General features: G+C 47.0%; 1 protein-coding gene and 1 long non-coding RNA gene across 2 annotated transcripts; both read right to left on the minus strand.

The window, feature by feature from the left end:
- Positions 1-61458: 61458 nt before the first annotated feature.
- On the minus strand, positions 61459-199229 carry TNNT1 (troponin T1, slow skeletal type). The gene is made up of 14 exons (XM_069642597.1): positions 199225-199229; positions 198290-198414; positions 192328-192342; positions 190575-190607; positions 174486-174512; positions 168985-169006; positions 168772-168832; positions 166054-166170; positions 143722-143799; positions 122139-122252; positions 120916-121025; positions 98702-98792; positions 97242-97282; positions 61459-61933 (listed from the first exon to the last, which is right to left on the minus strand). The coding sequence occupies exons 1-14, from the start codon at positions 199227-199229 to the stop codon at positions 61888-61890; spliced, it is 885 nt and encodes a 294-aa protein (XP_069498698.1). The 3' UTR covers positions 61459-61887.
- Positions 199230-208587: 9358 nt separating this feature from the next.
- LOC138527048 (uncharacterized) lies at positions 208588-229764 on the minus strand. The gene is made up of 3 exons (XR_011283804.1): positions 229618-229764; positions 210783-210833; positions 208588-208602 (listed from the first exon to the last, which is right to left on the minus strand). It is a non-coding gene; the product is annotated as an uncharacterized lncRNA (long non-coding RNA).
- Between the last annotated feature and the right edge of the window lie 58594 nt (positions 229765-288358).

Here is a 288358-nt window from a genome sequence, read left to right on the forward strand (position 1 = left end):
AGTTCCACGAGGGAATTTTGCTACGTTATGTGGCTGGTATACCCAAGCGTTTAAATATTTGGTGCCATGGGAAGAGGAAGTGTCGAGTATCGTCCCCACTCCAGTTGCCCCCCTCCCATTGCCTACTGAGTTCACACCAAAGTATGTGACATATGAAGAGCAGTTAAATAAGCAGAGAGCAGCACATGGGCTCTGCCCAGTCCCTATCAGTATAACAGCACCTATTAATATACCGACACCTAAGAAAACCTAGAAAGTAAGATATCCATTAAAAAAAGCATACCTACATTCTAAACAATATGACGGTTGTTTGAATGAAATACCCGAAGAAGCGAAGAAGCTAATGAAGGAAGATGAATGGTGACGTCATAAGAAATCGGACTGACACACATATAGAAGATATAATGACCTAAGAATACTGACAAGAGACGAAATATAAAGGAGATACCACGGATAAGTGACAGCTTGGGCTCAAGATGAAGAAACGCATGCCACATACATGATGAAGATATTTAGTTAGTTTAAACGTCTACAGATGCAAGTGACTGCAAGAGGCAAAGAAATCGTGAAGCTAGCTTATGCTGAATAGTCGATAGATTGAGGCAAGCGCCAACGTTTACAACTATATACCTCAAGAAGCACTTTATGTATGAATGCAAGTCCACTACGCATATGAACAAAATCAAACAAAGGTTAAAAAAGGCCTCAAATGGATTGTGTCGCAGCAAGAAAATCGAGAATCGAGACAGAGCAAAACTCAGCTAAGGATGACCATGCCAAGAAGCCAAGGTCTTATCTGGCTGGCATAAGCAGACATTGGATACAATTAAGGAGAGAAGAGAACAGAGGATCCTGTTCAGAAAGGTCAAGATAAGCCACAGACGTCAGAGAACTGGTAGAATTAAATCAAATATACAAAAAGACACAGAGAAAAGCCGATTTCACGGTGTCCAGTCACGTGACAAAGGCAGGCTGGAAGAGTGAGACTTTCACACCTACGCATGGATCCCCGCCATGCCCATACTCCTTAAAAATTCTCAGAGCACAGAGCAGACTCAAGGTCAAACTACTAAGAAGTAATTGACACATGACTACTGAGGTGATGATTGATTGTAGCATAATTGGTGGGAAGCTGGGGTGCAGACGAGTTTCTCTGCACCTGGATGTTCTTTCTGCGTGCTGCTAGACATAGGTGGAAAAGTATGAGTGGGGTTGATGCCAACCCAATCATAGTGGACCATGTAATCTAGGGTCCTATAGTGAGTAGAGCCAATGGGACGTCATACTTTTAGTGATGTTCATAGTGGCCATTTTGAAGGGAGGGCTTAGTTGCCCCACCTGACAGTGATTATCCAATGCCCTCTCCCCGTTACCATATACCGATATAGTACCTATATTAAGTTACCTTCCTATAACCAATCACATTGCATGTTAGGTTTTTAAGGTTGCCACATAGAATGACGTTAGTACATGCGCAGGTTGTACGGCAGCAATGATGAGTTTTTGCTATAAATATTGTGTTTTTCTAAAATTAAAGAGAGCGAGAAGATCGAGCAGTTGCTGATGTTCGTTGTACTCCCCGTTTTATGAACTTGTCATTAAACGGACTCACTTTGCCAAACTATTGAGTTGTCTTGATTATTTGATGCATGAGTATGAATCTGCATCCCCATCTATCTTGAAGGTACTGCTACTCATCTTAAAGGGCTGTTTGGAGATCATCCAGTTCACATGTGCTCACTGTTCGCAACCGGATCAAACATACATGAATAGGCTTAGTGGTCATCTAAGATGACCGCTTTAAGATCTATTGGGGCCGCACCATAGCACTCCAGGGCTCAGTGTCATGGACTGGTATCCAGCCAGTACCACATTCCTGCGTAAACAGCCTGCACCACTAGATAGTATCATTTGAAATCCAGGGCAGCTAGTCTCCCCGGTCGCATGTCTCGGTCAATGTCTCCCAACACATGCGGCCCGTTCCACCTTCCCACACAAATTGTGTTGCTAATGATCGAAGCTTCATAAAGAATTTATGTCCTGGCCATATTGGGATGGTATTGAAATAGTATGGCAGCTACGGCACCACTACCATCTTGAGTAGTGAGACCCTACCGAATAGCGACATGGGGAACTTGGACCATATGTTTAATTTTACTGCGAATGCATTGAGATGCACTTTGCGATTCCTTTCATATAGCAATTCTGTGTTCGTGATACCATAACACGCAGATATTTTAAGCTAGTTGGTGCCCATTGGAACCCACATAGACCTTTTGGCCTAGCAGTCCCTAGAGTTAATGGGAACAGTTCTGACTTTGTGGTGTTCATTTTTGTGTCCGGAGTAATGTGTGAACCTGGCTACCTCCTCCATGACTGGTTTAATATTTGAGTCCAGATTCCATAAGTATAATAAGGCAGCGGCCGCATACAGGGAGATATTTTGTGGGGGCCCCGCTAGATGTATCCCTCTGTGCCCGTGCTGATCTCTCATGTGTCACGCAAGTGGTTCTATTATTAGTGCAAACAAGAGGGGAGAGAAAGGGCAGTCCTGTCGTGTTCCTCTAGCCAATGGAATTGCCCCTGATATAACCCCATTGGTACTGACTTTATTCGTCAGATTAGTATAAAGTAATTTCACATATCTAATGAAATGGTTCTCTAGTCCAGATCGCTTGAAGCACGCCAAATAAAATGTTCCAAGACACTGAGTCGAAAGCTTTTTCAGCATCTAATGAGGCCGTAACTGCGGATTAATGGGGGTCTGTCTGTGAAATAATCCCAAATAGGTTTCGCAAATTATAGGCCGTGGATCTACCAGGAATGAAGGCCCGGTTGGTCGGGATGTACTAGAAGGGACATATATGGGAGGAGCCTACTTGCCAAAACTTTAGCCGGTATTTTCGCACTGGTACTGATCAACGGCAATGGGCGATATGAGGCTACATCTCTCGGTGGCCTACCTGGTTTCAGCAGCACCGTTATAACCGCCTCAGTCATTGATGGTGGGAGATTACCATTTGTGCAAGACTCCTTCCACTCCTTAAGCAGCCGTGGAGCAAGGATTCCCATATATATCTTATATAGTTCCATTACCAGCCCATCTAGGCCCGGTGCTTTGCCAAAGGCCAGTGAAGAGATGGCCTCTTCTATCTCTTTCAGTGTCACTGGTCCATCGAGCGCTTCACGGGCCTCTTCGCCAAGATTAGTAAGTGCTATTCCATCTAAATACCGGTCCACCTATTCTTTACTACAGGTATCTGCCTGTCACCATTCAGAGCAGTGGAAAATATGAAGTACTCAACAGAGACGGTGTACAATACCTCACGATGTCGTACAAAGTATCTCACTTGCTCTAGTTGTGTAGAACAACCCGGACTCCTCTTTCCGAGGAAGACCATGCCAATGATACACCTCGCTAGCTGCTAACGATATGAAAAGCTAGAGGAGTAAATCATTTCAAAGGGTGAAGAATCCAATACAACAGGGAGACAACATGCTGGAATCAGATAGAGAGACATAGATCAGTGATGGTTCTGAGGGAGAGGATATGATAGCCTCGTAGTGATATCGCACTAACCTGGGTGTAGAGGTATCCCGACCTTCTATAGATGATAGCGAACCTCCTTCTTGGCTCTCCATAGGAAGGTAATGCAAGTAATAAGAATAAGTAGGTCCACCCCTACCTCCTCCCTTTTCCCTTTGACGTGGTCTACTGGCCTTGACTGATAGCTTTCTTACCGTAAGGATGACTTGAGGTCCAGTCACTTGTCCAGGCAAGGTAGCAGCGAGGAAGGGGAAGGAATCAAGGAAGGGAAGGTTAGTAAGGGACTAGAACCCGGGCAGCACGAGGGACGCACTAGTGTTGGGTTGGTGCACACTTGAAAGTAGCAGCAGAGCGTCCTGCGAAAGTCCTGTGCACGGTCAAACAATTGGAGAGGAAGGAACAATGATAATGGGAGAAGAGTATTAGTATAATGGATCCTCAAAAGTGAGCTCAGAAGCACAGTTGCTTTCTTGTCACTGCTGAAATAATTAGCTGCAGTGTGATTCCAGTGCTGTGGGAGTGTAAGCGGCAAGGAATGCAGCTGATAGTGGAGCTGCGTAGTGTTCCTCGCGTAAATCCTGTAATGCGGCCAAGGAACTGGAAAGAGGCAACAGAATATCCAGATGCAGGCCGAGGTCTGATACGTGCAGGCAGAGACATTAGCTAAATCAGAACACAATTCGATGTCAGGGACAGGCCATAGTCAAAAGGAGATCAGATGATAACAAGGACAGTGGGAGGAGTCAGCAGGGAGTCCGAAAAGGAGGCAGGGTTAGCAACAGGTAAGCATGCAAAGATCAGCCAAACGGCGTAGCACAGAGGTAATTCAAGGAACAACGAAGCTTCAGTTTGTAACCAATAATCAGAAGCACCGGACCGCTGAACACGAACAGTTTAAATGCATCCTGGGACAAGACTCCAACACGGCAACGCAACATTCCATGTCATCGACCACATAAGGTCTTGGAACACAGCGTTGACGCGCGGCGTCCTGACAACACACAACGTCACCATGGCAACCTCCCAGACAGCTTCCTTTGGCTGTGAAACGGCCTGGCAGCAGCTCTACAAGCAGGTGAAAATCAGATTCTACGTAAGGCACCTGTAGACCTGGATCCGCTAGGAACTGGGGAGTCTGCAAGCGTGACAGTACCACCCCGCAAAGGCACTGACACACCACTGGAGGCATGGAAACAGCGGAGCAGAAGCCGGAAGTGGATATTGCTAAGAGGTTCCCAGGTCCTATCTTCGGGACCACAGCCCTTCCAACCCACCAAGTAAAAAGGAACCCTGCGCGCATCTGCATGTTCAAAACTGCAGCCACCTCAAGCTCCTCTGAACCGTGGACATTGACCGAAGCCGGGCAGACAGGCAGACGGGTGGCAGGCAGGTAGGGTTTGATGAGGGAGACATGAAAAACTGGATGGATCTGCCAACCGGCCGGACGGTCCAAACGCTCCACCACCAGGTTGATGAGATCACAGACAACATAAGGGCCAATGTAGCACAGAAGCAGAGACCTTTTGCCAGGAATCTTCAGGTATCTGGTGGACAACCACACTCTCATGTCCACCTGATATACGGGGGCTGGTGTTCTATGGGTATCGGCGAACCGCTTGGCCCGTACCTGTGCCCGTTCCAAATGGGACCGAATGTCCTTGTGTACCATTACTAAGTCCCTGTGTCACACCGCTGGAGTATCACACAACTCCTTCCTAGCCACGGAAGCCAAATGCAGTTGACCCCTCCCACCTTGGTTGGCACAGGGGTCCTGATCTTGATATACCCAGGCACCACGAGGCAGCCAAAGGGGTAAAGCGGGTTAGGGAGAAGTTGGGGATGGGTAGGGGATGTTAGGGTCACCGGAAAAAGGGTTAGGAATATTTCATGAGGATAGGTAAAGGGAACATAGGGAAAAAGACATAGCATGTACATATAACCTCAACCCACCTGCTCCTCTCTGAACTAAACCTCATGAAGACCCTTCTTGATTAGGATCTCACCTGACTCCTGTATGCCTAAAACCCCCTGAATCTAACAACAAACATAAGCACATGGAACATTAATGATGCCATAAATAACGTGTAGCAACAACACAAGATGTGAGATGAAACACATAACTCCTGCCAGTCTGGCATACCCTTGATAATGGCCCTTAGAATGTCCTGATGTGTCTGCCGTGCTTTCCCAACTTGAACATAAATGATTTCAGGTAGACAAATAATGAGTACAAGAAGCAAGCAGCCACAAACAACACAGCAAGTCCCCACAAGGCACACACCAACACAAAAAATAAGAAATGTGCAATAGTCTGCTTTTACAAAAAAGACAGTCCACAGGTTTATGAAGCTTCCACTTCAAAAACCCTCCATTTCTGCACTAGTGTAAAACGACAATACACAAGCCCTCCTGGTGCAGAGAAAGACTAACCAGAAAGCGTTATGATATGATAAGTCATTTATAAAACCACCTGGACATAACTGTTTCTAGGCTCGTTGAGCATAGTAATACACAGAGCATAGTTTTGGCCATCCTACCAGTAAAGCAGCAGAACTTTACAACAATTAGGAGAAACGTACTGATTAAAAAGTATCAGCCTTATTTTCCAGGGCATCTGAATGAGTGCATTTTATCAAGTTCCCTAACATTATAAAATACGTTGTAAGTCTGACAGTCCATAATGCACATTGGTGATAAGATTCCAGAGGTAATAACAAGAGATGTTTGGAACCAAGTATCCAACCTGGACACTAGTGAGAAGCTATCCTCACTTTCTTTTACTAAACCTGGTACCAATGTCTGTCGATCCATGCATTGCAGCCCCATATCTATCAGAAGTTCTTTTTTGTTTCTTTCAGGACCGCCAGCTCCAGAATGCAGTTCGGCCCTACCCCACGACCAGAAACACAGACACCAAAAATAAAAACAAGTCTCCCTCCTCTCATCACCTCCAGATTACTGGCAAGGAAGGCCGACTTCCAAAAACAGCAGGAAGGCAACGCAAGCAGCCACAGAAACTGGCACGCGGCATCAGCAACCCCATGAACGCCTAGGGGGCAAAGGGGCGGGCCCAAAGAGTTTTTTTTATTGGGACACTGTGACTCGGTCTCCAGGAGACAAAAGATCAAGATTGGCCGGAGAGGTCAGGTGGAGCAGGGACCAATAGGAAGCAGTCAAGGAAGACGTCACAGATATAAAAGACCACCTAACCAGGAATCGAAGGGAGTTTGGGTGAGGTCAGGAGGAAAGGTGACAGACCGAGACACCAGGCAGAGATTGAAAGATGGAGCAGAGTGCTGGCGACGTGTTGGAAATTGATTGTGTGTTAGAGTGCAGGGGAGGTATTTGTGTGAGAGTGGTAGCAAGCATGAGAGAGGGGCGTGGTTGTTGTGAGAGTGAATGATAGAATGGTTGATAAGGTGAGACAGAGAAGAATGTAAAGAGTGAGAGTGGAGGGGGCTTTGAAGGGGAGACTGATTCAGAGAGAGAGAGAACACAGAGCACGTGATGGAGAGTTTAGATGTGAAGGTGGAAGTGCAGACAAAGTGTGCCTAAGAGAGAGATAAGGCACAATGTAGCCATTGTTTTCATGGGTGAATATTAGAGTAGGATGCCACCAGTAATTACAGAAGGTAGGGAGATAGAGAAGGCTGCATACTTTAGGCCCTCACTTATAGTCTAGCTTAGACAGTAGGTGCTTGACTCAACCATTTTGTCAAGAGGGAGCATGGGCTGGAAGGTGGAGGGAGCCCATAGATGTTGAGAATTAGACCAGGGACTGCCCTTAAGCTGGCCCTCCCTTAATCCTTAAACAAGTCTTAACCAAGCTGTGACGGTTCCATGTCACTTCACTGACGGTAAAAAGGTTTCTTCAAAGGTTTTTGTTTAATTGGGGGTCCCCCACCCATGTCCCACCTATCACTTCATTACCGCCCGTACCCAAAACCTTTCCCACCCCCTTTTTACCACATACCCACATATACCTATTTTTCGAAGACATTTTGAAATATTTACTTTGTAGTAAACTAACACAAAGTAATTACTGTCGATGAAACAATGTGATACCGCTGTGACAATTGAAAATAAGTGTTCAAAACTATCTAAAGTAGTTGTGGGATTCTTAGGGCCCTCAGGCACAATGGGCATTTATTTATACAAATTAGACCTTCCTAGTAGTGTCAGAGTGAAAAGCAATTCGCAAAGAATCTTCACTCCATCCCTCATGTTCATGTCCATCGTATACAAACTATATTATACTCTTTACACCCTCTCTTCTCAATAAGTAGGGATATTTCACTGGTCTGAGCCAGCAAATAACTTGTGTGCATAAAGATTGTATGATCCCAAGCACCTTTCTTCTGAGAAGGCCCTTTAGATGGTAGCACCTCATTCCAGCTTACATTGTTTCATCACTGAGTTTGTGGAACATCTTGTCCAAGGTCCTCGGACTCTGTGTCCTTAGGTGCATCACTCTGTACACATTTAACACCTTCCGCTAGCAACAGTGTGTTTAAGAAGAGCTGGAGGACGATTTGCTTGGTGTCTCTTTCTAACTTCGGGTAGTTGATCAAAAGTGAGTGAGTGTTATCATTTATATAGTGCATCACTGTAAACATAGGCAGCCCTAGAAGCCGAACATCACTGCAAAGAAGAGGTCCGACACTTGAGACATCCTCCTTCTGAAATGGAGATGATTAGGGTCAAATCTCAGAATGACTGGCAGTCTTCAGGTGTTTTGGACAGCAAATAGGGAAGTGACAATGTCTGCAAATGGAACATCTTACTCTAGGTTTAGAGAGAAGGCCGGTATCTGAGGTTTTAAGAACCCTTGAGGCTGACCAACTTTGGAATCTCTTGGCTGCATACAATGGGGCGGAGTCCCAGAAGCATTTGTGGAGTTGACAGAAAGGGGTAATTTTGTCAAAAGTGTAAACTGCCCAGAGAGGACTGCCATTGTGCACACCTAAGTGCATGTTGGTCCTCTGCGTGCAATTTTCATGCTTTGCACTACGATTGTGTAATTACATATGTCTATTAAGCTTAGAAAAAACAGGCTAAGACACATTTTCTATACTCTATTGTCCAAAGAAGTGTGACTGCTTCCTGGAAAGTGGACAGGCGGGAGGCATTTACAATGGCCTCCCTCTGCCCGCTTTCAGTAGGTGCTAAAAGCAGGAGTATTGAATGGGAATTTTAGACATGGACACCAGCATGAAAATGTGATGCTAGCATTAATGCATGTTTTTTTGGCAGAAGGAGCGTGTGAGCATGGGGAATCCGAATTTGTTCCGCACCAGTCTTCCACCTACTAAAACGACAATAATGCCCCAGAGTGTTAAAACAGGTGCAAAACCGGCACACATCTTTTATGCCAGATTTATACACCTGTTTTAGCACTTCGAATGTTAAAGAGAATTATGTGTTTCATATCCAACCAATGCAGTGGCCTAGGCGCAGACAGACATGGTCACTTTTAAAGAGTTCTGGTACTAATCTGACTACTAGATTTTGTGAAACCGAAGCTTATCCGTGAAGGCAGCGGGATCCCTGCCTAACCTCCTTAGAGGGCGTTGTTATAATCTAACTGTGGCTTCACTGGTGCACTGAGGTGGCGCTCATCAAGGGGGGCAAATGTGTCTCAATTGTTGGAGTTGAAAGAAACCATTCTTTTTGACTTTCCAGACGTGTTGGGGAGGGACATAGCTGTGTCCACCTGGAGGAAAGATTTCAAACAAGGATAGCGGCATAAGATCCATTTGTTTTGAAATAAGGCAGGGGCATAGGGAGGCCCAAATACTTTTTATAAGCTTGGGGGCATGACATATAAGAATGCTGGTCTTCCCTTCGTTCACCTTCAACCAGCCTTCTGCTGCCCAGGCCTAGATGGTATTTAGACAGAAGCCAAGCGGGTTAGATTGAAAATGGGGATGTAGAGTTGTGCAACGTCAGCCTAGGACCAATATGAAATATTCAATAGTTGGATGACTTTGAAGAGGGGAATTGTACAGAGTTTAAACAGTAGAGGGGATGGGGACATCACGGGAAATAGTGGTAGAAGTGAACTAAAAGAACTATAAAGGAAGGAAGAGAACCAGCTAAAGGTGGTGAACGAGCTCAGCCTTTCTACTGAACATAGAGGTCCAAGATGTCAAAGGCGGCCGAGAGGTCTGAGAAATGGTCAGATTGCTTGAACTGCCTCTCTATAGAAAGTCTGAGCTGTTGCACATAAGCACTCTTGGCCAGGCAGTGCTTTAAGTGGGGTAAGAAATTGAGGTGGGGGGGTGGGGCTCATTTGGGGGCGTGGCTTGCACGATAGGCGTGGCCAAAGACTTGATGGGCATGGCCTTAATTAGAACTTGCCAAAAATGCACACGGATGGTCTGGCCTACATAACTAAGTGCATATTGCAACACAGTCTGCTTGGTACATTCCCTAAAGTAAAACTCAAGGGGGATTGGTTAGGCTCACATTAATCTGCATCACGCTATTGTAACTTTGCATGCAGGAAGGGGAGAATAAAAAAACTAAAGCCATATTCTTATTGCTCACCTTGTTTCTATGACAACGTATATAGTGTATAGTTAGTTTAATATGAAAGGCTGGTATTATGTAAAGTGGTTTGCTTCCAAGTGACATGGGTCCAGGAATCGATCAATATTCCCGTTACAAATAACGCTGGCAACTTGCGACTACTTTAGGAAATGGCGTCAGGAAATCAGCTAGTCAATACTGCGGAGACAGGGCGTATTATGCCGATGAACTGGCTGGCATATGACTGCATTTCCAGAAAGTGCCCTTTGTGTGCTTGATGAGGAACGTCGGAATGCAAGATAATTACATTTTAGCACAAAAACAAGAAGACGCAGCAACGTGTTGTGGAAACGTGCACTGAGACATTGCAGTAGGTTTGAAAACAATGAGAAATGTTCTTAGCGTGCACGTTTTAAATATAAAATACGAGAATCGCGCACATGAGCCCATGACCCCAAACATAAACGAAACGAGGAAACCAGTGGCTTTCGCGTTAGACAAACACATTAAGGGCACAGACAAGTCTCAGCAAATTTATCTTTTGACTAAACTGGCGAGATAAACAGCGTATTTCTTCAGGTGAAGAGGTTATCTTTGCTTGAGTTTACACTCCTCGCTGGAAGGATTTCCGAGGAGAAACACCTTTTAAATGCTAATCAGTTAAAGGGGGTGGATAATCGCCTTGTAAACACGCCGATTTTGAGAGTGCGCGCCTATAGGGTTTGGAAAGTGGCTTGCCGTGACTAGCTGCGTCATGTCACTAACATGGTAATCCTCCGGAGTGTCATGCCTTTTCTGGTACCTCCGAAGGGAGGCTCTGGGGTCAGCGCTTACTACATATGCATGGACCAAAACATCAAAGAAAAGGAAGTGTAGTTTCGACACAGTGAGTGCATGCAAGACCCAGAACGCAGATTCGGGTTTGTTCCAAGGACGCTTTTGTGAGGATAGGAACTCGGGTTGAAACGGGGCAGCTCAAACTCTTTTCATTCGTCCCAAACGGCAACTCCCACTGGGGACCGGAAGTTGCAATAACTGGCTCTTCCTCCCGCCGCAATGCCTTTGGCTTGCTGGCACTGCTGGCCACAGCGTTGCGCTAACTACAACTTCCTCCTTTCGTCATTAGAGGAAATTCCAATTTGCACCACGCTGTGACTGGCAATGTTGTCAGTTCAGCATATCTCATTGTGGTGTCGCTGACTGCAGCGTGGGCTTGACATCACTTTTTGGAGACTGCTGGGGTACGGCCCCAGTTGGCTCCGTCCCACTCAAAGCTCTGCTCTTGGGTCAAGTTATGATATAATATGATAGGTTATTTATAACACTCTTAATACCCAGAGGTTTCTATGCGCGGACCCAGGGATCGAACCCATGTTGCTCCATGTTGTTTTGCTTCCAAGGTGAGCACATTGCCCCTGAGCTATCCTCCCAATCTCCCATCCTGCCACTGTTACGCCCCCACTTCAATCCAGAAATAGAATGCTGTAAAATGTCAACTGTTGTACCCCTCTCACATACTTCAGCAGGCATAAGTGCAGAAAATATTTGCCAGTCTCATCTTTAATTGGAATTTTATTGTAGAAGTGATCAGGGATACTAATTTGTAAATTGTTTACATCTTTAATTTATTAATTCTATGTCAGGACTCGGAGGCTCAGATTATTCTCTCAACTTCCCTTTACTACTCGAGCAGCAAAACTTCAACAATTATGAAAAACAGTAACAACAAAAAACTACAATTCCCAACAAAACCATTGAATTTCTAGTCCGTTTTTCATAAGTTCATAACATCACGTGACTTCACAGTCCAATTACAGCCCCTCACATCCTACATAATACTAGCTGTCACCATAGTCCTTCCTCTTTCTTTGCTGCTCGAGCAGCCGAGATAAGTACATTGAATTTATGTCTTTATTGTTTGTGATTCAATTGTTTATATATGGAATTGTAATATATGGAAAGGTCAGCGCGTGAGGTTATTTAGTTTCTACGCAGCGCATGCAGGGGACAAGGCGGAGCATATCCGCGTGGATGGGGAGCGCTGTGGTTCATTCCTGCGTTCGGGGACAGCGGATGTTCGTAACTGCGCGACGGGGCTCGTTGAGTTCTGGCGCCGTTACAAACATTCGTAGTAATAACAGAGTGAGCGAGCGGAGAGATCTTTATGATTACCTGAAGCACTATTATATTAAAGTCCTTCTGGAGAGGGATCGGGGACGATCCACAGGCGCCATCTGGTGGGGAGCAGGCAGACTAGCCACAAGCGTATAATAAATAAAGGTGAGAGCAAAAGGAGCTCTTTATATATACACCTCTGAAGCCACCTAGTGGCCGAAAAGCAGCACTGCACGCAAAAGGAGCCAATGCTGTTATAAAGGGGCGACAGACCCCTCTCAAACTGTCTGGCTGGGAGGTGATACCCTAAGGTATTGATCTTTAAGTTTCTTATTGATGGGGTTAGTCCCAAGACAACCTATATCTTTATAGCAGAGACTTGCCTAGCTACAAGTGTATACATATTTGACGGGGGCAACCCAGGCAAACTGCAGATATATATATATATATATATATATATATATATATGGCACTTTGATCAAGATGAGCGATTATTCTGAGGGATCAGAAGGTCCTCAGGTGAGCGGCTTACGCATGAGCGAAGCAATTCAAAAAATGGACAGTGCCGAGAGGCCCTACAGGGAGATGGGCATCCTACAGGACCTGGTGGCGCCCATACCCCCCCGGGTTCACCTCGCAGATCCAAAGCGGAGAAAAGAAAGGTGAGGTCTCGTGAGAGACATGTCACAAGTTCGAGCAAATCTGATGAGGACTACTGCAGAAGCAGTTCGAAATCAGAGATTTACAGTACATCAGAGAGTCAGACCTCCCCGGATGAGGACGAATGGCAGCCCAAAGGCAAGAAAGGCAGGAGGGAGGAGGAGGACCCACAGAAAGATGAGGTCGATCCGGACAACCTGGTGCATCCAAGGTCCAATGAGTGGGATCCTCTGGAAAAGATTGCAGAATATATCAGGAAACGTTTGAGGGCACCGTTGAGCAAGCAAGCGAGAAGCAAGCTGAAGGCGGAATGCCTGAGGCCGAGGGTGCCGGACGGGGCGGCGGAGATCCCGGAGATTGACGACAGGATAATCACGTTCCTGGGCAGGTATGGCAGGGATGTGAAGAGAGGCATTGACAGGTCTTGGTGGTCCTGTCAGGATAAACTATTGGACATTTTGGGGCCGATTACGAAAATCTGGCAGCTGGCTGAGGAAGCTAAAACCTATGGACCCGGACATTGTGGCTGGTTGGGCACAGAGGACCCTATGCCTGTTGGGTAACGCCAACACAGCGCTGGCCACGGAGAGGAGAAGGACAATTTTAATGAAATTGGACACCAGGCTAGGTGAGCTGGCGACCTCAGAACAGGCGACGGCAAGCTGTTTGGAGACCTGTTTATCGAGGATATGGCAAAGTTTGTCAGTACATATGTGTCCATGGACAGAGCCCAATCTTCATTGAAGAAAATTTTCAGACGAACATGTTTTGACAGGACTGGAGGAGGAAAGGGCCGCTCGTCCAGCCGTGGCCAGTATTGAAGGTCCTATGGTGACAGATCTAATTGGAAGCAAGAAGATCAAAGGTCAAACCCCTTCTTCCCTTCCAGGGGAAGAGGCAGGGGTAGAGGTTGGAGAAGTAACAATAGACAACAGCATCAGAATAACTCAGGTGAGAGAGTAAAAGCAGTAAAAACGGTAGATGTGAGTATCCCTTTAGTAGGAGGGAGAGTGGAGTTACATGTAGAAAAATGGGAGGAGATATCCTCAGATGCGTGGGTGAGACAGACTGTGCGAGGTTTTCAGTTGGTGTTCTGGCGAGAACCTTATCAGGTAAGGTTGCCAAGGCAGATAAGGTTCAGCAAACAGGACGAAGAACTTCTAGACAGAGAAGTAGAGATACTCGAGGTAAAAAACGCAATAGGTCCAGCCTCAGAAGGTCTGGGAGGTTTCATAAGCAACCTGTTTTTAGTGAAAGGGAAAAAACAAGGTAAGACCGATGATACATCTAAAAGGGTTGAATTATTTCCTAGTGTACAGGCACTTCAAGATGGAAGGGATTCATCTTTTAAGAGATGTCCTCCAGGCGGGAGATTGGTTGGCCAGGATAGATCTCAGAGATGCATACTTAATGATTCTGATTCAAAGGGATCAGAGGAGGCTATTGCAGTTTATATGGAAAGGACAGAAATGGGAGTTCAAATGACTTCCGTTTGGCCTGGCGTCAGCTCCATGGTGTTTCACCAAGCTGTTGAAACCTGTGGTAAGATACCTGAGAGAGCAGGGGATCAGGATGATTATTTATCTGGACGATATCTGCCTGATGTGTCAGGACAGGGAGATTCTAGTAGAGCAGGTTCGGATAACTACAGTTCTGTTGCAACAACTGGGGTTTTTGATAAACTGGTAGAAGTCGGAATTAGAGCCATTGAAGGAAATGGAATTCCTAGGCTTCAGTTTAGAGACAACACACGGTTCTCTCAAACTCCCATTAGGGAAGGTGAATTTAATAAAGAAGAAGATAGTGTATGATGACAAAGCAGGAGGTTTCATTGAGGGAAATAGCGAGATTGGTAGGTCGTCTGTCATCATCAATTCAGGTGATATTTCCAGGACCTCTGCACTACAGAGCATTGCAGAGGCTGAAGATAGATCATCTCAGGAGAGGTCTATCGTACGAACAGAAGGTGGTTATGTCCCAGGGGGCGAAGTTGGAACTGGAATGGAGGCATGGAATGGCAGGGCGATATTTGGCTCATCTCCGGACCTGGTGATAGAGTCAGATGCCAGTCGATGGGGATGGGGAGCCAGATGTGGAGACCAATCGATAGGGGGGAGATGGTCGAGCGAGGAGCTGGGTCTGCACATCAACTGCCTGGAGCTTCTAGCGGGATCCTTCGCAGTCCGGTGTTGAACTCGGGAAGGAGTGAATGGTGCCATTCTATTAAAGATGGACAATGTTTCAGCAGTCAGATGTATAAATCGACTGGGCGGAACGAGATCGAAGATGCTGACAGAGATGGCCAAAGAGTTTTGGCAGATAAGCCTCCAGAGGGGAGTCAGTGTAAGAGCGGAACACCTGCCAGGAGATCTCAATCTGGTAGCAGATTGGAATTCGAGATACTTGAGGGACTCCAGTAATTGGCAACTGGACAACTCAGTATTTCAGGAGATAATGCATCACAGAGGTCTGTGTCAGATAGATCTGTTCGTGTTGAGATTGAACAGGAAGATCTCCAGGTTTTACACCTGGAGACCGGATCCGGAAGCGACAGCGACAGATGCATTTCTCCAGGTTTGGGGACCAGCAAGAGAATGTGCTTTCCCACCGTTCGCCATGATAGCACGTACAGTGTCACAAGTCAGGCGACAAGAAGCTATAGTGGTTCTAGTGACACCAGACTGGAGAGGTCAGGCTTGGTTTCTGGACCTTCTGGAGTTGTCTTACGAGGCTCCAATTCTGTCGCCACGCAGAGAGGACATATTGTTAAATTCATCAGAAGAAACTCACCCATTGATGAGGTCAGGGAATTTGAACCTGATAGCATGGGCGATTTCAGGGAAAATTGGTCTAAGCCAGGACTTTCGGGGACGGCTCAGGAGTTTATCAGAGAGTCGTGGGCCCCAGCTACAGGAAAGGCCTATAGAGTGGCATGGAGTAAGTGGAGTGATTGGTGTATGGAGAGAAAGGTTGATCCTGTACGAACAGATGTAGTTCACATAGTGAATTTTTTAGCAGCACATGTGGCTCAGGTAAAGGCCTACAGGACCATTAACAATTATAGATCGGCGATATCGGCAGGTTATGTGTACATTGAGGGTAGGTCGGTAGGTGAGCACCCTCTGGTATGTAGGCTTCTGAAAGGGATCAGATGCATGAGACCACCCACGCCTAAATATTCTCATTTGTGGGATGTGAGTGTGGTATTAAAGATGTTTGAGACTTGGCCAGACAATGAGTATTTGTCTAGGAAAGCGCTGTGGGGTAAGTTAACTACTTTGTTATGTTTGATTTCATGCAAGAGAGTGTCTGATGTGAAGGCTTTAGAGGTAAATAGGAAATCCTTTTCACCTTCAGAAGTAGTATTTTATATAGAGAAGAGAACAAAGACAAACATTAAATCGGTTGAGTATATGGCTTTTCCGGGGAAACCTAAATTGTGTCCAGTTAGATGCTTGAAAGTGTATGAAGACACAGTGAATAAGGTGAGACCTAATGGGGAATATCAATTGCTGATAGCTATTAGGAAGCCTTTTGTCTAGATGGGTAAGGTGGTGCATGGCAGAGGCAGGCATAGATGTAGGTCAGTTTGGGGCACATTCCACAAGGGGTGCTATGGCGTCGTCTGCCGTTATGGCAGGAGCCCATCTAGAAGATATTTTGAAGGAGGCAGACTTGTCTAATGAGGAAACGTTTAAGAATTTTCATTTTAGACCGGTAGAACAAGTAGCTTTGTTGGTGGTAAGTAAGCTTTAAACTAGCATAATCTCAGCCTCTGAGTCTTGACATAGAATACAGATTTTCCATACATTTGTTACAGAAAGTCATGATTCTATTAAAGACTCGGAGGTGAAAGATTATTCCACCCAATTTCAATCGCTACAATAAAAATGTGTAAATATGGTATTTGGAAAATAATGTGATGTTGTATTTGATATGGAAATGTTATTGTTATGCGATTGCCCACCGTTCATGATGAGTTTGGTGATGGTTTATACATATTTCAACAGGGGCGGAGCAGAAGACAACACCTTGAGAGGGGAACAAGGTGAAGTTAAAGTTGTCTACCGGTTGGGGCTCAAGTTGGATGTTCATTCGGCAAAAGAAAGAGGAGGTACTAGGATGACAGCTAGCATTATGGAGGATGTGAGGAGCTGTAATTGGACTGTGAAGTCACGTGATGTTATCAATTTATGAAAAACAGACTACAAATTCAATGGTTTTGTTGGGAATTGTAGTTTTTTGTTGTTAGTGTTTTTCATAATTGTTGTTGAAGTTTTGCTGCTCGAGTAGTAAAGGGAAGTTGAGAGCATAATCTTTCGCCTCCGAGTCTTTAATAGAATCATGACTTTCTGTAATGAATGTATGGAAAATCTGTATTATGTTTACAGCTCAATGAACTTTATCATAATATAAATACAATTTAGTACATAAAACAGGACTACAAATACAGATACACATTTCATTAAGACAATTATGTAAATATAAATGTCATGTGCACAACACAGTTCATTTCAATTCATAATTGAATAAGTAGGACATACACATCACTAATTCATTCCATCCTACGTTACATAGTTAAAATACAAATACAAACAAACAACCATGAACTTTCAAACCTTGGTTATTCGAATGTAAACACCTTTCCGTGCGTAAGAAGTTTTTTTCCAAATATTAAACAGTGCAATATGCATAGATGTATGGCCAGAGTTCAAACAGTACCGTCAAAATGACTCACTCTTGATACTGTCGGGATCAGAGACGTAGAGCCCAAGCCCATTTATTTATAAAGGCCCATGTTCCCTGCAATGTCTGAACATGCTGGGCAGTCTCCAATTTGCTAACTAGCCCACAGGAGCGGCATTCCCTTACTTCTTTTGGAATTCCCTGCTCTGGACCAAACGAGGTGAACACTGGCATTTTACCATTTCTCAATAATAGCACAAATCTACGCAATTCAACGGAGGGACAAAGTTGAATGTAACATTGCAGGGTTTTGTATCTATGGTCTAGTTGGTGTATAATGGTGCGAAAACTAGTACGTTTAGCAAGATGTTCATAGTTTTCACAACAATCCCATTGTTCAAGCTTACGTGTAATATTTGTAGTCAATTCTTGTAGGCTATCCTCCCAAGCAGGTTTCCAACCCACGTATTCAAAGTTTGCATGTGTTAGAGATGCCAACGATTCAAAGTTAGGAGAGGGCAATTTTTGTCCCAGTAAGTCTAACAATGGGCAAACTGGAGTCTTAAGGGACTTTAAGTATAGAAGGCTAGAAGGCTTCTCCTCTTGATTGCCATCGCAGAAAGTGATGTAAGGCCAAACTCTAGGTGGATAATTTCTATAGGGACACTGGGACCCAGTCCCAACATTCTCCATCAGAATCTGCCTTCAAGCACGTTCAACCAAGAGAAATCCTACATACCGATTGCTTCCAGGCCAAACAATAGTGAGGTGCAGAAACATTGCCTGTATAGAGTAAGAATACCTTTGAAGCTATATACTGAAGCTGCTCTTACACATCGATATATCCTATTCAGTTTAGATGTGGCCTTACGTTTCCTAGCTTCTTTCAATTCAGCATAGTCGGTCTTGGTAGTAAACTCGACTCCTAAGTACTTATAACTATGCACACGCTAAATGACATTCCTGTTGATAAACAAAGTGGGAATCGACATCCGCTTATGTGAGAAGTGCATTACCTTGGTCTTCTCAAAATTCAGCATAAGGTTGTGTTCTAAAGCATAGTTTTACAGCACTTCCATATATCTTTTAAGTCCAGCAATCGTATGATAAAGGGAATGAGGTCATCAGCGAATAAGAGGCAAGAAACCCTAGTCCCCATTATCTTAGGAGGGCAGGTATGGGCATTTGCAATGCTTCAGGTAATTCAGAGAGGTAAATGTTAAATAACAGAGGGCAAAAGAGCACCCCTGTTTTACTCCACGACTTGTTCTAATAGGCACTTAGACCAGACCCTTGTTGTCCAGCCTAATTTGAACTGTAGCGTTCTCATGTAGGGCCATAGTAGCCAGTAGCAGGTCTCGTGGGCAGCTCAAACGATTCATTTTGGCCCAAAGTTAGCCCCTATTAACGGTGTCAAAAGCAGTCTGAAAATCACTCATGGCACATAGAGGCCAGGTTTGTCTTTGGTCTTGGCCACCTTGGTCTGCGAGTCTAATAGCCAAACACAGTGGGCAGTGCCCGATCTTGCCCGGAATCCCATTTGAAAAGTTACTCAACAGACTGATATAATCAACCCACGTTGTTAATCTTCCTAATAATAGGGACACACATATTTTACCAGTTCCATCTAGCATGGCAAGTAGCCTAAAATTCTCAGGGCATGTTTTGGGTCCCTTCTTATGGATTGGTACAAGAGTCGAGCCACGCCAAGAACTAGGTATCCGCCCTTCCTGACATACCTTGTTGAATAGGCAGTATTTTAAAGGGGAAGTTCACTCAAAAATGTTATTGTCTCAAAGGATGGCCCATAATAAAAAATATAAACAATTTTTTTTAAAGAAAGTTCCTATGTAAAATTTTGAGTAAATGAGGCTTAAAGTCAAACATTTCAAGCACTTGGAGGCATCCATTTTGAGAAATGAATGAGCCTCCTGTGCTTATGTTAAGCTCTGCTCTTGTGGCAATAATGAAGCAGAAGCCCCCTACTGGGAGCTTTTGCTTATTACACTCGGAGAGCAGAGAACGCTGTCAGGCTCCTTCCTGCCCTGTGCTGCTGTTGAGTGCTTCTGTGTTTTACTGCTTTCCAGTGCTTCTGTTTTTCCCTGCATTCCGGGGCTTTCCCTCGATGGGCAAGCCTCGGAGACTTAAAGAGAAATTCCTTGCAATTATAATAATTTCACCTCACGACGTGATCGGCGTGCAGCGTTCTATTTATAATTGCTGTACCTTTAGTTTTAAGTCTCTGGGGCTCCCCCATCAGTGTAAACAACCATCCTCCAATTCTCCCTGAAACCTTGTAGTACCGGGGAAGACAAAATATCCTGTTTGACCACCCCAAACTCTTCCTCACACACATCAGACTATACAAATTTGACTCCTCTCCTTGTCAACCTCCTCAAAGCCACCGTCTTATCCGCCAGACCCCTCACAAACTTGGACTAGTACGCAATGAGCACTAAAAATGAGGACACCTCTGACTTGGTCTTGGGGCGTACCATCTCCGCCATTGCCTTGACGGTGCTGAGGTTGGGCCTTATACCCTCACCCGATATACTGTAACCTAGGTAGTCCACGAGGACTTCCCAAATGTACATTTCTGAAGAGTCAACATTAAAACAGCATTTCCTAGTCTCTGCAATACCAATCTTAGTCTCACATCATGGTCGTCACTGTCGCAGCCCCACACTAAAATGTTGTCTTGGTAAACCCTCACCCCCTTCACATCACTGAGGAGGGCGTGCATTATTCTCTGGAAGACAGAAACCAAGCTGAAAGGCATTCTGACACATCCGAATAGACCCACATGGGTGATAAATGTCAGTATGTTGTTAGAGTCTGGATGCATTCAGATCTGATGATACGACAACCTCAAATCCAAGAGGGATTAGACTCTCGAACAAGCTAGGCCCAAGATCATCTCATCAAACTTTGGCAACCGGAACCTTTCTATCCCCACATTCTTGTTGACCTCCCTGAGGTCAATGCCTAACCTGATGGTCCCGTTCGCCTTTCTCACCACTACAATCAGACTCACCCATCCTGAAGCCTCTGTAGGCATAACCTGATGGTCTTGTTCCCCATTCTCACCACTACAATTGAACTCACCCATTCTCAAGACTCTGCAGGTCCAATGATGCCATCTTTGAGAAACCTATTTAATCCCATCTCCACCTCCTCGAGGAGTGACATGGGCACAGACCTGAGTTTGGTTGCAAAAGGAATTGCACCACCCTTCAACCTGATCCTATAGATAAATCCTCTGGGACATCCAAGATGGCTTTTAAACACACTGGGCACCCACTTAACCACCTCATCATCACCCAACGCTCTGAAAACAGGCACATCACTGTTCTTTCCAGAATAAAGTTGATTAACAATATTCAGATCAAGTTCAATCCTGAGCGCTGCCTGGCAGCTCCACAAAATCAGATTTGCGTCAACATTGGCAACAAACACCGGACTCACTGTGCTCCTTCCTTTAAACATCAGTGTGGCCTGCAACTCCCCTATGAACACAATCAGGTTGCCACCATATGCTTGCGCCCTGACTCTAGCCTCCTTTAATGCACTGCATGGTAGATCTCTTTCCCATGATTCCCTGCTTATCAGGGTGTAGTCAGCCCCACTGTCAATGGCATTTCCGCTCTCACTCCATTAACCTGAATAGTGGCCCTCAGCTTTTTGATCCTCACCTCACATATGGCATTGACAACCTCAATAACTTCCAAACCATCATGCACTTCCAAATCATAACCATCCGCAGCATTCTGGCTCACATTCCCAGAGCGGGATCTCGAGAATCTACAACACTTGACTATGTGTCCCCTCCTACCTCACAATCTGCATTCCACATAGAAGGCAGGACACACTCTGTCTATCACCAAATGCTGTGCTGTCACATCGGTAACAATGCCTCACTGGTCGGCTGTGAGGGCGAGACGAGTTCCACTCACGTCGAGGGTGCACATCCCAACGAGAAGTGGAATTTGCCCGACTCTTGTCCTTGTCCCTTAGTTTCACATCAGTGTCTCCCTCATTAGAGACATCCTTCGACCAAGCGTTCACCAACTTGCTTTTGGCCTTATGTCTGACAGCATTAATTTACGGTAGGTTATGAGGCTCTTTGCCAGGTGTGCTCAACCTGTTTGGCAATCTCTATTACCCTGTCAAGATTGGGATCCCTTTCCAGCCAAAGCGCCTCACACACCTTTTCATTGGCACACTTAATCATGAGCTGGTCACTTAGATGTTCCTCACAGCAGCATGTAGCAAATTGACATTTTATGGTCAACCCTCTCAGCACAGCATTATCAAAAGCATTAGGAATTGCACCATCCAACATGGGTGAATCAGGGAGCCTACGCAAAATTTCTTGTCCACCATGACCGAGACAATGGTATAGTAGGGCGTCCTTCCTTTCAATAAAGCAAGCATAAACTTGAGGAAGTACTCCCTCCAGTCCTTCCATCGCACGGTTGGATCCACACCGTGGGGCAAAAAAATGACTGGGCCCATCAGGTTGGCCTTTATCTGGGAGAAGTGCTGATTAAAAGGACTATTTATGTACACAAAGCCCACAGGATATAAAGTCACAGGGTTATAAAGCCACAGAATCACTATCATCCGCTGCAAAGCTTTGTAAAGCCACACAATCACAACAAACGGCTACAAAGCCTTCCACCCTTCACTTCACCTCCAATGAAAGACCTGAACCACCAATCAAATGTCACCAGACCCACTCCTCTGCACTGACGTCCACTCCTCCGTGCTCCCAGCGCCGGTGTCCTTGTTGTCAAGGCACCTAACTGCATCTCTGACGCATAGAGGGGAAGCTGCGTCCTGCTGCGCTCCCAGCGCCAGCATCCTCATTGTCAAGGCAACCAACACATAGAGGGGAAACCAAATTCTGCACACGTTGATGTCTCGCGCAGCGGTCGCCACTCTCCATCCCCAAGTCACTTGCAGGGCCTCACCTCCAAGCCGGGCAGCCCCCGCCACATCCAAGGGGGGCCAGCCGTGCCACACACCGTGGAGAACGATGGAGTAAACAAAGCTGGGCTGGATGCCGCACACAGCAAGGATCCAAACGCAGACAGGGTACAGGTCCAGTCATGCCAGCAAGAACCACACACGCAGAGGCACTACTCGATCCGCTCCAAACCACCAGCCTCTGCTATGCCAGGGTCAGCAGAAACCGCTCCCTTCCAAATCATGCCTGGGCTCGGATCCCCTGCCTGAACTCTCGACATGCTAGACAGCTCGTTGCCAATGAAATGAAAGACAACACCTTCTTGAAGATAATATTACTTCCTTTATTGTAAGAAGAAATAAAGTAATAGCTGATTGCAATCAACTCCTTCCCCTTCAGTCTCTCTCTTCCACTGGTCGTTCCTCCCACACTCTAGAGCCTTCCCACTATATTCAACATTGCAAGCTGTCAGAGCAGCAGCATATTACCATACACCCTTCAAGGCTACATAACATCACCGAAATTATGTCCACGTTTATAAGCCACTTTGGGGGATTAGGAAAAAGGCATTGTAGTTGTGAATCAAAATATAACAATCCCCAATTTGTCTTGATAATTCTAGATATCCGGTGACTCTGGTTAGTGTACATAATGACATATAAAAGTGGGGTGTTTGTGCCTTTAGGTATAGTCTTCAAGAGACTGATCCTCTCTGTGGACGTGGCCCTACAACAAGCTTCTGTGACTGAAGTGGGTAACCTCTATTTGTATAAAGGTCAAGTTATTGCACTCAATTTCAAATGTCATTGGATCAGAAATGATTCGTCTTAGCCTAAAATTTGTTTTTGTGCATTCCAAGATCGCCGCCGCACCTTGAGGACGTGCATGCAGGAGCTCCGATTGATTCCTCCAATACAACCAAGATCGCTGCAGCACCTTGAGGACGTGCATGCAGGAGCTCCGATTGATTCCTCCTAAACAAGTGAAGCTGCCCCTTCCCACTGTGATCTTCGTGTTGTGGTCTGATGCAAGGAAGACCCCAACCATTCCTGTGCAGCGGGGCTGTGGAGCAGTGAATCGCGCTCAAATTGTAGAGCGAACATATGCGCATAACGGGCAGAAGCTAGCCTTCTTGGGGTGTGGCCCACAGGATCGAGTGGCAGACGTAGAAAATCAGGCTAGTCTTAAAGCCTAATATCAACGGAGCATCAAGGTACATAGATTAAGATACCCAGACAGTAACATGTGGAGAATTTATTATACGTGCTCCCGCATGCCCGTAAATCTTGCCCGCCATTAATTTCAGAACTCGCTCTAAGCCCCAACCCTCACTAGGAAGCATAGACACCACACATTTGGGCTCACTCATGCAGGCAGAGAAGGCGGAGGGAAACCGTAAAAAGAAGCATCTTCACACAGAGTCGCAACAATCACAGGGAATAACTGGAGGGACAGGGGCTAATAAAATTGAAACACCTGCACCTGAAAAGAACTTGGCAGTGCTGTTGGCAAATCTTTTACAAGTAAAGAAAACTTCACCCTGGGTTTGGAAGCAGATTCCAACAGGCGCTTTTTTTCTTCTTCATATACCTCTGCAATATCTTTCAAACTCACATTACTCTTCTGTTCTTGAAAAGAACTAGGCATTGTAGTTGGCAAATCTCCAACAAGAAAAGATATTTGCACTGTGGGTTTGGCAGTGGATTCCGGTGGGCTCCTGTTATCCTCCATATACTAGTGCAACACTCCTCTAATTTACAGAACGTTACTAACTGACCTCCGGAGACACAGTTTTGCAGCTTATATATCATATGCCGCGGGGGAAAAAGAAGCTCTCCCAGCTAGTGGCCACCAAGGGCCTCTAGAATAAACAGAACCCACAACAAAAGCTCTGGGGGGCACTGGGCCAGGCAACATTTATCACCGGAGAAACAGGGATACCTATCTCAAGTGAAGAAACTAGAGCCCCCGAAGCAGAGATGGCAGCATCTAAAGAAGACTTTGTGACAAGCTTCCAGCAATTCCAGGACTCATTTCAACTACAGTTTACCTCCTTTACCACGGAAATCAGGCAATCTTTATCTGACTTTAGTAAAGTTATTGCTACCCTTGGCGAGCGGGCTGGTGTTAATGAACAGGCAATCCAAGAAATGACTGACATTAGAGAGTAAACAATCAGATATTGCACTCGAAAAGCTGGGCAGGGCAACACGAAACCTTGAATTGCAATGTCAGAATCTAGAGACCAGATCTCAACGCTCTAATATCCAGATAAGAAATCTGCCGGAATCGATCCTAGACTCTGATTTGAAAGACACAGTGACCCATATCTTTGCCTACTTGATCCCGGGTGAAGCGACCGCCACAATCTTTTTGGATCGCTTAAACAGAACTGTTCCAAAAAGGAATGACCCAGGGGGTTGCCCATACGATGTCCTAGCTGCTTGCACGTCATATTCATAGAAGGAGCAAATCCTAAGGAAGGCCCGTGAGCAATCCTCGATCACCTACGATGGGATTGAGATCCAACTCTACCAGGATCTCTCCCAGACCACGCTCCAAAAAATATGCAAAATGCAGTCGGTGGTCAGAACATTACAATCATGATGAGGGATCAAGTACAAATGGACATTTCCTCTCAGATTGTTTTTTTCTCTAGATGGTAGACAGCACAGGATTACTTCACCAGAGTCAGGCATGGCCTTATTACAGATTGAAGAGGAGGAAGTGGAAGGCCCATCTGATGCCGAGAATGGCAGCTTGACTCAACAACTTAAACCTTGGGTGTGTTTGACCTCATCGCGCCCTAGGAGGAAGCAGAAAGGGAAACAACAAGAGGATTGGAAAGCGCGACTACCACTAAACCACCAGAATAAGGAAATGTCAATCAAAATAGCCAGCAGCGAATGAATCAAGCATCAAAATATTGGTCACATTTGGAGTAAGAGACGGAGCACAACATCTTGGAACTCATCTGTTCAGGTAACAGATGCGGGTACTAGGTTACCCTGCACGTTTCCCTCGGAATAAAGTTGATTCATGGCTGGGGTTTGGTGCCCCGGATTATGGTAGGTACTGTGGCTCGCACCAGAGGACATTGTTTGGAGATTGTATTGGGAAGGTTGAGGTTAGGGGGGTTAACGGGGAAGGTGATGCTGGATGAGGGTAGTAGTAGGCTTAGGAATGCATGGTACTTGATGGAAAGCTCAAGAATGGTGGTATTCGTACAATATTTTGGTTCAGTATGTTTAGTGAATAACTGGGTCAGTTTAAATGTTTAACACTAAATATTAGGGGTCTAAAAGCGCTGGCAAAACGCAGAAAGCTGGAAGCTCTGTTGGGGCATCACCGACTGTACTTGGTGGCACTCCAAGAGACGCATATAAGTTTAACAGATAGATATAAGTTTCGCCTTCGTAGATACCCGGTGGTGATACAGGCAACTGCTGTGGGAAAGGTTACAGGAGTATTGATAGCAATGAAGCTTGCTCCCCATATTAAGGTGTTACGAACAGAAATCCACAAAGAGTGACGCTATGTTTTTGCAACCTTGGGAATAGGCCAGAAGAGAATAACGGTGGCCTTAATGTATGCTCCTTCCTCTCTGCTATCTTTTTCTCTACCTTTGGTGTCCCCCAGGGGTCTAACTTCTCTCCCTGGTTGTCCTGGCACTTCTTGCCCACTGCATTGCCGCTCTCTGCCCCAACTTTCAGTGCTATGCGGATGGCACTCAGCTCATTTTCATGCTACATTCGGCCACCCCTTCTCTGTCTCTCACCGACCTCTGCCTTAATGCCAGTAAGACTGAGATTCTTCTCATCGGCACACCCGCTCCCACCTTTCCTGTCGCTCTCTGGCCGGCCTCTCTTGGCCCTCTTCCTGCTCCCACCTGAGAGGCTAAAAACCTCGGGGTCATCTTCGACTCCACACTCTCCTTCTCTCCTCACATCTCTGACATCTCTAAGAAGCCACACTACCAGCTGCACCTCCTCAGAGGTATTCTTGCTTTCCTCTCCTTCCCCCAGAAGCTCACTGTCTCCAGAGCTCTGGTTCTCTCTAGGCTGGACTTTTGCAACAGCCCCTTTCTAAATCTGCATGCCTCTACTCTCCGCCCTCTGCAACTCACCCAGAACAGGACTGCAAGACTTGTACTTGGCCTCAAGCCCAGGAATCGTATCTCTCCAGGACTGAAATCTCTGCACTGGCTCCCAGTAGCGGCGAGGATTAAGTTCAAAACCCTTTGCATTGTCCACAAGGCCTTCTAGGGCCTGGGGCCTCAATACCTTCAACTATCTCTTCCTAAATTTCTTCTTTCTCGAGCTCTTTGCTCATCCGCCTCCAACTCCCTCAGGGTCAGTCGCTTCTCCAAGCAACAAGTTAGTGGTAGATCTCTTTCTTCGGCTGGGGCCTCCTTCTGGAACAGGCTCCCTGCCTCCCAGAAACTTGAGGAGAACCATCTCCGGTTCGGGAAGCAGCTCAAAACCTTTCTCTTTTCTTCTGCTTTTTCTCCTCCTCTCCCCTGCTGACCTCCTGACTGAAACTGCAACTGTACTGGTTACCTGGCCACCCTCTGATCTCGGGCCCAGGTCCCTCCCGCGCCAGTCACACACCTGCACTGCCTGCCTGGCAACCCCCGCACTTGGAGACTCTTTCTGCATCCCTACAGTCCCACTACAAGCACTTGACACCTGATGTCTGCACTTACCTCTGCACTTGCCACCTGCTGGCTGTTACGTTTACTTATTGTTATTATTCTATTCCCATGTACTGCACTTTCCCTTCCCACTGACCCCCGCACTATACCCCCTTCGCTCATCCCATGCACTTGCGCAATCTGAATGATACCTGGCCTAATAGGATCATTGTCTGTCCTCCTTTTGTTCCCCCTCCCTTGCCCTGTTGCGCCTTGAAACACTTGTGTGTAGGCGCGTTATAAATTCCATATCATATCATATCATATCATGCTCCCAATACAGGCTGGGAGGGCTTTTTGAAATCAGTTATCACACTATTAGAAGCTTTCATCGAGGGGGGAATAATTTTTTCCTGGGGATTTTAATTTAGCTTGGGACCCCCTGCGCGATCAGAGTGAGGTTACCCGTTCGATGCAACTGGTACCTTCTAAAATATGAAAGCAAAGATTTGCAAACTTAACACTGGTGGATGTCCGGTTAACATTAATGGGGGAAATAAAAAGATACACTTATTATTCACATGTACATCAGTCTTTTTCCCGTATTGATTATGCCTGGGTTTCAAAAGCACTGCTTGGTAGAGTCACCCAAATCACTTGTCAGCCAATCACGCTTTCGGATCAATGCACCTTTGATTATAGATATAAATACTGTAGGGGCAAGTCAGAGGCTATGGTCCTGGCGATTCCCGTCTGAAATACTGCAGGACTCTGTAATAAAAGGGAAAATTGATAGCAAAATAACAGAGTTAATCGGATGCAAGACACTTCCGCAAATATAACCTGGGACGCGTTTAAAGCAACAATCTGCAGAATCTTTATAGCAGAGGTTGCCTATAGTCGGAAACAAAAAATGGCATTCGAAATAGAATTGGAGCAAGAACCTCAACAAATACTGGAGAAAATAGAAACTAATACAGCCCACCTCCCCCATTCAAAAAGCATATAAAACAGTAAAGGGTAAGTTACATTTGCTTCAAGCTAAAAAGGCAGAAAAATCCCTCTTATATCTTCACCAGATGTACTATGTCAAAGCTAGAAGGGCAGACCGTTTATTAGCCTGACAACTACACCACAAAATAGCATCGCAAACTATTCAGTTGATCCAATTACCTGAAGGGGATACAGTAACAGAAACCCCTCAAATTATTTCGCAATTTCATACCTTCTATTTGAATCTGTATCACTCCGAATATCCAGACAAACAAACCCAAGCGACATATTTAGAAGCAGTTATCCTTCCCCGGATAGCCGCGGTTGACCGGGAATGTCTTGAGAAAGATATCACTCCAGAAGAAGTAATAATGGTTATAAATTATCTCCCTCCAAATAAATCTCCAGGCCCAGACATATTTCCTGCTCTGTTTCACAAGGCGTACCATAAAGCACTAGTACAGAGGCTTGTATCCCTATATAATATGTTCATAAAGTCAGGCTGTATATCTCCCACCATGGAGGAGGTAAAGATAGGTTTGTTTCCAAAGCCTGGCAAGGACCCTAGTAGAGGTGGATCCTACTGTCCTATTGCATTTATCAATCTCAATGCTAAAATCTATTCTAAAATATTAGCCAATAGGACAGAAGACTTCCCTCAATCATACACCCAGCTCATTCAGGCTTTAAAAAAAATCGACAGACCCACAGCAATATTAGGCGTACCTGTCATATTTTAGAAAAGGTTGGAAAAAAATATATGTCACAGGTTTCCCCCTTTCTCACCTGTTTTCGCTGCTTGATGGATTCCGTTGTAGAAGTTTTCTTCCTTATGGTTCAGGTCTTGTACAAGCCCGCTCAGCTGTCTTCGGCTTCCAGTGTTCGTTCAACTTCTTGTCCGGGATCGATAGTAAACTCCAGGAAATCCAGGAAAAAATAAGGGAAAGAAGCACTCGGAGGCGGGTGCACGGATTCCGGGAGAAGGTTGGGTAAGAAGGAGAAGGGATAGAATGGAGCAAGGGTCCGGGAACCAGGAAAGCAACAAAGTTCTGCGAAGGCGAACTACGGAGCACACGTCTAGCCATAGCTAACAGTAGCGTTGAGACGTGCGGAAGCGCGGGGGTGTGGCTATTTTATCGAGTGTGCTGTGCTGCAATGAACGCGAAGACTGGTAGGCAGCGTTCAGTGTTTGCGGCCATATTGGTAGTACAACAGAGTGCAAGCCCCGGCGTGACAGGGACCAGGAGGTCCAGAAGGGGTGTGTCCGATGGGACATGACAGCATGCCTCCTCCGAAAACCCGTCCCGCCAGGTTTGCCCGGGTGTATGAGATGGAACCTTCAGAGTAATCTGCGGGTATTCAAATTGGAGACGGGTTCCCAAGTGCATTCACTGGGTGGATATCCTTTCTGTTCCACCAGGTACTGGAGCTGACCACGTTTATATCTGGAGTCACATATTCGGGAGACTTCATATTCCAGTTGGTCATTGACAAGGACAGGGCTAGGTCTGAGGTTAGTCCGAGAGGTCTGGATGTATGGCTTTAGTAGAGATGTATGAAAAACTGGGTGGATCTTCTTCCAGCAATCTGGCAATTTGAGGCGAAAGGCCACTGGGTTGATGATTTCTTTTATAGGAACAGACCCATAATATCGGGAAGCCAGTTTATTTGGCCGTAGATGTCGAGGCAGTAGTTTCAAGGATAACCATACTTTATCGCCTATTGCGTAGGAGGGGCCTGGTCTTCTCTTTGAGTCTGCATAATGTTTGGTCTGATTCTGGGCTCTTTCTAGCTGTTCTTTGGCTTCTCTTTGTACATTGATAAGTGTTTCAATCCAGGAATCGACTGTAGGAACCGGTGTAGGATGGCGGAGGACAGAAGGTAGAACCGAAGGGTGGAACCCCCGGCTACAAAAAGAAGGGCTTGTTTTAACAGCCGAGTGATCCGAGTTATTATAGGCAAATTCAGCCACAGGTATTAAAAGGGACCAATCATCCTGGACCTTGGTAGCAAAACATCGAAGATATTGTTCTAAGGTTTGATTCACACGTTCAGTAGCTCCGTTGGTTTGGGGATGATAGCCTGAGGAGAGAGCACGTTGAATTCCTAGTATTCGACAAAGGTGTTTCCAAAACTGAGAGATGTATTGGGGTCCTCTGTCCGATATTATCTTGGAAGGGAGACCATGAAGCCGGAATATGTGTTCCAGGAAAATTCCAGCAAGTTCTGATGAGGATGGTAGTTTATACAGGGGTGTAAAATGAGCCAAATGAGCGAACAAGTCAATGGTGACCATGATAGTCGTGTATCCCCTGGAAGGTGGCAATTCCACAATGAAGTCTGTAGCGATAAATTCCCAGGGCCTTGTTGGTAGTGTAGGCTGCAGTAGGAGACCTGCCCGTCTCTTGTTGTCATGTTTGTTCTGACTACAGGCAGAGCAGGCTTGGACGTATAGCTTTACGTCAGTCTTCATTCTAGGCCACCAGAATTGGCTTTGTATGAGACGGAGGGTATTGGTAATGCCACGATGTCCAGAGTGAAGTGTATCGTGGCAAAGGTTTATTATCCTTTGTTGTAGTTTCTATGTGGGAATGACTAAAGCATTATCTTTGAACAATTATCCGTCCTTGGATTTCAGATACCATTGATTCTTCCTTGAAATGTTCTTCCAGAGTTCAGAGGACTGGGTTTGTAAGCACATTTCTTCCAGGAGACTGATTGCGTGATTTACAAATATCGTATGGGGAAACATTTTAGGGAATGTCCCGTCTTGAGGAGGCTCGTAATCAGGACGTCGAGATAAAGCGTCAGCAATTATATTCTGCGTTCCAGGGACATAGTGAATCTGGAACTGGTATTGGGCAAAGAAGAAGGCCCAACTGGCTTGACGGCTATTTCTGCATTTCAAGGCCTGTAATACTTGAAGATTTCAATGGTCCGTGCGAACCTGGACCGGATGTTTTGCTCCTAAGAGTAAATGACGCCACTCTGTAAAGGCTTGACGGATGGCTAACAGTTCCTTTTCTAAAACAGAGTAGTGGGTTTCACTGGGAGTTAAGGTCTGTGAAAGATAAGCAATAGGATGTTCCAGTCGTCGAATTCTTGTTTCAGAACTGCTCCAATGGCGTAGTTAGAGGCGTCTGTTTCCACTAAGAAGGGTCGATTGATATCAGGTTGAGCCAGGATGGGAGCTTGGGTGAACTCTGATTTCAAGCGTTGGAAGGCTTCCTCCTGCCCAATGAAAGGGAGCGTCTTTCTTCAACAAGGCAATAATCTGTTGGACTATCTTGGAAAAGGAAGGTATACATTTCCTATAGAAATTAGCTAAGCTCAGGAAGGACTGGATCTGTTTCACGGTGGTCGGACTGGGCCAGGATAGAATAGCCTTTACCTTGGATTGATCCATTCCAATACCTTCTCGGCATAAGAACAAATCCTAGATAGTGGACAGTAGGGACATGAAAGAGGCACTTCTCGGGTTTTGCCAGGAGCTTGTGTTCACGTAGCCGTTGTAACACTGCCTTAACATGTTCCTCATGCTTGAGTGGGTCCTTCGAGAATATCAAGATATCGTCCAGATACACAATGACAAAAAGGAATAGCATATACGAAAACACCCGATCGATGAAGCGTTGGAAGACCGCTGGGGCGTTAGCAAGTCCGAATGGCATGACCAAGTATTCATAATGACCAAAGGGTGTTCTGAAGGCTGTCTTCCATTCGTCACCTTCTCTAATACGGATCAGATGGTAGGCACCTCCAAGATCCAATTTGGTGAATACTACGGCTCCTCTTACTGCTTCCAGGATGTCTGAGATCAAGGGCAACGGATACCGATCCTTTAGGGTGCACTGATTTAGGCCTCGATAATCAAGGCAAGGTCTGAGCTCATTGGTGTCTTTCTTTGGAACAAAAAACAGTGATGCTCTTGCTGGAGATTTGGATGGTCGTATGGTGCCATTTTCAAGGTTAGTATCAAGGTATTCACGGAGGGCTTTTTCTCGGGTTCGGATAAAATGAACATCCTCCCAAAGGGAATCACAGCTGAAGGTTCGGTTTCAATAGCACAGTCTTCTGGTCTATGAGGAGGTAAGGCTTGAACAATAGCAGAAGAAAACACATCAGAGTATTCCTGATAGACTTTAGGAACCTGAATGATGTTTGAGACCGAGAGTGGACCTAGATGGTTTGCTGAAAGTCCCTCCGTTGGTGTCGGAGAGGGGTCCAGGGGTAGGCAATGAGACATGCAATGTTCGGAACCCAGGAACAAGGAACCTGCTGCCCAATTGATGTATGGATTGTGTCTTTGTAGCCAGGGCATTCCCAAAACCAATGGGTAATGGGCGGATTTTATGATGTCAAACCTTATCTTCTCTCGATGGTGGTTTATTGCTAGCTCGATTTCCTTAGTCTGGAGGGTTATTGGTCCGGAAGAAAGGGGTCTCCCATCAATGGCTTCTACAGGTTGCATGACATTCCGGGATTCATATTCCCATGGCCCCACAGTCCACTAGTGCCAGAATGGGGTAGGTGTTCTTCTTGGATGGCGATAGAAAGGCCTGTAAAATTACCAGATTGTTCTGTCCAGGAGAGTTCAAAGATGATATAGATGTGGAGCCAACATCTCTCTCCCGAAACTGCGCTCCATCTAGGATCGGGAGCTGGTGTTTCCCGAACGCCGTGGAGGAGCTATAGGACATTCTCTCACTAAATGTTTGTCCGATGCGCAATACATGCATAAGCCAGTATGGATCCTTCATAATCTTTCTTGGGGGGATATAGGTCCATGGAAGGCCCCTAATTGCATGGATTCAGGTTGGTTAATAGGGGCAGAGCTGTCTTTGGATTTTGTGGGGATCTCTATGGGATTCTTCTGGAAGGGCCACTTGGTTTTCTTTTTCTCTGCCTTCCTTTCCTGTATGCGAAAGTCAATCTGTAGAGCAAGATCCATAAGGGCCTGGTATGAGCTTGGACGTGCCACCCTGGCCAGTTCATCCTTGATGTCTTCGTTCAATCCTCTTCAAAAGAGGGTGAAACAGGCTTCAGAGGACCAGTCTGCTTCTTTAGCCAATTGCTTAAATCGTGTAACATATGTGAGCATATCCTGGGAGCCCTGCTGGAAATCGCGAAGGCGTTCCTGAGCACTATAGACCTGATCTGGACGATCAAACATGGTCTTAAGTGCTCGAATGAATCAGTCATAATCATCCAGGAGGGCATCTCCGGCATTAACTAATGGTGTGGCCCAGGTTAATGCATTCCCGGTAAGGTGTGAAATAATAAAGCCCACTTTAGCCCTGGGGGTGGAGAAACAATAGGGCTTAAAAGTAAAGTGGACCAAACAGGAATCTAGGAATCCACGAAAGTTCTTTGCTGACCCATCATATTTGTCAACAATGCCGCCCAATAGTACGCTCTACTTCGTGGCAGAATCGCGGGATAAAACCAATTGCTTTAGCGCGGCATTCTCTGCCTTTAGGTTTTGTACTTCGGTCGTTAGTTCCTGCATGCCGCGCATAAAATCGTGAACGGCCTCCTCCATGTCTGTATCGACTTTGGTCAGGTGGCGTCTCAATCTGTCACAGGTTTCCCCCTTTCTCACCTGTTTTCGCTGCTTGATGGATTCCGTTGTAGAAGTTTTCTTCCTTATGGTTCGGGTCTTGTACAAGCCCGCTCGGCCGTCTTCGGCTTCCAGTGTTCGTTCAACTTCTTGTCTGGGATCGATAGTAAACTCCAGGAAATCCAGGAAAAAATAAGGGAAAGAAGCACTCGGAGGCGGGTGCACGGATTCCGGGAGAAGGTTGGGTAAGAAGGAGAAGGGATAGAATGGAGCAAGGGTCCGGGAACCAGGAAAGCAACAAAGTTCCGCGAAGGCGAACTGCAGAGCACACGTCTAGCCACAGCTAACAGTAGCGTTGAGACGCGCAGAAGCGCGGGGGTGTGGCTATTTTATCGAGTGTGTTGCAATGAATGCGAAGACTGGTAGGCAGCGTTCAGTGTTTACGGCCATATTGGTAGTACAACAGAGTGCAAGCCCTGGCGTGACAGGGACCAGGAGGTCCAGAAGGGACGTGTCCAATGGGTCATGACAATATATACCTGTGATCTTACTGTCACTAGATTCCGAAAAAGGCTGTTGACCGGATCGAGTGGTCATTCCTCTTCCAGGTTTTGGCCAAGATGGGCTTTGGCCCCCAGTTCATAGCAAGGATAAAGGAAAACTATAAATTCCTGGTAGCGCGCTTACTGATTAACGGACAACTTTCTTCCCCCATTGCTCTCCAATGAGGGACTAAACAGGGTTGTCCGATGTCACCATTATTACATGCCATAGGTTTGGAGCCATTTTTAGAAAGGGTCAGGCAAACGGAAGATATCCAAGGAATACAATTTGGGGGGATAGGGTACAAAATGAAGGCTTATGCAGATGACATGTTGCTAGTTATATCCAAACCGGCAAGATCATTACCCGCAATAGAACGCAAGTAAGAGAGATATGGTTCGGTGGCAGGTTTAAAAATCTATCTGTTTAAGTTGGAACTTCTAAATTCATCCCTGTCCCCTAATGAAGTACTTTCATTGCGAGCTCAAAAACAATTTGGCTTGGCACAAAATCACATAAAGCTATTGGGGGTCACTATAACCCCCAATATAGCTGGAATGCATGAGCCTAATTATCCTCCCTTATTGAAAGTCATCACAAAACAATTAGTGAACTGGGGCCGCCAACGACTTCTTGGCTGGGGCAAATCAAGGTGCTAAAAATGACCATCCTTCCTAAAGGAGTATATTTTATCAAAGCACTCCCAATCCAAGTTCCGGCTCCATTCTTTAAAATGCTTCGAAAAACAATATCTGCTTATGTATGGAACAATAGAACCCAAAGGTAGCATTTTAGGTTCTAACCATTCCTATTAATAAAGGAGGTAAAGGTTTTCCTGATTTCCAAAAATTCTATCAAACTGCTAATCTCCGAATAGTAAAAGGCTGGTGGGGTGTAGATGTTGAGAAATGCTGGGTGCAGATGGAACGTGAATTAGGTGGACCGCAATTAGGCAAACCTTTATGGCTTCTCAACAGTGATCGACACCCTAATATTCATAAGAGTAAGATTATGACCCTAGTGGAGGAGGTTTGGGATACAGCGGCTGAGCAAAATAGACTAACGACATTCCCCTCACCATTTACGCTGCTTTTTTTTTAACCCCAACGTTCCACTGGGCCTTGACCCTCGGGCCTTTCTTCAATGGAAACAATTAGGCTGTACGAAACTGCAGGATATATTTTTTGGCTGGGACCCTAAGCCTTTTTCCCAATTCAAACTAGAACTGGGACTGAATGAATCAGATTGCTCACAGTACTTTCAGGTTCGGCACTGGATACTGACCCCTCCAATTAAACAGACGGCAACTAGTGAGTTGACCTCCTTTGAAAAATGTGTCACTACTAATCTGGGGAATAAGGCACTATTATCAAACTTATATAAAATAAAAATGAGGCTCATCCTGTATCCCCTCCACATTATAGAACACAATGGCAATTAACGCTGCGAGTACAAATCTCGGAAACCAAAATGGGAGGGATTATGGAAAGACATTCCCAAATGTACCCGTTCTGTCCAAATAAGGGAATTTTGGTTTAAACTGTTAACCCAATGGCATTGCACTCCGGCTTGCTTGCATAAAATGAAAGCATCTGTATCGGAGCAATGCTGGACGCAATGTGGTGCACCTGGGAACTGGGGGCATGTACAGTGCAATTGCCAGATTTTGGCGGGATACTGGTCAGAAATTGATGTTTGTATGAAGCAAATATTTGGCGTATCAAAACCTAGTTCTATGAATACAAATGTATTGTTGATCTTTGAGCCTAGTATGCGGCATAGCTCGAAACAAAAATGTATACCTTTTGTTATGTTACAACTGGCAGCATTGCTAACGATCACAGAGAAAGGGAAATCTAAAGACCCACTGCAATTGGCTGAATGGCTATCTAGAATCTGGAGATTTGTTGCACTTGAATGGATTACTTGCATGACTCAAGGAGATCAATCAAAATCTTTACACGATTGGGCTGAGGTCATTGGGTTTTACAATCTGACTTTAATGTGCGATACTGTCCTGAGCACTTTCCTGTTCTTGGCATTCAGTGACTTTTTGGACATTTTAACCTGTACCATGTAAGGGAGTTTGGGGGTACGGGGTGGGTATCCAGCTGGGTATGGGGGTGGGGACAGGAAAGGGGAAATGTTTTACTGTAAAATTTGAAATGCCAATAAAAACAAAAACAAAAAACAAATTGGCTGTGTGGTAAACTCCTCATCATTGATTCTCATCATTGGTTCTCTTCCTCAAGACTTTCAAGAGCCGTGTCCCGCTACACAATGTCTGTTGATCGCTTCTGATTTTCTAGAGGGTTTGGGTGCTCTTGTACTATCATTTGTGCCAAACTTTGGAAACCACTCCATACTGATTTTCAGAGTACGAGGGATCCGATGATGTTCATGAAAAAGTGAAAACCTTTCTCTTCTAGATATGTCAGTCTCCTTAGGGCTCTGGTCCGATTGGCCTTGGTGCTTAGATACCTTACAGTAGTAGCACTGCTGCCTGCATTCGTTACTGGTACTGTAAGGTTCTGATTTGCTAATCTTCGACCTCAATAAATTAATAAAATAAATAAATGAATAAACTGAGCGTAGATGGCTGCTGAAATGTAATGTGTTGTTTACATCAGTGGCTTTGCAATGTACATTCGTATTAAACTTGCCTTGCGAGAAATTCAGCTCAACATCCAGGAAGTGTAGTGTTGGTGCACCAATTTGTAAAGTAAAATTAATTCTTAAATGTATTGAATTGAGGTAGTTCAAAAACGATTCCATTTCCGATCTTGTACTAATCCAAATACCAAAAATGTCATTGATGAAGCGTTTCGAAATGACAATTTTGTTAGAGCAAAGGGGGTTACTCAATGCATGCTTCTTTTCAAAGTAATTAAAAAAGATGTTAGCATAAACCAGAACCTTTGTTGACCCCATTGAGGTCCCAGAGACCTGCAGGTATAATGTACCCTGATAACGAAAGAAGTTATGAAATAGAATGGTATGTATGAAATAGAATGATATGCATGAAATAGAATGGTATGTATGAAATAGAATGGTATGCATAAGTTCAATTACAAATTGTCTATTCCCGGGAAAATCTCCGTGTGAAGTAAGGCTCATTCTACAGCTCCCAGTCCCTCGTTAGGAGGCATTGATGTTTAGAGACTGTGCACATCCATAGTAAAAAGTATGCAGTTTTCCGGAAGAGTTTCAAAATGTTCCAGACAATTAAAGAAATGTTGACCTTCTAGGGCAGTCCACCTGTTTCTTTGTTGTACATTCCCATTCCTTGATCAAGCCCCTTTTTATTCCATGCCTAATTGGGGAAAGGGTCTGGTCTGGCTTTTCACAACAGCATTTCTCTGATGCAGTGTCTCCTCCTCTCTCGTGCTCTCTAGCTCACAATCCTTTCCTCTCTGAACCGTGAGCTGGTCTGGGGCACCTATTGCAAAGCCATAGCTCTTTATAGTCCTCCTGAATGGGGTATTAGGTAGTATTTAGTCTCATTGGTTATTCCCTGGTTTCCCTGCGTTCCCTAATGGGATTGGTTACTTGCTTGTCTCTCCCCATAGGATTCCCATTCTAACAAATGTTGTCAGCTTTTAGCAATTTGCAGATCTCTATTGTTAATTGTGCTCAAGTAGCGGCGGTATGGCAGAGGAATATGGCATTTTCCATTGGGACTCTATGGGAATGGGGACCACGGAAGCACCAGCACCGTTAATATCGGCAGCTGTGCCTGGGAAGGTCAGACCTGTCCAGCTCCAGCAGGCAGACTTGTAGTAATGAGGCCCTTTGTCTCTCTTTTGGAATTCTTGTATTTTTACAAGTGCACACATCACCTTACAGTGAAGTACAGTTAGGATACTTTGCATTTTTATAGCTTTTTACCTGATGACTTTTTGGTTACCTTGACGATGTGCCTAAAACAAGCTGGTGGCAGCTGTGTGAATTGTAGTTTTTATGATATTCATCTTTTGCACTTTATCGCAAATGGCTATTCGAGGTGGCTAGCATCCTAAAATGGCTGTGCCACAAGATTTTCACTTGTTCTTTGTCCATCTTGTCCTTTCACCTTCATTCTGTCTATTCAGGTCAGGAAATGCCATGTGTGCTTTCGCTGGCAAGTGGCTTTTGTATGTGTGAGGGGGGCCTGGGACTGTCTGGCCCCAGTGCACATCCTCTGGCACCTGAAAGTCTGTTGCTGGACAGATGTGATGACCAGGATTGGACAACCCTGGGCTGTTTGAATATTGCAGACCCTTACCATTAATGGACTTGGAATAGATCCCAGACAGACCCTTGGATAAAAGGTGGACTTCTGCAGCTATTCAACAGATCATCATTGGGACCAAAACTTCTACGAAGAAGAGCACCCTGCTAATGACCCCGAGGACGACCCCTACAGCTGGCCAGCATCTACTCTAGTGATTTTCCCAATAAAGCGCTGCTCCTTTGCCTGATCTCAGAAGACCCTTGTTGGTGCTTCAACCCTTGGACCAGTGGGAACAAGCACTCTCAGCCCTTGCTCACAGGTCTATGCCTTGGAAGCCTCTGTAAGTGCCCCTGGACCACCTGGTGGATTGACCAGCTCCCTTTTGGGCTACCACCCTGAAACCTTCACCATTCCAAGCAGATCCATGGGACTCAGAGGATCTTCTGCTTATGCTATAAATCACCTGTCTTTGCAATTTGAGCCATCTCACGACAGGGACCATATGCTATGGTCCTTGGGGGGAATTGTTTTAGCTAATTGTCTTTTGCGGGGAGGTATTGGTTAGAACTTGACTGAGGCTGGGTGTTTCTATAAGTTTGTCTTGCCCTCTGCTGCTTTTGGGTCACATTTTACAGTGGCAGTCCCTAAGGGCCCGTCTTGGTGAAATGCTCGGGGAGCCTGCAGAACATTGTTGGGAGAGCACTTCCAACACAAACGTATTCCAGGCGGCTGCCCAGCGCATTATTTGAGCTACAACTCAGCCCTGTGGCAATGCGCAGGTAACCTTTGAGAATATGGTGACCTGCTCATTTCCAAAAATGGGTTATCTAAAAATAGCATACCGTCTGCTTTATTTTTAGATGCCTCATTTTTTGAGAATCTGGGCCAAAATCTACTGTTTTCAAAAAATGTTAAAATGGTGACAATATGAGAGGGAAAGGGGTGAGTGATGGGTGATGGGTGAGCTGTGGAGTGGTAGACAAGAAAGCAGAGGGAGAGCAATGGATTACAGGGGGAAGCGCTGGGAAGAGAGCAAAGAGGATGCAGTGGGGAGAGAGGGAGCAGAGATACAGAAAGTAGAGGGAGCTTGGGCTCAGGGTCATCAGCGGGCCAAAAACAGAGAGGAGTTGGCTGGAAAGAGGCAGTGATCTGCAGATTGGGAGAAAGGATGAGGGAAGAGTGCAATAGAATGGGAAAAAGGATGCAAGATGCAGAAGTAGCACAAAATAATGAAGGACTGTATACAGAGGGAGGAATTGGGGAGCGTAAGGTGCAAGTTGGGAGTATGGTTTGGAGTTTGGCAGGGACTGGAGAGTGCAAATTGTGACTTGGCAGTGTGACAGAGTATGTGAGTGTGTATGAGTGAGAGGTTCGGGAATACAAGTTGTGATGGGGAATTGGTGAGACATGTGAGGTGTGTTTATGCAATTACTACTAGTCTTTCCATCGAAGTTTTTCCATCGAGGGTTCGTTCCATTTAATCTTTTCCAGTGAAAGATGTTTCATCGAATTGCCATACATAAAGTACAAAGTGTTTATGCATTGAAACCCTTTCATAGAATAGGGTTTCGTTATATAAACACTTTAAATTCTTTGCATGGAAAGTCGATGAAACATGCATAACGTTATAATGTTACAGGGAGCTGTCCAGTGCTGAAATCTATTTCAGCACTGGACATCTCCCTCTAACTTGTGTAGTGTGTACTTATATTTTATTTTTTAATGGGGGGGGGCCCACCTCCAATAAAATAAAATAAAATAAAGGTCCCCAGTCGAAGAAAATTAAATGAAAGTGCACACTACACAAATCAGAGGGAGCTGTCCAGTGCTGAAATCTGTAAAGTATATCAGCACTGGACACCTTCCTCTAACTTGTGGTGTTTATTGGTTATTGGGGGGCCCCAAACCCAACCCCCCTCCCACAAAAACCCCAAACCGATTGCATTTCCAACCCAAACATCCATACATCTATTTTAAAGGTATGTTTGAGTTGGAAACCCATTGAGATTCATTTAATGAATATGCATTTCGATGGAAAAGCATTTCTATGAATGAATTTTGATGGATAATGATTTGATGGAAATTATTTTGATGGAAAGACTGCATACCTGTTGGTGAGAGAGATGTATGGATGTTTGGGGGATTGGAGAACATAGAAGGGGAATATTTTCAGCATTGCAACTTATAATGATCAATACCGTAAACAATATTAAATAGGCATGCACATTAAAAAACGTAGCCAAAACAAAAACTGTTCTCCCAAGCCAGAAACATCTCAGAACAGTGATGGGTGCGTTATTTTTGTTTTGACCTCGGTAGTTTGCTGATGTAAAATCTTCGCTGTGTAGTAAAATGCACCTTTCAGAGCGTTCATCATGTGCTGCCTTTTCCCCAATCGCCGATCTGCTCCTGTTGTCGAATTGTGACACAGTATATACAGGGGTGGACTGGGAACCAAAAGAGGCCCTGGAAATAATTTTCGAAGTGGCCCTTGTTACACATTTTCAGCAAGCCCAACCCTTTTCCTATGGGAACATTTGAAAATACCACTCAAAAGAGGCCCAGGGTGCAGCGGCCTACCGGGAAATCTCCAGAGTTCCCTATGGGTCAGTTCAGCCCTGAGTATATATCAGTTCACAGTTTGCCCTTAACTAATAAACATGTCAGCGCTGGGCCAGCAGCAGTCAAGGAGCAGAGTGGAAGTAGAGCTCGGCCGATCAGCTTCGCTCCCAGTAACCCTCTGAGAAGAAGGGCACAGCTGAGCCGCATGGATGCTGTCATAATACTGCACCATTCCAAATGATGCGGCCACTTTGTAGTTTGCAGATGCCCATTGTCCCACAACTAACATACAGTTGGTGCCAAACTCCGAGAACGCTCGTTGTTGCTATACAAAATAGGAAACCCCTTTTTTTATTTTTTATTTTGAATAGGGCGGTCTAATTTGAAAGCGTTCAGGCTCAGGGTCTCCCTAAATCTCCTTTTGCAATTTGGATAAGATAGATATTTTAAAATGTATTTGCTTTTGTGAATGTCGCCTTTTGCTACATTTCCCTGCATATATAACAAACTATATCTCCTTATGTCACAGTTAATAAAAACCAAACCCTGTCGTGTACACACCTTCTTTGAGCAAATATTAGTGTTGGCGGTCATCAGGAGTTGGGCGGTATCCTGGTGGTAAAGGCGCCGGGATATCGCTCAACTCTAATAGCGTTAACGTAACTCGGTCTGGCACTATTAGTGCCGGATGCCGAGTTGCGGGGGTGTGGTGGTAAATCCCCATTCCCATTGGACCCAATGGGCTATATTGGGCGCAATTACCGTGGCACAATTTACGCTGATGTAATAGCGCTGCAAATGGGCGGAAACTTGACAGATTTACCTCCGGCTCAAAGCTGGAGGTAAAGCTGGGTGACTTTCTGCCCAACTCATAGTTGGGCGGAGCGGTAATGCAGCGGTAATAGGGTTACTGCCACATTTTTACTGCTCCGTCCAACTTATGATGATGCCCAATATGTATGCAGGCCTGACCGATTTATTGAGCCCAAATGTATTGCCAGGCCCGCTGATCAATGTAAGGCTGCTCCAGCTGTGAGCTCAGACAGGGACCTGAAATTATCTACCAGGAACAGTGAAGCTCTGGGCTGAGAAGGAGGGGGGCGATCTGGTGTCTGAAGGGCTATCAATAGGAGTGAGAGGGGAGCCATTATATAGACATGCAAGTTTCTCTACCAGGTGGGAGCGGGGTTTTGCTACAGAAAGCGGAAGAACGGAATTTCCCGCCAGGATTGCATTGGGGTTTTAATTATTTTAGGCAGGAGCGAGTGCTGGAGTTTGTCTCCCTCTGCTGGAGTTTCCAGCGAGTTGCGGGAGACCATGCATGTCTGATTTATATAAACAAACCAAACTACTCACGTCATTCCACAGCTCCCTACTTCTCTTTCTGAGCTGGCTCTGACCTGACCGCCATCTTTCTAAGGGGCCTGGATTGACGCCCAAAGTATGCTGTGCACACTCCTGGGCCTGAGAATCGTGTAACGAATTTGTGGATTTCCAGGTCCGGTTTCGCACAGCAACAGAAGAGGGAGGCCGTGGGTGGGGTCGCAGCTCGACATACAGAAGTTAGTATTACTTTCCTTGGCCCCATCCTATCCCTACCCAATCATGTGGAGGTAAGTCAGGGGCAGAGCTAATGGAAAACTATGCCCCTCACAACATTTGGAGGCCAGCCTGGGTAGGGTGACCAGATTTCCAAAACGAAAAACCGGGACGACCAACAACATAAAAGAGGGACTACCCCACCGCAGCCCACCAATTACCGCCCCTCCCCCAATACGCCCCCATCAGTTCCCCCCCTCTGCAACCACCACACAATGATATTTCCAGCACTTCTCCTTTCTATGAACTGTATATGATCTCATTAATGCAGTTTTGTCTGTGAATCGTGGCATGTTAATCCGAGACAGGCGTTTGCTCTAATTGATATAACATGGCCTGCTGTACACTCGGTTCCAAGCTAGTCTCTGTGGCACAGTCAGTAAGTGTTCTGACTTGTACCTAAGAGGTTGGGGGTTCGAGCCAATGTTCCAACTTCAAAATTCTGAAAGTGTTGTGAAAAAAATGTACAATTTTAATTACTGTAGACACCCAACCCTGCAAACCCCGGACGGGGGACCCCAGGACAGAGGGTTATTTCACCGGGATGTCTGGTCAACCGAAGCCTGGGGAGCCTCTGCTTCTCCACCAAGCTGGCAGTCCAAACTGTGCATGTAAGATGAGGATGGCTCAGAACAGCACTTCCCGTTTCACATCCACCTTTCCACCGCCATGTCTATAAGTGAAAGAGGCCGAGTTCAGGGGCATCAGTCGCTGATAGACAAAGCAGGGATTGGCCAAGCCGGTGAGGCACTGCCACCAACACTCCAATGCACCAGCCACCCCTGGCCTCTACAGAGTAAAGTACAAGCTGTACAGGACTGGCCACCGCCTACAACCCAAACCCAGGGGAGTGCTTTTCCAGGCCTCACTAGGTATTACAGAAATTACATGGAACATTATGGAACAATAGCTGCCCCTTTAACTGCTTCCACTACTTTAAAAAAACCTAAAAAGGTTACTTGGTCAGTGGAGAGTTAGAAGGCCTTTGCCGGGCACTTGACTACCAGGGTCCTATCTTTCATAGTACAAATTGATGCCTCTGACACTGTACAAGGAGCAGTCCTCTCTCTCAGCTAGATGAAAAAGGCAGGGATCACCCTATATGTTTCATCCGTTGCCAGTTTAAGAAAAGGGAGTTAAGGTGGGACACATTGGAAAAAGAATGTTTTCTATTGTGTGAGCCCTTATGAAGCGGAGACCCTACCTCTTTTGGACTCACGTCACCAGGGAGACTGATTATTAACCCTTAAATTGGCTGATGACCATGACAGAAAAAAACCCTAAATCCTTCCGGTGATCCGTAAGCCTTCAGGGCTTTGACTTCACTTTTAGAACCCACTGTCCATAGCCTGGGAGGCGAGTGCTAGGAAAGATATTCTTTTTTCACCTTTCCATCCATAGACTCCTATGGGACCGCCAGACATTTTGCTTATTTTTTAACCCTGTCCTGATTTTTGGAGGTCAATAAAGCTGCTGCTTTACTTCCCTTGCCTGATTTGCTCATTCATATGGGGAAATTGACTAGTCTCTCAGTACTCAGTCTGGTCCCAGTCCACATCCTTTAGTGCCTGAATGTCTGTTGCTGGATGGATGTGATGGCAAGTGGTTGTCTAGGATTGTACAACCCTGGGCTGTCTGAATGTTGCATACCCTTACCATTGGTGGGCGTGGGCTAGCTCCCAGCCTGAATCTTGGATAAAAGGAGGTCTCCTGTAGCTAGTCAACAGATCATTGTTGGAACCAAGACTTCTATGAAGAGCAGCCTGCTGACGACCAGAGGATGACCCCTGCAGCTAACCAGCATCAACTCCAGTAATTGCCTGACCTCGGAAGATCACCTTTGGTACTTTGAACATTGGACAGGTTGGAGCAAACAGTCTCAGACCAGTCTCAACCCCTGCTGATGTATCCACGCCTTGGAAGCCTTCAGAAGTGTCCCCGACACCCAGTGGACTTACTAGCTCCCTTTTGGGCTACCAGACTGTAGCCGTCGCCATTCCGAGCAGATCCTTGGGACTCACAGGATCTTCAGATCATGGTATAAACCGCCTGTCCTTGCAATTGCAGCCTTCGCATGACAAGCTGAGCTGGGGCTGCTTCTTTGTTCACCCCTGCAAGATCTCCTGTCATCGCCTGGTTGTGGTGACCCCCACTGGAACCATCCTCCTGCAATCCCGTGAGGTGTCAGCAAGGTCTGCGTCACCAAGGTCTGAATCTTTTCTTCGTTTGGGGCTCTTCTTCAAGAAGTTGCCTGCAACCTTCTGGTGAGAACCGCAACCAGCTCCCGACATGAAAAGTGACCTCTGCACCTGCGACCCCTGGATTCCCTTCACCCGAACCGAGGAAAGAAGATTGATATCCCATCGGATCCCGGAGGACCTGCAGTGTCAAATGGAAGAATTGGAGTGGGGGGGTAAGTGAACATACCTGTTTCTGTCCCCCCTGTATCCTATAGGTTAACATTGCGTGGGGAACCCTTATCCCTAAAACCTCTTCTGGCCTGGCCTTTGGTCGTTGAACCTGGCTCAAGGATCCTGCCGTAAAACGTACCTTTGGAGTTGGATAGAGTGGTGTACTTACCTTACTTTAAAGATCTTTTCAATCGCAACCAAAGCCCACTACATCAGTTCTGCAATACCTTCCCTGCAGAAACCATAGTGGAACTTGTTATCTTTTGGGCACAAGGCCCCATAAATCCTAGGGCTGGACACCATGAGACAGCGACAACTGGGTTGTGATTATTCTATCTAATCTAATTATATCTTTCCTGAATTGAACTACTCCCCTGTTGACTACTCATATGTAAACTTATCTTTAAAAAGTGTAAATATATATGTGATATATGGTTTTAAACCCACCTGTGATTTGTATGCTTAGTGTTTTTCGAAAGGCCTAATATAATAAATAATTGTATTTTCCCATACGTACTGACTAAATTGAAATATTGGTGTTGTTCTGTGTGGACTCTCAGTAGCCCTAGTCCACTGTCGCACTTTTGCTGACACTAAGCCTTGACTGCTCATCCACCGACCTTGATTGGGGTTTGGCCAACCTCTCGTTGTCTTCCCTGTTTATAAATAGGGTGACCTCCTAAAAGCCTCCCTCCAGGGGTTGATTTTAGAAAGCCATCTGAACACTGAAAAATGATTGGCAGCTAAGCTTGTTTATATATTTTTTTAGGAAACCAGGAATAGGAGAATCTGGGTTTTAGGTGTTCCTTTTGGTAAGCGGATGTGGCAAGTAGTAGTCCAGAACAGTGGAGCGGGGCCAGGACCAATGTTCCTTCTAATTATGTTTCTCTTAACATCAGAAATTGTTTATTTTCGTCCACACAATATTTGATGTGTGCACAAATGACTAACAGGGAAAGCCAGTTTGAGAGCTATCGTCTGTGAAGGAAGCGTGACAAAAAATGTCTCCCTCTTAACCACTGCAATTCTCTACAATTATATATATATAAAATATGCAGCCTACATCACTTTTCCCCAGATATATGTTGTACAAAAGTAAATGTTGTATAGGTAATTATAAAAGAGCTCAAACACCAATCCAAGACTTTAAGATCTGCCACAGTACCTGGCAAAAGTACTTATTTACAGATAAAATTATATGTATGTACTGAAAGAAAGCATTGTATGTTCAGAATATTCAATGGATTTAGCTGCGGGCATTCATTTGTCGAGTCGGAAACACTGCTCAGCGGCAGTTCAGAACATGTTTTATGCAAGTGAAATAAATAATTCCATATTGAAGATGTGTTGCAAAGAACAACTATAACTTATCCTACTTCATGTGCGTTTCAAAATAATCAGACATGAAACATTATTTGCCAGATGAAATAATGGCAACCAAAAGTAGTGTACCAGAAAACATGCCAATAAGAGAATCAAGTAATTCAGGGGTCAGTGGAACACACCTCTCCAAATGTATGTGCCATCATAATTGCTTTAGAATTGCAGCACCATCAAGCATGTTAATCTGAATTCCTGTGCCTCTGTGTCATGGGGGGCTTCAATAACTACTAGACTCTGAAGGATATTTCAAGGGTTTTTATTAGCTTAAATGGTCAAAATCACAGTTTTTTCTCTGGTCAGGGGGTGGGCAACGTACTCTAATAGGCTTCCCTCTCTCAACTTCCAGTGGGTTCCTGCCACCCTAACCCAGACATTCCTAATGCCCAGATTTTATAACGAGCGATCAGCAACACTTGCCATCTAATGCTAACTATCAGTGAGGGCCTTATGGCAAAAGCCTTTTCTCTCTAGCTCCCTATGGGTATTTTCCATAGATGACCGGACCAAACACTTCCCTAGGTTTCTAAGTAGGAACTGAAGGTTCAGATGCACTAAGAGCAGGACACCTGGTTCAGCCTCTCCTACAGCCGCCCACTTTCTCTTTTCTTCCTGATCTTACTATTCCCTCTACTCTACACTTTCTCTGCCTCTCCCATCCTGTCTCAATCCCTCCAGTCATCTTCCCACTCCTTCTCTCTTCTGTCCCCCCAATGTCCACACTCTCTCTCTGCTTCTCTTTCTGAACCCCTCTCCTCCTTTCTCTGTTCTCTTCTTATATCTCCACACTCCTCTCCTCTCCCCTCTTTATTCTCCTCTCCCCTCTCTACTCTATTCTCCTTACCCCTCTCCACTATCTACACCACTCTCCTCATCTCTCTCCTACACAAAGCCCCCTATCTACACCGCCATGCCCTAATCTTACCACACTCCCTCTGCCTATCTACTTCAACTACCTCCCTCTCCAGCTTTACCACTACTCCTATGAGCTTTTTCAACTATCTTTGCACCCTCCTACCATATACTCTCTCCGTCACCATCAGTGTCTCTCTAAACCCCCAGGCTTCCTCTCCTACCTTCTCTATCTTCACTCTCCTTTCACACCCCTTCTCACACTGCTCTATATGAAATTAATGCAGTTTCATAACTTAACAGTACAGTGAAGTAAATCTGCTGTTTGTTTGAATTGGAGGGCAGTGGCCTCTATTAACTGTCTAGGAAACTGCACCTTCTGTTTCTTTTCTGGTGAACATCCACTGAGGGCTTTTCAATGTAATCATTTTTCTTTGCGTGTAGAGCCTCTAACATTCCTTTCATCTTGTTTAACCTTTAACAGTGAATTGCACAATCCCTATTTACAGGAGAATGCACTGCATCCATTATACCCCTAGGCAGCAATACCATTAACGCATAAGGCAAACCTATAGGACTCTTTAAAAGGGTCACTCACTGAGGCTCTTATATATTTCGTTTTTTTAGTGCTGAGATGAGGAAGGTTTGGCAAAACAGCTATGATCCATGTCATGAGCCCAGTCATTTCACTGGGGAAAGAAGACATGCTGCGAGGCGTGTGCTGCCATCATGTCAAGAAGCCTACAATGGCGGCCCATGGACAGAGGGTGAGTATATCTGCTCCAAGGAGGAACACCACTAGGGAAGACATCAAGTGTCCCATGCTCAGGGACTGAGATGTCTAGTAGCGAGTTTGGAACTATATCCCTGTAACTGTGAGTTTGCGTCATGAAGTAAGCCGGGCGCTATAAACCTGAGACTGTGTGTATTGGAATGTGGAATCCTGACAAGGACAGTGATTCCTTGGAGGAATTGAGGATTATATTGAATTAGCCATTATGGCCTTAAAAACAGAAGCCCCTATTTGAGTTATATTTGGACACTCCTGCGCCCTTTAAGCATTAATCTATTACCTTACCTGATAGTAAATCATGATAGATACAATCATCTAGGGATCCGACTAGAGCGGCTTAGCCACTAGACTCAGTAAGACTGGGAAAACCCAGCAAACCTATCAGACCAAGGAACCCCCAAATTTCATAGTTTAATCTGACCCTAAGCATTCACCCAACATGTTGTGTAAAGTGTTGAATTGCGTGTTCTCTTGTGTATTCTGCTGGTCACTTCATTAAAATGTGCGAGAATAGTATTTCTAAAGCAACTGTCCCATGCTACATTTCAGTGGAAGTATTGTAAATGCACTTACATGAAAAGTAATAATGAGTTTTATTGATACTGCTAAAAACCCATCCCCAAGGATGCTATCAGGCCAAACAAAACAGAAACTTGAATGTAACTATCGATGCTAATATTTAATGAATGCTTTTAATATGTATGTACATCCTTAAGCTGATCTCTTTTTGTCACCACTCTTTCGTATGTTATTGTTTCGTATGGGATTGGTGTATGACTGTCGTAAATCTCCCCCCGTCTCACCTGTGATCGGGATCTCCCTTGTTCGGCCGCAGGACTCTTCCTGTGGATGGTGCGGGTCTTGAATAGGCTCGCCCGAGCCTCGTCAGGTTGCAGGACGCGGTCAGAGTTCCGGGAAGTTCGTGGTTCCAGGGTATCCAGGATTAGCGAAGAACGAGTAAGTAGGGGGGGAAATCCGGGAACAGGATAAAGGCAAGGAAGGAAGCAAGAGGATCAAGGAAATCAATGTAGAGAGTAAGCACACGTCGGGTCACTACTGAAGATAGCATTGAGACGCGCGGACCCGCAGGGGCGTGACCAATTTATAGTACGTGCCACGACGTGAAAGCTAGTGCGTAGCACAGAGCTTGGTACGGCCATGTTGGGAGGAAGAAGGAGTACAAGCCCTTCGTGACAATGACCATGAGGTCCAGAAGGGGCAATTTCGCCGGGTCATGACAGCATGCCTCCTCCGAAGACTGGTTCCTCCAGGCTTACCTAGGTGAATAAGATGGAATCTTCTGAGCAAACGAGGGGTCATTAAATTAGAAACTGGTTCCCATGTTCTCTCGCTAGGGGGGTAGCCTTTCCACTCGACCAGATATTGTAGTCGACCCCTCCTATACCTGGAATCACATATCCTGGACACCTCATATTCCAACTGGTCGTCCACAACCACAGGTGTGGGTTTGAAGGGTTTTCGAGTAGAACTAACGTATGGTTTCAACAGGGAAGTATGGAAGACTGGATGTATCTTTTTCTAGGAATCCGGGAGCTTAAGTCGGAAGGAGACAGGATTGATGACCTCCTTTATAGAAAATGGACCATAATAGCGAGGAGCTAATTTGTTTGGTCGTAGATGTCGAGGTAACATTTTCGAGGCTAACCAGACTTGATTGCCAACTGAATAGGAAGGTGATGGTCTTCTCTTAGAGTCCGCATATCTTTTGGTTCGAGTCTGGGCCTGTTCTAACTGATCCTTTGCCTCTCTTTGTAAATCGATCAGCGTCTGAATCCAAGAGTCAAGGGTAGGTACCGGAGTAGATTCGGGAAGAACTGATGGTAAAACAGACGGGTGATAACCTTGACTGCAATAGAAAGGGCTGATCTTGAGAGCTGAATGATCTGAGTTATTGTAGGAGAATTCGGCTAAGGGTATAAGGAGAGACCCATCGTCTTGAACCTTGGTGGCAAAACAACGAAGATATTGTTCTAGGGTTTGATTTACTCGTTCCGTTGCCCCATTGGTTTGTGGATGATAGCCTGAAGAAAGGGCACGTTGGATTCCTAGAACACGACAGAGATGTTTCCAGAATTGTGAAATATACTGAGGTCCCCGATCCGAAATAATCTTGGAAGGAAGGCCATGAAGACGAAAAATATGTTCCAGGAAAATTCCAGCAAGTTCCGAGGAAGATGGTAGTTTATACAATGGTGTAAAATGAGCTAGATGAGTGAACAAGTCAATGGTTACCATAATGGTTGTATATCCTCGGGAAGGTGGTAATTCAACAATAAAGTCAGTGGCAATAACTTCCCAGGGTCGGGTTGGCAACGTAGGTTGTAGAAGCAGACCCGCCGGCCTCTGATTATTGTACTTGTTCTGACTACAAATAGCACATGTCTTGATGTATTGAACTACACTGGACTTCATCCCTGGCCACCAGAACTGTCTTTGTATAAGACGGAAGGTGTTGGTTACTCCTCGATGGCCGGAGTGAAGAGTATCATGGCATAGATTAATTACCTTTTGTTGAAGTTCTTTTGTCGGAATGACCACTGAATTGTTCTTGAATAAATATCCTTCCTTGATTGTCAGACGCCAGGGATTTTTCTTCGATATGTCCTTCCAGAGTTCAGATAATTGAGTCTGTGCTCTGATTTCTTCCAGGAGATTGATCGCTTGAGCTACAAAGATAGTGGGTGGAAACATTTTTGGATAGATCTTATCCTCCAAGGGAACATAGTCGGGACGCCGAGAAAGGGCATCGGCAATCAAGTTTTGCGATCCAGGAACATGTGAAATTTGAAATTGATATTGAGCAAAGAAGTAGGCCCATCGAGCTTGTCTACTGTTCCTGCACTCCATGGATTGTAGGACCTGAAGATTTCGGTGATCGGTACGGACTTGAACTGGATATTTAGCACCCAGGAGTAAATGTCTCCATTCAGTGAAGGCATAACCAATAGCCAATATCTCCTTCTCCAGAACTGAGTAGTGAGTCTCTATGGTGGTCAGGGTCCGTGAGAGATAAGCAATGGGATGTTCAACTTATCATCGGATTCTTGTTTTAAAACTGCTCCTATAGCGTAATTGGAGGCATCAGTTTCCACTAGAAAAGGACGATTTATGTCAGGTTGGGCCAGGATGGGGGCCTGGGTGAATTCTTCTTTCAAGCGTTGGAATGCCTTGTCTTGTGGTATAGACCAGTTAAATGGAACGTCTTTCTTCAGGGGATTAACAATGGGTTGAACAATCTCGGAAAAGGTGGGAATACATTTCCGGTAGAAATTGGCAAGCCCCAGGAAGGATTGTATTTGCTTAACAGATGTTGGGGCGGGCCAAGCCAGTATGGCCTTCACCTTTGAAGGGTCCATACTAATTCCTTCTGAACTGAGGACAAATTCCAGATAGTGAACTGATGTGACATGAAACAAACATTTTTCTGGTTTGGCTAAGAGTTGATTTTCACTGAGACGTTGAAGTACTGCTTTTACATGTTCTTCATGTTTCAAGGAGTCCTTGGAGAAGATCAATATGTCATCCAAGTAGACGATAACATTGAGAAATAACATGTCAGAGAACACCCTATCCATAAAACGCTGGAAGACTGCGGGAGCATTGGTCAGACCAAAGGGCATGACTAGGTATTCAAAGTGACCAAAGGGTGTTCTAAAGGCTGTTTTCCATTCGTCTCCTTCCCGGATACGGATCAAATGGTAAGCACCTCGGAGATCCAGTTTCGTGAATATCACTGCACCTCTCACAGCTTCAAGGATATCCGAGATCAGGGGTAGAGGGTATCTGTCTTTCAGGGTGTATTGATTTAGGCCCCGATAGTCCAGGCAAGGTCTGAGCTCTTTAGTATCCTTTTTCGGAACAAAGAACAATGAAGCACCAGCTGGTGATTTTGAAGGTCTTGTAGTGCCGTTCTCAAGATTAGTGTCTAGGTATTCCCGGAGGGCTCTCTTTTCGGGTTCTGAAAGGATAAACATCCTGCCAAACGGAATCACTGCTGAGGGTTCAGTATCTATGGCACAGTCTTCGGGTGTATGTGGAGGTAAGGCTTGAACAATGGCAGTAGAGAATACATCAGCATACCCTTGATAGATCTCTGGAACTTGTACAATATTGGAAACCATGAGTGGTGTCTCTGGACACCTTGGTAGACTTATAGGAGCTGTGACTGAGGTATCCAGGTTTAAACAATGGTTCATACAGAACTCCGAGCCCAGGAATAAGGATCCGGCCGTCCAGTTAATATATGGATTGTGCCTTTGTAACCAGGGCATGCCCAGAACCAAGGGGTAATGGGCTGATTTTATAATGTCAAACACAATCCTTTCTTGATGATGATTTATGGAAATATGGATCTCTCTTGTTTGCAGACTTATGGGTCCTGAGGAAAGAGGTCTTCCGTCAATTGCTTCCACTGGCTGTGAAAAACTTCTTGCTTCATATGGAATGTTATGACTTCTTACCCAATCTTGATCAATGAAGACTCCCATTGCTCCGCAATCCACCAAGGCCAGTATGGGGAAGACCTTGTCCTTGGATGGCAATAAAAAGGCCTGTAATATCACCAATTTGTTTTGTCCAGGAGAGTTCAAGGATGGAATTGATGTGGAGCAAACATCGCTCTCCCGAAACCTTGCTCCATTTAGGATCGGGAGCTGGCGTTTCCCGAGCGTCGGGGAGGAGCCAGAGGACACTCTTTAACTAGATGTTTATCTGAGGCACAATACATACATAAGCCTGTGTGTATCCTTCTTAACCTTTCCTGCGGGGAAATTGGTCCACAAAAGGCTCCGAGTTGCATGGGTTCAGAATCAGTAATCGGATTCTTGGCAGATTCGGTCCTTGTAGTATTCTCTGGGGAATTTCTTTGAATTGAGACTTTATTCTTTTTCTTTTCGGCCTTTCTTTCTTGGATTCTGAAGTCTATTTGCATAGACAAGTCCAAGAGGGCCTGGAATGAACTAGGACGTGCCACTCTGGCTAATTCGTCCTTAATCTCTTCATTTAGACCTCTGCGAAAATAAGGTAAAACTGGCTTCCAGGGGCCAGTCCGCCTCTTTGTCTAGCTGTTTGAATCTGGTAACATAGGTCAACATGTCTTGGGATCCTTGTTGGAAGTCGAGTAACTTCTCTTGAGCACCGTGGACCAGCTCTGGACGTTCGAACATGGTCTTGAGTTCCGCGATGAAGCCTTCATAATCATCCAGGAGAGCATCCCCTGAATTGAGTAAAGGGGTGGCCCAAGTAAGGGCATTACCGGAAAGATGCGATATTATGAAGCCCACCTTAGCCCTAGGAGTTGAGAAATAGTAGGGCTTGAAGGTAAAATGTACCAAACAAGAATCCAGGAATCCACGTAAGGTCTTAGTTGAACCGTCGTATTTATCAACCACTCCTCCCAATAGTACGCTGTCCTTGTTCGCGGAGTCACGTGACAAGACAAGCTGTCTTAGCACCGCATTCTCGGCTTTTAAATTCTGCATCTCTGTAGAAAGTTCTTGCATTCCGCGCATCAGGTCCTTAATAGCATTCTCCATGGTAGAATCCGTATTGATCGTTTGGCGTCTCAAACTGTCGTAAATCTCCCCCCGTCTCACCTGTGATCGGGATCTCCCTTGTTCGGCCGCAGGACTCTTCCTGTGGATGGTTCGGGTCTTGAATAGGCTCGCCCGAGCCTCGTCAGGTTGCAGGATGCGTTTAGAGTTCCGGGAAGTTCGTGGTTCCAGGGTATCCAGGATTAGCGAAGAACGAGTAAGTAGGGGGGGAAATCCGGGAACAGGATAAAGGCAAGGAAGGAAGCAAGAGGATCAAGGAAATCAATGTAGAGAGTAAGCACACGTCGGGTCACTACCGAAGATAACGTTGAGACGCGCGGACCCGCAGGGGCGTGACCAATTTATAGTACGTGCCACGACGTGAAAGCTAGTGCGTAGCACGGAGCTTGGTACGGCCATGTTGGGAGGAAGAAGGAGTACAAGCCCTTCGTGACAATGACCATGAGGTCCAGAAGGGGCAATTTCGCCGGGTCATGACAATGTCTGGATTCTGTTTTCTTCTCTTGTTATTTGTTAGCAATGGGTTGTATTGCTAGGCAGTCATAGGGCCTCATTCCGAGATTGGAGGTAGTCATGGCGCTATTTGCGCCTTGACTGCCTCCAATAACGGTACCGGCACCGGTCTCGTTCAATGGGGACTTACTGGTGTAGTCCGACCTTTGTGGGACCGGTAAATCCCCATTGAAAAAACCATTCCCCATTCCCATTGGAGCCCCCATAGGGCTCAAGGGGAATGGGGAAGAAGCTAATAACGGTACCGCAATTTGCGGTACCGTTATTAGCTCTTAAGTCCATTAGCGGGCCCCGTCCATAACGCCTGGTAAAACCAGGCTTTGAAGGAGGGACCCGCTAAGGGAACTTGTAGTAGGGCGGTAAGGGATTACCGGCACCGGTCTCCTTAACGGTGCCAGGTACCCCTTACCGCCTACTCATAATGAAGCCCATAGTATATAATGCATTTAAGTTTAAATACAACATTTGTTAGGTCAGTCTCTTGCTCAATTGCCAACAAGTTCCAGCTTGCAAAATTTGTTAGCCAATTTGCTTCTAATTTGGTGTTGGGCACTATCCTTCTATTTTATATCATGCATTTTTCCTCGGTTGTTTCTATCTCAATTGCCTCTAAGAACACACTCTCCAAATTCCATAATGCAACGTTTCCTAGTTCACCCCTTGCCTTATTGGCTTAGGGAACTTTGCCTCCAAATCCAGCATGCAATATTTCTCAGTTTAGTTTCTTTCTCAATTCCTTCTAGGAACCTGGCCTTCAGGTTCCATCATGCCACATTCCTAAATTCCATCTCCCTCTCAATCTTTATTGACTCTCTAAACCTTGTCCCTAAGGTCCAGCATGCATTGTTTCTAAACCTAATCACTTTCTCAAAGTCCTCTATGACCTCTCCCTCCAAATTCGAGCCCACAGTGTTTTCTTAGTTCATTTGGTTCAGTCACTTTCTCACAATTCTTAGGGAATGTTCCTTCGCCGTTCGAGCCTGCCGTGGAATGCTCAGTGGATCCCTTCTCTCCAGCCTTTTGTCATTCTTATCACATTCCTAGATTTTGCCTCAGGCTGCTTCTCTTCATCCTTTAGCACTGCCCTATTTTCTCCCTCGTGCTTCTCTCTCTTTCAGGTGGGTAGTGTTTCCCCTCTCCACTCTTCCCATCTTGGTTTCTTCCCAAGGTCTGGCATCCCTTCTCTGCCTCTCGCTCTCAGTATCTCTTACGGTATGCCTAGGTCTCCTGCCTCTCAGTTCTGGTGCTCTTGTTGCTGTCCACTGTCTGTTTAGGACATCTGGTGCTTCTCCTGCTCTTGGTCTGACCACCTCGTCGCTTCACAGCTTCCTGGCTTTCTCCAGCAGTACAGCTCCACTAGTACCTCACCCGACCTCTCATTCTGCACTCTCCTTTTCTGCTTCATTGTGCTGCTGATAGCATCAGTGGATCATAGAATAGGTAAACAGCCTTCTAACAAATGTTTTCCTTTGTAGCATGGAGGTCACATTCACCACAGAGCTTCCTGGAAAAGTCCACCTGGGAGCTTACTGCGAATGTCAAACTGAGAATTTACTTGTAATGTCAAACCCGGAAGTTAGTGGAAATGTCATGCCATGCCATGTCATATCATGCCATAACTTGACACCATATGATATATCATACATATTATGACCCCTCATGCGATATGATTGCATGGCGTATCAAGAAAGATACCAGTATTTACCATGGCATGACATATCCTACCATGACTTGACATATCATGACATTATATATCATCTCATGCCATGCTATATCATGTGGAAACTAGGAGTATATTGTAATCTGGCCCTACTTTTATGATAGGCCTGAATTGCTGGTTGTAAAACCAGCGCAGCCACAAGAATCGATATTTGTCATAGCGCTGTTGCAATGAAAGCAATCGCATGAGTGTTTCATCTGGCACAATGATCAGTTCTGTGCTGCTTTTAGTACCAATGCTAACGCTTGTGCAAGTGTTGTCATCGCACAGGGGCTAAGACCGAAAGATCAGCCATATTTAGTCAATGTGCTGAGGCTACAATTGGCAGTGCATTTTCAATAACCCAGTGTTTGTTGTTTTAGCTCTGGTGCAAAACCCGGAAACTGTGCTTGTACTTCCAGTTGGCAAAATCAGGATGAAACCCAGCCATATTTATTAGTTTCTCTAAGACTAGATCCAGAGCCGATCTGGTCTCTAGTCCAGACCTGTGCAAAGTGGGCCACTGCCCCAGTGATATGACGAGTAATATATATGTATCATAAATACGTTCCCAGAAGGAGGTGCTCTAAGCAGAGGTTGAAGTGGGCGGGAGCGGTCGGGAAGGGTGCTCCTATACTTTTTATTTTTAAGTTTCACTGTTCCTATACTTTTATTTTAAAAATAAACTGTTCTGCAATGGTTTCGTTTTAAAGTAAAAGTGTAGGAAGAAGTTGAAGCTTGCACTTCAGTACACTGCATTGAACATTCCCTTAAATAGCAGGTGTGTTTGTTTGGGGGTTTGGATGCACGTGGGAGGGGGCGTGGCGATGGGGTTTGTGGAGAGCGGGGCAGGCCAGCAGGAAACATAGTTCCACTACTTCTTTTCGTACACTTCGACCACTGGCTCTAAGCTTGCGCTCGGTGGGCTGGGCCTTGTAATTCAGCACACCCTGGCCAGCCCATAAAGCAACACCAAACAATGCTTTGGAATGAGGTGGGGACTAATGGAAACTAGAAATGATGCACAAAGTGAGCCATGTCTCACAACCACTCACACACACACTTGGCCTTGGTGCACAGGGTTGGGGGTTGCTTTTCTTCTAGAAGGTGTTAGTAGTTACCTGTAAATCATTTTGGGAGGTTTGGGATGGCATGTTTTCGGGTGGGGTTTGGGTATGTGCTGGGGTTTTCATTAAGTACCCAGTGGGGATGTGTCGTCATTCCCAACCCAAGATGGGGAGAAGGGAACGGGAATTGATTGGTTCAGAGACTAGAGGCTAGTTGGAATGTTGTGGGCATTTTATAACTGGCTTTTATCCCAGTTTTTGACCCAGCAGGTTCTGATTCCCAGGAACTCATCAAAAAGGGCCATTTGCGCTGAATTGAGCCTGAACAAGGACGTGAATAGAAAGCCTGGACAAGCCTGATGAGAACGAGTCTGTTTGGGACAGCGACAGTCGAACTGGCCAGAGCGCAGCATTTTGAACTTGCGCCCATTTCGCATTGTTCATTAGGAGCAGGTGTTTGTAACTGCTCTAGTGAGTCTACGCAGAATTAGCCATCGCCGGATAAGACCCGTGGGAGTTTATTCTCCAGGGACCTGAAAGGAGTGTTTGACGCTCTGAGGGCTGGTCCATAAACGTCGGCGTCACGCTAGCGTGGTCGTTCTTTAGAAAGTAGGTGTGGGCTCCTGCTCGCGCTGAGCTCTGCGGTGTGTTCCGGTGCTACTCTCCTACCTCCTTGATTGCACATGTAACCGGCTGGAAACCAACGCGCGAGTGCGTCCCACAGAGATGTACCCATGCGCTTCTAAGACACTTGCAGATATACTACCCATGCACTTCGGACACTGCATAAGTGATTTACAGAGACTCACCCACACGCCTGGCCCAGGGTCATCACGCATGCGCTTGGAGAGCAAGAGGTTTTCTCCTTCCCTCAAGGAGGTTCAGGGAGGGAAATAAGCAAGTAATGAGGAAACTCTTGAGGAGCTATATGAGGAGGGGGAACTAGTTCTTTCAGTCGTTAGAGCACAAATCGGCAACACTTCCACTCTGTAAATGGGAAAAAGGAAAGGAAAAGCCTATCTTTTAGATCATACTGTTGCTATAGTTAGGGATAGCTTAGAGTTTGGTACATAAAGGGCCAGATTCACAGAACATTTTCCTATGGCATTGCGCCATTACAAAAAGCTTCCATGAATCAGGCCCAAAGAATTGTTTCTGTATATAATTCGCAAGGATCTAGCATTCCTCACTCAATTCAAAGAAGGGGTCCGAGTAGTAGCAACAACCAACCTCAAAACTATAAGAACTCCTCCTGCTATCCCCCAGATTAGCACATTATGTGTTTTTCTTTTGATTGTTTTTTTTTCTTTATTCTTTTTCTTTTGTTTTCTCTCTTCTCATCTTCCTTTCTTCCTTTAACTGATGATCGAATTTGATGCATTTTTGCTGTCTAATTGAATCTGTTTGCTGATTTGATAACCTGCTCTAACTGTTCTGCTATTAATGTAATGTATTTGATGAGTGAAAATAAAAAATGTTATTCTCAGATTAGCACTAGCAATCAGAGACATTTGGGGGGATAGAGGGAGGATTACGTCAGACTTTTGTTCTGAGTTTTCTTTGTCCCCTGTTCCCCTCCACTGTCCGCCCATCCCAGATCCAGAGGAAGAGGGAGAGTCTGTGTTTTTATTATTTCATCCAGCTTCTTTTTCCGTTGGGGTGCCCCGGATGCAGCCGTCTCTTGGTGTGCTCCCGATGGATCAATCCGGAGGGTGTGCAGGGTTCAGCAGCTCCTGCTGATCTAGGAAAGTTGGACATGACAAAGTGGACATCACCTAAACTAGTCATGATGGAGTAAGTGGGCAAGCAGAACATCTGCTAGGGTGCGCAAACTGGGCAGAATAGAAACTGGCAATGATCTGCTAAGTGGGCATGAGATGATTTGACAACGGGGCCAAATGGTAATTGCCAACGGTGTGCTAAGTGGATTTGCCGTAGCCTGCCGCTGTTGTGTTAAGTGTACAAATAAGCCTGTTTTGTATATAAATACTGTGCATGTAAATCTTGTATATTTATAACAATGTGTAACTAAGCTGATAAGTATCCTTGTAATGCTTGCGCCCACCTACCTCCGGGTCTCGGCTGCGCCATATCAAATAAACAAACAAACAAACAAACAAACAAACTGGTTAAAGATATGCTTGGTAGGTTGAAACCTACACATTAACACAATGGGCCTCATTACAAGTTATGCCGGTAGCCATGCTGCTATTGGCGGCATGGCTGCCGGCATAATCGCATCCGTGTCCGTGTCCTCGGAATGAGGACTTACCGGGCCATTCTGAGTTCGGGTGGCCCGGTAATTCCTCACTCGAGGACATGGACACGGTTCATCCCCATTCCCATTTCAGCCCCCATAGGGCTGAATGGGAATGGGGAGGGAGCTAATAACGGGCCCGTTGATTACGAGCCCGTTATTAGCTCCCTGGTCCCCTCGCGGGACCCGGTAAGTACGCCTGGTTTTCCCAGGCGTGCTTAAGGTGTCCCGCGAGGGGACCTCGTAATCGGGCGGAACGGGGTTAACGGCTCCGGCACCCTTTACGGCGCCGTTAACCCCGTTCCGCCAGGGTCGTAATGAGGCCCAATGAAAAGGATGATGTTTAGTCTTGACTTATTTGGTGCATGATGGGGGGCATTGCCTTTTTGTTTTAAATAGTTTAAACTATTCATTTATTGTGACATCATACAGATGATATAAACATGGGCGTGCATTAGGGCCTGAAATTATGCAAAGAATGGTTTTTGATTCTCAGCGAGAGAACCCATAACAATGTAATATATATATAAATATAGACACACAAAAAAGCCATGCATGTTTTGCAGATGAATGGGTGGATACAAAAACCAGGAAGAAAGAATGGGCAAAATTTGCATTAAAAACTCGTGTGCTGCAGGGTAATCAAAATGAGAAAGAAAATGTCAAAGTAGGGCTTGTTTGTTGTAAAAAAAAAAGATGTGTATCATACCAAGTTCTTATTTCAAAAATGCTTTCAAAAGTTCTGGTAGCAGCTATTCCAATCAAGAAGACCTGTCTCTCGGGCTGTAGAGAATGAATCCTGGATCCGCAAGATTAGCGTCTAGGTAGCGCCGTCACTTGTAACAGTGCAGCGTGTAGTTTGGCAGAAGATCCCGGATGGAAGGCAGCTCACACTGCTCGCACTGTTTTCTGTTTTGCGATGTATTTCTGCCTCCACCCCACATAGTGATCATGTGTCGGGCATGGTTAGCTTGCACTGGAGTATAACTACCCCCTGCAGTGTTTCACATGTTCACGTTGTTTCTGGGGGATCTCAATGAGTGTCATGTTTTGGTTGATGCTTTTAGTGCGCCAGCTTCAAGGAGGATTGTCCCTGGATAGAATAAGTGTGAGGTTCATGTCTACCTGACGGTCCAGGCATTCTAAGAACAGGGAGCCTTCTAGGCCTTTTCTGGAGGCACTTGTCAAGCCTGGTCTATGAGGGAGGGCTGCTTACAGCGTTTGGGATCTGGAAAGCAAAAACGCCCTTCCCCCTTTCCACGTACTAGAGAAGGAATCCATCAGTGGCCAGAGTTTGCTGGAGCTTTCAGTAGGCTTCAGTTACAATGGGAAGAATTTTGATTGGTTGCCAGACCTCTTCGGACACTTAAATGTTATGTACGCACTGCGTCTGCCACTCAATAATGGATATTATAATGTAGTTGCGTTTTGCCTCATAGGTTGCGCCACCTGGACAGGCACACATATTGGTATAGTCTCTGTGCTGCTGGGGGACACTGTGGAGGCAGAGCAAGTCCACAGGTTTCCTTTGGATATATAGTTTTTACTCATATGTGGTGCTTTCAGGCCACCATCAGTTTCACCTCGTAGGTGTTCCATTTGCTTTGCCTCATACAGGGTGCGCAAAAATGACATAGTGAGGCTACACAATTTTAGCTTATAAGAGGAACTTTAGAGCCACCAATAGTTTGGGCTCATAGTTAGTGCTTTAAATAGTAATGCTTCAACGATTTTGGCTACTGGGGGGCACTTTAGCCAGATGGGATGTGACACGCAAGAGACATTGAACACCAAGAAGGGCCTGGGGAGGAGGGATTACCAGGAATATAGTGGGCTTGAGGGATGAAAGGATGGACATTGTGTCTATGTGAATTTTAAAACCCAATAAATAGATACCGTACTCTGCCATGGTGGTGCTCCTTCAGTCATGCAGTTTCCTGGTCTCTTTGCCTGGGTGCAGGGGGAGGCCTGCATGCCCAAAGGACTTCTCTTTACCAAAACCGAAACTGTTGGCTTTGCCAATGCTTACTGTAATGACTTGCTATCATTTTTCATAATTCGTCAATGCAGAGCCATTTACAAATCTTTTGGAGACGGAAAACAAATTGGGAAGATAGTAAACTCCTGACTGTAACATATCATCATATCCTTTGGGTATACAGTTCTTGAAAGAAATTCAACGACTTGGATTTGTTACTACAAAGAAAACAGTACACCAGAAAGAGAAGTTAAAAACCAAGAGTATCCCATATTTAACATAAAAGATGCTTAGGCTGGATATTTGAAATTAAAGAGACCTTGCTTTGTGTATTTTCTTTTATTTTCCATAAACAATGTACAGTCGGCCAGTCGCAGAAGAAAAGCAAGACATTGCCGCGAGGAGGGACGCAATACAGTGACGGGAAGCAGAGCGAGAACCAAAAGTGGACCCACCGGCCTGGGAAATCGGGGAACTTGGACTGACTCCGCTCATTGCCGCTAGCCTTCAGGAGGCCCCGGCTAGTCAGAGAATCTCCTAATTTGGCTTATGTAGTCTAGTCCATTCAAGGAGGAAACTTTTTGTTACGCTGCGTCCCGCAGAAGCAGACCAAAAACTACATTGCCGATTCTCTCCCTGTGGAGGGAGCACTGGACAGGGGGCGGTCCGGGGTCTAGAGGATATACTGTCAGAAGAGGGTTCTTTAGGACGCTTCCTGGTCGAGACCAACCGCAACTTCACCTCTTGACTTCCTTATTTCCAGCGTCCGCCGACACGTCCTTTCCCTGGCACTTTTTTGCTGAAGAAAACAAGACAATTTGTTAAAATGATACATTTCCTTTAACCACCCACTTCAATACATTTGGAACAATAGGGGGCAACAAAAACGATAATAATAAATTAAAACATGATCAATATTTAAGGTTATCAAGTGATCTCTTTTCCATGAGCCCTCCCATGCTTAAATCCTGGGCCTGCAGTCAACAAACCACTGCAATCTGGCACAGTTCCTAAACTGGTTCATTTGCTGTGAACTAAGACTACAACTCCCAGAATAGACCAGCTTCTCAAGGCAAAGCCAATAACTGGTGGATTGTGTCCTCCGTGGCAATGAATGATCTGCTCAATTTACTTTCATTCGTTCTCCAATGAGGAGCCAAATGTCAAGTCCAGCAGGCCCCCACTCCAGGTTATTAGGTTCTCTCTGCACATTGCATATTGGTCCATGAGACGGGGGTCTATTTTTCCCCTAGGGGATATAAATACATGACTCTGAGAAGGTAGGTTGATAGATATGTTATGAGAGGAGTGCGTAATTTAACTTTTGAGCGTACCTGTACATTTGTTCCTTAACTGAAATGATCCAGGAAACAGTACCCTTTTTCAAGCCAAGATGGAAGGAAGGGTACAGAATGCTGAGTGCATGGAATATGCAGGCAGTATACAGTTCTGGTCAGTGTTCTATACATGCCTTTCATCTTTTGGTTCCAGACCCTTGGCAAATTGGGCCTAGCTGCTGGTAAGCTGTTCACTACAAGAAGAGCTATAACCAGGGGCCAAGTCCTACAAATTAAAGTGGGGGGACTCATCAACAAATGCATTGGCATGTGACGTCACCAGAAATGAGCCGATCAAGGTAAAATATGCACATTTCCTTAAATTTGCTTTGCATAGCCACCCAAATTGCACAGGACAAATGGCATTTGCCTTTCATAAAATCAACACAGACATAAAACCAAGAGAGGATATTTTCTTCTAATAGTGTTTTTGAAAACGTTAAAAGATGTGCATGTTTCGAACTCTAAGAACCAATAAAAATGTGTCCCTGAGACCTACAGTGCCAAATTGGGAGAATGTATCTTAAGTTGTCTGTTATTCTTCATCAGGTTATATAGTGCAGTGGTGAAGTGTCCGGCCTACAGATCAGACTGTGGTTCGATCTTCGTGATCAGCTTTAATGCGTACATTAAAAGAGGACATTCAATGCTTCTCATTTTAGCTGGGGGGACTGAGTCCATTCTCTGAAAAAAGTGGGTGGACTCCGCCCGCCCGCGTGTACCCTGGACCTGAGCCCTGGCTATAACCCCAAAGCTTATTCAGTTTCTGATGCGGGGAGCGCAGCATCCAGGTAAAGCGAGCGGGACCTGGAGAGACTCTCCTTGCTGCTTCACATGTTTGAACGCTGCTCCGGTGTAGTCCATGTAGCGCCCTCATAGTTGAGAGAGCATTGTAGCAGAAAAGTAAACACTCGGTCTGACTTGAACTTTATGCACAGCGTTATATGTGGAGCGAGGCGTGCTTACTCTGGCAACCCAAAGCGAGTGCCCGTGCACAGGCTCAGAGGAGGAGAGGGTTTCCCGCCTCAACAGGACTAGTCTTTCGTCTCTGCGACCGCCCCTCTTTCGCTTGGCAGTGGAGTGTATATCGGACTGCTAATGGAGGCGGTGCGGGCACAGCTCTAGATGGTGCTTGGTGCACGTTTTATTGTTTAAAAATAATAATAATAAGTATTCCCTGTACCGGTGAGATCGCTCTGCAGGAGCGGCAGCATAGCCTGTTGGATGATCATGCAGGACACGAATGTTGATGTATTATATCATTCTTTCTTTATATGCTTTATATGAATGGTGTTCCCATGTCAGCTGTTCTAGTGAGCTCTTAGTACTAGCAATACGCATACAGTCATTATTATTTTGCAGTGTTTACTGTGGTGGTGGTGGTGCTAGATGGGTGCTTGTTCATGTGCGAGATAAGGATGATATCAGTATAAACATTGGTCAAGGATCTTCAGTTCTATAGCTGGATGGAGGCGGCATAGGACTTTTAGGATGTCATTATATCTCTGTAGTGAGTTTGTATGCGTGCTTGTTAGTACATAGCGGTAACTGCTGCTGGTTTGGCTGGGCACGCCTGCCTGCCAGTGAGACGTTAGATGTCATCTTCATGGATTTGAAGTTGTTACTTAATTTTGGGGTGTTTTCTGGAGATAGCTGGTGAAGTCCAGCTTGTGGAGTGTTTGAGATTTGAGTTTACCATCTGGTCTAGAACGTGGTGGGGTTTATATCGTCATTTGTGGGGTTATTTTCATGTGTTTGTTGAGACCCGCCACCAGGTGTTTTACATTATTTTATTGGATGAATGTGATCAGCCTCCTCCTCTCTCATATTATTGGGTTTGAACCCTTATAGGTTGGTCAGTTGGTGACCCATTTCCACATTGCCAGTGGGATCTTTAGTCTGTGCTGTGCTATACCTAGGTGTGGTAAAGGAAGGGAGGAGTGTTGTATCTTGTTCCCTCCCGGGCTGGTGTTTGCTTGTAACATGCCAAAGAAAGAAGGTGCGTTGTGTTCTGTTTCCTCCCCTGCATGAATGCTGTGATGTCGTAGAAAGTTGTGTGAGTGGGTGGAATGTTTATGTTTGTTGTCTCAGAGTTCCTATCCAGGCAGGTGGTGGAAATGTAGCGTGGGTGGTGGCAGCCAGTGGGCTCGCCTCATAAGATCTTTGCTCCTTTGATTTTTATACTTAATACTGAAGATATCGCATTTACCTTGCAACATAATACATTCCTAAAGACATACTGCTGTCTTAAGAATCTACTTTACAACACTGATCATGGCAAAGAAGAAGGTCCTTAAGTTCTGGAAAGCAACTTGGAAACCATTGTGTGAGGATTGGACTTCCTGCTAGAGAAAAGATATCTCACATAAGGAACGAAAGACAGGAGGTGTACCAGGCCATATGATATGATATGGCATTTATAACGCGCTGATACACAAGTGTTTCAAGGAAACACTATATGGCCATTTTATAATGACCTGTGTGTTTGATCTTGCTGGCTGACCTTGCTATCCTAACCATAGTTCCTTATTCCTGCCCTAATCCTTGTGATGACCCACACCCTATCCTTTAAAATAACACTTATTTTCTTTCCTTTGGTCCTGGGCATTTGTAATATTATCTGTTTAGAATTTAGCCATTTGATTTTATTGAGTCTCATCAAATTTTTATTTTTATTTTTCTATAAATCTGTTTATTGCCATATACGTATCATCACTTTACAGAAAGAATGACAGGATATTATAGTACCAAGGTACATATTGAACTGCAACAAAAACCAGTAAACAAACTGTGCATCAATCTCACAAGTTACAGTGTTATATTGCTGTTCTAAGAGTGATCCAAAGATCCACAGGCAGTTATCTCCATTCGGTGGACGTAGGAAGGCAAAACCAGCTCCCCGCAGGTCCCCACCATCCCCCTGGGCTAGAGACCCCCTCGTCATATTGTTATAAGCCTTGATGCTCTGGGTCTGTACTTGGCCATATGTTACTATTGCTGTTTCTTTATACCTTAATGTTTAGGCTACCGATAATAGATCTTGGATATTGCCGTGTTCTTGCACCTATTTTTGCCCTGCAATTTATACAGGGTAATTCATAGAATCCAGCGCACAAGAAGCGCACGCGGCTGGCGCACAGCGTGCGCCTGCGATAGTCTGCGCCAGGCACGTGCGCTAAAACTGATTACCGCGCACAGCGTATTCATGGATTTCATGCTCCCAAACCAGCCGTGGCGCAGAGAATCGCAGCGAGCCTGCAGCAGCGCCAGTAACGCCCCCAAGAACGCCCTCGCGCAAGGAAAAGCCATCAAAATCGCTAAATCATCGCTAAGGGCTGCGCTAACCCTGGACCACTTCACAGGGCAGGCAAACAAGGAAAGCAAAGCGGGCAATCTTCAAATCAGGAGTACGCGGGAAGTTCTACACGCGACTAGGCAGGGAACGTGAATTACAGGGGTACGCGGGAATTATCACACGCGAACAGCCAGGGAACGCGTATTACAGGGGTACGCGTGAAGTAGAACACGCGATAGGCCAGGGAACGTGTATTACAGGGGTACGCGTGAAGTAGAACACGCGATAGGCCAGGGAACGTGTATTACAGGGGTACGCGGGAATCATCACACGCGAACAGCCAGGGTGCGTGTATTACAGGGGTAGCGGGAAGTTCAACACGCGATTGGCCAGGGTACGTGTATTACAGGGGTACGCGGGAAGTAGAACACGCGGTAGGCCAGGGAACGTGTATTACAGGGGTACGCGGGAATTATCACACGCGAACAGCCAGGGTGCGTGTATTACAGGGGTAGCGGGAAGTTCAACACGCGATTGGCCAGGGAACGTGTATTACAGGGGTACGCGTGAAGTAGAACACGCGATAGGCCAGGGAACGTGTATCACAGGGGTACGCGGGAATTATCACACGCGAACAGCCAGGGTGCGTGTATTACAGGGGTAGCGGGAAGTTCAACACGCGATTGGCCAGGGTACGTGTATTACAGGGGTGCGTGGGAATTATCACACGCGAATAGGCTGGGTGGGCCCTCACAGGTGTACCCTGTACACCCTCCACGGCCCCTGCAGGCAGCCCACAAAACAGGGGACTACCCTGCACACCTGATCATGTCCCCCTGCACCCCCATCCACCAGGGGCACCCTCCACCAGGCCCCCACCCATGTCTCCCACCACCCCCACCCCCCAGCAGTGCAGGGGCACCTGCCATCAGGCCCCCACCCATGTCTCCCACCACCCCCACCCCCCATCCACCAGGGGCACCCTCCACCAGGCCCCCACCCATGTCGCCCACCACCCCCACCCCCCAGCAGTGCAGGGGCACCTGCCATCAGGCCCCCACCCATGTCTCCCACCACCCCCACCCCCCATCCACCAGGGGCACCCTCCACCAGGCCCCCACCCATGTCTCCCACCACCCCCACCCACCAGCACTGTGGGGCACGTGGCCAGCAGGCAGTCAGGCAGCAGCAGATGGCAGGTGGGAGCGTGCTCAGGGCTCTGGGGGACTGTAATTTGGCCTCCTGGCCAGGAGCGTGGTCTTTCGTGTTTGAACGCGTGGACAGCCTGATAGGGAGTGATTTTGCACGTGAAAACCCCACACTCAGCGAATCGCGCGAAAACCCGTCACCAGCATATGTGCGTCTATAGTTACCTGCACGTGCAGTGTCAAAGCGTGTGATTGGTGAAAATGGATCTACACGCAGGAGTGACAAAGCGTGTGATTGGTGAAAATGGATCTACACGCAGGAGTGACAAAGCGTGTGATTGGTGAAAAGTGAGCTACACGCAGGAGTGTCAAAGCGTGTGATTGGTGAAAAAGGATCCACACGCAGAAGTGACAAAGCGTGTGATTGGTGAACATGGGCCAAGCACGTACACGCCGTAAGTGACGCTGTACGTGTGGGCCTGTATATAAGGTAGTGTAGAACACCATTTCCTTGTACGTGCTTTTCGTGGAGAGCGAGTGGGTGAATTCTGTACTTCTTGTCGTTTCACACGCGATTTACTTCACGGCGTTTCCAGTTCGTACTCCCTGTTACCTCTGACAGCTTTTTCTCTTTTTCCTCTTGTACTGGTTTACCTGGGCCTGTTCCCTCAAACAGTGTCCCCTTCTACTGTTGTCCTGTCTCCTCAGACAGCGTACACATCTTCTTTTGGCGGGGGTGTTGCCAACCAAACGCGCTCATTTTTCACGCTCTTTTACCTGGCAGACGGTGAGTCACGCACGTATCTAACTTCTGTGCTTGCCCCGTGTGTAGCCTACCCCTTCAGAGGTCATTCTAGGCTGCGTGTGACACGCATACGTTCATTGTGTTACTGGATGCCACAGCGTAGTGCAGGGTTTTCCATCAGCACACGTGGTCTAGGAGGGGTATTGTGCACGTTCCTTAACTTTTCTGGGGTGCCTGTGCGTTGCGTGACCCGTCATCTTTCCCCAGGGGTGTCATATAGCCTTGCCACTGCACTAGGGTACGAATACCATCTGGTACCCAACCCCTTTGACACCCAATTGCCCAGGACAATTGTGCACACCGACTCCCATACGCACAATAACATCAGTGCCATGGTTGGGAGGCGTGCAAGCCGTAAGGGTGGCAAAGGTGGCCGAGCCACACGTGGTGGCCGTGGAGGATCCACTAGGGGACGTGGTTGTGACTTGCAGGGTGCCCCTGTCCCCCCCAGTCTGGAGGACCAGTCAGGGACACCCATGCCCCCCCCCCCCAGTTGAGGGTCATGTGGCTGATACCAACCCTGATCAGCCCTTGTCGGACCAGCCCATTGTGGCAGCAGACCTGTCCGAGGGTGATCCCATCGCTGACATCCAGGTCAGCAGGTCCACTGCACGTGCACCGGTGCACATTGGTGTCATCAGGGCACGCGCATCTATGCCAGATAGGTCATCTGCTGGCCCCCGTAGCCAGGGTGTGGCTCCATCCACCCCACCTCTCATACACCCTGCCAAGACTGTGTCGGTCCTAGTTCATGCACCTCAGATCAGGCCTGACCCCATCCCACTACCCCCAATGCCTGCACCTACTCCCATGCTGAGTGTGCAATCCCACACACCCAGTACTGAGTCCACCACGGCTCCTGCCCCTAGTGTCCACAGCGGCGTAGGACACTCTGGATCCCCACCCCCTTCCAAGCGCAAGAGGAAGAGTGCACGTCCGGCACAGGCTGATTCCCCAGGCACGGCTGCACAGTCCGGCCCATCAAGGAAGCCAAGCTTCACAGACGCCGAACTGAATGCACTTGTTCAGTATGTGTCAGATCATGATAGGGAAATGGTCATCGTTGCAGGGTCCAAGACCACACATGCCAGACGCCAGGCACACTGGCAGACCATTGCTGACAGAATAAGTGCCCTTGGAGTAGTGAGGCGCACAGCTAGTGATTGCCAGAAGCGCTGGAATGACCTTAAGCGCAGGGCAAAGGATAAGCTGGCCTCAAGTCATGCCGCAACCTTGGTGACTGGAGGTGGGTCCCCAGCACAGGAAATAGAACTCACACCACACGAGTCCGTAGCTGGATCCTACGTCACCGAGGGACAACTCCAAGGTGTGGGAGATCTCCCTGATTACGAGGCATCATCCGGTGAGTGCACATGCATGTGTGTATTATCCATGTGCATGGTGTGTGTGTGAAGCATTCATGTTGGGTGCCTGTCAAGGGGGTGTGTGGCAGAGTTGATAGTGGCACCCATGTGCCTCATCCAGTATGTTCAGTGCAACACCATCTGCCCACAGCACTATCCCAACTGGCAACAGTGCACATATGGCCCTACACCATGGAAGTTGCCCTTGAATTGTCATTTTGTCACTACATTGTTGCTCATACTCCCCTGTCTATTCATCTGATGTCTTACATACCATTCCTATACTTTCCCCCAGCCAATCAAGTTTCATCTTCACATGCCTGACATGCAATGATACCACATGCTAATGCGTCCTCTGTATATAAATGCCAACCAACATGCTGTCATACTGTGGATGTTGCCTTGACATCCACCTCCTACCTGTGTGCTTTGGTACCGTCTGGTTTCGAGCCCCATTCCCTCACACTCCATGCTGCTCTTCATGGTCTATCTTCCCTGACTTCTACAGTTCAGACCATCGTGCCCTACTCACGACACCTGCTTGCTAACAGTCAAATGAGGGCACCCTGCCCTCCAATGCGACCCACCCTATTGCTGACAAGTGCATCTGAGCCTACTCAAAGCCAACTCTCACTGACATCTGCTCATACATGCCTTTGCCTGTCCCATAGACCCTTCACATGGTCCCTGTCCTCTCTCCTTGCTCCTCTTCCACCATCAATGGTGGGACCCGTTGGGGTGTACTCCTGGCCTCCTTCCAATCCTCAGAGGCCACAATTGATGTGCATGGTAATGGGAGCATCTCAGTCCAAGGCCCTTAGGCCAACCTCATTCTCCTTGAGAAATGCTAGCCACATCTCATCAACTTCCTTTCCTCTCCTGCTGTCCCCCCTCCTCTCTCCTCATCAATCCTGCACTGCCTCCCTGCACCCTCCCATGATCCTTCTCCGCCTCCCACTCCAACTCCTACACATGCTGCACCTCTGATCTCTAGCACTCCCCGTAAGTCCTCCAAGGCTGTCAACCTCCTCCACAATTACACTCCTTTCACTGCGGCTGCATCAGGCATTCCTCCGATATCTGTCACTTACATGAGGTTATGCACCTTGACATCCTTGGTCTCATGGAAACATGTCTGACGGCCAGCTCTGTCTGCATCCTTCACACACTCCTACCTGATGTTCAGGAGACCCTCTCCTTGGCCCGCCACTACTGTGCAGGGGGGGTGTGCCCTTGGCTTCCCTGAGGGTATTCCTGCCACTGTCACTCCTACTTAGACCTACTCCACTCTGGAATGGCTTGTGTGACGTCTCTCTCTACCACACCTTGACATTCACAAACTGTGCGTACTGTGTCTGGGAAAACTGGTCAAATGTACTACTTCCTTTCTGAGTGTCCTCACCTCTCCTCCTCACTCATGTCCCCAGACACAGAAATCCTCTTCCTTGTTGCTGTACGCATCCACCTGCATGCTTGTTGACCCCCCCACGTGACCTTTCTGTGACCTCAGCAACTCCCTCTCACCCTCTAGACTCCCGTCTGTCCCTACTCATTCTGCAGGGCACACTCTTGATGCTCTGATCTCATCTGACTTTCCCCTCTCCGTCCATCTCTGCACTCCTCTCTCCTGGAGTGATCACATTCTCCTCTCCTCCCAGCTCACCCTCACCACCCCACAGGCAAAGCCACCCTCACCACTGTCACACACCTTCTTGGTATTCCAACCCATGAAGTGTGTGTCAGTCGAGGCTCATGCTGCCAAAATCTCCCCCCCATCCAGCTCCCCCTTAGGCTCACTCCCATCCTGACAGGGCCCACTCCATGCTCCACTCTATGTCAGGTACACTGGATGTCTTTGCCACGGTCATGACCACCTGTCTGAAGCCCCATGCCAATGCAGAGTCCTGGCATGACTCGGATCTTGTGAACCCAGACCACAGGTGCCGGGTGGCAGAGAGGGAATGTCCTGCATCATGCTCATCCTCTGGCAAACTGGCCTGCCACATGCTCCAAAGGCAATAGCGCCTCACCCTTTTCACCAAGATGAGATCCCCAATCCAAGGGCACATATCTGCGGCATGTGACAACTCTGCAGGACACATAGAAATCTGCAAGGACCTTGCCGAGCCAGATGCAGTGTGTACCTCCCCTGTCCCCTCCGAGCCCACAGCACTGCATGATTGTCTCTGTACCCCTATAGGCCACCCCCCCCAGCACTTGTCTGCGCCTAACACCATCTGCCCTTGACGTTAAGTCCTACTTACCTTGTACAGCACTTCCAGCCGCCACTTCCCCTTGCACTTCATTGTGCCACCCACCCCTGCACTTGCGTGACATGAATGACACCAGCACCAGTAGGATTGTTGACTGGCATCCCCTACTGCCCCACCACCCCTCAGTGCTCCGCTGTACCTTCATACATTTCTGGACCGGTGCTTCACGAATGCTATATGATTCCTTTACAGGTGATGGGGAGGTGGAATCTCATTGTTTACTGCATTTTGTTGATGTAGACAAGGCACTGTGCATCGTGGCCATTTTGGACTAGCAGATCCATGTACAACATGTCAACTTATTGATGTGATGATGCAATGTCAGGACCAGAGTGGTAGAAATCCAAAAAAGTTGCCCTCCTCTCCCTCTTCACTTGGTGGCTATGTCACATGCCATGTGTGTGATGGCATGTGCCTTTGACATGGCAATCACCGGCCAATGTGTGATGGCAGTGCTAGGCAGCATGGTGAGCAGGCGTTGCTCTCCAATCTGTACATTGCATGCCCTGAGCCTCCCCTACAGACCCAGTGATGGTGAATGCATAGGAGGTCTCCCAGTCATGTGGGACATGTGTCGTAGAACTACTGCCTCTGTTGTTCATCAGCCCTTGTTGCATGCCATGGTGCTAATGCCTGTTTCCATTTTTCTCTTTCATGTCTTTGCAGGGGACGAAGCACTTGTTGATGCTGGGGATGTGGTGGTTGAGCCGTCCCAGGAGGGCAACCCGGGCCGACCTTCCACAAGTGAGGGACGTGGTGTGTTTGTGGGTGAAAACCCACAAGTGCTGCAGGTCGTGCTGTCGAGAGGTGTCTCTGGGGGTTCCTCCCCCGAGCAGTATTCAGGTGTAGACTCGGAGGATGACACCTATGTGCAGTCGCAGGTGAGTGTTCTTGGGAGAGAATCTCCTCTGTCCGACCCACCTGCAGCCGGGCCATTGCCCTCAATGGGGATGTCAGTGTCGGCAGCTCAGCCTCCGGTGGTTACGGATGCAGGGCCACACCACACAATCTCTGATCCTGTTCCTGGGGCTGCAGATCAGAGAGGGAATGCAGTCCTGCAGCCTGAGGCCTTGCCGGCACAGCAAGGCGCAGTCCGCCTTGCCCCAGGCAGGTGTGGTGCCCGTCAACGTGGTGGCCGTATGCCACCTGGCAATACCGCTTGGGAGCAATCCATCTACGGTATGGCCAACCAACAGGCAGCATCATCCGAGATGATTGCACAGGCCATGGATAGGGTGGCCACTTCCATTGTCCCCCCAGAAAGGCTGATGGAGCGACTGGAGCAGGCTACAGAGTCCATCTGCCAGGCACACAGGGAGGATATGTTGGCGTCCAACAAGGACAGGCGGGCGGCACTGGCGACTCTGCGGGAATCACTTTCCATGGAGTCCCAGCGCCACAGGGAAGGCCTGAGGGAAGAATTCCATCACCTCAGGTCGACCCTGTTAGAGCTTGAGGCTTCATCCCATAGAAGGACAGAGGAGCAGCTGGAGCGTCTGACACGGACGCTCTCGGCCGAGATGCAGGCAACTCGTGCGGAGGTCAGGTCATCCCGGGAGTTACTGCATGGGGACCTCCGCATGATTATAACCCAGAACCAGAACTACCAGACCCGCCTGCTTGCAGCCATGGAGGAGCAAACTCGTGCTTTGCGTGGGCTGCCTCCCATTGTCACACCATCTTCTGAGGCAGCTCCCCCACCTCCTGAGTCAGCTGCAGGGTCTGGCCAGAGCGATAGCGACTCATCTCCCACAACAGAGTAGCCGTGTGGGCCACGAGCCTATGGGGTGTTTTAGTTTCCCATGATCCACACAGGTGGATTGTGGCGTGCATCCTGTCCTCGGACCTCATAGGTGGCCCCCCCCCCCGCTGGCCCTTTCATGGCCATTTTTTCTCAATTTTCTTTTTTCTTTTCCAAGAGTGTTGCCTTGTGTGGGTACCTGGGCATACACTGTATTGTGGCTGGGCACATGCAGGCTTGTCCTGAGTTTGGTTTAGATGCTTGGGTAGCAGACATCCACACCCCTCCTGCTTCCGTTTCCATGGGCTTGCAAAGGGTGTGCCCAAGTGACAGCAAATTACACGGTGACATTGGACTCCCATGAGCTGTTGGCCAGTCCATAGTCAATACTGTGTAGACATTCATAGTGTACATTGTTGTTGCACCTAACTATGCATGATGGTTTGATATGTGCCTCTACTTACATATGTTGCTCATGTTTTGCAGGTATTTCACACAGTTCTTCACACGGGCATACTCTCTGGAGTCAGACTACATGTCGGTAGATGTGCACTGACACTTTTGCGTGGCGCCATCACTGTACATCTGGACGGTGAGGACATACCAGCAGAATCAGGTAATGAGACTACCATTGATTACATGCATTGTGTCTTGTTTGGGTGGGCTTCAGGGTGGGTTGGTGTGTAATTTGATTGAAATTACTCTTACACAGGTGTGTAGTAGTGGCTCCAGCGCGGTTAGCTGTTCAAGTGCGGCTATGTTCCATTTGGGGCACTGCTATTTGTGACACCGGTGTCATGTTGTGATGGCCAGTTTGTTTGCTCTCACATACCATGACATGGTGTCCTCAGTGGCGGGACTGTGAAGGGAATGGGTGACATGGCAATGTTGTCATGTAGTGAATCGCCTGTGGCAATGCATATTTGATTGATGGAGTTGTGTCTTCTCGTTGTGATGCATTGCTGGTGTATGTGTAGGTAGGGGTGCACACATAGTGACACTTCCATGTTAACAATCTCAGGCTGATGTGTATCTGACAGTTTATTGTCAAGTAATTTTGTGACATTGTCAGGTAGTGTCATCATTGATTGTCAGATGGTATGTGCCAGAGCAGTGTGCACTAGCCAGCACTGTGATTCCTAGGTGAAGAAGTTGGCCACCAGTTGCGTACGGGCTGCCACCCCCCGTGCCCTTTCCCCTCCCATGCGCAGCGGGCGTGCATGTGGTTGTGGATGTGGGGGCACCACCATGTCCACGGGCAGGCCCCGGCGTGTTGCAACGTTGTGCAGGACACATGCTGCCACTATGATCCTGCACACTATTCGGGGAGCATATAACAGCTGCCCGCCAGAACGGTCAAGGGAGCGAAAGCGTGACTTCAGCACTCCGAATGTGCGCTCCACTATGCCCCGTGTTGCAATGTGGGCTGTGTTGTACCTTACCTCGGGTGGCGTGGTGGGGTTCCGGATTGGGGTCATCATGTGGGGGCTGATAGGGTAGGCACTGTCCCCTGCGGAGGTGGTGATGGGTATCATTAGTGGTGTTGTGTCATGACCCAGTATCTGACATGCATGCATGTGCAGTGGCATTCATGCTCACCAAGCAGCCATGTATCTCCATGCTGGCCAGCCTCCAGGTCCCGGCATAGTGTAGACATTCTGTAGATGAAGCTGTCGTGGGTGGACCCGGGATAGTTGGCATATACTGATGTGATTATTCCCTTGGCATTGCATACAACTTGCACGTTGATGGAATGCCAGTGCTTGCGGTTTCTATAGATGTGCTCTGTTGCCCTGGGTGGACGTAGAGCCACATGTGTGCAGTCAATTGCACCAAGCACTTTGGGGAATTGAGCCACACCATAGAATTCCTGGATGCACGTCCGCCTTTCTGCATGAGTCCTGGGGAGATATATGTGCCTGCGGACTGATGGCCGTGCAGTGATGATGTTCAAGACCTGGTGTAGGCAGCGTGACTGCGTGGCCTGTGACACACCACCCACTATGGCACTTGTCCGCTGAAAGGATCCAGTGGCCAAGAAGTGCAGTACATTCAGGACCTTCTGCAGGGGGCTGAGTGCTTGGGAGCACAGCGTGGGTGATGTGAGGTCATCCTCCCACTCACTGACCAGGTCCAGTATGATGTGTGCTGGAAACCTGTACCTCCCATACACCTGGTCATCAGGCATCCCGAATAGGCTGGTTCTGGGTGTGAATATTCTGGCCCTGACTCTCCTCCTCCTCCTCCTTTGGTAGCCCACTGCCACTGCTGCTAGGAACGGTATGTTCATCCTGGCATCTGGCTTGTTTATTGATAAGTGCGCAAATTAATGCCTTGCGCGTGTTCTAGGCGAGCGTGTGACCCTCGCACCCCTGGAATCTAGTTCCCACTCCAATAGCGTGTGGAAATTCCCACGCAGCAGGCATACAGGTGCGCTGACGTACTTGCGTGTGTAAGTGCCCGCGCACCCCTGTAATACACGTACATAGGCCAATGGCGTGTACGCGCACTTTTGGCCAATTACACGCGATGTAATACACGTACATTGGCCAATCGCGTGTACACGCACTTTTGGGCAATTACACGCGATGTAATACACGTACATTGGCCAATCGCGTGTACGCGCACTTTTGGCCAATTACACGCGATGTAATACACGTACATTGGCCAATCGCGTGTACGCGCACTTTTGGCCAATTACACGCGATGACACTCTGACGTGCAGTATTTCCACGTGTGCTCCGTCATCACGTGCTGAGTGGGGAACGCCCGTGCGGATCACGTCAGACGCGCTTACGCGGTGAGGGACTCTGGTCCAATAGAATCGCGTATGCGTGCTGATGCACTTACGCGCTAAGGCCCTTTCCTCGGATTTCACGCTGACGTGCAGGAATTTCACGTGCCAAATCACTCCGTATCAAGCTGGCCACCCGAAAACACACGGAACACCACGCTCCTGCCCAGAAGGCCGAGTTACTGCCCCCCCAGTGCCCTGAGCAGCCTCCCACGTGCTATCTGCTGCTGCCTGCCTGCCTGCCTGCCTGCTGCCACCGTGCCCTGCCATTTGGTGCCTGCACATCAGCCATCTGCAGGGGTCCAGTTGCTGTGTCCACCTCTGCTGGAACTGAAGACTCCCAACTGGGATTACATCGCTCCACAGCCCAGCCCCAGGACCCAGTTGCCCACCCACACCTGCCTCTGGGGTTGCCATGTCGGGCACTTCGACATCTGGCACCAGTGGCAACCCCAGGCCAGAGGGGCAGAGGGGCACCAGCTTCACTGCCACCGAAGTTGGTGTCCTGGTGGAGCATGTCCTGGGGCAGTATGATGCCCTCTTTGGATCGTCCCGCGCCAGCAAGGAAGGACGGGAGAGGATCTGGGCCGACTGTGTGGTTGCCATCAACGCGGAGGGGGTGGCAACCCGCAACGTCCAGAAGATCAAGAAGCGCTGGGAGGACTTGAGGTCCAGGACCCTTGTGAAGGCCCGGCGCCTCGTGGAGGGGGGCCGGGCCCGCATGAGTTCCATCCAGAAGAGGGTCCTGGAACGCGTACGCCCAGCGCTCCACGCCCAGGTCCTTGAGAGGGAGGCCCGTCTGGAGTTGAGCGGTAAGTGTGCAAGCATTACTGTGTGAGACAGGACATGTTGCGGTGTGCTGGTTCTATGATACTTGCCTGTATGTGTGCCATGGGCCATGTATGCATGTATGTGTGCAGGGACATCATGGTAATGCATGTGCGACCAGTGATGTGTGACCCACATGGTTGTTGCATGTGTTGAAATGTGGCATGGGGAGCCCTATGCAGATTTAGGACATGAGAGCATGCCAGTCTCTGTACCTGGACATGGATGGGGGTGAAGGATGGGTGCTGATGCCAGGTACATATATGGTAGCCATGTCTGTGTGCCTGACCTGCGTGTCTGTGACTTGTGCATGCCATGGATGCATGACACATGTGTGTGACAATGCACAGATTCTGTGACGCACCCAACTAACCCTTGTTTCGCCTGTGTTCGTTGTGTTTGGGGCCAGATGGATGTGACTGAGGTGAAGTGTGTGCATGTGATATGCATGAGCCATGATGCATGTGAGTCACATATCATTGAATGTTTCAAGAGTCAATTGGACATGCATGGAAATGTGCATGGCATGCACCATGCCTGTTACTGTGTGTGTTTTGCCTGGACTGACCCATGTGTTGTGGAGGGACATGATGGAAGTGTACTTTGACAGGGGTGCTCATCTGCTATTGCTTCCTGTCTAGGGGACCATTTTACAGTAGCCTGATGCTTGTGTCCTTTGTCTCCCTCTACGCAGCGGCTAGTGAAGAAGAGGGCGGAGACGGCGCTGTGGAGCAAGGCGGCGGGGATGCCCCCACGGCTGCAGCGGAAGGGGTGGGTGAGCCCCCACAGGGGCCTGCTACGGCGGGAGACGGTGAGGAGCCATCCAGGTTGGTGGTTTGCACAGAGGAGGAGGAGGCCGACACTGGTGCACACATGGGGCCTGGTGGGAGCATCCCTGCTGGTGCAAGTGGTGCAGTCCAGGGCCAGGGGCAGGAGGCAGCACAGGTCACCGTGGAGGTGCCTGTGCATGTCGCTGTCCCTGACCCTGTGAGTGCACCACCATGCACCAGCAGGGATGCCCCGTCCCAGGCCCGTCCGCAGGTAGTGGGGATGTCCATGTCAACTGACTCCCCTCCACCTGCGGCCGTGGGAACCCCTGGCCGCGTGGAGCAGGTCCTGATTGGGGTCGCGATGCGCACGGCTGTGATTCGTGATGACGTGCGTGCTACCCGGGAGGAGCACGCACGTCATCACGAAGTGCACCGTGCCGACGTGGCCCAATTGGGATCGGCCATGTTCGGGGGGTTCCTGCATGTGTTGGCCAATCTGACGGCCCTCTCCTCCTCTGTGCAGGCTATCCACCGGTCGTTCTCCTTGCCGTCTTCCGGCCCAGATGCCACCATGGCCCCCTGTGGACCTGCCCCGACCAATGCAGCCAGCTCGGTGGGGATCCCATCCCTGCCACAGTTGGGAGTCGGAGGTCCAGCAGGGGTGGACGACACAGCAAGTGGACCCCAGCAGATGGAAGATGTGCCGGCATCATCGGGCAGGGCACGTGCACGACGGCGTCGGTGGTTACCATCAGCCTGGATGCCGTCGTGCTGGCAGAGGCAGTGGCGTCGGAGGCAGCAGCGGGCTCGACGTGGGAGGCATCATGGCTCAGGGCCATCAAGATCAGAGGGGCAGGCATCGGCCGGAGGGCAGGGCAACCCTGGCATGGCGGTGTGTTCCGTGTGGGAGGAGTTTGGCCAGCTGATAGGTGCGGAGCGGCAGCGGGCGGAAGAGGAGCGGCTCGCCATGGCCAGGGCGGAGATCTCCATGCATCGGGCATTGAGGCGGGCTGAGTGCCTCGAGGAGGCTCGCAGGGATTTTGGTGAGCACATGGGGTTGTCCCTGCGAGACCTCGGGGCCAGGACAGAGTCCCGCCTCCAGGACATTGACATGGAGTTCGAGGATGCCCTGGCCAGCATCACCAAGTGAGCCGCAGGACTAGCCCGCTGCCTTTGTATATAGTTTTTTAGTTAGTTAGTGCTAGGTTTCCTTTATTTATTTTTATTATTTTGGACCGCTCGGACAATGGCCACTTTTTTGTACATATTTATTTTATTAGTTAGTATTAGGTTTCATTTGTGCTGTTGGGCTCATGGACCCTGGAACATTCCTGTATATATTGTTATATTTTGGGAGATACATTTTTTAATTTTTTTATTGTTTACACCATGACGTAATGGTTTTTCTTTGATTTCCTACTACATGGTTTTGCTTTGGACAAATTATATTGATTTTTTAATCCTTTGTTTTTTGGTTTATCATTTTTGTTCTCGGACATGGACCTTTTATTTACTTTGCCACATAGTTGTATGTTTTATTGGTTTACTTGATTTGTGTTTTTAATACATTTTTATATTATCTTACACTTGTGTTATTTTCTCTTTGGTTTCTTACATGTCATGATATGGGTTTTGACATTCACTTGCACCCATTGTGTATGTGTGTGTGACGGACATGTGTTCTTTTGCATACTTGCCTTTGGGGTTGTGTCATGTGATTGCATTCACTATGTGGGTGCATGCAATCCTTGCCTGGGTGTTTGTGCTGGGTATGCTGGCCATTACTGCCATGATTGTGTATCGTCAGGACCTGGGGCCAGGGGGACATGGGTGGGGGCCTGCTGGCAGGTTCCCCACAGTGCTGGGGGTGGGGGTGGTGGGAGACATGGGTTGGACATGGGTGGGGGCCTGCTGGCAGGTTCCCCACAGTGCTGGGGGTGGGGGTGGTGGGAGACATGGGTTGGACATGGGTGGGGGCCTGCTGGCAGGTTCCCCACAGTGCTGGGGGTGGTGGGAGACATGGGTGGGGGCCTGGTGGAGGGTGTCCCTGGTGGATGGGGGGTGGGGGTGGTGGGAGACATGGGTTGGACATGGGTGGGGGCCTGCTGGCAGGTTCCCCACAGTGCTGGGGGTGGTGGGAGACATGGGTGGGGGCCTGGTGGAGGGTGTCCCTGGTGGATGGGGGGTGGGGGTGGTGGGAGACATGGGTTGGACATGGGTGGGGGCCTGCTGGCAGGTTCCCCACAGTGCTGGGGGTGGGGGTGGTGGGAGACATGGGTTGGACATGGGTGGGGGCCTGCTGGCAGGTTCCCCACAGTGCTGGGGGTGGTGGGAGACATGGGTGGGGGCCTGGTGGAGGGTGTCCCTGGTGGATGGGGGGTGGGGGTGGTGGGAGACATGGGTTGGACATGGGTGGGGGCCTGCTGGCAGGTTCCCCACAGTGCTGGGGGTGGTGGGAGACATGGGTGGGGGCCTGGTGGAGGGTGTCCCTGGTTGATGGGGGGTGGGGGTGGTGGGAGACATGGGTGGGGGCCTGGTGGAGGGTGTCCCTGGTGGATGGGGGTGGTGGGAGACATGAGCAGGTGTGCAGGGTAGTTCCCTGTGGTGTGTGCTGCCTGCAGGGGCCGTGGAGGGTGTACAGGTAATGCCTGGGAGCACACAGCCATATCGCGTGTGGAACTTCCCGCGCACCCCTGAAATCCACGTACCCGCCATATCGCGTGTGGGACTTCCCGCGCACCCCTGTAATCCACGTACCCTGCCATATCGCGTGTGGAACTTCCCGCGCACCCCTGAAATCCACGTACCCTGACTAATCGCGTGTGGAACTTCCCGCGCACCCCTGCAATCCACGTACCCGGCCATATCGCGTGTGGAACTTCCCGCGCACCCCTGAAATCCACGTACCCTGCCATATCGCGTGTGGGACTTCCCGCGCACCCCTGAAATCCACGTACCCGGCCATATCGCGTGTGGGACTTCCCGCGCACCCCTGAAATCCACGTACCCTGCCATATCGTGTGTGGAACTTCCCGCGCACCCCTGAAATCCACGTACCCTGACTAATCGCGTGTGGAACTTCCCGCGCACCCCTGCAATCCACGTACCCGGCCATATCGCGTGTGGAACTTCCCGCGCACCCCTGAAATCCACGTACCCGGCCATATCGCGTGTGGGACTTCCCGCGCACCCCTGAAATCCACGTACACGGCCATATCGCGTGTGGGACTTCCCGCGCACCCCTGAAATCCACGTACCCTGACTAATCGCGTGTGGAACTTCCCGCGCACCCCTGCAATCCACGTACCCGGCCATATCGCGTGTGGAACTTCCCGCGCACCCCTGAAATCCACGTACCCTGACTGATCGCGTGTGGAACTTCCCGCGCAACCCTGCAATCCACGTACCCGGCCATATCGCGTGTGGAACTTCCCGCGCACCCCTGAAATCCACGTACCCGGCCATATCGCGTGTGGAACTTCCCGCGCACCCCTGCAATCCACGTACCCTGACTAATCGCGTGTGGAACTTCCCGCGCACCCCTGCAATCCACGTACCCGGCCATATCGCGTGTGGAACTTCCCGCGCACCCCTGCAATCCACGTACCCTGACTAATCGCGTGTGGAACTTCCCGCGCACCCCTGCAATCCACGTACCCGGCCATATCGCGTGTGCAACTTCCCGCGCACCCCTGAAATCCACGTACCCGGCCATATCGCGTGTGGAACTTCCCGCGCACCCCTGCAATCCACGTACCCTGACTAATCGCGTGTGGAACTTCCCGCGCACCCCTGAAATCCACGTACCCGGCCATGTCGCGTGTGCAAATTCCCGCGCACCCCTGCAATCCACGTACCCTGACTAATCGCGTGTGGAACTTCCCGCGCACCCCTGAAATCCACGTACCCGGCCATGTCGCGTGTGCAACTTCCCGCGCACCCCTGCAATCCACGTACCCTGACTAATCGCGTGTGGAACTTCCCGCGCACCCCTGTAATCCACGTACCCGGCCATATCGCGTGTGCAACTTCCCGCGCACCCCGGTATGCACGCACACGTTTATTTTTTCTCTCAGCGCGTGTCTGTGTTTGTGGGTACCCCTTTGTACGTCATTTGTCCTGGAGGGCCACAGTATTGGACATTGATCATGTCTGTATATAGGTGCTATTTGTTGGCGCACCTTTTAGCGCACATTTCTTGCAGGCGCAGAGACGCTACCGCCTGCTTTCTTGTGGCGGTCGTGTTTGTGCCTGTTTGTGCCTGTGCGCTGCTTTGAGCGTGCGCTTTTTTGCCCTATTCTATTCCATGAATACGTGTTGTTTGCGAGCGTGTGGGCGTTCCGCGCACTTGCCTCCTATACTTTCCCCGTTTCGCCCACATTCTTCCCCATTCCGAGTGTTGTGCCCCATTTTATTCCCCATTCCGAGTGTCCCGCCCTGTGTTCCGCCTACTTTAGAGCTGTGCGCTGCGCTCGGAGTGATAGCGCAGTGGCCGTGGCGCACGACGTTGGTTGACCTGTGCGCCGGCCTGCGCCGCGCGCTTTTTCAGCGCACGTCCTCTGCTTTTCTTGCGCACGGACTTCCATGAATCGACGTGCGCTGGTTTCCCTGCGCTTTTCGCTAATTTTCGGCGCAGCGCACGTATTGGCCCCTCTGCGCCGGGATTTTCGGCGCACATTTATTCCATGAATCGGCCTGTTAGTGTCTTTTGCAAGCGTTCAATAAAATAAGAAGGATCGTCTTCAATAGACCTGGAACATCAAACTTCACACACAGGACACATGCAAAATTGGCTTTTCTCAGTGGAGCCTGATGAAAGAAAATCAGCTGTTTTCACCTGCCTTGCAGAGGTTTTCTGGCTGCCTGAATGGTGGATAATTCTGTGGCTCTTTGCTGGCAACAGCAAGGAAGCACGCTATTTCTGTTTGTTGGGCGACACTCCAATCGCGAACTGTAAAAACAATGCTTTCATTTAATAAGTCTAAAGTCCCAGTAAACACTAGTGGACCTGGTTGCCTCACCGTCTACAGTAAGAGATATCCCAATGGATAGATGGAACAACCTCCTCCTCTAGATTTCACCACTCAAACCCAACCCTGTCAATGGCCCCGGTAAGCTCTTAACCTGTTGGCACCTACAAAACTCCCTGAGTGCAATCTCAAGTCTGCAAATCCTGCGTGACTACCTGATATCTACTAATTCTTACAAACACTATCCAACCTCTATTCCTCCACAAATGTGCATACCTTCCTTTTTCCCCGATGCAAAGCTGCCTATCAAGACAATTCTTACAAAGCCCTTCCTTGATTACTAAACCAAGGTATCTAACACAAAATAGCAGAAGCACCCAGGGGGTTGACATCACATTAGCGCTTAGCTAATCGGCAGGCTTGGATCACAGATCTTTGGGCTCATTATGAGAATGCCGGTTCGGAAAAAGGTGCCGGTAACAATGATTACCGGCACCTTTTCCAGACTGGAATACTCCGAGTCTGCTGGTAGGGACAGTGAACTATCGGCAGGCTTGATCTGCTGGTAGTTCAGGCCCCTACCAGCAGACTACTCACTGAAGCACCGGCAACGTTAAGAACAGTGCTGGTGCTTCAGTGGTTCCCATCCCATGGGGTCTTATGGGACCCCATGGGAATGGGAACTTACCGTTCCTTCGCCACCCGTAATAGCCTGGTAATACCAATATATCAGGCGGAGACAAAGGTAAGCCAGGGTTGCCCGTAAGCCACTGGTACTTCTGCTGGCTTACCGGCTACCTCTTAATGAAGTCCCTTAACTCCTACTATTGGACCTGAATGTAAACCTCCTGAGGGGCTAGATGTCCCTCCCGGTGCCAATCAGCCTCCATCTGCATCCTCCGACAGGTCCCCTGAGCTCTTTCATACACCACCTCCCCATCTCTCCACCCCCATGTTCTTTTGCCTAGCCCACACGCTGCCTATTACTGACACCTCCACATATCAGGTCCTGGACACCACACGATATGCTCCTGCCTGCCCCCGGCACTTACATTTTACAATTGGCTCAGCCGCCCACTGCTTTGCTCCGCAAGTGGTGGACACCACACCATAGAAAGGGAGAAGGACTACGAGTAGTTCCCTTCTCTATTTCCTGGTGCCCATCTTCTTCTGTAGTTTTTTTTTTAAACTTGAGAAATGGCCGCCACACTATTTCTCAAATGGGGTGGTAATAGCAGTCAACCTTTAATGAGTGCAAATGACCCTCAATCCGCATTAAACACCCTCACGTTTGAAGGACTGTTACTGCCGGGTAAATCCCTCTGTTGCAGGGTTTATTGCTTATGTAACAACCTAAGTAAACCCTATGGAATAGTATCTTAAATCATCCATTTTGGAACTCTCCCGGCATATGTATTACCCACGATAACTGTTATACCCCTAGCCATTAATCTTTCTAAAATCGAAAACCTTTCACACAAACACGACGTGTATTATCATAATGCCAGCCACCCCCATACTGAAATAATTGTAAACCAAATCCAGCTCCCCAAAAGTGCATGTGTTCCAATGAAAAAAGCCATATCTCCCGCTCGCTGCATAATTTGCCCAAATTCCTTAGTGCCGCACCCCAGCCCAGGCTCCCACGGGCACACATGGATTTGATGCTGGTTACATCACTGGTCTGACAAAAATAATCCTCTATGAATCTGTGAGTGCCAAAACACAGAATGGTGGGGGAGAGCAAGGATTCATTCCCCTGTCTTGCTGCACCCAGTGAAGCGCGGGCTTCGTCTTCCCTGTCGTTCCCCCTATCACTGCCCCAGCCTCTGCAGTGCACTCCTTTTCCAACTATTTCACCCAGCTGCTCTGCTTTTCACCACATGGGGATGTATACTGGGCAAAAGGAGCACCGTGACACCCCACTGTAGCATCACTCAATTTCTTCTCTCAAAGGCAGGGAGCCGCGGAGTGGTGCAGGCCAAGTGGAGAGGCGTGACACTGCCAACTTGCGCAGTAGTCATTTAGAACATGGCTGGTGCCCATGAGAAGAGTGCAGCATGGCAGGAGTATGTGGGTCTTTGATGGCAATCATGTCATTATTTAGACTTTGGGCCTCATCATGAGTTGGGCGGTATCCCGATGCTAATTCCGCAACTCGGTTCTGGATCCCAATGGGGGTTTCTTGGCACTATTAGCGCTGGCACAATTAGCTCTGCGTTAATAGCATCGAAAACAGGCAGAAAGGGGAGAATTTTACCTCCAACAACAAGCTGGAGGTAAAACTCCCACTTTCGGCCAAACTCATGATTGGGCGCAGCGGTAAATGCGGCAGTAATGACATTACCACTGCATTTTGCTGTACTGCCCAACTTATGATGAGGCCCTTTGTCTGACAATACCTGCCAATGGGTTATATACTTGTGCACTTAGGCCCACTTGTGTAATGCGCTCGATAAAAACTATAATGGCAATACCTGCCAATGTTATGAGTATGTGGGCTTTTCATACCAATGACTGCCATTGATAGACATACAGGGTAAGTAGGAGGGCTTTTAATGGCAACATCTGGTAACCTGTGATTTAGGTGCTGTACACTGCCAATGGTGAGAGTATTTGGTCATTTGATGCTAATAACTGACAGCAGGGTGTATACCTGGGCATTTCTTGGCAGTAGCCAGTTAAACAGATAACTCTGATCCCAAAAATATACAGTAGTCAAATTACCTATTACAAGGGCACAATGCTTAATTTAGGGTGCCTCTGTCATTTGGACCTGTTCTGTTCATTTACAGGGGAAAGTAAATTTGTCTTTTTTGACATAAGTCAAAAAGAGCCAATTGAATGCCCAATAACAAAGACAATGGTACAATCAAGACTGACAAAAGTCCCCCAAATTACAATTTTGCAAAAAACGAATTTAATCAATGATTCAAAAAGTTCACCAATTAATCTGAAAATAATCTTGTTGATTCCTAAGTAACTGAGAAAAACCAGATAAAAACCAGATAAAAATTGTTGAAAACCAGATGAGGATATCTCAAACCAACGCATAAAGCTCTCTATGAAGTCATTTGCTCTTCTAATGGATTGTGTCCTCCCACAGATTCCTCATCTTAGATAGACTCCCATAGCAGTTTTGGAGATTGCGGTGGGATAAATGGATTTTTGTGAATTTTCAATTTGCACAAAATATTGTGCAGAACCGCTCTTTCAAAGCGAGCATCCTGGTCCAACACCTCTTCGTAGAGCCGAAGTAGTTACCATTCCCCTGGTGGAATGATCTCTTAAGTTATCAAGGTCCTCCTTCCCAGCAATGGAGAAGCACTCTGAAATGCATAATATGATCCATTGTGATAGTGCTTGCTTGGTCACTGCTGGGCCTAAATTGTGACCAGTGTAACCAATAAATAGCTGGTCATCCTGTCTGATACCCGACATTCTTGAAATGTAAAGGCTAAGAGCCCTTTTCGGGTCAAGGCTGTGTAACCTCTCTCCATCCTTAGAAGGGTGAGGAGGGAGGTAGAAAATTGGCAATGTAATCTTTTGTGTTAAATGAAATTCAGAAATCAACTTGGGAAAGAAGGAGGGACCAACCCTCAAAACTACCTTCTCCTTAGCGAAAACTGGGAATGATGGTTTGCAGGATAGGGCTTTTAGCTCATTCACCCAGCGAGCGCAAGTGATGATCACTAAAAATATGATTTCCCAGGTTAATAACCTGAGAGGAAGCATCTCAAAGTACTATATTCAATTCCCAGGACGCAACCAGAAAAGGGACCAGTGGTATTTGTCAGTCCTTTCAAGAATTGTATTACAATAGGCATCTTAAAATAAGAGCCTTGCTCTGGTGTGCATTTGAATCTAGAAAATACTGCCAAATATCTCTTAATTTGCCTTTCGGTCCCATGTTCTCTCCCTGTTGCCCTGTGGGCACTATGAAACATACTTTACTTGATGTATAAGCACCTTACAAATGCACAATAAAACAAATAAAATAAAATAAATAGTAGCCCCTTGCAGCCCCTGATGGGCCAGTTGCAGTAAAAAAAAGAAGCAGTGCAGGTGTATTGGAAGAGAAAGGATTATTATCTTTAGATCTACAGCAGCTGCAAAATGTGTTCCAACGGCAGTGGTATAGGGCTTTTGTTTCTGGTCTTCTATCCGAAAGCAACACCTTCATAACGTCTGCTGGGGGGGTCCCAATCTTTAAATCTTAGCCTCTCAGAAACCATGCATGAAGGTTCAGTGTCTGATTCCTGGGTAAAGAAGACAGCGTCCCTCTTGTGAGAGTAGATCCACTCTCTGGAAAAGACGGACAGGAAGGCAGATAAATATGTCTAGAAGGCCCAGATCCCACATCCTCCTAGCCCAATCCAAGGCAATCAGGACCATGGCTTACCCGAACTTCTTCAACTTCCTGATGGCATTAGGGATGGCAGGGACTTGTGGGAACACGCACAGGAGTGGAAATTCCCAATCCACTACAAATGCGTCCTCTCGAACTCCTCTCTGAGGAAATTCACTGCAGCAGAAGTGCTAGAGGAGAGATAGAGAAGATGCGTCCTGCCTCATTTCCTGTTGAGGCTGGATGCAAACAGATCCACTTGAGGGGTTCCCTAAAGGGCAAAGATCTCTAAAAGGACTTCCTGAGCCAACTCCCACTTGTGTTCTCCCTGCTCAGAGCATCCACCATTGTATTCTTCTTCCCGGCTAGATGAATAGCCGACATAGAGATACCATTTTGTACAGTCCAAATCCAGAACAGCGGTGCCTCTTTGCACAGTGGTAGTGACCTTACACCTTCTCTTTTTCTCTTTTGTTGAGGTAATGCATAGTTACCGTGTTGTCCGTTATTATCAGGGCGTTAGTTCCCTGGATGGACGGCAGAAAGGCCATCAGCACCAGTCTGATTACCCTCAGCTCTAATAGGTTTGTGTGTAGTCTTGATTCTGATGGTGACCAACGTACATTCGCTCATAGACCATTTACGTGTGCTCCCTATCCCATGACGGAGGCATCCGTGAGTACAGTTATTTCTGCCCAGGGTTGCCAAAAGGTTTCCCCTATCATCACGTTCTCCTTGCAGGCCTACCAGAGGAGGTCCTTTGCTACCATGCTCAGGACCTGAAGAAGGTCTGTCATCCTGCCTAGGAACGTGACCATTGGGATCTGAGGGCCCATTTGAAGGACCTCATCGTCAGACGGGCCTTTGGTATCAGGAGAATGCAGGATGCCATGAGGCACAGCAAACTCAAAAAGTTGGATGCCACTAGATATTGGGTGTTTTAAAATCTCATTACCATCTGAAAAATATTTTGAGCCCTCAACTCGGGAGGCAAAGCCTTCTCTGAGGAAGAGTCCAGGACCGTTCCAATAGATTGAAGCTTTTGAGAAAGCGTTCCCTGGGACTTTTTGAAGTTGTAGGAGGAGCCCAGTTTGTGGAGGGAGTGGCAGGTGCTGTTGAGATAGTCCAGAATCTCTTTGGGAGAACACGCTCTGATCAGCCAGTCATCTAGGAAGGGGAAGATGTGAATCCCTCTGCTGCTTAGATTCACTGCCACCCCCTCCATCAACTTGGTGAAGACTCTCGGGCTGAGGTAAGCCCGAAAAGCAGTACTCGAAATTGATAGTGAGAACTGTCAATGCCAAAACTCAGGTACTTTCTGTGCTTGGGATGTGTAGGCACATGAAAGCAAGCATCCTGAAGATCGAGGGACACCATGCAGTTCTGTAACTGAAGGGCCTGGAGGATCTGTGAAAGAGTGACCCTCTTGAATTTGTCAGGAACATGTGGAAGTACCTAAGGTCCAAGATGGGTCACAATCCTCTGTCTTCCTTGGGTACTAGGAAATAGGTGGTGTACCAACCCTGGTTCCATGCCACTACAGGTACCTTCTCCACAGCACCTTTCTCCAAAAGGGAGAAAATCTCCCTGAAGAGCAGCAAATCCAAATCCTTAAGAGACTGTTCGCACAGGAAACAATCTGAGCATTTGCAGAAATGGGAGGCAGTACCCTTGGTCTACTGTTTACAGAGTCCATGCATCTGAAGTAATGGCGAGTCATTCTTGCAGATATTGGGTCAATCTGCCTTCCACTGGGGTCTTGTGAACACAGTGATCAGAGAGGTTTTGCAGCTGTGGCTTTGGCTGAGGGAAGGAGGGGGTTGCTGCCTGAGCATTCTTTCCTCCACGACCTCTTGTGGCATATGTAAATATTCTTTGCCCATCCCCTTTGACTGAAGGAAGAGAAGTACCAAAAGGACTGCCCTCTCCAGTTTTGTGAAGGTGGGTGTCATGACCCACAGGATGCGCCCCTTTTGGTCTTCCTGGTCCTTATCGCAACGGGCCTTGCATTCTCTGACACTCCCAACATGGCCGTCCAGAGTGACACGCCTTGCGCGGTCTATACGTTGGACGTAATGTATTCTACTAATAGACCGCACCTCTGCGGCTCCGCGCGTCTCAATGCTATTGCCAAGTAGCGATCAGACGTGTGCACCGTAGTTCGCAGTATTGCTTTCCTGGTTCCTAGCCTTTCTACTTCCATTCCTTGCCCCTTTCCCTTTTCCTCTTGCTTCCTGGACTCGTGCGCCATTAGCACATCTTCTTCGTTTCCCGGATCCCCGGATTGCTGCATCCCGGAATCTTAAACGCACGCTGGAGTCGGAAGAGACTCACTCAGCCTATTTCAAGTCCAGGTCTGTCCGCAAGAAGACACCGCCCACGGAGTCCAGCAAGGATCGGTCTCAGGTGAGAAAGGGGGAACTCCGTGACAGTGGGTGCTGTTGTGGTTGACAGATGGCTGCCCAATAAGACTTTGCTGCAGCCTTTGAAGCCTGTAGTTTTTTCAGGCTGTTGTCCGCCATGGGGCCAAATAGATTGGACCCATCAAAGAGCACATCTAGGAGCCTTGACTGAACAACAGGGACAAACCCAGATTTACGTAGCTATGCAAATCATCGGATTACAGCACTAGAACCCATACATCTTCCAACAAAGTCTGAAGCATCCAATCCTGATTGTAAAGATTGGAAGGAAGCCTCCTTTCTGTCATTAAACATGTTATGAAATCCCTCTCTCAATTCCTCTTCTGTAATATTGTCCAGAGCTTGTGCAATCACATTCCATAAGTTGTAGCCATATTTTGCCAAAGCACATGATGCGTTGATGGCTTTGAATGCTATGCTGCCTGACTAAAAGACTCTTTTTGCGAGGGCGTCATAATTCTTAGGGTCCTTATCTGGGGGATGGTAGGCTAAGCTCTGGCTTTGGGAGTTGAACTCGCAATGTGTACAACTAAGCTCTATGGTGTAGGGTACTTAGAAAGAAAATCAAGGTCTACAGAGGAAGGCTTGTATTTTTTCACCAACTCCTTATTAACTGCAGGAGTGGTGTCTGGTTTCTTCCAGAGATCCATTATTGGGTTATTGAGTGCTGTATAAAAGGTCAGCACAGGCTCCTTAGGAGGGCCCTTATCCAAGATGTCTGTTAGGTCATCCCGAGTAATGTCTTTTGCAGGAAGACTCCATCCTAGATACTCTATTAGCCTGTGCATTACAGTCCTACAAGCTGCAGTTGGATAAGAATGCACATCTGGGGTGTCAAACTCAACTTTAGGGGAAGTATCTAGAACACTGGCTTCTTTCAGCCATGAGAGGAGGTCTTCCAGCTGTGACTGAAATCAATTCCTCTGGAACATTTGGTGTTCCAAAACGTTCATACCCAAAGGGAATGAAGTCATCTTTTTCCTTGAAAATGAATGCACAACATTTAACGAAATCTGTCTTCGGCCGAGGTTTATACTTCGAAGTTGACAGCGATGTAGAGGGTTCTTTCGACTTAACCTCCTTCGAGGAGGATGTCACTGAAGCAGTTTGCTTCACTGCTAACTCAGCGGCTGACGCTGTCGATGCCACTCGAGTAGCTATCTCTGAGGTCTTCTGACTCAGGCTTTTAGGAAAATGCAGTGGGGTCAACAGCCTTCTTAGGCTCTTTTGAGGGGCCAGGATGTGCCGCCTATGAGAATAGCTCCAACAGTCTTCTAGAGAAAATGTACCTGACGTCTGTCAGGCCAGGAATCCGATCATGAAGAGCAATGGTGCCGTTACTTACTTCTCTTCTTTGAAGAGGAAGAGTGATGCAAATCACTCCTGAATCTCAATTTCTTAGAATGTTTGAATAGTTTTTTGGGTCTTTTCAGAGATTTTGCTCTGGTGGAACTCCTACCATTGGAGGATTTTCTTTTAGAAGGGATGGAGGGCAGAAACTTTGAAAACGACAGACTTTGAAACAACAGTAGTACTGACAAATAAACAAGCACTTTCTGCCCCAGGCAAACAGACGTTAAACCCTGTGCCCGCTGCTGAATATTTACAGTAATATACTGCAGTGCTGGCAGCCATTTCCTCTGTCCCCAAAAGCAAGATAAATTATACAATAGGCATTCACCACAAAGCAGCCCAGGCTAGCTGGCTGAGAGTCAGACTTTCAAGAAACTTGCAGGCAGGGAATATGTTTGCAAGCGTCTCCAGTCTCTGAAGGCCCAGCTGCTCCCCTGAACAACATGTGGAAAGTCAAACTAGCAAAAGAAGTACACGTCACCCCATCCAGGGGGGCAAGACTCTAATACATGTGGCATTTTCAGTAGTGTGTGTATAAGAAACTAAGTTCATGTACATGCAGTTTCACCATGCTATATGCAAGCTTCTCACTACAGTGTATAAAGATATTCAATATGTAAAGTATGTGTTTCAACATGTGTATACACATTTCAGTGAATAGCATACTCATTTTAATGATTAATATATATGTTTTGACATGGAGTGCACAAGATGTTTCAGTTTAGAGTATATATTTTATTATCTAGTAGATAAATTAGAATATAGCATATACGTCTCTCAGCATATAGTATACATTTCTCATTGCCATGTATGCATTTCAGCATGCTGTGTATATGAGGCATTAGTATGTAGCATGCACATCTCAGTATATAATATACATAGGTTGCTATGCAATGTATGCATTTCAATCTGCACTATATGCACTTCCATAAAATGGATGAATCTCAATATACCGTGCATACATCTCAGTATATATTGTATATTTCTCAGCATTCAGTGTGTACATTTCAATATATGATATATGTAGCTCAATATACAGTATATGTGTCTCAATGTACAATGTGTATATCTCCGTGTACAGTGCATGTTTCAATATACAATGTATGCATCTCAGTATACTGTATATTTCAATATATAATGTATTGATTACAAAATACTATAGATGCCTCTCGGTATACAATTTATGTACCTCAGTCTACAGTGCAAATGCATACATATTTAAATATATCATATATGAATTTCACTAGACACTATACACCTCAGTGAACAATGAATGCCTCTCAGCATGCAGTGTATCTATTTCAACATATAATGCATTTATCTCAATCTATCTCAATATACAGAATATACCTCTCAGTACAGAATGTATGTATCTTAGTGAACAGTGTGCATATTTCAGTAACTAATGTATGCATCTCAGTATATGATGTATACATCTCAGTATATGTAATGTATACATTTCAGTATTCAGTATATACATTAATGAATCTTAACTATGTCCCAAATGCCCCTGCCTCCCATATGTGGCCCATATGGGCACACACAATAAGCATTGACAGGAAAGAGACTCGAGGGAGATTTAGAGGCGATTGGCCATTGGATACTATTAAACGGAAAGTCTGGAGTCACGTATATACAACGACAGGGTTCTGGATCAGGCAAGTAACTCCTGTCGTCATAGTTGTTCTTGGGAATATTTACACATTTTCTAGAAAGAAAGGGGAATCTAATGAAAACAAGTTAGATAACTGTTTGATGTTTACACCAGGAGAGAATCCCTTTGAATGCAAACATTCTAGCTGCTCCTATCCCCCCGTGCAGGGCTCCTCCTCTACGTGTTATCAACAACCTGTACCTTTACCCCACAAGGTGCTTGGCATGTGCAGGGCCTGGGGAAATGTAATATGTGGCATCCCAGAGAGACTTCGGGCATTATTTCTTCCACTTGTCAGGAAATTCTGTGCAAGATATGTGATGCATACCCAACTCACAAGGTTTTGGGCAAAACACAAAGACAAGACGAGGCCTGAAGCTGAACAGTGAAAATAATGTATAAAATGGCAAGACCTAAAGAAAGTAATACCTCGGATAAACCATCCCCGTAGAACTGTGACAAGGGGCCTCATTACAACCTTTGCGGAATGGGTTAACGGGTGCCGCTAATGGAGGCGGACCCGTTAAACCCATTCCGCAAGATTACGAGGTTCCCTCGCGGGACCCGGTAAGGACGCCTGGTAAAACCAGGCGTCCTTACCGGGTCCCGCGAGGGGACCAGGGAGCTAACAAAGGGCCGGCCGTAATCGGCCCATTTTTAGCTCCCTGCACCCATTCCCATTTAGCCCTATGGGGGCTCAAATGGGAATGGGGATGGTCCGGGCCCGGGTTCCCTGAAGGAGGAATTACCGGGCCCTCCAAACTCTGAATGGCCCTTGTAATTCCCCATTCAGGGAACCCTGACCCGGACCCGGTTTTGGTGGCAGCCATGCCCTTATTAAGTCGCCAAAGTCGTAATGAGGCCCAATGTCATTGAACACCCAAATGGTTGACCGCCAGGCCCCTCTGTATCTGTAGTAATTCAACTTTTATTGAATAAAATTGAAACATTTAAACCCTGGCAGACTAGTTTTGTTCTTTCTCGTCACCCATATGCCACAGTCGGTTCTATGTGGAAATGCCCTCAGGAAAATGTAGTCATGTGGAAAAGTGGTCAGCAAACAGTAGTTTAAAAAAAATGGGTAATTCAATACAACCAGGGCAAAGGCCCTCATTCCAACCCAGGCGTTAAGAGTTTAACGGCGCCGTCGGCGCCGTTAACCCTTAACGGCTGATTTCCACCTTAACGCCTGCTTTTAGCAGGCGTTAAGTACCAAGGCGCTAAGCGTCCTTGGCGCTAATTACGGCACCGTAATTTACGGTGCCGTAATTAGCGCCTTCCCCACTCCCATTATGCCCTATGGGGCAAAAATGGGAATGGGGAAGGGTAAATGGGGATTGGGGATTTACCGCCCCATTCACCTTGGAATGGGGTGGTAAATCCGCCATCCACCATGGTGGTAAAGTAGGGAACTTACCGCCTGGGTTGGAATGAGGGCCAAAGTGTGAAAATACTGTCAGCAATAAGGTTGTCAAAAAGGCTATTTTTAAAGTCGCAAATGTAAAAGGCTGTGACCCTAACAATGGCCCAAACCTCTAATGAAACCTCCACAATCACCCTAACTTCATTTCTAACCCTTATCTTAACTCTAAGGGCCTCATTACACGGATGGCGGTAAGGATTTACCGGTACCGGTAAAATACCGGTACCGGTAAATCCTTACCGCCTTACTACGAGGTCCCTTTGCGGGTTGGGGGATTTAACGCCTGCTTTTTGCAGGCGTTAAAATCCAACCCGCTAAGGGACCTCGGAGCTAATTACGGCATCGTAAAATTGCGGAGCCGTAATTAGCGCCTTCCCCATTCCCATAGGGCCCTATGGGGCAGAAATGGGAATGGGGAAGGGCAATGGTGGAAAGGGGATTTGGGCGGTAAATCCCCTTTCCACCAAGGCGGTGCCGGTATTTTACCGGCATGAGCCATGGCGATAATAGCGCCATGGCTCACCGCCTACCGTGTAATGAGGCCCTAAGTAAAACACTTATTTTACCCTGAACCCTTACCTAACTCTAACCCTTCAGCACACCAAAGCATTTTAATTGCATGTTACTCAATAGAAAATACCAAATGGGCCTCATCACGAGTTGGGCAGTAACGCTGGCGCTATTAGCGCTGGCGCTAATAGCCCTACCGCCAAGCCCCCCGGCCCTATTAGCGCCGGTTCACGGGTTTGGCAGAAGGGTTATTGCCCATTCCCCATTGGGCCCATTCGGGAATTCCTCATTCCCCATTGGGTCCAATGGGGAAAATTCACGCTATTACCACCGGCGGATTTCCCGCCTGCGGTAATCGCGCCGAAAATCCGCCACAGCCATGATCTGGTGGACCCTTAAATGCGGCGGTAATAGCGCTACCGCCGCATTTAAGGGTTACCGCCAGACTCGTGATGAGGCCCCAAATAAATAGAAAATTAACCCTGACCTTAACTGAAACCCTGTCAACAGTTAGCCACAAATTGCATAACCCTTGCCGTATCCCAAACCCTTGCTCTAGTCCCAATCTTAGCCTTACCCTAATTGCAACTCTAACACTTACCCTACTGCTTACTATACCCCAACCTACCGGTTTATTCTAACCCCTGCCCTACACCAACATCACCAGCCCACTCCAACCTCTTTAGCCTATTTTTAACACTTACCCAAACCAATAATCTATTAACCCCAGCCTTACAACCCGTACCCTAACATTTACCCCAGCACTTAATCCACCCATACCACTGACCTAATCCCAACATCACCAGTCCTCCCATAACCACCCTGACACTTAACCGTACCCAAATTCTAACCGAACCCTAACACAGGCAATCAAAATCCCACTAAACCCCCTTTAACTCTAACACTTTAACCCTTAGCAGCACTGCATTTTTGGCTTCCTTTTAGCTGCATTTTTGGCCCACTTTTTGCTTGGTGACATTTTTAGTACAGAGCGATTTTCACCATGATTTTTTCACTGACAACACTTCTTTTGGCAGCATTTTCACTGTCTCCCAAAACATCTTTCAGAGGCCAAATGGATCCACTCTGAGCCCCACCCACAGGCAGTTCCCACGGACGTTCGATGCCCTACTGTTGAAAATACCCAAATTGGCCTCTTTTTAAGAGGCAAGACAAGATATAGGTCAATGCTCAAATTTGCATGCAACCACTTTGGGGAGCAGGGGTCTGCATGCCATTGACCATTAAAGGAGCGCTCCATTATTCAAAATGTAATTTAATTTAGGTACAGGCTTTTGGGAATCCCCCATTTTCCCATAGGTAACTGCACCTCTTCCATCCCTGTGAAAGCGCAAATAAGGGACTGGACCTGAAAATGTGTTTGTGTGCCAGTTGGCAACTAGGTAACAATCTAATTACTAATTGGCTTCAGAGCGGCCAGAAGCACGGAAACTGCTCTCCTGAACATCCGTGAGGACCTGCTCTTGAACCTCGACTCCAACACTCCGTGTGTTCTCATTCTGCTCGATCTCTCTTCTGCCTTTGACACTGTCAACCATGCCATCCTGCTCAACCGTCTCTGTGATAACCTGGGTATCACTGGTCAGGCTCTGGCGTGGCTGACCTCTTTCCTTTCCAATCGACCCTCCCAGGTCCAACTTGGGTCCTTCCTCTCTGACATCTTTTTCTCCACCTGTGGCGTTCCCCAGGGATCTAATCTCTCTCCCTGGCTGTTCAACCAGTATCTGGCACTCCTTGCCCACCGCATCGCCGCCCTCTGCCCCAACTTTCAGTGCTATGCGGACGATACCCATCTCATTTTCAGGCTACCCTCGGCCTCCTCCTCTCCCTCCCTCATCTCTGACTGTCTTTCTGCTATCCAGGAATGGTGTGCTGCCAATGACCTCTGGCTTAATGCTAGTAAGACTGAGATCCTACTCATCGGCACACCCACTCCCTCCTTCCCTGCAGCTCTCTGGCCGGCCTCTCTTGGCCCTCTTCCTGCTCCTACCTGCAAGGCAAAAAACCTCGGGGTCATCTTCGACTCCACACTCTCCTTCTCTCCTCATATATCTGACGTCTCTAAGAAGTCACATTACCAGCTGCACCTCCTCAGAGGTATTCTTCCCTTCCTCTCCTTCCCCCAGAAGCTCACTGTCTCCCGAGCCCTGGTTCTCTCGAAGCTGGACTACTGTAACAGCCTCTATCTTAATCTGCCTGCCTCCACTCTCCGCCCTCTGCAACTCATCCAGAACAGAACTGCGAGACTTGTCCTTGGCCTCAAGCCCAGGGACCGTATCTCTCCAGGACTGAAATCTCTACACTGGCTCCCAGTGGCTGCGAGGATTAAGTTCAAAACCCTCTGCATTGTCCACAAGGCCTTCTGGGGCCTGGGGCCTAAATACCTTCAACTCTCTCTTCCTAAATATCTTCCTTCCCGAGCCCTACGCTCATCCGTCTCCAACTCCCTCAGGGTCAGCCGCTTTCTCGAAGCAACGAGCTGGGGGTAGATCCCTCTCCGTGGCAGGGGCCTCCCTCTGGAACAGCCTTCCTGCCTCCCTGAAACTGGAGGAGAACCATCTCCGGTTCCGGAAGCACCTCAAAACCTTCCTCTTCACTTCTGCTTTCTATCTCCCTCTCCCCTGCTGAATTCTTCACCCAAACTGCACTGATTCTGCAACTGGGCCACTCTCACCGACCTCGGTCCTGGGCCCAGTCACTCTTCACTTGCACTGCCTCCCTGGCAACCCCTGCACTGCGGAACTGTCTCTGTATCACTACAGCCCCCCCCAGCACTTGTCTGCACTTACCTTGCACTTGCCACCAGCTATTTATTTATTATTTTATTTCTATTCTACTTATTTGTACTGCACTCCCCCCCCCCTTCCCCTTGCACTTTTTCCCTTCCCCCTACCCCTGCACTTGCGCGGTCTGAATGACACCTGGCCTAGTAGGATCGTTGTCTGTCTTCCCCTTGTTCCCCCCTCCCTGCCTCGTCGCGCCTTGAAACACTTGTGTATAGGCGCGTTACAAATGCCATATCATATCATATCATATCACTGTGTACTTACAATTTCTGAGCATGGCTGATGCGGTTGTAAAGAACGTTGATCTGGAGGAAGAAAAACAAGAGGAAGCGTCAGTCGTGAAATGATCCTGAGGTCTCTATTCAAAATGAAGACCACAAGACGCACAAATGCTGAGATGGAGCTCCATCTATTACCATTAAACGGGGGTTATGAATATGGCTTGGAGACTCATGCTGCCCAAATGGTTTAAAGGATTAATTTAATTAATTTTAGGCACTCTGAGGCCTCGGGGTGTGTAGTGCCTTATATAAGTAATAAAATAAATAAATAAATACATCTAAATATCCAAGGGAGTGTGCTAATAATTATGCAACTGGATATCGTAGAATTATCAGAACAAAATATACTCATCAATTCAGTGTGATATAAACAGCCCCTTGCATAAAACAAGTGAAAACAATGCAAATCCAGTCCTACAATAGACAAAGCACAAAAGGTGATGGCAGATGTTTCTCAATAAAAGGTCATTTTTCAAGGCAATGACGGTTTTGCGTTAGCTATATCAGCAAGCTGTGCCCTCGTATACAAGACAATACTAGCATGTGCAAACATAAATAACTGGTTCCCAGTGGCTATGGTCTAGAATTGGATTTAATTGCAAATGTACATGTTCCCAATTATTTGAATGGGTTAATTCAGTTGTGATCTACATACATACGCTACTTCAACTGCTTTGCTAAGACTAAGTACTCATGTTTGTGTTTATCCTGGAAAGCGATTGTACTTGGACAGTCAGGATTAAGGTTTCCTGGGTTAGATTTGGGAATCACGGGAAGTTTGACTCTATCCTGGAATAGATTTGGGCTCTCAGGAGGCCTGAATTCTGGACTGTCAACTTTCTAGATTTTCTAGATTACATTTTTATTCTCAGGAGGATAGTGTTTATCCTGGATTAGACTTAGATTTTCTGAATGTTTGTGTTCATCCTGGATAAAATTTCAGTTCTCAGAATGTCTATGTTTAGGAATGCCTTCAACCTGGATTAGACAGGAGTTCTGAGAAACATGGAGACAAAGCATGTGCCCATCCCAGATTATACTTGGTGTGACGGGGTGCTGGTGTACATCTTGAATTAGATTCACGGTTCTGGGGTGTCTTGAGTCCAGGTCTGTGAGCATCCTGGCTTCATTTGGGATCTTGGAGTCTGTTTCCAGGGCTGCAGCTATCCTGGTCAGAAGCCACTTTTCATATCCTTTAAATCCAGGACTCTTTGTCACGCCTGGATTTGTCAGGGCATGTCTGCTGGAGTTTTTAGGACAGAGCCTGTGAGTTAGCAGATTTGTTTAATATATTTAGGGGGGAAATTGGGACCAGTGGTTGCGTGCCCTTTCCAGGTGAAAATGTACCTTGCACAAATCTGTGATTCAAGTCATGCTAGTTTGAATGTTTATTTTTTACCATTTTACTTTCTTCTCTTAGCAAATTCAGTGAAAGAAACTTACTTCATATTTCTGTGTTCTCAGTTTCTCCATCAAGTCAAACTTCTCAGACTCGAGCTGGTGTATCCAGTCTGAAAGCTCCTTTGCTGTTTCCCTGTGTGGAGACAGATAGTTAGAAGGAATGCAGCACTGTACTTATAGCACACATATATATCATGCACTCCCCTGAACTTTGCTTTACTCCTACACTGCTCTCCAAAAAGACTCATCCTGCGAGGAGGGGTAGTAAAAATTACTTCTTGATGTTTATCATATTTGTAGCCCTTACACTCTCCCTTCCTAACTAGTTGTACTTTAAAAGAAATGCTGTGAATTTAAGACGTATAAATGGCCACTGTTCTGGTGCACCTTCATTTCCCCCTCTTACTACTCCTTAGGCCACAAATGTCCAACCTTCAGTTCCACTGGTTTCTACACAGTGTTGCATAGCAAATGCTAGCAAGGTTGGCTGTGTAGATGTTATGCAAAGAGAACAAAGACTGAACATACCAGAATGAATTGAGGCTCTTTCTCATTAAGCAGGCCACGCTATCCTTTCTTCCTAACTGGTTGGTACAGATTCCACAAAATACAAGTAGTGGGAGGAGGTGAGAACATATGCACCAATTGTATTCAAGCATACACATATCACAGAACCTCTTGCCAAGTGAGCAGGGCCAATTTTATAATGTGTACTGTAAAAAACCTGAGGGTGTTTTACTGCCTAGACCTCTGGAATCCCTTACTCAGGTGGCTAGGGCACTGACATCTCCTTTGGATCCAGACCCTGGGTGTGGACTGGTGCGGGAGGATCACCTGGGTGAGCGGTTCTCAAGGAGTGGGGGAAATCTAGTAGGAAAAACCCAGAGAAGCAACCGACTCAGTCAGACTTCATGAGCTATTTAAGCGGGGCTACTATCAAACCCCAGCTTGCATACGGAAAGGGGAGTAAACTTAATAGTATTCAATGGTCCCTGGATTTACCCACTAGCTGTTCTCTTCACAACCCTAAGGAAGGGACATCCCAGAATAGAACAGCATCATCCACATTGCATAGGGGAAGGGTATGTGAAACACCAGAAGGTGTTTCACTTCCTAGACCCTGGGCATCCCTTACTCAGGTGGCCGGGGCACAGCCATCGCCTTTGGATCCACACCCGGGGGGTCTACAAGTGCAGTAGGATCACCTGAGTGAGGGGTCCTCCGGAAGTACAGGCGGAATGCCTGATGGCGAGACATGGTATCACCCCTTTCCAAATACCCCTGTCCCATCCTATTGTAGAGGAGCAGCTGAATGCCTCTGCAGGAAGTCCCGCCCCCATCCTTCCTATATGTTGGGAGCCAAAAATCGTGACATGCACGACACCAGTGATTGGCTCTATTCCATGGAGAGCCTTTGAGAAAAGGTATCCATTGAGAAAACCCTATATGATGTATCCCCGTAGAGATGACAATCTCTTGGAGGAGGTCCTCAAAGGGGATATGAAGATGAGAGAAAGAGAAGTTGGTGATGTCACAAGAAGTGAACCTGATGCACTGAGAAGAGTGGCTAAGAAGATGTATAGAGTTTATGGAGCCTGATGACGAAATAAAGAATCGAGTTCATAAGGAGAATGAATATTGCACGTGTGAAGAGCATTGCAGAAAATACAAGCCGTTCAATAACTGTACAGATGCAGCAATGCAAGTAGACTAAGTAATGTTAAAGGCTAGCTATATGTAGTGAATAGACAGCAGGCGCTGCCACAATTATATAGAATTCTGGACATCGGTGTCACATGTTTAGTAAGCTCGGACCCCGTAAAGCAAAAAGGATCAAGAGCTGAAGCTGTGTCGCATTAGGAAAAGCAGCTGAAGATCGAGGAAAGGCCTGAGAGCTGGATGGCTGATGTCAAAGGATGAAGTAGCCAAGAACTGGTTATCTATCTGAAAAGAACAGTAATCGTGAGACGCTGAATTGTCTCGTGTTAATGTACAAAGAAAGAACATGATAAACGCCAAGTTTGTTAATAAAAGACAATTAAATGCTGCAAAACAGGCAGAAATACGGTCTTCTGTCACGTTAGCTAAGGATGAAAATTGAAGGTAGGCATGCTGCTCTGATTTAAGATAGCGTGTGCCTATACTCCTTTTTATTCCCAGGAGCAAGGATACTTTGCAAGGCCAAGTTCAAAGACAATCTGAATAGCAGAAGGCATGAGCTATGAGAGATGTTGGGCTAATTGGGTGGGGTGACATGGTCAGGTCCACCCACTGGCACTAGTGCTGCTAGTGAACCAAATGTTCCAGAAGGGTACAAACATGCCAACCAATTGTAGAGGGCCATATAACGAAGGGCCTTATAGTTTGAGAGCCAATAGTATGCCATGTACCTAATAACTGATAAGGAGGAATTGCACTAGGGAGGGGCATAAATTGTCCATCTGACTGTAGAGACCCAATCACAACCCGTCCCTAAATAGAAAGTATACTTAGATGTTCTCTTTGTGCGTATCACAACACCACATAGGTTTTTCTTGTTTTTGACGTAGCATGACGTCATGTATGATGAATGTTTGCTATATAAATGTATTTCTATGTGATTTGCACCGAGAGCACGATCAAACGTCCATTGATGTCCGTTGTAACATCCCTGTTTTAGACAATTGATAATAAAACAGTTGGAGGAGACTTTTTGCCAACTTCCTGAGTCAGCCTTATTATCTGGTGTCAGAGTTATTCTGCATCCCATCCTGAGTATGACGTATTACTGATTTAAGGACCCCCGGGTTCACTATTTTATGGGATATTCCAACTTCCCAAATCACCCTCCCCATTTCCTACACAAACTCAGAGCAGAGGAAGAGGAGGTCTGAGGCTGAAAGGAGTACCACCCATGCAATACATTGGCTATGTCCCACTAATAAGATCAGGCAGTGTCAGGCACTTGATCTTAATTACAAACACCTGGTACCTATGTTTGTAATTAACACATGGTTAAAAGGCAGAACACTCAAACACACTCTGAGCAAGGCGATGCATGAGAAGGAGCAGTTCTTCCAGGGCGACTGCGAACCAGTCGGAGCAGAACAACAGGCCGAGGGACGGAACAGAGGTACGGAGAAACCTTGGACACCCCGGCAAGAGATTGTTACCTCCGAAGGGCCTTGAAGGTTGTGCAAGGAAGCCCAGCCAGAGATTAGAGATAAACCTATTTTGTGTTTCAAGGATACCAGCCACACTCCCGGGTGAACGGCAGAAATGGGGAGCTTTAGCGGCAGTTGTGGTATCAGCCTTGACTTCAGGATGAAAGCCGCGAAAGACAGAAATGAATTAACACAGCCGGTTAGTTGATGAAAGCAATGAAAGTCTGGTCTGTGTTAAATGAAACTTGACTGCTACAGTATCCGACAAATGAAGGTTGCATGTGTGCCGATAAGATGCGAGAGAATGCAAAGCATTGTAAAGAACTGAGATACCAAGCAATAGAGTGGTCTGGCGAAAGAAGATTGCCCAATCGAAAGTCTCTGTGACATGTCTGATGCTGTAGAAGCGTCGGGAAGAGAAAGAAACTGAGATGCAACATGTTAACTGTTGTTAGGTTTGATCCCGGCAGAGGGAAACCTGGATGTGAGAGATGTCTTTGAACTGGTGTTAGGTTTGATCCCCGCAGAGGGAAACCTGGATGTGAGAGATGTCTTTGAACTGTTAGGTTTGATCCCGGCATAGGGAAACCTGGATCTGAGAGATATCTTTGAACTTTTAAATAAGAACTGTGCTCAAAACTACATTTACCAAGATGCCTTGGTGTACGAGAGGAAAAGTGATGTTTGAGAAAAGAGGGTCGAAGTGGTCATGCCGAGGTAAGAGAAAAAGTCTTGCAGTTTCGTAAGTCTTCGACAGCACAAGGAAAGTGAAAGGAGGCTGGAGCCTGATGGAGAGAAGCCTATGAAGGTGTGATTGAAGCTTGGGGAAGAGAACCCCCACACATTAAGATTGAAAGGTTTGAGCCCAGCAGAGGGAACCCTATACTGAATTGTGGTAACTGGAAGGAAACCAACTTGTGTTGAACGGTATTACAAGCTAAAAGGTGACCTGGGCTGAAGTGAGAGAAAGCCGAGAGGTCCAGCGGATAAACTAGTGACTTTTTGTGGAAGGCCAAGTGGGCCCTGGTCCACAAAATTTACTGCATCCTTGTGTCCGAAGCCAGAGTGTGTCGCAAGGTCCAATTGTGCCACCTTACCCTGTGCTACAAAACGTGGGGAAGGGAGTTTACTCAGCCATACTGACATTTCTTTTTAACACTTATTTTCCTTTTTGAATTACACATTCCCTTTACACATTTATTGCATTAGAAAGAGGGCAGGCATTAGGTTTATTAGTATAGGCCATTTTATTTTGACTAAGGACCGACTAGGACTGTATTTTCTTTTTGTTTGATAGTCAATAACACTCCCATCTTAGTTATAGGGCAAGAGAGGAGTTTTCCAACCCCTTTTAAACCATCAATAAAGGTTTTGAAACTTGCAGTTCTTGTGTCAGTGTCTACTTGTGATACCATGCCTCCCTCACAGTACTGTGCACTAGACCATATCTTGGTGCTTTTTTCATTAGATCAAATGAGAGAGAGGTTTCAGGCATTTGCGGTCTAGACATTGCAGTCCTGGAAGCCAGAGGCACAAAAGCTTGTACACAAAAGCATAGCGTGCTGTCTGTCGGTCTTCCGGGGATGTAGTATCTGGATTGCAATCGGTGAAGGAAGGAGGCAGCCGGAAGCTGGGGTCCGCAGCAGATAAGGAGGGGAGTGGACTGTGCTTTGTAGCAGTGAGTAGTTTCCAGGGCAACTCCGCGAAAGGGACCAGGAGAGGGAGTATGGCAAAAGGCTGAACCTGTGGAAAAATTGTATTTCCCTTTCTCGAGCCACTATTCTTCCCAGAATCGATTACTGTATTGCCTTGTTGGGGGGCGCAAGCAAGAGCAGTTTTCGGAAACTGCAAGTCATACAAAATGATGCTATCCTCATTGCAAAAAACCTACCGCAGAATACTTATATAGGAATTGCACTGGCTGCCTCTGACATCTCGTGTACAATTTTAGATACTCACATTGGCTCATAAGTGCATTCATGGTACTGTACCCATTTATCTCTCGGACAGACTTGCCAAATACAAACCAAGTAGAACTTTAAGATCCTCAGGTGCTTGGCTGCTTGCATGTTCTAAAGCCAGACGAACCTTGGGCAATGGAAGGGATTTAGCCACCCTGGCTCCCAAAGCATGGAACACCCTGCTGTTGATCCTTCGGCAGGAAGTGAATTCCCTCCAATTTCGTAAATGTTAGAATATTTTCCTGTTTACAAAAACCTAGCTGTCTATGCTATTCCGTGTATTGCAGTGTTTTATGTTTTGTCTTTAGTCTTTGTGTGGGCCTTGATGCCTGTGGGCTTTCGGTGCAGTATAAATAAATAAAATAAATACATAAATAGTAACATTTTGATACTCTATTGTCTACTGGCAGTAAATGAACCTCCAATAAGTTGAGAGAAGGAGTGGTTTAGGTTTACTGTAAAACCTACATTTTCTATCAGGAAAGATCGGATAATACAAACTCTGTCTTTACCTTCCCTTTGCAACACTTTGGTACTTCCCTATTTCATTTCACAAACTACATATCCCATAATGCACGTTTTGGCATTTCCCATTACCTGGCTATTCCTATGCAGCAGTCTGAGAAATACAATCTCCAGAAGCCCTAGGGATCAGTGCTGTTTTCACTTTCTCAGGTGCAGAGAGGGAGGCGGCAGATTACCTTCAGGTGTGGTGCTCCAGGTGTTACTAAACAGCCTGTCTCAGCACAGTTTGGGTAAGTATTTAAGCAGTTTCCTTCGGGAACACAGGGCTCTTGCACTGAGTTTGCTGCCAGGCCCTTGGTGCTTTGATCCTCAGATTTCTGCTGTGTCCTCTTGCTGATGTTTCCAGAACTTGCTCCAGTTCCATTTCCCTGTTCTCCCTGCCCTGCAGTACTGCAACTCTGCCTGCACTGCCCTGCCTTCTGCCCTGTACTCCTGTGGCTCCCATTCCCTTGCACTTATATTCTTGTCTTCTTGCGTATGCTCTTTCTTCCTGTAATCTGTTCTGAACCCTTCTCACTTTGACTTCCTGTCCCTTGATATTTCTGTTACTGTCCTCACTTGTGTTTGTGTAATTCCTTCAGACAGATTTTGACTGCTGGGGTTGGCAGCAGGCAATCTCTGTCCCTTTCCTTTGTTGTGTCTCAGTCTTGTCCATTGTGGCATATTTGTAAACAGTGTGCTGGTTCCTGATTCAGGGGGCAGTCACTGTTCCGTCCCTGCTCGACCCGTACAGGCTTCATTCTTGTGAGTATTGTTACATTGTTCTGGCCTTAGGGTCCAGACACAGACATCCACTCCTGCTGCTTCTTTCCATGAGCATTTAGAGTGGGCCCATGTAACCCCTGTAATAACAACCAGCTCAGAAGGCTAAAACATCTCCTGATCTTTGGTAAACTCTTCCCCTATTCTGTGTACACCCCAAGAGGGAGCCTAATGTGTTTTTCTTGGTTATCTTCCCTGCCCCTTTTTGTTCACTGCCTTTGTTGCCTGTCTGTAGTTATCACCTATTCTCCTTGTCTGCAGGACTCCATATGTTCCTGTCTCTTGTGCACAATTTTCTCCTGGGCTTTGAGGGCACGTCCCTTCCCTCAAGACCCTGGCATATATAGCATGTTAGGCCTTGAACGCCTGTAAATATGTTTTTTAATTACCCCTGAGTACAAGCAATAGTACTCAGAGATTTAGCATTTATTATCCTTGGCTTACACTTCTACATGTCGTTGTTAAAAGAGGATAAAAGTGTCACTGCACCAAAATGTCAAGTTGTTTTCTTTTGGTTACGAAGCAGAGTAGGAGCAACACCAGACAGATGTGAATGTAGGGTACATGCAGATTTATTGAGGATAATTACAAAGAAAGAAATGCCCTGAAAACCCCTTCCCATATCCCTGGGCACTCTCTCCAAGTAAATAACACGGTAAATCAATTGTGCAGTCTATCCTGGTCAAGTCTCCATAAAAATAAACACAATGGCGTTCCATTAAGTTCAAGTAACAAGTCTCTGGGTTTGGAAACCCCAAATACAGGGATCCCTTCCTGGGAGGTGTCATTGTTTTTCACTCACTCGAAGTCTTGGAGGTCCTCTGCTTCTCCTCCCCAATTCATTGGATACCCTTTGCCTGCAATTTAGACCTGGAAAATGCAGACATTGGGGCTGGATGATAGCAGGATAAGCCCCAGAGCTTCCACCAGGTGGCTTGCCACCTGTGCTTCTCTACAGGTAGTCTGGTGGTCATCTCCACCTCCCTGAAACCTGGCTCTGTTCCCCAACATCCCATCCTCATCTACATCCTTGATGTGTTGCAATTGTCTTGTGCATAAGGGGAACGTTCCTGCACCTCCTTCTCTCGCCTATTTCCCAATTCTTTCTTCTCCTGCCTCGACCCTTTGCCACCTACACCTCCATCCCTCTTGCACTCACACCATTCAGGTTTAGGGTGTGTCTGCTCCACTCTCACCTCCCTCAGGTATTCTTCTTTAACTACCTCTTCGATAGTCCTCACCTCCTCCTCAGCTCCTCTCCCAACCTCCTCCTTTGCTCAGTTCTTCAATTCTCAATTGATGTTGCTTCTTACCTCTTCTCCACCTCTCTTTTCCCTCATCTCCTCTCCCAGCCTTCACTTTAATACCCCCCTCTAGCTCTCTACTGATGTTTCCTCCAACCTCTTCCTCCTCAAGGGTCCCCCTGTCCTCTTCCTCAACCTGCTTCATAACACACCCCTCTGTTTTTCCTTCAGCATCACTCCTGTCCTCCTCCAGAATACTGTCCTCCTCTTCCTTCAAAACACCTTCAACCTCTTCCGGTACACGTTCCTCTCCTCCTCTTCATTGATGTATCCTCCAGCCTCCTCCCGAATATCCCATCATCCCCTCCCTTGATGTCACCTCCAACATTCTTTCAGACTGTGTCACCTCTGAACTCCTTCTGAATGCAGTCCTCCTCCTCCCATCTCCCTATATGTGACCTCAACCAGCTCCTGAACACAATCATCCTTCTATCCATTGATGTCACTTTTAACCTCCTATCTGCTTCTCCCTCTCCTCTTTTAGCTCTCTCTTCAGCCACCACACTCCTCTTGTTGTCTCCTATCACCACATCCTTACTACATGTCACCTCCCTTCTCCTCCCTCTTTTTCTCTGGCTCCCTCTTTCTAGCCTCCTTCCTCTTACTCTGGCTTAATTTCTTCTGCTTTCATCATCAACTCTTTCCAAAGCTCCTTCTCCTACACTGCAGTCAAACTGCCTCTGGCTTATATAGCAGCCAGTCCTTGCCCCTGGGGCCCTCCCTTGCTTAAACTCAGGTGTGCCCTTTCCTCAGTCTTGGAATTGGATTGGTTATGTGGTGATCCCCTATGGCTTCTCTGCCACCTTGGTTGCTCCACCACTCTCTGCACAAAGCCACAGGTGGGCACTTGATTAAGGATAGCTGCGATTTCAAGACTAAATTCCAAAAGTTTCAGGAGTGGAGCTTCATCCAAACAAAGATTTCTCACTGCTCGGTTGCTCATGCAAGGCAGTGATTCTGGGCAATAGATCCCAGGCCCATCTTCATGTAGTGGGTGGAAGCAGCCGACCCTCATAGCCACCCCACCCTCTATCCTAAGGTAAGGGAAGGGACTTTGTCACATTTCCTCACATCAGACCTTAGACCATAGCATTGCCTACTGTGAATGCAAGATCAATATATGCATGAATCTGTGGAAAAGCACCCTTTCTACCCATGACCCAGATAAGTATGTCCTCATCACCTAATTCCGAGGCATGTCTCAGAATATCTCTCCATCCCTTGTTGTCTGATAGCCCTTTTTAGGTCGTGCGACTCAGAAGGCTTTGATTATGAATCTATAACTATTGATACCAGAGGATTTGAGCCCTTCATTTTACCCATTACACAGAAAACAACTATTGACTGAGCATGAATATTACCTTTTAATAATGCCAGACTCACCCCTTTTTCTTTTTTTAAAACTATTTTTTTGTTGGCAGAGGGGAATAGCTTACACATACATCAGGGCAGCAAGGAGAAACACAATACATTATCAATTGAGTACAGTGGTACATATGAACGGTAGTATAAAGACAGTCAGAAATACAGCATCTAGAAGGGTCCAAAGCTATAGCATTTTATAACGATGATCGCGATGAGTTGTCCTCAGAGGAGGATGCGTCAAGTCTGTTGAGATAGCTGTTAAATAATGACCAAATGTTTTTAGGCCGGGAGTGGGCAGGAAGGGTGGTGAGGTACTCCTCCTCACAGTTCCGAGACCATGTTAATAAGTTCAACCATTTCTGAAGTGTGGGGGGGGGAGGAGGACTTCAAGCCGTGCAGCACACACTTCTTAGCAATTATGCAGCTCACATTTAACAATTTAGCAGCACTTCTGGCTCCCTCGGTTCCCCACACCCTGAACAGAACCCCCAGCGGGTCAGGTTCAATAACAGTGTCACAGATTTCTGACAGCGTTTTCAGGATTTCGCCCCAAAATGTAGCTAGCCTCGGACAGTCCCAGAACATATGGAGATGGCCTGCATCTTCCGCAGCGAGGGCAGAGCCTCGGGATGGAGCGAGCAAACCTGGAGACCCTGCGAGGGGTATAGTACAACCTGTTCAATAGTTTGTACTGAATGGTGCGGTAGCGGAAGTTCAAAGAGACTCTGTTAGTGTGGGAGCACATTTTCGTCCAAAGATGGTCGGTGAGTTCCATCTCCAGTTCGGATGTCCAGTCGTCCCGGGCCCCAGAGAGCTGCGGTGGGGCAATAGTAAGGAGGAGTTTGTATAGTGCGGATACCACCCTGCGGGCCCCTCCCGAGTTGGCGATGTAGGAAATCCCAGGGGAGTCAGGGGGTTCATTGGGAAAGCCAGGCCAAGCACTACGGAAAGCAGCTCGGAGTCTGTAAAATTGTAAAAGTCCCAACGGTGACCCCGAGTTGCCGGGCCTCCAGGTCTGTGGTGTTATGAACTGCCCGTCCGGGTAGAAGTCAGTAAGGGCCATGTATCCCAGGGACTCCCAGTGTCTGGCCAGGGCTATGTCGTTTGTGGGTTCCAGCCCGGGGAAACGCCAGACGGGGAGCCACTTGTAATATGGATGTTCCTCAGCGCCCATAGCAAATATCCGCCCCCAGGCTTGCACTGTGGTTCGGACCGGGTCAATGGCCGAGTCCGGCTCATATAGCCGATGTAGTTTTAAAGCCATCAAGTTGGTGCCGGACGCCGCAAGGGTCTCCAGCTTGACATGAGGGTGCGGGGGGGACCGGGATACCAGTAGGAGGCAAACTGTGCCTGCGCAGCAATCCAGTACTGCAGCATGTCAGGGGCAGTGAACCCATCTTTGTCGTAGGGTAGCGTCATAGCAAGTCATTTTTTCTGCACGGCCCCCGAGTGCCACAGAAACTGAGCACATAGCTTGTGTAAGTCTGCAAAGTATTTCTTGCCGGGCCAGATAGGTACATTGGTGAATACATACAGGAGCTTAGGAAGTAGTATCATTTTTATCAGTGAAAGTCTCCCCGCCAGAGAAAGCGGGAGAGGGCGCCAGCGCGTTGTTTTGGCTGCAGCCTGTTCAGCCACGGCCAAGTAATTGTCAGCCAGGAGGGTGTCTTTGGTCAGGGACACTTGGATTCCCAGGTATTTAATCCTGTCAGGGGACCAGCGAAGCGGGTACTCAGTGGCAGGGCGCTTTGTGGAGCTTGTGAGAGGGAAGAGTTCAGACTTGGTGTAATTGATCGCGAAACCAGAGTATGTCCCGATGCAGATGATGTCGCGCAGGATTGGGTCAAGGTGGGTATTGGGGTCTCTGACAAACAGCAGCACGTCGTCCACGTACAGTGAAATAATTTCGGGGGTATCCTGTAGCCGTATCCCTTTACGAGAGTGGCGCTCCCTAACGTAGTCCGCCATGGGCTCAATAGCCAAGGCAAACAAGATTGGGGAGAACGGGCATCCCTGACGGGTGCCTCTGAAGAGAGGGATCAAATGGGAGGTTTGCGAGTTGACATGGACCCTGGCCACCGAGGAAGTGTATAGTAACTTAATGTATGCAATCATCCTGGGTCCTATGCCCATGGTCTCGAGGACGAGCCACATGTACTTCCAAGACACCATGTCGAAGGCCTTCTGGGCATCCAAGGTGACCGCAACCGCACTCACCCCCTGATCGATTCACACCAGGACGTTAAGAAGTCTCCTGTTATTATGGGACGTAGATCTCCCGGGCACAAAGCCTGACTGGTCATCATGCACCATATAGGACAAGACAGGCAGGAAGCGGTTAGGGATCACCCTGGCGAAAATCTTAGTATCCAAATCCATTTCATCAACGAAAGGGGCCGGTAGGACCCGCATTCATTGCCGGGCTTACCAGGTTTGAGCAGAACTGTGATGACGGCCTCTCGTAATGTTGGGGGAAGGGATCCCAGCCCTAGCGACTCATTCCACACCCCAAGCAGTTCAGGGGCCAATATTGCCACTTGCTCCTGATAAAATTCAGCCGTTAGCCCGTCCGGGCCCGGTGCCTTTCCTTTAGGGAGACTAGATATGGCCTCCACTATTTCGTTCAATGTAATGGGGGAATCTATTTGGTCTCTAGTGGCAGGGGAGACACATGTGGTAGGAATCTGCTCCAGGAGTTCCCGCATCTGGGAGTCACTATGTTCAGGGGGCTGGCTGTATAGTTCGGAGTAGAAGCCAGTAAAGACTTCAAGGATTTGCTGGTCGGACCATTGTATAACCCCCTGGCTATTCTTGATACAGGTTATTTGGGATTGGCCCCACTCCCCCCTTGCCAATGCGGCCAGTGTTTTGCCGGGTCTATCACCCTCGCCGTATTTACGTGCTGCTTCTGGACGAATGAAGTACTGGACTTCCCTAGTGGCATGTTCATTGAAGATTTTGAGTTCCTCAGTGATCTGGGAGAGGACACTTGGGTCGATCGAAGCCGGGTGGGCTCGTTCCAGGTCCCGTAATTTAGTTTCAGTGCGGGACAGGGGGGCTCTTATAGTTTTGAGGACACCAGACTCCCTGGAGATGGACGCACCCCTGATAAAGGCTTTGAAGGCGTCCCAGCGGATCCCCAGGGTGGTGGACTGGGGCAGATTGTGTTCAAAATATGTCTGAATGTCGGCGAGGATGTCCGCCTTGAATATAATATCCCGCAGGGTGGATGATTTGAATCGCCACGTGTGACTAGTAGGGGCGGGTATCCCCAATTCCAGGGTTATCAAGACCGGTGAGTGATCAGAGAGTGTGCACGTGAATATCCACGTTTCCACAACCTTGCCCAGCAAGGGGCCGGACAGCAGGACCATGTCGATCCTGGAGGAACTGTCGTGGACAGAAGAGTATTAAGTAAACTCACGCGCTTGCGGATGTAGAGCCCTCCATGCGTCGTGAATGTCAAGTGTCGCAATGTGGGACAGCAATCTGCGCGCAGCACCAGACAGGGACCTAGGGGCTGTGCCGGACCTATCCATCACGGTATCCAATATGAAGTTCATGTCCCCCCCCCCAAATGATCTGCACCCCGACATATCCTAGCAGTATGGATGCCACCTGGTCAACTAAATCAGGAGAGTCAACATTAGGGCCGTAGGTATTTACCAGCAAATAATCCCTGTCGGCTATGGCGCAATGCAACACAGTGTATCTCCCCTCGGGATCTATATAGCTCTCGTGGAGAACAAACTTAAGTGACTTATGGATCATCGTTAATACCCCTCTAGCGCACGTGGAGTATGAGGTGAAATATCTATGTGGACCCCACGTTGGTGCAATATTCTTGATCAGAGGGCCCATTGAGTGAGTCTCCTGCAGGAGCAGTATTTTACAACCATGCCTGTTGGCGTACGCCATAATCTTACGAGCCTTGGTATAGTTGCTCAGGCCTCGCACATTCCAGGTCATCACCGTTACAGGCATATCAATGATTTAAGTAACATCCCACCACCGTTGTCGTAAAATGAATCCAGGGCGGAGGTCGCCCTCGTGTGGGCCCCCCGATGCACTGTGGTCTGCCAATCCACCTCTGCCTTTTTGCATAACACGCAACAACCCCACTCCACCCCCCTCTCGCACCACCCCATCCAAGCGGGCAGTGTTACCCCCCTCCGCCCACCCGTGATTACCAACATGTCCCACAATATAGAGGACAACAGGCGGCACCCAACATGGGTCCGCAACCTTACCGACCCAACCAGGGCCAATACCCAACTTCAAATTAACAGAACTGAACATTGCAATCGCAGTGGGGTGCGCCGTTGCCGTGTGGTGGACACTTAATAGAATAGGAATAACATTGGGTTACCAGTGGTATCTTAAGTGATTCATATGCATACACGCCACTCCTGGCACACGTAGGCCAGGTTCGAATAAGCAACAGAAGGGGGGTTAAGCAAGCCGGAGGGCGACAGCCCGCCGCGCACCTCTCCCACGGCCAGGCAATAGTAGCACGTGTAGTCAGAATCAATGAGTGGAGCATGCAATGGTGGCCGGCCAGTATGAACCATGTATAAGTGATCAACACCGGTATTCGATGTCCAGTTACAGGTGAGGCCAAAGGGCCGCTTTACTATCAACACATGAAAACAAGCAGTGATAACCAAATAACCAAGATGTGGAATGATCTGCATTCAGTCATCAGCCACGAGGTTGTTGTTGAGATTGGGCAGTGGAATCTGTGACTCTATAAATTTGACAGCCTCTTCGGGCACCGTGAAAAAGAACAACTTCTCTTTAAAAGTAATCTTAAGTCTGGCCTGGAAGAGGATAGAATACGGGACATTGTGCTCTCGTAACAGTTTTTTTACTCCCAAAAATTGACGTCTCTCCTGCTGCACCCCAACAGAGAAATCAGGGAATATCCGGATGGTGTTAGAGTCAAGGCGTAGGTCCCCTTTCTCGCGTGACAGGTGTAATATGAGGTCCCGGTCCCTATAGTTGAGAATCCTGGCGATGATAGGTCTGGGGAAATCTCCCGGCTTGGGGCATGGGCCCGATGGGCTCGCTCAACCGTAAAGAAGGGGGATAGAGCGGGGTTCCCCAATAGGTCCTTAAGCAGGTTTTCGACGGCCAATTCCATGCGCCCCTTCAGGGCGTTCTCGGGGACCCCGATAATACGGAGGTTGTTCCTACGTGAGCGGGATTCGCGGTCGACGCACTTTGATTTCACAGCCTTCATGTCGCGGGTCAGGGTGGCCACTGCATACTGTAAGGTGTGAAGCTGGTCCTCGTTAGCCCCAATTCTGCCTTCTGCCTCGGTAATCCGCGTTCCCTCCTGATCGACTCGGGACTTTAGGGAGGCGACGTTGGCATTAATATCGTCCAATTTTTCATGGAACGAGGCAAAGTTCTTGGCCATCGACTCCATCACGATAGTGAGATCTGGGGGAGTTGTTCCTGGGAGGGCCTCAAAGTGGGGATCTTCTTGGACGGGTGCAGCGGTGCCCTGATCGGGACGCGGGGCCACCTTCGCAAATCTGTCCATGGTGCCCACCTTGTTTGACCCCCTGGATTTGTTGGGCATCGCGCGTATGTTGAGGAGTGATCAATTGGTCGGACCCGACTTAATATGGTTCTCCGGGACACAGTGGCGAGGCCCACACCACAAGCGCGCAGTTCAGTGAGATCCAGCGAGTGTAGGGGTGGACTGCGGCCCCTTTGGTATGATTGCAGACTAGATAGTCACTGGACCCATATATGAGCCAGGTGGGAGCAGTGGGTGGCACTGAAGTCCAACCTGGGGGGCACAGGGGCTGGCAGGAGTAGATGCAGCGTGCTGCTGTCACAGAATTAGTCCCCAAGAGGTAGGCAGGATGGCCGTCGCGAAGTGTGGCGTTGCTGATGCGTGATCAGGGCTGAGGCCCCCAACATGAGGCAGTGCCCTAGGGCATCTCAGAAGTGTGTGTGGGAAAAGGTGGTGATCGGAGCCCCCAGTACGAGGCAGCTGAGGGGAGCCAATGGCTCAATGCATACACAGCCCCAGGGCGCAGGGCTGTGGAGGAGGGCCCAGGCAGGTCAGAGGGAGAGGCGCCTGTCCCCATAGGAGCTGCCCGGGGCAGGGATGCCACACGCACCGATGAGGGGGAGCCTCCGCCCAGCCCGGCTCCTCACCTGGGCTGCCGCGGCAGGCCGCCTCCCGTGGAAAGCACTCTGGGGCTCCTGGATGTCAGCTGGCGGGTCCGTTGGTCCAGCGGCCCGCTCGGGAGCCGGAACGGAGCCGGCACATCGAGATGGCAACGGAGGGGGTGGGCCAAGGCAGGCACCAGTCCAGACGTCGCCCCCGACCTCCGGGACAGCAGGATCGGGGGCAGGAGAGCCCTGATGCGCAGATGTGGCCGGGGGGCACCCGCGCCTCCCCACACCAGTGTCGGTGACCGCGGGCGCTGTTCACATGCGCCGCAGTAAAGTTGCAGGATCATGCCTTCGGGCGGGGCGGCGCCGGGACCCAGGCAGCGCCGAGGCGCACACAGGGCTGCAGGCCAAAAATTCGGATGCGGCCCGGCGGGGCTTACAGTGCCCGATTCGGTCCAAAAAAGCAGCAGGGTGTTCAGCGCGATGTCGGGAGTAACTTGGGCCGGTGTAGTGTTGAAGACAAAGCAGGTTTCCGCTGATGATGGCGGATATGGGTCCCTGCCACACGGAGCTCCTTGGCTAGGCGGCCATTTTCGGGCTGCTCAACAGCACCCCCCCAGACTCACCTTTTTCTAAATCTTATTTCCTTGAAATTGTGCAAGCTGAAAATCATTACTTCTACATTTCTGAGGCATACTAAGGACAGAAGATTCCATGCCCCGAAGTGTGAAGTGGAATCTTTTGTTGGGATCTGCGACAAAGTGTACAAGTATCAAATATAGGTGAGACAGGGAATAGTTTCCCCATAGGTCTTTATTAGGGGTTTATAAGGACAGACCAAACCATTCTCTCAGGGCCAAGAACTTGCATTAAAAACTCATACAGTCGTGTACTAAAGTATTGCACCTGGGTCTCTCAGGAAAGATCAAAGGGGTCTGAAGTTTGTACTGAGGCTGGGCCCTGGTCAGTTAACAAAACAAAAACAAATATGGGTGTATGGGCTCAGTGTCCTAAATAAAGCTTAAAAGGTTTCAAGAAAGATGTCTTGTGTGGTCTTGCTTTTTCAGTCCGTAAGCAAAGTCTCCAGTGTGTATGGCCTCCTTAGCAAAGTTCTTGTGCAGCTAAGCAACTTTAGGGAGGTCTCTTCTTCCCGGGTCTTGAATCTGCACTGGGGCATGATTGTTGGTTCTGTAGTTGCTGTCTCATTTGCGCTGACCTTAAACCAAGTCCCGGAGTCATACACGGACAGGAAGCTTTGCTAAGGCATTTACATGCCTCTACCTCCCTAACTTGATGTCCTGGTTTTACTGTCTCCCAAACCAAACTCTCTCTTCTCCTTCACATCTCACCACAAGCAAGTACCTGGAAGACTGTCACCTCACCCCCAGTGCCCACACTGCAGCTTCTCTCGCCACCCCCTCCTTAAATTCTCTCACCCCCTCCTGCCTAGTCACCTCTGTGCCCAGAGCTAACTTCACAATCCCTTTCTTCCAACTTCCTGGGTCCTTTGCCTCCACAGCCCAACTGAGGCTCTCTCTACACAGCCTCCTGGGTCACTCTTATATTAGCCCTCAGGGTTTCTCCTCCAACTTCCTATCTCCTTCTTACCCAACCTCCTCTATCCTTCCCTTCCCAGCCTCCTGGGTCTATCTCCCAACCTTATGGGCTTCTCTCTCGTGCACTTCTGAGCCTCATGGGTCGCTCCTTTGGCCCCCTGTCTCCTTCTCCTGCCCCTTTTGGTCACCCTACAGCCACCTCCAAATGAGCTCCTTCTCCAACCTCCCACAGCACCTTGCTTTGAAAGGGCACTGGCCTTGCCTTCCAGCCTCGCTCTGGCCTAAGGGAACTCATGCAACTGGTATAGAGATTGGTTGAAAGCCCCACCCATAGGGATGGCTTACAGGTCTGTTGTGGGACTTGGGGTTGCTTAATCCCTTCCCATGGATGGTGCGCTCCTTGCTTGCTACTCCTGACCATCCCGTTGGAGGACTTCGATAGCCTAGCAGGCCCTATGCGTACTTATAAGGTATCAGGTACTGCAGAGGTTTAGTGACAGTACACAAGATTGGAGGGTGAAGGAAGTGATTGTACAATTTAAGAAGGCGAGTTGCCTGGGAAATTGTGCTGGGGATTGTTTGGCAGGGGTATTTGATTTTTCCTTAACTGCAACTCAGGGGGTATTCCAACGCCCACCCCAAGATGGCGAGAATAATCCAGAGTTCTGAAAGGATTGTAACTGTGAGGCAGGAAGGAATATTCTAAACTGCCTTTCATTTTAGCATCTCAATTAGAAGGTCCTGTTTTCTGGGGCACCTGGAAAAGGGCCCATTTGAGAAGAGAAAGACACTACAATTGTGTGTGTTTGAAAACTTAATCCACAGCAGAATTGGACTGACTGTGGGACAGCGGGCGACGGAGGCATGCAGGAGAGTGGCGCTTATGATTGCCACTCATGCTGGGATAATGGGCGTACTATTCCTGGGCTGGATGGGCATGAAAAGAATAAGCCAGATTTTGTAAGGGCAAGGCCGTTCTGAAAACGTACTGAATTTTTTGACCTATTGTGAGGTAGCGACTCAGGGGCTAAGCCACGACGCAAGCAAAGGGGCCTTGCTACACAAGTCAAGTCAGCAGCTTCTCTGAGGTCTGTTGGGTTTAGCAATTTCTGTGGCTCTCAGACATTTCAGGGCCTAACATAAGGTGGTTGGTTATCTGCTTGCGCTTTCTGTTTTAGTTAGGTTGCCACTCATCCCCCAGCGGTTCCGTGATGTGTGCGGTCAAAAGCCCGCTCTGCCATTTTGGATGTGATTTCTTCACCTGGGCAATAAGATCATGCAGGTGCTACTGGATGTGTGGGACCATCCATCATAATCTGTGCCTTTAAAGGGCAACTGATGATGCTTGGTATCGTGAGTAACTAAGAATTTGTCAAAGTCACGGCAGATGGGTAAACAAAAAAGGAGCTGGAGGAAGAAAAGAAAGACTGATGTACTGAAGGGGAAGACCTTCCTACCAATTATGAAGAAAAGTTGTGGATGGTGCCAGCAAATCATATGATGGGTGAATTTTCTTAAGACGTTGTATGTGGACCCCTTAAAAAGGGAACTTGGTTCAAACACCAATTTCAACCCATTGGTTCTCCTCATTGTCTAAATTAATGGTAGGACCTGAGTGGCTGGGTACAGAAGGCCGAATTTATTCCTGGGTGCAGTACTGGACTTAACTGCAGTGGAGCAGGGCACTGAGGGAGAGGTATCTGCTTTTTCTATTTCTTCTTCTGAAACATCTCCTCGTGAGAACTTTCTAGATGAGCAACATGTGGCTTCCAGCACCAAGCTCTACACTGGATCTCGCGTTCTAAAATGTTACATTTCTGTATAGTTTTGGGGAAAACACTTTAAATGGTGTGACCCTCGGAAAAAATTGCCACTGAAAAATCAGTCCCAGGTCTAAAATGACTGTCCATCCCAAAATGAAAATTGAAAAGAGCAGCTTAACACTAGTGACTTAAGAACAAAGGCAGTTGGGGCTCATTTGGGTATGTGAAATAACTGTACACTCGAGGGCCCTTCCAAACGTCTTAGAGATGCTGTAACCTTTCAAGTAGCATTTTCTAGCCTGCTACCGAAGCAGTGTTCTAGACATCTTGTAAAGGAAGGAGTGCAGGATAACAGAGTACTTACCTTAATACTCCGCTGTCAGTAAAGTCCAATTTTCCAATAGCTAAAATACCCAGCTCTGAACTGTCTACCCAATTCCAAGATATCCAGCTATGAAAACAGTACAACAACTGCCACAGTTTCTTCCATGGGGAGAATATTAACTGCTAAAATCTCTGGCTTGAACATTACACCAGTTACTACATCTGTGGCTCTAGCTAATGTGACAACTGCCAAAATGCCGGCTGCAATGGGTACCTTGCTGATGGGATTCAGGTCCAATCAATCTAACAGCTGCTAAAATAACCGGCCCGAAGAATATCCACTGCTAAACTACAGGCCAATGCACTGCATAGCAACTGCTAAATTACATGCCACTGCACTGCAGAGCAACTACTAAATTACAGGCCATTGCACTACATATCAACTACTAAATTGCAGGCCACTGCACTGCAGAGCAACTGCTAAATTATAGGCCACTGCACTGCATAGCAACTGCTAAATTACAGGCCACTGCATAGCAACTGCTAAATTAGCAGCCTGCAACAGCATGCCCCTGCTAATTGTTGCAGCACAGTCTACACAGCTGTGAGCAGTACACCCAAATCTAAAATAACAGCCCCGAACAGTATATGCATGACTAAAGTACACAGCCTATAATACCCTGCCCTAGCTGGTTCACAAACTGCTGAAATGCCAGCCCTGAAATGTCTCCACCTGCTAAAATCACAGCCCTGAATAATCTACATGCAGCTGCAAAACCAGGCCAGAACATTATAACCACTGCTAGCTTACCAGTGGGGAAGAGTACAGCCACCGCCTATAGTAAGCACTCTATACTCATAACTCGGAATAGTACAGTCTTGACTAGTATAGCAACTCCAAAACAAGCAAACCTGTGAAAAGGAACTACTGCTAGAAACCATAGTCCTGCCCATCACAACAACGTCCAACATGACAGCTCTGAAGAGTATAACAACTGCTAAAACACCAGCCCCAGCCAATATATGAACTGCTGAAATGTGGAACCGGGCAGCAATCTCACCTTGCCACCCGTGAGTGACCGTTAGCCCTATACGAACTTGCTAAAAGGCCAGTCCCGAAAAGTATGCCCACAGATCAAATACCCACTAGTGAACAATACACCACCTCGTAAAAAGCTCATCTGTACAGAGTATTTACACACTGCTAAATGATAGAACCGAGCACTGTATATACAGTGCGCAAAGTATCAACCCTGTACAACATACTCAGCGTTGAAGGTTTTAAGCCCTGTACAGTGCACCCAGATTAAAATATCCAGCCCTGACAACACACACTGCTGAAAGAGTTAAACATGGCATTATCCCAAGTGCTAATGGACCCTCCCGAGGTCTATACGACTAATAGCACATATTGCTAGGAGCAGAAAAAGGCCAGGCGTTGTGATGGTAAAATATAATAATAGAAAGTACACAAAACGTGTTAGTAAATTAAATGTGGTTTCATTTTGTAATACTTAAATAACTAGGTTGTCTTTATAAGGTAAGCATTTTATTTATAAACTTGGTTGCACGGAACTGTTTTAGCATCATATTGCTTCAGGTTTAAGTTTAAAGGGAACAGATTTTCTTTACAAAAGTGAAAGCATGGTTCAGTTTGTTGTGTTAAATTAGGCTAAATTGTCTTATTGGAATAACTCTTGCTAGGAAATTGCATTGATGTGTCTTGAACTCGAATAAATGCAATCTTTTGTTTTACTGCGTTCTTCTGGTTTCAGAATGTCTTGAGTTCATTGGATACCAGATACCAGATAACCAGACCGATGTATACATGTTTAGGGACTTGGGATTTCACCCTAAATTACCGGGGTAATCCAGAAGTGGACCCCTTCATTGCTCACTGTGCTTAGGCAGGCACAGTTCCACCTCACACAAGGCTGAAGCATGTGCCTTGCCTGGGGTTACTGTTGGTAATCTTGTTGAGAAGAGAATTGCCTAGAACAGGTTATTTGGCTGTGCTCGTTCTCGGTAGTGGGGCTCCCAGACCTCTGTATAAATGTTTAGGGACTTGGGGTGTCACCGTAAATTACCCAGGGTAATCCAGATGTGGACCCTTTGATCACTGAGTTTATGGAGGCAATGGAACAAGGCCGAAACACGTGTCTGGGGGTGTTGTTGCTACTCTTGCTCAGAGGAGAATTTCCTAGCATTTCGGTGCTGGACTGTCCAGGTGGATGGGACCAGACTGATATGCAAATGGATATTTCTTCACTGTGAAAGGTACAGTGAGCTAAAACGTGGTTGTAGACCCTCCAGAGTGGGAACCAACCATAGGACAGGTTATTTGGCTGTGTTCGTTGTTGGTAGTTGGGCTCCCAAACCTCTGTATAAATGTTTAGGAACTTGGGGTTTCACCCTAAATTACCCAGATTAAACCAGACCTGGACCCCTTGATCACTGTGCTTAGAGAGGTACAGCTTCACCTCACTAATAAGGCCGAAACACGTTTCTGTGGTTGCTGTTGGTACTCAGTAGAGGGGTTCCCAGACCTCTGTATAAATGATGGCAGTAGTTATTCAATGCATTCCGCAAATATTCTGATTGGCTGAGAGGAGGTCAATAATGACTTCCATTTGATAATATAATACATGGGGGCATATTAGTGTGATAAGGAATTCATAAACCACTGAATTACGAGAGCCGAGCCATATGCTCTCTGCTAAAATAACATACCTGAATAGTACAATTATTTCTGAAAGAATAGGGACCACCTTACAAGTTGGCGCTGCAGTAAGAAAAAGTGGCAGTAATTCTGTTACCACCACTTACCACCATTTCTACTGCACGGCCGGATTCCGAGTTTGAAGAAAAAGTGGAGGCTTCACCTCCAAAAAAACGTTTGGGGGAAATTCTCCACTTTACATCCACACATCAGTAGAATTGCTGCAGCAGAATTACCACTCGTGGTAATTCTGGCAAAATCCCCATGGAGACCTATGGGCTCCAAAAATGGGGGTTAACCGTGCCCTTCCACCACTCGTAAACCCACGGGATCAAGTGGCGGTAACAGTAAAAACGTTTGACAGTAATTCAGCAGATACACTGCCTAATTACTGCCAAACTCGTACTGGGAACCTAGTTTCTGAAGAGTATACAAACTGATAATTCAAAAGCTTTATACAGTACAACCCTGAACAGTGTACCTGTTGCAAAACAATCTTAAACAGTGCACCAAATGCTAACACTGTAGTACTGAGCAGTAGACCAACTGTTAATATACCAACTCTGAACAGGATACTGATCATCATAATGGCATGTCAGAACTGAGTAGTGTTGCACCCTTTACACCACCTTCCAATCAGTGTAACATGTACAATATTTGTTTTACCCCATACGACCGCCCCCGGTTAGGCCTGCTTACCTCAAGGTGTTCTCACTTTGGTTTTCCACATTCAGCGGCTTGAGTCTCTCTGACAGGATTTTTCTCTTCATCTCTCTTCCTGTTTGCCTCTTTCCTCTCTTCTGCTCTGCCTAGAAATCAACATGGGGAAGTATATTGTGAAGCAGCTCCTTGCGTTGGAGTCAATGGTTAGTTGACATGTTGTGTGTGTTTGCCTATTTTGATTTGACTGTTCCACTGACTAAAGAACAGTTTTAAAGGGACCTCTTTCTAAATGCCTGTCTGAAACACGCAGCTTGGTTCGGACCTGTGTTGATGAACCTCTTACACAGAGATTATTATTATAATTATAATTGTTTTTTTCATAACATGCTATATACCAGGGAGTGGTTTCTACGCGTGGAATCAGGATTCAAACCTGTGTTGCGCTGCCTTGCCTTGCTTCCAAGACAAACGCGTTGCCCTTGAGCTATCCTTCCTCCCCACAGATGAAGAGCCGGATCCGCAAAAGACCTGTCTCTGCTATCGATGAAGGTTTTGCCAAGTGCTTTGGATCCTCATCTGCCATCTGTTTAGCCTGACTAGGTCCTCTTAGAATCAGGACTACAGGTGCATTACACATCTATTCTCTAAAGACTATCTTGTCTCTACTATACTCCTTTACCTAAGCACCTGCTATTCTTTAGTTAAAGTCCTGCTATTCTTGGCACTTCTCAACCAGAATTGGACCTATCAAGTGGAAAACAGGGTTGCTATGGCCCTTTCTACATTCCATTCTTTTTACTCTGATACCAGCACAGTGAGCGACTGTGGGGGAACATCTCAGATGACCAGGAAGCCAGTCTTGGCCTGGCCTTCAGCAAATACCCTTTTGGTTCTTTTCAGTTCTGTTTTCTAGAGCCACCCAGAGTGCTCCAATGATTACTTGGCCAAGCAATACAGCTCCCACAATAAACTAAATAAACAAGAAGCATACACATAAAGGCAAACCCACATTCTGACAACGCGTGCTTTATGACTTCCTGTCCTTGCTGAAGGAGAAGTCCCCATCCGGTGACTTCACAATGCCCACATGTGTCCTCTTCCTGCGTTGTCCAGATGATGTGCTGTATCTTGACAAGATTTAAATAATTTGGGGGGTCCTATCAAGATGCATTTTCCCCCATAGTAATTACAGCAACATAGCCCCATTTCCCTGTCACAAACTCAGTGGCGAGCATGCAGCTAAGGAAATACAGCCTCACCTTAACCAGGTAGCCACCAAAGTGTGCCCCCATGTTGGAGAGGACCTTTTTCTTCTTTGCATCATCATCAGCTCGTTTTTTGGCCTCCTCTTCCTCTTTACGCATTTTTTCTTCCTGTGGTGTAAAATCGAAAAAAGTGTGATTTGCCAGCCAGAATGAAGCCATCAGTAGTTTAAAAGAGGGTGATCATGAGGAGGTGTGATCTGGACTACATGCAATTGGACATCTTCTGCTGTTAGATGCCATATTGTCAATGTCCAAAGTTGAAGAGCCAAATAGGAGCTGCATTGCCCCCAAACAATTATACCATGAAGCAACTTGTGAGTGTGTCTTTGCTATGGGTTTTGTACCAGAATTCTTAGGGCCTGATTCTGAGCTCATGATAAAAAGAGTAGAAATATGACATTCTCCCCTCCAGTTTCCAGCACCACCATTCTAAAGAGGGTGGAAGTATTGGAGGGAAAAGCTGCTAAAATCTCTCGTTGTGGGGTAAACATCTACTCCAGTGGCATTGCTAGCATTTCCTAAAAGACTGCCACTTTTCTAATTTAAGGAAGGTTTCTAAAACTGTCATTACACTGGAAAGGTGGTGCTGCAGCCTAAGAAATGCTATTTATATAAAGGGGAATGGTGTGCAGTAGAGTTTAAAGGAACATCACAGGTGCCGTATTTTAACTCCTTTTTTGACATACTAAAGCAGTGCTGCTGGGAGGGGAATCCCCTCCACGTGGCTGCCCTGCATTCCTTGTGGTTGCCGGGGGAGTTGAGAAGGTGTAAATCAGACTCATGCAAAAGCCGATGCTTTCTTGTCCCTGCACCTTATTCTTTCTTTATCAGAATATGGTGTTTGTAAGGAAAGTGGAAGAATATTTAATTTATCAGGCCCTCAGTGTGGCATAGAGGATAAACATTTGGTATTCTTTAGCAACACATGTTTTACTACTATCATCAAACATGTAATCACCCTGTAATCGCCACCAGAATGTATGAGTTAATTGCCGATGCACTAATATTGACCAATGTGATGTCATCTCTTCTCAAGTTTGGAATGTGTGTGTCATGCCAACACACCTCATTGTCAGTTCAACAGAATGTGATGGCCTGTGCCATTCACTGCCAATGGCCCATCCCATTATAAACGTATACAAGTGATCAAACAGCTAATGCTATAGGATCCAATAACCAACCTCCCCCTCACTAACCAACCTACCCTCTATTTCACCATTTTACATTACATAAACCAGTCAGCAAACACACAAAAGAGCAGCCTGGCCACTTCAACATCCTCCTACCCCCAAATCTCACCCCCGCCATGCTGCGCTGCGTCAACCATCCAATCACAGTACACCCTTGTCAGAATGTTGGCGAGGCAGCTAGCAACCAACCTGAATAATTACACCTCGGGCTCCTAGACACCTTAGGCACTAACCCAATTCACCTAGAACCTCACAAGCACACAGAGAAGGGGCAGTGGTCGAAGTGTATGAAAAGAAGCAGTGGAACCCTGTTCCCTGCTGGCCTGTCCTGCTCCCCACAAACCCCATTGCCATGTCCCCCGCCACACACAATCCAATCCCCCAAACAAACACAGCTGCTGTTTAAGGAAATGTTAAGTTTTAAGTTCTTCCTACACTTTTATTTTTAAGCGAAACCATTCCGGAACAGTTTCTTTTTTAAATAGAAGTATAGGAAGAGTAAAACGTAACTAAAAGAAGTAAAGGAGCACCGCTCCGAACCAATCGTGCCCACTTTGACCGTTGAGAGGGGGTGGCTTTTTATCTGCATGGATTAACACCACAGGTGTCACCTCTTGCCTCTTGCTCACACAAGACTCATAGGACCTGCACCGAGAGGCCGCCAAAAATGCAGATGCCATGCTTTACAAGACCCAGTTTCATTGCATTAAATAACATAACACATACAAGCCACAGTACAACACAATGTAATTTAGGGCTGGGCTCCCCTCCCCATTACATAGTAGGGATTCAAGAAATCCACAATGGATGTGCATGCAACAGATTCCCATACAATGAGTTTCATTAGAGATTATTTGCAGATGGGTTATTCAAGATGAAACCCCAACTAGATTTTACTAATCAATATGTCAATAGGCCAAGTCCTAATATAATTGGGCCAAATTGGTGTGTCGCAGATGTTCATTATTTAGATTTGTTGGTTAATTTGGTGACCATGGGCTAGTGTCGCTGTCTATGGCCAACGCTGACTAAACCTATTGACCAGATACAACAGTGAGAGCATAGACTCTTACGTACATGGCAGAAAGCTCAATGAACGCATCCAGAACAGAACTGCAAGACTTATCCTTGGCCTCAAGCCCAGGGACCGCATCTCTCTGGCGCAGAAATCTCTGCATTGGCTCTCTGTGGCTGCAAGGATCAAGTTTAAGACTCTCTAGATTGTCCACAAGACTTTCTGGGGCCTGGGTCCTAGCTACCTGCAATGCTGCCTACCTAAATAGTCCCTCAAGAGCCCTCTGCTCATCTACCTCCAACCTTCTGAGAGTGAGACTGTTCTCCAAGCAGAGATTGGAAGGGAGATCCTTATCCTCAGCAGGTGCCTCCCTCTAGAATAGCCTCCCTGCCGCCCTCGTGTTGAGCCTGAGATTTTTAAGTTCTGGAAACTCCTCAGGACCTTCCTCTTTTCCTCTTCCTTCGCTCTCCCTCTACTCTGCTAACCTAGCCCTCTTCTCTCTTCATCTCTTCCTCCTCTTCCTTACAGCTTGCTGACTGGCAGCTTAGTGTACCTCAGCGTCTCAGCGGTCCCGGGCACACCCTCCAGTCCCCTTTCACTTGCCTCATGGCCCTACTCCCACCCACCTTCACTGCACTTAGAATAACACTAGAGAATGGCTCTTTCTGCACTTGCCCAGTCTCCACCGACCGGGTGCACTTAGACCTCCCCTGCGATCCTCTATGCACTTGCACAACCCAAATGCAACGTGCCTGATGATCATCTGTCTGTTCTCGCTTGTCTTCCCCTTGAATTGCACTTGTAAAACTTCAGAATCGCTGTTATGCCTATTTGCTGTGTCTCAATTTGTTAATTATATGTATGCACTTACTTCGCCTGTACAGGCTATTATCGTCTCAGATCTTCAAGGACCCTGAGCGACTTTTGTTTTTCCCATTGTTCCCACCCTCCTTGAGCGCTTTGAAATGCTTTCATGTGTATAGGCGCTATATAAATAAACAATACAATACAAGTGTTAGCCCTTATTTGAAAAGTGTGATACATATCTGTGAAAATGCTGCTAATTTCAGAATCCCACTCTTATGTTGCTTGTGCGGATATTTTAGGGTACACACCCTCTGTTTGTGGGAAGGCTAGTGACCCCCAAACCATTTATCTCCCCCTTATTTAGCACTATACATTAAATATGTAGTCTAAGGGGAGGACATAGGAGACTATGTTATATTATCCACTTCATAGAGTGTATTGATTTAAATATACTTTCAAAATAGCATTTCACTTTTTAGGCAGCATCAGGAGTCTGGCGATATTGCCATTCATACTGGAGGATCTGCTGGCAGATTCCGAGTGCAGAATGGCAGACTTAGTCCTCATTCTTGTAGTTCACAGGACCCCATTGGGGATTTTAAGAATTTACAACGGATGCCAATTCCACCCAAGATAAATCCTCGAGCTTTTGGTCCCAAAGTGGAGGAAAGTCACAGCCATACGCTTGAGATATCTGCTCCACTTCACTGCCACAGTTTCCATTTGGCGGTGCAGGAAAGGGGTGATAAAGAGACGTTCCACCCTTATTGCAACTTTACTCTCACTTTTTCTTACACTGCTGAACTCGTAATGAGGGCCATACCTTTTATTGTTCTTATTTAAAAGGAAAATCTATCCAAAATGTTTCTTCTCTTGGAATTCCTAGATCATGATACCCGCCCAATTGCTTTTTCTATTTGTTCACAGATTTTGTTCCGGGGTGATGTCCTATTTCTTTTTTTTTTGTTTGTTTTTTTTTTGTTATTTTTTTTTTATTTTTTAAACTTTATTTAATTAGCTTGACAATCCATTGAAGACAAAAGAACAACACACAAAACTGCACAGATATGGTACATCACGGCATCAGCTTGCAACTCATACAAAGATTCCACAATACAATGCATTATTATCCCATGGAATAATTAGCATGGATGCTGGAGGAAGGATTGCGCCCTGAGCTTGAGGGGAGTCGAGTCTCACAGGGAGTTACTGAGGAGAGTGGGAGGGAGAGGAAGTACCAGAGTCTAAGGTGGAGGACAGGGCAGGCATGTATTCGCGAAATCATCGCCAGATGTCCCTAGGTCTGGAGTGTGGGTGTTGCGTGGCCCCCCAATCCACCTCCGTGTCGTACGCCCAGGTGACCGCCCGTAGCCATTGGGCGTGTGTGGGCGCACTGGGGCGAAGCCAGCACAGTAGTATACAGCGCACTGCCAGTAACATACATAGGGCCTCATTACATGGACGGCGGTGGACCAAGGTGCTATTAGCACCTTGGTCCATGCCGGTAAAATACCGGCACCGCCTTGATGGAAAGGGGAATTACTGCCCTATTCCAAGGTTGGTGGGGCAGTAATTCCCCCTTCCCCCATTGCCCTTCCCCATTCCCATTTTTGCCCCATAGGGCATAATGGGAATGGGGAAGGTGTTAATTACGGCACCGCAAATTGCGGTACCGTAATTAGTTCCCTGGTCCCTTTGCGGGTTGGTTTTTAACGCCTGCAAAAAACAAAAATACTGGTACCGGTAAACCCTTACCGCCGTCCGTGTAATGAGGACCATAGTCCCGCTAGCTTCCTAGAGTCGCGTTTGAGACTGGGGAGCTCATGGAAGAGGCAGCATATAGGAGAAGGATCTATGGTGCAGTCTAGTATGTCTGACATAGAAGTGCATATGTCCTGCCAGTATTGTGTTAGGTGTGAGCAATGTCAGATCATGTGCAGGTAAGTAGCTTGATCGCTTCCACATCTGGGGCAGTGAGGCGAGAACTCCTGGAACATGCGGTGTAATTTAGCTGGTGTGTGGTGATACCTGTGCAGTACCTTGAACTGAACCAGCCTAAACCTGGAGTTGTAAGACACCCCCTGGGCACGTGAACACATTCGAGACCAGCGCTCATCAGTAATCTCGACTCCCAGGTCTTCCTCCCATTTGAGTTTTAGTTTGACAAAGGAGGGGGCGGCTCTGGTCTGCAGCATGTTATAGTGTCTAGATACTTTCCCTCTGAAGGCATCGGAAGAACACAGTTCAGTTATTACAGGGTCGTCCAGAGGGATTGCAGGAAACTCGGGATATTTGGCTTTGAGGACCCTCCGAAGCGAGGAATATTGCAACCACGCTGAAGGTTTACGCTTAAGGGGTAAAGGAAGGCCAGACCACTCCAGGAAGTTGTCCCCTTTAAATACATCACGCAGGGTTAGGAAGCCAGCTTCCGACCAGCGGGACACTATGGATTGAGGGATATATGAGACATCAGGGAGAAAATTCCAGAGTGGGAGGTCACCATGAAATGGATTAGGTGTTGCAACCATTGCACACATTTTAGTAAGTGCGAGTGATGTGCTAACCACCGGGTCCGATGAATCATTATCGGGTGGGACGGGCTTGAGAATGAGGGAGCCAATCGTTCATTCGCTAACCTTTAGTTTTTCAAGTCGGACATGAGGATGGGAGCCCTCTGTACTGAACCAGTAAGAAGCGAATTGGGATTGAGCAACTACCCAGTATCTAAGAAAGTTGGGGGCACAGAACCCATCCGATTCCTTGGGAGTGCTGAGTGTAGTAAGTTTGAGCCGGACTGCACCGGAGTGCCAAAGGAAGGTATTAGTAATGCTGCGTAATTTCTTAAAGAAGCTGTCACCCGGCCATAACGGAATGTTTGTAAAGCGGTATAGGAGTTGGGGCAACACAACCATTTTAAGGATACCAATTCTACCCGCTAAGGAAATGGGAAGTCTGGCCCAACTTGCAGTTTTGGTCGATGGGTTGGCTAAGTAATTTTGATAGTTGTCTGCTCGCAGCTGCTGAACATGCCGAGAGACCGCCACTCCTAGGTAGGTGAAGGTTGAATGGGACCAAGTGAAGCCCCGAAGATCAGACGGTGGTTGTGTATTGTCTGTGAGAGGAAATAAGGTCGATTTAGAGTAGTTTACTTTAAGACCAGATATCTGACCAAATCGGGTCACGTCGTGTAGGATTGGAGCTAGGTTGGCTTCTGGGGAGCGGATGTAAAGCAAGGCGTCGTCGGCGTATAAGGAAACAATATCTGCTTGCCCCGCCATGCGTAAGCCCCTGTGGGAATGTGATTGGCGCATCATATCTGCAAAGGGTTCAATTGCTATTGCAAATATTAGCGGGGAAAAGGGACATCCCTGTCGCGTCCCTCTGGCTATCTGAAAAGGGGCGGAGCATCTATCCTCAGTGCGGACTCTAGCCACTGGGATGGTATAGAGGAGTCTGATCCAGGATTGAAAGTTGGAACCAAATCCACATTTTGCCAAGACTCGCCACAAGTATTCCCAGCACACTGAGTCGAAAGCCTTTTGCATGTCCAGGGTGGCTGCCACTGCCTGTATATTTGAGTTGATCCTACTGATCACATTGAAGAGCCGCCTAAGGTTTAGTGATGTGAACCTACCTGGGGTGAAACCTGCCTGGTCGGAACGTATGATGTGGGGCATGAGTGGGGCTAGGCGGTTAGCCAGTAGTTTAGCATATATTTTAACGTCACAGTTTATGAGGGAGAGGGGGGCGATATGACCCACATAGGGTAGAAGATTTTCCAGGTTTGAGGAGAACCATTATCATGGCCTCACGGAGAGAGGGGGGGAGTGTGCCTACCTCGCAGGCCTCCTCCCATAATTCTAGTAATTGTGGAGCCAAGATAGATTTATAACGCTTATAAAAGTCCATAGGGATACCATCTGGGCCGGGGGCCTTGCCCGCGGAGAGTGACTCGATGGCCTCGATCAGCTCTTCGATGGTAAAGGGCCCCTCTAGGGAATCAGAGACATCCCCAGATAGGGCCGTGACAGGGAGGTCCTCCAGATAGGCGTTGATTTCTGAGACATGGGGTTCATTGGCTTTCGCATACAGGGATGTGTAAAATGTAAGGAACTCTGTGTTGATGTCCTGAGATGAGGTAGCCAGCATGCCATCAGCCCTTTCAATTGCCGGAATACTGGGGGCGCCAAACTCGTAGCAAATTAATCTGGCCAATACGTGGCCTGGCTGCTCGCCCTCCCCGTATCGTCTAACTGCCCGGGGATCATCAAGGAATTTAACTTCGCGTTCTGCAAGGTCGCGGAATCTATCGAGCTCCCGACCCAGTGTTGCCAGTGCCGTGGGAGAGTGATTGTGTGCATATTGGGATTCCCGGGTGGCCAGGGCTGATTCGCTGTCAGCCATATCTTCCCGAATATGTTTCAGAATGCCACAACCTTTAGATATGGCGATACCCCTGGCATATGCTTTGAATGATTCCCAGAGGGTGGATCGTGAGGATACTGAATCTGTGTTGACCTCAAAAAACTCCTCAATGGAGGACTCAAGTTCAGGCAAAGGTTTGGTCCAGGAGGACATGGGGTCTCATTTTCCATTACCTAGTCTTTCCAGAGTCATGCCCCCAGGTCAGAGAGACGACTACCGGGGAGTGATCGGAAAGTGTTCTGGGGAGGATGGCCAGGCGAGTTAGGCGTCTAATTAGTATGTCGGACATGAGCAATCTATCTATTCTAGAGTGGGAATCGTGGACTGAAGAATAATAGGTGTACATGCGGGAGTCAGGGTACATTAGGCACCAAGCGTCCACCACAGCAAGTCGGGGTAAAGTTGTGAGGATCGTGTAAGCTGCCCTTGAGAGCTGACGAGGTCTAGAGCCCGACCTGTCTAGGCTGACATCTGAGATCGTGTTGAAGTCTCCACCCCATATGATCGGGATCTTAGGGTAACTCTCAAGAATCGAGGCCAGGTGCAGGTAAAAGTCAGGGTCGTCAATATTGGGTCCATATATATTCAGAGCAGCCACCTCCTGATTTTGCAGTTTACCAACAATAAGTACATATCTCCCCAGGGAGTCCACATGCGACAGGGAGCAGCTGAACTTAAGGTTCCTATGAATTAAAGTGAGGGTACCTCTACTTTGAGTGGAGTAGTTTGTGTAGTACCTCTGTGGTCCCCACTGTTTAGCGAATTTCTCACACTGCTCGGAGCGAGCGTGGGTTTCTTGCAGACATAGGACTTGAACACTATGATGCTCCGCATAGAGTTGTATTTGTCGCATCTTTCTGTAGTTGCCCATACCCCTAACATTCCAGCTCATGAATGTTAAGCTGTTATCCGCCATTAGTGTGGAGGGGTAACCTGAGTTTTATACCGTGGGTTTGAGTTGGACCATGCCATCTCGGCCTGAGCCGATGCGTTACTATATCTGAGTTCCTGTGCAGTACTAGTGTATCATATGTGACCTCTCTGGTGGTTGCCAAAACTTTTTCAATATAACTCCCTATCCCCCCTCCCCCTGCCCACATCCCTACCCCAACTTGAGGAATGAAACCCAAAATCCAACAAAACATTGACAAACAACTCGGCATCAGCGCCTGGGGGCTGTTAGCTGTCCTAGCAGTGGCGCGACGGACTGGAAGAGGATGAGGATAATGTAAATACAGTTGGTATAACAAGCATGTTCAGTTTAAGTTACATGAGTGGAGGATTATATGGTAAAGACAGGAGGGCCGCAACAATATGTTAATGCAGTTCAATAGATTCCAGCCATGACACATCATAATTGTGAGTATTTCATCGATACCGGCTCCCCGCGACAAGAAACCGGAGTTCCTGTAGGGTATCGATAATAGTCAAACACAGCTTGATCCTGGCCCCATAGAGGACCAGATCACGGAGGGTCCACCCAACAAGAATAATCAGGAAAACAACCAGAGTCGATGTGTGTGGCGTAGAAGCATTATGAGTAGGACTAAATGCGGTTCATCACTGTACCAAACCAACACAATAGGTATCATAACAGACTGGGCCTGTGGCAGCAGTGGGTCAGCCAGGGAAATGCTCATCGAGGAACTTAGAGGCCTCCTCGGGGATCGTGAAAAAGAAAGTTTTGTTGGAGTGTTCAATGCGTAATTTTGCAGGAAACAGCATGGAGTACTTGACTCCCAAGTCCCAGAGTCTCTTTTTCACAGCTGTAAATGATCAGCGCTCCCGCTGCACTGCCACAGAGTAGTCCGGGTAGAGGTGGATCCTATTCGCTCCAAGGAGAAGTTCTCCCTTGATCCTGGCCGCTCGTAGGATAGCATCACGGTCCCGGGAAGTTGAGGATCCTAGCTATAATGGGCCGCGGCGGAGTGCCCGGCCTGGGTTTGGCGGTCAAGGAGCGGTGTGCCGTCTCAATGGCGAACTGCGGGGAGAGTTTAGGGGAATCAAGGAGTGTCATAGGATGTGTTCCACGTAGTCCTCCATGGGCTCTGTAATATTGTCTTCGGGTATTCCAATAATGCGCAAATTGTTTCTCCTCGAGCGGGATTCGAGATCATCATTCTTTTTCTCCACCGCTGTCACCGGGTTGGTGAGCGTGGAGACTGCAGCGCGTAGAGAGCCCAAGTCATCCTCCGCAACTCCCAGTCTGGTCTCAACCTCTGCGACTCTTCCATCAGTTTTTTCGATATGAGCTTTTATGGAGGAGATGGTCCCGTTCATATAGCCTAATTTCATATGGAGTGTGGTGACGCCCTCCCGAATGTATTCCAGCATTTTCTGCGAGCCGTCTGAAGTTGATGGAGCAGAGGTGGTAGGCTGCCCCTCGGGGTCATCCGGGGCCGGCTTGGACGGTGTTTTAGCGAATATGTTTAAAGAACTTTGCTTTTTTCTGGCACCAGCTCCCTTGGTCATGGTGAAGACCGGGCTTGAGGTCCGGGATCCTAGGCGAAGGAGGGTGCCCAGAGGTAGTGGGATTCCCACTGTAATAGTTGCCAAGTAGAGATACCTGGGTCTATAGCTCCCAGGCCTGTGGGTCAGTGTCCAACTTACGGCAGTGTTATGCTCCCAACATATGCTTTAAATAGTTTGTGTCTGCTTCAATGGACGGGGCCCGCCCTCATGGGGGCCGCGGCGGGGTGACCACTAGTGCAGAGTCTGTGGGAGTGAGGGTAGTAGTACCAGTAGGACAGGTACAGTATGAAACTGGTGTTAAGGCGCAGGGCAGCACCTCCTCCCACCAAGTAAATGTAGCGCAAGTGCCGAGTTCACCACTGCATAATGTTTACAGGGTTGGACCAGCCGGTCCGATGGGTATACAGTCCAGAGGGGGAGGCCCAGGTAGATCCAGTATCAGGGTTTCTCAGATGATCCAATGAGTCCAGGTCCCCCCAGGAGCAGGCAGCACAAAGCAAATGAGGGGGTCGGGAGCCCAGGTAATAGTGGGTATTATAGCTCCCAAGGTGACAGCTGCAGAGGCGGAATATCCGGGTTAATGGCAATGTACTTCCCAGGCCTGTGGGCAGTGTCCGATTTGCAGTGAAGGAGTGATCCAAGCTCTCCCAGCAAGATATATGTGTGTCCCAACTTGTACAGGGCCCGCACCTGTGGCGGAAACAGCGAGGATGATCCCTAGGGCCGGGTCAGTGGGAGATGAAGGCACTGGTGGCATAGGGCAGCTGGATCAGTTTAATAAGTGTCTGGCGCTGGGACCCTGGGGTGGCTCCTCGTACACCAAGCAAGCGAGTGACGGTCACCCAAATCTGTGCTGTGCATGTGCATCAGGTGAACCAGCTGGCCTAATGGTCATGGACTTCAGTGGGGGTGACTCCAGCGCAGCCCAAGTGTCAGGGCAATCTCTCATAGCCCAAGCTCCCCAGAGGGACAGGGAGCACGTGACAGGGGTTTCCCTCGGTGGCCCCCTTGGTTGATAACAATGTCTTATGTATGTTGAGGCGGGGGGAGAGGCGGCCCCCCACAGAGTCCAAGAAGATGCAGGTCCCCGGCCCCCCGAAGTGCTCAGGGAGCGTGTGACCCGAACTGCTACAGGCAGCTCAGCCCACCAGCGGGGGAGTAGAGGGCCCGAGGCCAGTCCTCAGCCGCAGGGGGCCGGCCCCCCAGTTACGAGGGGAAGGCCGCCCGCCCCCGCCACACCGCCCCCCTACCTTGTTGGGAGACCGAGGCCGAAGTGCGATCAGATGAGGAGCGGAGGAGTAAGGCATATGATCAGCACGGGAACGCCAGGGCAGCCGCAGCGGCTCCGATTGCTCGCGGCTCCAGCCCCGACCAAAGGGGATCACAGTTCTCGGATTCAGCCGCCAGTCTGCGAAGTTTTAATGCAGCCACAGGTCCGCCGGGGGGTTAGGTGGGCTGTGCGGCCATTAGGATCGGCACACGCATTCCGATGCCCCTCCCCCATGCAGGCCCCCCGCGCCGGGGTGTCGGGTGGCACTACAAATCCAAGCTCCACGGAGCTCCTCCCCGGGTGAGCTAGTCGTCCGCAGCGCCGCACTGCCAGTGTTGCTAGCTGGGGTTCACAGGGGGTCCACAGGTCTCAAAGTCGGCTTGAATCTAGAGCAGAGTCTTACTTCGCAGCCGCAGCAGTAATAATAGATTCAGCTGTATTTTCCAAGGTGAAATAAAGGATAAGCGTCCTCGTAGTCCAGAGCTTCTCACTCAGGCGGCCATCTTGCTACAGCACCGTGATGTCCTATTTCATGAATGTATGATCACATCAAATACAGAGAGAATACATGCGCTAGTGCTTAATTAGTATGAAGAAAGGGTGCGTGGAGTAGTGTTGGGATTTATTTCTGTACGCAATGTGATTGTGGATATTCAGAGCAAGAAAGTTCCAAAACCAGGTTCCTCTGCGTGCTAACTGTAAACCCCTGCCATATTGAGCCACAGCATGTTGGGGGAAATCAGAGGAGGATTATGTGGGAGGAGCACCAGAAATATATGTATGTAGTAAAGTATTTTGCCATGAAGAAATGTTGTGGACTTTCTGCGGATATATGTGTGGTTGAGACACAGGGTCATGAGGGTGACTTGGGTGTTAAATGGAAACCAGTATATTGTGTGGCGAGTCAGAAGGACTCACACTCTCTGAGGACACAGTACACACTTTTTATTAAAGTAAGACTATAAGGCCTAACTTTCTCTATTTCTATGGGTGGTTCCTACCTATCTTACAAACTAATGTGCTCATCACAGCCAGTCGTGAATGTCCAAAGAAATAAGTCTGCTGTCCAAAACTACTCTAACTGATCCTACCGCTATGAAAACTAACTTAGGTCAGAATAATGACTTTTTTCCCCTGAGGGTACTTCTAGTACCAGTCTGTAGGATTTTATTTTTAAAACATAATCGTCAAATAGTCTCTCGTGATTTCGTAGATCGGTCTCTGTAGTTCTTTAAATGGGCTATTGAGTTTTCCCTCCTCTTTGGGAATCCCTTTTGGGGATCTTTTATAAGATCTATATCCCTGGTTGTTGGTCTCAGCGTATCCTCGAAAGATACTATTGCTCTGGTAGGCTTTCCTTCTTGGGCAATTATAGTTCAGCTTGTTTTGGTCTACTTGACTTTGTATGAGGCTCAGTTGTCTAGTTTTTCTAGACTTTGGCTCATAACGTTCTCCCTCTTTGATATTATTTTCTTCTTGTACATAATATAGTTACTTTTCCCTCTTACCAGGATATTATTATCCATTGCTCTTGTCTGTCATGGTTTGTGGACCAGCTGTCCACCACAGATCCTCCTTTGTGGTCTCGCCACCAACTTCCACAGCCATGTCAGCTTCTCGCACTGTGGGTTTCCCAAATCTCTGGCGGCCTGCTCTTCTGTATCGAGCAAGTTTGAAACTTCCCTTGTGGGGGAGGGACAAATTCCCTCGATTTGTCTCAAAAGATACTAGACGATTCTCATTTCTCCCTTCTTGCCATAAGTCATCCTGCCGCAGTATGCTTGACTATTTGAAGAATAGAGATTTGGTATATTGGAATCCTGAAAGACCCATGTTAAAATACCCCACCCAGCTGCCATGCACTCGAAGGCTGGTACCACAAGCTCCTTGGAGAGAATGCTAGGGGCGACGAGGGACGAAATAAAGGCTTCCCGAAAGGAGGCCCATGCCATTAGTAAGGAGGTGGGGAAATTGAGCTTTGTTTTCAGCAGGTTTTGCAGGTCAAGGGAAGCCACTAACGTCAGAGTTGAATTCTCATCCAGCACCCCCAGAACTATCCCCCAATGTAGCTGAAGAGATCAGTAAGAGGATTGATGCTAAGGGTGAAGGATCATCCTAAGAAGTAAAAGAATTCTGGACACGGTGCAAGCTGCATTTTCTTTGTCATCCATAGGCTTTACCCGGCTGCTTCTAAGATTAATTTTACTTTGTACTACCTCATTGGTAGCACAGCCGCTTGCTCGATACCTCTGATTACCTGGGGGAAGGTTGACCTTATATTGGATGATTTGGTTTTGATAAGGCTGAGTTCTGCAACATGTTTGACTGGCAATAGGTTTCCTAGAGTGTGGATGGGGAACTGGTACAGTGAATACAGAGTGAGCAAGACCTGGTTACTTACATAACTCAATTTAGAGCACTGGTTTTAGAAAGTGGTCGGCCATAGGACAAGAGGGTGTCACTATTTTATCGTGGGCTGAGGGATGAGCTAAAGGATGACATGGCCACATTTGGCGATAGACCCACTTCCTGTGAAGGATTGAATGATCTTGTGATGAAGGTGGACTATAGGTTGAGAGACCTGAAGAACAAATGAAGGAACCATATTTCAGATGGGAGACCCTGGCTGATACTTAATAGCTTGATGGGTCAAGGATGGATCTGGGGTGGGGGAACCTAGGATTTCTGAACCATTAAAGAGGGTGTGAACACTGTTAACTAGAGAGGAGAGGGAGAAAAGTAGAAGAAATAACCTTTGTATTGTGGTATAGATGAGCATTTTCTGAGTGACTGCCATCATAGACCAGGTAAGGTACAATTTCCTACAGACAAGACCCAGCAGGTGGCAAATATAATTCAGACCACAGTACCTCACATCACTTGAATGCATCCTTGTTTTGGGAAGGCAGATTAAGATGTTGTGAGGCATTTGTATGATAGACTCAGTGGCCGTGGGAAACTTGTGAATTGAGGTTTATGGGGATCATCATAGTGCATAAACAATTACCAGAACAGGTTAGGGGCATGGACAGCAGTCCGGTGATGTCAGACCCTATTAGTCATGAGACTAGATCAGTGGGAGTAGAGGTTCAGGGCAGTCATTGGGAGGAGATGGCATTCAAGTTAATTGATGCCTCAAAGCTGCAAGTTAGTTTATGTAAGCCTTTGTTGTCCCAGTACATATTGGTGAAGAGGGACTGTAGAATTCAAATCCACACTCAGCTGAGAAGGTTGGTTCAGGGGAAATCTGATGAAGGAACCATCAGACATCCAGGGGGAAGTTCATGTTTGTCTAGTAGAAGGAGCAGTTTGGCAGCATTCTAGAATGGCCTCCCTGCCCCTCTCAAACTTGAGCTGGACCACCTGAAGTTCTGGAAGCAGCTCAAAACGTTCCTCTTCTCCTCTGCTTTCTCTCTTTCCCTCCTCTGCTGACCTACCTGACCTACCTGTCTGCTGTACCGACTTATTGCATGGCTACCCTTAGAGTCTCACTGGGTACCAATCTCTTTCTAGATCAGTCCCCCTTGTACTGCCTCCAGACCTACCACAGACTTAGGGGCTGTAACTGTAACCCTACAGTCCCTTGTTCTCCTCTGGCTGCACATACTCAGAGCATTGCTGCCCTGTTTTCCCCCCTCCCTTGCACTCCCCTCTCCCTTTCCCCTTGCACTTCTCGTTCTCACACTTGCACGATCTGAATGACACAAGGCCTAGTAAGATCATTTGTCTTGTCCTTCCTGTGCCTTCCCTCCCTTGTCTTGTCACTCCTAGAAACACTTGTGTACAGGCTGTTTAAATGACTTATCATATCATATCATATCATATTCGGGCCATTGTGGGTGATCTACCTTTGTATTATGAAGACTTTTGGGATGTCTTCAATGAGGGGGAAACTTGTGAGCTCTATCATCATGTTTACGCTTGCAAAATTGAACAGGAGACTGGAGCATCGATCCCTTGCCGCAGAATCTACGCTCCGACTGAGAATTAAAAAGAGCATGTAAAGAAGTATTTTGAGGTACATTTGGGCCATGGGTTCATCAGACCCAGTCAGCCGGACACACTCTGGATGTCCTCATCTCTAGCGACATCCCTATCTCTAACTCGGTCACCACCCCCTTTCCTGGTCTGATCACTCTCTCCTCTCCTCCCGCTTGGGACCCCTTGGACCTCTATCTGAGCCACCCCGAGCACTGCCAGCCTCCTTCACCGCCATTTGACCGATGATGCGAGTGTCAGTTGCTGCTTTTGCTTCCATATCCATCTCACTTCCAACCCCTGCTTTTGACTCTTCCTCTGACTCTGTCCTTGCTAACCTGCACCTCTCTATCTCTAACACCGTCAACATCCTTGACCCTGTCATGAGGATCCACCTGAAACCTGCCTCCAAGCGTAACGGCTGGTATGACTCCGATCTAGCATCTCTGAAATTTAAGTGCAGAGTTGCTGAATGGAAGTGCCAGACCTTGGGTTTACCCTCTGACAAACTGGCCTGCCGCCTGCTCCAAAGGCAATATCGTTTCTATATCCGCTCCAAGAAGAGGGCCCACATCCAAGCCCGCCTCTTTGGAGCCACTAACAACATGGCTGAACTTTACAAAATCTGAACGGAACTCGCCAATCCAACTGCATTCTCCACCTCTCCCCTTCCTTCTCAGGCTCTCTTCACCGCTTTGGCATCCCATTTCACATCTAAAACTCAGGACATCCTGTCCTCACTCTTGTCCACCCCGATCTCCACTCCTGCTCCTGCTCTCCTGCCTCCTTTGGCTCCCCTCCTTCCACCCTCTGCACTCTCCTCCTTCCTGCCCATAGCACCGGATGAGGTCTCTAAAATGTCTGCTCTATGATGGTCTCCTCCAAACAGGTGCTCCCCCGCTCTTCTCGAACCATTAAGGACATCTCCTCTCTCGCCTCAACCCTTGCCGACTTCTGTAACCACTCCTTTGCCACTGGCTTTTTGCTTCTATCCCTCAAGCACTCCCTTGTGCACCCTCTCTCAGAAAAGCCATCAGCTGACCCCCCTTGCTCGGCTAACTATCGCCTATCCTTCCTGGGTAAACTCTTGGAGAAGCTGGTCCTCCCCCAACTGACCCACCACATTGAACTTGTTCGTTGCCTCCATGATCATCAATATAGATTCCGGGCATCCAGAGGCATGGAAACTGCTCTCCTGAACACCAGTGAAGACATCCTCCCAAATCTTGACACAAACTCTCCTGCTGTTCTCATTCTCCTCCATCTCTCCTCTGCCTTTGACACAGTCAACCATTCTATCTTCATAAAACGACTCTGTGATACCCTCGGCATCTCGGACCTGGCACTGGAATGGCTGACCTCTTTCCTCACTAATCGCCCTTCCCAGTTGCAACAGGGCCCTTTCTCCTTCACCACCACACTCTCTACCTGCGGCTTCCCCCAGGGCTCTATCCTATAGCTCTTCAATATCTATCTCGCCCCTCTTGCTCACCGGACCTCCTCCTTCTCCCCTCATTTCCAGTGTTATGCCAATGACACACAGCTTTCCTTCAAACTTCCCTCTACTACCTCCTCTTCCTCCTCTCTCATCCCTTAATGCCAATAAGACAGAGAACCATCTCATTGGGACACCTGCGGTCGTTTTCCCTCCTACCCTCTGGCTGCCCTCCTAGGGCCCTCTACCTCACCATCCTGTGAGGCCAAAAACCTCAGGGTCATCTTCGACTCTGCTCTCTCCTTCCCCCCTCACATCTTGGACCTTGCCAAGAAGGCCAACTTCCAGTTTCTCCTCCTCAGAGGCATTTTCCCATTCCTCACCTTCCCCCAGATGCTGAATGTCTCCAGAGCTCTGGTCCTCTCTAGGCTGGACTACTGCAACAGCCTCTTCCTCAATATACCCCTTTCCTCCCTATGTCCCCTTCAGCTAATCCAGAATAGAGCTGCAAGACTTATCCTTGGCCTCAAGCCCAGGGATCGTATCTCTCCAGCCCTATAATCTCTCCACTGGCTCCCAGTGGCCGCAAGGACCAAATTCAAGACCCTCTGCATTACTCATAAGGCTTTCTGGGGCCTGGGACCATGCTATCTCTAACTTTCCCTCCCTAAATACTCCCCTGCTAGAGCCCTCCGATCCTCTAACTCCAACTCTGGTGCTTTGAAACACTGGGCCTCATTATAACCCTGGCGGTAGCCGTGCCTGTAAAACAGGCACGGCTGCGAGCCGGAGTTGCATTTTTTTCTGGCACCCGTCAATGAGGAATTACAAGGTAATTCCGACATTGCTGGACCCGGTAATTCCTACATTGCCGGGTGCTGGTGCCTGTCAGTCCCCATCCCCATTCAGCCCCCTAGGTCTGAATGGGAATGGGGACATCGGATGAACCGGCACCGTCAACGACGGTGCCGGTGCATCTGACATGCTGCACTCACGGGTGCCGCTCTGCCCACCAGGCCAGACTTGGCAGGCTGACAGGCGCCCGCGAGCACAGCTCGTAGTATGGCGGTCTGGGAACTACGGTACCGGCATGCTTACTGGTACCATAGTTCCCAGACCGCCATGCTTATAATGAGGCCCACTGTCTTTCGGTATAAGTGCCTTAAAAATACCCAATAAAATTTAAAAAATTAAAAACACTTTGATTGTCAAATGCTTCTCCAAGCGGAGAGTGGGGTGTGGGGTGTGGGAGAACAGGTCTCTCTCTTTGGCTGGTGCCTCCCTTTGGCACAGCCTCCCTGCCCCTTTCAGACTTCAGCCAGACTTCCTTAAGTTCCAGAAACATCTCAAGACTCTGCTTTTCTCTACCTCCTGAACCCTTCCTGCACTGCAGCCCCGACTGCCTGCTCACAAACACTTTGCCACTCCCTCTCTGAACATTTTCACTAAACAGCCCTTGACAGGTCGGCCACCCTCAATGCTAAACTCTTCAACATGTTCACCCGCCCAACACACACACTACAAGAATCAACTCTCCTGCCCTCTGAGAACCCTTCGTTCTGCTCTTTCACATCCCGAGTAAGGAGTTTGTCAAACTACAATCCAACAACCTACCCTCCGGCTCCCCTATCGACCCATGCCCCGCCTCTCCTCAAAGAATTCTTCACCTCCACCTGTGCAGGAGAACTGGCGAGGCCCATCCTTAATGACTACCTCACCTCCTGCAACTTCCCAGAACCTTTCAAAACCGCACATGTCAAACCTCTTCTTAAAAAAGGATCTCTCGACCCTCTCCCTAAAATCAACTTCAGGCCAATTTCCAACACCCGATTCTTGGCAAAGCTCATCGGGCGCACTGCATACTCACAGCTCAATGGTTCTGTGGAATGGAACCATCTCCTAGACCCCACACAATCAGGTTTACGCCAATGCCACGGAACAGAAACCACACTGATCTCTATCTGGGATGACCTCAAAGTCACAGCAGACTCATAAGGATGTGCAGCACTTGTTCTTCTTGACTTCTCAGCAGCGTTTGACACCATTAACCACATTATCCTCCTTGACAGACTGCAATCCCTAGGAATACAAGATTCAGCACTTACCTGGATCGCCTCATTCGTCACTAATAGACAATAGACAGCAAATCACTGTTCTCTCCCATTTCCTCTCCAGCGCACGCCCAGTGAACACTGGAATACCCCAAGGCGCCGGCCTCTCACCCCCCTCTTCAACCTTTACATGACCCCTCTGCCCAGGATCAATTGCTCACACAACCTCACCTGCTATAACTATGCATGACAGACAAACCATCTGGAGAATTACTAAATCGACCTCCGACCCTCGCCCTGACCTAGCAGCATGTCTCACTTACATTAACCTCTGGATGACAAATAACCATCTATTTCTGAACCCACGCAAAACTGCTTCATCTCCCCAACCGACTCCCTGGCCACCCTCACTCAGCCCCCTCGGCCCCAACCAGCACCACTGTCAAAAACCTCCGCTGCACAAGGGACTCAGACTTAACTCTGTCTCACCACATCAACAATGCATCCAAATCCTGTCATTTCTACCGTGGGCCTCTGAAGCACATCTTCCCTTACCTCGCCTACCCCAATAGACTGACTGCAATTATGCCCATTGTCATGTCTAGACTTGATTTTGTGAACTCTCTCTACTTGGGTGCACTGGCCTACCAACTAAACAAACTCCAAAGAGTCCAAAACTCAGCTGCCAACTGCTTCTCGCACCGGAACGAAAGGACTATGTCTCACCTGCTCTTCACACCCTACACTGGCTCCCAATTGGACATAGGGCCACCTTCAAAATCCTGTGTATTACTCACCGAGCAGTGCACGAAGCAGGCCCCAATTACCCACAACAAAGATGACTCCTTAACACCGAACCCGCACACTAAGTTCAAGCATTGCCCCCCTCCTAGTGGTCCCTGCTTCCAATTCAGCCAGGATCGGAGGGTCTGCTTACTCAACCCTGGCGCCAACTTTGTGGAATTCACTGCCTCCCTGCATTGGACACAGCCAAGATTTCATGGCTTTCCAGAAGGCACTCAAAACCTGCCTCTTCCCCTAAAAACACATAAGGGACCGCCTGACCACTCAACTTACCACCACATCCAAAAAATGGCTTGGTAACCCTTCAATACGGGCCCTTCAATACGCTCTGAGGCCGGGAAATATCTACCTCCCACTATCTGGAGCCATTGCCCTAGACTCAAAACCTGAATCGTAGTAGCACTTATATACCTACGCCACAACAGAGTTGAATCACTGCCTCCTTCCACCAGATATACACCACACTCTGAGGCCATGAGATATCCATCTCCAATTATCTGGATCGATTGTGCTAGACTTGTAACCCAAGCACTAATAGCACTTATGTACCAACGCCATGATGACTGAGCTTGTTCATTGGCCCTTCCAGATATGCACAACACTATCAGTCCAGGAGATGACTATCCTGCTTTTCTTACTTATCTGGAAATCTTTGAGCAGAACTACATACTGAGCACTTATATCTTTCCTAATCCTAGCTATCTGGGAATGTATTCAGCAGAACTAATGACCAAGGGCCTCTCTAGCACCTATATTGAACCAATACGTTTTGGGCCTGATCTGGTTGTCATCGTCAAACAGACATAGCCAATGAGCAGTTGCAGACCCAATAGGACATAAGGAGGACCTTAGCCTTATTGCTCCGAACAAGGGAGATACCATCCCCTTGACAGGTACTGGAAGCGCATCAGGAACAGGGTTCCCTTCGAATCCACGCAGAAACTCAAACACACCAATATGCTAACTCTTTCCTCTGCACCAATAAACAGAATGCAGCTATACCCCTCGATTTATTTGGCCTAGGTGCATATATACTTTTACACCTCCATGATCACCCCAACAATCTTTAGAATGCAGCTATACCCCACGAAAATTGGCCTAGCTGCACAGGTAATCCCATTCACAAACTCCACCGCTGCCAGAATGCAGCTACCCAAGTCCAATTGGCCTCACTGCACACATTCTACTGATCTCATACAATCACTGCACCATGCCTAGCACTAGAATGCAGCTCCACACCACGTAATCCGCCCTGGCTGCACACATACCGTGTGCACCCGAGCACAATTCACTACACTACCATCTCCACTGATCTGGACTGCGGACCCCAAGGGCGTTCAGCACACAGCGTTTTGGAATCATACTAGTGGCAAAAAGCGCTATAAAAATGCCCAATAACATAACATAAAATAACATTGGTTACAAAATGAGTTTATGGATAAAATTAAGCATTAACATTATTTGGAAATAAACAAATCTACATGGAGCACATTTTGTAAGTAAATATCACAACATTTAAAAAATAAATAATTATTTTACATGGTGTGTAACAGATGAATTTTCTCTAAAAGACTGCAGAATGCATAGAGAGGGTTGCACCCTCTCAGTTTTCCATGACTATGGGCTTCATTACGAGGCGGGCGGTAAGGGGTTAACGGCGCCGGTAAAGGTGTCAGAGGCGTTAATCCCTTACCGCCCCACTACTAGGTCCGCGCGCGGGACCCGCACAGGACGCCTGGTTTTACCAGACTTCCTGAGCGGGTCCCGCGTGCTGCCCAGCATGCTAACAACGGGCCCGTTGTTGGCATGCTCCCCATTCCCATTGGGGATGGACCGTGTTCGGTTCCCTGAATGGGGAAATACCGGGCCCTCCAAGGTCGGAATGGCCCGGTATTTCCTAATTCAGGGAATCCGGACCCGGGTTTTGGGGTAGCCATGCCCTTAGCAAGGGCCTGGCTACCTCCAAACTCGTACTGAGGCCCAATGTAAGTGACTTGATGAGACATTAACCTGCCATAAATTCGCCCAATGTCTCCCACAATGGTAGTTACTACTTCAGTCCGCAGGAAAGGGGGACACATGAACCTTTCTTATTGCGAGAAGAGAACACCCTTGTCATCCAGTACTTACTGCGAGTCGTGTCTGTCTCTCCCGTTCCTTCTCGGTTCGAAAGCGCTGCTGCTCGGCCCTTTCAGCCCGGCGATGCTCCTGCCAAAGAAAAGGGACAATACATCAACTTCAGGCATGATCCCGATGCCAAACGGGGGGTGCGCCTTGGGCTCTTTTCATGTTTAAAGGGAAAGTACAAATGCCAGGCAACAGGAATTGCTTCTCCAGTCCCTGATGTTTAGCGCTTTGAAGATAAGGTGTCAACGAGGTTCCTTAGATTCAAAGCTATCAAGTGCAGGATCATGATCCTAGAGCATCGGCATCCAATGGAGTGGAAAAGGCATCTCTGTGGCTGGTGCTATGGTCTCGGGAGGATAGCTCAGGGCCAGGGGCAACGTGCTCACCTGGGAAACAAGATGACACGTGCAACACAGGTTCGCTCCCTGGGTCGCTGGGTATTAAGTACATTATAAATAAACAATTACACTAGTTCCGACGTTCTTTGCAAACCCATCTTTTTAAATTTTGTCTCTGCTTTTTTTTTCTTCTTGGTCTCAGTTTCTCTAGCGCCATGATGACTTTCTGGTGTAAGTTGCGCTCTACAGATTTGCGAACATAAAATACCGGGTGGAGATGATTCACGGAAGTGTTTTGTAACGGCGTAGTCCCATAGGAAAATGTTCCATGAATCAGGCCCTATATGTGGGCTGCAACAGAAAGGCAACCTTGGGGTTATCATTTTGAAGGGCAATAAAGTAGCTGCAGAATGCGACAGGGCCAAACGGAGAGCGGGAAAGGCTGCCCTTGAGGGTCTTGGTAGCACAAAGGGAATGTTGTGCTGCTATGGTGACGTCTCAGCGGCATCATGGTGCCGGGATATGAATACGTCATCTCTGTTTTGTCGTCAGTGTTTTTTCATTGCTTATGGGCTGCGTCAGCCCCTGTTTATGTAAAATAAGTAAACAAAGGAGGTAGGAAACGAAGAGAGGCCCAACTTATAGGGATTGCATTCAACTTGTGCAGTCTGCACCGTTCTGGAGACGACATTTGGTGTGCTGTACTTAGTAGTCCAAAGAGTACCAGGGTAGAAGCGCTCTTTGAGGACCCCATTTTGTCCCTGGGTGACTTTATAACATGTGTCAGAGACTAGATTGGTGGAACGTACGTGTTAGAGTTGTAAGGGTACTAATAAGGGAAAATGTAATTTTTACTAGAGCGAAAACAAAAACGATGGATTTAGAAAACCCGCTCTGTGACCGCACAGAGCAGTCTTTCTAAATCGAGCAGTCAGCCCCTGCAGCGCACACAAGTGCGTGCATGGGCTGACAGGCATGGCAAGACACAGAGGAGTCATTGTGGGCGTGTCACGTGAGTGTCTGTGTTCGTGTACGTATGTGTGTGGACTTGTTGTGTGTTGTGCTGGGACGTTGGTGGTGGGTGGGGAAAGGGCGATGCGGGGGTATGAACCCCCCCCATTATACATATCAACTGGCAGGAGAGGGAGGGTGTGGGAAAGAGATCACCTTGGGGAGTTGGGGGGGGGGGATCATGTCATATTGCCGCATTTTAAAGCCGACACAAAAACGGCCAAAAACAATCAGTCTTTTTTGTATTTGGTCTTTAAAATTAAAATGCGGTAATATCACATATAACCAATACACCCTTTATAGCCATTTGACTGCATTTGTAGCCAAATGCCTATAAGGTGGACATTAAGCCTACACCTCAGCACGTTTGCTTGTGGCCTTCGCTTTATTTGTTTACGCCTTGAAAAATTGCCAAAATGGCCACTCGGACTACATAGCCTCTACAGAATCAACGAAGGCTCATTGGTTTTAATGGATTCTGTTTTCAACTGGATGATACCACAATCCACACCTGTGTGGATTTTGCAGAGTGTGTAAAGTTAAGCCAATCATTCCTGATTGGATGGTCACCAGACTTTGAAAGATGCATGGTTGGGAATTGATAGGCAGGGTTACCGCTGCCCCTGTGTAGGTGTGTATCTAGGGCGAACCCGGGCCACTTGAGAAATGTGTTTGCTGAAATCCTACCTGCCAGACTTCCAGAGACATAGGTGGCCCCTGAGAAGCCTGGTGCGGCTATACTGGCTGAACTCTGTCCTCCTCCTGCTGCATCCTTGGTCAAGCTCTTCTTCTGCTTCCTCCAGACTTTTCTGCTGGAAGGTCCTTGGCTGCAGTGTTTGGTACTTCGCTCCAGCCTTTGGGTCACAGTGGCATCCACTGGACCTAAAATGGAAGTCTACAGCTGCCTGGCTGGATGCTGACTGCCCTGCTGCTGCTCCGCCTCATCTCTGCTCCGTTGTAGGAAGCATGCAGGAGTCTAGCAACCCTGCAGCTGTTCTGTGAAGAGTGACTGCTCCTGCAGCCCTTAGCTCTTCACCTGAGCTGACATTGACCTGCTGTTTAAGGTCACCCTTGTTATCCCCGCTTATGCTGCTGTGCCCTCCTTGCTTGGGATCACCTGGAAGTGTTGCTCCTTCATCATGGGAACTGTGGTTCAGGCCTTGGAAGGTACCGGGAGCCTGCAAATCTAAACCAAAGTCCTGAACGGATAACTAGCCAAATCCAAGTCTTCCGTGGGTCTTCTCAACGCAATCTCGACTCTAGACTTCTAGTGGGTATCAAGGCCCTTCCGAGCACAATTGAATCATTCATTGGGTTGGTGGGCCACTCTGCTGCCATCTGATTCCAGCAATTCATTTCTGGTCTGGATCTCTTCTGGTGTGGTGCCGGAGGCTCCCCAGCAGAGTGGTTGCCATCTCTTTCACTCCTGGGACCTGTAAGTAAAAACTGCTTACCTTTTCACTGTAAGTTTTATTTTTTTTATTGATTTATAATGCGCTAAAACCTAGAGGCATCGGGGCACACATATACACACAGGACTCCAGAATTACGGGACAAGGACAAAATTACAATGGTGACACAAGGGTTTACTCAAAGAGGAAAGTCTTCAGTGCTTTCCTAAAGGTTCTGATGTTGGTGTCCTGCCGCAGGGGTTAGGCGAGCGAATTCCAAGTTTTAGCTGAGCAAACGGCAAAGGACCTGCTCAGGCCTTTAGTCTGGTTGAACAATGGACAATTGACCTGTATTAAGTTAGTCGATCGAAGCATCCGTGAGGGCTCATATAAGGTCACTAGTGATTTCCAGTAGCTCAGGGTTCTTTCCATAAAGACATTTATGTACTAAAGTAGCTACTTTGAATTGATGGCTTGCCCTTAAAGGGACGTTTATCAAAAAAGGGGTTTGAGCGCAGGCTACCCCGCCCGTCCACACCACACCAGGACAGGTGAAAACTACAGTACAGTTGTGTGAGTCAGACTCTTCTGCTGTTTTCCTATAGATTGAGGATCACTGATTGTCAGAAAACCTGGAACGTACATCCGGCATCTTCTTGCTGTAGAAGGCAACTGCCTCAGGCCCAGCACAGAATAACGACATGCTGGCTCTGGAATCATATTGATACAGGTACCTGGCAGTGTTCGTTGCCATCAATGGAAATTGGTAGTGTAAAGTTTAGAAACGAGCACATCTAGGAGACTACAAATAATGGGAGTTCCCCCCTATTCTTCTCTTTAGTTATTGGTAACTCCAAGACACACCGAATAGCCAGGTGTGATAAGCAAGCGGCCCGACACATCTAAAAGAAATGAAAGGTGGGTGAAATACTATATTAGTGCACAGAGTTCAAATATCCTTTGGTGAAGTTTTAAAACAGTTTTCTCTGTGTTTTGTTTGCAGTGATTTTCAACATCGGCGCCCCCAAATAGGGGTACCTGATTGTTACACACTGTGTTGTGGCGATGGTCCTGAAGAAAGCTCAGAAGGAACATTTTAAGTGGAAACTGATACAAGACACAGCACGCCTTTTGAGCTGGAAACACCATTGTGTCGACCTGTTTAGGGAAGTGATTCAATATTTACCCGTATTGAGAACTCCTAGTGAAATGATTTGACATCCATCTGGATCAGGTGTGATTGTGTTGACACTGATACTAACCCCAAAGTCACGTTAGGAATCTGCACCCTTGTTGGACTACAATCCCATATTGGCTCCTGTGGTACCATGTCCATTACAATAAATGTCATTGCGTTTTGGACATAATTCCCATATGTGTATGAATTTTTAAATATGTTTTCTGTTTTGAAATATGAGTAAAGGCTATGTTATTACTACACAGATTTCTTGACCATATGTTGTGTCTGAATCACACAACTGTACTGTAGTTTTCACCTGTCCTGGTGTGGTGTGGCGGTGCAGGGTAGCCTGGGATCAAACCCCTTTTTTGATAAACGTTATTGTCCCTCATGGAACAAGCTCCCCATGTACAAAAAAGAGGGTCTTAATCCCATTTTTTCTGATGGCCCTTACATGGAGTCAGTGTGTGCCTTGCCCATAGGTTGAGATATGTCAATTTCCCAAGATCTTTTTTAGGATGTGAACGGCATCATTGTGAACAATCTGAAGCCTCTGCAAGCTTCTCTTATCAGTGCCTATCAGCATGGCACTGCAATAGCCTATTCTAGACAAGATGACTGCCCAAGCTATTGCAGTGCAGTTAACTTCAGTGAGGTAGGGGCGAATGTTCCTAAGGATCCTAGGTAGCAGGAACAGTTTTCAGCCACCTGGGCTGCATGTGACTCTGCGCTCAGGGAACAGTCAAGATGTATGCCAAGTATTTTTATTTTGTCCCGCACTATGATGACACATTCCTGGATGGAGAAAGCCTGGTAATCAAGATCTAATGTTGCTCTTGCCTGGGAAGAACCAAAGATGAATAGCTTTGTTTTTCCTCCATTGAGGCATTTCCAGTTGTCTGTCATGCACGAGTCTACTGGGTTGTAGATGTTTTGGAGGTTTGTAGTGTCGGCAGCATGGTTCCCAAAAATCTCCAGAACCGGCTGTGTGTCATCTGTGTAGTTGATAAAGAACACTCCTCCTTCTTCCAAGAGGCTGCAGAGGGGCCTGGCTTAAAGATTAAAGAGTACAGGAGACCATCACGCCCCCGTGGTACCCTGCAGGTGGAGAGAAGGGGGGCTGGTGATGCTTCCTCCCAACAGACTCTGGATAATCGCCCGGTCAGAAAAGAGTCTACCCACATACATGTCTTTTCGGAGCAGTGTCCCGTATCTTTCAGTGTGTGCAAAAGGCGCTTGTCGTCCAGGAGATCGAAAGCAGCCAACAGATCCAATAGTAATAGGAGGCCAGTCCTACTGTCATGCACCAGCCCTGGAGATTGGTTCACCGTTGGAAGTACTACTAACATGGCTTCCAGTTTCCCAATTTAACAGTCTAGTTTATTTCAAGATGGCCGACGGAACCTATAACTGGCAAATCAGACCAGCGCACTGTGCGTTGTATCATTCCTTGTTACGTGCGCTGCCAGTCACTTATAGCGACTAGCCTAACTCCTCTTTCCCGTTTTTTCCCTTTTGTTCAAGCCTTGCCTGACCTTCATTTTACTGCCACTCGCGGTGTCTCTAAACTTTCAGATAAGGTGACCGGGTTCTATCTAACTGTGCTTGCAGTCACGACGCGTACTTCCAATCACTACGCGTATTCCGTGTGTGTGTCTCTTTCGGCGACTTCTCTTAGCCTCTGCAATAAGTTTCCGCTTTCGTGGGTTGTTTATCTCTCTTTATCTATTAACCTGTCTAGTTCTGTCAGCTCCGTTTTCTTTTCTGTGCAACTTCGTATCCTGTGCGGAACGCCTCTTCTACGTTCCGTCTGTCAGGATTTCTTCCCGGAAGACTGTGTGACCGCACTTACTCAACGGTCTCACTACCCACTGGTTTACCTAATCTGAACGAGTGTATTCAGTTACTTGGTTCCTCCTAAATCATCGGAGTTCTGTATCCGAAGGTTGGCTGACCAGATCCTCTACAAGCAGCAAGACTTCTTGTTAGTTACTGCCATCTCTTTGAATACAGACCGGATTCTGACCGGGGTTTTTTCTGCCAATTGGCTTTTTCCCCGTTTTAGGGCGTGCTCCTCGGGTCACCTCCGGATCTGTAACATATCCAGACCACGGAGGCTACCGAGGGAGCGCGATCCTACCTACGACAAAAAAAAAGAGAAGAAGCCTGTTAAAGAGGCAAGGATTAAGACGAAGAAGAAGAGTACAGTCACCGTGGAGGAGATTCCAGAAGAGACAGGTGAGGAGGAGTCAGGGGAGGAGGAGGTCCAACCTGACACCTACCTTTGTCTTGCAATCCCCACCATGTGGGACTGCAAATCGATAAGGGCCGCCTCAGTACTGTAAGCTGGTCGAAAGCCGACTGTCTGGGATGTAATGCACCTATAGATTCTATAAAGGTCTGTATTTGACCCGTAGCCTCCTTATCCAGGACCTTCAGCAAGACTTTGCAGTTTGTGATGGGCCTTAAATTGGTCGCATCGTTGGGATCTGCCCCAGCTTTTTTTAGTAGGGGTGTTACTGTAATATTTTTGATATTACCCGGAACTGAGCAGGTGTGAAAGGAGGCATTGACGAATCTTGCCAGAAAAGGGGGAAAAATGTACTCATTATCGAGAATCTTATTAGTTGGAAGAATGTTATGTGGACCAGCAGATGGATGCATAGTGCTATAAAGTGGTAAGTAGCTCCAGGCTAGCCACTGGAGCGAAATCAAGAACAGTACGTTCTGCATCTGGAGGGATGGCTGGAAGAGGGGAGAGACTTGGGTTATGAGATAGAAGGCTTTGTATGCTTGTTTTACTTGCAATCCGATCTTTTATTTTGTCCCTTGCCTCATATAATTTTGCCTCAAAGGCATGCGGAATTTTGGAACAGTCTGAGTTTGTAGGTGCTAATGTAGTACATTGAGCTTTGGGTTTCTCTAGGAGTTTTAGGATTTCGAACAGTTTCTTGGGTTAATTGTCAGCTTTCACAATTTGTTTATTGAAAAAGTTTTTCTTGGATTCAGTAATCACATTTTTGTACGTTCTCTCGAGTAGTTTCCATGTGCTTTTTTTTATCGGTGGAGGGGCATTTTAGGCAACTTCTTTCTGCTTTCCTTTTCTCGGATTTCAAGGTTCTAAGCTCTTGTGAGAACCATTTTTGGTGGCCTGGGTTGTTACGGACAGACTTGGTTGTGAGATTGGCAAGTTTGTCTAAGAAGAAGCTGAAGTAAGTGTTAAAGACCTCAACAAGCAATTCAGGGGGGTCTAGCGCAGAGGAAGCAGACATGATTTTTGTAATGCAATCTGAAAGATCAGATGCAAATACTTTAAAAAAAGATTTCGGTTGGTAACTAACTTAGGCGTATTACTTAGTTGGGGGGAAGCTGGAGGTATAGGGAAAAGTTAATCATGAAATGGTCAGTCCAAATACAAGGAGTAGTATTATTAATCTGAACCTTAAGATTCCTTGTTACCATCCAGTCAAGGACATTGCCCTTAGCATTTGTGGGATCAGAGTGTACAACATGATGATCAATGTCGTTAAGGGCTGATTTGAGCACAATGGCTTCTTTATCCATTGTGTCCCCTCGCCAATGGTTTAAGTCACCCAGAAATAATGTGGCATAGTTGGTCCCTTTGAGTTCGGCTAAAGTCTGTGTGATTTCTTTGTTAAAGGTGTCCATATCCACCGGGGGCCGGTAGATCAGAATGAGGTTGACACAGCTGAGATGGGTGGGGAGTTCATTTCAGGTGCAAAATCTCACAGCCATTACAGTGGCTGGGAGATTTATGGAGTTGCATGTGGTTTTTGGCTATAATTGACACTCCACCTTCTGGGACAGCCAGTGCTATCATTGGTCCACTAGCCTCATTAATCCATGTTTCGTGTAGAAATTTAAAATCTTGGTCATTATCAACGATTTAGTAGTCCTGAATATCAGGGGCATACCTGTTAAGGGACATACGTTTTAATAAGGTTTATTTAAGTATTTTCTCTCTCTCTATCAAGTGGTTAAGTATAATGCCCTTGTTAGTTGTTTTACAGAAATCGGGGCTTGATGGTCACAGGATACACTGATTAATGACATCATCACCATTGGGTTTCATAAGGTCACAAGCGAAAGTGTCGGGTGTTCCGCAATAAAGGGGATATTCTATGCACTCACACAAGAAATTGGGAAATTGTTTGCTTGAGAAGAATTTCCGGTGTCAGTGGTTACAGTCTGTAAATTCAGAGTAACTTCCTTGTTGAAAATGGCCAGGACATGTTCCGCTAGTGTGTTGGCTATGGGAGAAGCTAAGGGACTCGCCCGTGGTGAAGGAGGGTCTACATGGGCATCTAATTTTGCCTCTAATTACCAGGCTACTCTGGCCATACAGTTGGCTTTCTGGCTGGCTAATAAAAGATTCCAATCTGTGATGTAGCTCATTGTGATGGGATTCCTTGTGAGTGAGATAAAGAGGTACATGAAGAGAGTAGTGGCCACGGGAGCAAGGTAAGCACCAACTTACTTGTTCCCATAATCACTAGCCCAGGCACTTGTGCACTGAGTTGCGGCGAGGACCGAAGAGACCGGCTTTGCCCTTGTCATGGGCGGATTGCAGACATGGTCATTATGGCGCCGTTGGCGACACATTTCCAATACGACTTTCCCTTCTAACAAGATGGCGACTAAAGTGCTAGTCAACAGTCTAGTGCTGCAGACGGAATCGAAGGATGTGACTCTGCCTCTTTCACTGGCCGTGTGTATTTCAGAACATGAATCCGGAGCTACGTTGCATTGCTACTGCTATCAGAGGCTATGCTCACTTTCTCTCTGACATAAGCAAACCCGCTTTTCACATAGTCCATACACTTCCGAACGAAACTCCTCAGAGACGCTGTATCCAATTTCTGGGCACTCGAACACCCGTTCGGACTTCCCCAACCAGCATACACTCCAACTTTCCTGAGGAACTTCTTACGTACGAAACCACAAGACTGTATACAAGTGCTGGTAGGTTTCGCCTCCACTCTAGACACACTCCACTTTATTCCTGCTAAACTATTCTCTAAACTGGTGTTTCTCCCCAAGGTTGCATTCCCGTTCTTATCACGGAAGCCCCATCTCATTATTGAACAGCCTCGAATTCCGCGACAGGTACATCGTTACCTTTGAACAGTCCACAACCTACACCCAGTGCTTTCATTAATCCTGTTACTTCCCATTCTGCAGTGGTTGTCGGAAGTCTACCCGTTGTACGGAAAGTGCTCCCTCTCCTTCCGGTCAACGCTCTCAAACCAGTGAAGCCAGCCCTATGTCTTAGCTTTTGCGTTTCAGCGCCACAGGGTTTTTTCCCCCAGGAGGGTTTCCCTGGCGCTTTCTCTCTATGCCAGTTTATGCAGGCGTGTTGAAAGAGCATCAGGTGAACTACTCTATTCTTCTATACAAACCGAAGAACAGGTCAGTGGACTGCATTTTCTATTATTTACTGGCTGATTGCTGTATGCGTCACTTTAATATTCTTGATGGTTTAACTCTACCTTGAATACTGTTAACCTCTTTAGAGGCCCTGAGGAGAAAAGTAACAGATAGCAACGCCCATAAAAATGTAATCAAGAGTAGGTGACCAGACAGTCATCGTCGGTTCGGAATAGAAGAGAAGGACTAATGGAGCAACAGGTTCAACAGCTAATGGCGGCTGTACAGGCACTATCCGCGGAGGTACAGCAGCTAAAACAAGAAAATGTAGCATTAAGACATCAAGCTAGCTGATCTGCTCAGAGTTCAGAAGTACCCCAGGCCCTCTCCCCTCAGGTCGTTTCGACGGCGATCTTCATCGGGTAAAAGAGTTCCTGGAGTCTTGTACTGTACAATTTGCTTTCAAAGCAGCGTTCTTTCCCACTGACCATGACAAAGTTGGGCATATGATAGCCCATATGACAGGAGCGGCTCCTGCTTGGGCGACTCCTCTTGTCACGAGTAATAACCCCATCCTTGACTCTTACCCTGCATTTTGTAATAGCGTGAAGAGCATGTTTAGTAGACAAGAAGCTACGATAGCCTCACGGAACACCTATTGGACATAAAACAAGGTAGTCAAGACATCCTTTCGTACTTCACTAAATTTAAGCAGATGGCAGCCGACACGGCCTGGGCCGATGACGCTCTGATGACCATTTTCAGAAGAGGTCTTTCAAAGGAATTGAAGGACGAAGTGTCCAGAGTTCCTTGCCCTCATAATTTGACGGAATATATTGCCTTAGTGATGCAGCTAGATTACAGGCTCCAAGAACGTCATAGAGAGAGAAAGAAGACTAGGACTAGTAAACCCAGTTATGAGGGCTTCTTTACCCCCTCCAAGTCCGTGTCTTCTGACGACCCTATACAATTGGGAACTACCCGTGGTCCTCTGTCAGCTGAGGAACGCAGTAGGCAGAAGACTCTGGGATTATGTATGTACTGTGGGGCAAACACTCATACTATTAAAGAATGTCCGATTATACCTCCCCGGAAGACGGGAAATGCCAGTGCCTGACCGTAAAGGGAACGACGGTGCAGGGTTATTCCAGAACTTCCAGTTCCCTACATAACGCCTTCTCAACCTCTCAGGTCCCTCTTGCAGAACCGTCTATGAACATTCTGGGGATTACTCTTGCCTGGGAAAACATTCGATTAGAAAACGTCCCAGCTTTAATAGACAGTGGGGCAGCTGGTAACTTTATCGACGACCACTGGGCAGAAAGCCACGGAATCCCACTATCCGCCAAAACCCTGGCCATCCCCGTGGAAAGTGTTGATGGGAGTCCCCTGACATCGGGCCCCATTAAGGATCACACCAATTCCCAGGTTATAACCATAGCTACACACCAAGAATCCCTCCAGTTAGCTATCATAAGAACATTACCCGGTAATTCTTGGTCTCCTTTGGTTAAGGAACCATAATCCATATATCAACTGGTGTCAGAAATCCGGGAGCCTGGTTCCGCGTTGACCCGTCGTGAAGAATATATTTCTTCCTACCAATGTGATTCTCAGGAGTACGAAAGGACAGTCTAAGAATCCAATTGATCGGAAGATGGTGTAGAGTCGTTGGGATCGTAGAGCTGAGCGGCCCGCAACTTCCCGGTAGATGATGGTTCCAGGTTCCAGCCAACGACTGCAGAATATTATACTGATTACAATCAAATACACCCCTTTCAAGAGAACACGTAACAAAATCTCAACAGACTAACCTGCAGAAAACGGTTTAACCAGAAGTGTTTCATGCAAGAATGTCCTCTATACTGGGGTACTCTGGAGACCAGAAGAAGAGAAAAGACAATCAGTACCAGAGAATGAGTGAAAGAAAAAATGGTAAGGAAAGGTAGGTTTCTTACCCTGGTTTCCCTGGAAGTGAACGTCCCTGGCAAAGTCCTTCTTCTTTCCTGTAGGAACAGTGTGATGGTATCTGCCCTCTGTTCGGTGGACCAAACAATCCAAGGTGTAAGAAGTCACTAGTCCAGCAAACACCTATTCCCGCCGGCACGAGGACGCCTAAAAGGTGCTCAGGAAGTCTCTAGTCCAGCACCAAGCCTATACCCGCCGGCACGAGGACGCCTACAGCACCCTGGGGAAGGACAGGGAAGGGATTGGAGGGGGAAAAGGAAGGAAGGAAAGAAAGAAGGTAAGAGGTCTCCCAAGCTTCGAGGTCCGATTTCGACAAAACCAAATCACTAGGCAAGAATAATCCATAAACAATCCGAGGTCAAGATACAAGAACAGGTAAGGATAATCCAAGAGCAATCCAGTAAACGTAATCCGAGATCAAACAAAACCACAAAATCCGAGCAAGAAAAAACCACTGTCACTATCGGATCAGAAGCAGCGAGAAGTGGGCGCCAGATCATTAAGTACTTGAAGTACCGGCACCAAGATGGTCACGTGACCCAACACGTTTTCTATCACGTGGAAGATGCTGCGTCCACTGACGTAGTCTCCATGGCAACTTCCACGTGAGGCGTCGGGAACTGCGTTCCCGACGCAAATGTGTTCCGTGCGTAGAGCGTGGATACCGCAAGCCCGCCTTCTGTATGGTGGTATAACGGGACAGAAGCTTTTGGTGAGGATGAGACACGTGAACCGCAGGGGTGATACAAGACCTGGAGCGTTTTCTGACAGTATCCTCCCCCAAAGGACCCCCATGCCCCCGAGAGGCCAAAAATTGGGAAACCAACAACGGGGCATGCACATTCTGCTCCGGTTCCCATGTCCGATCTTCCGGACCGTAACCCTTCCAGTCCACTAAGAAATACCTGGTACCACGAGAAACCCTGGTATCAAGAATGGAATTGACCTCATACTCCTCCACCCCTTGAACCAATATCGGAGACGGAGAAGCCGGTATCCTGGTGCTGTCTACACAAGGCTTAACCATGGACACATGGAAAACCGGATGTATCTTCCAAGAGTGCGGAAGTTCTAATTTGACCACCAATGGACTCAAGACGTCCTTTATAACATAAGGACCTACAAAACGTGGCAACAAGCATCGTCGACCTGGAATGCGTAGGTTCTTAGTGGACAACCATACCCGTGTACCTGGAATGTAGACGGGTGCAGGACGGCGGTTCCGATCCGCGTACTTCTTCGCCTGTTCTTGTGCTTGATTCAGATGTTCCAGCACCCTATCCCGGACCAGAGACAAATCTTTGATACAAGATTGAACTGCCGGACAATCCTCAGGTAGCTTCCAATCAAGAGGAAGGGTGCGTGGGTGTTGCCCATACAAGGCATAGAATGGCGATGTTCCCGTTGATGAATGGCTGGAATTATTATACGCGAATTCCGCCAAAGGAAGAACTGCTAGCCAGGATTCTTGATGTTGAAGGATGAGACACCTGAGGTACTGCTCCATGGTAGCGTTAACCCGCTCTGTTTGACCATCCGTCTGGGGATGGAACGCTGTGGAACACCGTTCATCTACCCCCAAAGAGAACATTAGATGCCTCCAAAAACGCGACGTGAACTGGGACCCCCTATCAGAAACCACAATCTCAGGCAACCCAAAAAACCTGAAAACATGTCGCAAGAACAACTCTGCCAGCTTAGCAGCTGATGGCAGACCTTGGCAAGGCACAAAGAGAGACATTTTAGAAAAGCTGTCAACCACCACCCATATGGTATCAAACCCATCAATCAAAGGCAACTCCACCACAAAGTCCATGGTAATCATCGCCCAAGGTCTGGCTGGCACTGGTAATGGTTGTAATAACCCCATAGGTTTCGCTGAATGGGACTTACACTGGGCACAGATGGCGCAGGTCAAGATATATTGCGAGACGTCTCTTCGCATGGAAGGCCACCAACACCAGCGTTTGAGGAGTTCAAGAGTTTTCTGGGAACCAGGATGCGCTGCGATAGCAGCGTCATGACACAAAGAAATAGCTGTACACCGGGTATCCTGATCAGGCATATAAACTCGACCCTGGACATAAGGAAGACCATGCAGAATATCCATGTTATAGTCTGCCAGTTCTGTGGGCTCTTTATCAACCCAGTTCTGGAGCGTTGACTTCAAAGTGGGTTGTAGAACACAACTACAGACCACTTGTGTAGGTAATAACAAAGACCCATCCTGTGGACGTGAACCATCATTACCCAGGCTTCTGGATAGCGCGTCCGCCTTGGAATTCAAGACACCTGGGCGGTAAGTCAAACTAAAGTTGTACATGGAAAAGAATTCATGCCAACGGGCATGTCTCGCAGTGGTGCACGTCAGGGACTGCAACGCCAACAGGTTTCTGTGGTCAGTAAAAACCTGGACCGGTAATTCCGTCCCAAGGAGATGATGACGCCAGATCATAAATGCGTCTCTTACGGCCAACAATTCCCGTTCAGTAACGGTGTAGTTACGCTCATAGGGCGTTAATTTGCGCGAATGGTAGGCGACTGGATGCAACTCCTTGGTATCAGCGCAGGTTTGGGACAAGACAGCCCCTACCGCAACATCCGAAGCATCAGCTTCGACAACGAAAGGTCGTTTGACATTTGGGTGTAGCAACACTGGGGCTGTAGTGAACGCGGCTTTTAAAGACTCAAACGCTATTTGGGCGTTATCGTTCCATAAATAAGGTTTCTTGTTACTGGTCAATTCGGTGAGGGGTGCAGCAATCGAAGAGAATTGTCTAATGAACCGCCTGTAAAAGTTCGAAAACCCCAGAAATGATTGTAACTCTTTCCTTGAAGTTGGTACAGGCCAGTTTAAGACAGCTTTCACCTTATTGCTACTCATCTGCACTCCTTTATTGGTGATGTCATATCCAAGGAACTCGACCTCACTCGCATGGAATACACATTTTTCCAGCTTGACAAAAAGATGATGCTCCCGCAAGCGTTGTAAGACTTGTGAAACATGACGTACATGATCTTCCATGGATGGAGAATAGATGAGTATATCATCTAAATAGACAATAACGAATCTGTCGATCATGTCGCGTAGAACGTCGTTGATGAAATTCTGGAATGTGGCCGGGGCATTGCAAAGCCCGAATGGCATCACCAAATACTCGAATAGGCCATATCGTGTCTTAAAGGCTGTTTTCCACTCATCCCCTCGACGTATCCGGACCAAATTGTACGCACCCCTTAGATCTAATTTGGTGAAGAATTCTGAAGACCCTAACTGATCCAGCAAGACAGAAATCAACGGGATCGGGTATTGATTACGGATAGTACCTGCATTAAGTTCCCGATAATCAATACAAGGTCTTAAGTCCCCCTCCTTCTTGGGTACAAAAAATAGCGGTGAAGCAAATGGAGAGTGAGAAGGCCGAATGAAACCTAACTCGAGGGCTTTATCCAAATATTCTTTAAGGACGACTTCTTCCTTTTGTGTAAGGGAATAGATACGTCCCGAAGGTGTCTTGGCATCCGGTTTGAGAACAATGGGGCAATCATAGGGCCGATGAGGCGGCAGGATCTCTGCTTTCCCCTTGTCAAAGACGTCCTTATAACTTGTGTATTCGACAGGTAATACGGTGTTAACAACAGCTCCGATTGTAACCACAGAGTTCAACAACGCCCGACTAGGAGCTTCAGGTACTTCATACATGGACTCTAGGGAACTGCAGGATCGAGGGCGTTGCTGAGCACTGAAAGCGATAACCCCGGTCTCCCAGTTAACGACCGGGTTATGAAGCTTGAGCCACGGTAAACCCAGGATGAGTTTGTATTGCGGTGCCATAATGACGTCAAATGTGATGATTTCCGAATGCTCGGCGCCAATAGTTAACAACAACGGAATGGTATGTTCAGTAACAAGCCCCGAAAGTAGGGTTGAACCGTCAACCGCATTGACTACCTCCGGAACACTCTTTGACAACAAGGGAATACCCCATTTCCGAACGTATTGGGCATCAATGTAGTTACCGGTTGCCCCTGAGTCAAGAACAGCTGCAGAACTCCAAGGAGCGACCTGATCGTAACTCAACATGACGTCAATATAAAAAGGCGTGGACAACGAGGAACCCTGCAGGGAAGAGCTCGGCGTAGGGGTTCCTTCTACGACCGGGCCTTGGCGTTTCCCGACTTGCGGGGTCTCTTTGGACATGCACTAAGCAGATGAGTAGAGGAACCACAATAAAAGCACAGATTGTTCCGTCTACGATGTTCTCGTTCTTCTGTCGTTAACGGGCCCCTAACTGCCCCAATTTGCATAGGCTCGTCACCGCCAGAAACAGGGATTGGGGATATAGTGGTATTGACCGTAATCATTCTCTTCTCCCCCTTTCTTTCGGTACGTCGGGCATCAATCTGGAGTACTAGATCCAAGAAATCAGAAAAGGACGTAGGAACCACCGGAACCGTAGCTATGGTATCCTTTAACGTATCCGACAGTCCTTTATAGAACAGAGCGGCTTTCTTATCTTCCGGCCAACCGGTTTCAGCCACCAACTGATTGAACTTAGCCAAATACGATAATAAAGGAGTGTCCCCCTGACGGAGATTCAGCAATTCCAGATCCGTGGCTTGAGTCTTGTAGCGAGTATCAAACACCCTCGTCATAGCACTGATCAATGCATCGCAGTCGAACAACAGCGGACTGCCTTGTTCCAACAAAGGATTCGCCCAAACCGCGGCCATACCTCCAAGGTTAGATAAGACAAAGGCTGCTTTTGTGGTCGCATCAGGAAACGAGGTAGGCCGACACAAGAAATGCAGTCTGCATTGGTTAATGAATGTCCGAAAGGATTTTGGATCCCCAGTAAACCTTTCTGGGGGAGCAAGCGGGAACTGAGCGGCCATGTACACATGCGTAGAATCAGGTCTGACCGAAGGCCCTGCCTGACCTGAAGCGGAAGCGGAGGCCAAAGATGGTATTCCTGTAACCACTTCCCTGATACCAGCTTGCATTTCATCAATGCGCCGGTGGGTGTCAGCCTGGGTGGCCGTCATATCGGCACGTAGGTCGGCGACTAACTGGACCAAAACGGCCAACGGGTCATTCGCGGCATCCATAATAAGGCTTCTGATTCTGTCAGAAATCCGGGAGCCTGGTTCCGCGTTGACCCGTCGTGAAGAATATATTTCTTCCTACCAATGTGATTCTCAGGAGTACGAAAGGACAGTCTAAGAATCCAATTGATCGGAAGATGGTGTAGAGTCGTTGGGATCGTAGAGCTGAGCGGCCCGCAACTTCCCGGTAGATGATGGTTCCAGGTTCCAGCCAACGACTGCAGAATATTATACTGATTACAATCAAATACACCCCTTTCAAGAGAACACGTAACAAAATCTCAACAGACTAACCTGCAGAAAACGGTTTAACCAGAAGTGTTTCATGCAAGAATGTCCTCTATACTGGGGTACTCTGGAGACCAGAAGAAGAGAAAAGACAATCAGTACCAGAGAATGAGTGAAAGAAAAAATGGTAAGGAAAGGTAGGTTTCTTACCCTGGTTTCCCTGGAAGTGAACGTCCCTGGCAAAGTCCTTCTTCTTTCCTGTAGGAACAGTGTGATGGTATCTGCCCTCTGTTCGGTGGACCAAACAATCCAAGGTGTAAGAAGTCACTAGTCCAGCAAACACCTATTCCCGCCGGCACGAGGACGCCTAAAAGGTGCTCAGGAAGTCTCTAGTCCAGCACCAAGCCTATACCCGCCGGCACGAGGACGCCTACAGCACCCTGGGGAAGGACAGGGAAGGGATTGGAGGGGGAAAAGGAAGGAAGGAAAGAAAGAAGGTAAGAGGTCTCCCAAGCTTCGAGGTCCGATTTCGACAAAACCAAATCACTAGGCAAGAATAATCCATAAACAATCCGAGGTCAAGATACAAGAACAGGTAAGGATAATCCAAGAGCAATCCAGTAAACGTAATCCGAGATCAAACAAAACCACAAAATCCGAGCAAGAAAAAACCACTGTCACTATCGGATCAGAAGCAGCGAGAAGTGGGCGCCAGATCATTAAGTACTTGAAGTACCGGCACCAAGATGGTCACGTGACCCAACACGTTTTCTATCACGTGGAAGATGCTGCGTCCACTGACGTAGTCTCCATGGCAACTTCCACGTGAGGCGTCGGGAACTGCGTTCCCGACGCAAATGTGTTCAGTGCGTAGAGCGTGGATACCGCAAGCCCGCCTTCTGTATGGTGGTATAACGGGACAGAAGCTTTTGGTGAGGATGAGACACGTGAACCGCAGGGGTGATACAAGACCTGGAGCGTTTTCTGACAACTGGACAGTATTCTTCTTCAGTATACAGTATTCTTGGGATCAGAACACTGTGTACGCCAGTGCTGTAAACCATATTCTCCACCGTCAAGTCTGAGTTCCTCTCCAAACATCAGCTCAAACTCTACAACCCAAGTGAATGAGATCACCTCCTTGCCCACAGAGTATCAACATTTTCATTCGGTCTTTTCGCATTCCGAATATTCTGGACTACCACCTCACCGCAGAGACGACTGTGCCATTGACCTAGTCCCCGACAGTCCTCTTCCTTTCGGTAGAATGTACATTCTTTCTGCCAAAGAGAAGGAAGTCTTGAAGGAATACCTGCACGCTAATCTAAAAAATGGTCTCATTATGGAATCCACTTCTCCGGCGGCGGCCTCCTTGTTCTTTATTCCGAAAAAGAACACTTCAGAACTCCGCCCATGTATCGATTTCAGAGGATTAAATAAGATCACGATTCCCGATAAGTACCCCATGCCTCTCATACCTGATATTCTTGAGGCTGTTCGGGGCGCCCAAGTTCTCACCAAACTTGATTTAAGAGGCTCATACCATTTGATACGAATCAAAGCAGGAGACGAATGGAAGACTGCATTTAGGACACCTTTTGGGCATTTTCAATACAGAGTAATGCCATTTGGGTTGGCAAATGCACCCGCAGTCTTCCAAAGGTTTACGCACCATCTATTCGCCGACATAGCCTTACATTACGTAGTGGTGTATCTAGACGACGTCCTGGTATTCTCTCCCACCTTATCAGAACATGTGGGCCATGTCAAAGAAGTATTACGTCATCTCCAACAAAACCATCTTTTTTGCAAAATCCAAAAATGTGAGTTCCACAAAAGTGAAGTAATCTATTTGGGGTACATCCTCTCTAAGCAGGGCATTTCTATGGATCCAACTAAGGTTTCGGCTATTACGCAGTGGCCTCCCTTAAAATCTGCCAAAGACATCCAGAGGGTTTTGGGCTTCGCCAACTTCTATAGGCGGTTTATACCACACTTTTCTACCCTCACTCTACCTTTAACTCATCTCTTGAAGAAGGGAATTCCTTTTTGCTGGTCTACGGAAACACAAAATGCTTTTGAGGAATTAAAAGCTCTTTTTATTAAAGCTCTGATTCTTGCCATGCCCGACCAACGGCAAAGATTTATTCTGGAGACGGATGCATCACAACACGCCTTGGGAGCAGTTCTAATTCAACCGATGGACGAAACATCGAAAGGCCCATTGCGTATTTATCTAAGACTATCTCCTGCAGAGATCAACTATACAGTATTAGAGAAAGAACTGTTACCCATTAAAAGAGCCTTTGAAGAATGGCGTCACCTCCTACTAGGGCCTGCTCATCCGATTGAAGTTAGAACTGATCAGCATAATCTTCGTACTCTTCAATATGCTCAGACTGTCAACAGTCGACAAGCCCGCTGGGCACATTTCTTTTCTCCATTCTGTATTCTGTTTTCCCTTATCCCGGGCAAGACTAATCAGAAGGCTGATGCCCTATCCCAGAGGGATCCGGTGTTAAGAACCTCCTTTCAGAAAGAACCTGTGTTTCCTTCTGCAATCATGGTACCGGTAATTCATAACTTTCTTCAGAAAGTTGAGGCTGCTATCAAGGGAGTGGAATTTTTACAACCGGAGTTAATTCTAAAACATAGCCTTATCAAGAGCAAAGGTCTTCTATTTAAAGAAGAAAGAATATTCGTTCCAGAAGGATATCTACAAAAGGAGGTCCTGGAATTATGCCATGATTCACGAGCAGCAGGCCATCGGGGAGTCACCAACACATTAGAACTTATTCAAAGACATTTTTGGTGGCCTACACTTCCACAAGATGTCCGGGAATACATTATTTCCTGTCCCACTTGTAGTCAAAATAAGACGGCCAGAAACCGCCCATTGGGTGAAATGGTAAGGATGCCAATTCCAACAAGACCATGGCAAATAATATCCACGGATTTTATTGTTGATCTCCCAAAATCTGAAGGTTGTACCGCCATAATGGTAACGATAGATTCGTTGACTAAAATGGCACATTTTATTCCTCTACCGGCAGGCCCATCGGCGGCACACATGGCATGTATATTCCTGGACCGAATATTTTCTCTACACGGATTGCCAGAAACCATCATATCAGACCGGGGTCCATAGTATACTTCTAGATATTGGAAACAGCTGTGTACCTCTTTAGGCATATCACGTGCGTTGAGTTCTGGATATCATCCACAAACTAATGGACAGACAGAGCGTCTTAATCAAACTTTAGAAGGCTATTTGCGGTGTTATATCTCAGCCACTCAAGATAATTGGAAAAGCCATCTACCATTAGCAGAATTTGCATACAATAATGCAGCTCAATCTACGATTCATGCCAGTCCTTTTGACTGTACTTATGGGTTTCACCCCTCAATCTTTCCTACTCAATTGCCTCAATCATCTCCATTTCCTGGTTTCGACCACTTGGTGGACGTCATTCAACAAGGTCAGCAACGTGCCATTGGGGCGTTGCAAGAAGCCCAGTCTCGAAGTAAGATCCAGGCAGACAAACATCGAACCCCTGCCCCACCGATCCGGGTCGGAGATATGGTATGGTTGGCAAGCAAGTTTCTCCCTCAGCGACTCGTCCCTTCTAAACTATCTCCAAAATATTTTGGCCCATTTCTTGTCCTAGCTTGGCATGGAGCCGCAGCATTCAGACTACAACTTCCTTATTCCTGGAGACGTATCCACCCTACCTTTCACATTTCTCAATTAAAACCAGACATTCAAAACCGCTTTCATCGGTCCCCTACAGGGATAGCCCCTCCGGTCATGACTGATACGGGACCGGAATATGAAGTTTCTGGTATTTGTGATTCCAGGTATATGAGAGGTGTCCTTCAATACTTGGTGGATTGGAAGGGTTACTCTGTGGCAGAACGGTCCTGGGAACCTGCTTCAGCCATACATGCCCCTCGTTTGCTCCGTTTGTTCCACCGTCATCATCCGGGTAAACCCGGTTTTGCTTCCTTTCGGAGGGGGCATACTGTCATGGGCGGATTGCGGACATGGTCATTATGGCGCCGTTGGCGAAACATTTCCAATACGACTTTCCCTTCTAACAAGATGGCGACTAAAGTGCTAGTCAACAGTCTAGTGCTGCAGACGGAATTGAAGGATGTGACTCCGCCCCTTTCACTGGACTGTGTATTTTAGAACATGAATCCAGAGCTACGTTGCGTTGCTACTGCTATCAGAGGCTACGCTTACTTTCTCTCTGACATAAGCTAACCCGCTTTTCACATGTCCATACACTTCCGAACGAAACACCTCAGAGACGCTGTATCCAATTTCCGGGCACTCGAACACCCTTTCGGACTTCCCCGACCAGCATGCACTTCAACTTTCCTGAGGAACTTCTTTCGTACGAAACCACAAGACTGTATACAAGTGCTGGTAGGTTTTGCCTCCACTCTAGACACACTCCACTTTATTCCTGCTAAACTATTCTCTAAACTGGTGTTTCTCCCCAAGGTTGCATTCCCGTTCTTATCACGGAAGCCCCATCTCATTATTGAACAGCCTCAAATTCCATGACAGGTACATCGTTACCTTTAAACAGTCCACAACCTACACCCAGTGCTTTCATTAATCCTGTTATTTCCCATTCTGCAGTGGTTGTCGGAAGTCTACCCGTTGTACGGAAAGTGTTCCCTCTCCTTCCGGTCAACGCTCTCAAACCAGTGAAGCCAACTCTACGTCTCAGCTTTCGCGTTTCAGCGCCGCAGGGTTTTTTCCCCCAGGAGGGTTTCCCTGGCGCTTTCTCTCTATGCCAGTTTATGCAGGCGTGCTGAGAGAGCATCAGGTGAACTACTCTATTCTTCTATATAAACCGAAGAACAGGTCAGTGGACTGCATTTTCTATTATTTACTGGCTGATTGCTGTATGTGTCACTTTAATACTCTTGATGGTTTAACTCTACCTTGAATACTGGTAACCTCTTTAGAGGCCCTGAGGAGAAAAGTAACAGCCCTGGTGCGCTGGCGCGCTGGTCTACTAATATTTAGCGAGGGCTCATGGGACATGTAGTTTCCCAACCTGGAGCATACTTCAAGGCAAAACAAGCAGCAAAATGTAAGCGTACAAATTAATAAAGGACCAATTGTTTTTGACTCGGTAGATCCAATGGACACAATTTTCTGAACTCCTAAATATCCCTAAAAGTACCATTGACTTTTGCTTGTATACTGCCCAGGTTCCTTTGTTCTCCTTTGTGGGGGATGAAGAGGGGAGGAGGGGGCTTGTATTTTTGAAGCATTCACTATATTTTTAATACTTACACTTACCTGTGATTTTATATGACTTATTGAAGCATTAAATGATAATCTCTGCTAATATAAAGAACTGCAAAGGAGATACTATTGCACTAATCTGTGGGGGATATGGTGGGTTAATTCAATTTCACAAGAGCCACGAACAATGGAGGAGAACACTTCTTTCAGCATAAATGGACCTCTAGACCATAGTGAGATAGCAAAAGGGGAGGAAAAGAGTTACATACTTTAGGAGATATTTTTTAACAGAATCAATGTTAATACATGACACCGCTCCTACGCAAAGGGCTGGAGAAGTAAAGTACTTGAATCCAAAATTCTAAAGGACGCCTTTGTTGTTGGGGCAACATCTATGGTTTCACAAGGACTTTGGTGTGGCTGGACGCAGTCCACCTCCATCCTCTCCATACTTACAATCCTTTCCATTAGTCCTATCAGCTCCTCTTCCTCCTTCTTGCGCTGTTCAAAGTGGACATCTATCAGGGTCTGCAGCTCCAGCAGGTCCTTCTCCATGCGCTTTCTGTGGATATCCTGCGGGGGGCGGGGAGAGAGGGGGTAAAGGTCATCAATGGGCCAGAAAACCTGCCCCATCTCAAATGTAATCAGTGCCATCTGCTGTCCCCCCGCAGTCTCCCAACCCCACCCCCAACCCCAACCCTGCAGCGTTTCCTGGAAGTGGTATATGGCATAATGCTAGATAGCAGTAGATTAGGCTGTAGGGCAGTGAGGATATTTCGGGCAGGCAAATACTTCTAGAAATGTTAGGTTGGAATAGGGTCATGTGCCAGATGTATGCTTCTTGAACCCTTGAATGTGGTAAAAACCTCATTCATCGAGGAAATCTGGCCGCCCGAAAATACATGCATGTGAGAAATCATATCTTGCGTGCAAAGTGACAAAAGCTTTGCCCCAAGGAAAATTGTATTTGTATGGATGAAAAATTATATATATGCACGGAATATAGCGTTAACCCTAGTTTTGGGAGTGGCTATGGATGATAATGCTCTGCCAGCCTGAGCCTTTGCAGCCTTGAATGAAGCGGGGTCCTCGACAAGGTTTCCTACTTGCAGTGCCTGCTGCTGCATCCGGGGGTTAGCGCTGTTAGCACCCTAGTCTTCTGCAACCAGTGGGCTTCTCCCACAACCTCTCTCAAGAGACTCTGAGGACTACTTGAATGACTGAACAGTGTGGGCACCATAGGTGAGCACCTAGAAGCCGCTACACAATTCCCTGATCTTCTCATCTACCTCAGTGTAGACCCTACTCATACCTCGTGGAAGCGGCTACAAGGCAACACAACCCCCTGCTAAAAGAACATCAGTCAGACAACCTCTGGGGGTTATGGATCATCCAATGAGAGGTTCTGATTGGCCATTTTACACATCTGAGACTCTTATAGGGTCCCATTATAAACCCAATCTTCAGGCGTATTTCCAGTGATTGAGAAACCCCAGTCTTCTGTCTCTGGTGATTAGCAGCTAATGATGCAGAATTATATCAAAATGGGATTCAAGACATCATTTAACATTATTAAAAACTATATATATATATAAAACAAATCGAGTAAACTTGTCATACCTATCTAGCTACAGGTGTTCTTTTTTTATTAAAGGTGGTAATTGCCTGCTGGGAACTGGCAACGTTAGCCCTTACGTGCTGTTGTCTCACCTCCGTGCAATTTTCAAGATATACAAAAAAATGCAACGCAAAGGTAACTAATGAAAACGGGCGAAAAAACGCCTTTACACGTTCCCTTTACTGTCTTTTTTAAAAGATGTAAATGCTGCCTGTAGATTGGGCTTTGAAGGTGGCATTTAGAATGGATTCCTACGGAATGCGCCTGCTTTAGCAGATGCTAAATGGAGGCGGATTCCATAGTGAGACAAGTGTATTTTAAAGATGGGGCCGGAGGAGGAAAGGCAGAGAAGTTATTCCCGCTTTGGGCCCCTACTCCACACCTTCAGAGGGAAAGCAGATGCCCACAGGGCTCAAGCGTGGCATACATGCTTGATTCCCTGCTTTTACACCTGGGTTCACCCCCCCCCTTGTAAAATGGCCATGATAGTCTTATTATAATGTACTTGTTGTCTCTCGTTATTGGGGGTCATTTTACATTGGGTGGAGCGGTAAACCAAAGCGTAAAAGCGAGGAAGAATGCGTTTACGCCTTGGTTTACCACACTGGGTAATTTTCATGCATTTTTGAAGGCAGAGAACGTCCCAAAGAGAAATCAATGTTTCTGCCATGCTTCCCGCCTCCATCTTGAAAGTCCACTTGGATTTACGCCGGCATGAGATTTTCAAGCGGGTGCAGGAAGAACGGATTCCTATGCAATCTGCCGCCATTTAGCATTTGCCAAAAGCTGGCGGATTCCATGGGAATCCATTGCGAATGCCGCCAGCAAAGCATAACTTGCAGACAAAATTTACATTTTTTTTTACAAAACAGACCATAAAATGTCGCCTGTTTCTACTGTACGCTTTTAAACTCCAAGTCGGCGGCCGAACAGCACATACGTGCTACTGTTGGCCATCACCTGCATGCAATGTATACTTCTTATAAAACCACCCTGACTGTGTACATCATCCTCATTTCTGTTTCTGAATACATCAGTCCTTGGTATTCATAGAGGCTGAAGGCTCGTGCCCAACAAATATGTAGGTGTGTACCAGGCACACACCTCAGGCATAAAAGGCCTCCCCACCCTATGTGTTTACAAATGCTACAGACATCTCCCCTAACCCCCCAATAGCAGTGCTATGCACAAGGTTTACATGAATGCAAACAATTGTTTCAACTTGGGCCACACATATCTCTGCAAAGGCCCATGCGTCACCAGTAGGCACCAGATGATGCCAGTCAGACATGCCCCCAGATATCATCTTGGCTTTAGGAGCCTGGGAAGAGGTCCTACTCTTGCTCATGACCACTCATGGCGGATCCAGGGAGAGCAAGTAGGGTTACCATTGCTCCGCATTTGTGGCATGCCGATCTGCCAGTCGAGAGGCATTTGGCATGGCCCTTCTGTAGCATGACACATTTTTGTGGGACCCCAGCCAGCCACGATGATCCTTACATCCCACATGTATGTCAGTCCAGGTGAGTGACACTTGCCATCTGCACGGTACTCACATCAAAGTCCACCCTTTCCCCCTCGGGGATCTTCGGAGGAGCCAGTTGTGCAAGTACAGGCCTGAAAAATGCACAGAAAAGATTGGAGGTCAACATAGATCAGGGATTCAAGAGATTCCACAGCAACCACACACTGGGGATCCATCATGCCATGTGATGCGTGGGACCATCCAACCAGCCAAGAAAGGGGAGCACGCCAGGACTTGCACTTACTTTGGTCTGGGGCGTTCCTCCTCTGCAAGTGGATGAGAGAGACAGAGAGAAGGAGAGGACAGTGAGTTAAAAAGGGATGCAGACCCTTGCATACCCCCATGATCCCTGTAGTCAATTGGTAGAACTGTTTACTGACACCTAAGCTTACAAACCCAAAGACAGAATGTGCAAGCGGGCCGGCGGTAACCTTATGCCTATTTTTACCGGATCCCTCAAGCTCCCCTGTCCTTTGCTCTGGGGCCGATCAGGCTTCCAACAGCATAGAGTTGGACAGGGCACAGCTCTGCCGCCCTGGTTATTCCTTGCCTGCACCCAGTGATATACGTTTTAGCCAAGTTGAGGCTCAGCGCAGTGGCATTGGCGTTGTTGAAATCTGTAAAGGAAGGTGCCCCCAAGTGGCACATTGGGTGGGTATGTTATTGGGCACCACCTGTCTCCTCCTATACTAAATTGTTCACATCGTCTTTTAACCTGCCCCTTGTTTCTTTTTTGAAAAGTAAAAGATCTTGAGAGATCAAAACACAAAACCGTCTTCACTTTTTGTATAACGTCAATACATAATGTACTTAATATCCAATCACCAACCACTCCCCCCCCTTTTCATATCGTACAGTCAAATGATCTCTACTGCACAATGAGGACCAGCAGGAAAGGGAAACCTATGGCATTAGCCGCTGAGATGGCAGGGAAAGAAATCCATCAACACCAATAAGGGGTTAATGTCAATGTATTTTCCAAAAGTGAGGAAACAATTAAGACCGACCTCAAAAGTGACTGGTGACCTGGTGCAAAAGGGATTCACACAAGCAGAGTGCGTCCTGCATGGCTGACGCCCAGCTACCAAAGGAGCTGTGACCAGGGAGCTGCTCCATGGTGCTTGCTTCCATGTTCTGACACCTGTATGATGTCATAATGCACTGCTGAGCTGATGGGCATGCATTAAAGGAGAAAAGCCATAATACTTGCCTCTGGGTCTTGGTTGGCGATCTACTAATAAGGGGGGCACACTAGTGTGATATTCAACCCTCCAACTGGTCAAGAGTGGGAGGCCTGGCCTGGTCGGGGACCACCCTGGAACGCTGCTGTACTCAGCTGGGAGGATATCTTGGGGGCAATGCGTTTGTCTTGGAAGCAAGACAATGCATACCGACACAGGTATGAATCCCAGGCTCGGCTTAGAAACTGGTTCCCCGGTATTAAGCATCTTATAAAAGAATAATTATAATTATAACAACCCCGGGACAAAAGGTTCCACCACAGCCCTTACAGGGCACTCCCCCACAGCCTTCGCAAAGGGTGCATTGAGGGAGAATCACTAGGTGTGCACCCCCTCTGCGACATACAACACATGGGCTTCATTACACGGACGGCGGTGGAACAAGGTGCTATAAGCACCTTGGTCTATGCCGGTAAAATACCTGCACCGCCTTGAAGGAAAGGGGAATTACCGCCCTATTCCAAGGTTGGTGGGGCGGTAATTCCCCCTTCCCCCATTGCCCTTCCCCATTCCCATTTTTGCCCCATAGGGCATAATGGGGAAGGTGCTAATTACAGCACCGCAAATTGCGGTACCGTAATTAGCTCCCTGGTCCCTTTGCGGGTTGGTTTTTAACGCCTGCAAAAAGCAGGCGTTAAAGTCTCCAACCCGCAAAGGGACCTCGTAGTAAGGCGGTAAGGGTTAACGGTCACCGGTACCATTAACGGTGACCGTTAACCCTTACCGCCGTCCGTGTAATGAGGCCCACAGTCCACTATCTCTATCCTTGATTGTGCCTATCTGTGCAAACCGTGGCCACTCGGTGCTTTGGAAGGCCAATTCCATTGATTATCCTTGGGACAAAGGAATGCCTGTCTGGAAAACAGACCCCGATACCCCAGTACACTGACTCACCTTGGTGGGCTGTCGTGGCGTTCCATCAGAATCGAAGCAGAAAGGCATTGAGACAGGAGCAATGACAAAGAAACTCAAGTTAGTGTTGTGTCTCCACTTCCCCGTCCGCCCACCCCTAAAACCAGAAATGTTCTGCCCTTCGGCCTCTGGTTTCTCACAGAAAGAGTTGGGGTTCTATTCCGGGTGGTGCACCCTCCAGGCAGGGGACCCTAAATGTGTGCGTACTGGAAAGTGGGAGTATGGCCACCTGAAAGAGTCAAGCACCAGGCAAAAGACCACCATAGAAGAGAATAAATACAGGTGAAAAATAAGGAAGTAGATATGTCTCCGACCACAGCAAGAGAGTCAGCTAAGAAACAAGAAAGCTGCAAGAAATTCCCAGCTCACATAGAGAGGGCACACCCTGGAAAGCAGAAATGCAGGTCAGAAGAGGAGAGAAACATGGTCAAGACGTTAAAGGAAGGAAAAATATGATCAAAGCTGATATTCTGCGCTGGCCCCCGGTGCCACTACCCACCACTTAGTCCTTCCATAAAAGCAGGAATAAAAGGAAGGTGCACTGCTCGGACTGTGCAGTTTCCAGAAAGCAGGGAGTTCGGGGACAGGGCAGGAGATACAACAAGGAAAGCAACCAAATATTGTGAAAATGCTGTTAAAAAGGTGAGTTGAAGTTAAGATTAAAAAAAACACACGAAAGGTATAAAATCTCAAACAAATAGGAACTACTATGCAGAACACATCTGTGTGTCTAGTAGGCAGACCTGTGTCACGAGTCAGAAAAGAGCAGTGTCACCAAGGGCCCGCTAGTGCAAATATGAGTATCATCCAGGTGCTCAGACCCATTTTGTGTACATAATCCCAGAAACTTTCAAGCACCCGGATCTTTCGTGCTTAAAGTGCCCCGGATAATCCAGAACACATTTCAAGTGCTTTGTTATTTTTTCTTTGACCACCTCCAGCCCCATTGATAATTCTGAAAACTCTGGACGTGCCGTGGAAAAAGGGCCCTTTACATGTACCACCACCAGATGAACCCGATCAATCCTACCCTGCACATCCAAGTGCACTAGATTACTCTGAATGCCCTCCAAGTATCCCAAACATGGAAGTGCAAGGTGATTCTGGACACCTGCGCTTTCATCACCCAAGTGCCCAAGACAACTCTGAATGCCCTCCAAGTGTCCCACACTTGGAAGTGCAAGATGATTCTGGACACCTGCACTTTCATCACCCAAGTGCCCAGGATAACTCTGAATGCCCTCCAAGTGTCCCACACTTGGAAGTGCAAGATGATTCTGGACACCTGCACTTTCATCACCCAAGTGCCCAGGATAACTCTGAATGCCCTCCAAGTGTCCCAACAATGGAAGTGCAAGTTGATTCTGGACACCTGCACTTTCATCATCCAAGTGCCCAGGATAACTCTGAATGCCCTCCAAGTGTCCCACACATGGAAGTGCAAGATGATTCTGGACACCTGCACTTTCATCATCCAAGTGCCCAGGATAACTCTGAATGCCCTCCAAGTGTCCCAAACCTGCATGTGCAAGTTGATTCTGGACACCTGCACATTCATCATCCAAGAGCCCAGGATAACTCTGAATTCCCTCCAAGTGTCCCACACATGGAAGTGCAAGATGATTCTGGACACCTGCACTTTCATCATCCAAGTGCCCAGGATAACTCTGAATGCCCTCCAAGTGTCCCACACATGGAAGTGCAAGATGATTCTGGACACCTGCACTTTCATCATCCAAGTGCCCAGGATAACTCTGAATGCCCTCCAAGTGTCCCAAACCTGCATGTGCAAGATGAGGCCGCACGCCTCCACCTCCATGGCCCAAGTGCCCAGGATAACTCTGACAGCCCTCCAAGTGTCCCAAAGTGCAAGTGTGAGATGATGCATATATTGCAATGTTAGGTCTTTTGGTGGCTTGTCTGAAATTCGTCTTCCTTAAAAAAAAGACTGCAGATATTCAACCTCCAAAAGTGAAGTAGATGTATTGCCAGAAACATCCTCGTCTAATTGTCGGCCTTGGGCAAGAATAGCCTGCGGGCACCCTCATCCCTATCCACTTTTGATAAACCTTGAAAAAAAAAACTTTCATTTATGAATTCTACTATATCCCATTTCCTCTTAATGTCCCCTCCCCCATCTCTTTCTATTGTATTTCTCTCCCTAAGCCCATTTTCTCCTTTCACTTCCAACTTGTCCTTTCTACCTTCTTACAACAACTGTTTGGCCTTGTTCATTCTCAGTAGATGGGCTCTCACCATTTTGGTAAATTTGCAATGGTTGGTGTTTCATCCTCACCAGGCGAGGGTAATTCAGGCGTGGACCGCAAGCTCTCTGTGCTTGAAGCGACACAGCATCACAGCCCCACCTCACTGAGGATGCCCAGCAAGACAGAATATGTGTCTGGGATTGCTGTTGAAACTTGCATTCAGATGAACATTGTCTGCCATTTCTGTGCTGGGCTGCACTTCTGGGAAAGGCCAGATTGATACGCAAATGCATATTTTTCATCTGGTAAAGCACGGTGAACTAAAGCATTATGGTCAACCTTTCTGAGGGAAAGCATCCCCTAAAGCCGGTCATTTGTTTGTTAGTTTTCAGTAGAGGGAGTCTTACAGGTTTGCCCAATTGTGAAATGTTTAGGTTTTATCCTAGGGTAGAAAAGGAGCGTGAGATATGTACCCCTTATTATCTGCACCTAGAGAGACGCCATTCCACAGCAACCCCTCACTTATTATGCCCAACAAAGGAGACACACGTGTCTGAGGTCACTGGTAGCATCTCGGGGCTGGGCTTCCCTTGTGGATGGGACTAGATTGATAAGCAAATGGGTATTTCTCCGGGGATATGGGACAGTGAGCTGAACCATCAATGTGAATCCCCCTGAGTGGGCCTCATCCCGCTGGGTTATTTAGTCCTGTCCATTTTAAGTAGAGGGCCTCATGGAATGGTGGCAAATGGTGTGCAGGACATATCGAATAGAATGGGTTATTATATGTGTTTTTAAGAATTACAACCCCCAGATTCTATCATTGTTTTTTCAGTAGAAATCTGAATTTTGGGCCAAGTTACATTCAAGTAGGACGACCATAACATTGCTTGACCTTAAACACTCAGTGGCCGACAGCTGGGCCTGTTATTCGGTCTTTAAAGCATGCACCATCTTAGCCAATATGTTTCTTGGACCCGACCAACGCAACCCAAGGGTGATGGAGTCTTACAGCGCTCTTAAGACTGCCCACCATACAAGTGGCTACTGATGGGTCCTCTTAACAGCATGCACTATTGTAGGCAACACCATTTCTGGTCCATACCAACTTAACCCCACGGTGATGGTTTCTCCCACCCCTCTCTAGCCTGCTTCCATTCTTACAATCTCATGTTGAGCCTCCCTGGCGGCACCCAGTATTATAATAAAGTTCCATCCTAGCCCAACCCCGCTCTGTAGTGATGAACTCTCCTACCCCACTAGTCTCTCTCATTTCCGACCCATGCACCAACCAATGACCAACCAATCACAGATGACTATAAAAAATGGCCCCCGCAGCCTCTTTCCAAGAGGAGCTTGGTGTCTTTTGGGAATTTTTTCTTTACCTTCTTCCGCCTGCTCCTCTGGCTCCTCTTTGTTAGCGGCAGCATCAGCGGGACAAGGTTACAGTCAAACATGAGAGAGAGAGAGCGAGAGCGCGTGAGTGCAGAACAAGCAGATACAGAGGCAGGTAGGCGGAGCGCGGCATGCACTGGCTGCTGAACACACGCAGGGCTTCGGCAGGTGGTGGGTTGGGAACAGGAAGTGAGTTTCTTGCTGCATTATGTAGAATGTAGGCCATGCTAATAACAAATACCCAGGGAATGTGTTTCCAGCAATGCATTGCATCCCTGGTGGAAATTCCAGGAGACACATTACAAATGGTTTGACTGGACCCAGTAGCTGGCATTTGGGTGTTTGGGTTCATAATTAACTGCTATGCAGAACAGGTTATTGGTGTCTGGTTGTTGCTTTCAGTTGGTATTTTTTATTCACCCATCAGAATAAACTTTTTTGTATATGGTTCAAGATCAAAAATATATCTCTACTTATCCAGGGGAACCATGTGGAACTGGTCAACTGGAATTTTAACCTGGAACCAAATACTGCACTGGTCGTACTGAGGAGCAGCGGACCACATCTGGAGGGCCCGGGGATATGATTAAAGTCTGTCGAAGCAAATCAATCCATGGACCAGAGGGTTAGTAATAGAGCGACTCTCCTATAGGGGAATCGGGAGAGTGCCTAACACAAAGACCAAGAGAGCTCTGATTGAGACGGACACATGCCAGGTAATGCTGCAGAGTCGGTCACAGTCAGGTAGGCTTTGTCTGTGTCAGGCTGAGCGATGTTGTACCATCTCTGGGGCTGCTCATGTTCCCGTGCAAGGGGGATATGACCCAGTAGCTCTGGGTTGCTCCCTTCGAGGGGTCCGGTGGAGGATGATTTGCCCCAGGTTGGTCACTTTCTGAAGTGGCAAAGACACTCTTAAATATAATGGAAGGGGAGGAACCAAGTGGTCACTCAGACATTTCTATCCATCAATTTGTGGTTTTCCTGCTGAAATGTCCCAGGCTATAGCCTACCGGGCATTGCAGTGATTATTCTTTAGGCCAGCCAGTGCCTAGCAGGGATACACGGTCCCAAATCGCCCTGCCCACCACACCCCAATAGATAGGATTCTGTGCAGGTACTACCTGTCGCCAGCAGGTCTGGCAGAAACCCAGCTAGTGCTGCACAATCATAGTGCAGGTCTTTCCACTAGGCAAGGGTTATGGGGCCATCTTCACTTGTGACCCAGCAGGGGGGCAGATTCAGCTTAGACACAGATAAGATGGGTTGGCATACCGCATGTTGATAGACCTTTCCACAAAATCCCATTGGCGTGTGTTAAAGTTTATTGGCGCATTCTATTGCATCTTGGTGAATGTGTGCTTTGCATTTATATATAGCTGACACTAATATAATGTAGTGCAATTCCCATAAGTTTTTTGGTACCAAGTTGGTTGAAGACAGAGTGAAAGGCAGCAAAACAGACACAGGCAGTCAAATGGAAAGATATGGACAAACAGGAACATAGAGACAGAAAATACTATTATATTATCATTTTCCCCCAAAGCCCACCATCATACAAGAAACGTCCACTTCTTCATCCGAACCCTAACTTCATGCGCCATCGTTGCACATTGTCCGGCTCTCAACTCACCATGATAATGGACCTATCTACAGCATATCTACAGGCTGGTTCAATATTATATCACCTCTCTCGCTTCAAAATCCCACCACCCTCTCTCATGCTCCCTCTTTCTCTCTTTGTGTGAGGGTCTGGATGTGCTCCTTCTGGCATAGAGGTTTTTCCGACAGGCTCAGAAGTCAACTGAAGATTCTGACCGCAGCACATCAACGTTGGAGACACTCCATTGGTTGCCCATCAAGAAGAGGACAACCTTCAAAACCAGCTGCCTAGTCTGCAAAGTTCTCCGAGGCTGAGCATGGCCATCCAAAACCAATTGTAAATGTGTCTAGTGTGATGGAAGCGTTTTGGTGGCAAAACGATGCGCACCCAAGGTTCAGCCATTCGGAACGTTCTGCCCCTTAAAGATGTCTTTGGCAAATTCCTTAAAGGCCTTAAAATGGTCCCCTCCTGTCAAGCATTTGATCTTCACCCATCATGATCCACCCCTGATGCTCATCTCCTCTACAACGTAACTAACCTCGATCCTTCTTCACGTTGCCCTTAAGCCATCGCGCTTCATTGTGCGCGTCCATCATAAATCAATAGATAGATAAACACAAGTCAGGTGTGTTTGGCGCAATGTGAAATGACAAGGAATGGGACACGGCTCTTTGTCCTGTTGCCTGGCGTGTGAGAGTGGTGCCTGGGGTGTACTTTGTTGCTTCTAGTCAGAAAGCTTTTATCCTGAAAATATACTTTCTCTCTTTTGCTCCCTCTCCAATTGCACGTTATGGGCTTTTGACCTGGGTCCTCTTGATTTGCCAGACCTCTGCTTGTGCCGCACTTTGGAGAGCGGGAATAGGGTGGGACCTTGTCAGCAAGAGTTGGGACACATTCTGGGGCACATTGACCGGTAGTTATGCCATGGCCCCAACAGACGCATGAATACCATGCACATCTCTTCCACATGTCTGTCTTGGCCCTACCAGACTCAGCCCCAGCAGGCCTAGGTGCTAAATGGGCGGGCACAGCACCTGAGCAAGGCACCACAAGGCAGTCCATGGCTTGCAGACTGTCCCTGTTATCCTGGAGAAAATTGACGGTTTGGTCAGATCCCCAGGCAAGGCTCAATTTCGAACATTTAAGTGTCACTTCTCCCCAAAGCCACAGGTATTAGGGACACGAAGGCAGTGATTTCAGCATTCTCACCCCCTGTCATCCCCAGATGCTTGCTCTTTGTAGGGATAGAGTCAGGGAATGGAAGCTGTCTGCAAAGGGTGTTTTGCTTGAAGGGTGGCTGAGACAGATGGTGGCGAGGGGACCAGAGCCACAATTCGCCTGTGGGCCTGCAGTACTATCAATTGTTCCTTATTTGTGTTTATCTCCTTACACGGTTCTCTTTTACATCTTTTATTTTGACGGTATCCCTTGTCTCTCGCTCCTGATTCTTCTGCCCTATCATTGCCCTTCAGTTTCTGGTGTGCACGTAACAAAAGTAACCGACATAACATAATGACATTGGAACGAGGAGGCAGCTGCCCTACCTTTGGCAGTTGACGAAAAGCCGAGGCTGAGGTTCCTTACGGGATGTATAAGTATTATAAACATATTCAGATGCATGCTGGAGATAAGTGACAGAATGAATGGGCTGAGGCTACTATTGCGAGTGATTTGGATAGCGCTCATTATAGGTTTAGGATTCTATAAGGTGTTAGGGTGCTCATGAATTGAATAGAAAGCAAGAGAAAGTAAGGATAATGTTGCCAGTCATCGGGATAGCTGCTGGCATATAACTGTGGGACAGGATTAACAAACATGACCTGACAATCATGGATTCAGAGCACTCCACGGCACTAAGATGGCCACCAGCCAAGTCATTAAAGGATAGTTCCGGGACTTTTTTTTTATTGTCCCTACGGTTCGGCCATGTGTTTTTAAGCATAAATCGGTAGATCGTAGAAAACTTTCCTATGGACCTTACCCGACTTTTCGTCCATTAACGCACTCGAAATCAGCCGCCATTTTCTGATAATCCTATCATTTCCCCCCATCGACCTGGCTCACCTGCTTTTGCGGCACTAAATCAAATCCCCCGCCCCTGAGCCTGACATCAGCAGACGCGTACCGCCCATTTCCCAACGCCAAAGCACGTTTCGTGTCAACAATCGCTGCGCCTCAGCTAATGAAGTGTCGCCATGGAAATGGCAGGACGCCTCTTTCCTCAATAAGTATAAACACACCGTTTCACAACACACAGCAGCAGATTTTCGATTCCATTACTCTCTCTGTGTTACTTTGAGTATTCTGTGACTCGTTTCTGTGCTCTGGTCAGCTACCTTCGCCGCTTCTAGGCCTTGTGAACACCTGTACCATCTCTGTAAATTATTTTACTTTCTTTACCACACAATGGCTACAATAATGCCGTATATGTACGAGCCCGAGTACACCGAGGAAGAACTACTGGAAAGGCAAGCACGCGAAAACGATGGGGATTCGGACGGCAGTTGGGAGGACCAGTCAACGGATGAAGAGCCTGGACCATGTCGCATGGACGGCGTCTCCACCTGGTGCACGTGCAATCGGTGCGAGCTAATGCCAACTGAGGAGGAGAACTGCTGCTGCCGTGAAAATTCCAGGTGCTTGGCCTACATTTCGGAAGGCGAGCCAAGTCCGCAATGCATCACCGAGCTGCCAGAGTTCAGGGAAGCCTGCCTCTCACGGACCGTGTTGAGGATGATGATGGTGCTTATGCACGAACTTCGCGGCACTGTTCGTCCGCGTAATCCGAGTAACGAGTAAGTATACTCTGGTTGTGATGTCAGTGATGCCACTACTATTTCATGGTCGTCTCCCACATATAAAATTACATCTACATATCATTCGAATGCATGTAAATTCGTTCCATATTGTGCATTTTCTAGATAGAATTTTTTTCAAAGCAGAATGACATTTTTTACCTGAATCGACAGTGATAAGAAAGTTTTGTCATTTTAATACAGTTTGCATCTTTCATTTTCACAGGTGGTACAGGCTGGTGGCCTATCGTTGCTTCACTTGGTGGCTTCACGGGAGGCTCGGACACCACGTTCGGAGAGTAATACCTGCCTGTGCGGTACTTGCCATTAGACAACATTTCCCCAGCGACAGTGGACAATACCGCAGATTTTCCCTGGATGTGCTGCAACCGGAACTTTACAATGTGTAATGTTTATTATTTATGTTCAATTGAAATTAAGATCTAAAATAAAACCCAACATATATTTTAACAATGGTTGTTTTGATTTTTTAAATGAATCTAGTGTGTCTCCATTGAATAGTCTTCCTGTGCCTTGTCTTGTCACACCACATGTCTCCGGCCAGCATCCTCCCTCACGCTGGCCGCCCACCTTCAATCCACATAACCGTTGAACCCATATGCAGCAGACATACATATGTTATTTTGCGGGTTGGCATCAAGCCTCCCGGCCTTGCCTCCTCCCCCAAAAATACTTACCACACCACTTTGTTCAAGCGTTGGCAATAAAAGGCCGTTGGATTTTATTGATACAAAACATGGTTATAGGTAAATAATCAATATGGTTGATCATAATAAATCATCCTTTTGGGCACCGGGTACAGAGATGACCCCCTCTGACCCGTGCCGCTTGCCACCACAGGCCAGCCTGCTGCTGACTAACTGCCTAGGCATCCAGGGTCTCCAGGGTGAACTGCAACCATATATTCTCCTGGGAGGGTGAGGTATTTATAAACTCACCCCCCTGCCTTCCATGTACTAGATCCTGCAGCCTGCCTCTTACATGCAGTTAGATGGCCTCTCCTTGGTGAGGCCCTGCGGCAAACGAGTCTTGTCTGCACGACCACCGCCCCAATCCACCCCCCCGCCCTATGAAAGGCAGTTCGCACCGGGGTACTTTCGCTGGCAAGTGGAGCTGTCAGGGAGTGATAAAGGCCAAGAGGTGCCAAAGACCATGTACACTTCAAAGTGGTCTATAGAGCATGGGTTGTTGTTCCCATGTCTACCTCCAGACCCCGTGTCTCCTGCCAAGCATCCCCCCTCACGCTGGACGGCCCCCTGCAATCCACATAAGTGTGTCTCCATTCACGAGTCTTCCTGTGTCTTGTCTGCACGACCACCGCCCCAATCCACCCCCCGCCCTATCAAAGGCAGTTCGCACCGGGGTACTTGTGCTGGCAAGTGGAGCTGTCAGGGAGCGATAAAGGCCAAGAGGTGCCAAAGACCATGTACACTTCAAAGTGGTCTATAGAGCATGGGTTGTTGTTCCCATGTCTACCTCCAGACCCCGTGTCTCCTGCCAAGCATCCCCCCTCACGCTGGACGCCCCCCTGCAATCCACATAAGTGTGTCTCCATTCACAAGTCTTCCTGTGTCTTGTCTGCACGACCACCGCCCCAATCCACCCCCCGCCCTATCAAAGGCAGTTCGCACCGGGGTACTTGTGCTGGCAAGTGGAGCTGTCAGGGAGCGATAAAGGCCAAGAGGTGCCAAAGACCATGTACACTTCAAAGTGGTCTATAGAGCATGGGTTGTTGTTCCCATGTCTACCTCCAGACCCCGTGTCTCCTGCCAAGCATCCCCCCTCACGCTGGACGGCCCCCTGCAATCCACATAAGTGTGTCTCCATTCACGAGTCTTCCTGTGTCTTGTCTGCACGACCACCGCCCCAATCCACCCCCCGCCCTATCAAAGGCAGTTCGCACCGGGGTACTTGTGCTGGCAAGTGGAGCTGCCAGGGAGCGATAAAGGCCAAGAGGTGCCAAAGACCATGTACACTTCAAAGTGGTCTATAGAGCATGGGTTGTTGTTCCCATGTCTACCTCCAGACCCCGTGTCTCCTGCCAAGCATCCCCCCTCACGCTGGACGCCCCCCTGCAATCCACATAAGTGTGTCTCCATTCACGAGTCTTCCTGTGTCTTGTCTGCACGACCACCGCCCCAATCCACCCCCCGCCCTATCAAAGGCAGTTCGCACCGGGGTACTTGTGCTGGCAAGTGGAGCTGTCAGGGAGCGATAAAGGCCAAGAGGTGCCAAAGACCATGTACACTTCAAAGTGGTCTATAGAGCATGGGTTGTTGTTCCCATGTCTACCTCCAGACCCCGTGTCTCCTGCCAAGCATCCCCCCTCACGCTGGACGGCCCCCTGCAAACCGCATAATGCCACGACATATACACGTCATTCATTCACAAACACACCCCTGTTTCGAATTCTTTATAACCCACTTCATATTTCTAATGAGAACTTCTTTGCGCTTTGCTAGTCAACCCGTGAAGGTGCTGGTTATCTGCTCTTCGTCTCTGTGAACTTCCGTGACCACTTCGAGGAAACTCGTCAGTTTGCAACCTGTGAACTGCTCCCTGTTCTACGACAAGAAACTACTCTGATCCCTGCATCTAACTGTTTGTTCGTCAAGGTAAGGCCATGTACCATAATCATTTTGCGTCCAATTTCTTTTCGTTCAAGACAGTACATGCAAGGAACTAGTCACATGTTCTGAGTTTAGTCAAATTATTTTTCTATTTTTTTAAAGTTATTCAAATACTTATCCGCATGTGAATAACGTGTATAGTTCCAAGAACCAAAACGAACCTTGCATTGAACCTTTTATGTGTCATTTAATTTTTTAACACATTGGTATTCATAGAGAATTGTTGATCTTTACTTTTCAGAACTTTCCACAATGCCTGCCTGTTCCATTGGCGGTTGCCCTTCGAAGACCCATAATAAATCTGAAGGTACTATAATGCATGTTTTCCCTAAGACAATAGATCAGATAAGAGAATGGGTCCGATATTGCGGATATCCACCGTCTGAGCTTGAAAGTAGAGTCCTAGAAGTCTTTGCGGACAAGAGGGGTGATCGATACCGCATCTGCAGCAGGCACTTTAGCTCAGACATGTACTCCACATCATTGCTAATAAAGAAGAACACACCGCGAGCGAGGCGAAAATTGCTCTCAACCGCTATTCCCACTCTATTCGTCCACATCCCTCCACTGGTGAGTCAAGTTTACGTATTTATCTCTCGGCCTTGCGGTAGTGTGTAGCATTAGCTAACAATAATTTCCCCATTTATGTATCCACTCAATATGAAGGCGGAAGATTCTCCATCCGTGTCGTTATTGCAGTCATCAGCCACTTCAAGCGCCTATCGGGTAATCTTACTTGGCTATTCTGCCACTGACTTGTTTTAGGCATGTAAATCAATAGTTTTAATTTATCGTGGAATTATTTTACCTAATGGTACACCCTTGTACTCGTCCTCTAGTCTTTGTTTTCAGTTATAATTATTGTTATCCAAAATAATGCAAGTACTGTCTTTCAGGGAGATGCTGAGGAGTCCAACGTATTGACGACAACCGTTGATGTCACTCAGATGCTCGAGGTACGTTTCCGGACAGTTCCATCGATGGAGATCATCAGATCTTGCATTCTTGTAGCGTGATTGTTACACACAATGTTTCTTTCGTTTTTAGCCATTGATATGTCCTTCTGTCGTCGCCCTCCTATGTGTCTTCTTTTTTCAATATTGTGTTCATTACTGATGAAAGTCCTATGTTTCAGGGAGTCGATGGAGCATTAGTCCAAGAAGAAGGGGGAGCATGCAGTTACGGGTCGGCGCAACAGCTTGCAAAAGTGTGCACCGCAGTTACATCATCCCTTGATGTTCTTATGCATTTCGAGGTATGGATACTGACAGTTCGATCAAGCGAAATCATATGACGTGATTACATCCGCTATACTTCCTTCTTTATTAACGCAAGTACTATGTTTCAGGGAGATGACGGAGCTTCTTCTACAAGAACATCACCCCTAGTAGTTGATGCAGATCTCTGGGTGGTGACACTTCCAACGATCGAGCAAATCGAATCATATTTACATATCCATTATATATTTTAGACAACTGATCATTTGTGCAGGTCTATTTAGATGAGCCGTTGACGCCTGCACAAAGTTTATGTTCTTTTTAACAAAATAGAAAACCATACTAATGCAATTACTGTGTTTCAGGGAGTTACTGAAGCATCATCTTCAATAATATCATCAATGGAAGTCTATGAGGAGCCCGAGGTATGGATCTTGACAGTTCCATCTAACTAGATCAACAATGCGTGAATAATTGTCGTTTGAATGTTCTACACAAAGCGTTCATTCGTGTTTTGCTATTGAGATGTACGTGGGTATTGGTCCCCAAGTACATTTTGTGTTTTCAATATTATTATACATACTAATGAAAGTTCTATGTTTCAGGGAGTCGATGGAGCGTCAGTGCGTGATGGATGTGCTTATCATGAAAATATAGTCGTTGCAGCGCAAGAGGAAGTGGAGACATGCACACACGAGTCGGAGCAACAGCGTCCTGATGTTGAAGTTCGAGGCAAGAAAGTTTCAAAGAAAAGAAAGCAAAATAGGGTTAGTGTCCTCGTCACTATATTATGTTGTTTTTCACTGTTAATAGTTCAATACTGTAAGTTGTGTTTAAACTGAACATCCCTTTTCCAATCTGTCCTCTAGTTGCGAGTGGGTGTACGAACTAGATCTACACAGACAGTGAAGCGAACGAGAGATGTTGCTTGTCAAACCTTTTGGCAGGGACTTGAGACTGGAGATGCATCGTGCCAATGGGAAGAATATGAAGTGATTGACAACGGAGCTATACCACCACCAGCCATTGATAGTGAATGTCCTCCTGGTAGTTCGGATGCAGTCGGAGATCAATTCACAGAATCCACACCCGCAAAAACTAAGACCGCGAGAAAGTTGAACAAATTGTTTTATTCACCCATCGCCGGAGAAGGAACAGATGTTGCAATGGAAGAGAATGAAGTGGACGACAATGAAACACCATCAATATCACTGAACATAGCGGAAGACGATATCAGAGATTCTACCTTTCATGTGAGTGACATGTCCTCAACGTTACAGGCCGAACCAGCTGGGATGCAGAGTGACAGTATAAGGAAAGAGGCCAAATTCATTGTATTCGATAGTTGTTTGATTGATATTATTATTCGGATGAAATGTGGGCATTCGGTTGGTGGGGAAGTATGTGGGGAGCCATTGATTAATGTGACTCGTGCAATTCGAGGCACTAACCTTAAAATACATGCCACCTGTACAAAATATCATCCTTTCTCATGGTCTGCACAACCCATGCTGGGGCAACTGCCAGCAGGCAATCTACTTTGTGCAGCAGCTGCACTTTTTAGTGGTTCAAGTTTTAAAAAGTTAGAGTCTTTCTTTCAGTTTGTGGGAATCCATTTCATTGCGAAAACTCAGTTCTACAAATACCAAACCGATTATCTATTTCCAGCCATTAGCGAAGCTTGGAGAATGGAAAAAATGTCTATTGATAGTACATTCGCGGGCAAACGGTTCAGGCTAGCCAGTGATGGACAGTGCGACAGCCCAGGATTTTCAGCCAAGTACTGCACCTACCACTTTCAGGACATGGAAAGTAAGAAAATTGTGAGTTCGGTGGTCGTGCAGGTGTCACAAAGTACATCCTCAGTGGCCATGGAGAAAGTTGGCTTTGTAGCATCATTGCAAGAACTACAATCGCGGGGAATGGTGATCGACCTGATAGCCACGGACAGACACGTTTCAATTGCCAAGACAATGAGAGAAGAGTACAAAAATATAAATCACCAATTTGACGTTTGGCATTTTGCAAAAACAATCAATAAAAAAATGTCGGCTGCAGGTAAAAAAAAAGATATGCAAGGTATTTCACAGTGGTCCAAGTCAATCAGCAACCATCTTTGGTGGAGCTCAAAAACATGTGGAGGGTCGTTGGAAATTCTACTGGAAAAATGGCGGTCAGTAATGCTACACTGTAGCAACGTTCAGCGCTGCACCACAAACCAACATTTCCACAATTGTGAACATGGCCATTTGTCCACAGAGGAGGCATGGAAGAAGAAGTGGTTGATTCCTTCATCACCCACTCACAAAGCCATTGAAAAGATTGTATTTGATAAAACTATAACAAGAGATTTGAGGGGACTCACGGAATTCTGCCACACAGGAGATTTGGAGGTGTTCCACAATATGTGCCTAAAGTACAGGCCAAAACGATTGCATTTTGGCATGGAGGGCATGATAAATCGGACTCTTCTAGCGGTCTTGGCACATAACCATAATGTTGGCCGTCAACAAAGTAGGACGACCGGAACTTTAGGGACGCTTCGCTACAATAAGGCCTTCACTAAAAGAAGTAAACAATGGGTGATCAAACCAGTGTTTGAGGATATGCAATATGAGTTTATTGAGAGACTTATTGTTGATGTCGTAGATAGGCACATACATGGAGTTGTGAACGAACCTGTGCAGGGGACAACTGCATTGCCACCCAACATTGCCTCTGTTCCATGTCCACCTAAAGCAGAGCTCATTGAGAAATACACATCACGGTTTAAATGATTGTAATTTGATTGTCTGTTCTCTCGAGTCTCCTCACGTCGCAGGCCCATTGAATATGTGTAGCTATGTATTGTGTAAATAAAAGTGATTGCTCAGTGTACATGCAATGTGTCTCTCCACCCTTGTTCATTTGCGCATTAAATTAAACCAAACAGTAATATAAATCATTTTTCAAAAAATATAGAATGTCTCCGTATTTATGGTTCGCTGGGGCTGCAAATGCACGCAGACAAAATGCAAAGATGGAGTGTAAATTTCAAGTCCTGTGAGATGGCCTTACACTGAATGTAGCTAACTAGGAATGTGTGCTCGTTCAAAGTGAAGGTCAGCTGCTTTGATTTTTTGCTCGGGTGCCGGAATGGCCCACGACTCAGTATAAGGTTCTATTGTTATTTGACCTTGACAGGCCGGGACCATCCCGAAAGACTTCTTTTTGGGGGTGTGGGGCAATAACGTAAGAAACGATAATGAATATAATTTCAGAAACGAAAGCCATTTAATGTTCGTTCATTAGAAGAAATAACGTCGGCATAGAAGGAGTGGTATTTCGGGGCTGCCCTACGCACAGACACAATGGAAAATGCAAATATAATGTAAGTAACTCTTTAGATGAGTTTATACCGCAATTTAATTACTATACAGTAGCTTTAAAGACGGGTTAAGTTGTACTTGTTCGTTCTATGTGGCATATTGTTTTGTACCGCGCACTATCTTGAGGAGAACCATCTCCTTTTACGGAAGCACCTCAAAACCTTCCTCTTTGCTTCTGCTTTCTCTCTCCCTCTCCCCTGCTACAACTGGTCCACTGTCTGCGACCTCGGTCCTGGGCCCTTCCACTCTCCACCTGCACTGCCTCCCTGTCAACCCCTGCACTGGGGGACTGTCTCAGTATCCTACAGCCCCCCCTTGACGTATAATACCCAGTTGCACTGTCCTAGCTATGAAATAATTTCCCGACCTAATATATAAAATGAATAATTTTAATAAAGATCTGATGGTGAGACTAATTTCATTTTTTATGTTTTTAAAACAGGTACATCCTTCATTATTGTATGTGTCACGAGTACCAGACACCGGCGGATGGCTTTTTCAACCGCCAGTTGCTTCTCCGCGTGTACAACGTTACCACCCTGACCATTTTATGGGACGATCGCCAAGTACAAGTATGCCCTTACGCGGTACTAACGGCTAGATGCAACATACAGACCGTTGTGGTGGCCTAGTGCCTCGTTGTTGGAACAGCCATGCGATTATCAGTGCGACCGAAGAGCTTATTTTATCGTAAACCAACACCCTGTGTACTGCACACGAACATCGCTTGCCTCAAGACGAACTATTTTGGATCGAGAGCAAAGAAAAATGCAAATCGCTGAATATTCTCTAAACATTTGATGTCCAATAAATGTACTTTGCCAAATGTACAATCTTGCCGTTTGCTTTTAAACCACAGTTTCATATTCCGAATTGTGGCGCTGTATTGTGAGATGATCTAAGACCCTGTGTACAGCAAAGGAACATCGCGTGCCTCAAAACTAACTTTTTGGAACGTGAGCAAATAAAAATGAAAATCGCTGAATATTCTCTAAACATTTGATGTCAAATAAATGTACTTTACCAAATTTACAATCTTGCGGTTTGATTTAAAAGTACAGTTTCATATTCCGAATTGTGGCGCGCTGTGTTGTGAGCTGATCTGTGTTGGTTTCCGGGTTCTGTGTGGAGTCGCGTAGAAGACGCCTGGGCGCGTTTGCCTACGCAGCACAGTCACGTCACGGATAGAGGCGGGGAATATGAATGTTTTGATAAAGTCTGTTTCAGGGGCAGGGGATTTGATTTAGTGCCGCAAAAGCAGGTGAGCCAGGTCGATGGGGGGAAATGATAGGATTATCAGAAAATGGCGGCTGATTTCGAGTGCGTTAATGGACGAAAAGTCGGGTAAGGTCCATAGGAAAGTTTTCTACGATCTACCGATTTATGCTTAAAAACACATGGCCGAACCGTAGGGACAATAAAAAAAAAGTCCCGGAACTATCCTTTAATGATGTCCTCTTCAACTTGGCCAACAGAGACTCCTGTAAGCTAGTTCTGTTCGATCTCTCAGAAGGATGCGACAACATGGCCGACAACGCAAAGATTAACATTCTACCTTCCACATGGCCTTTGACCATACTATCCTGAACTGATTTACATCACACCTGAACGATGTCTAAAAGCTTTTTCAGATTGGCACCAGCCGATCACAATGCTGAAATGTGGCATCCCCCAAGGTTCCATCCTTTCACCTGCCATCTTCAAAATTTACATGTAGCAAAATGGTAAACACCTCACCAACCGAGGCATCAAGATTGATCATTACTCTGACGGCCCCTTATTGCATCTGAAGGTCACACCAACCACTGATACTGCCAAGCCCCCATTCAAGATTGGATGTCTACAGTGTACCTGAAACTCAAGCAAACAAAGGCAGAATGCATCCTCCTCAGCAACAACATGAAACAAGCACAGATGCAGAACCAACTCGATGACATGACATTCGATAGCTCCACTCCCCACCTAACCGACCACGCCAAATTACTGGGATTCTACATGGTCAGCGCCATCTCGTTCAAGATTACGTTAAACGTGAAGAGTAAAACCCTGTCATTCTGAAGAAAAGGTTATGACTGCTCTCTAAGGACTAGCCTTCTCTCCGTCAGAACTATGTACGTAGACAAGAAGTGGGAAGAATATAGAGAGGTTTAGGAAGACAGATAGCACATCAGTAACTAGAAAACATGATAGACAGACACAAAGGGCCTCATTACGACCCTGGCGTTAACCATGGCGCTATTAGCGCCATGGCTGATGCCGGTATTTTACCAACTCCGCCATGGTGAATGGTGGAATTACCGCCCCCTTCCAAGGTTGGCGGGGCGGTAATTCCCCATCCACCATTGGCCCTTCCTCATTCCCATTTTTGCCCCCATAGGGCTCAATGGGAATGGGGAAGGCGGTAATTACGGTACCGCAAATTGTAGTACCGTAATTACCTTGAAAGTCCCTTTGCGGGTTCCTTCCTTAACGGCTGGTAAAACCAGCCGTTAAGGTAGGGACCTGCAAAGGGACCTCATAATTAGGCGGTAAGGGGTTAACGGCGCCGTCACCTTTTACGGCGCCGTTAACCCCTTACCGCCTGGGTCGTAATGAGGCCCAAAGACATGTACTTTAGGTAGAGCTATAGACACAGAAATGCAGACAAAGATAGAGAAACGATATCAAGAGCTTTATAGCTGGATAAGAAGATTCAAATCAGTAAGACAAACAAGCACGTATAGACAGAAAGCTATAGTCAGACAGGCACATCAATCGATAGATAGACAGACATTTAGATATCCAATAACACACACACAGACATAGCTGCAGAGTGAATGCTTTCACGTGGCTCCATAAATGGAAGACATGAATCATAAAAACATTTTATGTGCATGTGTACTTTTGGTCAAGTTTGTTTTTAATCGCCCCATCCCCATTAAGGCCAATATAAGGAAAATATATTTTTTTGGAAGATACGTTTTCTCCCAGAAAATAAGTAATTTCTCAGGATTTTCATTTATATCAATGAAAAACAAGGCAATCCCAACATTATTTCAAGATTAAAAACATTTTTATAGCTATAAAAAAGAAATTGTGAATGTTATTGTATCTGGTTCTGTAGGATAAGATTGCAGAAATAAATACCGTTCTTTATACAATATTTATTTGCTGATGCCAAAAAGCATTTTCACATATTCTAGGACTTTGCTAATTTATGGCTCTCATGCCAGTCCGACAATATTTGGGGAGATTGCTGGATGGTTGTCAGGGTGACAATAAACATTGTGCCAAGAAAGGTCTTGATTCCACCAGCAAGATCCCTGGATACCTTCCCCCCAACCCCTAGAAAAATACGATACGATTCTTCGGAATTGCCACTTATTTTTCTAGGAAATGAAAGTATTCAAACTTGCTTTGAAATTCTAGAATTAAATTATAGCTGATAAAAAATGCTGGGATTGCTTTTTTCATACCTATATAAATAGAAAATCCGTACTTTAGTTTCTGCTAATTTTATTGCTAATAATTCCTGCAAAGAAACATTGTTTTGCGTGACAATGTCATAGCAAAATATGTTAAATGTCTTTTTCATATAGTTCATAAACTTTGCTGGTAAAAAGAAAAAAACACCATGCATATTAACATTTTGCTGGATTTTTGCAATTATTTCACCAGAAGCATAATTAGAAAAATAAATCATTTTTCTGCAATTTCATGAAGTGAAGAATTATGATGTTTGCCCAGTTCTGCAGGAAGGATTTGAATTTCACAAATTCTTAGTTAGCATTGCAATCGTGTGTGGAAATTAGATATTGTAATCATAACATAGTACTTATTACATTTGCTACATTGGCTTTCAGCATCTAGGGCCTGTAAACAAAAGGTGTTACTATAACATTGAATTCAGCAGTATATGGTAAGTAAGTCTTTGTATTAATGTAGAACCCAATGTTACTAAGGCCATCTCAGCTAACAAGCCACAAACGCCACAATGCTACCCCAGCAGCCACCCCTGGATCTTCATCTACTGCTCAGAGCCACTGCGCATTGCACTGTGGGTATGCAAATTAGCCAAAAAACATGTCTTTCTGTGCCAGAAAATTGCCTTTGTCTTATATGGGAGCGCTATTTTATAAATAGTTTTATCAACCCAAAACAGAGAGCTTGAAGGATGCAATTCTCCTATTAGATTTAACTTTTTTTTTTTTTAAATCTGCCATAACATTGATAGTGTTTACTAAATCTTAGCTAATTCTTTCTCATTAAAAATGTGGCACTGATCCAATGAGATCTTATGCTACTCGGACGCACAGCGATCTACATCTGCAGCTTCCCATGGGCCTTAGCTGCTCTCCATCCCTTCCCTGTGTCCTTGCCTGTCCCCAAGCCCCCTGCTGTAGGTTTCCAAAAATCACCTGCACCAATGTCACATTGAAAGAAAGGAAAAAAGTGCATTGCGTTAATACCTGGAGCGTCCTCGGGCTCAGGCTCTTCGGTTACTGCACACCACAAAGGTAAGTAGGGGTGAAGGAGGTAAGGGTGGAGGGAAGAACACGCCCAAGAGAGAAAGGAAGAATCATTAGAGCTCTTTCACGGCAAGGGAATGGGCACACAGTTAGATAGTCAGACAGCAAACGTTTGGTCTGGAGTCAAGGATTTATGAACAGACTACATTGAAACAAAAGCAAGATGTCTCTAGCAGGAAAGACCACAAATGGATGAAATAGTCCCACCCAAAGTAAAGAAGTGGGCATTTCAATCACTTGCACCCTAGGGAGCGATGCACATGTTTGGATGAAAAATTAGCAAAGTGCAGTCGGGATGGAAATAAAAGTGATTTTTATGTTTCTACCAAATACTGGCATTTTTTTATAAAAGTTATTTGTATGTTTTAAAAACATTCTTCAGCTGTTTTAATAACCAAACCCAAAGAGGTATAAGCTAAAGTAACTGTTAAAAAAAGAGATGTAAATAACTTTTATAGATAATTCAAAATATGCCAGTGTGATAAAATATGTTTAATTACATAAGCACATTTTCATTCAAAGTTTTAATCTCTATGTCCCTTATTGTTTGAAATTAGTGGAAATGGCCATTTGAAATGTTATGAAAGTTGATACTGTTTGTTAAAATAGTATAAGACCTGTAGCCACACATTTCCTGGGGAGGGTCCTATCATGTATATCACTCTCAATGTCATTGTGTCTTCTCCAGCAAAGAAACAGTAGATTTCCACTTATGCGCTGGTGTTCCCTCACCTGAAAACAAGCGTGTCAGCTTTCCCGCCTATTTTAGAAGCAATCCTTCCAGTACTAGGAGTTTTCTCTTTTAGAGAGAGGGCCTCTTCTAGGTGGACATCCGTCTCTTAGGCCAAGGTTTTTTGCATTCCCTGGAGACATGACATCGCGTACCCTCCGCCTTTCGCACGTGTCCTTGACTGCTTACAAGGGCAATATGGCAAACGTTTCTTGTGGTGTCCTAGACCACTTTCTAGTCTTCTCCTGCCACTGAACTAGTGCTGTTACCTAGCCGGTGTCCCCCCCCCTTCTAGTTGATGTTGCTGCTTTTAGTCACATGTTCCTGTCGTAGTCTGAACCTGTTCTTCCAGTCAGTGTTTACTTTCCTAGTTATAAATCATTTGCCTTTTCTAAATTTCATCTACCAGTTGAAGTCCCCACTTCTCGTCGAAGTTCTCTTTCCTAGTCGGATTTTGCTTTCTTAGTCAAATGTCCTATTTCTGATAAGAATTCCAATTCCTTAATGACATTTTTTTTCTTAAACAAAGTGCCTTCGTCTAGCGGAGTTCACTTTCTTAGAGTTCATATCCAAGTTGAGATCCCCTTTTACTAAACAGAGTACCCTAATCTAGCGGGTATTCCTCTTCTTAATGGTGGTCTTCTTTCCTATTTGGGAACGCATTTCCTAGTTGGAGATTTCTCTCTCTCTCTCTCTCTCCCTCTCTCTCTCTCTCTCTCTCTCTCTCTCTCTGTAAATCCCTAATCCAGCTGCTTTTCTTTTTCTTATGTGGTAGACCTTCTCCTACTCAGGGTTTTCAGTTCGAATTTCCTTTCTTATTTTCTGGCCCCCCACTATGCTGCCAGAAGGCAGATACCTCAGGGAGACCCTTGAAGCGTGGTGGCACGCCTTCCCAGGGTGTTGCACTAGCCTACAGGCATCTGCGGAGGAGTATTCCATTTCCTTGGACAATGTGATTCTTACCTTCCTCTTCATGTTCTGCTCCGTCAAGTGGGATGAGTCAAGCAGGGAAGAGGAATAGAAGAAAATCATGGATTAGAATCATAGTGACATGTTACAGTAACATCTGTTTTAGGCTGTGATCCCTGGCGGCCATATTTTCTCTTGAATCTAACTAACCGAGGCACTTGTCCTAAAGATTTGCTTATATTAATAGATGAGTATCCTTTAGTGCCTAGATATAAATTGCACAGAGATATGCCTGAGTATTTGCTGATCACCTCTCCTGTACCAGGTCTGAACTGGGTGAATATGGTGCGGTTTGGAAAAGTGATAAAATTAAGTATATTGTGGCTGCAAAAGACTCACAATTTACTATTTAACATGATACATATGTATCACACTGAGATTAGTCTGTACTAGTAGATGGTCTCCTTTTTTGTAAATCTTGGTGGGGTAGGTCTGATCTTTTTTTATTTTTTATTTGTTGTATCATTTGGATTCAGAGAAATCTTGTATGTGTCAGTTAAATACATAACAACAAAGACATGACTTTCTCAAACTGACTGAATCCAGTAAACTAGTTACAATCAATCACTTCATGAAGTGTGCAGTTACATTTAATCCTGAAATGGTAAAAATGATGCTGGCCACTATGGCTGTTCATCCAGTGGCACTGCTGCCCATACCAATGCTTGAACCGTTCTTTGAAAAAATTGATTCAATATTATCTAGAATTACGGCCCAGTGAAACCCCTCATTTTGCCTTGTGTAAACTTGAACTGTCTAAATGTAAAGGTAGTGTCAATATTACTGACCTCAGAGCTTAGTATAGAGCATTTGTCCTTAAGCCCACTGGGATAATTTACAAGCACATAGTTTGCACTTGTTAATGCCCTATACACATGCAGTGGGCAAACACCAATGTTCCGTGGTGGGCAAATTCTTTAAAAAGAGTTGTCCCAAGAAAAATTCTTTTTTTTGTGGGCAGATGAAGTTTTGTGAATCAGCCCAGTCGCTGATGCAGGCAGAAGCATGCATCATGTCCCCTGTGCACTTGCCACAGAATAAAGTGCAGCAAGCATCAAAAGGGGGTGCGCTTTGATCTGCAGATCTTTCCGCGGCGCATGTCTCCACTGTGACAGACGAGGCACAGCAGAAACCACAATGCTGCTGGTGACTTGCTAATCCAGGCCCGGAACCATTTATGTATACAAGTTGGGGGCATTTACGCAAAATATGAGTGTTTTCATTTGCACCCCTGAGATAGGGGTGCTAATGTAAAAAAGCGCCAATTGACGTAAACGGCTCTTTAGGGCCCATAATGAAAATTGCTTTCACGAACTACACGTGGGTGGGGGCTGACTCCAGCCCCCCACAGGAAGAGACCATTGGGCCAATGTATGCCTAAGTGTTGGGGACGCGCCTGGCACTTGGGTATGCATGGAAGGGCTGGCTGCGGGTCCCTTGTACCCTGGAACACCCCTCACTTCTCTTCACACGCCCCGGTTGTGAATCAGGAGCGTGATAGGTAAGAAACGTGCACGGGCGAAGTAGTCTGCGCCCAAAACGTTTAGCGAATCACACCCATTCTTGAATGGTTTGCGCTTTATGAAAGTAGTAGTAAGGTCTTGGGCGGAGTAAGCCCTGCTAAATCCATTACATGAATGCAAAGTGCTGAGATACTGAGTTTTAAAGCATGAGTGTTTTTTTCTAAGCAATCTAGTCATATTGAGTTCGGATTTCACTAGGATCTGTGTTTGGTGAAACAACACAATGTGTGTAGGCAATCCACCGGTATCTTATCAAGATTTGTATAAATAAAGGACATGTAGGAAAGGGCACATTTATGACAAAGGCAGATTGACTCCTTTTAGAGATTTTTGAAAGATCATTCAGTCTTTCACGTGCATATTTTTCTTTTTACCATTAGTAATTAGTGTCAAACCACAGGGTTATGGTTCTTTGGGGGTTTTTAGGGTTGTCTTCGTTTTCTGATTTGATTAGAAAGAAGAGTGTGCTGAAGGCTTCTTCTGACTGCATACCATTTAACAATAAGAAAGAAGACTTTATTAAAGGGGAATATGAATTAGCTGGGGAGTTAGATTCTATGCACACCCTTGGGGCAAATTATTGTCAAATCTCACTCTGCTGCAGTAGCTGCAAATGTAGCGCAATTGTTATTCTTTAGCATATAGAGGTATCTGGTTAGTCCTTAAAGTCTGTCTCGATTCGGCGACAATTCTGATGATGTACAAGTCTTCTGGGGCCTTGCTAAAGCACATACTTATCAATTGTAAATACATTTCGGAATTGTTTTTTGCTCCAATGTACAACATGTATTTGGTTACATTTTCCTCTTTCTCTGCCCTGTGTATATAATGGGTCCTCTTCGTGACTCTGATATGGTCAGAGAGAATCTCCCAGATAACTAACGCCTAACCCCCCTATAGCAGGCTGGAATACAGGTCTCAAACATCACCAGAAGGGTGCTGAGAAAATGACATAACATTCTTTATAGGTTCGATACTTGCAATGCATGGAAAAAGAGAGTGTAATGTCAAACATATTGCAGAATTTATTTCAGACCAAACAATTCCCCAAAGTGTTGGCATGCCATACAAAACATCAATGTGTGCACTGAAATAACAACTTTAAACAGCAGACAATTGATCATGGTTCCTAAAGTAATACAGGTCACTCACTATAGAAAAGGCAAACAACCTCCCCTTACCTCCCTCCCGATTCCTCAAACACATCACGCCGTACCCAATCCCACCTTCTTAGAAATTTGTTTTCATTTTCTAACTTAACTATCATGTTCCTAAAAAAACCAAAGAATTGCATGTTTTAGCTTTAATGAAAGAGCATTCAGTCAGCACGGACATGCAGTGCTACTGGAAGACAACTCCGGATGGTCACATCTTGCGCCAGCACTAAATCACATAGACACTCATTTTCAGGGTGGAAAAAGTAGTTCTCGTGCTCAGCTGTAACATTTTTAGTCAAGTAGATAAATATGCGCACATGTAAAACATAGGTATTCTTAATTTAACATGCACTTTCCTTTAAATCATTGAAGTTGTTTTTTTTTATCTTAGATCCCTGCTTCACCATAGTGGTCCTCCTCTATGTGGCCCTCGCTGACGGTAGCCAGAGATCAATATGGAAGCGAGGCTGCGCAGGTAGCATCGAGAGGAAGTCTCCAGTCGTCCTGTTGAACGAAGGAAAATCCTTTCAAAAGATGGCTGCCATGGAAAGGGAATGAGGGGCTCCATACGGAGCCCTTCTTCCCTTTGCATGGCGGCCAACCGGAGCGCTCAGGATGGCGAGGAGCATCTGTGGTCGACGGCCAGTGCCGCCACCGCCAAAAGGCAAGTGGAGGGAGGAGGGGGGGTGTGAGGGAAATAATTTTTTTTCAAAATGGCGTTCCCTGGCGTGGAGGCAGCCTGCGGGTTCCCGTAGAAAGCAGGCTGTGATTAGAGATTTCAGCCTGCATTCTGCGGAATGTGATTGGCTGCGCTCCTTCCAGCCTGGGTGCTAATAATTAATACTCATTATATGGCCCCTGGTAACTCTTTTTGGCTGAATAAACCTGGTTGGTTCTTTTCCTTGCAGTTCTTGTTCCATGTGTAACAATAACATAAAAACGAAATGGTTTGAAAGGAGTAATGTACGTTGGAAACATTACATTCGAGATAAACTCGACTGTAATAAAGAATTAGTCATTTGTGGGTTGGCATGCCCTTGGGCCAAGCTTTTCATAGGCAGTACCATTAGTAACGCGAAAAGCCATGTGTTAAAACTTATGAGAGACATTAAGAATAAAGACAATCCATATCCAGAAGCCATTCTTTTTCTAGAGGAACATGACAGTGATTCCAGTTTGCTTAAACAGGTTGCCCTGACTCAAGGGGCATCGCTTCCAGGAGGCGGGAATAGGGAGTCCCCTTTTAGGAAATTAGAAACTAAAACTATCCTTAGACTCTGTACACAATGTCCGCATGGATTTAACACCACTGAAGGATTTCATGTATTTCTCTAATGCTCGCAAGTGCTCCCTCTACTTTTGTACACAATAGTCCAAGAGTGATTAAAATATCCTGTGCACACTAAGGGAACATAACCAGCTGGCTGGACTGTGAGTATGATTGGAAATTTCACACGGTTAAAGCATGAATATCATAGAGTGTATAACAAATAACTAATTAAGTTTGAAATGTGTGCGTCTTTCTATATCAAGAGATGCAAAATGCTATGTATGCTGTAATTGAGTTCACCTCTCTGCATGAGCTACCCCATTTGCCAGCCACTAGTGCACAAAATAGAAATAGGATGCTGAGACACTATTGTCAGCGGATGTTTATTATTTATCATGTTTATTATGCAACTAACATTTTATCGAATTAGGGATTTTTTGATGTGTTTAAACCTTAATTCAATTTGCACAGCACGTTAGCACTTTAAATATGTGACTGCACTAGCAGCACTTTTGATCAGTCCTCTTTCTATGAGCACCCATGGCAAGAGGGATTGTGAATAAAGTCCTTCTTTAGTGTTTTTTAACTTTCTAAATCGCAACCATGACTACGCTGCAGAGGCATACAATAAACAGAACGCTACAAACCCCTTCAGACGATGCAGCCTGTTTTACAATGAAACCCTAAATGATAAATCCTTTTTGCAACCTGGAAGCGTGAAGGTGCCTGCCCTGATTGTAATAGTGTTGCTGCACTATAATTAAGGTGATTGCTTAGATCCATAGGAATTCCGAAAATTCTATTGCTAAACTTTTGACTTGCATGACTGATTTGGCAGATATTTTCCAAACAAAATGTTTGTCAAGGGCCGCAATCGGGAATAAAAGTGTGTCACGCAAAATGAAGAGTGATAGGGGGTAACGGGAGAGGGGTAGGGAGGGAAAAAGCACCTGAACTGTTGGGGGGGGCATGGAAAGAGGAGCGAGCACTTGGTACGTTGCTGTGAGGGCAGGGATGAGTTTGGGATTTTTTGAGCATTTTTCCGGTTAATCGCAGCAATACCGTGGGAATACTGCGGGCATGGGTAGTTCATTGCCGCTGCATGTGTAGTTCGTTGACATTATCGCAGCAATTGGAAAAAGAGTAAAAAAAGAAATGTTACATTAACAGTGAGCACATCTACAAGACGGGGGAAATGGGTCTCTATGCTACTGAACATGGCCAAAGGACATGGCTAGTGGGACCCAAAGAAGATTATTAGTGCAACATGTACAGTTATTGGTGCAACATGTACAGTACCCATGTCCGAAGGCCATGACTAGTTGCCATTGAATAAAATATGGTATAACAAAACACTTGAAATTCACTGGAAAAACTTTAGTTAGGGGACAGTTAAGGTGATCAGATTTGAAACAACAAAACCCCTGAAATTCAGCAATCACATTTCAAGCAAGTCCACCTTAACTATGCACCTCATGTTGCGCAGCATATGCCCACAATGATGACACCACAGATGACATCACTGATGACATCAATAATATCATATATGACATCAATGAAAAGATTACTGATTCCATCACTGATGACATCATGCATGACTTTACTGATGTCACTGCTTTGACTCATTGGCATTTGAAATATGACAACTCTGCTTTGTTACATACCATACATGTACATGTTTCATAATGACACAGTACATTGTAGTCTGCCCTTGTTTCTTTAAATCTTCTGCCGTGAACACTGTACATGTTGCACCAATAGATTTCTTAGAGGGGCCCACAAGCCATGGCCTTAGTAGTGGAAAAACACACACATGCGTACGCACACATTAACATACACACACACCTGTTCTCTCTGACTCAGAAGAACACACCTCTCCCTTATCGAATGGCATAAGTTTGAATTTCGACACATTCTCTGCGTCACTGCAGGGGTAGGTGTCAGTGGGGAGGGGTCAGTAGGGGCGGGCTCTGGAAATGAAGTCTACATAAAGAGACCAAACATACCTCCTTCTTCCGCCTCCTCTTCTTCCTCCTCTGCGACAGAAAGCAGAACCAAGGTTAGATGGACACATTGACCATGTACAACGCGCAGATGCTGGCTTTTGCAGGAGGTGGGTGACAGGGGTTGACTGGGAACCAAAGGAGGATGTGGAAATAATTTTCAAAGTAGCCCCATATTACACATTTTCAGCAAGACCAACCCTTTTCCTATGGGGACATTTAGAAATACCACACAAAAGAGGCCCAGGTGCAGAGGCCTACTGGGAAATCTCCAGAGTTCCCTATAGGCCAGTCCACCCCTGGTGGGTGGGAAACTGGGGAACATTTCAAATATCACGACTGACTGGTGCTTTCAGAAAGCTGGTAGTACTTAGGCAAAGTCAGTCACTTTTCAGGCTGTGTCTCGGCCCCCAACCCCCACCCGCCAGTCAGTGTGCCGGGAAATCTCCCCATTTTACTCGTATGGTCTCCCCGCCTCTGAACATGCAGAAAAAATGAACACGAAAATGCTTTCTAGTGAGCGTTACAATCAACCAAAGCAGTCCAGTTGGTTTTGGCTCAGGCCCTTTTTTCTGTCATTCGTGAAGGCCTCATATACTTCAGCACCATGACTTAAGGGATTTACAGCAAAAGTATCTCTCTGAAAAGTAATGGGTTCAGTGCAACTAGCAAGCCTTTGGGCACTTGATCTCTAAGCAAGTACATCATCTCATAATACTCTAAATAGCGCTACGAACCCTCCGGCATCTGAGCACTGCCTATTATTACCCACCGTGTGTGGTGCTCATTTATCGACCTCGGAAGGAGGATAGGCTGAGTTTGGCCCCGCCAGGATTCGAACCTGCGTCAGCAGGCTCTGCACAGATGTCAAAGCGAGCGCTCTACTCGCTGACCGGCTATCTCAGCCTTCAACCCTGAAGTTACGCTACCTAGCTTACCTCATTGTTACTCCTTTGTTACAGAAAATGCAAACGCTAGTACTAAAGTTATTGTTGTTTTATTTGCCCTTTATGATGTCATGAGTGATGTGCCAGGCAGTCATTCCGGAAGTCTTGATTTTCCATGTGTGTGCGCTTCCTCCCAGTATTGATGAATCAGTGGGGAGAGTGTACCGCAGAAGGGCCCGGGGCCCGTCGAAGAGCAATATGCTAATCAGATGACGCCCAGAGGTGCCCCGTCGCCTTCTAACTAGACAGCACAGCAATTTGTTAGTCAATTCTGGTCAAATGGCTTGAAATTTAGTTTATGAGATGAAAGGAAACATATGCAAAGAGGCTTTCACTGGTGGTTTTTCGTGCCTTGCTATCGGATTGGCGGCGGATCCTCCTACGGAGGTAGAAGAATCTGTGGCAGAAGCTGAGGAGCGGGAAGATGGCGGCATATGGTGTGCGCTGGAACACCATGACGTCTCTGGGTCTGCGAGCCCCGGTCAGGTTGGCGTGGTGTCATTGCAGTGCTTGGAAGTTTAGATCTGTGTATGGCAGCCCGCTCTGACTGCTAGCTAACCCGCAAGCCACTGATAAGAAAGCTGTCAAGACCTGCTCCTATGTCCGTTAGCGGGTCAATAGTCCTCGGGTGACTGACTGCGTTTGTGTGTTCTGCCGTAGGCCAAGGGATCAACAGTCAACTCGAAGCCAAGTTGTATCATTCAAGGTTTTTTTATTGTACAACAGAAAACTAAGAGACCCGGCTCAGCTGAGGAACTTGTGAAAAGGACTCAACATGAACAAATCAATATTATCTTTGGGACCTTGGTCCTCAGTCCTTTTCTCTCCGTCTTAGTCTTCGTCTTCTTGTGGGGAAACGCAAAAAGCCACGCACATTCTCTGCAGTTGAATTGTCCTACACTTCTTTCGTGCATGTTGAAGTTGTTTGCTTGGCTTTCATAGTTGTCAGGATGTCCCACTTCTTCAGAAAAACTGGCAACCCCACCCCCACAGTACCATGGGTCATCTAGACATGGGCGAAGTGTCAGACACTGGAAACTCCTTTGCAGGATCGTGTCCTATATTGGGGTTGTCAGGCATAACCCCTTGGTAGGCTGTCAGATATCTTATTGGGTAATGTGCCTCCACCAATCTAGGAGCCTCTCCTAGCAACCAGATCTTCACCAGCCCCCCTTTTTTGTGGCCTCTTTCTTTGGCCACTTTCTCTTCCTTTTCTTTTCTCTCTGCCTTATCGCTGGCCTTCAAATCCTCCTTCCCCTCTGATTTCTCTATCTTCCTGTCCTCCCTGATGATCTGTAATGCTCTGACCTGGCTCTACTCCTACCCTTTGTTTCCCGCTCTTGTCTTCTCCGCCTCTGGTATTATTGCTTTCTCCACCTTTACTCACAGTCCCTTCTCCGCCTCCTTTTCGGAGTGCTGAGTGTTTTTCTCTTACTCCTCCTTGATATACATCTCTTTCTCCTCTTTGTGACTTCTTGCCAGCTCCTCCCCTCAGGTTCCTCTCAATTTTGTCATATACTCCCCTCCTCCTTCTTGTCACTTTTCTTCTCCTTTGCCTTCACTATTCCTTCTACTTCTAGTGTTCATTTCTTCTCCTCTTCGTTTATATTCTTTTCCCCTTCGCTTCCACTCCTCCCCCTGCCACTGGTGGTCTCCTCTCCTCTTCCTTTCTGCTCCTCTTCGCCACCTCGCCACTTCCCCCAATCTGTCCTTCTCCTTTTGCCTGCAAGTCCTGTCTCCCAAGACTTTCTCTCTTCGCCACTTTCTATCACATTCCGTCAGTTTCACCCACAGGTTTTTTAATTGTTGGATTGATCTGCACTTCAATGCCGCAACAGGAAAATGCTGTGATTGGCGCCCTCGGCACGGAACTACAAAGTTCTCAGGTGCACCGCTCTGAAACTGTCACGACCCCTGGGCGCTGGCGGCTGTGGGAGAGGTGGAAGCGGGGCCGCCATTGATTTGTGCCGCCACGTTTTCCCCCTGACAGTATTAGCGGTCTAGTCTTTTTCAACATGGCCGCTGCCTACGCGTATTTACTTCCACACGCTAGGCAGCTCGGCGCGTTGCAACTTCGGATTTCCCTCTGTTGCTCTCGCTCCCCTATTATTTCTCCTTGGCGGTGCTCCGCCCATGCTGTTTTGGGGCTCCCTGGCTCTTGCGCTCTTTCCCTTGCGCTCTTTCTCCTTCCAGCCTTCCCAGTGTTTCTCTTCCCGGTTGGTTTCACCGATTTCGCTCCTTTCCCTGGCTGTCTCTTTCTCGGCTCCTTTCTAATATTCAGCTCGTCCCTCTTGTGCTCTCTCACTCACCTTGCATATTCGTTGGATTGTGCTTTCCCGAGTATTCCTGTTATCGGTTTCCTGCCTGCTCAAGTACTCCGGAGGGGTTTTTATGCCATTCTGGCTTTTCCCCTCACTCCGTTGTTAGTCCGTCGCGGAGGGGGGTCACCGTGCCTCCTGTGTTCGGAGCCGCGGTGGCTTCCTTTCGAGGCCGACCTTACCTTCTACAGAAGAAGAGACTTCCCGCTCTCCACGCCAGAAGAAAGAAGTTAAATTCAAGCTCAGGTGAGGAGGAAAGGGAACGGGAGTCCGATTTGTGTCCAACGGATGAGGAAGACTTTACCGAACAATCTGATAAATTGGTTAGTCCGCCAGCCCATTGTGATAGTTTGCAACGCCTAAGTATTGAGATGGCAACCCCACAACAACTCCAGGAACTCGTCGCAGCAGTACAAGGCTTGAGTCAGGAGGTTCAGACTTTAAAGGTAGACAATGCCGCCCTTCAACTAAGGGTTGCTGCTCGAGAACAGCTTACTGCCGATCTTCCCCCCCTACCCTTGGTATCAGGCAAATTTGATGGCACCGAGAGGAAAGTAAAGGAATTCCTTGATGCTTGTGATATTCACTTTGCCTTCCGAAGAGGCACCTTTTCCACAGACCATACCAAGGTAGGGTTCATGATAACCCATATGACGGGTAATGCCTTAGCATGGGCCACTCCTTTGGTATCTCGATCTGACCCAGTGTTACAAGATTATTCGGCTTTCAAAGACCTTCTCAAACAGACTTTCCTCCATACGGAAACAGCTTTTGTAGCCAGCGAAGACCTCCTTGACGTGCGTCAAGGAAATTCAGACCTGCTTTCCTATCTGTCCGCTTTCAAAAGAATAGCAGCGGAGGCTGGTTGGCAAGAAGAAGCACAGAATACCATATTCCGGAGGGGTTTGCGGGAGGACTTAAAGGACGAACTAGCCAGAATTCCCCGCCCAGACTCTTTCCCCGATCTCATCAAGGCGATAATCAGGATCGATTATCGCATGACCGAAAGAAAGAACGAGAAGAAGAAGACTCGTCCTCCCGGACCTTCCCTTGAAGCCCACACGTCGACCTCCTCACCTGTTACTCGTCCACCTTCCAGAGATGAACCAATGCAGATTGGTACCACCCGAGCTCCTTTGACAGTGGAAGAAAAGAAGAGAAGGCGAGAAGGCAATCTGTGTCTCTATTGTGGTTCGGCAAGACACCTTTTGAGGGACTGTCCTGACGTACCCCCGAGGAGGCCAGGAAACGAGCGCCCTCGGTAGTCGGTGGAACAGACTATCGAGGGGCGTCAGTTGGTTCCTATGCTACACTTTCTGTGACCTCTGCCAAAACCTCCGAAGACCATCGATTGATGGTAGTTGCCGTCCAGCTCCAGTTCAGAGGACAACAGATAGAGACACAAGCCTTGCTTGACTGTGGAGCTGCCGGAAATTTTCTAGACACCGTGTGGGCTGACAAGGTGGGCCTTCTCCGAGTACCAAAGAAGGAAGACCAGAAGGTAGAAGGGGTGGACGGTACTCCTTTATGCTCTGGGCCCATAACCCACACCACCGAGGAAGTTCAGGTATCTATCCAACAACATTCCGAGTCCCTGAAGTTCGATATCATTAGGGCCGCCCATTTCCCTGTGATATTGGGAATTGGTTGGCTCCGCAAACACAACCCAACAATAAATTGGACAGACAACCTGCTGAGCTTTCACTCTTCTTTTTGTAAAGAAAGGTGTCTGCCGGAACCGATGTTTGAGAAGGTAAAGACTATATGTGCTACTGAGAGTAACTCCATCCACAATATACCCAGGATATTCGAGGAATTTGCTGATATTTTTAAGGAACAACAACCTTCGGTACTCCCCCCTCATCGGCCGGAAGATTGTAATATAGACCTCATACCTCAGGCCTTGGTTCCTTTTGGAAGAATGTACCCCCTATCCTTGGCTGAAAAGGCAGTTCTCCGGCGCTACCTGGATGACAATCTTGCTAACGGATTGATCCGACCATCAAGATCCCCAGCAGGTGCTTCTTTATTTTTTATACCTAAGAGAGACACAAAGGAGTTGAGACCTTGTATTGATTACAGGGGTCTAAATCAAGTCACGATCAAGGACAGATATCCGATGCCTATAATCTCGGAGATACTTGAAACCGTTCAGGGATCGGTATTGTTTACTAAGCTCGATCTTCGGAACGCATACCACTTGCTTCGGGTGAAATCCGGTGATGAATGGAAGACTGCTTTCCGCACTCCCTACGGGCTTTTCGAGTACTGAGTGATGCCATTTGGACTGGTAAATGCTCCCTCTATTTTCCAGAGGTTTATGGATCGCATATTTTCCGATCTATTGGGGATCAACACAGTAGTATACCTTGATGACATCTTGATATTTTCCGGGAAGAAGGAGAAGCATTCTTCCCAGGTATTGGAGGTGTTACACCGACTCCGAATACATCATCTATTGGTCAAACCAGAGAAATGTGCTTTCGCTAAATCATCCATACCCTATTTGGGGTTTATTCTCTCTGAAGAAGGGATAACCATGGATCCCGAGAAAGTTGAAGCCATTCTCTCATGGCCATCTCCTTCCTCTGTAAAGGACATCCAGAGGTTTTTAGGTCTGGCAAACTTTTATCGGAAATTTATCCCGGGGTTTTCAAGACTTATCTTGCCCATCACTTCTCTACTTAAGAAATCCTCCAAACCTTTTCTTTGGAATAAAGTAGCTGAAGACAGCTTTACCAGTCTCAAAGGAAGATTCTGCACGGCTCCTATTCTTCGGCAACCAGACCAATTGAAACCTTTCATTATGGAGACCGACGCTTCTGCTGCTGCAGTAGGTGCCGTTCTTCTCCAAATCAACCACGGCATGGAACATCCTATAGCCTATTTTTCCAAAACCTTGACAACCAGTCAACAAAACTACTCTGTCATCGAGAAAGAGCTACTGACTATGAAATTGGCTTGTCTGGAATGGAGACACTTACTTCAAGGAAGTATGTACCCATTTCAGATACGTACTGATCACAAAAATTTGCAGATTTTGAGGCAACAGGAAGGCTACAACACCCGACAAGCCAGATGGGCACACTTCTTTGCTCAGTTTCATTTCACCATCACGTATATTCCAGGCTCTCAAAACCAAGTCGCTGACGCGTTGTCTCGAAGAAACGAAGTACACAAGTCATATCAGAAAGAACCCATGTTTCCCCGTACTAAGATCGTCCTGGTTGTATCGTCTTTTCTGGAAGAGGTTAGGGGGGCTTATACTCCTTTAGAAGGTCCCGCTCCCACTCTAAGAAATTTACCTGTCGAGGAAAAGGATGGACTGTATTTCAACCAAGGAAGACTAATCCTACCCACACATGACCTTCAAGTACGAGCTCTTAAGTGGTGTCACGACTCAAAGGTTGCGGGTCATCGTGGCCTGCGCTGTACTCTTGAACTGCTCCAAAGAACCTTCTTTTGGCCCAAGATGCGGGCAGACACTCAGGCTTATATTCAAACATGTTTGACTTGTTTACGTAACAAGTATTCCACCCAGAAATCGTTGGGGTTACTTCAATCCAGCCCGATCCCTCCAGGTCCTTGGATTAACATTTCTACGGACTTCATCGTCGACTTACCTAAATCCCAAGGGTGTACGTGCATCATGGTAACAGTCGATTCCTATTCCAAATTGGCACATTTCTCCCCACTGTCTGGCATACCTTCTGCTTCACTCACTGCTGAAGTCTTTCTTAAAGACATATTCAGATTGCATGGACTCCCTCAAAAGATTGTATCCGATCGTGGCAGCCAGTACACATCCAAGTTTTGGTCAGCTTTATGCAAACTGTTGGGTATTGAGAGGGCTCTTTCTTCTGGATTCCATCCTCAGACTAATGGCCAAACTGAGAGGCTAAACGGAACCCTTGAACAATATCTGAGGTGTTTTGTAAACCAGTCTCAAGACAATTGGGTTTCTCTTCTCCCAACTGCCGAGTTCTCATACAACAATACGATTCATGCTTCTTTAGGTATGAGTCCTTTTTATTGTACATATGGATACCATCCCAGATCTATTATACCCACTTTCTGGAAGGAAACTCCTATCCCGTCGATTGAATCCAGTTTGGCACAGCTGAGAGAAGCTCACTTATCGGCCAAACAGAGTCTTAAAGAGGCAAGCATTCAATACAAAGACCAAGCAGATCGCCACCGGAGACAGGTACTGATGTGGGAGAGAGGTACAAAGGTTATGCTGTCTACCAAGTTTCTACCCCGATGGGTCAGACCTTCCAAGTTGTCCCCCCGGTATATTGGACCTTTTGACATCCTGACCAAGATCAACCCAGTGGCTTACCGCCTCAAGTTACCTAAGTCACTCAGCCGTGTTCATCCGACTTTTCATTCTTCACAGCTCCGCTCTTATGTGGCTGATGAGAGAAGGCAGAGAGTTCCCAGACTTCACGTTCCGCCCGACCCTAACTCTGAAGTATACGAAGTCTCCCACATCAGGGATTCCCGTTACCATAAGGGACGCCTGGAATATCTTATACATTGGAAGGGCTTCCCTTCGTCCGAGGATTCCTGGGAACCCCGATCTTATGTTAACGCACCCCGTTTGATACACCGGTTCCACAACCTACATCCCGGCAAGCCCGGGGGGTATCGCCCTAGAGGGGGGCATACTGTCACGACCGCTGGGCACTGGCGGCTGTGGGAGAGGTGGAAGCGGGGCCGCCATTGATTTTTGCCGCCACGTTTTCCCCCTGACAGTATTAGCGGTCTAGTCTTTTTCAACATGGCCGCTGCCTTCGCGTATTTACTTCCACACGCTAGGCAGCTCGGCGCGTTGCAACTTCGGATTTCCCTCTGTTGCTCTCGCTCCCCTATTGTTTCTCCTTGGCGGTGCTCCGCCCATGCTGTTTTGGGGCTCCCTGGCTCTTGCGCTCTTTCCCTTGCGCTCTTTCTCCTTCTAGCCTTCCCAGTGTTTCTCTTCCCGGTTGGTTTCACCGATTTCGCTCCTTTCCCTGGCTGTCTCTTTCTCGGCTCCTTTCTAATATTCAGCTCGTCCCTCTTGTGCTCTTTCACTCACCTTGCATATTCGTTGGATTGTGCTTTCCCGAGTATTCCTGTTATCGGTTTCCTGCCTGCTCAAGTACTCCGGAGGGGTTTTTATGCCATTCTGGCTTTTCCCCTCACTCCGTTGTTAGTCCGTCGCGGAGGGGGGTCACCGTGCCTCCTGTGTTCGGAGCCGCGGTGGCTTCCTTTCGAGGCCGACCTTACCTTCTACAGAAGAAGAGACTTCCCGCTCTCCACGCCAGAAGAAAGAAGTTAAATTCAAGCTCAGGTGAGGAGGAAAGGGAACGGGAGTCCGATTTGTGTCCAACGGATGAGGAAGACTTTACCGAACAATCTGATAAATTGGTTAGTCCGCCAGCCCACTGTGATAGAAACCCAAAAGCTCTGTAGCGCTGTCTGCCATCTTGGGGTCTTTTGCATTATCATAGCAGTCACGAGTGCTTTGAAGGCTGCAAGGTTCCTCCGCGCAACTGATGGCTGAATCAATGCGTTTTCCACTTGCGTGCCAGCTGCTGCAACACTGAAGGTGTGGGCTCATGTCAGCATGCACCTTTGACAGTCGCCGTGCAATGCCTTCCTGGAAACCAATGAGTTCCACAGGATCCCGCAGCTGTGGTCTTGTGGTCTACACGGTCTATTGCTTGAAAGCTCTGCTGTTCGTTGAACAGGTCCTTTTCTCTAAAATAATCAGCAGGTCCTTTTTAGAAAGGGACACAGAGCAGATCTTCCAGGGCAATTGACAGGATCTCTCTAGAGGGCAGCAATGGTATGCCCCTTAGCATAGAATGCGAGCAGTAGGGGAATTCTCACTGACATATGTGGGGGCCTTGCCTATCCACTGGAAGGGGTCCCTCCTGTGTTGCTAGGGGCCGCAGACAAAGAAGGCTAGGGATGAACGGGGGCGCCCAAGGAATTCTCCATGTATGGCCTGAGCAGGTGGTGGTCCCTGGCACCCTTTGTTCTCCTTGTCCCATCCGGTAACCTAAGGCAATCTTGGGGATCAGCCAACCCTTAAAATGTGGGAAAGGAGAATTCAGGAGGTATGGTTGAGGCGCGTGCCGATCCGCAAGAAATGCACTTGATATCCAGCACCTCTGCGGCTCTTTCCCTGTTCCCTGGTCCCCTCTGCCAGGAGCCCGGCGCAGGATCCCCTGCGGTGCTAGCAGCCATCTTTTAAGACATGGGGCAGTGTTACTCTTCCCTAAGTAAAGTTGCAAATGCCTGAACGTGTGTATTCATGTTTTGCTTTTCCACCTCTCCAAGTAGGTGAAAATGTTAAAACCGCTACCTACCCTGACAGGCCCTCTCAAGCGTGTCTTTGCTGCCTGCACCCATGTGGCCATGGACTCTCCCCAGACTGCCACCCACATGGGTGCAGGGATCCAATGCATATCTCGGTGACAGGAGTGAACACACACACACACGCACTATCAAATAAAAGTATGTGCATGTATTCTTCTATAAAGGGTACAGACATGTACATGTGTATTTTCAATAAATATACCTAGAGTAGGCCTGCTGCAGCCTAATAAAAACTGCGTATCCTGTTGTTTTGCCGACAGGAATTACTTCGAATTCATTGACTTCGAAGGAATTCCTCCAAAAAAGAATGATATAGGGTGTGTGAGTAAGGGGTTAAAAGAGGTGGGGGGGGGGACTAGTATAGTGAAAGGGAAGGCTTGGAGGGAACCCGCCCAAATAAAAATAAAACAATTCTATGAGTTTTTTCGGCGGAATTCCTGTCGGAAAAACGACATTGAATCAAAAATTGAGATGGCAAAACGTTGCAAAGCCTTGTGAGCCTTAATTCCCCCACGTGTCCTTTAGGTATATGAGTAACGACACACATGTTTACCCAAAGTATTGATATTTGAAAGGCCCTGTTTTTTCCCGCTCTTACTGGCAAGTTGATTTCGAATTTTGAGATTCATTATTTTGGAAAAAGAATACTGAGGTAAATAAAAGAGACTTACCCTCCTGCTGCTCTCTGGACGTGATGACATCATATGAAAGGGACGAAAAGAAGAGTGTTTTGGAGATCAGAAGACAAGGGAGGGCAACGTGACAAATATGAGAAGGAAAGAAGGAGGGAGAGAAGGAAGGATAACGAAAAGAAAGAAAGAAAGAAAGAACAAAAGAACGATAGGCATAGAAATAAGGAAAGACAAAGAAAAAGAAAGAGAGGAGGAAACAGGGCCAGACCAACCACAAGGGTAGAAATAGAGAAATAGAGAGATTCAAAAAGGGACCGAGTGGCAGATAAGGGAATACAAGGACAAATGAACAAAAGAAAGGGAGAGAGTACGTGGAAGAAAACATGAATAGCAGATAACATAGTACGTTTAGAGAGAGACAGGGAAAGAAGTTGAATGTGGAAAGAAACACAAGGCAAGAGAGAGGAAAGTGGAGGGAAGTGGAGAGAGGGAGAGAGAAAATAGATGGAATTAATAAGAACCCTAAAGAACCTAGAACACAGAAAGAACACTTCATCTCTTCTACTACTGACTGTTACTGCTGCTTCAAGCTCTTAGTCACCTCTAAAAGAAGCAACTGAATTCTGCTCTTTCAGGAGAAAACGCGTCTCGATTTGATGATAGAGTTACATAAAATATGTGTATTCATCAGAACGTGGAAGCAAAGTCGCACAAACGGCGAGCGTCTGGCATGCCATCAGCAAGCAGTCCAATTTCTCTATGGTCAGTCTATCTAGGCTTGACCGTTTGGCCCCAATAGAGAGCCCGAGGTTCTCAAGGGTAGGTTTACTGCCCACTAGCGCACCACTTTGACATTTTGGAAGATTGATTGATTGATTGATATTTTATTCCTATCGCGCTCGTACACAAGTGTTTCAGAGTGTGACAAGGCAAGGGAGGGGAACAGGGGAGAACAAAACAGCGATCTTACTAGGCCCAGTGACATTGAGAACGCGCAAGTGCATGGGAGAGGGGGGAGGGGAAAAGTGCATGGAAGAGGGGAGAGGAGAAACAGATAAATAACAATAAATAAATAATAAAGGCAACAAACAGTGGTAATGCAGCCAGCAATGTGCAAGTGCTAGGTTTAAGGCAGCAGACAGGGTAGGTCCGATAAGTGCAGGAAGAAAAAGAGGGGGCTGTATGGATACAGATCCCAGTGCATGGGGTGGCCCAGAGGCAGTGCGGGAGGGAGGCAGGATGAGCAGGTACCTGGGCCCAAAAGACAGAGGGTGGCCAAGTGCACGTTGCCAAGAGAGAACAGATCAGCAGGGGAGAGGGGGAGCGAAGGCAGAAGAAAAGAGGAAGGTCTTGAGGTGCTTCCGGAACCGGAGATGGTTCTCCTCAAGTTTTAGAGTCGCAGGGAGGCTGTTCCAGAGGGAGGCCCCAGCTGAAGACAGAGATCTACCCCCAGCTCGTTTCTTAGAAAAACGACTGACCCTGAGTGAGTTGGAGGTAGAGGAGCGAAGAGCTCGAGAGGGGAGGTATTTGCGGAGGGATAGCTGAAGGTATTTTGGACCCAGGCCCCAGAAAGCCTTGTGGACAATGCAGAGGGTTTTGAATTTAATCCTTGCATCCACTGGGAGCCAGTGAAGAGATTTCAGAGCTGGAGAGATACGATCCCAGGGCTTGAGGCCAAGGACAAGTCTCGCAGTCCTGTTCTGGATTAGTTGCAGAGGGCGGAGAGTAGAGGCAGGTAGATTTAGAAAGAGGCTGTTACAATAGGCCAAGCTAGAGAGAACCAGAGCTTGGGATACCATGAGCTTCTGGGGGAAGGAGAGGAAAGGTAGAGTACCTCTGAGGAGGTGCAGTCGGAAATTTGACTTTTTAGAGACCTCAGAGATGTGTGCGGAGAAGGAAAGGGTGGAGTCAAAGATGACCCTGAGGTTCTTAGCCTCGCAGGTGGGTGTAGGAGGAGGGCCAAGGGAGGCCGGCAGGAGAGTAGGGGAAAGGATGGTGAAGAGTCTCCCGAAATGATTTTACAAGGGCAATGGTGATATGCAACACAAATGGCCCTAACACAGCAACTGATGGGACAGGTTTGGTGTGAATCGCTTTGATTTCTTGAATGTGTGTCTTTCTTATCAGAGTGGCGTAGGCTGGCAACATAGCTGAGGCCGGGTAGACTTCTCATTCCCAGGACATTGCTCCCCTCTGATATGACGGTTCTTATGTGTAGAGACGCTTCACTTACTCATAATCCACTTCCTCTGTGTCAGACATGATCGCGGCGGCTGGAGATCTCCTGCAATGGAACGAGAGGATAAATGGTCAGACTGAATGAAGGGAACTAAAGAACATAGGCTGTGCTGGGGATCATAGAATCAGGGTGGAATTTCCTGCAGCTGCATGATACACTTGTGATTTCAACTTGTCATAATGCAAAACATTTGTTTCCATACTCTTAAGTCATTCGTAAGAACAATGAGGTCTTCTGAGCCAAGGGTCCCAGGCTATCATACCGTTCATTTACAGTCCAGTGCAGGCTGACTCCACTTCAAAGGAGCCCTGATAGGAGTCGTACATTTAATTATAATGAATGCACACAGCTGCAATGATAAATAAATAACATAAAAATAAATGACCTATCATATCATAACATTTAGGAGGTTCAGCAAGCGTTTCTGTAAATCCTTGATTGATTGCTTGCATATAAAGGCAGTATGGAGATAAGTGGGAATCAGGTCGGACCTACTTAAATGAAGGAATTCATTCTTTACTGCACTTGTAGACTCCAATTTATTAGGAAACCTATACAAAGTGAGACATGGAGGGTGTGGACACGAAGGGTTGGGGCTTTGTCTGGCGTCGTGTTGTTTTGAGTATGTTCCAGTGACGTTATCTGCTTTTGCTACTATTACACAGTTATTAAACCTACCACATCTAAATTTCAAGCTGAGCCAAGGTCTTTTGCTCATCATACCTTATCCTAACAAATTGCGCTATGTTGACTGATATAAGAAATAGTATCGATCATCGTCTATCATCAGACCCAATGACTTGGTCAAACGATGCCATATACTAGCACCCATAGTCCTAGATCATAACAACAAATGCCTCCCCTTAGCGATGCCATCAAATATCTTCTACTTACTTACTTATTTAATCCCAATGGCTGTGTCTAATGACACATAGAATAATATCCACTGTTACATCATTAGACTCATTAACTGAGTCCACATATGTCACAAAGTAATGTCTTCAATCATTAAACCCATTGACCACGCCCAGTGCTATTGTAGAGTGAATAAAAGCCTCTTAGATCTGTAGACAAACTTAATAGTTTAATGAGACCAAAAAACCATTTCTAACTTCTTATATTTTTAGACCCATTGACTGTGAACATTTTTATAATTACATCATGATGTCAAATTAAAGTCTGATGATACAGGAGAGCAGCTTCCACCCTCCTCGATCTTGAAAATCAACAGATTAATCTAATATGTTGTGTCCCATGATGCCATGCTATACCTAATTCACCCTAAGATGTACAAAAGCCCTCCCCTGTTGTCTTCTAACGCCAAGGTCAGTGGAGATGTAGATATCGCAATGCTGAATGAATGCAGCCTCTGAAGAAATAGACTCCAGCTTTAAAATGTTTATTTATTTCCCTCGCCCGTGCCCGCTCCCTTCCAGCCAGTCTTTTATTTCATTTTCCCTCCCGCTCTCCCTGTATCCCTATTTCATTATTTATTTCCACCCACATCTCCCTTCCCTTTGCGCACCCAGACCAGTGCAGGTAGGCCTGTACAGTGTCACGTGGCTGGAATCACCCGACTTTAGGAACTTCCCCAGGGCAGCCTTGCCCAGGCAGCTGGCTAAGGGCCGCAAGGTAAAGGGCAGCTCCCTCCTGGGCAGCTCTCATTTCCTTGTTTGCCCATGGACACCTGACGGGACATCCTACAGCGACAACTAGGTAAAGTGGTACGGGCGGGGAACACTGCAATTACTGTGCTCTTGTAAAACCCTGCTACTCCTACATTACTACCGACTGCTCTTATCAATGTTTTGATTGGCACTGCGCTCTTTAGTTGACCATTGGATTGACAATGTATCGAGCTTAGTAAAATGTAGTTGATTAGGCCATCTATTGCTCTTAGAAGAACTGCATAGAATATAGCCTATCTTTTGAATCTAGGTGAATGTAGAATGTAGCCATGGCATTGAATCTCAGATAATGTAGAATGTAGTTATGGCATTGAATCTAGGTGAATGTAGAATGTAACCAGTGCATTGAAAATAGATGAATGTTGCATGTAGCCATTGCAATGAATCTAGGTGAATGTAGAATGTAGCCAGTGCATTGAATCTAGGTGAATGTAGATTGTGGTCATTGCAATGAATCTAGGTGAATGTAGAATGTAACCAGTGCATTGAATCTAGGTGAATGTAGAATGTAGCCAGTGCATTGAATCTAGGTGAATGTAGATTGTAGTCATTGCAATGAATCAAGGTGAATGTAGAATGTAGCCAAAGCATTTAATCTAGGTGAATGTAGAATGTGACCATTGCATTGAATCTTGGTGACTGTAGAATGTAGCTATGGCATTGAATCTAGGTGAATGTAGAATGTAGCCATTGCATTTAATCTAGGTGAATGTAGAATGCAGCCATTGCTTTGAATGCAGGTGAATGTAGAATGTAGCCATTGCATTGAATGTAGGTGAATGTATAACACAGCCAGTGCATTGAATCTAGGTGAATATAGAATGTACTCAATTACATTGAATCCACATGTATTTGAGGGTAGCCAATATATTGGATTTAGAAGACAATATGCAATTGTCCCCAAACCCACTAACAACTCTTAAATATTCTGCTTACTCACCACAAACACAGAACAATATACAACATATATCTACCACAACAAAACATAAGACCATCACAAACTGCGGTGAACTACACACACCCCACAACACAGAACAAGAATCTAAGATAACCAGACAAACTGCACCCACACCCACTTACCAAGAACATCACATTAACCACCAAATATCACAAACAGGTTCGGACTGGGCCATAGAATTGTCTCTGGCACCAATAGAAAAATGGCCCACAGTTGCAAATGGCTATTCATCCCTTTTGTAACACGGTTTGAATAGTACACAAGGGAAAGTTTTTTTAATACAATGTGATGCAAATTGTGCATTTTAAGGAATATGTATTCAGCCACACTGGTCAAAACTATTAGCTGTGTAGTGAAGTAACTCATCAAACTGGGCCACATTGGCCAATAAAGTGGGCACTTTGGCCATGGTTCGACCATGGGCCTATTGCCCTATAGGCCTATTGCCCTATAGGCCAGTCCGAGCCTAATCACAAACCAGCACACAGTGACCGTTTTTTCTGTATTATTCTACCCTATCACTGCACCCCCTTCGTGGGCTCTGATTATTTTCTTTTAACTTTATGAATGGGTACATAAATATGCTCAATTGATTTAATACCAATATCATTGCCAATTCTTCCTCATGAAATAAACATTTCTCTCTGCAGCTGACTTGTTTCAACTGCATCTTAAAATGACTGTGTGCTCTTGGTAATGCTTGTTTGAGGACCATGCTGTGTTTCTCTGAAATGCACAGTCCGAGATTCAAAACTACTGGCTTGTACTTTTCTGTAACCTGGGCTTTTGTAGGCACATGGTATAAACCAATGTAGACCAGAACATTCAGAGTGGACCTTGTGAAGGGAAACAAGGAGGTGCTATGAAAAGGGGGTGGTGGATTGGTGAACCCCTTTTGGCGGCAGCATCCAGAAGGAGCTGTCGTGTGTCTGTTTTGAGGGCCACCTGCATTGATGACAGGCCATTGTCAGCTCTTTTGTTTTGCAAGACAAATCAAGGCTTTCCTGTCTCTGCTACGGCTGTAAACTGTTTGACGCTGGTTGCCCCAGCCCCTTGTTGCACAATGCTCCATTACTTAACAGCCAGCTTCACGCTACATAGGCCCTGATTCATGGATTATTTGCGCCAAAAAAAACGGGATTTGTGCGCCATTCTGCCCGCAAATCCCTGTTTAACAAATGGGGATTCGTGGGTAGAATGGCGCACAAATCCCGTTTTTTTTCGGTGCAAATAATCCATGAATCATGGTGTAAAACTAACACATACAAACAGCCGTCCAGGAAACATTTGACTTCAAACAATCACTTTCCTGAAACCACTGTGTACAATGAGTGCACGCATCCCTTCAAACTGCAGAGTGGTTCTCTAAACTGCTTCGCCCTCATCTATCCTCTGAAACTGTACCCTATAACCCCTGAACCCTGGGACATGTTGAGACTAACCAATTCACCAGCTGAAACATCAAGTCAATCCATCCACCTTCTGACAATTCAGGGAGACATCTGTTTCCGCAACCCTGGCTCGTTATGGGGGCTCTCTAGTAATGCATGTGTCAGTATGTTCCTGGGGGCCCCTGGGCAGCCTTTGCCATATCTCGGGCAGGCGGTGGAATTGGAACACCTGCTGCCACACATGACAGCTCCTCATTGTGCACTTCTTGAGGGACTTGTTCATGAGCGAGGCGTGGCTCTGGGGTCCTGGAGATCTCAAGCACTGTTCCTTTCCTTGGCTGTAGTTACTGGCAAGCCTCAGTTCTGTAGTCTCCTCTTTCCTTCTAGCTGGAATTCACTGAGAGCCCTGGGGTTACCACCACAGCTCACAATGACTGGGCACCTGCATCCGCTGGGCACTACTTAGCTCTGTTTGCCTCTGATTGCACCTGTGCAGTGCTTCTTGTATCCGTGCCCGGCTCCCGGTTGGTAAATCCCTGTTTCTGCAGATTGGATGGGTAGAGACCACTGCAGGTTCCTTCCAGACTCCTTTTGTTTTCTACGGCCAGGTGTTTCCACTGGATGAGATTCCCAATGTCCCAGCAATGGGGCTTTTAGTGGGCGCTTGTTGTGAATCCTGACAGGGCACGCTGCACCTGGTGTAAGCATTGCACCTTGCTATGTTTCACTGTAGCGTAGCATGGGGATTCCAGCGCCAATATTATCATGGCCATCCCTTCCTGCGAAGGAGCCTGGCAATATCTGCTATATTTATATATTCATCCACCTCCAGCATTGAGGCACTCGAGGCACTTTATTTTCAAGGTGCCTTTCTTCGTTGCCTGGGCCCCTTGCTGTCTAGATGGGCATGCTCGTGTGATTATGGATTCCCTTTCACAGACTACTTTGCCACAGACTTCATGCTAGCAGTGGAGTAACTTTGCTAAAAATGTTGGGGGGGGGACAGGGGTGGGGAGGAGGGAGGGCGGATGGTGGCTCTTAGGGATTGTTTCGGCCAAATTGTTTGAAAGAATTTGGTCGAATGGTAGATTTGACTGAATTCGGTCACCACCATTAGTTCGAAGCCGAAGATACTGAACATGAAGAGCTGGGGTTGCAGGGGTGTCCCCCGCTCCCCAAGTTCAATATGTTTGGCTTTGGCAGTTGCAGGGATGTCCCCCGCTTCCTCAGCATTGGTGGCAGGGGACCCAACAAAAAAAGAAGAAAAAGGGACCTTGCAGCATCAGATCCGACCGCCGTTAGTTGGATGGATATGAAGCTGCAGGGTACAGGAGAGGCGGCGGATGGAGAAAAGGTAAGTAGGGGGTGTTATGAGTGTACTGGTGGTTTGTGGGGACATGGTTTGTTTTTTTGTACCAAGGTAAAACGTATTTGCAGCTAAAATGACTATGGTCAATTCCGCCGTGATTTTGTACCTCGGTCAAACAACCTAAATCCTTGAGGGATAACACGAAACTACAACACCACAAGAGTCCATTGCTGACACTCTTTTATAACTTTCATAAGACCGGTGGCATATTTTTAAATTCAATTGGGCCCCCACACATCTTCAGCCAGCCTGCCATGCACCCAGTGACACAACATAACATTCACAAACTTAATTCCAATAGAAAGAAGAAAACCCCTCACACTTCTTGCTTGGTAAATGCAGCTCTACAACATGTTTTATAAAAGATTATTCGGTTTTAGTAATGCTTGAGTTAAAAGTCATATAGTCTTAAGTGGGCTTGTTAAATCCAGTTGATTTTCGTGTGCAAAAGACCAGCCAACACGTGTTTCGACATGATGTCTTTTTCAAGGCTATTAAGTTCTTGATGCATTACCAGATTTGATACTTGTAGCATCCTGTAAGGAATCACCTCCAGAACTACCATCTACGTATGTCAGGTTCCTCACCCTGTCTGGCCTGACTGAAAGTCAGCAGCCAGGGTGCTGAACTGGGTGTTGCAGGGTCTGCCGCCTGTGCTGCCACACTAGCAGCAGCACTTCCAGGGGCCGCAGCCCAGAGAATCGCTTTCGGGCTTTGTGTTTGTGCGACACACAGAAAGGTACTAGAAAGCTCATTCAGCTTGCTGGTTTCTGTCTGGAGGTGGAGGGGGGCCACAATCATCACATTCAGGGCAGTGGGATGCCCTGCGTCTGGAAGTGTATGAGTGCGAGGTTAGGTCGCTGTAACATGGGACGTGGCCCGGGTGACATTTGAAAGCAGAGCTGGGGTACTTTTTTTTGTTTTTTTATAATTTTTAATTGTGTTTATGTATGTTTGTTGGGGGGCTGGGCTGTTGGCTGACCCTAGTGAGGGCGCGTGTCACACTTGGACAATGTGAGCACAGCTCCCAGTACACATTAAGGCCCCAGGTATGAAGACACACAAACAATAACAAATGGTGCATTCTCTGTGGCAAGCACAGCTCTACAACGCCTCTAAAATTAGTCTTGCCACTTTTCAGATGCTACTAAAGCACCACCATCCCAATATCAAAATGAAGTTGGCGAAAGGTGCGCCCTCCCCAAGTAGAGTGGAAAGAGTCAAGCTGAGAAAACCTGTGACCCAGGACTGTCGTACTCTGCAAATTCTGTGAAATGAAGCTGAGCGCTATACGTCTTCCAAACATGGTAAACTTTTGTTAAGCAGTTTTTGCTCTCGGTGCGCAGAAGGAATCGTATGGGATTTTGTGTTAAAAGCACACGTTTAAGAGCCCTTCCCCTGCCACCACAAATAATCTTCACCAAACTGGCAAACAGTATTTTCAGTTTTGCAGAAACTTTTTAAGGACGGTTTGGTGCAAATGAGTAAATGAGTGTCATGGTTCAAGTTACAGGCCACCAAAAACTGCTTCACTTACCAAACTAAGCAGGGGAGTATCCAGCATTGTAAGAGTGTGTGGGGGGCAGGGGGAGGGAGCACCAAAATGCAGTGTGTGGAATTCCACATGGTCTCTTTGGCACTCCCAAACCGCACACCCCTGGCCCAATCTACTTTTTTGATAACAATAGTGGAAGATGGCATTTTAACACACAACAAAAAAAATTAAACTGCAGGATCATTCAAGATGCACAAAACTCAACTATTAGAGCTCTGTCCAAGCCCTCTGAGGCAAAATACATGCAAACTTCCTAATTATTATATGGATGGCACCAACAGAAATGACTTCACAGAAAAGGACATTGAAAGGCGCATCATCAGTCTTTGATACTTGGAGGCAGCATGGAAGTGACTTTAGAATAAGTTGCCATAAATAAGCCAAGTGACAAATAATTTTGTGGTCCAAAATACCTAAATTGCACTATAGTTTTATGTGGAGCAACTCTATAGTCATTAGGCTTTTCCATTATAATACCATGATACATTAACATAAGCTTTGAAGTGAATCAGAATCACTTGCAGAGCTGCAGAAAAGGCACAATGTGATTCAATGATTTGCTCAGGATCACACGCTTGGTTAAATGGTGAAATTGGGATGTGGACAATTTAACCGACCGCGCACATCTTTCCAGGTTTAGTTAATATAGATATTTATTAAGGTTTTGCTTTACATTTCATGTGCTTAAATAATTATTTATAGCAATGCCTTGGAAGCAAACCACATTACATAATAAACTAACCTTTCATAGTAAACTAACCATACACTATAGACATTGTCATAGAAATATGTTGAGCAATGGGAGTATGGCTTTCGTTTCATTTTCCCCATTCTGCATGCAAAGTCACAATAGCATCATGTAGATTAATTTGAGCCTAACATATCCCCCTTAGGTTTTAAAGGCATGGGCCTCATTACACAGTAGGTGGTAAACCATGGCGCTATAAGCGCCATGGTTCATGCCGGTAATTTACCGGTACCGCATTGGAGGAAAGGGGAATTACCGCCCTATTCCAAGGTTGGGAAGGCGGTAATTCCTCCTTCCTCCATTGCCCTTCCCCATGCCCATTTTGGCCCCATAGGGCATAATGGGAATGGGGAAGGCGCTAATGACAGTACCGCAATTTGCGGTACCGTAATTAGCACCCCGGTCCCTTTGCGGGTTCGTTTTTTAACGCCTGCTAAAAGCAGGCGTTAATGTACCAACCCGCAAAGGGACCTCGTAGTAAGGCGGTAAGGGTTTACCGGTACCGGTAAAATACCAGTACCGGTAAACCCTTACCACCTACCGTGTAATGAGGCCCATAGTCATTATTTCATAAAGCATGCAAAATTATGCACCGTTCTCACTTCTGATCATTCCGTCCCATTCACATTTCTAAAGGGACAAAAGTTCCTGATAATAGTACCCCCCTCCCTCCCATCAGTGCCTTATGGCCCACATGTTAATGCTCTATTGATACAGAGCAATGTGAGGACCCCCCTGCCCTCCCTTCAAAAGATGGGGGGAACAAAAAAGCATTCCACAGAAGTTGGGGGGACAAAACCCCATGTCCCCCACTATAATTACTCCCATGCATGCTAGTGTATGCGCCACCGCCATTTCTCACTTGTGACCCCCGTCACTTCTATGTTGGTGCTGCCCTGATTCTCACTGATCTGAACGATAGTTCACACCCACCCACCGCACTTGACTGCTCAGCGCCACATGCATGCTTGCCCAGCGCCACATGAATGCTTGCTCAGCGCCACATGCATGCATGCCCAGCGCCACATGCATGCTTGCCCAGCGCCACATGAATGCTTGCTCAGCGCCACATGCATGCTTGCCCAGCGCCACATGCATGCTTGCCCTGTGCCACATGAATGCTTGCCCAGTGCCACATGCATGCTTGCCCAGTGCCACATGCATGCTTGCCCAGCACCACATGAATGCTTGCCCAGTGTCACGTGCATGCTTGCCCATCTTCTTGAGGGTTGCTATGGGAAAAGGGGCACTGCGTCTGCCTCTCTCCCCAATTAAAGGGTCAGGCCAGCATTTGTGACTCATTTATTATTGGGGATATCGTTAACAAATGCCACACCACTGGCACTGCAGAGTGCATCCCGTTCGTTTTTTTTTACACAGTAGAGTTACCTTAAACAAGTATGACATCATAGAGCACAGTTGGACCATAATGGTATGTTAAGGAGTCCAACCAGCTGCAGTCCAACCTACCAATCCTCAGAAACACCAGAGTCCAACCAATCATTCCTCTGAAACAAAGGCCTGGAGCCAATCAACCGTCAGAAACCTCAGCTTTCAAGCAACCTATCAACTCTCAGACACTTTGGAGTCCAGCCAATCAATTATCTGAAACAGTGGAGTCCAGCCAGTGAACCTGCAATCCGATCTATCAATCATCAGAAACGTCAGAGTCCAGCCAATGATTCCTCTTAAACAGCTGAGCTCAGCCAACTAACCCTGTACAACTGCAATCCATCCAACGTATCATTCCTCCAACCAGTGAGTGCTCGGGCACTGCAGAGTACAGCAAAAGAGAAGAGGTGATGGCTGAAAGGTTTAGAATTAATCCTAACCTCTGGCATTGCTCTGGGCAACCCTGCAGACTATCTTTCTTTGAGGACTATGACACTTCTCAAGCCGAGGATACACGCTGGTGGACAGAGTCCCCCCACTTTTTTCAGAAGTCCCCCTTTCTGCAGAAGGCAACTTGGTATGCTAATTTCGGGTGACACCACATCCAATTCGTATATTAATGAGTCCCCCACCTTTTTTTTAGGACTTGACCTCTTGAAGGCAAAGGTTAAGGACTAGAGAAATAAAACGGAAGTAGGGATGCGGGATAGCCTGGAGGAAGGTATGCGGCAAAACAAGCTGTGAAATACCAGGTCAATTGAAAGACGAGGGGAGACTGCTCGTCTCCCTAAGGAATGAGGGGTTAGGACCGTGAGACAGTGGGAGCTGGAGGGCGACGCTGTCCAGGGTGCTGAAGGATTGTGCCCAGGCCTCTGCTTGCTGGGAATGCTGGGGGGCGGCTGGCGGGAGTCCAGCGCTTCTGCGTGGCTTGCCTGGCCCTGCACCCTGTTGGTCAGGGTAGGCTCTACGCTTGGTGGGGCAGAAGTGGGGTTTCATCAGGAACGGGGAAAGGGCTAGAACGCCTGGTTGCTTTGCCCCAACATCGCACCTGCACATGCGCGGTGCAAGGGCAATTAGACGCCAGAAGTCCAGTGATGACAGAGTGCATTGGAATGTGTGAGCCCCATAGGGGGGACTGAGACTCTATTGAAGTGTATGGTGGCAGTGATGGGGAATGGGAGGGTCCCCATTGGACCTTATGAGCAGAGTGAGGCGGGGAATGAGAGAAATCTATTAGGGTATTGCTTTGAGGATCATGGAGAACACTCTGAGGTGTATGTGACCATTGGTGCGGGGTGAGTGAGACCCTATTAAAGTGCACGGTCCTCTGATTTAAGGATGTGCGAGACTGTAGTAAAGTCTGTGAGGTCCGCCGTGAGGGAAAGAGTGAGACCCCACGGATGTGTTTGAGATCAGATATGTGTGAATGAGTGAGACTCCAATGAAGTGTGATATACCGATTGGAGGAGGAGCGAGTGATGTGGGAATGAGTGATAAGGGCGCGAGTGAGACCCCATTGAAGTGCACGATACCTGTGACGTGTAAATGAGTTCTACGGCCCAACTGAACTGCAAGAGATCAGTGTGTGGATAAGTGAGGCTCCGTGGAAGTGGTTGGGTGGGGGCGTGATGGGGTAGGAGTGAGACTCCACCAGGGTAGTCTGAGGCTTGCACGGTATCAGTTGGAGCAGGGCCACCTTAAGCGCTTTTGGGGCCCTGGGCATGCACATCTTTGGGGCCCCCTCCACCAAACCAAAGGAATTAAGGGATGAAGAATACTGGTCGCGCCCCCCGCACCCCACCTGTCGCGCTCCCAACCTATAGGTTGATATGATGTCTCACTGCATAATGAGCACGTTTACACTCCATTTAAGTCCCTTACCCTCTTCGTTCTTGCTCTAATGAGAATGATAAACAAGTAGCATTTGAAGACCAACATTAGCAGTCTACAAAGGGGTTACTGTTCTAGTACATACAGGATACTTTTTAGCATCCAGGAAGGTATGCAGCCTGTAGTATTAATGCAGGATCGTATGTAAAAGGTACATGTAACCTATAATAGAGAACTCACATTAACTGCCTCACAGAATGCAAAAGTGCTCATGCATGGATAGAAGAGACCAATTGGAAGGAAGGAGAAAGCAACACACATATGGTAGCATGGATAGCGGATGCAGATTAGAAGCTACCAGGAAGGTGTCTTTTTATCGAGACAGACGGATTAGAAGTGGGATATGGTTTTCAAATAGTGTTGCCATTAGATATCAAAGGACGAAATGCCTGTGGTGTGCGATATAAATATGCTCACTATTATAGTGGAAGCAACCCTATAGCCAGTGAAACCATGAATAAGGTGTTTATGAAGATCATACCCTGAGAAGGAAATCACTCTGAAGGGCTGACAATTTTGAAAGTTTTAGGGACTGGCAATATTGAGAGGTTACGCAATACAAGATTAAATGAGATGCCCGGGATCACACATTAGTTAAAGGGTCAATGGGTGAAGCTGTGATTCATGTCAACTCTGCAATTTCTGCATTTGAACACTTACTTTTCCAATTCTTACCATGAACTAAAAAAAATCTCTTTTTATAAAAACAGACTTAGAAAGTGCACAAATCACGTTACCAAACATGACCATTGTTAAACAAAGTATTATAGAAGGGTGTTATGCAAAATTGAAATGATTCTAGCTTCATTCTCTCCATCATCAAGGGAAGTATATAAGTACCAGCATATCAATCGATGTGATTTAACAAATTTAATCTGGGTTTGTCTTTTGTATTTTAAAGCTTTAAATACTTCCAAAACTATGGCTTGTAACATTTTCATTTATAGATGCATAAAAACCTTTCACTTTTACCAAAAAGCAAACCGTTGTTGTGTGTAAAACAAGCAGACCTTAAAATATGCTTGCCTGAAGCCTGCAACATTTGGTCTGGTATTTTCTGTCTACCAACCCTTCCACCCAAATGGCCTACATAAGAAGAAAGATCAAGTAATGGGCTAAACGATACCAGCGCTTAAGCGCCTAGATGCCTCTGGGCTGTGTGTGCTATATAAATAAACAAATCAAATCACCAGCTTGCAAAAAGGCACACCTCACAGAAGACAGCACAGTAATGTAAGATATATTAGATGATTTGACCAGGATCACTGTATTGTCTGCTGGCAAATCCAGGATACAAGCATGAATGCTTTCGTTCCATAGTCTTGAATTTGGATACTTGTTCATCTCTTGGACTAACCGTTTATGCCATTGTTGGAGGCGATTGCCTAGGTTTTACAACATCCCATCTGAAAAAAACAATTTCTGGACCTTCATCATACGGATGATATGTTCGTTTTTATAGCAACCCCTATCTGGTGCAGGTACATTGCTGATAATAGCAGATGTTGTTCTGCAAAACCAAGTACATATGCAGGCAGGTTTATAAACTTCAGACATAGGAAAGGCTCAGCCAGACTTGCTGGAATGTGATATTCTAATTTGCATATGAACACATCTCTGCAATGGGTGCTTCACACACTGAGGTAACTTCTGAACCATTGTGGCATTCAATTTATCAACATGCATTTCACCCTTGCCTATTGCACATGATCAACATAATTCCCAGAGGAAGGAAAGAATGCTGCAGAGTTGTGCCATAATGAACACACAAACTATGTATAACACAGTGAACACAGAAAGCAATACATAATGAATTGATCAAGGCAAAATGTACTTGTCAAAACAGAAATGCAATGGGTTTAGAGCCTCAGCAGCACCCCATAAATTATCCTGACATGTGCTATTTAAGACTGGTGAACAATGGAATCTTACTTCTTTAAATCAGGCAGCCCTGTGGGGCCCCCTCCAAGGTGGGGGCCCTGGGCAAGTGCCCCTTTTGCCCTCCCATAAAAACGTCTCTGAGTTGGAGCTCGGCCCCTCGCCTCTTTAGGGCATGAAATGCTGGTGCAGACAATACACCCCTCCCGCTCCCCAAAAGCAGGCCCGCCCAGGCTTTGTCAGGTCTATTTGTGGAGCGCATGTGCACGCGAACAATGCCCGGGCGGGACATGCACAGCAGGTGCAGCCGGGGCGAGATTAGCGCCGGGAGGCAAGGCTCGCGCGCCAGCCTCGCTCTCCCGCCGGGGTGCATTCCGGAAAGAGAGCTGCGTGGATTGGCAGGCCCTGTCCCACCCTTTCCCGTTACAGTTGAGCTCGGGTGACTGGCAACCACCCTGTTATTCACTGCGCCAAGAAGACCCAAGCGTGTGATAGAAAGGCCTGCGTATGCACAATACGCAGTATAGCGCCATCCAGCGCCTCTCCCAGGAAGAGGCGGCACGGGGACAGCCCACGCGCAGCAACAGAGAGATTGCCCTCCAGGGCTGTGTCTCTGACAAACTGATGCCCTGTCGGGATATGACTGACAACTGACGGATTCTACCCCAGCCCATTCGGCCCTTCAGAGGTCCCTGCGAATTGTAACTTCTACGGGCCTGCTGGCAGAAGGGGCTCTGCGGTTCCTAGGCATGTTTGGGGAGAGGGTTGGGTGTCTGCCCCCACCCCATCTGCATAGATTGAGTCCCCGTGGGTGCCTGCCTTATGGGGAGTGGGTATCCCCGGTCCTCCTCACTCCAGGGGTCTGGCAGCTGCTGCGAATGACGCGCTTATTTTAAGGCTCCCTGAAGCCTGGGGGTCAGCTGTGGGCATTGTTCTGTCGACCCACAAATACTTTTAACATTTAACATTTCACACCCAGAGCGTGTCACTGTGCAACTGGGCACGGCCTGGAGCACGCTCAGAGGAAGATTGGTGCCCTCAGCGGCACCTAGTTCTACCCCTTGCTCTCCCTCCCCGCCTTGGCCTGAAAGCTTCTTTCCTAGGCCGTGTCCCTTTTTGGAAGCAAGTCGGTAAGAGCCTTGCCCTAGTGACCTCTCGGTCGCCCGCCCACCCGTGCCAATGCTAAATAGCTGGTAGGGGGACCTAAATTAAAAGGTAAAAAACCGGGACGGGGCAACTAACATAAAAGGACTAACTATTGAAAGTGGCTGTCAAGGCGCTACACTTCAGCCGCGGTTGGAGAAGGATGTTTCTTCTGTGTCAGATTGCGCATTCCTGCCTGCCAGCTGTGAAGACCTACTACCCAAAACCGGGACCCCTGCAGTTTCCAATGGGAACATAATCTTGACAAAGGGGGACAGAGCATCCAATTCCGGGACAGTCCCAGCAACACCGGGACACTCAGTTTGCACTATTACTATAATTGTGTTAGTTTCCCCTCAATATATATTATTACCACAGAACTCTGGGGTCTGCAACCTTTGGCTCTCCAGATGTTTTGGACTACAACGCCTCTGGACCGCAGCCAGCACTGCCAATGTTTGGGAATCATGGGAGTCGTAGTCCAAAACATCTGAGGAGCCAGAGCTTGGAGACGCCTGTGCAGCCTGGGCTCCGCCAATCTGCCTGCATTGTTACCACGCGCATTTGGTGGGTCTGTACTCTTACTACAGATGCACTGCTGGGGGTACCTTCCTCCCGCGCGCACTCTAGCACCATGCCCTGGCCACCTGCCTGCTACACACACCTGCACCCACCCACCTATGGGTAGGAAACCCAGCACTTTACTGACCCCCCCCCCCCTATGCATACACTCACCCTAAATACCCCCAACACAACTCACCTTACAGGGATTTACAAGTGGCTGCTCGCCTGATGTTTGGGACTACGGCTCCCATTATCCCTCATCATTGACTAGACTGGCTACGACAGACGGGACAGACGGGAGTCAAACATCTGGTGAGACAAAGGCTGCAGATACCAGACCACAGAGAATAGGCTATTTAGGTCTGCCCTCAGAAACTCCTCCGGTTTTGCATCTTGTCTCTCCAACCCTCCCCCACCACATCTTTTACAGGCTCTAGGGCAGCCGCCTGCAACCTTTTGATCTCCAGATGCTTTGGACTACAATTCCCATCAGCTCTAGCCAGCATAGTCAATGGTGAGGGATCATGGGAGATGTAGTAGACAACATAAGGAGAGCCACAGGTTGCTGACCTCATGAGGCTAGCAGCATTTGCATTATACACAACGGATGTACGTTATGAAGTCGATAACCAAAAGGTCGAGTTATACATTTGCGAACTCCGCTTGTCCGCATTTTGTAACTCGATCTTGTTTTTCTTCTTTTGTCCCACGCCACACATGTAATGTATGCGGGGGACACCCCAGTGACCTCCGGAGCACATAATACCGAGCTAGGGGAGCGGGGGATACCCCCAGAACACCCGCTCCCCTAGCTCGGTATTTTGGTATTCGGTATTTTCAACCAGGCGAAAGCACACTATTTGTTCATTCAGTTTTGTGTATTCTATCTTTTCGTGCAATACTATACACAACCAGCTAGAATGGCTTTGTAACGTTGCAGAGGCGTGGGCTGCCTCTCTCTGAACTATGACTATAAAGCTGCGGCCTCCCATTCACTTCCATCGCCACGCTTTTATTTTTATCTTGGTGGCTTGTAGAGTGGAAAGCTGGGCTAGTGGGCACCTGGGCGCTGTTCGTGGGGGGTATGGTGGAACCCAGCGCCATCCTTGGTACTGGCTGTTGCCCGCTGGCACTGGTCGATGGTACTTCAGCAAGAAGATAGTTAGGTCCAGCAGGTTGGCAGGTCATGGTCATATCGGAACCGGTCATATGGGGCGGGCGGAGGGGGAGGCTATGCTGGTGGGCAGTGGTCGTTTCACAGATCATCAGTGGGCTGGCAGGTCAATGTGATTTCCTAGGGCCTTGTGGGTGGGATATTCAGGGGGCATCAGTGGGTTTTGTGAGGCAGGCCAGGAATGCAGCATCCTTGTGCGGGTCATTCTTTGGACTGGTCATGAGGTGAGGGACGCAGAAGCTTCCTTGATAAACTAGTTGTGTGGCAATGTAACCTGGGTTCAGGGTGGGTGGGCATGGGCTGTATTTGGGTTCATGTGGATGAGTGGGATGGGGTTGTTCGGTGGGTACAATGCCCTATGGTTGAGGCGGTAGGTGGCATCGAGCCATGCCCATGACCGTAGACTGGCCATGATGCTTTGAATGGCCATGATGCTTTCATGTATTATCACATTCAGACGCTATTTGATGTGGCGCACGTCATTCATAACCACCCACCCCCTTGATGTGACACACGTCAATCATAAGCCCCTGCCCCCTTCGTCCCACTGCATGATCTCTCATCTCTGCCCCCTGATTCCTCACCCCCTCCTGCCCAGTCCCTGGGGCACCCTGATTCCTCCTTCATGCGAGTCTGGTGATGGGATTAACTGTAGACACAGCGAGGTGTGTTCCGCCCTCCTGGAGTCCCCAGAGATGCCATAGGCCAGTGGGCAACCACTCTTGCCCTGGAGCCCACACACCTGTCTGGTTTTGGAGATAATGTAACTTTGTCCCCCAAGTGTTTTCAGTTCTACCCCCCCGCCCCCCCCAGATGATGATGATATACGGATCTGCTTTTGCTCCAGGAGGTGTGTATGGGGGGGGACTAGATTAGCTGGGGGTGAGTGACTCCCTACATTTCTGCGACTGTTGTGCTGGTGAGGGCTTTATGAAACTGCCATCTTGCAACAGAGGTGCCCTGTCTCATCAGCTTTACCATTTATGGTTTCATGTATAAACAAGCTCCCAAATAAGTGGGCAACACAAACAAATACGTAATATGCTGCGCAACAATGAAAGACATGTGGGTACAGGCAATGCCGGCGTGGCTCTTTGAGTGGTGTGAGCGGTACCACAGCCACCTCAGGTACCGCCCTCCAGAAGCGGCAAGGCCTCCGTGGCTCAGCTCCCCTCAGTACCTCAGGTTCTGCCACTCACACCTCCGGATATAGCGGCCCGCCCTTGCCCCGCACAGCTCGGCACTGAAGACGTCACGGCCAGCTTGTGCTTCATGCAGAAAACCACCAGTAGCCAGTGCGGGCGGCAGAGCTGTGCCTGCTGCACCAGCTTCAGCCTCCATGTTGGGCAGCTCACTAGGCATCAATCGTGGGATCCAAGTCCCGTTTCTAGGCGAGTTCACCCAATAAGGAGACGGGCTTCTGCGACTGCCCTGATTTAAAAGCCGCCAGCCTTATTCAGGTGCCGCCACACTCGTGTGGCCGCACGTTAAGGATGCACTGACGCCAAAGACTGATTCTGCGTTACCGTAGATTTCTCCGAATACCATTTCACCTAATGAGACTTCACCGATTCCATTTCACCAAAAATGGTAGGCGAAATGGTATATGTGTGATGCATAATAGGTGGGGTGTGGGTTAGGGGTATAAGTTAGGAAGAGGTAAGTGGGGCTGCGGGGGTCTCCCCCCATTTAAAAAAAAAGAAAAAGAAAAAAGTTGACTTCGTTTTTCAGTGAAATTGATTCGGTGAATCAATATATTGCTTATTTCTGGCCAAATTTTGGGTTTTGTAATCCTGGGCGAACCCTTATAACTGTGGTGCAAGTGTCAGTTGTCTGCACGACAGGACACCTTGATAGTGAGCGATACAATCCTTAATGAGCTTGGTATTACAGGATGTGTCCCTGTTGTGCGCTAACTGTACATTTTATAGTGTTCCACTCTGCCGTTATATTTTTTCAACAAGGTGCACAATCCCTGATTCGGCACACTTAAGTGATAGAGAGGGGCTGTGCCTGCACCCCAGCTCACCCTCGACATGACAGGAGACCCGCCACCAGGGGGGTCTGACTGGGGCATACAATTGTCTCGGGCACCGATGAAAAAGTGGCCCACAGTTGCAAATGGCAATCCCTTCCTTTAGTGACAGACTGTTTGTCTAGTACCGAAGGGGGCGTTTTTTGATAACGTGCGATGAAAACTGCAATGTAAAGAATATTATTCAGCAACACTGGTCCAAACCAGTAGCCGCGGAGCGAAGCGACTCATCAAACTCTCCCTCCCACTTTGACCAAAAAACTGTTCCGCACCAGCATTTTACGTTTTCGGTTCGGGCATTGCCCTAGAGGCCAGTCCGAGCCTGTCTGCCACCTTTCTGAAGCCACGCGCTTCGTCTTGCGTGGGATCAGGTCTAGTCAGCGTGCCCCCCGCCCCCCAATGGGGGCTCCACTCAGGAAGGCTGCCAAGTGTCCCCTCGTGGCCCTCGCACGGAAGAGGCCTGGCTCTGTGTATCATGGGCGTCCAGGCGGGCTCTCTACCCGGGGGCTCACTCGGCCTTTCCTTTTATCACACACCCTCGAGTCTGGAGCCCGCTCAGTGACCTGCGTTTCGTTTGCCCAGTGGCTCTGCTACGATACGGGGATGTGGGCAGTGGTGGGGGCGAATAATAGGGTGCAGCAGGAGGCTGGGGTGCACTGGGCAACAGGTAGGGCAGGATGATATGGGGTCACGCCCCCCACCCCATCCCCTCTCTGGCACCGCCGCTGAGAGTGGGCTCTCTTAGTGAAAATATTGCATAGGTGTCCTCACAGGCTCCTGTCGGTCTGTGCTATAACAGATAAGGGCACTGGCAGGCTGCATCCGTACTATACAGCTGTGGGCTTCCTCTAGCAGTACAATTACCTGGCACACGCGACACTCTCGAGTCGGAGGGCCCTCTGGCATTCTAGAATGTTCTTAATGGGTCCTCACACACCGACGTAGGGCATCGGTGGCCCCTGAGCTAGTGTGAGAGCGAGGCCCCCTGAAAGGCGCGCTGCAGCCCCTCGCCCACCTCTATCTTGCAGCCCCTCCACCTCTTACCTGTGCGCGGGGCTTGGGACGGATGGAGCAGTGTTGGAATGACGGCCCGGGGAGGGCCCGGGCAGGTTTTGTACCCATCACCCCCACCGTTGGGGGAAGGGGCTTAGCCGAGGGACACTGGACCCCGCCCTTGCACCTCGCGAAGCGCACACAATTGGACCAGGGTAGGGCAGGATTTTAAGTGGGGGCTAGAGTGCGGCGGGGGAGGGGGGGGGGTGCAGGGAGAGGCACGTAGAGCCCGAGGACAAAGGGTTTACTGGCGTTTATTTTGGACCGTGAGCCAGGGAGATATTAATTCAAGGGGAGGTATGGGAGGGGTGGGAGTGTGAAGAAGAGGAGCGGGGTCAGAGGGGGCGCCGAGAGGAGAGTGAAATAAAGTGAGAGGAAGAGGGGCGAGTCTGGGGGGCCGGGGGGAGAGGGTGGAGGAAAGTGAGATGTCCAGCGAGTGGGACAGAGAGGAAGGTAAACACAGGGCGAAAAGGTAAGTGGGAGAAAGCATAGGATATGGAGAGTAAGAAAATAAATGTGCTGGCAACATGGAGAAAGGCCTAGCCAGAAACAAAGCGGGAACCAGAGTGAAAGACAGAGAAAGATAGAGGAGAACGCGAACAAGGAAAGAGAGGAGGGAGTGGGGTAGGGGGTAGGGGGAGACTGCACCAATAGCAGAGAGAGAGAGAGAGAGAGAGAGAGAGATGTGAAAGAGAGAAAAGGATAGAAAGAGGAAACAGCGACCAAGTTAGAATAGGAGGAAACAGGGGGAGCAAGAATGCACCAATGGCAGAAAGAGAGAGACGCGTGAAAGGTAGAGAACGAAAGACAGGAAGAGGAGAAAGCGAACAAGATAGAATAGGAGGAAAGGGGAGGGGCGAGACTACACCAATAGCAAAGAGGAGAGAAAGGGAGAGAGCGAGTCATGTGAAAGTGACAGAAAGGAAGATAAGAAGAGGAAAAAGCAAACAAGATAGAATAGGAGGAAAGAGGGGAGCGAGACTGCACCAATAACAAAGAGAGAGAGAGACATGATATGATATGATAAGTCATTTATAGAGTGCCTGTACACAAGTGTTTCTAGGCGCGACAAGACAAGGGAGAAGAAGACAAACAATCTTACTAGGCCTTGTGTCATTCAGATCGTGCAAGTGCGAGAACATGAAGTGCAAGGGGAAAGGGAGGGGGAAGTGCAAGGGAGGGGGAGGGGAAAACAGGGTAGCAATGCTCTGAGTAAGTGCAGCCAGGCCAGCGCGGCTCTGGGTATTGCGAGGAGAACAAGGGACTGTAGGATTACAGTTACAGCCCTTAAGTGCGTGCTAGGCCTGGAGGCAGTGCAAGGGTGACTAATCAAGAAAGAGCCTGGTACCCAATGAGACTCTGAGAGTAGCCAGGCAACCAGTCGGTACAGCAGGCAGGTAGGTCAGGTAGGTCAGCGGGGGAGGGAGAGAGAGAAAGCAGAGGAGAAGAGGAATGTTTTGAGATGCTTCTGGAACTTCAGGTGGTCTGACTCAATTTTGAGAGAGGCAGGGAGGCCATTCCAGAGGGAGGCACTTACAGAGGAGAGAGATCTACCCCCACTCTCTGCCTGTAGAAGCATCTAACCCTTAGAGAGTTGGAGGTAGCTGAGCGAAGGGCTTGAGAGGGAAGGTATTTTGGAAGAGAGCATTGGATGTAGTGCAGGCCCCGTCCCCAAAAAGTCTTGTTGACATTGCAAAGGGTCTTGAACTTGATTCTTGCAGCCACCGAGAGCCAGTGGAGAGATTTCAGGGCAGGGGAGATATGGTCCCTGGGCTTGAGGCCAAGGATAAGCTCACAGTCGTGTTCTGGATTAGTTGCAGAGGGCAGAGAGTTGAGTTAGGCAGATTGAGAAAGAGGCTGTTGCAGTAGTCCACCCTAGATAGAACCAGGCTTCTGGAGACAGTGAGCTTCTGGGGAAAGTGAGAAAGGGAAGAGTCACTTTGAGGAGGTGCAGCTGGCAGCTGATAGTGGGACTTCTTGGCGACGTCCGAGATGTGAGGAGAGAATGAGTGAGTGGAGTTGAAGATCACACCAAGTTTTTTTGCCTCGTAGGAAGGAGAAAGAAGAGGGCCCAGGGCGGGCGACCAGAGTGAGAGAGGGAAAGCAGTGACAGGGGTCCCAACGAGAAGGATCTTCGTCTTAATTACATTAAGGCAGAGATCGTTGGAGGTGCACCAATCCTGAATCGTGGATAGACAGTCAGGAATGATCAAGAGAGGAGAGGAAGCTGAGAGGAGCCTGAAGGAAAGCTGAGTGTCATCCGCATAACACTGAAAGTTAGAGGAGAAGGAAGAGATCAGGTGGGCCAAAGGGGCCAAGAAGAGGTTGAAAAACCAGGGTGAGAGGATAGAGAACTGGGGAACGCCACAGGTAGAGAGAGGTGTCGGAGAGAAAGAGACCAAGCGGTACCTGGTAGGGGCGGTCCAAGAAGAAGGAGGTCACCCACTCTAGGCCTCGATCTATCTTGCCCAGGTTCTCACACAGTCGATTGATCAGGATGGTGTGGTTGACTGTGTCAAAAGCAGAGTAAAGATCAAGGAGGATGAGGACAGAAGGAATGCTGGAATCAAGGTTAGAGAGCAGATCTTCACGGTTGTTCAGGAGAGCAATTTCCGTGCATCTGGCAGCTCTGAAGCCAGACTGATGGTCATGGAGGCAACCAACATATTCAGTGTGGAGAAAGAGCAAGCTACATTAGGAGGAAAGGGGAGGAGTGAGACTGCAGCAATAGCAAAGACAGTGAGAGAGTGAGGGAGACATGTGAGAAGAGAGGGGAAGAAAGATAGGGAGAGGAAAAAGCAAACAAGATAGAATAGGAGGAAAGAGGGGACGCGAGACTTCACCAATAGCAGAGACAGTGAGAGAGTGAGGGAGACATGTGAGAAGAGAGGGAAAGAAAGATAGGGAGAGGAACAAGCAAACAAGATAGAATAGGAGGAAAGAGGGGACGCGAGACTTCACCAATAGCAGAGACAGTGAGAGAGTGAGGGAGACATGTGAGAAGAGAGGGAAAGAAAGATAGGGAGAGGAACAAGCAAACAAGATAGAATAGGTTGAAAGAGGAGAACAAGACTGCACCAATAGCAGAGACAGTGAGAGAGTGAGGGAGACATGTGAGAAGAGAGAGAAAGAAAGATAGGGAGAGGAACAATCAAACAAGATAGAATAGGAGGAAAGAGGGGACGCAAGACTTCACCAATAGCAGAGAGAGAGAGAGAGAGTAGGAGAGAGAGACATGTGAAAGAGGAAGAAAGATACAAAGAGGAAAAAGCCAAAAAGATACAACAGGAGGAAAGAGGGCGAGCGAGACTGACCAATAGCAAAGAGAGAGAGAGAGAGAGACATGTGAAAGCGAGAAAAAGAAAGATAGGAAGAGGAAAAAGCAAACAAGATAGAATAGAAGGAAAGAGGGGAGAGAGACTGCACCAATAGCAAAGAGTGAGAGAGAGAGAGACCCTGATGAGTAAAGGAAATGGAAGAGGCACACGTGTAAGAAAAAGAAAGAACAAAATAGAGAGGTGTGAAAACAGATAGTAAGAGAGTAAGTCAAAATAAAACAAGGAAGTAAAGAGCAGGAAATATAGGCTGTATAGATGGGAGGATGTTTGGGGATGGGAACAAGAAATCAAGCGAGAGATAGACATGAAGAGACAGAGAGAGAGAGATAGAGGGACAGAGCGAGAGAGAGCAAGAGAGAAAGAGAGACCTATTCATTTTACATTTTCTACTGTGAAATCCTTAACATTGTGGCTTGGGGTGTGGAAGGGAAGATGCAGAGAAAGATAACATGTGAACAAATGAGGGAAAGAAAGAATTACACAGAGAAAGAAAAGATAGTAAAGCATTTGAGAGAGCTGCAGCTAACGAGAGTCTGATAGAAAGATCATGAGGCACGAGTACAACAGAAATGAGCAATGCATAGAAAGATGAGCACGTGCATAGAGATGTGGGAGAAGTGGTAGAGATTGCAATTATCACACACATGCACACACACACACGGTAAGTGGAGAAGGAATGGAGATGAGAAGGTACAGAAACAAAAAACCTTTTGGGGAGTTAGTGAGGTATTTGCATTGCAAACCCAATGAAGAACTTCGCCTCGAGGCACCAGAGGCCAGATGTCAGCAGAGCTACTAGGGCTTAGTAACTGAGGCACAGCTGGAGACGTGCGATTGTATTGATTCTCCCAAATCTGGGTAGTTCACTCCCACTGGGAGATTGTTACCTCTGGGATTCCAGATGTTAGGATCAGGTCCCAGAACCTGGTTACTTCAGTGGTGTAGGTCAGTGATGTCTCGATTCTTCCCAAGCCATCCAACACCAAGGGCTACATGTCACCATTTCCTCTACTTTAGTATTTCTGTTGCAGCTTCACATTTTGAACACCCTGTGATTTCGATTTTTAGTTACAAATAGATATCTCTAGGGTTACATACACCAATCTAGGAGACCCTGGGCCTCATTACGACCCGTGCGGAATGGGTTAACGGGTTCCGCTAATGGATGCGGATCCGTTAACAGCATTCCGCACAATTACGAGGTCCCCTCGTGGGACCCGGTAAGGACGCCTGGTAGAACCAGGTGTCACTACCGGGTCCCGCGAGGGGACCAGGGAGCTAACAACGAGCCGGTCATAATCGGCCCGTTGTTAGCTCCCTCTCCCATTCCCATTGAGCCCTATGGGGGCTCAAATGGGAATGGGGAAAGTTCGGGCCCGGGTTCTCTGAGGGAGGAATTACTGGGCCCTCCGAACACGGAATGGCCCGGTAATTCCCCATTCAGGGAACCCGGTAAAGGAGCCTGGTTTGGCTGCAGCCATGGAGCTAATAGCTCCATGGCTACCGCCAAACTCGTAATGAGCCCCCTGTCCTCGTGTCTATTTCTACTTTCCACTGTTCTCCAAACTATACTTTAAACTGTGCTACCATCTAGTGGTGAGTATTTGTGCTTGCAGCCAATTGCCATAGCCATCCTTAAACCTTTATATATATTGATTGATGATTGATTTAAAAATATAGAATTTTTTGAAAATGTGGTTGTCAGAAGCGGCCACATTGTGTAGTGCAGTTTGAAGGATTCACGTCCCTAGGTGCTCTCCTCTAATCTCTAATATCCTGTTGGTGTCATGCAAGGCAGAGATCTGGTGCTTCTGCGCTCCGGAGACGAGAGATGAGGCTTGGAGACAGAAGCGATAACCAGTGGCGTGCTGTCTAGGCGTGCTGTCTCGGGCCTACCACGGAGAACTGTGGAGAACTATTGGTGAACTACTGAGAGAAGTCGTCTGGTGCGGCAAACCTGGGTATTCCGTTCTTATTTAATGTTTTTCTTCTACTTCCCTAGCTCCGCATGTCTTGCGGTTTGGGGACCGGGAGTTGATGCAAGTTGCTGTGAGTTGCTGTGATCCTGACTCTGGCCTGGCCTGACCTGAAAGCCAATGCATGTGGCATGCTGTGTCGTGGTGTCTCCTGTGCCGCTAGTGCCATAGTGCTTTGTGTTACTGTGTCTCCTATCTGGGCGGGAAGTTCTCGAGCCTCTGAAACCCCTGGAGCAGTCAAGGTTGCAAATGGGGTCAGGCTAGAAGAGACCCCACGGTTACGCTCTATCGCCCAAGATATTTGTTTCAGGGCCATAGTCATTTAGCTGCACCCTGTCTTGGGTCAAGGGTTAAGGGACAAAGGTTTAAAATTAACAAGAATGAAATTTACAAAACAACAAAGATATGGGCTACGCAGCGCTGTCTCGCTCTCAGGGGGACAAGCCCGCCGTCCTAAGCGTGGTGTGTGAATGCAATTACCACCCCCCATTATAAAAACGTAAAAAAAGGCAGAAAGAGAGCCACGAATGACCCACTGATGACAATTGAGGACTATTTCAAAACCAAACCCGCCGACAATCTAGATGGGGATTTAGCAGTTGGTCCGGGTGCCCATGTTGCCACAGGAGAAGATCAAATTGGCAACTGGTCACAAAGCGATTCTCCCATGATTGATAACAATGAGACTCTTTTAAATCATTGCTTGAACCTACGGCGCAATGCACTTGGGCCTGAGGGCATCAAATATGACAACATAATAGGTTCCATTCCTTCTGCAAGCCCACCACTGGAGAGACTGGGGGCAACTACAGCAATGAGGGATGCTCAGAGAAAGGTGTGCCTCCAAGCATATTCTCATCTTCGAGGTATGGCAGCACATCTTCACAAGGATTCTATCCCTGCAGTGGACATTATAATTGACTCTCATCCATTGCCTGCCGCTGTACCAGGCCCGGAGGTGGACAATCGAGCAGATGTGACAGGCCCAGTCCAAATGGCCTTGCCGGCACCCAAATATAACTACGCTTTGGGTAGAGGTAACAGCGTTTTGGCCCATGAAAGCGCACCCACGGCCAGGACAGTTGGCCCATTGTTGCCCACAGGCGGAGATCCACACCAGGAATAAGGCAACAGGTCTCCCGACTGCCTAAGCAAAATAAACATGTCGAGGCAAATAGCATTCACAAAAGGAAACCGGTCCCTGAAAAGGCTCCTTGTGATGACCCTGCTCTACCTATTAGTCAGTGTACCACTTTGAGTGCCTTACATCATGGTTCTACAAGTCAGGGCCTGGTACAGGGCCCTCTTGATAAATGGATGCGATCCGCCAGCCCCTCTCCCCATCCACAAAAATAGTCTCAGCTTCAACACAGACGGATCCATGCACTGAGGTGGGTGTGTGGAACGAGGTGCTGATGGCAACACACAAAATGGTTTGGATGCTAAGATGGCTTGGTGCACCTTCTCCTCCTCCTTTAGAGCTCTGAACAAATATGACTAAAGAAGTGGCCATGGGAGGGGCTAAATATTGGGAAGCGCAACACAGCCAGGCGGCATTGACCACAGCAAAATCTTGGAGAACTAACTGGAAATACATCCAAATTGTCAAGATGAACACAACACAAGTTAGTCCCTTTTTGAATCGTTCAAATCTACTCGAACTGCTGCATTATATCGTGGAGCTGTGTTGTATTTCATCAGGTGACATTGTGAATCTTGAACTACCAACAGTGTTTTGCCCAACACATTGGGTTTTGGTCACCCTGGTCTCTCCCATTGTAGCCGACTTAATTTGCATTAGTACCCGGGACGCGCGGCTGAACAGGAATACTGTGTGGTGATTGGCTCATTTGCGAGCCATGCCACACGGTATTCTCGCCCACGCCGTGCGTGCCGGCTACTCTGTTCCCGGCGAGGGGCGTGGCAGCCCCTCAGCTAATGAGGAGGCTCGAAAAGGGGCAATCCCCGCTCCGAGCCTCCCCATGGCTGGATGCTTCCCTCGTCCCCCGCCAGGGACTCAGGTAAGACATTTTTTTCCCCCTTCCTCCTCTCTCCTCCCACCCCACCCCACTTACCTTCTATCTCGCAGTCTCCGGTGGGGGACGATGGAAACCTCCAGCCGTGTGGAGACTCGGAGCGGGGCCATCCCCGCTCCGAGCCTCCACACGGCTGGAGGCTTCCATCGTCTCCCGGCGGAGACCGCGGTACGTTTTTTTAAAATTGTTCCCCAGCCCTCTTGAAAGGGGCCCCTAGGGGTCCCTCACGTCTATGGGAACAAGGCAGGTCACCAAACACGATAGATACGCCAGACACAAGGTTGTATTCCCAAAGCTAGGGTTTACTGCAAAGCAAATAGTCTCAGTTGGCCAACTCGGTCTCAGCTCCCGCAACGTGTATCTCTAGACCTCGAGGGATGCAAGAGAGCGAATTACGTACATCAGTTACATATATACAAAATGCATATCATACAATCAGCTGTGCCATGTTTAACACCCCCCTTTATTGGGTTTCTTTGAACTCGGTTTGATGATGGACACTTTCGACGAATATGACACCTTCAAATGTCTATTCTAGTAACAATATGCAACTTTGCTAGTGCAGAGACATCTTTTCTTTGTTGAACAGAACACAGTGCTTCTGTTCTTGGAAGCAAGCTACATATGGGGGAACAGTCACATTCCAGACCTTGCTATCTTTGAGGTGCTATTCGTGTCCTGGGAGCCGACACACTATACAGGGCTCGGTAAAGGGGAGCCGTAAGAAGAGCATAATTCAAGCCTTTAGCTGCTTTATTCTAACATATTCTACCATATAACGAGACTGGCTGGCAGCTTTGAAATGATTAAATGCCCTGCGGCTCTGCTTCAAGGCTACAGCCGGGAGGGGGCCGGGCATTCCTCCCTGGAGCTGCCTACGTTGTGTTTCAACGAACTCTCATTAGCCTTGCGGCCCTGCGGCCTTGTCCTTTTACATTCAGACAACAATGTTTAACAGTCGAGCAGTGTAAGCAGAAAATGTGCTGCGAAGCAATTTGAACAGAAAGCAATGAGCAATTGTTAGAAAACAAAATGGCGATCCTTGTTACATCAAAATGGTCGTTCATTGGTAAACTCGGAAACCTGTATTTCTATCGTTCCGTGCATGAGACGGTTAGCCTTCGGCCACCAAAATACGCTTGCTGTCAATCAAGAGAGGCATCCATTTTTCTAGACTGACAAACCCTCCTTTGGCCGTATGCCAAACATCTCATTCATTTAATGTATCCTCCTCTGATGACGATAAGTCTGAAGCACTTGTGTCGGAATCTTGCATGCTATTATAAGCATCATCATCTTCATTAATATCTATAGCCATTAATTCTTTCACTGTTTTCATTTCATGTGTGTCTCTGTCATCCCAACCATAAGTTTGTTTTCTTTTTGTCATCATATGCATACATCCCTTAGTACATCCCTCAGTTACTTCAGTGCAAACTAACGGTAGGCAGTGTATGCAACAACAGCACGTTATGAATATTCCAAACACCACTACTAATATCGAGATCAACTTCCATCCCCAAGAACGCAGTATTCCCCAAAACCAGGATTCTATTCCCCAGCCCCCTTCTCCAGTAGGGAGTTCAGAGTTTGGATATGCATTTTCTTTATTGCTTCAAAAATCGTAGGGGAATAGTCATCTACAAATACACAGCACGCCGATCCTACAATCTTGCAAATTCCCCCACGATCAACCAGGATTACATCGAGAGCCATTCTATTTTGCAGTGTCATTAACCTAATTCCCTTTTCTTCCAACGTCATGTTAAATAGTATATCTGTTGTTGTGTTTATGGTATCTAGTATTCTGGACAGCTGCCTTATGTTGTAGGAGTTCACTATCTGGGACAAGAATGGAACAAATGATTTTGCTACGTCAGTCGCTATCAAAACACCTTCGCTTCTCCTTTTGGTTCTAGATCTGGATAGTCGGGCCATGTCTGCTGTTTCTAAGAGGAACACTCCCGGGAACAGTAGACCTAGGTAACATGTACCTCCCCAGTTTCTGGGCAACCCAGGATATGCTTTCTCTCCACATATAAAATAGACTGGATCTCCTACATATACTGGTTCTATTTCTCATTTTAATACCGCTGTATTCATGCATCCAGTAAATGTTCCTACTGAATAGGAGCCTTTCTTTTTTAGACAAAAAGGGACAGTTCTCGGGTTGTAATTTACTGTGTAAGAAGGGGGAATTGCATCTTTATTCCCGTCGGTTCTTACACGAAACGTCATCACAGATGTTTTAACTGGTGGGGACAATCTAGCTTGTCTATTTTGTCGTGTTATTTTTCGCGTACTTTTCTTCGTAGGTTCTGGGATCATCACTTGTGCTTTGTGGAATATGGAACAACCCACAGGCCTCATAATTATTTCCTCAAACTCATTCATGTTTGTTCTGTCTAATTGACCGTAATACTCTTGTTCCACTTCCCATAAAACATTGCACTTAAAGATGAACTGCATGCAGAACTCAATGGCAATGGTTGTACATACCACCCTATTCCTTTCCCCGCATGCTGCGGTAAATGAGCGCATACCCAACAATTATTTTTCTTTAGAATTGCATGTGTCATATTCATGATAACTAACAGCGTATTGTTCCCATACCCTTCTCTGTGTCTTTCTTCCATTGGGGACAAGGTATAAGTAATCGCCTGAACCGGGCTTTCAGTAGTGGATATATTAATTATTGGTAAAAACATTCCCAATGGGTGTATAGATTCCTCATACCATAACACCAACGCTGTCGTTATTGGCGCTACCACACTCATGAAGCACATTATTATCGTCAAAGCCAGCATACCATTTTTCTTACCATGCGTTTTGCCTAAGTTTACAGTCTTTATAACTAACTCATTCTCAGCCGTGGTGCAGGAGGAGGCTGAAACCGGTCCTGACATTTTTCTCACTGTCCTTCTTCCTAACAACGTTCGTCGTGGATATCTCTCTTTGTCGCACTTGTACGGATGTCAATAAGTTCAAAGGAATTGATAACAGTTTAGTCTGCCAGCCCTTTGTCGCCTGGTTTGCTTATTCATTCTAGGCAAGATCACTTATTCTCTCTCATACTGCTCAGAGGATTTCTGAACAGTTGCCTTAGTACCATGTGTGCCCAGCTTGTCCGCTCTGGTTCAGGACACATGTACTTTTTATGATCGCACCGCGGAGCCGCGAGTCTTGAATTGTCCGATTTGCACAATTCTCACGCTTCTCTCCTCTACACCTCTAGTTCCTTCCCCGCCCATGAGCGGAACCAGAGGTTAGCATAAACACCAAAGAACTGTGGATCACTCTGTCTTTTGAGGACGCAAATCATATCGCCTCACTCCTGGTATTGTGTGATCCGTGAACAGTGCCGATGCACTTCCAAATCCAGGCTCAGCGTCAGCCTGCGGCGTAATGACAGATGCTGGTGTGCGCCTCGACAGTGATGCGGATTCGGTCTTTCTCTCTGGCGCAATCGCAAGTGCTGGTGGGCGCCAAAGGGGTACACGTTTTGTATCTGACGTTATTTGCAATGCAGATTTCGTGTCGGCTAGCAGTGATGTAGGTTCTGCTGGGCAACGTTGGGGCACTCTTTGCCCTTCCCCCTTTTTGGCAATCTTTTCAGGCTTTGTTTTTCGAGTTTCACTTTCCGCTCGGACAGATTTAGCGGCGGTGGACTGACAGCAGTTTCTTTCGTTTCTGGGACCACTGTCTCTTTCTGGTCGTCCGGATTGGGCAAGTCTTTCAGTGGAGATGGGATCTTTTTGGCATGGGTGGCATGGATCCACAACTTCCTCCCATCCACCCGTATTGCCGTCTGCATTGCCAGAAGCACTTGATAGGGGCCGCGCCACCTGGGTGCTAACAACGATTTTCTCTCAAAGTTCTTTAGCAGCAGCCAGTCGCCTGGCTCCAGCGCGTGCCCTGGACCAGTATATCTTACGGGTAAAGCCTTCTGCACCTGCTGATGAATCAAACGCAATTTCTGCATTAAAAGGCCACAATAAGTGCTAAGTACAGGATGTTCCACTTCACTCAGTCGCTTTGGCTGAGGTGCGCACCAAACATTTGCCGGCCTCCCCATCACAATCTCGTACGGGGAGAGCCCAGTCCTAGCCTGTACAGACGTACGCATGCACAACAGCGCTATCGGCAATGCATCCACCCAACTCAACTTGCTCCCTGCACATATCTTGCTAATTTCTGACTTGAGGATCCCGTTGTGCCTCTCAACAAGACTGGCCAAACTCGGATGACTTGAACTATGAAATCTTTTATCAATCTGAAGACCTGCACATATCTGTAACACCACAGCACCCACAAAATGTGGACCATTATCTAACCATATGACACGGGGCAAACCAAAACGGGAAAAGTATTCTTTAAGCATTACTTTTGCCGTACTTATTGCTGTGTAGTCTTTTAAGGGATATGCCTCCACCCACTTGCTAAATGCACAGATCACCACTAAGACATATTTCAAGTTCTGGCACCTCTCCATCTCTATGAAATCAAAATGGATTTCCTCAAAAGGCATAGAGGGCGGGCCAAAACTGCCTATTGGAGTCACTGTTCCCTTTCCTACATTGTGTTGTAAACACATAATGCAGTTCTGCACCAACCTCTCTGCATTCTTCTTTATGTTTACATTCTTCCATACCGTAGATAGGTGCTGTATTATTTTCTTGGCACAGATGTGGGTAGGGCTGTGAGCCATTGTGACCATCGCAGTCACATAAGAATTTGGCAACATCCAGTTTTTAGTTTCCTTGTCCACCCAACAACCCTCTAAATCTAACTCAGCAGAGCCCTCTGCCCACCCTTTTATCTCATCGGCCGTGGTTTCGGCCTGCATCTCTTTCACAGTGGCAATTCCATCTTCTATCATACAGGGTACTTCCTCAGTCTGAACTGTCATCATTTTATTATTCAAATCAGTGGCAGTTTGTTTCGCATTTCTGTCTGCAAATGCGTTTCCCTCTCCCACTTTGCATGTTACCTTTTTATGTGCCTCACATTTCACTATTGCTAGGCGCTTTGGAAACGTGAGTGCAGACAGCAATCGTACAATCAAAGGGCCATGTTGAATTCTGGCACCATGTGATGTCAAGAAACCTCTCTCAGCCCAGAGTCGACCAAAGTTATGAACCACCCCAAAAGCATACTGACTATCAGTATAGATATTCACGTTCAAATTTTCAGAAATCTTACAGGGTCTAGTCAGTGCTATTATTTCTGTGGCTTGTGCCGAGTGGTAGGGAATTCTTTTGCTTTCTACAACGCTCTCTAGGTAGTGATAGCGTAAGCGGCAGTTGTCGTGTCATCAGGTAGTTTAAAACAAGAGCCGTCACAAATTAACTCTCCATCTGGCTCCTTTTGTGGGATGTCACTTAAATCAACTCTCCCCTTCGTTTCTTCCTCAGTGACCATTAAGCAATTATGGGGTGGTGATTCGTTGGCACCAATTTCTTTTATGGGCAGTGGCATTAATTCTGCAGGATTCAAAGCGCTACACCTCATAATTTGGATATTGGGCGCGAACAAGATAATCTCGTATCTTGTCAGTCTAGCGGACGTGAGGTGTTGCGTCTGTGTCCTATTTAATAGGACATCTATGGCATGTGGCACCATCAGAATTAAAGTATGCCCCAAAACTATCCCTTCCGTTTGTTTCACCGATGCAGCAGCCGCCGCGACAGATCGCAAACATTGTGGTAGTGCATGCGCTACAGGGTCCAGCGCAGAAGAAAAATAGCTGCACGGCCTATTTCTTCCACCTTGTTCCTGTGTCAAAACAGCTAATGCACATCCTTCATTCTCGCATACAAATAATCTAAAAACTTTTTCATAATTCAGCGTGCCCAAAACTGGAGCAGAACATAATGCAGTTTTCAATTGATCAAACGCTCTCTGACATTCTTCATTCCATTGCAAAGGCATCACCGCATCCTTCTTAGTTAATAACACCATTGGCTTCACAATTAACGCAAAATTACCGATCCACTGCCAGCAATAAGAAGCCATGCCTATTATGGCTCGGTCTCCTTTCTGTGTCTTTGGAATAGGCATACAAGAAATACTTTCTATGCGTTCTGGCATTAGCCTTCTCCCCTCTTTCGAAAGAAGGTAGCCCAAATAAGCTACCTCCTTTCGATTATATTGAAACTTCTTCAAACTAGCTTTATGGCCATGTGCCGCTAGGTGTGACAGTAGTAATATGGTGCTCTTTTTACAAATCTCTTCTGTATCAGCAGTGATCAACAGATCATCTATATATTGCAATAGTACACACCTCACTGGTAATTCTAGCATGTCTAGCTGCTCTTTTAACGCTCTACTGTAAATACTCAGACTTTCCGTATATCCTTGTGGAATGCGCGTGAATGTAAATGATCGTCCCCCTAATGTGAACGCGAACAAATATCTACTGTCCTTGTCCACCGGAATGCTAAAGAAAGCGTTTTTTAGGTCAATCACGCTAAAGTATTCTGCTGAGGCAGGTATCATTGTCAATATTGTAGTGACGTCTGGGACCTAAGGAAATTGTGGATCTACTACTTTGTTTAGCGCGCGCAAATGAATTATGAAACGATATGGTACTTCATTGCCTCCTCTCTTAAACACTGGAATAATCGGGCTATTACATGTACTGTCTGTAATTTCTTCAATTACCCCTAATTTCACCAAATCTGAAACAATACTTTTCAATCCTTTCTCTCCGTTAGCCGAAATTTTATACTGGAGAATTCTTGTCAGTGTTACTCCTTCTTTCAAAATGATCCTCACTGGCTCTATCTTCAAGCATCCTACATCGTTGTCATGCATCGCCCATATACAGGTTGGCACTTCTCTTAACTCTTCTGGCAAGGTTTCTGACATGAATTCTGACACAGGGGCATCTTGTGGCCAAACCTGTTAGAAACACCCCATCTGACGTACAATGTATAGTCGCACCTAGCTTTTCAACAAGTTCAATTGCAACAAGTTTTCCCCACAATTGTCTCTTAGAAGGAAAGGACAATGTTCAGTGAATGGTCCTATACTAACTGGGACCAGTTGGGACACTGGGTTTATGACTGGTGTACCTGCGAACCCTACGGAAACATTCTTTTGCCCTGACAGTGGTATATCCGGAACCAAGTGATGGTCTATTGAACACTTTTGCGCTCCTGTATCTATAAGGAAACAGTGCTCCTTATTCCCGACTCCCATTTCTATGTAGGGTCCTCTCTGATTCACGGGAATAGACACTGGTTCCGACCCCTGCCCTGGGCTGTCCTATTGGGGAAATAACACATCGTCCGATGTGTAGTCACTACTATTACTGTAATACGTATTTGGCTGCGTATTGAAAATGTTCTCACTTTTTCCTCTATTTCCCCCACTCTGATTCCCATACTGTTGGTTTTGCTGACCCTGACTCTGGTTAGGAGCACTTTGGGTTTGGGCTTGGTTTTGATTACCTTCATTATTATGGTGCTGCTGCATACTATTACTATTTGGTCCATTCGCTCCTTGGTGCCCTCTGTGCTGTCTTCTCTGACCAGATCCATTTCTATTCTGTAAATGTGGACATTGCGCTCGCCAGTGTCCTTCCTCTTTACAGTATGCACACTGATTTGGACACCAATGGCCCCCCATGAATATTCAAATTACTCCTCTTTTGTGCATTCCTTCTTCCTCTATTATGTCCTGCTACTTGCTGCAGTAACACCCTTGTTTTCAGATTTACTCTATCTTTCTCCTCCTGGTCCTTTCCCGCATTCACTCTCGTCTCGTAATATTGGGCCAGGTGCAATACTTCACCCAGCGTTTATGCTTGCCATGCACTTTCTGATGTCATTATTAGGTTCTGAATTGGAAGTCTCAACCCCCTCACATATTTATCAACAAATAGCCTCTTCCCCGCTTCCGAGCTCACATCCTGCCCACTGAAGTCTGCGAATACGTCTTTGAATTTATTGAAATAATCTGTTGCTAACTCATCCTTGCATTGCACACATGTAGTCAACTTGTCCCATTGAATTCTTTTCTCTGGGACAATTTCTTTAAATTTCTGTATTATGCGTGCTGGTAATGCTACCATGTTCGCTCCTGGTGTCCCTCCAACTGCTTTATTCCTGTCTTCTATTACCAAGTCCGCCCACGTGGCGACATAGGCCGTTGCGTCATCCACCTTTCTTATTTGCTTCCATATGTCTGTTGGCATGATCACTGGGAATATTATGGTCTATGTCACCCATGGTAAGCACAGATGATTGTAGGCAGGACTCTACTTCCTTGTAAAATCCTGCAGAATTCTTTCTTATATTGGGAATCGTCTGCTTTATGTTGTTCACCTCCTGTCTGCAAAAAGGGACATGCACATATTGGGCGGTATAATGGCTGGCGTTACCTGCGCCGCTACGTTGCCCGCTGCGGGAACCTCTGCTTTTGGCACAAAGGTAGGTGGGACCTCCCTCATAGGAAATGCCTAACTTACTGTCCCCCCCTTCTCTCATGTGTAATAATATTCCCAAATCAAGTGATAGGGCTGTCTCTCCTGTCCCTCGCTCTAGTGCTCTCCTGCTCTCCTATATACTGCCATTATTTCGGGGGGGCTGGCCTTGTCGTTTCTTATATCTTTGTCTAGTAAATGTTCAGCCATCGACTGCAGTGCTTTTCTTTTCATGGGCAGGGAATATTCATCAAATATCTCATGTATCTCCATTGTGGGGATACTGGGATCCGACATCCATCTGAACGCTTCTCGTATACATACTTTCAATTTGTCGCCCCTCTGTACTGACGACATCGAATGGCATCGCTGTACATATGGCTCTACCGCCTCCTTTCTATTTCTCCCGATATCCTTACCCCTGTACCCAGGTGCAGTAAACATTTCAGCATATTCATTATCCAATTCATTTTTCAGTTCAAAAAGTCCAAACACATGATCCCTCACTTCTTCATCTCTTTGTCTGCAACGTGCTAATGTATTCAAGTCTAACAATCGCTGCGGTGGTAATTTCCACCCTCTTTCCTACCTTCCCTTTTCCGTCGGCGCGTCACTTTTTTCCTTGCCTACCTGAGGTGGGTATCGTTGGTGCATTTTCATCGAACGCCATGTTATTGGTAGTACTGATGTTGACTTTCTTTTTGCTCTGTTTAGATTTTTCGTTATTCAGCTTTTTCATTTGCCTCCTTTTTTTGGGAACAATTTTTCATCAACAAACAACACTTAAAACAGATGTCATTACAGTTCTTCGTCCTTTCACAATTACAATCCCGAACACTCCTCTTAAAAGGTGTTCCAGACAATAAAAACTAAAGACATCCAAGGAAAAACAAACAACTCCTCCTGCTTGTGCCAGTCCCACACCCTCCTTGTCCATGGTCTGTGACATGTCCTTGCACTCCGGACAGACTAGTGGGTGCCTCCTAATGTCCGATTTTGCACGTCTTGTATTATAAGTTGCTTATGGAGGCATATTATCCAAAGGGGCAAACAGTGCCTGCGTCAAGGTGTTCCGTGCATTCACATCATCACGCGCCACTCTCATACCAATATAAACCGCCCTATGCCAGTAAGGGGTTTCCGCAATCGCCCATCTGCACAAATTCCTCCATCAAGCATCAATACCGGGTCCTTCCCTTGACTTTCAAGCTATTGCTATTCTGCGCTTAGAAAGCACACAAATCAAGTCTTTCATCTTGAAGAGGTGAATAGTGTGGTTCTTCCCCCGCAGAAACACACCGAGGAGGTAGGCCTCTCGGGACCAGTCCTGCATCTCAAGTCCACCATTTGCTACCCTATTTGCCACAGCCGCCCAGAACTCCCGAATCACTGGGCAGGTCCAGAACATGTGCATCAAGTCTGCCTTATCATTCGCACTTCTAGGGCAACTCCTCGCCACGCCCGTGGGATCTCAGATATTTTGTGTGTGGTCATGTATGCCCTATGTGCGACATTCAACTGTAACAGCTTAAACTGGGCGTTTGTGGAGACCTTTTGGTATGAATCAAGGTCCAGGCCCATTCCGCGTCCGTGAGACTCCTCCCCAGATCAGTTTCCCACTGCATACACACTTTCAGAACAGGTCTATGCAATGTCATTGAGAGCACCTCATATATTCTGGGAACCACATGGCTGCCCTCAGACATATCGTACATGGCTTACAACATTGGTTTGCTCTCCATGCCTCCCTTAAAGTCAGGCCATCTGACTGCAATCTCTTTAATCAGACCTGCATACATTAGGAATTGTCCCCTATGTATATCTGTGGTCCGTACCAAAGACTCAAAGTCGATCACACTTTACTCCTGCAACAAGTCTCCCACCGTTGCCACACCGCAGGACTCACAATATTTCTTGATCACTTTTACTGAGGTGGGCCTGCTGTCTAATACCCCTCATGGGGGAATATTAGGAGAGTATGGATCAGCAATCCCCATCATTCACTAAGCTCTGTGCCACAGAGTCTTGTCCAATGCTACCAAGTAGGGTAGGTTCATGAACGTTGGCTCGTGTACCCACAGCACCTCCTTCAAAACATACTGTCCAATGGAGGGTTGTAATAAGAGCATGTCCAGAGAAGGCTCATGCCAGAAATGTCCTGCTCAGCCCCCTCCTCACCTGAATCATCTGTACTCAGCTGATAGGTGTAATCTTCCATTGGAGGCGAGAGACCCTTCTTCCTTGAGGATTTCCGATCCTTGAAGAGATGCGGTCGATCTTGGGAAGAAGCCACTATGCCTGTAGAGCAATAGTCCAGGAAATAGACTCCTGTCCAAAAGGACCTTTGAAGGGAAAAAAAGCTGGGACGGCTTACAAAAAAACCTTCTCAAATTTGGTGCGTGTTCTTGAAGTATGGAAATAGAATACCGAAGATCTGAGGATGTTAAGAACAAATTGTACCCAGGTGAACACAGTCTGTGGCTGTAGATCTGGTAGGAAAGAGGAAGGGGAGTCCATCAGCAGAGATGATGAATGGCAGAGGAGACCCCATAAGATGCAAAAGCAAAAATGCAAAGAAAATAGAAAGTAAGCAGGCAAAAAGGAGTTAGAAAGAAACCTTCTAAGCAAAACGAGAAAGTAAAACTTAGAGGAGGTAAGGAAAGGGGACCAGGAAATAAGAGAGAGGGAGAGCGAAGAGCACATGGCCGTAGCACAACATCTTACCGAAAGGGAAAAAACAAATTGTGTTGCAACGCACATCGATTTTGTCGTGCACCGCTGATGTAAGCAGGCGCAGCCGTCTCCAAAGAAAAAACTAGACCGCTGATGCACGCACAGCAGAACACGTGAGGGAGAAGTCAATGGTGCTGCAAAAACCATCTCTTCCACAGGCTCCAGGAGGGGCAGCTAGTGACAGCTCATCAGCCAACGATCCCAAGACAAACTGCAAATGCCTGGCTAGATAGTACAATTCAAAGTGGGGCAGCCTTATCCCTCCTTCCTCATAGTCTCTCTGCAGTGTGCTCAGAGCTATCATGTTCCTCTTTCCTCCCCAAATAAAGTCCATCACGATAGGGATCCTATCAATCATTCAAACAGAGTGGATTAAAGAAAGTAAAAATGACTAAGAACATTGTGGACTTCAAGTCTGATAATGCTCTTAGTACTGAGACGAGTGTTAGGGAGAATTGTCCTTTCTGTGCCAATTCCCTTTAACGTTAGAGACCCCCATATCTTTTGCTGGACTCAGGGCCTTTTAATTTTGACTCCTGAGTGAGTGGGACCATTTTCTCCCTCACTCAGGTGTTTTCCTGACTAAGATTTTCTATGTTCCTTACTGTTTTATGGGGACTGGCAAACTCCATAGGCATCTGCTTTTGCATTGTGACACACAGCACCTTTTGTGCAGTGCCACTGAGAAGTCCCCTGGACTTCTCTTAATGTTTAACTACATTTTCTTGGGTGAACTACTGTTCCCAAGAATAGTAAGACAACCCCTGTCTTACTTACCTTTACTTTATGGGTCCACCACTACACACACCACCCTGTGTGTAGTGCTGGGAGGTGGGGTTACATAGTACTCATTTAACCCATTCCTCATGTAACATATTGTTACACTAACTCACTTGAATGGCTGGTGGCAGTGGTTTCTTTTTCACTACCTAGTGAGATGTATCTGCAGACTGATACCTCAGCTGCAGTGCTGCACCCAAGGGTGACCATTTTCTCAAAATGGCCCCTGTCTTCTTTTTTTGCCATTTCTCGTTAGTTGGTTTCTTCTGGACTTTTACTCTGTTGTTTGCATCAGGTTTGAGTCCTCTGTGTGTTTTGCCTTTGGCAGGCTTCAGCCCTGAAACTGCCCAGGCTCCAGTGTGTCTGGAAAGGCAGGAAGTGAGGGAGGGTCCCAAAACCTCCCTTTTCTTTGCATCTAGGTGTGCCTGAGTGAAACCAGTCCCTATTGGCTGGCTGGCTGTCCTGGAATACAGCCACCCTGCTGTGTGATTGACAGCCTAGGGCTGTGAATGAATGGGAACTTGCATAAAAAGCTAGGTTTTTGGGACTAAGAGCAGAGTCGACTGCTGGAGGACAACATCTGAAGCAGCAGGTGAGAGAAGAGGCCAGCAGCACCCTCCTGGACTGCAAAGTGCCCGGTGAAGCCCTGCAGCTGTGCTGACCCCATTTTTGAATCAACATGGAAGGTCCGTAAAGGACGACTTCCTCCCCCAGGCTAGTGGAACCAACTAGCCTCAGGACAAACGCCACTTTGGCACATCCCCTGACTTGCTGCGACTTTACAAGGCTGCAGAATCCCAATACACAGGGTACCTCGATCACCTGTGAGTGCATTGTCTTCCGTAGTGTGAATCTGGCCAAATGTTTGTGGACATCCAGAAGACCCTACAGAAGCAATACATCTGCTTCCAGAGTCCCTTCACCAGAATCCAGGATAGAGAGATCAAAGAACATCCAACCGGAGCTGTTCGTTCTTCTTTGGCGCTGAGAAAAAGGTGCCAAAACCACAAAGAGCCGCTGAATCAATGGAAATCCATTGCTGCCTAGTTCCTCTCTCTCTCGAGTGCTGCTGCAAGAGCCCAGCAGACATCCTCCCTTTTGTCACCACGACCAAGGGCCAGGAACAAGGGTCTACTGCTGTGCATCCAGAAGGCATCCAGCTGGAACAAACTCTTCAGTTCAAAGTTATTGTGGAGCTTGGGGTATATTATCCTTTTGCTATTTGGGGTGCTTACTACCTTTGCGAGTGCTATTTAACCTTAACCCTACTCTGAATTGACTTAAACTCACTTGAACTGTCCTTTCAGCTTGTGCTTCTTCTAGGTGCCTCCTCTTAAGTTGCTGTGTTTTCTTTTTGAACACTGACTATTTAAGAACATTTTTCTAAGAAGAAGTGCATCAGAACTTTGACTTTGGCCTTTGTCTTTGGCTTTCCTGGCGCCCTAAAGGCCCCCTTCCGAACCTATTGGCTTTGGCAGTGCTTGATCCCCTACAGGTTTTAAATGTTGAGCACTTTAATGCTGGGATAAAAGACTGCCTGCATCCTTCTGGGAGAATCTAAGTGTTTTTAAAGAATATCAGTCTATTCCGTTTTAACCCTAACCTTTCCCTCCTTAATAACTCAATACTGCAAAGGTGATACAAAATAAGTGTTATACTGACCTCAACTGACGTCACCTCTGGGTGCTGGAACATTTGTAGCATATGAATGAATACCTCACCTGCTTCATTGTTCACTTTTTTTAATTGAATCCTAACTTGGGATTAATGTTACAGCTAATACTGCTTTTTAAAGAATGCTTTAAATAGCTTTGTGTATAAATAAATAAATAACATATTATATAACTTTAAGTGTTTACTTGGACACCTGTATTTAAAGATTTCATTGTACAACTTTACAGCTCACATTACCCCTCTTAAGATAAGCCTGGCTGCTCAGGCACACTGCCAACTTCAGTAGTACAGGCCTATATTAAAAGGTGGGTTACCTAATACCAAGAGATAAGTCTTGTGTAGTGCCACACCAGTTGGACTGCACTAATTCTTACCTAGCATCGAGGAAGAGGAGTACAGAGTTACTAAACAATCATCAGCGGTCTAGTGGTTGTAATGACCCACACCTGAGCGGGACCTTTATGCATTTAAAGGCCTTTCAGGTGTGGCCATTAGAGAGGAGGAGAAGCAGCAGGAGGATGCAGAAGCTGGCACTGCTGCTTTGCTGAGAGTGAGACGCCATGCTGAAACTGTGGCAGAGGTCAGAATCCTTAGAAAATGCAGTGGGAAGCGGTGAAGAGCCCATCTTGAGGGAAAGAGAACCTCTCTGTGTCCTGCATATTGGACTGGTGTAAGCCTTTCACTGGAGTGTGTGTGGAGCAGAGTAAACTCCATTGACAGACCGCATGAACAGCAGGAAGCTGACCAGAGCTGTCAAACAAAAAGGAAGTCCCGATAAGCCCAGAAACAGAAGCAGTAAGTCCGAAGGACACATCAGCACATGCCAGTGAGTTTGACTGATCTAGGTGACCTTGGGGTGCTCTGAAGGAGACTGATGTGTGAGAAAGTAGATGTTGAATATCAAACTTTTAAATCAAAGCAAATTGGGCACAACACTACTAGTGAGAAAGGTCGAATTAATTAATATTGCAACCCACATTGCCCAAGCCAAAAGATGGCAATACATAAACAAAGTGAACGCTATCCCCCTAATTAGAAATGTCAAAGTGATGAATATTGTAACCCACATTACCAAAGCCAACAATGGGGATACAAGTTTCCTAAAGAAGGTTGGGGACATTATAATCTGCACTGACAAAGTAAAAGATTATCAAGGCTATTTGAAAGTATCAATCCCAACGTAAGACAAAATGTGGGAGAAAGCTGTAAACTATATTGCCCAAAGCCAATAGGTTTTGTAAAATGGAATCAGAGATTGCAGGAGAAAAACCCTCCTTGTAGAAAGGATGAAGGGGGAGAGAATTATAACCTGTTTTGCCTTTGGCAAACATATCACTGTGAGAATCATTCTCATTGTGGAAACCTTTAACTCAGAAAGAAATTGTAAACCCATGGTATTGCAAGTTAAAATACTTAATCAAGAAGTACTTGTTGGTTCAGCTTTACCCATTAAGGATTTAAGTGTGGAATGTGTGGAACAAGCTTCACCACAAAGTACATATTGTAGTGGTAGGGGGTTGTGTCCTGGCAGGCGAGTAAACCAGGAAAGGAACATATACTGGTTAGTCCTGGCAGGCGCGTGGACCAGGAAGATAATGATTTGAAATGCTATGAATGTGGTAGAAGGTTGTGGTGGAAACGAAGTGGCAATTCCACTACTGTGTATTGATGAACTGTTGCATAACCATCCTGACTAAAATATATCTTTGTGAATGAAAGATCCTGACTATTGTGTTGCTTATGAAGAAGAACCATGATTTGAAATTCTGAGAAAAGAATAATTATTGTGACTATAAACTTGTGTGAAGAAGAAGTCATTTTGGTTGGCCAAGAGGACAGTTGTGGAAACTTTAACAATTGTATTGAAAAGTGAGAAATCCTTTTGGGAACTAAAACAGATACTTTGCCAAGTGAAGGACATATGGAATGAAAATAACTTTGTGTTATACCTGGAGTGGAACTTGTCTATTGAAAAGAACTTTCCTGACCTTGAACGTTGCCTTGAATTATCCTCATTTGATCCAGGGAAAGGGGATTCAACTGTGGTCACAAGGATGCATGTTTATGACTCTTATGTTTGAATTTTAATGTTAATTTCTGAAGTTTGAATAACCAAATAATTCCTCTATGATTTTGTTGTATTCATGTGTGTGAGGGACAGATAATTTTGGACATTAGGTAATTTTTCTTTAGTCTTCGTTTGATAGGTATGGAAACCCTTGATAGGTTAGGGAAAGATAGGCATTTGTCTTCAACTGTAGGTTGGGTTTCCTTAAAAATTTCTATTTTTAAGGAAACCCAACCTACTTCTCTTCCTCACATTTCTCCTCACCCCTCACAGTACCCTGAGCTCCCTATGTAGAATCTGCTCATTAGAATGCTTAAAAAGTGCATGTGGGTATGTGGAAACAGTGTATCTAGGGAGAGAAGGGCAAGTTGTCTGTTCTTCTGTATGCACGGACAGTCTGGCAGCCTTTTGTGTGAAGTAATGGTGTGAGTATGTCTTTGGTTGAGGGGTAGTCAGGTTTTTAAGCCTTCCACAGCACTATGGTGCCATTGCCAGTCTGGTTGTGTTAAAACCATGCACACGGGAACAGGAGAACACCCACCCTTCTACTTGCTCCATAGGATCCAAATGGCCAGGTTCTATAGACAGGAATGCTGTGAGGAGCTACAGGCACTTTTTCATGAGGGTAGGTTTTGAATTGTGGCTCCTCAGGGTGCAAAGCACTCGACCGTGTTTCCTGGGAATTCTTGAGGTCTGCTGGGAATGTCATGGAAATGTTTATAGTTGTATGGGATGTCGGATTCCTCTTGGACTGAGGCTGGGTTCTTCTGGGAGATAATTGCATAATCTTACCTTGTCTACCATTCTCACCTGGGGTGCAGTTACCAGGTCCTGCTAATAGAGGTCAGCATGTGGCTCTTAGCTCAAACAGCAATTGGGATCTGCTTTCTAGCTGACATTTGCATGTCTACTGCAGGGATTATGGACGTTTTGCTGAACTGAGCGTCATATAACCACAACTGGAATCATAGAGGTAGTCATGGGCAGACTGGGAAGGGGGGATCAAAGGTGAAACCCCCCAACCCCCAGGATGGCTGACCAGTTGCACCCAGGGCCAGAGCTGAAACATATAAAAAATGTTTTTACAAAAGGCAAAAACCTTCTGAATCTAGCCTGCCTCAAAGGAAACGAGTGCTGCAAAGCCCCCTCAGCTTCTGGCTAGATAGGGCGAGGCATTACCTTTGATTTCATCATGTTGTGAATGTGACTGTGTCATGTCTGCCCCTACTCCTGCCTTCGATTCCCCTTCCAGGTCGAGATTTCTTGCAGACTCACGTTACCACAATCGACAGTTCGCTCATAGAACGGCTGCTAGACTGTTCTATTCCTGCTGGAGATTTACGGGGAAGTTTCCATGGAGACGGACTGTGTGTCTGGGATGCTGCACTCCCTGTCTGGCTGCTGTGTTCAAGAGGCCTCACGTGATCAAGAAAGTCACGTGACCAGAACATCCTGTGACTGTATTTAAACTAGGTAATGGCAGGCATACAGTGATTCGGATTAGCGGTTCATTCGTTTCCTGAAGCTCCAGCGTTTTTTGAACGCTCCTCTGCCTGAAATTCCTTCGTGGTCCCGGGGACTATCCAGTATTCCTTCCTGGGTCCGGGGCTCCAGGGCTGCTCTCTACTTACCTGGCATTACGACTGCTCTCTGCTCACATAGCAATACGACTATGGCTTGTTTAAAGGAACTTCTAATTCCATACTCCATGGCATTACGACTGCTCTCTGCTCACACGGCTATACGACTAGGTCTTGTTTAAAAGGACCTCTAATTCCATTTTGCATGGCATACACTTGGCTCCGGATTAAGGGTCTACCTAACCGATTTCCTGTTCTTAGCCCCCACAGTATCTACCTACTACAAGGGCTCATTTCTTTGCTACACATCTACCAAGTGGCCTTCAGACTCCTGTTCTGTTTTCTTGCCATGAGATCCATCATTGTGAACTTTAATTCCTTTTGTTTCTTGACTTCCTAATGTGCAATGGACATGCAGACGCTTTCCTGAGGATACCAATAGTGCACCAACCCGACTCTAGTGCGACCCTCGTGCCGTATGGGTACAGCACCATACTAACCCTTTCTTTTCCCTTTTCGTGTCTTCCTGGACTCCATCAAGATCATTTGGGACTTCTTTGCTTCATACTACGGTAAAGGGACACATCAGCTTTTAGTATCCTGGGGGCATTAGCAAGAGAGGGTGAAGATTGTGTCTAATTGATCCATACTGAGTCTGGTTATCTTGACTTCCTAGGAAAAGACAAGAATTGAACACGAGGCGCCCAGAAGTTGGATCCTTCGTTCTCTGCTTGGTCATCTCCCATAAATTGGTGGATGCTTCGCATTTCCAGTGATTCACTCCTCTAGCTTTTTGTTAGCTAATCTTCTAAAGGAGTGGTAAAGGGGAAGCTCACTACCATCAGAATCGAACCGTGTTTCTGGTAAGTCCTTACCGTTACTCACTGTACCATAGTAACCAGGTTCTGAAAGGCCGGGAGGCCCCCACACATGGGACTCCACAATGAGTGAGTGAAGGAGCGAGAAGAGTCTAGGCTGAACGGGCATGTTCATACTGCCCACCGGCACTATACACATTTAAATGACCGATGATGTGACCCTGGATGGAAATGTTGGCGCTACTGTACACCATAAACCATTGGTTTGTTACAATCCACAGCAGTTTATCGTGATGTCTACTTACCAAGGAAGTAAGTGTCCATATCTTCTTAGAGTTTTTCCTCGGTTTCATTCTGTAAGAATGCTTCTCCTATGTTCTGGCTAATTTCTTGATCACTAGTGAGCTCATTGGAAAAGAGTTTAATAGAACCCTGCATAGCACCATTGGATGTTAGAATATGGTGGTTATAGAAAAGTCTTTTGAGCTGTTTAGGGTCCTTACTTTTGGGCACAGTTGAAAAATACAGAGACATTTTTAACATTCAGGCATGTATTATTATTAGGCTACAAGCAAAGGGTGTTATTCAGAGTTGGATAGATTATTTTTATGAAATACCACCTTTGCCGGTGGTATTTCTGAAAATCTGCCCTATTTGAAGTTTACCACCAGTGGAGATGGTATTTATGGAATAATTTCAGTGCTGTTTTGGAAATACCACCCCTATCTGTGGTAACGTAAAACTTATTTTTAACACTTTTGGTATTTGATAAAACCCACAATTGGGTGTACTGTAAAATCAGAGATATTTGGCAAATACTTCAATTTGTACCATTAACAGCCAACTCCGAATTGCCCCCTAAGTCTGTGATAATTTTTCCATTGTCTTGTCCAGAACACTCTTACCCTGTGACTAACAAAAGACACACATGCATATCAACAACAGATTTTGATATAACAAAGATACATCCTTCCACCTGTACTCTACACTTACAAATACACTCAAACACATCACGACAATCACAGAAACTGAAACACACACACAAACACAAACACAAACCACCTTACTTGAAAACACATATACCTATAGGGCCTCATCACGAGTTGGACGACATTCCGCCTGTAATACCGCCCAACTGTAATAGCGTTAGCACCAGCCCGTCCAGCGTTATTACCACCGGATCACGGGTTGAGCGTTAATGGTAAATCCCCATTCCCCATTGACCCAATGGGGGATTGTCAGCGCTAATACTGCTTGCTAATACAGCCAGCAGTAATAGCGCCGAAAAGAGGGCGCTAAATGGGATTTTCAACTCCAGCAAAAAACGGGAGGTAAAACAGCCCATTTAGCACCCAACTTGTGATAGAACCAGCCATTAAATGCAGCGGTAACAGCGTTATTGCTGCATCTAAGGGCTACCGCCCAACTCGTGATGAGGCATAGTAGGTTCCTTATACTCCCTCTCCATCATCAGATCCCAGGCAGATTCCCCTTTGCCGTTCCCTCTGCTTCCATGAATTAAACTATGCAGTAAATTTTCCAACAAAGTGAAACTTGGGAGCACAGTAAAAGCCAAGTCCCCTTAGGGCTTTTCGCTCTGCGTTGTACTAGTTGTGAGGGTTCAGAAGTAAGACTTGGACAAAGTGATGACATCTTTGCGATCATAAACTTTTATTATATGAAAAAGGGTTAGAAAAATGCCTCACTATCCCTAAAACTAAGAGGGGGTTTCCCTGAGTCTAAGAAAACTAATGAAAATGTCAGAATATCCAAATTATAAAGTCTGTCCACGTTGTGTCTCAAAAGGCCTACATCTGTCCCCAACACTAATAACATAAACTAACTGTGCAAGGATGATCTCTTCCTAAAGTAAAAATGTTCCTTCTGGTTCCAAGCAACAGAAATGTTTCCAATCTCCTGGGCAAAAGTTAAAGAAATGTTCAAAAGTGTAGGATTCCAATGTTAGAGTCTTGGTCCTTTCCTCTAGGATTGCTCTTCTAGTGTTTCTCTCTTTGTAAGGCCCCTCATGTCTAGACTTGCTTCCACAAATGTCAATAGGCAGTTCACAAGAATATCCTCCTTATGCTTCTCCTATTAATCCTATCGACTTTGCACATTCCGTTTGCCAAGTATATGATTTGTTGCGCTGTGTTTTCTTCTTTTATTTTGGGTGCAGGTTCCAGACTCACAATGTAACTGCTTGGTACACTCTCATGCCAAGCGGTTATCCTTTCATGAAATTTCTTATTTGGGTGCAGGTCCCAGATTTGCAAAATTCAATTCACCGTGGTATACTCTCCTGCCAAGCCTTCATCTTCTCATTCATTGTCCCTCTTTGCATGAGAGTCTCACACTCATAATGTTCACAGTTACCTGATTTACTCTCGTGCCAAGTAACTGTTCAAACATATGCTTTCTTGCTTTGGGTACAGGTTCCATATGTGCAATATTCAATTCAGTTTTATTTCAGATGCTCATATGGGTGCGATTCGCAAAGTTCAGATTGGCTTTTGTCTTTCGACTTCAAATTAGCGTAGTTCAAGATTTGCACTCGGTTTCCAGGGTCCCAGGCCCCCTTTCGGGGCCTTCCCCTCTTTCTTCCCCCAGATGCCCTGTACCGCTCAGGTAACCTCTGTACCTGTTTGCTTCCAACTGGAAGGTACACGTGTTTCCTGAGTGGCAACATCTTCCCTGGAGGCTCTGGGGCTTCCTTGCAGCTGGCAGCGGCTTCCCGGACATCTGCTTCTTCCTGTGGGCGTGTCCCTTCTACTGGGCATTTCACTGGATCGCGGGAGTCCTTGAGGTCCCTGAAGGCAACTACGCAGGCAGTCCTAGCTTCTGGGGGTTTGCTTGCATTTTCTTCTACCTCCGTTCTCGGCTTCCCTCCAGCTTGCTCTCGTTCTGGCGGCTGTGGCTCGGCTTGCCGGTTTCCTCCTCGGAGGATTGTTTCTCTCTTGCATGTCAGCTGCCTGATATTTAAACTCCAGCATTGCGAAAGTGAGTTACTTTAGACCAATGACACTCATTGGGAAACTAGGACGCTCATCCTACTTTATCAGCAATGATCCTTGGACTCTTGATAATCTTCTTCGCCTCAGTCCTTGAGAAGCTAGAATGCTCATTCTGTTTCTCCATAGTGATCCTTGGACTCCTGACCCTTTCTTCTTTTCAGTACATGTCATAAAGTCATATTTAATAGACATTGCATTTTCTAGGATCTGACTAACCTGACTATAACAGATATTGGTTTGTTCAAAAGAAGGGAGGGGAGGATTGAACATTGTAGAGGGGTTAAGGGAGCAGAGGCATACTGCGTTCTCTGAAGATAGTCATCCCATAAGGGGGGGGTTCCTATCCCATGTGATGAGAACTGTCCTACTGACCAAGAGTATGCCAGGAAAGTTTACACATTTAGAAGCCCCAGAAAGAGGGTGAGGAAGAGACGGGACACGCGTAAGATGGTACAACATCCTTTCATTGCAGGATGTTTTTTCGCTGTTTTTTTTACCGCACTTTTTTTATGAAAAAACCCATCAAAATTTTTAGGGGGGTTAGAAAACTATATATGTATGGGGTGTGGGTGTTTAAGAATACATAAAACATTAAAGGGAATATGGGAATTTGGAGGGAATCCCCCAAAAATAATGTAAAAAATTCGATGGGTTTTTTCATTAAAAAAATCACGGTAAAAAACCCAGCGAAAAAACATCCCACGATGAAATGACATGGAACCGCGTAAGACATGGTATTCCCCTTTTCCTATTGACGACCAACCTAATCCTCCCCCAACCTTTATAGGCTATTGTACAACATCTCCCCTCACTTTCTCACAATTCACCTATGACAGTACTGGGATGAAGAAGAGGCAACTATGAGTACTGAACACTAGTTCCTTTCACCACTCTAGTACTGGGGCAAGGTAGATGACTGCTAAGTACTGTGAAGGTCAGACATGTCCCTTTAACTATGGTCAGTGTAAGGATGACATGGTATCAAGAATAGACAGACACAAGTGATCACAGTTCAAGGGTGTTTATTAAACTGTATAGGTAGGTTGGAAAAACACCTAATCTAAACCTAAAACTAAGATGGGAACAAGCTACGACCATCAAATAATTATAAGGTAATCCTAGTGGCGTTGTGTCAAATAAAAGGGCCTATACTAAGAAAAACCTATTGCATATCCTTATGATAAAATACAAAATAGTGTGGGATAGTGTTCACAAGAAAGAAAGAAGTGTTCACAAATGATAAGTCAAGATGTGTTTTCCCTTCCCTACGTTTTGAGCATGGGACAAGGCGGGACTCCTGAGCACATTTCACTCCCGAACCTTCCCAGCACGAGACAGCAGTTCTGCTTCACGTATCAGGACCTTCGTTGGTTAAGTCTCTTTTCTACAAAACGTAATTGCCCCCCAATGACCTGAAGGCTTCCATAAATAACAAACAAAAGAAGTTCTGTTCCAAATGTACGTTGGGTGATGATTTCACCCCAAGGTCCCCGTCTTCCGGCCACTGACCCCTCAAACAGTCCTTATCAATATCAGGATTTTCGGAGGTTGTCTCTCCTGCTTCCTAGGATCTGGTACATTCAAATTACAAGCAAAAAGTTATTTCGGATTGCACTTGAGCTCATGATTCTTCACCCCTGGGTCCCCCTCTTCCAGGTGCAGACTCCTCTCAAATATCAGCCTCGCTCTTATCAGTTTCACTCTGGTTTTTTTCTAAAGAATTGTTACTCTTGCCTTCATGCATCAATGTGATGATGGTTTTCCACTCCCTGGATCCCCTCTGCGGGGCTCAGACCCTTCTGAATATTGGCTTCCCACCGTCGGGCTCTCATTCGCAGGCTTTCCTCTTTTGCTTTCACAGTTCTATTCCACATGTACGTTGGGTGACGACTTCACCCCTGGGTCCCCCTCTTCTGGGCGCTGAACCCTCAACAATCTAAACCTTCTTCCGTCGGATTCACCAGAGTCTCGAGTGAGCACCCATGTTGTGCCGGACCCCTCTGCAGCTGGTTTTCCCTTAACAATTTACAGTTCTTTGAACTTTCCTTAATGTGGCACTTGGCGACTTTCATTCAACACAGTTCAGTTTCTTTATCGGGTCCCCTTTGACTCACCGACTGTGATGAACCGCTTGGCTTTTCACTCTAACTGGATTTAAGGCTGGTAGCATGGTAGCAGGCATCTCACTCTGTCCTGCTTATCAGTGTAGGCACGCTCTGTGTACCATTGATGTCTGCTGCAACACACTTGGGCTATTGTTTGCGGTGTTATGTTTCCTTCTGCGGAGGCTTCGCGGGTCTGGGTCAGAAAGCCCAAGGTTTCTTCTTTCCTTGTCGTTCCTTTGATACTTGCCGACTTTCTCCTCCCCTTGAGCTGCCATGCTTGGATAGCTCTACCGTTGTGCGGTCTGACCTGCCCGTCCTGTGCTCTTGTGCTCCACCTTTTATCCCTGTGTGGAAGAGAAAAGGCCGTCAGGTGTGTGTGATTCTGGTCAATTGTCTGACTCCGGCTGACCCTTGTGTCGAGACATGTCAGGTAAACAGTTCTAGAGTTAGTCCGCTGTCTTTCGTGGTGGGCGAAAGTGTTTTTGTTGGATGGGGGTTGGGGGGGCAGTGTTTCCAAATGTCCTATGTGGTAGGATGGGGAAAAGGTGTTGTAGGGAATTATAACCCTCGTACTGGGAGGGTTGGTAAACTTAGAAGGATGAGTTTGATAGGGTTTGTGAAATGCACAGGACTGACCAGGATTATTGTCGTGCGAGCAACAGGGGGGATTGTGGGAGCGGTAGTGTTTTGTGAAAGTTGACTAGGTGTTCGGGAAGGAGTAATCATAGGGACGAGGAGAAGAATGGTTGGGAATATTCAAGTAGGCACCAGGAAAACAGGAATTATGGGAGAGATGGTTTCTGAATGTAATGGGGTTTCAGATTCTACGGGATTTGTTATAGATAGATGGGTTGTTGGATTTGGTTAAGGGAGATTCATTGGGAGGAAGGGAGCCAGATGTGGTACAGCCTACAAAAGCCCCGGGGACTCTGTCCTCCTCACCTTCTTCCCTGGTATAATACACATCTAACCTGGGGCATTTTCCCAAGCACAACCCCGGTCTCCCCAACCCAGGTGATCCTCTCTTGCTCGTCCACCCCCAAGGTTGGGATCTGAGAGCACCAGTCCTTACCTGGCCACCTGAAAAAGGGATTCCTGAGGTCTACCTGGGAGAATACCCTCAGGTTTCTCACACACCTTTCCCAATGCTGGTTGGACAGTGGGGTTTCATGTGGAAATTCCACCATGGAACACCTAGAGTGTTAGTCCAAGCCTTCCAGCATATTAACGGGATCGTTATCATTGGGACTTTTAACCCTTTCCCGCTTGATCAACGCTTGCATGGAAGATGATCTAAAAAGTTCTTTTACTTCTCTTTTTCTCTCCTGAGTTTCCATCACCTCCTCTTCTATCTTCTCAGGGCAAACCTCCGTAAGATGGCCCCACTCTCCACAAAATAAGCACAGGTCTGCTTGGGATGTTTCTGACTCATCTACAGATACAGTAGATGTTGACCCTCTCCTGACTTTATTCAGGGGGCTAAAAAAGATTTGCAGGGTGTTATGGTTCTCTAGTTTTTGTTCTTCTTGCATTCTCCATTTGAGTTCCTTACCACTTCCATTATTTGTTCTCCCTCTATTTTCCCCTCTGAGTAGTCAGGATGGGGTTGCTGGATTTCATTATCGATAGAAGGGTTTTTTTAATCTCTTCCTGATGTTTCAGGTTATGGTATTTCCCCCAAGATCTCATATATTGGGTTCTCTTTGGATATTTTCCTAAGCTCGGGTTACTTGGATGTTCATTTTCTAGCTCTCCCAATGTTCCCCCTTGCTCTGTCCTAAACATGTGGGAATTTGAAGAATCCTGTACCTCTTTTCTTCTCCCTGGAATGAATTCACGAGTAAATTCTCGAGCAATGGATTTTTTTACTTCCGCTGCCAAGGGAGGTGGTGGTTCATTAGGGTTTCCAAATCCAGTGTTGCAGGATCTGAGCCTTCAGGTGAGAGGAACGGATGATCTATTGGAGGCTTATCAAACCCACCTGGGTTTTTAGGGGTTCTTTTAGAGGCAGAGCCTCAAAGGTGTTCATATATAAGGGTCCCCAGTATTTCACCTCAATGAATATCTCTGGGAATATGAGAGAAATTAAGAACAGCAAACTTCAACTTATCTCCACAAGATAGAAGGGGAAATATCTCAACATCCATTTTCCTGTGGGGTACCACATAAATGGCTAAGGTGGTAGAGGAACTAATCTGTAAGTCTAGAGAGATCACAATTTTATCTCTCCCTGGTATCATTCCCCTCTATTGTTTTCCGGTTGTCGGAGATGGCTTGGGGTTTTAAAGGGTGGAAGGTAACCCCCAGTATAAAGGTGGAGTCCATGTGAGGATGATCATTTCCCACAAGGTTGGATTTCCTAGAACTCGGGTCTCCACGGTGGTAGGGTCTCCAATTTGTTTCAGTTGAGCCATATCCGACTCCTGACACCATATATAAGGCTGACATGGTATCAAGAATAGACAGACACAAGTGTTCACAGTTCAAGGGTGTTTATTAAACTGCATAGGCAGGTTGGAAAATGCCTAATCTAAACCTAAATCTAAGATGGGAGCAAGCTACGCGTTGTGTCAAATAAAAGGGCCTGTACTAAGAAAAACCTTTTGCCAATCCTTACGCTAAAATACAAAAGAGTGTGGGATAGGGTTCACAAGAAGTGTTCACAAATGACAAGTCAAGATGTGTTAGCTGGGGGTCTCCCTTTCCCATGTTTTGAGCATGGGACAAGGCAGGACTTTTGAGCATAGTACACTCTCAAGTTTTCCCAGGACGAGACAGCAGTTCCGCTTCACGTATCAGGACCTTCAGTGGTTAAGTCTCTTTTCTACAAAAAGTCTCTTGCCCCCCAAGGACGTGAGCGCTTCAAAAAATAACAAACAAAAAAAGTTCTGTTCCAAATGTACGTTGGGTGATGGTTTGACCCCTGGGTCCCCCTCTCCCGGGTGCAGACCCCTCAAACAGTCCTTATCAATATCAGGAGTTTCAGAGGTTGTCACTCCTGCTTCCGAGGATCTGATAGATTCAAATAACAAACCAAAAGTTCTTTCAGATTGCACTTCGGGTGATGATTCTTTAGCCCTGGGTGCCCCTCTTCTGGGCACAAACCCCTCTCTAATATCAGCCTCCCTCCTGTATGGTTCACTCTGGATTATTTCTAAAGATTTCTTATTCTTGCATTCATGCGTTAATGGGGTGATGGTTTTCCACTCCCTAGGTCCCCCTCTGCCGGGCTCAGACCTTTCAATGGGGTGATGGTTGTCCAATCTCTGCACTCCGCTCTGCCGGACTCAGACCCTTCTCGAATATTGCCTCCCTCCGTTGGGTTCACTCTGGCTCTCATTGACAGGCTTTCCTCTTTTGCTTTTACAATTCTATTCCACATGTACGTTGGGCAATGACTTCACCCCTGAGTCCCCCTATTCTGGGCGCTGACCCCTCATGAATCTCAACCTTCCTCTGTCGGATTCACTATGGCTTTTGCAGATATTTTCTACTTGGCATTCTCAAATCTTAATGTCATTTCAAACAGTTCTCCGTGGACCTCCCTCTGCCGGGTTCACTTTTGTCAACACACTGTTTCTTGGGACTTTAGACTCTGCCCCTATTTATTGGCATCCCTCTGCTGGGTTCACTCTTGCCATTTCACAATTCCTTTTACTTTCTTCTGTTGCAGGATTTACTTCCCTTGTGTTTCCAATAGTTTGTCGGTCAAAGACTTTCGACTGTACAGGGATTTTGCTAGACCACTGTATGGCCACTTTGACCTTCGCGGCTCCCCTAGGGCCCTCTGGTATCAGTAGTTTCATTAAACGTGAGATCAACGAGAGTCTCTCGATTAAGCACCCACGTGGTGCCGGACCTCTCTGCAGCTGGTCTTCCCTTAACAATGTACAGTTCTTTGAACTTTCCTCAATGTGCCACTTTGTGACTTCAACACAGTTTGGTTTCTTTATTGGTTTGCCTTAAACTCACTGATTGTGATGAACCACTTGGCTTTTCCCTCTATCTAGAGTCAAGGCGGGTACCACAGTACCAGGCGTCTCCTTCTGTCCTGCTTATCAGCATAGGCTTGCTCTGTGTACCACTGACATCTCCTGCAACACACTTGGGCTATTGTTTGCGGTCTTATGTTTCCTTCTGAAGAGGCTTTGCGGGTCTGGGTCGGAAAGGGCAGGGTCGCTTCTCTCCTTTTCGTTCCTTTGATACTCGCCACCTTTCTCATCCTCTTAAACTGCCGTGCTTTTTTTAGCTCTCACATTGTGCGGTCTGCCCTAGCTGTCCTGTGCTCTTGTGCTCCACCTTTTATCCCTGTGTGGAAGAGAAAGGGCCGTCAGGTGTGTGTGATTCTGGTCAATTGCCTGACTCTACCTGACCCTTGTGTCGGGACATGTCAGGTAAACAGCACTAGAGTTAGTCCATTGTCTTTCATGGTGGGCAAAAGTGTTCTTGTTGGAAAGGGGGGGGGCAGTGGTTGTGAATGTCTTACGTGGTAGGATGGGGAAAAGGTGTTGTAGGGAATTATAAACCTCGCACTGGGAGGGTTGGTAAACTTAGAAGGATGAGTTTGGTAGGGTTTGTGAAATGCATGGGGCTGACTGGGATTATTGTTGTGCAAGGAACAGGGGGGATTGTGGGAACGGTAGTGTTTTGTGAAAAGAGACTGGGTGTTCGGGAAAGAGTAATCATAGGGACGTGGAGAAGAATGGTTGGGAGTATTCGGGTAGCGACCAGGAAACAGGGATTCTGGGAGAGATGGTTTCTGAATGTAGAAGGGTTTGCGATCCTAGGGGATTTGTTATAGATAGATGGGTCGTTGGATTTGGTTAAGGGAGATTCCATTTGAGTAAGGGAGGCAGATGTGGTACAGCCTACAAAAGCCTCAGGGACTCCGTCCTCCTCACCTTCTTCCCCGGTATAATACTACATCTCACCTGGGGCATTTTCCCAAGACCAAATCCTGGTCTCCCTTACCCAGGTGATCCTCCCTCGCTCATCCACCCCAAGGGGTGGGATCTGAGAGCGCCAGCCCTTTCCTGGCCACCTGAATAAGGCATTCTCGAGGTCTACCTGGGAGAATACCCTCAGGTTTCTCACATCAGGAAAGTTCAATTGGGAGCTTCCACCTGCAACCTGTTAAGAGGTTGTAGGTGTACAAAAGGAGACCAAAGGAGCAACAAAGTAGCAACCGAGAGGCGGGTGTGAGATCTGAGAGAACGGGCTGGAAAGAAGAGAAGGAGAACCTGGCATGTGTTGCAGCGGCAGGTGTGACCACTTGGAAGACGAGGAGCGTGGTAGGTGCAAGGGCTGTGGCAGACCAAGTGAATCGTTGGGAGGAGAGCGTGCCAGGACTGAGGACCCCATGCAGTTTGGGTATTGTCCTGTGTTTCGCAAGGAAGCTCATGCTCCAGGCTTCAGCACTTGTGCAGAGGAAAGCAGTGCTGTGCTGGACCATTCTCCTAGAGGTTGAGAAGAATGCCTGTTAACCCTGAAGAGAAGTAACACTTCGGAGTGCCTGCGGGGCAGACAGATTCCTCGTTGTGATGTCAGAAGCAGTGGAAGTCTCATTCCAGGTTTGCGCTGTCAGCCGAAACACTTCATTAAACCCAGTAAGTTTCAGTAATCCTAGAAACACTGGAGCGCTGTGGCAACAGTAGCAGTGAAACATAAAGTAAAACCCCTGTTGAACCGAACATCATTGAAAAGCCTTGCGCGAACAGAAGAGGTACGCGTGCAGAAACAAAGCAACACCAGTTTATTCTATTCTTTACATTTTCTGGCGAATGAAAGGCAAGTCGCATGTGATAGTTTCATGAACAATAAGAGTGCTTCTTTGTATCCCGTACCAATTAAATGGTTCAAAGTGAACAACAGGGAAAATTGGAGAACACACATTGCCAAAGCCAACATATTGTTGATATTATTATTGTTCTTTTATAACACACTTAATACCAACGAGTGGTTCCTAAGCGTGGAATCAGGATTCAAACCTGTGTTGTGCTGGGTTGTCTTGCTTCCAAGACAAACTCGTTGCCCCTGAGCTATCTTTCCTCCCCATATCATTGTAAAGAAAGATTGCTGGAGTATTGTTGATGGTCTCTTACAAAAGTCGAAGGACTGAGCACACTACTGAATAGTATACTGAATTTTTGAAACCTTTGTGGGCGAAGCTGTTCACTGATGAAAGTCAAATGGGAAAGTGCCCATTTGAAAATAATCTGCAGAAAAGATCAAAAGCGTGAAAGAGTGCGACAGAGAGGTGGGATAATTGATAAGACCACCACAAAGTGAATTATATTAATAGTGACAGCTTGGCATGGACAAAGACTGGTATAAAGCGTGCAACCCCTTTATGGCAAAGCCAAGAGGCCATCCAGGAGAAGCCAAGAGAGTGGGAAGCTGCACATACTGTTTGGGCTGAAGAGCCCAGGGTTCCTGGTTGCGCGACCTTTGATGGGTGGACTGTGTGGTCTGACAACTTCGCCTAGACCAGGGAACCCTAAATTGTGAAAACCAAAGACATTGTGAAATGCACCAAGAAGGAACATTGTAAATGAGTTGTTGATACAATCTAGAGGAAAGGTCAAGTTAACCTGGAGTTGTGTTAAACCTTTGAAAACAAGAGACAAGTCTAAGTTGCTACGTTAAAGTCTTGGGGAAGGGAGCCCTGAGACTTGAGGAATTGCAGATGCTGTCTTGAGGACGGAGCCTCAAGACCCTTTTCTTTTTAGGAACTGTGTTGCCTTAAACTTGGGTAAGGGAACCCTGAGGAATGTGTGGAACTGTATTGCTCTGAACTTTGAGAAAGGTGGTCTTGATTTGTGGAGCTTTCTTGAACTTGGGGAAGGGGAGCTGAAAAGGACCTGAAGAGCTGAAAGAAGCTCAGAACTTTGTTTTGATCACCATTTCTTTGATTGCTGACATCTGTACACATTGTTTAGCTTTAGTCGTGACAGCAAGAATATGTTTTGGACACAGGCAGACTTTTTAAGTTGCGCTCTTTTGGACTCATCTCCAGTTGGTTGGAATACCAGCGCACTTTCCGCTGAGTGGAATTAGTGTTAACGTCAGGACGAGCAGCGGTATTAGCGCTGAATTACACCCTGGCATGAAAGGGCACCCCACTCTGGCGGTAACGCTAATACTGCCTGGCAGAAATAGCGCCGAAACAAGGCACTCTGCCGAAATATTGGCACTTATAGTGCTACCACCGCATTTCTTGGCGCTATTAGCGCTGGTGGAAAATAGTGTCATCACTGGAATGGGAAGCATGGCAGCAGCCATCTTTAAAAACTCAATCCTACCTGAATCACCCACTTCCTGCAGCCACCTGAAGCCGAAAATACCCTGCCAACATATTTCAGGGGTGGACCTGTGGGAAGGTGCCAGAGAACCGGTTGAGAAAACCCAAAATCAGTGAGGGAGAACTAGTAGTCACTCATGAGGAAGTGGCCCACAGTGATGCAGAGGACTACCCTAAGAGGTGGAATGACCTCAGAGTCACGGTGTGGGGACTCCTCTCCCAACACCATCAGGAGTCCTGGCAACTGGAGGTGGCATCATCGAGCCACTAGTCCTGACGTCATGGGAGGAGAAATGCAGCTCAATCCTCGACATCGAGGGAGTCAGTGGAGCAGAGCCGGGTGCCAGCAGCCAGGAGGCAGGAGATGAGTCAACCCCCCCCACACGGCAAATGACCATGCATAAATATCAACCTAGCACAACACACTGTAGTGGACAGGGTCACATGCCAGCAGAGCCAACAGCTGAGATGGCCAATCAGGGTGAAGTTAAGGGGTGCCACAATAGCCACAGTCAACAGCAGCCAGGAGGCAGGGCACCAAGTGAACCTCTGAGGGGTACTGCAGTGTGAAGGGGTGGCAAGTGACCAATCCAAGTTCAATGCACACCACACCCCAGCTGGTGCACCCTGTGCCAGCAGGACTGTGGTGCGTGAGTAACCACGACACTGCGCAGCAGTCACACCAACATGTTGCTTGCCCAGTTGGCCTGCCCCATGTTGGCATCGCAGACGAGTCCCATAGAAGCATGGACACCGACAAAACACCACCGACAAAACAACACTACTGGCTGCACAGCAGCATCTCATAGAGCCATTGCAGTGCTGTAGACGTATCCACCCCACCCAATGCCACAATGCTCGGCCCACATGCAATGTCCCCTGAGCCACCATGCCCATCTGCCAAAATCTGTGGGGTCCCATTCTGTACCATAGCATATGTGTCTTGCATGCCAACACACGTGAGAGAACCAAACCTGACAACATTTCATATGTCCCCAACAGGTACTCACACATCTCCGGAAGCATCTGAGGATGATGAGGGTGAAAGCCCATTGGGAAGTGGCACCGCCAGGCCCTCAAGATCGACCACCACCACCCCTAAAGGGCGGCCACATGCCATGCCAAGGCGCAAGGACCGCCATGTCACACTGGGACCCAGCAAGTCCACGCCTGCAGGCCCTGGGCCAACCCCACATGACACCAGACCAGCCTCCACACCCACTGAACCCACTGCGGCATCTGGAGTGGCTGACATTGAGGCAACATCTGCTGACACCCAGAAGGATACAAGTCAAGTGCCACAGGGAGATGAAGGGTCAGACACCCCTGATAGCCCTCCCCATCGCCAGCATGTCCAGACACCCGAGCCGGATCTGGACACCCCATCATTTGGCTCACTGGTCTTCAGCCCTGACCATCTTTAGAGCCCCTCTTCCATTCACTACACACCACTGAGCCAATCCATACTACAAAGGCTGGATGAAATGGAGAGGCGGCAACAGTAGATGGAGGCCATTGGCCACATACATTTGATGCACCTCCAGGACATATGCGGTTGCCTGCAAGGGGCCACCTGCAGGAACGTGTGTGCAATGGACAGTATCCAGGCACAGGCAGCTGCCAGTACTGCCGCCCTGACTGTGTATGGGCAGCGAGTCAAGGAGATGACAGATGGGATTTCGGCCTTTGCAAAGTCAATTCGACAAATCACAGAGCTCACCCTGCAGCACACCCGAGGGCCGGGGTCAATACCCTCCAGTTCGGCCACCCCCACTGAGGGGTCACAGCCCAGCAGACCCAGGCACTGGTCTGAGTGCTATTTGGTGCCCAAATCCCAGGGGAAAGCCCTGAGGGTGAAGAGGCCACTGGAGGGGGAAGAGGCCACAGAAGTGACATTGACACACCTTTTGCCCACAGTGGTCATGCTGGGGTGTTGCCAGTGGGAGGGGGGAAAGTGTGCTGGGGTGTTGGTGGTGGGAGGGGGAATAGTGTGATGGGGTGCTGGTGATGGCAGGGGGTTACTTAGTACACTTAATTACATTAAAATAGTTGACATTAATAAATGCAAGGACATTCCTCATTGTGTCATGGTTCTATTTATTGATTGACGTGAGTGTCAAACAGTGGCGCATGGCATGTGCCATGTGTATATCCCAGAAGAAATTGTCAATCAGTCCCTGGTGAGCCAGTCGCCCATCCCTGACATTGTCTCTGGCAATGCGTGCATTTGACTCTGCCACAGGCAGTCCGTCCTCATCCTCTGGGGGTGGCATGTCCACATCAGGGGGTACGGGGACATTCCACTGTAGGCAGATATTATGCAGCATGGCACACACAAGCACTATTTTGCCCACTTGTTCAGGTGAGTACGTCAGGGCTCCTCCTGTACGGTCCAGGCAGTGGAGCCGATCCTTCAGGAGGCCGAAGGTCTGCTCCATGCACACATGTGTCTTGCTGTGAGCGTGGTTGTAGGCAATTTCCTGTGGTGTTTGTGGATCCCACACAGGTGTCCAGAGCCAGGGCAGCTGCGGGTTTCCGGAGTCACCTGCATGGAGAGAGGCACAGTCATGAGTCACATTGTATTCTGGGTGGGCACATTTAAAGGCATAAGGTCATTGGACATCATGTGCATGCATTTGGGGCTTCATTGCGTGCATGCCTCTTAGCGTTCGTTGTGCATGTTGTGTTGTATCATGCATTGTATTCAGTTAACATGCAAGCTGTTCCCGTGCAGCAGATGTAAAGTCATGTGTCTGTCAGTGCCATGTCAAGCTGACATGGTGGCTCACTTGTGGCAGTGTATTTCTCTCGTACATGTGGTCTGGTGGGTTTCCTATCGGCCTTCCATAGGATTTGGGGGGCAGTGGGTCAGCATTGTGGGCTGAGTGTACACAGGTACTTGGCTGTAGCACTGTCAGGGTTGATGTTGTGTGATGCGATGTGGCACTTTGTTTGACATTGGGACGCATTATGCAAGTTGTACTGTGGTACCTGTAGTCATGTGCATGTTTGGAGTTGCTGCTGTATTTGTTCTTTAGATTCTGCGTCCAGGTATGTTTGACATGTGCATATTCCCTGGGATGGTCTGTGACTTTGGTGGGTAGGTCTGACTTTTGCATTCATTTGACATGCTATGCTTTGTGGTGTTTCTCGCATTCCTCCCCCCTCCCACATTTGTCAGATGCATTGCAGGACCTGCTGGCTGACAGTTTTACTCACCCACTATCCACGGTAGTTGTCCTCTGTGCCTCTCTATGTATCAAGGCAGTGTGGGTGGAACCAGGGTAGCGGGCACATCAGTGGGTGATATGCAGTTGGAATCGCAGGTCACCTGCATATTCAAGGAGTGGTAGTGCTTACGGTTGCGGTACACTGCTTCATGGGCCCGTGGGGCCATCAACGCCACATGGGTACAGTCCAAGGCTGTGATTACATTTGGCATATGGGCAACGGCATAGAACTGTGCATTTATGGGGTGCACCTGTGCTGGGGTGGTGGGCAGTGCGATGTGTCATGGCACATGCCACAGGAGAGCATCCAGCACCTGGGCCAGGACTGCACATAATGTTGCCTGTTTCATGTTGTGCATCATAGCCACGGAGTGCTGGAAGGTGCCTGTTCCCCGGAATTGTAGGATGGACAGTAGCTTCAGCGGTGGGGGCAGAGCTGTCTGGATGTTGATCCTGCTCACTATGTCAGCCTGGATTGTGTTGAGCAGCTCGGTTATGGTCTCCCTGTTGAGGCGGTACAGTGTGACCAACTGCCCATCAGTGAGAATCCAGGGTTAGGGCCTGACCCTTTGGATTGGTGCATGCCTTGCTTCGCCTCCCCTCCTTCTTCTCCTACCCTGTACACCCTGTGACCTGGGCTGGTTGTCCTGCCTCCGTAGTTCCAGGCACAGCATGAGCCGCTGCATGTCCCATCTCGCAATGGCTCGTGGCAGCATGGTATTTGTAACTCTGTTTGGGATGAGTGGGTGCCTTATGTAGCCCTCTGGAGGGGATTGGATGCTCTGTGGCTTCATTTCTGCCACCTGTGTTCATTTCTCTCCACCAGGAGTCTGGGGCTAATTGCGCTGAGTTTTCAGCACTATTAGCGCCGATTTCTGGTGCCAATACTGCCGTACAGGGACTTGTGATGCAGTGGTGATTGTGCTTCATGGTATCAGCGCAGATTCTGCCAGAGGTAACTGCGCGGGCTGTAATTGTGCCGACTATTTTGCAGTCAGCAATTTTTGCGCTGGCTCATGAACCGGCAGTGTGGTATTTGCAGCGCTCTTTTAGGGCTTACCGCCCTACTCGTGATGAGGCCCTTTGACTCAGACTTTGCTTAGTTTTGTTCAGGTAGGGAAATTCCACCTTAGCATAGGGCAAGTTAGGGCTTCTACTATCCTGACATTTGATTAAATATATTATTTCTGTTTGAACTTTGAATCTGTTTGTGTCTTGCTTTATGATACCTTCACAAGACTTCCCTAGCTTCTGCTCAAGAGGCCAACATGTCCATGGTTGATTTCCCCTGCACCCTTGAAGAGGGCACTAAGCCAATGGATGCATAAGTAAGGGAGATGGTATATCTCAACCAGTGGCTGATTTTGGGCACTGTGGCTTTCTCCCCCTGAGGAAACACACACCCAAAAGGTGACAAACAAGCTTTTGGAGAAACAGAATTTCTTACTCTTCTCTAAGTATGCTGGGACAGCCCTTCTGATATCTAGCTTGCCCCAGAGCTCTTCTTCTTGGGAGGATGGATTGGGAAAAAAAAGAAGGCAGAATGATTTCTTGTGACCTTTGAAATTTTGAGACCATCTTATGAAGAATAGAAGAATGACATCTGAGGAACAAGGCCTCTGGGCTAATTGCTAAATAAGGGCCCACACAGGAAAGCATACATATCTCCCCCAGCCATCTTGCTGATGTGATGGCCACCAGAAAGACTGTTTTGAGCACTAGATATTTCAAATGGATGTCTTCCGTGGATTCTATGTTCTTAAATCGCCAGGTTTTTTTTGCTGAGTTTTTTGCAGAATATTTTTGGCTGAAAAAAAGTATTGAATTTTTAATCATTTTTATTTGGGGGTGCTGCCCCCAAAACCCCCTTCCCCATTATCTAGTCTCTATTTCCCACAACCCCTACCTCTTATATGCCCTTACTGTAACATTTCGGGCCCCGCGCTGTAGGCGCACGGCCCGTTTAAATACATTCAGGCAGTTTGCGTCTCCATTCCTCCAACGTTGGAGGTTGCCGTGGAGACGCGGGGTTCGCCTTTCTCACCTCGGCTCCGAGTCACATGGAAGTCAGCTGACGGCGACACACCGAGGTCGCGCCCCCTCAGCAAGGCATTCATAAACGCCAACCGCGCATCAGAACGCTGCTTCTAATTAGCGTTCCTCACTTTTTTCTAAATACCAAACCTGATTCCTGTTACCAGACTTCGGACCTTGACCCGACCTTGCTGCTTGTCTACTCCCTTGGATTTGTCAAACTGGTTCCGGTTTCCGTACCGGTCTTTTGGAGGTAATTCCTCCTTAAAGTCTTCCGTGCCTACTGCAGCGTCCTGGACTTTCCTTTTTTGCTTGCTGCCTCTTCTGCTGTTAATATTCCATTCAGAGCTTCATTCATTCTCTCCTCCAGCGGCAACAGGCAACCTAACATCACTTCCAATTCTTCTCTCCTGAAATTCTTGACACAGCCCTGCCAGCTTCAAGGTGAGACCCCTATCCTGTTTTTGTCAATGCTGTATTACCCCTGCAATACATTCATACTACCACTTAGCTAACCCAAGGGTGGGTTGCCCTTATTTCTTGGCACTCTTCTGGAAATCAACCCGCCTGCTTTCAAGTGGACCTTTTTGATCTCATCGCCTAGTAGTGACTCTTTCTGTGTGGAACTGTACGCCTTAGAACCCTTGTGCACTGTGGACGCTATCCTGTTGTTAGTGCACCATCCCGCCTCTAGTATGCGTTCCACTTGTCGTCCGGGGTACTTCCCGCTACTAACCTTCCTATTTGTTATTTTCTCCTGTCATTGTTTCGCAACCTCTTGGCCCTTCCTGCCTCACCAAGGGTAAGAAATTAATAGGGTACTTATATAGGCATTATCCTATCACCTAAGGGGTTAACTGGTTCCTTCTTGTTTTATCTCCTTTTTTGTTCCAGTTGTTGGCTATTTGGTAGAGCTCCATTCCTATTGAATCCCAAGTTCTGTCTAGGGGAATACAGGTAGATTAATTTACTACTCCCATTTGTTCTGAAGGTAGTCTCTTTTCATCTGACTAACTTGTTGTTGTTTTTTCCTTACAGTCTTGGCGTAGCGGTGTGGGCATCTCCGCTCTTTTGAGTAAACCACCACTCTGTCTGGCCTCCTACACAGCAGAAGGGTATATTGCTAAAAAAGAGTTCCTCAAGTTGAGGTGGCCTGGTTCTGGGTGTATTCCCTTTTGGGAAAAACACCACAGCTTGGGCTGAACTATTATCCGGAGCAGCTCCTTTTCATCTGTGCATTGAGGTTGAGCAACGCCCCGGCCTGTTCAGCTATCGGTGAGTTACACTTACCCACCCCCACCATATTTTTCAATTCGTTTTTCGGCCAAAGGTTTTCAGCAAAAAACTCCATGAAAAGAAGCCTGGCAATGCAACAACATTGTACCCTTCCAGGGGCTCAAAGGTTGGAGACTGCACAGCTTTGAGAACTAATGGGAGATCCAAGGGATGTAGTCCTGATTCAGTAACATGTCTGGAAAGGGAAAAGCTATTCAGGAGTCTACTGATCTACCAAGTAATCCTGCAGATTAAAATAATTTTTCCCTGGGTATCTGACAGAGCGGATGTCTGCCCAGAGAGTGGAAACTGTCCGGCTTAGGTTAAACCCTTCCTGAAGGAAATGAAGGGTGCTTGCACTTGGGCCTGCAGAAGGCTGAAAGACCCTTAACTCTGCACCAGAAGTCGCAATTCCTCCAGTTCCTTTCATAGGCCTTCAGATTGGAGGGTCTTCTGTCATTTTGGATAGAGCAGGCTACTTCAGCAAAGAGACCACCTATCCACAGTCTTTCTCTCTCAATATTCAAGCAACAGAAGCCAGCTTCTTTCAGACAGCTTGACCCCCGAGGGAAGAGCATAGGCTCTGGATGAGCAGGTAGGGGAAACGTCAGAGCTACAGCTAAGTCCAGGACGAGAGGAAACCAAATTATGCAGGGCCAGAATGGAGCCACCAGAATGACCTCCATCCAAGAATCCCTAATCTTGAGTAAGACCCTCGGAATTAGCTGGATCGGGGGAAAGGCATAAAGAAGTCCCTCTGGCCAGACAATGGACATTGCATCCACACCTCAGGAACCCTGGGATTGTGCCTGGAGGCAAATCGATCTATACTTAGGAATCCCAGGACTTTGTACATTCTCTGAAAAGAATCTTTGTTAATTTCATTGGCCGAGGGGAAATCCGTGCTCAGCCTATCCTGGCCCCTGATGTGGACTACTGACAGTGCCAGCATGATTGATGCTGCCCAATTCTTCAATTCGAGTGCAAGCCTGCTCAGAGACTTTGTACAAAGACCCCCCCTGTTGGTTCACATTTGCCACTGTGGTGGTCTTGTCCATCTGGAGGAGAATAGACTTCCCCCTGAGTAGCAGTGAGAATGCTTATAGTGTTTTGGAGGCTTCTGTCAGCTTCCACCAATTAGATCAGTGGGCTGCCTCTTTTTCTGACCACAGCTCCCGGGGGATTTGACATTTTACCAGAGCACCCAGCCTGTCTTGCTTGCATTGGTGGTAACAATGGTTTGTAGAGATTACTTTAAGAGAAACCCATTCAGGAGGTTGAACATCTGCAACCACCACTGTAGTTCTAAATGAAGAGATGATACAAATGAGATCTGTGTGTCGAAATCCATGGTCTCCTCCTTCCAGAATTTGTGAAGGTGGATCAAGCTGGGTCGAGGAAGCAGGTGGGCCCAGGTGTGAGGCGTCAGTAATGCGAGGCGGACAACTGCTTGTAGTTTTCTCAGTATTTGACATTTTATTATTATAAGAAAATGCAAAGAAAACCTAACTAAGCCTACTCCACCAGGGAAATCCCTACCTAATCTAGGATCTAATGGAAAATGTCCTAGCATACACAAAACTGGCCCTCACCCTAAACAAGAAAACATTCAAAGCAAAGCATAAACAACATAAATAAATGATTACCAAATAACCAGTGACTTGCATAACTTCCACTTGTCCTGGGTAGATCTTGTTCCCCGAAATGTTCAAAGCCAATTGTAGAACTCCTTGTTCCCCACAGATGACCATGACTTCAGGTGAAGTTCGAATAACTTCTTTATTTAGTTCCAGTACATTATGATGGTCATATAATGTCAGGTACATCTGGGTTCAGGGTAACATACACCTGCATCCTCCCAGGTAGGCTTACATCTCCCAACTGACTCACATAGAACCCCAGTCACACATAAACATTCTAACCCTTAACACTCCATTGTCAATCAAGACACTGACCAAAGGTTCCATTAGGATGCAGGATCATACCAAATCCATACATATCTCCCTTCCTTAGGGACATAAAAAACACAAGTATATAACTTAGCCATAACGGCTAAAAACAACACGCACACAAACAACCCCACGTTCAATGCACTTGCATCATCACTCCTAACTGAGAACATTCTGCTAGTCTCATTACATATTCCAAAATCGTCCTCACAGCCGTGGGACACAATTATAATCAATGCCCCTTCCTCTTTCTACCAAGTGAAGAAAAGGCACCCAACTGCTCAAACATCCTTACTTATACTTTTACCAATGAGGCACCCATACCTCTCTTCCTAAACTTGACTTCATCATCCCACAAAAGAACACACACACATCTCCCTCACACCCAACAATGCAAACCGGTATGTGCCTAAACACACACCACCTCCAACTAGACTGAGTATCCCAGATACCCGGGTAACTACTTCACTACCAGTGACACCCTTACCCCTACATTGCCCATGTTGAAAGTATTCCTCAATACAATACAGCTCCTATTAGGGAAAACCACACTTCATTCACACCAGCATCATACAAACATCAATAACTCTACTAAAGTTTTTTCTGTATCATCATGAAACACTGCATGGTTTCTAAACAAAACAACCAAACAAAAACTTTGTTTAACACTTAGCACTCTAAACTTTAGCATTAAATAAGGTCTCAATACATCTGGATTACAAAAGTCCCACTTGTGGAAATAAAACATTAGTGCACATAACTATACTTCAGATTCCACATACCAAACTCTAGCAATGCTGAATGTGCAATTTATACAGCAATTAAAAGTCCATCTGTGGAAGGAAAAGTGTGTTAGTCGAACATCCACCATATTTCACTACGTGCACACCTATAGTTCATAATTCATGCACCACCACTTGCGAAAAACCTCTCAAAACAATTGTTCCTACCACATGAATACTGAGAAACATTTTTGAATATTTCTAAATTACCATGTTACTATCTCTCACATCAAGAATGTCACCTTAAAATCTCTCTTATGCTCCTCAGCGTACGACCACTTAAAAGTGGGGCACTTCAATATCATGTCACCACGTTCAACAAGAGACCACCTCCGTCATCTTCAGATTTACACTCACACTCATTCATGCTTTTACATGTCAATAGCAGGCTTTAATCGACAATAAATATTTGTAAACACTTAAACATAACCGTTAAACTAATCCATAAAACAACAACTAATTTGCTGCATTCATTTCTCTGCGTGGCAGCGTTATCCTTTAAACTCAAAAAGTACCTCTGACATCTCAATTTCTGCATAAATATTTTCTTGTATACCGCCAGCCTCATCGCAAATTGTATGCCCATAATGCTGCTTTTTGTTGTTGCCAGCCGCCTGCTTTAAAAAATTTAATTCCCTTTGCCTCCTACCGCCACTGTCAGCATTCGAGGAATATTCGCTGCACTATCTATTGCGCACAAAGTTTCCCGAAGCGTACCTCTGCACGTTTCACAATAAGGAAGTGTTTCTTTATCTTTACGTCGGGCCACGTTGGAAGGTCCTTTTCTTTAACCACTCCGAACTTCCCTTGCAGTAACGACCGTTCTCGTAGTACGAACGTACTACTCCAAACGTTCCACCTTATCGCCAACTCCCCCGGTCAGCCGCGTGTCGTCATCATTATAGGGAAACAGCCGACCAGGACAGAACTCCCAGCTTCTTCGGTCGCTGCCACGGTAAGAACTTTGGCCTCCTCAGAGCCTTCAAAACAGGCCCCCTCTCACCCTTGACAACAATGCTGCCGCCTCAACTAGTAAACCGCAACACGGGCACAGCTGAAAGCCGCGCCCACAGCCTGCTCCAAGCAAATCCGCAGCACCCAGGACATGGACCTTGCAACTTTATAAGCTAAGTCTCTGCACACTGCACATGCTCCTTCAAACACCTGTGCATGTTCGCTGTGACCTGTATGCTAGCCCCTAGCTCCTCCAGGCACTGCACAATGATGCTGCAAATGGGCTCTACGCCCCTACATAAATACATATACGAGTTCCAACTCTTTCAACAGTGTTATCGGCTCCAAGCCTCCAAGCGTTTTCACTGGCTATGTCTCTGTTACGTGCGGGTTTGCGTTCCAAACCCCCTTTAACGCTGGGATGGTCCCCAGGACCCTCCTCTGCTCCATGCGTTATACACTCTAGCTATAAGCTCTTCTATCTTACATCCTTGTCAGAACTGGGTGCAGCTTAGGTTCCTAACCTCTTCTATTGCTGCTGCCCCAACTCCAGTCCTCCAGCTGCACAACATCACTCCTCATTGCTTAATTTCCAGGCGCAGCTTAGGCTCCAAGCCTCTCCTGTTGCTACTGCCTTGGCTATATCCCTCAGCTGCACAGCATGCCACCTCATTCTTTAATTTCCAGGCGCAGCTTAGGCTCCAAGCCTCTCCTGTTGCTACTGCCTTGGCTATATCCCTCAGCTGCACAGCATGCCTCCTCATTGCTTAATTTCCAGGCGCAGCTTAGGCTCCAAGCCTCTCCTGGTGCTACTGCCTTGGGTATAGCCCTCAGCTGCCCAGCATGGCTTCCTCAAAATTTCCAGGCGTAACTAGACCCCAGGCCTCTTCAAATTGCTACTGCCCTGGGCACCAAGCCCTCCATGCTGCAGCTACTGGTACCAGACCCCTTAAGCCATCAGTCTCTGGGCCCTCAGCCCCTCCTCAGTCTCTTGCTTTCCTATTTGCCTGACCTGTCCTGCTAGTGACAGTCCAGCTGGCCCCTGGCTCTGGCGCAGCCCCTTACTTTCTGCGCCTGAGCTCCATGCGCTGGGCCCTTCTGCGCCTACAGTTTTAAGCGTTCGCCCTACCTGGGAGGTCTTCTTCTTGGGTTGGGGGAGGTGTATGTGCCATCTTCAATGCTGTCCCCCCAGCATAGCCAGCACCCTCGTCGCCAATGTAGAACTCCTTGTTCCCCACAGATGACCATGACTTCAGGTGAAGTTCGAGTAACTTCTTTATTTAGTTCCAGTACATTATGATGGTCATATAATGTCAGGTACATCTGGGTTCAGGGCAACATACACCTGCATCCTCCCAGGTAGGCTTACATCTCCCAACTGACTCACATAGAACCCCAGTCACACATAAACATTCTAACCCTTAACACTCCATTGTCAATCAAGACACTGACCAAAGGTTCCATTAGGATGCAGGATCATACCAAATCCATACACCAATCCCTCCCAAAGAAAAGTAAAGTCTTAAATCAGTTCTTGAAAATTTCCAAAAGCAACAAAGGTTTATCCAAACAGAAATCCACTGGTAGATGTTCTTCTCCGTTTGTTGAAAAGTTCCCTTTCTAATCTCCACAAAGAAAACACCAATGGTCATCCTGGATAACCACCCTCCAGGATAGACTTGACAAAGTTAAAAACAAAAGTACCACTTCTGCTCCAACAAGTTTTTGTAACCTCTGCAGTGCCTTTGGTATAACATGTCAGGATGCTTCTTCTAAGGGGGTTGCTTTCTTCTTGCCAACTCCCTTCTGCTAATGGAACTGTGAAAGCAGTATCCTTGGCCTCCCAGGCTACTTACGGCTTCAACTACATTCAATATAAGGTGCTCTAACAATATTATAGACTGCCACAGTTCTATCAGTTTTGCTGCAACTTGATACTTGAAGAGTTTATCAGGCAATTTAGACAAGATTCTTCGACCTTCACGTGTAGGCAAGGCACTCTTCTTTCCTATACCATAAGAAATCGCAGACTCTTTGCCTCTTCTGTCTGTCTCACTAGAATCTGTCTTGACTTCCAGACTGCTTCTCTCTCTCTCAGCTTCAACAGTCTAGGCGTCACAGATTTTAAATCAGTTCTTTTAACTGGCACACAGTTCCCTTCTCAAGATGTAGGCACACCTTCATGGTTCCAGTAGTTACCCCACAGCTGTATCGCCACTCTTCCAGCCTTGAATAACCTTGTCACCTTTGTATCAGAGGACACTGGATTTATAACAGCATCAACAACTTCAAAACATCAGCGGTTAGGTCTTAATAGGGCTGGTTTCACATTAGAAAGTGTTGGTCTACTGGCTTGGGTACTGCTTGTTCTTGTAACTTCAGCAAATTCCACAACTACAAATGATTTGTTCTGAATGTTACAAGAGTCAGGTTTCACTATAGAAACAAAATGAGGTACACATGACCACTTATTCATACAGAATGCTGCTTTAACGTAGATCGGGAATCACAATTACTTACACAGAAGCTTTCATTGATGTAAGTGTTCTTGTAATAATTCGGGAAAGTCAGCTGCTACCTCTTGAGTGATTACCAACAACGTTCTCACTCTTAATTGGAGACAATGACCACTCCGGTAAGGGTTTTTTAATACAACCATAGAAAATAAAGGTCTTTCCTTACACGCAAGCAGTTTCGCTTGTGCTAAACAAGGGGGGGATACATTTCCTTTGTTGTGAAGACTTCCCACAGCAACAAACAATGTTTACTCGTTACCACTTCTACGCAAGTGTTAATTTGAGCTGGTTACAGTTCCCGGCAAGGAGTTCTAGTGAATTGGAGTACAGAGCTTCCCTCATCGGCTCCAAAATCACAGCGGTTGCAGGTGGCTTCCACTTACCGACTTTTCTTCCTGCTACTACTGCTTCAGGCACTCTTCGGACCCATGCCCCTCTGCTGCACGGGTTTCTCGGGCCGGCCTTGAACACAGAGATTCTCCTTCTCTCCTACTTCCCTCGGCTTGATTCTGCACACGGGCCTCGGGTAGCTACACAACCTCAACTCTGCATTCACAGCGATTGGGTGCACCTGGGATGACTGTTAACTTCTCCCAGTCTCTTCCAGCGCAGCCACAGCTAAACAGGGTTTGTGAGCACAGGACCAACTCAGATCCTGCAGGTTAAATCTGCTCCTCTCTCATTCCGGTGCAAATTAAGTGGTCACACTTCCTTGTGAACTGCCAGCCTCATGCTGTGCTTTTTATTCTGCTACTACTGCCAACCTTCCACCTCGTGCTCCAGCTCCTTTCTTCTGCTACATCCTGCTGCAGCCTTTTATGCCTCTCAAGTGGGGCAATCGGCTTCAGGTGCAGGCCCTTACTGTTAATTGCCTGATCCTGGCAAAGGCTGTTAGGCCAGTTTGCCTGTCCTTTACTTCTGCATGCCTCCTCAGCCCTCTACTTTATCACAGTCCCTGAGGGATTCTGGGTCATGTAGTCTATTTTAAGGAAATTAAGTTTTCCTACTTCTTTAACACTTTTAAGAATGGTTTTAATGCCCTTGTTGGTTTTAGAAGAGGGATTGTGGATAGAGACAGAAGGTGCAGCACTTTCATTGCTCTCTGCAGTGTACTTTTGATATTGAGGAGGATATTTAGGGATACAAAAGATTTGTTCTTTTGATGGGATAGATTTAGATGTTTTAATCCTAGGTTTTATTACCTTAGTTTTAACTACAGGCTGAAAACCATTACAACGTCAAGAGGCTATAACCTCTCCCGGAATGGTATTAAGAGTATCCCTCTCTGAAGGAAAATACCATGTTGCATCCCATGGAACCTGCTCACTACCCTGGGCCATATCTCCACCCAGGTGACCCTCCCGCAGTACACCACCCCCAGGATTGGGATCAGAAAGTGTCTGTCTTATCCTGGCCCCATGAGAGGAGACTCTAGGCAGGGTTTTAGTGAGGGATCTACACCAGGGTACAAGGAAGACACAAGAGTACCTGTAGGAGGTCTCTCGCATTCACCTGAGGATGGGACAGCAGCTGTCTTAGAGTCCTCAAAGTAGTAATATGTAGTAATTCCTTAACCTCCCCCATAGGTCTACTCATAAAATTGGGACATTGATCGGTTAATATTTCTTTTGGGAATCCCACCCGAGAAAAGAAGGGGAGCAGATGTTTTAAAATCTGCTGTGTGGTTTTAGTCCTTAGGGGGAAGGCCTCAGGGTACCATGTGGCATAGTCTAATATTATTAGCACATTCTTGTTAGCCATCTTTGACTTTTCAAAGGGGCACAATAACGTCCATCCCAATCCTCAATAATGGTATCTCAATAATGGATAAGGGATTTAATGGAGCTGGTGGTGGTATTTGGGTGCTGGTTCATTGACAAATATCACAGGCCTGGACAAAAGTTTGAATACCTGCACGTATTCTCGGCCAATAGAATTTATTAGCGATGTGGGCTAGCATTTTAGCCTCACCCAGATGATCTACCGTTAGGTGAGAATGGGCGATCTCAAGTACTATTTGTTTATGGCTTCTGGGAACCACCAGCTGTGTCTTTGATAGGCCCCTGGCTGTGATGTTTCCCCTATCCAGAAGTCCATGGTTTAAGAAAACATTTTCCACCATTTCCCCAACCCTCGGGCTCGGGTATGAGAAACAAGGCTACAGCCAATAAGAGGTCATTCCTATGGGCGAAAGCCAGATCAGGAAAGATATCCAGTTCTTCTTCACTAGGTTTAGAGGATGGGTAGGAACTGGATTTCTCGTCTGCCTCTCCAAAGCCTAAAATACCTCTCTCAGTCATCCCTGTCTCAGATTCTTCCTTGAGTCTGGGAAACATCACTCTCTCAGGTATCCCTTGAGCGATTTTGTCACAGGTTTCCCCCTTTCGCACCTGTTTTCGTTGTCTGATGACTTCTTTAGGAGGAGTCTTCTTTTGTATGGTTCGGGACTTATACAAGCCCGCTCGGCCGTCCTCGGCTTCCAGTGTTCGTTCAGCTTCGATGTCCGGGATCAAGGGAAAACTCCAGGAAATTCAGAAAAAGGATATGGAGCACACGGAGGCGGTGCAGGGGTTCCGGGAAGGGCTGGATAAGAAGGAGGGAAGGTAGATTGGAAGAAGGGGTTCCAGGAACCAGGAAACAATAGAATAATACAAGGGAGAGTACGGAGCACACATCCGGTCACAACTAATAGCAGCGTTGAGACGCGCGGGGCCGCGTGGGTTTGGTCTCTTTATAGAGTACGCTGCGTAGAATGTGAAGACTGGTGAGCAGCTTTCTCAGCTTGCAGCCATGTTGGTAGTATTATGGAGTGTAATCCCTGACGTGTCAGGGACCAGGAGGCCCAGAAAGGGCGAGTTCGATGGTTCATGACAGATTTTGTCTCCTGCCTGGATATGCAAGGTCTCTTCTCTATGGTTCTGTATCAACACTTTTATATCTCCTCTAATGTCTGAGGTCAATAACCCGAGCCAGGACATCTAGCCTGAACCTCCAGGTGAGTCCTGACTTGGGTGCCAATCAAATATACTTTCCACGTGGTGGTATTCATTTGAGATCAGTACAGATTAGTCATCTTACTTTTGGAGGGATAGTTTCTTGTCTACTACTACAGATATCAAATCCGATGGAGCTTTGTGTGGCTCCCATAGGGTTTGGCGCTCTGTCGCTCAACTTTTCATATTTCAGGGTTCTCCAATCTATTTTGGTTGAGCTGCATCCCACTCTAACACCATATGTGAGACAGGCATGGTATCAAAGACAACACAGACAACAAAGGTTTACGTGTTACACAGCAAACTTCTTTATTTAAGGTCAGGACGGTGTAAAGCCTAACTTGCCCTATCTCTAATTTGGGAATTTCATTCAATTGATGCAACTAAGGAAAGTCTAAGTCCGTAAGTCCAAAACAAAAGTCTGTCTGTGTCAAAACCTATGCTTGCCCTCACATCTAACTAAAAAAAGTGTAGGGATTTTCTTGCTCATTGAAAAGTAGTGTTCAAAAGTAAAATGCAAAAACAAAGTTCTGCTGGGGCGCTTCTTTAGTTCCCTTCCCCAAGTTTAAAGCTTATTAGTTCACAGAGTTCAATGCGGTTTCTCAGGGTTCCCTTCCCCAAGCTTTAAAAGCCTTTAGTTGCATTGTTCAATGGGTTTCTCAGGGTTCCTTTCCCCGAGCTTTAAGCACTTTGATTCACAAGGTTCAACAACTGTTCTCCAGTATTCAACAGGACTGTGGGTTCTCCTTCCCAAAGTTCAAAGTCTCTTGTCACACTATTCAACAACAGGTTTCTTGTTCTCGTTAATTACTTTCATAAAGCACTTTGTCACAAAATTCAACAACAGGTTTCTTGTTCTCATTAATTACTTTCATAGTTGGTTGGGGCACACTGATCTAGGTGCAGTTGATAGACCCCACGGTCCACCCATTACAGGTCGCGCAACCATATGGCCTTAGCTTCCCAAGCTCTCTTCATTGCATTTCATTCAAGTTTCTCAGCAATCACTCAGTTCTCTATATTTCTTAATTGTTACGCTCACCTGGTTCCACGGGGGCGCCACCCAGCAATCAGTGTCTAGGTATCCCTCCCTGCGATGCCCAGTAGTGAACAGCAGAGGAATCCTTGTTCTTGATGTTGGCGGGTTCTCCATCCTGCTGTCTCGGCAGGGGCGCGTTGTGCTTTGCGGGCAATGACGATCGAGTTACTTCACTGATGCCGGCCCGACGTGAGTCTTTCAGGTAGGTCTTATTGCTATGATGTTTTGCTGTCCTAGCATGCCTTTCTGGAATTAACAATGTCTTTTTTCTCTTCCATAGGTACGTGGAAGTCCAATTCGTGGCGAAGATTGGAGTCGGGGTTCGCTGGTAAGTATCAGCGTTTTTGGAGCGCCTAGATGCGGCGAGTTGGCGCTTAACGCAGCGCTAAGGTGCCTTGCCTTTGCTAACCTGTTATCTTTTGTCTTCACAGGCCCCGGTGCTCCGCCGGAGTGTAGTATTCCAGAGATGTTGCGGAATGAAGTGCGAGTGGGAAGGTAAGCCTTTTGGCGGAGTTTGTTAACTGTGTAAAATGTCTAAAGCCTTGTCTTTCCCTTTCTGCAGGTCCGTCGATCCGAAGGAGCGCTGGTTCCAGGATGCCGGTCGGAAGAGCTGAGAACCACTAATGATGGAATTCAGATAAGCTGCAACCTTTTCTAACAATGTCTTCTTTCTTTTTCTGCAGATGCTGTTTATTCGTGGTTTGTGGCTAAAGCTGAACGCAGTGAGCGTCACGTTGCAGTATTGCAAACTAACGCGAAGCGTGTCAGTCCAGTCGGCGTGGTTTAAATAGCTTCAAGAAAGAAGTCCAGGTAAAAGAGTTCCAAGGTGCCACACCCAAACCATCCTTCTGCAAGCCAGGTTCCAAGAAGCCTGATTCTGTGGATGCTTCCACATTGAATGACAGTAACTAAAAGTAGTTCCCAAGCACAAACTCATTATTAAGTATGAGCCTGGTGCCAAAGGTGCCAGGACTGGCCCCAAGAAGGCCTCGGTTGGGATTTAGAGGAGACTGGGGTCAAGGCTCCCCCTGGCCAATGGGTAGGCCAGGGGGTCTTCGGGCTAAGGATCGTGACAGCACTCCCCCGCAAGGCCCCTCAAAAGGTGTTCCTTCTGTCCGGTCCAGGTTTAGTCAGGAAGTTTCGATGGTACATTTTGATTAGACGTGGTGTGTGAACATTTTTGCTGGGTTCCCAGGATATATCTTGGGGTCCAAAACCCTTCCAATCTATTAGATAGTATAGCTTACCCCTAGAGTACTTAGAATCCAGTATACCTTTAATTTCAAATTCTGGTTCCCCGTCGACAAGAATGGGTTTAGGTGCCGTTCCAATACTTGTGCCAGGTTGCATCGGATTTACCAGGGACACATGGTATACTGGGTGGATACGTAGATTGGGTGGCAATTCTAATTTGACGGCCGCTGGATTGATAATTGCCTTGATAGTATAGGGACCCACATACTTAGGTTGAAAGGTCCGGGTTCCTTTGATGAGCATAAATCTGGTGGCTAACCAGACCTTGTCTACTACTTGATAAGTGGGGGCCGTAGTCCTGTGTTGGTCGGCGAATTGTTTTTGTTTGTCTTTGGCGTGCGTTAGATGTTCTTTGGCCTTTTTAAAAGCTTGAGTGATGTTGGTGTGAAGGGTTACTACCGCAGGCATTTCTAATCTGGTTGGGAGGTCCAATTCCGAGGTACGCGGGTGTCTGCCATAAAGAGTATAAAAGGGCGCTTGTCCCGTGCTGGAATGTAAGGAGTTGTTATAAGCGTACTCGGCTATCCATAGCAAGTCTTTCCAGTCTCTTAGCTTGTGATGTAACATACACCGCAGACACTGCTCTAGGGTCTGGTTGGTCCTTTCGGTCTGGTCGTCTGTTTGAGGGTGATGGCTAGTGGATAGTCGAACGTCAATTTGTGCCATAGCACAGCACTTCCTCCAAAAGTTAGAAACGAACTGACTAACTCGATCGGAGATCAGGACTGACGGAAAGCCATGTAATTTAACAATATGGTCCAGAAATACCTTGGCTAACGTGGATGCATCTGGAAGACCTTTGAGTGGAATAAAGTGGGCTATTTTTGAGAATAGGTCGACAACTACAAGAATGGTGTTAAACCCTTGACTGGTAGGTAGCTCAGTGATGAAATCGAGGGAAAGAGTGTGCCATGGTGCTGGAGGAATGTCCAAAGGTTTCAGAAGGCCAGATGGTTTGTGATTTTGTAGATTTATTCTGTGCGCAAACTCCACAAGACTGAATGTATTGGGTGATATCTCTTCGCCAGGTAGGCCACCAGAAGTTCTGTTTAACCTTGGCTAAGGTTTTGGTAATTCCGGGGTGTCCCTCGATTAGGGAGTCACGGTAACTTGAAATAATCTGTTGTTGTAAATTCTTGGTGGGTATTTATAAGCGATTCTTGAAGAATGGTAATTGGTCTTGGATGGAATACTGTTCTCCTTGCGCTTGCCACGCAAGGTAGGCATCCGGATTCATGCTCTGTTGAATTTCTTTTTCAGTTCTGTGTGGGTTAAGGCAGTAGTAAGGCCTAAGAGCTTGTCTACTGGTCTGATGGGGACCGGATCTGGAGCCGTATAAACCAAGTAATTAGTGTCAGTACGAGAAAGTGCATCAGCCTTTCCATTCTTGACGCCGGGTCGAAACGTTATGACAAAATCATATTCGGCGAAGAAGAGAGCCCATCGCAGCTGGCGTGAAGATTGGGCTTTGGCTGTCTTAAGATATTGCAGGTTTAGATGGTCTGTGACTACTGTAATGGTGTGTCTGGCTCCCAGAAGGTAGTGTCGCCAGGCTTTAAAGGCGGACTTGATTGCCAAGAGTTCTTTGTCTGTTATTGCATCATTTCTTTCTCGGGGTGAGAACTTCTTTGACCAGAAGGCCACGGGATGTAGCTGGCCAGTTTCAGGATCCTTTTGAGAGAGGACAGCTCCCATTGCTGTACTGGAAGCGTCCATTTCCACGATGTACGGGAGGTCTGGACATGGATGTCGCAGGATTGGTGCTGAGGTGAACCTTTTTTTAGTTCCTGAAAAGCCTTTTCTGCGTCTTCAGTCCAGGCACATTTTTTGTTATTTTTTGGCAGTAATGCCATGATTGGGTGTACGATTTGGGAGAAGTCTGGTATAAACCGGCGATAAAAGTTTGCAAAGCCTAACATGCTTTGTACTCCTTTTACAGACTTTGGTGATGGCCATTTTAGAACGGCGTCGACTTTGTGCAGGTCCATCTTGATGCCTCCGGGAGTAAGAATGAAGCCTAGAAACTCTATTTCGGTTACGTGAAAATGGCACTTTTCCATCTTGGCAAATAAACAATGTTCACGGAGTTTGGCGAGGACTGATCGGACATGTTTGACATGGTCTTGTTTGGAAGTTGAGTACACCAGGATGTCATCAATGTACACTAAGGCACAGACATCAATTAGCTCTCTCAGGACGTCATTCATGAAGTATTGGAATGCTGCCGGCGCGTTGCATAACCCAAAGGGCATGACTTGATATTCGAACAAACCATATTTAGTACGGAAAGCAGTTTTCCATTCGTCACCGCTTCTGACCCAAACCAGGTGATATGCTCCCCGCAGGTCCAATTTGGTGTAAATTTGAGCATCTTTGACCTGGTCCAGCATTTCCAGAATGAGTGGCAAAGGGTAACGGTTTTTTACAGTGATCTGGTTCAATGCGCGGTAGTCAATACAGGTCCTTAAGTCCCCTTCTTTTTTCGGTATGAAGAACAAAGGACTGGCTGCCGGGGTTCTTCGACAGACGGATGAATCCGTTTGCAAGGTATTGGTCTAAATAGGACTTCAGGTGAAGGTTTTTGGGTTCAGTTAGAGCATAGATTCTCCCACAGGGGACTTGGGCACCAGGGACAAGGTCGATTTGACAGTCATAGGGCCTGTGGGGTGGCAGGGTACTTGCCTGGTCCTTCTGGAATACATCCTGGAAATCGCGGTATTCCTCAGGCAGATTACTGATTGCACCCAAGACAGATGTCGTTGTTCGGGGAGTTGTTGAACTACTGCAAGCTGTCTTTTGTTCTTGGTAATAAAAGGTTAGAGAACAGTCACTGGGGAAGGTTAATTTCCTGTCTTGCCA

The sequence above is a fragment of the Ambystoma mexicanum genome, chromosome 1q (genome assembly GCF_040938575.1).
Source record: "Ambystoma mexicanum isolate Mex_15411 chromosome 1q, UKY_AmexF1_1, whole genome shotgun sequence".
Classification (NCBI taxonomy): Eukaryota; Metazoa; Chordata; class Amphibia; order Caudata; family Ambystomatidae; genus Ambystoma; species Ambystoma mexicanum.

Coding starts and splice junctions, on each gene's coding strand:
- TNNT1 (XM_069642597.1), bottom strand. Junction 97,283..98,701: donor TGAGAACACAGAAATATGAA/GTAAGTTTCTTT, acceptor TTCTTCCTCCAG/ATCAACGTTCTTTACAACCG. Junction 61,934..97,241: donor ATCAGCCATGCTCAGAAATT/GTAAGTACACAG, acceptor TGTTTTCTTCAG/CAAAAAAGTGCCAGGGAAAG.